The 215,804-nt window shown below is 44.0% G+C and overlaps 1 protein-coding gene across 2 annotated transcripts; it reads left to right on the top strand.

The window, feature by feature from the left end:
• The first annotated feature begins 48,480 nt into the window (after positions 1 to 48,480).
• LOC134349239 (calpain-3-like) lies at positions 48,481 to 203,621 on the top strand. 2 transcript variants are annotated; one of them, XM_063053269.1, is made up of 22 exons: positions 48,481 to 49,098; positions 72,814 to 72,883; positions 131,636 to 131,754; positions 132,563 to 132,696; positions 137,308 to 137,476; positions 147,983 to 148,066; positions 149,799 to 149,884; positions 153,424 to 153,501; positions 155,277 to 155,437; positions 159,802 to 159,971; positions 162,655 to 162,666; positions 166,058 to 166,266; positions 181,665 to 181,701; positions 187,280 to 187,372; positions 189,473 to 189,550; positions 190,218 to 190,275; positions 192,184 to 192,245; positions 192,691 to 192,759; positions 193,841 to 193,919; positions 195,443 to 195,559; positions 198,135 to 198,193; positions 201,709 to 203,621. In XM_063053269.1, the coding sequence occupies exons 1-22, from the start codon at positions 48,850 to 48,852 to the stop codon at positions 201,733 to 201,735; spliced, it is 2,220 nt and encodes a 739-aa protein (XP_062909339.1). In that variant the 5' UTR covers positions 48,481 to 48,849; the 3' UTR covers positions 201,736 to 203,621. The 2 variants fall into 2 exon arrangements, with proteins under 2 accessions (XP_062909339.1, XP_062909330.1); XM_063053260.1 differs by lacking the exon at positions 187,280 to 187,372.
• Positions 203,622 to 215,804: the final 12,183 nt, after the last annotated feature.

Genomic DNA, 215,804 nt, shown 5'->3' with positions numbered 1-215,804 from the left:
TCTTGGGCTCCCTTCTTTTTCTTGCAATTAATTTAATGCTTTGGAGTTACAAAACGCAACAGAGAGAGTCAGCCTCTCTCCTGTCCTGGATTCAGCACTTTGATGCAATCATAAGGAAAGTGTGCCACACTGTCTTTCTTATGAGGCTAAGGAGGTTTGACTTGCTATCAAACACACTGACAAACATCTACAAATATATAAGTGACAAGTGAGGTTTATTGTCATTTAACTACATACATGTACATAACATTTATAATGTATATAGAAATGAGACGTTTCTTTGAACCAGGGTGTAAAACATAACATACGATAACTTATGAAGCTAAGGATAAAATCTGCAGATGAATCACACATAAGTAGCAAACTAAAGTGCATGAATATTAAATATCATTCAGTATGGAACAGATTATATTTAGACTTTGTATATGATGTGGCCAGGAGTTCAGAAGCCTAATGACCTGGAGGAAGAAACTGTTTCTCATCCTGAAACTGTTTCTCATTCTTGCTTTTATGCATCAGAGTCTCCTGCCTGATGGTAGAGAGTCAAAGAGGATGCTGGATGGCTGGGTGGGATCCTTAATAATACAAAGGGCCCTGTCTATGCAGTGCTCCTGATAAATGTCCCCGAAGGATGGTAGGGAGACTCCTATGATCCTCTCAAGCTGTTCTTGCAGTCCTTTGTAGGGACTTCTGATCCAATGTTTGACCGCACCCATACCAGATGGAGATGCAACTTGTCAGGATGCTCTCAATGGTGTTCCTGTAAAATGTAGTTAAGATGGGTGGGGGGGGGGGTGGTGGGAGCCTTGCTTGCTTCAATCTTCTTAGAAAATGGAAGCGTTGCTGTGTCTTCTTGTTCAGGGAGGTGATGTTAAAGGACCAGGTGAGATAATCCGTGATGTGAACTCCCAGGAACTTGGTGCACTTGACTCTTTCTATGGAGGAGCTATGTATTCGTAGAGAGGATAGTTTGTCTGAAGTTCACAATGTTTTCCCTTGTCTTCTCCACATTCAGGCTTAGGTTGTTCTTCTCACATCAATCCACCAGCCACTCCACTTCCTCTCTATACTCTATCTTGTTATCGTTCTTGATAAGGCCAACCACTGTTGTGTCATCTGCAAACTTGATGACATGGTTTGAGCTGGATCCTGCCACACAGTCATGCATCAGCAGTGTGAACAGCAGCAGACTGAGCCTTGGGGAACATCAGTGTTCAGCGTAATGGGACAACAGATGTTGCATCCCACACAGGCTGACTGTGCCCTTACTGTTAAGAGGTCCAGTGTCCAATTGCAGAGGGAGGTGTTGAGACCCAGCAAGGACAGTTTCCCCACCAGTTTCTGGGGTATGATGGTATCGAATGCCAAATTGAAATCTATAAGCAGCAGTCTTGGCATGTGAGACCCCATTTTCCAGGTGGGACAGGACAGAGTGGAGGGTAGAGGCTACTGAATCATCAATGAATCAATTTGAGCGATGAGCAAATTGGAAAAGCTCCAAAGTGTTTAATATGCTCCATGACCAGCCACTTAAAGAATTTCATAATGTTTGATGTTAATACCTCCAGACAATAGTCATTTAGGCAGGTTAGTATTGTCTGCTTTGGCACTGGAATGATGGTTGCTGCCTCGAAAACCGAGGGGACAATGCATTGTTTCAGAGAGATGTTGAATATGTCCTTTAGTACCTCCGACAGCTGGGCAGCGCGGTCTTTCAGAACATGACCTGCTATATTATTGGGCCCTGCAGCTCTGTGTGCATTGACTCTAGCCAGGGTTTTCCTCACCTCAGCTTCAGCCAGATGGAGTGTCCGCTCCCCTGTGGGGGAGGGGGTGTGCCTTCCTCGCCAGCACTTTGTTCTGTGCATCCAATTGGTTATAGAAGACATGCAGCCTCTGGGGGAGTGAGGCGTCCTGGTCACTGACGTGCAGGGTAGACTTGTAGTCTGTAATCCTCTGGATTGCCTGCCACATGCACCTCGTGTCTCTTGCACTGTTGAAGATATCCTGTGTGGTTGCATTATGGTCTGGTGTGGCGAATGTAAGGAAACTGCTCAGAGAAGTAGACTCTGCCCAACACATCACAAGCAAATCCCTCCCCACTGGAGCAATATCATCTTTTCACAGCTACCATCAGGCAGGAGGTACGGACACTTGAAATCTCACACCATCAAGTTCAAGAACAGCTACTTCCCTTCAACCATTTGGTTATTGAAGCAACTGGCCAAACTCTAATTACTAAAGTTTAGCAACATTTTGACCATCTTGCACTAATCTTGACTTTATTGTTCTAATTCTGTTTTGTTGTAAAAATGTGTCTAATTGATGATTAATATTTTTCTTGTAAATGCTATTTTTCATTGCACCTGTGCATATGACAGTAAACTCAACTTTGTTTCTGAGATGCTCAGTTGACTAGGTCCCTTTCAAAATCAAGTAAGGTGTGTGATAGCCAATAGGAACTTCCTTCCAGTGATTAAAACTTGTATAACACAAGTAAGTACTGTGTCTCTATTCAACTTGCTTGTTCTGTACTTATGGTAACTGGTAGTCCTATAAAGTAGTTCTGCACAAGGGCTGAACTGGAGTCCCTAAGACAGTCTTATGTTGAGGTCAATGCTGATTGGTAACTCCTGCGATGCCGCTGGTGCCAAAGTGTATCAGTCTTTGCCATTCCTTTGGATTCATCAGCTGCACGGAGAAGGGGAACCTGCTGCATGGACAACAGTTTGCCCTCCATATTGTACAGCATTGCCTTGCGTATATTGAACGTAGACAGTTAGGATGCAACATCTCAGGTCGACCCCACCATCAAAGGGCCTCGACATTGATGACTTACACTGGTGTGTGTATGGGTGTGTCATTTCAAAGCATAGGTTGCAACATCAGCTGGGGCCAAACGTTGCCTTGGAATTTCTCTCTCAAACAACTCAAATTCTCCTGCTGCTGGAATAACCTCTCTCCAAATGTCAGAGCATCTTTCTTGTGCTGTCAGACGACATCTACAGTGCCACAACCTGGATTGTGAACGACATAATTAGGAGCACAAGAAGGCTATCTCCTTGACCCTACCCTGGTATTTCCAAGGTCATGGCTGATCCACCTCAGAGCCACTTTCCTGCACTCTCCACATTATCTCTTGACTCCCTTAGTGTTCTGAAATCTATCAATCTGTTTTGAATAAACTTAATGACTGAGGCTCCACAACTTTCTAGGCTAGAGAATTGCATCCTCTGATTGAAGAAATATCATCTCTTCTCATTCATTCTGAGGTTTTGATCCCTGGTTCAAAACTCCTCAGCTAAGGGAAACATAATCACTGTAAGAACTTTCTAAGATTTAACTCTCATTCTTCAAAGCTGTGGAGGATATGACCCTTGTGTAGTCAGTCTCTTGTATGGAAAGTTCTCCATGACTGGAACCACTCAGGTTTACCTTTGCTGCACTCCCTTTAAGGCACAGATATCTTTTTCAGGTAAGGAGACTAAAAACATGCACACGTTACATATGTTTAAATCAAGATACTATAACTGTAACCACGAAAAATTCTGCAGATGCTAGAAATCCAAGCAACACACATAAAATGCTGGAGGAACTCAACAGATCAGACAGTATCTATGGAAATAAATAGACAGTTGACGTTTCAGGCCGAGACCCTTCTTCAGGAGAGTCTCTCACTCGTGACTTGATGAAGGGTCACAGCCTGAAACGTTGACTGTACCTCTTCCTATAGATGCTGCCTGGCCTGCTGCGTTCCACCAGCATTTTTTGTGTGTGTTGTCTGAAGTATTCTGCTGTTTTGTTTTGCATACACAAATAGATGGCCTCACATTTTTCTACATTATTCCTCATTTGGAACATATCCACCAACTCAGCATGTTGATATTGCCTTGAAACCTCTTTACATTCTCAATAGACTCAATCCTACCTAGTTTTGTATCATCATCATCATCAGTTTGAACTTTGACTGCCGTGGCCCACACACTCCTGTTTCGGGTCAAGTGGATCAATTCACTGGTATTCATTTCTCGTTCTCTGGCTGCCGTCTCCATCATCATTTGTCTTTGTCTTCCTCTTGCTTTCTTCCCTTCAATCTTTCCCATAATTACCGTGCATTCTAACTCCTCTTTCCTAATCCAATGAAGTTACATTGCCTTTTCATGATCTCATACATTATTTCTCTTTTTGTGTTTGCTCTGTTCATGACATCCTTGTTAGATATTCGTTTTGTCCATGATATTCTTTGCATCCTCCTCAAAAACCACATCTCTGCTGCTTCAATTCCTTTCCTCATGTTACTAGATATTGTCCAACATTCTGAGCCATATAACATAACTGGATAAACGTAACATTTCAGTACTGTGAGGTGGGTTGTCATGCCTAGTTTAGTGTTGGTCAGTATACTCTTTATTCTCGTAAAGGTGTCTCTTGCCATCCCTATTCTTCTTTTGATGTCCATGTCACATCTGCCATCTGATGTCACCCAGCTTCCCAAGTAGTAAAAGTTCTGTACTTGTTTTATATCTTCCCCATTTATTCTCAGCCTGCAGATAGGATTCTCCTTCTTCTTGGATATCACCATACATTCTGTCTTTTTGCAATTGATAGATAGACCCATTTTCGCACTTTTTTCAACAATTATATCAAATAAGTTTTGAGGTTCTTCCTCCGTACTTGCAATTAACACAGTGTCATCTGCATATCTGAAATTACTGATGTTTTCACTGCCAACTTTGATTCCCAAGATGTCTCCTATTTTTTGTACTATTGTTTCACTGTACACATTAAATAAATCAGGGGAGAAAACATACCTTTGTCTAACACCTCTCTTGATTTTTGTAAATCGACTCACTTCTCCATCCATTCTTACAGTTGCAGTTTGTTCCCAGTACAGATTTCTGATTGGGGGAGGTCTTTTGAATCTAGATCTAGAGTTTTCTGTAATATTTCAAATAACTCATTGTGCTTCACTTTATCAAATGCTTTTGTGTAGTTGATAAAACAAACAAAGCTTTTTGCACTTGAATAGCTTGTTCTGATAGTATCTTTAACATCAATATCGTGTTTCTTGTACCTTTGTCTTTCACAAAACCACATTGTTCTTTACCTATTTCAGCTTGTATCTTACTTTAGCTCTTGTCATCAAATTTCTTAGAAGTATAGACTGGCAAATGACACTTCAAGGATTGACGGTGGATATGCAATGGCAGGCATTTAAAGGTTGCATGGATGAACTACAACAATTGTTCATCCCAGTTTGGCAAAAGAATAAATCAAGGAAGGTAGTGCACCCGTGGCTGACAAAAGAAATTAGGGATAGTATCAATTCCAAAGAAGTAGCATACAAATTAGCCAGAGAAAGTGGCTCACCTGAGGACTGGGAGAAATTCAGAGTTCAGCAGAGGAGGACAAAGGGCTTAATTAGGAAGGGGAAAAAAGATTATGAGAGAAAACTGGCAGAGAACATAAAAACGGACTGTAAAAGCTTTTATAGATATGTAAAAAGGAAAAGACTGATAAAGACAAATGTAGGTCCCCTGCAAACAGAAACAGGTGAATTGATTATGGGGAGCAAGGACATGGCAGACCAATTGAATAATTACTTTGGTTCTGTCTTCACTAAGGAGGACATAAATAATCTTCCAGAAATAGTAAGGGACAGAGTGTCCAGTGAGATGGAGGAACTGAGCGAAATACATGTTAGTAGGGAAGTGGTGTTAGGTAAATTGAAGGGATTGAAGGCAGATAAATCCCCAGGGCCAGATGGTCTGCATCCCAGAGTGCTTAAGGAAGTGGCCCAAGAAATAGTGGATGCATTAGTGATAATTTTTCAAAACTCGTTAGATTCTGGACTAGTTCCTGAGGATTGGAGGGTGGCTAATGTAACTCCACTTTTTAAAAAAGGAGGGAGAGAGAAACCGGGGAATTATAGGCCGGTTAGCCTAACGTCGGTGGTGGGGAAACTGCTGGAGTCAGTTATCAAGGATGTGATAACAGCACATTTGGAAAGCGGTGAAATGATCGGACAAAGTCAGCATGGATTTGTGAAAGGAAAATCATGTCTGACGAATCTCATAGAATTTTTTGAGGATGTAACTAGTAGAGTGGATAGGGGAGAACCAGTGGATGTGGTATATTTGGATTTTCAAAAGGCTTTTGACAAGGTCCCACACAGGAGATTAGTGTGCAAACTTAAAGCACACGGTATTGGGGGTAAGGTATTGGTGTGGGTGGAGAATTGGTTAGCAGACAGGAAGCAAAGAGTGGGAATAAACGGGACCTTTTCAGAATGGCAGGCGGTGACTAGTGGGGTACCGCAAGGCTCAGTGCTGGGACCCCAGTTGTTTACAATATATATTAATGACTTGGATGAGGGAATTAAATGCAGCATCTCCAAGTTTGCGGATGACACGAAGCTGGGTGGCAGTGTTAGCAGTGAGGAGGATGCTAAGAGGATGCAGGGTGACTTGGATAGGTTGGGTGAGTGGGCAAACTCATGGCAGATGCAATTTAATGTGGATAAATGTGAAGTTATCCACTTTGGTGGCAAAAATAGGAAAACAGATTATTATCTGAATGGTGGCCGATTAGGAAAAGGGGAGGTGCAACGAGACCTGGGTGTCATTATACACCAGTCATTGAAAGTGGGCATGCAGGTACAGCAGGCGGTGAAAAAGGCGAATGGTATGCTGGCATTTATAGCGAGAGGATTCGAGTACAGGAGCAGGGAGGTACTACTGCAGTTGTACAAGGCCTTGGTGAGACCACACCTGGAGTATTGTGTGCAGTTTTGGTCCCCTAATCTGAGGAAAGACATCTTTGCCATAGAGGGAGTACAAAGAAGGTTCACCAGATTGATTCCTGGGATGGCAGGTCTTTCATATGAAGAAAGACTGGATGAACTGGGCTTGTACTCGTTGGAATTTAGAAGATTGAGGGGGGATCTGATTGAAACGTATAAGATCCTAAAGAGATTGGACAGGCTAGATGCGGGAAGATTGTTCCCGATGTTGGGGAGGTCTAGAACGAGGGGTCACAGTTTGAGGATAGAGGGGAAGCCTTTTAGGACCGAGGTTAGGAAAAACTTCTTCACACAGAGAGTGGTGAATCTGTGGAATTCTCTGCCACAGCAAACTGTTGAGGCCAGTTCATTAGCTATGTTTAAAAGGAAGTTAGATATGGCCCTTGTGGCTACAGGGGTCAGGGGGTATGGAGGGAAGGCTGGGTTCTGAGTTGGATGATCAGCCATGATCATAATAAATGGCGGTGCAGGCTCGAAGGGCCGAATGGCCTACTCCTGCACCTATTTTCTATGTTTCTATGTTTCTAAGTATCTTGGTGATATGACTCATTAAACTTATGGTCCTATGTAATTCACATTCTATTGCTCCAGGTTTCTTAGGAAGAATGATAAATACTGATCTTTTTCATCTCTTCTGGTATTATTCCAGTCTCATAAATGTCATTGATTTGTATCATCAGCAAACAGAAATATGATATGATTCCCTCAGCCACATCATTAATAGAAGTTGGAATAAATGGGGCAAAGCATAACACCATCCATCACATTTTTCCATCCTGAGAATGATTAATTTATTCCCACTCTTTGCATTCTGTACAGTAACCATCTCAATCCATACCAGTACATTCCAATTCTAACCGCTGCAGCCCTGATGATCAGCCGTCTGTGTGGAACATGATCAGCCGTCTGTGTGGAACATGCACAGACGTCTGTGTGGAACATGCAGAAAGCATTCCAAAAAGTCCAAATACATCACGTTTACTCGGCTCATCCCCACCTCAACATGATCTCAAAAAGTCAGTCAAATGGTATTTTCCTTTCATAAATTCATGCTGACCTCATTATACTTCAAGATGTTCTGTTACTGTACTGGATGTTTTATTGTAGATATTAGTACCCTGCTGCTGATGTTTGGAACTGATGACTGAACTCATATCTGCGTACCTTGACTCTGTTTTATCCTCCCCAGTTCAGTCCCTTCCTACCTACACCTGTGACACTTCACACCTTCTGGATCTTTTTTAGGATTTCAGGTTCCCTGGCTCCCATCATCTTATTTTTACTATGGATGTCCAGTCCCTATGCACCTCCATCCCCTCCCCCCCACCAGGAAGGCCTCAAACTCTCCGTTTTGTACCAGACCTAGCCAGTTTCCCTCCACCACCACTGTGCTCTGTCTAGTGACAGTTGTTTGCACTCTGGATAATTTCTCCTTTGGTTCCTTCCATTTCCTTCAAACAAAAGGGGTAGCCATAGGCACTTGCATGCGTCCCAGCTATGCCTGTTTGTCGGCTACATGGAACAGTCTATGTTCCAAGCCTACACTGGTGACCGTCCCACACTTTTCCTATGCTACATTGACGACTACATTAGTGCTGCTTTCTGCATCTGTGCTGAACTCGTCGACTTCATCCGCTTTGCCTCCAAATTCCACCCTGCCCTCAAAATTCACCTGATCAATTTCTAACACTTCCCCTCCTTTCTCAACTTCACTGTCTCTTTGTCCGAAGACAGCTTACCCACTGATGTCTATTATAAGCCACAGTCTATCACAGCTACCTGGACTATACCTCTTCCACCCTGTTATTTGTAAAAACACCATCCCCTTCTCTCAATTCCTCCATCTCTACTGCATCTGCTCTCAGGATGAGGCTTTCCATTCCAGAACAAAGGAGATGTCCTCCTTTTTCAAAGAAAGGGGCTTCCCTTCCTCCACCATCAACGCTGCCCTCATCCGCGTCTCTTCCATGTCTGCTCTTACCCCATCCTCCTGCCACCCTAAAGGGGATAGGCTTCCTCTTGTCCTCACCTACCACCCCACCAGCCTCTGTGTCCAGCATGTAATTCTCTGTAACTTCTGCCACCAGCAACAGGATCCCTCCAACCAAACACATCTTTCCCTGCCCCTCCCCAATTTTCTGCTTTCTGCAGAAATCCCTCCCTGATTAACTCCCTTGTTCATTCGTCCCTCCCCACTAATCTCCCTCCTGGCACTTATCCTTGCAAGCGGGACAAGTGCTACATCTGCCCTGCCCTTGCACCATCTCCCACACCACCATTCAGGGCCCTAAACAGTCCTTCCAGGTGAGGCGACACTTCACCTGTGAGTCTGTTGGAGTCATCTACAGTGTCTGGTGATTCTGGTGTGGCCTCCTATAAATCAGTGAGACCCGACGTAGATTGAGAGACCACCTCACTGAGCATCTACGCTCCACGAACCAGAACAAGCGGGATCTCCCAGTGGCCACCCAATTTATTTCCACTTCCCGTTTATTCCGGCTGTCGTGATGAGGCCACACTTAGGTTGGAGGGACAACACCTTATATTCCATTTGGGTAGCTTCTAGCCTGATGGCATGAACATCGATTTCTCAAACTTCTGGTAATGCCCCACCCCCCTCTCCTTCACCATTTCCTATCCCTTCTTCCTCTCTCACCTTTTCTCCTTGCCTGCCCATCGGCTCCCTCTGGTGCTCCTCCCCCACCCTCTTGCCTTTCTTCCATGGTCTTCTGTCTCTTTCACCAATTAACTTCCCGGCTCTTTAGTTCATTCCCTCCCCCTGCCCCTCCTCCAGGTTTCACTTATTACCTTGTGTTTCTCTCTCCCCTCCCCCACCTTTCGAATCTACTCTTCTGCTTTTTTTCTCCAGTCCTGCCGAAGGGTCTCAGCCTGAAATGTCGACTGTACTTTTTTCCGTAGATGCTGCCTGGCCTGTTGAGTTCCTCCAGCATTTCGTGTGTGTTGCTTGGATTTCCAGCATCTGCAGTTTTTGTCTTGTTTGCTGATGTTTGGCTATCCAGTCAAGTTTCCAGTTTTGCCTTGCCCATCTTTCTTAAATAGCGTGGTTAAATTTTCTACCCTCCAACCTACAGGAGCTATTCCAGAATATATAGAATCTAGAAAGATTTTGTCTGATGTATCTATCGTCTTTACTGCCAGCACTTTCAAAACTGTGGGATTATACCCTTTTGGAATTCAGCTTCTAGGGTCAAACCTTCCCAGTCCAATACCAGTCCTAACTTCCTACAGCTTCTCAATCTCATTAGACGCTTGATCCGCTAATATTTCTGACAATTATCTTTTGTATCTTTCTTGAAGAGAGTTTTTGTTGAATTTTTCATACTCCATTATAAACTCTTTTCCAGCTGCATTTGCTCTCACTGTTTTCCCCTTTTTACATCCTGTTTTATGTTTCTTGACAGGTTACCTTCATGTCTTCCTTTATCATTTTTGTTTTGGTTCTATCATACAAGGCTCTAAAACAGGGGTAGGCAACCTACGGCCCAAGGGCCAGATCCGGCCCACGAGCAAATATTCGGATACTATGCTTATCCGGCCCGCGATCAATTTTTCCTTATTCTGAGTGTTTCACGCGACCACACTGATGGAAATGCATGGTATCTTGTTACACTGGCCCCAGGTTCCGTTTTGTTCCAAACCAAACACTGGTATATACCAATGACGGGAAGGCAGATTATCTGATTAATATGTATTAATTAGATACTCTCCGTGCACACACAGGTTTTCAGATGGGATCGTTCAAATTTGTAAACAGAAACAGCGTCACTGTGTTTTAACAAGAAATCCACGCTAAATATCCCGATATTTACATGTGCTATGATACTCGTTGAAATAATTCGTGTTTCGAAATAAAATCGAAGAAAAAAATTCCAATGGCAATGAATGCAAAATGCAGGAAGGTAGACACTGAGGGCCGAAATTTCCAAGACACTTGGACACCAGATTACTTTTTCATCAAGCAAGCTGGAAAACCAGTTTGTCTCACTTGCCTAGAAAATGTTGCTGTGAAGAAGGTGGCAAATATCAGGCGACATTACAAGACCCGCCATAGTGGAAATTTTAACAAGTTTATTGAACAAGCAAGGAAAGATGAAGTTGAGCGAATGAAGGCTAGTTTCAGAAGACAAACATCGTTTTTTTGCCAAGAAAAGCAGTGACAATGAAGGAAACACCCGTGCCAGCTACGAAGTCTCAAAACAACTTCAAGGAAAAGATCAGCTGATACATCATGAGATGTATGGTCACATTGTGGCCTTTGAAAGGAAGTTGCAATTGTGGGAGTACCAGCTTCAAAAAGGAAATTGTGCACATTTTCCCACTTTTCAAAAAAGTAAAGTACAAGATCCAGGCATTTTTGTGAATATGGTCCAAGAATTGAGAAAAGAGTTTTCATCTTGTTTTGCTGATTTTCGCTTGCATGTAAATGAGTTCAAGCTGTTTGCTACTCCATTAGATGTGGAAGTGGACACTGCATCAGAAATTTTTCAAATGGAATTGATTGAGATGCAGCGAGACATCGTATTGAGATCGAAATTTAATTCTGAAGATGTGTCAGTGCTTGACTTCTGTAGTAATTATATTCATCCAAGTGGGAAGTATCCTAACTTAGTGGACCATGCAAAAAAGATGGCATCATTGTTTGGCAGCACGAATCTGTGTGACCAATTATTTTCAAAAATGAAGCACACCAAGAACTATTTGAGAACAAGATTGACTGATGCCCATCTGGATAATGTCTTGCTCTTGGCATCAACAAGTCTGACAACAAACAGCAAGTTTCACATTGATTTATCGACTGTTTGCATCAAAATTTTCTTTTTTATTATACTTAATTTACCACCATTCAATGCATCATGTTCATATGTTTTATATTTAAAGACTCTTTGTGTTGTTTTAATAGATTCTAAAGATGCCTTGATTGAAATAAATTGCAACTAAACTGAGTTCTTTGATTACTAATTGGCATTCTTGATCAAGCACAAATGATTTTCTAGCATGTGTTATTCATTAATTTGAGGCAAAACATAACTAGATGTATTTAAATGGACAATTCCCATTTTTCAAGTTTTTTATGGCGTTTATCTGGCCCACCGTCCGCTCATTAATACGTGATCCGGCCCCCAGAGGCAAAAAGGTTGCCAAACCCTGCTCTAAAAGGTTCCTAATATTCAAGTGCTACTATTTCTGGCAGCTTGCCCAGCCTCCTTTGATTTGTTATCTACTTTCTTCTTTGTGTACATAAGGCCCATTACATATATTGAGGATTCCTGCCACTCATCCACAATCTCTTTGAACTACTACCTTTAGTAAGGAGATTTAGGAGCATGAGGTCCAGGACTACAAGACTGGGTAACAGCTTCTTCCCCTGGCTGTGAGACTAATGAATACCTTACCAGCACTGAGGTCTCATCACTGGGACAGTGAGCTGTTTACTGTTTACCTGTGCTGCACACCAGATGCACTTTGGATTATTTTTTATTAACTTATTTGTTTTGAGCGCTGTCTGTGATCTGTAATCTGTGGGTGCACCGTGGCCCAGAGGAACATTGTATTCTTAGCTTTTATACACGCTATTTACAGTCTAAGCACTGGGTCGGTTTGGAGAGGTCAGATATGGGCTGAAGGGTGGTGGTGGGCTCCAGGCCCAGAGCACATCAATGCGGCAGAGTGAGGAACAACCCGATATTTGGATGATTTAAACGACGGGCTGGATGGATTGAGAAGGAAAGGTGTCGTGTCTGGAGATGAGGTTCCACCAGTTCTGCTCGCCGCTCTGCTATATTTACTCTGCTCTCCACGGAACTGAGGCAGAGGCTGTGTCCTGCTCCGGCTGCTCGGGGCTTCGTCTCTGCAAGTTTCACGACGTTTTGTTCTGCTGTGTGATGAACTGAGGCAGAGGCTGTGTCCTGCTCCGGCTGCTCGGGGCTTCGTGTCTATAGACTCACTTTCATCCTGAATGCTGTTGCTTGCTTTTACTGTTTGCACAATTTGTGTTTTTTTCCTTCCTCAGTGCATTGGATGCTTGCTGGCCTTTTTTAAAAATGGGTTCTTTCGGTTTTCTTATTTTGGGCTGCCTGTAAGGAGACGAATTTCAACGTTGTACAATTTATACATACTTTGATAATAAATGTACTTTGAACTTTGATTCAGATGACAATAAACTTGAACCAGAACTTAAATGAAATATTTTGCTTTGCAACTCTATTATTTCCTTTAATGTTAGCCATTGGCTGTCACCACATCTTTTGCAGTTCTGAAGAAATAATCACATCCATTTCACCCCTCCTAATTGTCTTTGTTTAGATTTGACAGTTTTGATCTCAGTGCAAATTGTTATCATCCATTGGTTGTTGTTCCTTAAAAAGCCTGTTTGCAACATGTTTTTTTAACCTTTTTTCACTGCATACAATCTGAAATATTGCTTTAATTAGTTGGCTTCTCAACTTGCTGACCTGTAAATTCATGTCCACCTTGTTTCACTAATTTGACTTGTCTAGCCTGTATGTAAATTAAAGTTTGCCATGACTATGCTTACCTCTGACGCAAAGTGCTGTTTAATTATGTTATGATTCTGATCATAAGCATGGAGGGACCTTCACAGGCTCCCACAGTCCCCGATGACCCTGTGATTTCAGTCGCTGAGGCTGATGTGACAGCATCCTTCAGGAGGCTGAACTCATGGAAAGGATCTGGCCCAGGCGGGATACCAGGCCAGGTACTAAAGTGCTGATCAACTAGCTGGTGTGCTTACCGACATCTTTAACCTCTCGCTTCGGCTGTCTGAGGTACCCACCTGCTTCAAGCAGGCTTTACTTACACCGGTGCCTAAGAAGAACGTGGTGACCTACCTCAGTGACCCACAGTGATTTAGTGTTTTGAGAGGTTGGTGATGAAACATGTCAACTCCTGCCTGAGAAGCGACTTGGATCCGCTCCAAATTGCCTACCAGCTCAAAACATCCACAGCAGATGCCATCCCAATGGCTCTTCACTCAACCCTGGAACAACTGGATGCTCTTTATCGGCTGCAGCTCAGCATTCAGTACTACCATCGCCTCAAAACTAATCTATAAGCTCCAAGACCTAAGCCTCAATACTCCTTTGTGCAACTGGATCCTCAATTTCCTCACTTGCAGACCCCAGTCAGTTCAGATTGGCAAGAGCATCTCCTCCACAATCTCCATCAGCACGGGTGCACCACAAGCCTGTGTACTTAGCTGCCTATGACTGTGAGGATAAGCATGGTTCCAATGCCATATTTAAGATTGCTGATGATATGTCTGACATCGGCTGAATCAAAGGTGGTGATGAATCAGCATATAGGAGAGAGATTGAAAATCTGGCTGAGTGGTGCCATAACAACAGCCTCTCACTCAATGTCAGGAAGAGCAATGAGCTGATCATTGACTTCAGGAGAAGGAAATCGGAGGTCCATGAGCCAGTCCTCATTGGGGGACCAGAGGTGGAGAGGGTCAGCAACTTTAAATTCCTCGGTGTTATCAGTTCAGGGGAACTGTCCTGGGCCCAGCACGTAGGTACAATCATGAAGAAAGCACAGCAGCACCTCTACTTCCCTAGGAGTCTGACATCTAAAACTTTGAGAAACTTCTATTATATATTGCTTCATGGCCTGGTATGGAAATGCCAATGCCCTTGAATGGAAAATCCTACAGACAGTTGTCAATCACAGGAAAAGCTCCCCCCGCCCCCACTATGGAGCACATCTATACAAAGCACTGTCGTGGGAAAGTTGCTTCCATCGTCAAGGGCCCCCGCCACGCCTGCCTTACTCTCTTCCTAATGCTGCCATCAGGAGGAAGGTTCAGGAGCCTTGGGACCCTCAGCACTGGGTTCAGGAACTCCTCAACCATCAGGAGGAAGGTTCAGGAGCCTCGGGGCCCTCAGCACCAGGTTCAGGAACCCCTCAACCATCAGGAGGAAGGTTCAGGAACCCCTCAACCATCAGGAGGAAGGTTCAGGAGCCTCGGGGACCCTCAGCAGTGGGTTCAGGAACCCATGGCCTCACTTTCAAGGACTCTTCATTTTATGTTCTTCATATTTTTTGCTTATTTATTTATTATTACTATTTTTTTTTCTTTTGTATTTGCACAGTCTCTTGTCCGTTCTGCTGTTTCTATTTCATTGATTCTTGGATTTTCTGAGTATGCCTGCAGGTAAAATAAATCTCGGGCTTGTATATGGTGACATATACGTACTTTGGTAATAAAGTTACTTTGAACTTTGATCCAATCAGCATTTAGTAATCGAACAGAAGAGAAGAGTTTGTTCTACTAAAATAAACAGCTTTCAAATTTCCTGCTAGTAGAACCTTCTGGTGACCATTGTTCAAAAGGGAAATAGCTCAATTAATCCTAGTTTAAGCAAAAAAGTAATCTCACATTCCTTCTGCTCTTCTGAACACTTGGCAATAGCAAATGTAAAAGGATTTTCTGTCCCTTGGCATTACTCAGTCCAAAGGTGAAGTGCACTCAACCAGTGGAAATCTTGTATACACATGATCCAACAACTTCCCATCCTGTGACAAATCACAATACCAAGCAAACTTTTAATCTGATGGCAGAAGGGAAGAAGCCGTTCATACATCATTGAGCATGGGTTTCCACCTCGATGGTAGTAATGAGAAGAGGGCATGCCTTGGATAGTGGAGATCCTTAGTGATGGATGCCATCTTCTTGAAGCATTGCCTCTTGAAGATGTTCTCAGTGGTGTGGGGTCTGCACTCACAATGGTGCCGGCTAAGTCTACAACTCCCGAATTTGTCCAGAGTGACCAGCTGGATGTAACAGTTCAAGACGGACAAAATGATGTGAATTTATCAAGTGGAGCAGCTGAGGAATCACTTATCAATGCAGAACTTGCCATGTTGGCTCTTACTAAAACCCCAAATGGGTGTTCCAAAGAAAACTGAGAAATGACTCCTGAAAGAGTGCGTTCAACTTTGGAGTAAAATTGCACAATGAATTCCAAACAATACAAAACGAGATGGAAGTTGTTCAGAGTTTTGAAAAAAACATTACCTAGGATAGATGAGAAAACAAAACCAGGAATGGTAACACAGCAGTCCTCATTGTGAGGTCAGAGGTGGAAAGAGCAATCAGCTTCAGCATCTCAGAGGATCCTTCCCAGGCCCAAAACAAGGTGAAGATGACATGAATTTACAGATCAGCAAAATGAGGGGAAAACAATATTTGAGAATTTGTGCAATGAAGAAAAGTCAATAAACATGCTATAAAGGGGTCTTTTAGGGAACAATGACCAGAGGATGATGATAATTTGCAACTGGGATGAAAATCAGACTCCCAAATCTAAACAAAGAAAATTAAGAGGGGTAAATTGGATGTGATTGATTCTTCAGAATTGTATAAAGTATGGTGAAAAATTGCCAACATTGAAGTAAATAATAAGCGAGCTACAAAGAAAAATATTCCATTTAGGCAACAAAATCACTCAGTCACTTCATGAAAAACTCAATCTAGTTCATAATACATTATTTTCCATGCACAAAGCTCTGCTGACTACCTCCAAGCAACCCCTGTTTCTCCAGATATGCATATATCTTATTCCTCAGAATCTTCTCCACCCCACCATTGACTTACTGGTCTGTAGTTCCAATATTTTTCTTTGCTGTTCTTCTGAAATAATGGCATGGCTTTCACTGCCTTCCAGTTTTCCATCACTAACAAGGATGCAAATATCTCAGCATTGCTCCTGCATTTCTTTTCTAGCCTCCCACATCTTAATCACTTCCCTCCTGTAGTGTAGTGAGCAATAATGCACAAAATATTGCAGAGTGCTCTCACCAGCACTGAGGGATCACAGATCATGGAGACGTAAGAGGATGGACCATGTTTCACTTTCTTCTTGATGCTCCATTTGTATTTTAGAGACATTGTGCATTGGGCCCACAAATCCAAACAGAATAAGGCTTGTCTTTCATTGTAGATCTTAATTAATAACTTCATCACATGACAAACCATCACAGCAAACAAGCTTTAATTAAGTTTGTGAACACATTAACCATTACCATAGTTGTTTTTAACCAATATTAGTTGCACATATTAAAGTGATAATAAACTAAATAGGATGTATAATACCATTATTTGAAATTGATTACAATGTTTTTCCATTTTCCATATCACACTGCAGTTTATTAATTTGTCTCTAATTCCTAGTTTATGTCATTCCCAATATTTCAACCACTACCCTATAAAGAACTCCCAGATTTATTTTCAGTTCTTCTCTGCTACTTTGTTCCATTCAATGTTGTTTATAGTTTTGATCACCCTAGTATGGGGCAGATGTTATTAAGACTAGAAAGAATGCAGATAAGATTTACCAAGATGTTGCCTGAACTTGGGGCCTCACTTACAAGGAGAGGTTGTGTAGACTAGGACTTTATCTCCTGAAACATAAGAGATTGAGGGTGACCTGACGTAGGCGTTTAAGATCACAAAGGGCATTGACATGGTGATAACACATCGTCTTTTCCCCAGCCAATAGACACTAGAAGACACTCGAATACAGTACAGGTCCTTCGGCCCTCGATGTTGTGCCGACCCATATATTCCTTAAAAAAAAAACCCACACCACCCCTTAACCCTCTATTTTTCTTCCATCCATGTGCCTGTCCAAGAGGCTCTTAAATACCCCTAATGTTTTAGCCTCCACCACCATCCCTGGCAAGTCATTCTAGGCACCCACAACCCTCTGTGTAAAATAACTTACCCTTGATATCTCCCCTAAACTTCCCTCCCTTAACTTTGTACATATGCCCTCTGGTGTTTGCTATTCGTGCCCTGGGAAACAGGTACTGGCTATCCACCTTATCTATGTCACTCATAATCTTGTAGACCTCTATCAAGTCCCCGCTCATCCTTCCACGCTCCAAAGAGAGAAGTCCCAGCTCTGCTAACCTTGCCTCATAAGACTTGTTTTCCAATACAGCCAACATCCTGGTAAATCTCCTCTGCACCCTCTCCATAGCTTCCATATCCTTCCTATAATGAGGTGACCAGAACTGAACACAATACTCTAAGTGTGGTCTCACCAGAGATTTGTAGAGTTGCAACATGACCTCTCTACTCTTGAACTCAATCCCGCTATAAATGAAGCCTAGCATCCCATAGGCCTTCTTAACTATCCTATCAACCTGTGCAGCGACCTTGAGGGATGTATGGATTTGAACCCCAAGGTTCCTCTGTTCATCCACACTCTTAAGTAACCGACCATTAACCCTGTACTCAGCCTTCTGGTTTGTCCTTCCAAAACGCATCACCTCACACTTATCTGGATTGAACTCCATCTGCCACTTTTCTGCCCAACTCTGCATCCTGTCTATATCCTCTTGTAACCTCTGACAACCTACAGCTCCATCCACAACTCCTCCAATCTTCGTGTCATCCGCAAACTTACTCACCCATCCTTCCACCTCTTCATCCAGGTCATTTATAAAAATCAGATAAAGCTCCCCTTATTCCCACTTGTCGTCTCCTGCCAGACAGCCAATCTTGTACTCATGCAGGTATCTCACGTGTAGTAACAGAGGCTCTTTTGTTGCCGGGCAGCCTCAAGTGGGGCATCTTGTTAAAGGCCTTCTGAAAATCCAGGGACACAACATCCACAGATTCTGCTTTGCTTTTCCTGCTCGCTATTTCTTCAAAGGATCCCAATGGATTTGTCAGGCAAGATTTTAGATGTTGTATTACAGTCACCGAACTATAAACTTTAAAACTAGAGTGCTAAATTCCAGTTCAAGTTTAATTGTCATTCAACTATACATGATTGAAATAAAGGCTTATGCGGTAAAAGAAAGTGAGAAGTGTTTGCATACCAGCACATTTCCTTAATATGTATTGACCACTGTGATATTAGCCTTCTGGAGACTTCTCCTTATGAATATCAAAGCCTTTTAGCCAGTAACTCCCCACATGTAGATGCCCCCCCGCAAATAGGTTTGGACATTGGTCCTGAATAAGTGACAGATGACACTCAGACAGCTGATAATGTGTTGTCCTTGAAGCTGAATCTCCAAAGCAAGAACTTGAGTGAACGTTCATCATCAGTGAAAAACTTCTTCTGCATTCTAAAGTAGGAACTTAGACGATCTTAGTCTCAAAGGTGATAACACCAATAATGAATCAATAATACAGTATATTTGTGGGGAGAGGACACAGATGACTCCTTTCCGCTTATAAACTCCTAAACCCAGTTGAGTTTCAGACTTAGATGTTACACTAGAATGCCCAACCCCATTCCATTTTATGCTGTTAAGTGAAGAGTGCTTTGTACCTGGCGTTACAGCACAGGATGCAGGAAGACCACTGATCAGTGCCTGGCACGATCGTCACTGCACTGTGTTCAGAGCCAAGACAGCTGCTCCACCTGGCTGAACATGGTGAAGCATGACCATAACTGGAGAAGGCACCAATAAATCAAGCTATGCATGGACCAGAGCAGAAGGTTGAAAACTTGAAAGGGGAGATGGCTCTGCAGTGGTACTGTCACTGGATGAATAACCTAGATACACAGGGCAAAGTCATGTGGACTTAGGTTCAAATCCCACCATGGCAGATGGTGATGTTCAACTTCAAAAACTGAAGGGTCTCATAACAACCACAAGTACCATTGTTGTCTGGTTCACCAGTGTCCTGAAGAGGAGGACACCTGCTGCTAACATGACCTGACCTCCAAGTGACTTGAGCCCCACCTAAGTCATATGAGAAGAATTAGGCCAGTTGGCCCATCAACTCTGGTCCACCATTTCATCACAGCTGATTTATTATCCCTCTCAACCCCATTCTGCTGCCTTCTCCCTGTGATTTCATCCTTAATAATGGACTCCAACATCTTCCCTACCTCTGAAATCAGGCTAGCTGGCCTATAATTTCCTTTCTTCTGCCTCACTACCTTCTTAAAGAGTACAGTGACATTTGCAATTTTTCATTTCTCAGGAACCATTCCAAAATCTAATGATTCTTCAAAGATCAATATTAACTGTTTGTTCATTTCCCTTTAAATATGTTGCCTGACCTGCTGAGTTCCCCCAGCGTTTTGTGTGTACGTTGCTTTGGATTTCCAGAATCTGCAGAATTTTTTGCATTTTTGATTTGGTGCTCCAATACAAAGTCTCTTTGAAGGATGCCTACCCTGAAGTTGTTTAAGTCTTCTCTTCACCGGGAGTTCAGCGACACCCTCTCTCACTGCTCCCAATCTTTGATCTCTGTTGCCTTCCAACTCCTTGGCCACGTGCTGTCCCAGACCTGCTACCTCAGCTACGTATCCTTCCTGGGAACTTGGCTTCACCACCATCTTGCTCCACATGGCTTCCAGCTCCATTTTCAGGACTCCAAGTTTGGACCTACTGATGCCATCTGGGTAGCCTCCAACCTGATGGCATGAGATCTCCCTTCATTCTTCAATTTTTTCCAGTCATCCAGAACCACTCCAGAATCGATTGATTCTTGAAAGATGACTACTAAGGCCTCCAGTCTCTCTTCAGCCACCTCTTTCAGAACCCTGGGTGAACATTTAAACTTAGGTGAGAACATATAGACATAAAGTTAACGAAGTTATAACAACCCAACGAAAGTGGTGCAGCACATCTCCAAATGCCCAGGTGCAGTCCTGACCTCTGGTGCTGGCTATGTGGACTCTGTATGTTCCCCTCATGATGGAGTGAGGTTTTGCCTCACACAGTTGAAAGATAAACCGGCTACTGAGAATCACCTTGAGAACTGCAGCACCAGGCTGAAGCTGGTGACTATGTGAAATGAATGGCCAATTGGGATTGATAGGATTGCTCTCAGAGTCAGTGTTGTCTTGCTGGCCCTAATGACATTTTACATCATAAGAAAGGATGAATGAGAAATATAAATGTAACTTCCTGCAAAAATTCCAATGCAAACTGCAGGGAGAACAAAGGTCAAGATATGAATGAGTTGCCTTTCGCCGAAGAGAGTTTGAGTCGATACTATCGGCAGCAAGCACTGTTGGATCAGAGACTGAGTGGGCTGCCCCTAGCTTTGAATATTTGAACGTCCATTCCAAATACCAGTGTGATATTTACAGTTTCTACAGCAGTCATTGTTCTACTCTGAGCACTCACATTAACCAGAACAGAGCTGACAGTGAGCAATTTCAAGTTCCTGGGTGTCAGTATTTCTGAGGATCTGACCTGGTCCCAACGTATTGATGCAGCTGTAAAGAAGGCAAGACAGCAACTATACTTTATCAGGAGTTTGAGGAGATTTGGTTTATCAACCCAAACACTTGAAACCTCTGCAAATGTACCGTGGAGAGCATTCTGGCAGGCTACAACACCATCTGGTATGGGGGTGGGGGGGGGCCTACTGCACAAGCTCTAAGTAGTAAGTACCACATCCTGACTTGCTTAGTTGACCACAGCAGGGACCACAGTGATGCAAAGAGTACAGCTGCTGCTTTACAGCTCCAGCCATACTGTTTTGGATTAGATTAGATTATGAGGACACGCAGTCCTCTTTTATTGTCATTTAGTAATACATGCATTAAGAAATGATACAATATTCCTCTGGTGTGATATCACAGAAACACAGGACAGACCAAGACTGAAAAACTAACAAAAACCACATAATTATAACATATAGTTACAACAGTGTAACAATGCCATAACTTGATGAAGAACAGGTCATGGCACAGTAAAAAAGTTCAAAGTCTCTCGAAAGTCCCACATCTCACACAGACGGGAGAAAGAAGAAAACTCTCCCTACCATGCCCAACCACAGTCCGACTCCGAGTCGTCCGAAAACTTCGAGCTCTGATCAGCCCTCCGACACCGAGTAACGAGCACCATCTCTGCCGAACGCTTCAACCCCAGCCTCGGTCACCAGCAGCAGGCAAAGCCGGGGATTTTGGGGCCTTTCCTCCGGAGATTCTCGATCGCACAGAAACAGCGGCAGCGAACCGGGCATTTCAGGAATTTCTCCAGATGTTCCTCCGTGCCTTCTCACGTCTGTCTCCATCAAATCCGAATTGTGCACGGCATCCTATTTACAAATACGATATCATTTCACTGGAGAGCTGCGCGCGCTGCGTCACGTCGCCATCTTCTCCTCCCGCCATCTACGTGGAATGAAGTGCCATCAACGTGGAATATGTCCTCTCTCCTCCCAATCCCAAAATTCATAGATGAATTGGCCACTGTAAGTTACTCTGTGTGTAGGTGAGTGGGAGAATCTGGGTTGAGGGCAGTTGATGAGAACATAGGGAGAATAATCTCCGATAATGTATGTAATGTTGATGTGACTTGGACACCGCTGTAGATTGAACAACCACATTTATTCACCAGGCTTCCATTTGACTTCTCCACGTCCTGACGTCATATGCACTCTGACGCTACGAATACTCACACAATACATTACATCCCCCTTCTCAAGATTTTTTTTTCTTTTTACATCACTGTGAATTGCCAAAACAATGCCTCTAGGTATGCCCTTCTTACAGTGCAACAACCATGACATAAACTAAAAAAAATCTTACCTTGTACTGTATTCTGCATTGTATCTTACAATACTAACAGCAGTGTATTTTCTTTTACTAACATAGACTAATAAACCTTTTATTTCACACCTTGGAACTTATGACATGTGTGACTTTGCCTCAAACTGTGTGAGACTGTATGTATGTCTAGTCTCTGTATCGAGCTGGAAGTTTGACTTGTCTCCCAGACCGTGTGTGATACAACTGTGACTGTGCTTGTCCTTCATCCGTGTCAGTCTCTCCAGTGACCTCTGTGTCTTTGCCGTCTGCATCACTCTTGGTGTCGTTTGTTTCCATGTCTGTATCTGTGGAAATGTCCTGTGCATCTGTGCGTGGAAACTCGCTCTCGCCTGTCTTCAGCAGATGCTTCCTGTTCCTCCTGTAGACTCTTCCATCCGGCGTGCGAACTATGAAGGATCTTGGTTGCTGATGTCTGTTCACAACCACAGCTGGTTGCCAAGTGTCTTCTCTCTGTACTCTGACATTTTCACCTGTATGCAGATCTGGCAACTGTCTTGTATGTCTGTCACAGTAGCTCTTTTGCTTTATTTGCTTGTACTTTTGCTTGTCATGTACTTGAGCATTACCTTCAGGGGTCAGTAGAGTTGTGGATGTTGGCAGTTTGGACTTCAGACAATGTCCCATCAACAGCTGCGCAGGAGAGAACCCCTCACCCTCAATTGGTGCATTGCGGTATTCAAGCAGAGCAATGTAAGGGTCACCGTTGCTGCTATGTGCCTTCTTGAGCATGTTCTTGACAGTTTGTACAGTTCTCTCTGCTTGTCCATAAGGCTGAGCGTGCCCTGGACTGGAAGTAACATGTTGAAATTCCCAGCTTTCTGAGAACCCTCTGAACTCACTACTGGCATATTGTGGACCATTGTCACTAACGACAATATCTGGAATACTATGTCTTGTGAATGTCGACTTCATTGTGGTAATGTCACCTCGACTGGATGTGTCACTTAACTTGGTGATCTCCGGATATTTTGAATAGTAGTCCACACAAAGCAGATATTCTGCACCATTGTAGTGAAAGAGATCTGTGCCAATCTTCTCCCATGGTCTTCCTGGTAGTGGTAGCTGTACCACAGCTCTGACCTTCTCATCATCTGGTTTTAGCCCATCAGCACTGAGTACATGACCTATGTATTTGATCTCTGTAGTTCTGATCTTACAGTTACTTTTGTTCAGTTTTAAGTTGTATTCACGTGCTCTCTCCAGGAGTTTCCTCAGTCTCTGATCATGTTCCTCAATTGTGTCACCCCATATCAGCAAATCATCAATGATGTTGACCACCCCGTCCAGGCCTTCAATCATTTGTGCCTCGGATCTCTGGAATACCCTGATGCAGAAGAAATGCCAAAGGGTAGACGCAGGAAATGATATCTCCCTAAGGGCATGTTGCAAGTGCATAATTTGGAACTTTCTTCATCCAGCTTGATCTGCCAGAACCTTGATTTGCGTCTAATACTGAAAAGTATTTTGCATTAGGCATGCGGGAGACAACCTCTTCAACCGTGAGCAGTGGATAGTGCTCTTTTTTGATGGCTTGGTTGAGATCTTGTGGATCCATGCAAATCCTCATCTTTTTTTCTGTGACCACTGTCACCATACTATTCACCCAGTCGGCCGGTTCTATTTGTCTTGTTATGACTCCCATCTGTTCCATTTTGTGTAGCTCCTCCACTACTCGATCCATGAGAGCTACTGGAATCTTTCTTGGGGCATGCACGACTGGTGCAATAGTTGGATCAATCTGAATATGGTGTTTCCCTGGTAAACATCCTAATCCAGAAAACAGGTCATCAAAGTCTTTGAGAATGTCATTTTCTTTTTCAACACCATAGATTGGCTTCACCAGGCCTAGCTTTGTGCATGTTGCTTTGCCCAGTATTGCTGGAACATGTTGCTGTACTATTTCAAACTCGATCTTGTATTGTTGACCTTTGTACACACAGGTGAGTGCTTTTTTGCCCAGTGGCGCCGTCTTGTGGCCAAAATATGCAACAAGCTTGCAGGTGTATTTTCTCAGTCTTCCTCTGATGTCCAGTGAGTTGAATGTTTCTGTTGACATTACATTGCACTTTGCCCCAGGGTCAAGCTTAAATGTCACATTCCTCCTGTTTATTATCAGAGCTTGAGTCCAATCGTCTTCATCCTCCATCTCTGCATTGTCAATATTCTTGATGCGTACCTCCTGTTCCACTTCAACTGTGCCAATGACAGACATCCCACCTCTCCCGGAAGTTCCGGGAGTCTCTCGCATATTAATAGCAGCTCCCTGACACCCACAAATTATTTACAATATCCCGGAAATGTGAGGGAGAGCTAGAGCGGGAGCAGGAGCAGGAGCAAGAGCGAGCATCCTGATTGGTCTCTTTGTGCTAAGTAGACCTACCAGTTTTCTCTGCGGGCGGGCTTTGCAGTCGACCTCTGTCTCTCCATCAGTTCAGTTTCTGTCCTGCACCGCCATGGCAAAGTGTTTCAAAAAAAGAAAATATAAAACGCACTTCACCCCAGACTGCACTAAAGTGTACCTCTGCCTAATAGGGGTCAAAATAATGACAGTGTTGCTCGCTGCACTGTTTGCAACAGTGACTTTTCTATTGCCCATGGTGGGTTAGGACTGTAAAAGACATGTTGAGGTGAGTTTAACAGGTGTCATTCGTTCATTAGCATAGTTAACGTTACTTAAACTAGCTGGCCAGCTGCTAAGGAGCTACTCTATTGATGTCATACGTGATGAGACCAAACTCCCTGTAGATGTGCTTAAAGTTGTAATAGAATTTAAAAAAATGACTCCATGATAATATATAAGTACATACTGTATTTTAATGTCACATTTTCTGCATATACCCAGTTTACAGTTTACAGATTGGTTTACAGATTAGACAAAATCACTAAACAAAGTATTACATAAGACAATATAATAAGGATACACCTTATGCTTTTATTTCTTTTAGGGACCACAACATATTAGGGAGGCTAATCACTGGGAAGGCTGCTCAAGTATTTCACAGTTCTTTTCAGCAGAGCCACATCACACTACAAGGAAAGTTTGCAAATGAAATAGAAAAGCTATTTGCATTAGCATTGAGATTGCCAACAAAATGCTCAACAAGGAATATATATATTATATGTGTGTGTGTGTGTGTGTGTGTGTGTGTGTAAATAGTTTCAATATGTGTCAAATAAATTGTTGTGTTCTTTCATAATCAAATGTCCTGTATACATGCGCCCTTGGAGGTCGACCGGGGGGTGGGGGGGAATATGGGGTTGCGGGGGGCGGGGGTGCTACCTCCCTGAAATGAGATTTTGCAGGGTGGGATGTGTACAATGAACACGTCACTGTTGCCCTCACTCTGTTCCACAGCATGCATTTTCCTTGCATGCTCCTTCGATTTGCATACCTTTGCAAAGTGATTTCTTCTCTGGCATAACTTGTATATCTGACCAAAGGCTGGACATTTTCTGTATCCATGTTTATAACCACATCTGTTGCAGTTAACTTCCTTTTGATCGTCCTGTGGAGCTGGCTTTGTTTCACTGTTTTTATTTTGTGCACTTCAATCTCTTCATTGAGCACCTTAACCTGACTTGACGTGATCTCGCTGGCACGGCAAACATCAGTTGCCTTTTCTAATGTAAGATCCGCCTCTCTCAATAGCCTGCCTCTCACTTGATCATCTCGTATGCCGCATACAATCCTGTCATGTATTAAAGAGTCATGCAGTTGTCCAAACTCACAGTCTTTAATGCCTTGTTCTTCAAATGTGTTACATAGGTGTCTATGGTCTCTATTGGCCCTTGAGCCCTCGTGAAAAACATATGTCGGATGTACGGTAGGTTTTTTCTCGGTTTGCAGTAACCTTGAAACTTTTTCTTCAATGCTTCAATTTTATCTTGCTCATCATCTTGGAAGACAAACGTGTTGCAAACCTTTATTGCCTCTCTCCTGCCACATGCAGAAACATAGCACATTGCACCTTCTCCGTCTTTTCAGCTGCGCCGGTAGCGGTGCAAAACAGCTCAAACTTCTGGATCCATATTTTCCAGTTCTCAGCAAGATTACCTTGGAGGCTTAAACTTGACGCTGGCTGTAACTGTGAGATCTTTTACGTGTCTTCTCTTCCTTTTCTTTTGTGATCTCTTCTGACACCATGTAATATTGATGTGACTTGGACACCGCTGTAGATTGAACAACCACGTTTATTCACCAGGCTTCCATTTTACTTCTCCACGTCCTGACGTCATACGCACTCTGACGCTACGAATACTCACGCAATACATTACACTGTAGAATTAATATAAAAGTGAATGCTTGATGGTTGTCACAGATTTAGTGGGCTGAAGGGCTGTTTCATGTTGCATCTCTCAGGGCCCCTGTTGTGTTGCAGTGAGGCTTGAGTGCTATGTGATGAAGATGTGGCAGGGCCAAAGTGACACATTTCTAGCTCTGACAGACTCTTTGGTGGAAAGGGTTCAACAGTACTGTCACAAACATAAATCTAGCTCTTTTGCAATGTGGTGACCTACATTCTGAAATGTGGTGACCTACAGATGTTATCTGTACTAAACAATGGTTAACAGGACGAGCAAACAGAGGACAGCGATGGTGTTGCACTCAACAGGCAGCTACGCATTCATTATCTAAGGGTTAACATAAAGTAGGTCAAAGAACAATCTAACCAATGTTAAATGACATCCATTGTCCTTCTCACAGGGTAGATACAAGTCAAAATTCTGGTTATGATGTGCTGAGGCAAAATTTCCATAATTATTATTTCCAGAAATAGTGCATTTTACATTCCATCTCTATAGAACCATCATTAGTTCTGCCTGGTTTAGATTATCTCATCCCAGAATGAACCAGTGGATCTTTCAAACAACCTACAACCATAAGTCTGAGGGAATCTACTTGGTGAAATTTCATTGCTGTTGCAAGATTCTCAAGTTACTCTACTCAAAAGCTTGTAACTTATAGTTTTCAGTCATAAACTGGTCATATGTTCAGGACTTCTATAAACATGCTCAAAGCTATGCAGTGAGAAATCCAACCCAACAGTTGTAGGCCCTGTTAGTGACAGAAATATTCTATAAAACAATTCAGAATTATAAAGAAAACCTCAATATCAACATTATTTGAAAATTACTTTTTTAAAATAAGATCTTTCAATACTGTAAGACAGCCACACATTACTTGTCTTGTCATCATGTCAACACTTCTACATGTTGCCATCCTGATCCTTCCTCTCTCCTTAACGAAGAGGACCGAGGAAAAGAGTCAAGGATGCACTCAAAGCCTCTTTGCAAAAGCGCAACATCCCACAGACTCTTCAGAATCCCTGGCCTACGACTGCTCTGAGTAGAGAGGCAGCATTCAGGATGGTTTTGAAAACCTCAAGTCTCTGCGTCAGGAACTCATAGAAGCCTTTCATGAACGTTTAAGAGCACCTGGCCGCTAACTACTCATTCATCCACCACATCAGACATCTCCTGCTTAATCTGTATAAGCATCTGCAATCACACTGCCTCAGTCCCAACAAAAACTGTGGTGAAAGCAAGTCATTCTTGACATTGAAGGGCCGTTGACTGAGAAGAGACAATTACGTAGACATGGTCATGTACCCCATTGTTACAGGAATGGTGAGGCTGTTTACACCATAGGAAAAATAGTACAAAAACAGAAAGCAAATTTATTCTGATGTGCACTAGACTGAGAGATCACCCTCAGTTATGAATTAGCAGTGGAAAGGCAGCATTTCAACATTATTTATATATGTTGAACTTTACCATACAATAAATGACCATCAAACTATCTGCAGATGCTAGAAATAAAGTATGACTATGAAATAAAAACAGAAAATGCTGGGAACACTCAGCGGTAAGGCAACATCTATGGAAAGATTAATATTTCAGATCACAGACCCTGCCTCAAAACATTATTTGTTTTTTTTTCATCCAGTTATGAGTGTTTCCAGTACTTTTGTTTTATTAACCTTGTTGTTGCATTGGCCACTGAGCAGAAAAGTTGAAGCAGCATTGTTTAAATCAACCTTCTAACAGCAGACAACAGGAATTCTGAAGATGCTGGAAATTCAAGCAACACACATAAAAGTTGCTGGTGAACGCTGCTGGCCAGGCAGCATCTCTAGGAAGAGGTGCAGTCAACGTTTCAGGCCGAGACCCTTCGTCAGGACTAACTGAAGGAAGAGTGAGTAAGGGATTTGAAAGTGGGAGGGGGAGGGGGAGATCCAAAATGATAGGAGAAGACAGGAGGGGGAGGGATGGAGCCAAGAGCTGGACAGGTGATTGACAAAAGGGATATGAGAGGATCTTGGGACAGGAGGTCCGGGAAGAAAGACAAGGGGGGGTGGTGGAGGGACCCAGAGGATGGGCAAGGGGTATAGGTAGAGGGACAGAGGGAGAAAAAGGAGAGTGAGAGAAAGAATGTGTGTATAAAAATAAGTAACAGATGGGGTACGAGGAGGAGGTGGGGCATTAGCGGAAATTAGAGAAGTCGATGTTCATGCCATCAGGTTGGAGGCTACCCAGACGGAATATAAGGTGTTGTTCCTCCAACCTGAGTGTGGCTTCATCTTTACGGTAGAGGAGGCCGTGGATAGACATGTCAGAATGGGAATGGGATGTGGAATTAAAATGTGTGGCCACTGGGAGATCCTGCTTTCTCTGGCGGACAGAGCGTAGGTGTTCAGCAAAGCGGTCTCCCAGTCTGCGTCAGGTCTCGCCAATATATAAAAGGCCACATCGGGAGCACCGGACGCAGTATATCACCCCAGCCGACTCACTGGTGAAGTGTTGCCTCACCTGGAAGGACTGTTTGGGGCCCTGAATGGTGGTAAGGGAGGCAGTGTAAGGGCATGTGTAGCACTTGTTCCGCTTATACGGATAAGTGCCAGGAGGGCGATCAGTGGGGAGGGATGGGGGGGACGAATGGACAAGGGAGTTGTGTAGGGAGCGATCCCTGCGGAATGCAGAGAGGGGGGGAGGGAAAGATGTGCTTAGTGGTGGGATCCCGTTGGAGGTGGCGGAAGTTACGGAGAATAATATGTTGGACCCGGAGGCTGGTGGGGTGGTAGGTGAGGACCAGGGGAACCCTATTCCTAGCGGGGCAGCGGGAGGATGGAGTGAGAGCAGATGTGCGTGAAATGGGGGAGATGCGTTTAAGAGCAGAGTTGATAGTGGAGGAAGGGAAGCCCCTTTCTTTAAAAAGGGAAGACATCTCCCTCGTCCTAGAATGAAAAGCCTCATCCTGAGAGCAGATGCGGCGGAGACGGAGGAATTGCGAGAAGAGGATGGCGTTTTTGCAAGAGACAGGGTGAGAAGAGGAATAGTCCAGATAGCTGTGAGAGTCTTCCTCTTCCTAGAGATGCTGCCTGGCCTGTTGCATTCACCAGCAACTTTTATGTGTGTTCCTCTAACAGCAGAAACTGGATCAGCCTCTGGGGGGACTTTTTTTTGCCTTTGTTGTTAATGAATTGCTTTCCAGATGTCCTGTCACCAATTAAATAGTGCTTACCTGAATATTTTATGTGGTGATATAATAATGACAGCAAAAAGTAAACCTACCAGCCAATATGTTATGTGTTGTAACTTCAAAATATCAAACTGATTCAAAGGAAGACACAGGACTCCGAAATGTGAGTCTGCCTTCCTGTTTACTTTAAGTGAGGCTATTTGCTATTCATGCATTTATACACATAACCTGTTATGTATTATTAAAATGGACAAAAATGCTTAGTCAACCAACATATGTACAAGATTACTCAAACATTCGTCATGGCTTGGCTTTGCGAACGAAAATTTAGGAAGGGGGCTGCCCACGTCCGCTGCAGGCTCGCTGGTGGCTGACGAGGCCAATACGGGACAGGCAGGTCAGACCACAGTGTCTGCAAGGGAAATTCTGTTCTGGATTTGGTGCTGCTGTGTCACGGTTCTTCCTCCTTCTCCTTTTGTCCTCAATGTCAGCCCTGGGTGTGTTCTCGAAGGAGGAGACGGACTGGTGAATGGTGTGTCACCAGGCCTCGCGATCGGAGGCGAGGTTAGACCACTGGTGATGGTCAATGTGACAGGCACCAAGGGATTTCTTCAGAGAGTCCTTGTACCTCTTCTTTGGTGTCCCTCTGTCACTGTGGCCAGTGGAGAGTTCGCCATACAGCACAATCTTTGGCAGGCGATGATCCTCCATCCTGGAGTCGTGCCCTGCCCAGCACAGCTGCGTCTTCAACAGCATGGCCTCGATGCTGGTGACCTCCGCCTGTTCGAGGACTTCGATGTTGGTGACGAAGTCCCTCCTGTGGATGTTGAGGATGGTGCGGAGGCAGCACTGGTGGAAACGCTCAAGGAGTCGTAGGTGTTGACGGTCAACCAACATATTACTTTAAGTGAGGCTATTTGCTATTCATAACCTGTTATGTGTATAAATGCATGAATAGCAAATAGCCTCACTTAACCATGACTCGGAGCCGTACAGGAGGGTGGTCAGTACAACGGCTCTGTACACACTGATCTTTGTGCCTTTCTTCAAATGCTTGTTGTTCCAGACTCTTTTGTACAGCCTGCCGAATGCGCTGTTTGCCTTTGCCAGTCTGTTGTCAATCTCTTTGTCGATCTTGGCATCTGACAAGATGGTGCACCCCAGGTAGCTGAACTGGTGGACTGTCTTCAGCTCTACCTCATCGATGGTGATGCGGGGAGGGTGGTAATCTTCCTGAGGTGCAGGCAGATGGAGAACTTCTGAATATTACGGAATATTTAATATTACTGAAATATTAAATACACAACACAATAAGTTGAAAGCTTTAAGAAATACTAGAGATGTATTGCTTACCATTGGCTTTGGTGTCTATCAACTCACAAAATTACTCTTTCTACATTCCTTGATCACTTTCATTCTCTTGAAAATTTAATCAGAAGTTACATAACAAATTGCTTCCTCCCAGAGTAAATCTAGCCCACCAGTTTGTTGGGAGCCTCTGCAACAGCAACCAATATTCCAGCTTCTGCTGTCCAGGATCTCTGTCAATCCAAAGGAATACTTGACCTCAATACTGTAATGTCATGATTTTCAACCATTAATAGTCACACGGGGAATGTTCAAAACCTGCAAAGTTCATTGAGTTACTTATTTAAACCAAGATGTTCAGATCTGTTACGTACCCCGTAACTGGGTTGCCAAACCAGCAGAAATGGATCACTCAGTTGGAGTCTGGATTACTAGAACTAAGAAAGTTTTATTAAAGAAACAAACAACACAGTACTCTAATGAAAAGGATAATGAATGCAACAGTTCAGCAATGATAAACATACATGTACACAGAATTAAGGTAACAGGATCGATCAAGCTTTATCGTTGTCTAGGGGTAAATGACAGTTTCAAAGTGATACAAAGTTCAGTTCAATTTAGTTCAGTTCAGTTCGCAGTAATCGGAAGTTAGAGAAGTCGATGTTCATGCCATCAGGTTGGAGGCTACCCAGATGGAATATAAGGTGTTGTTCTCTAACTTCCGCTAATGCTCCACCTCCCCCTCGTACCCCATCCGTTATTTATTTTTATACACACATTCTTTCTCTCACTCTCCTTTTTCTCCCTCTGTCCCTCTGACTATACCCCTTGCCCATCCTCTGGGTTCCCCCCGGCCTTGTCTTTCTCCCCAGACCTCCTGTCCCATGATCCTCTCATATCCCTTTTGTCAATCACCTGTCCAGCTCTTGGCTCCATCCCTCCTCCTCCTGTCTTCTCCTATCATTTTGGATCTCCCCCTCCCCCTCCCACTTTCAAATCTCTTACTAACTCTTCCTTCAGTTAGTCCTGATGAAGGGTCTCGGCCTGAAACATCAACTGTACCTCTTCCTAGAGATGCTGCCTGGCCTGCTGCGTTCATCAGCAACTTTGATGTGTGTTGCTTGAATTTCCAGCATCTGCAGAATTCCTGTTGTTTGCGGATCCTATTCTGGTTGGCTGCCGGTTACCAGTGGTGTTCCACAGGGGTCCGTGTTGGGGCCACTTCTTTTTACGTTGTACATCAATGATTTGGATTATGGAATTGATGGCTTTGTGGCTAAGTTTGCTGATGATACGAAGATAGGTGGCGGGGTCGGTAGTGCTGAGGAAACAGAGAGTCTGCAGAGGGACTTGGATAGATTGGAAGAATGGGCAAAGAAGTGGCAAATGAAATACAATGTTGGAAAGTGTATGGTTATGCACTTTGGCAGAAGAAGTAAATGGGCAGACTATTATTTAAATGGGGAGAGAATTCAAAGTTCTGAGATGCAACGGGACTTGGGAGTCCTCGTACAGGATACCCTTAAGGTTAACTTCCAGGTTGAGTCGGTGGTGAAGAAGGCGAATGCAATGTTGGCATTCATTTCTAGAGGAATAGAGTATAGGAGCAGGGATGTGATGTTGAGGCTCTATAAGGCGCTGGTGAGACCTCACTTGGAGTACTGTGGGCAGTTTTGGTCTCCTTATTTGAGGAAGGATGTGCTAACGTTGGAGAGGGTACAGAGAAGATTCACTAGAATGATTCCGGAAATGAGAGGGTTAACATATGAGGAACGTTTGTCCGCTCTTGGACTGTATTCCTTGGAGTTTAGAAGAATGAGGGGGGACCTCATAGAAACATTTCCAATGTTGAAAGGCATGGACAGAGTGGATGTGGCAAAGTTGTTTCCCATGATGGTGGAGTCTAGTACGAGAGGACATGACTTAAGGATTGAAGGGCAGCCATTCAGAACAGAGATGCGAAGAAATTTTTTCAGCCAGACGGTGATGAATCTGTGGAATTTGTTGCCACGGGCGGCAGTGGAGGTCAAGTCATTGGGTGTATTTAAGGCAGAGATTGATAGGTATCTGAGTAGCCAGGGCATCAAAGGTTATGGTGAGAAGCGGGGGAGTGGGACTAAATGGGAGAATGGATCAGCTCATGATGGAATGGTGGAGCAGACTCGATGGGCCGAATGGCCGACTTCTGCTCCTTTGTCTTGTGGTCTTGTGGTCTTAACTTGCAGGTTGAATCGGTGGTAAGGAAAGCAGATGCAACGTTAGCATTAATTTCAAGAGGACTAGAATATAAAAGCAAAGATGTAATACTGAAGCTTTATGTGGCACTGGTGAGACCTCACTTGGAGTATCGCAAGCAGATTTGGGCCCCCTTTCTAAGAAAGGATGCACTGATATTGCAGAGGGTTCAGAGGAGGTTCATTAGAATGATTTTGTGAATGAAAGGGTTACATATGAAAGGCATTTGATGGCTCTGGGCCTGTACTTGCTGGAACTGAGAAGAATGAATGGAGATATCACTGAAACCTATCGAATGTTGAAAGGCACAGATAGAGTGGATGTGGAGAGGATATTTCATATAGTGGCGGGGGAGGGGGGTCCAGGACCAGAGCCTCAGATTGGAAGGATATCAATTTAGAATGGAGATGAGAAGGAATTTCTTTAGCCAGAGGGTGGCAAAACTGTGTAATTCATTACCACAGGCAGCTGAGGAGGCCAGGTCATTGGGAGCATTTAAGTCAGATGTTAATAGGTTCTTGATTATTCAAGGCATGAAGGGTTACAGGGAGAAGCCGAAAGAATGGTGTTGAGAGGGAGAATAAAACAGTCATGATGAAATGGTGGAGAAGACTTGATGGGCCAAATGGCCTAATTCTGCTCCTATGTCTTATGGTCTTAATTTGGAATTGTTGCTTTTGTAGTTTATTGATTTTCAGTTTATAGTTATGATACTTTAGAAAATATCCCAAAGAACTTTGTAGTTTCCAGACAATGACCTGCTGTGGAAGAGTTATGAGAGCACAAATATTAATAGGAGAATTTTATCTTAAAAATATTTATTTTAAATTTATGCCGGAAGTTAAGAAGTTTCAGAATTTGTGTTGAGCACAAGGATAATCTGCACAATCTAAAAGCTGCCTTGGTATAGCAACATTGTGACCACTTTGGAGTACAGTGGATTTTGTTCTAACTGCTCTTTCTCACACAATTTTGAATAGTTTATGTTTTTCTTGTGAATGATCTATGCCTGATACTATGCACCTGTGAATCTGCTGCAGGTAAGTTTTTCAGGGCACCTGTGCATACCTGTATTTGTGCATATGGCAATAAGCGTGACCTTGACTTTGATCAGATTGGGCAGGATGCTTCTTGGTTTAGAATCTTTGGGCTTTGTAGAACGTGACAAAGATAACAAGGAAATGGGAGGTTTTGAAAGCTATAGAATGCAGTGCTGGTCTTGTATATGGGTCACAAACTTAATGTTATAGAGAGATATACACTACATCTTTGAACCTTAGTGCAATCTCCAGGCGACATTCCAATTCTATCAAGTTCAAGGGGAAAATAACAGCCAGCCATTTTATTCTAAAATCTCAGTGGTAAAACAGGCAAATAACAAGAGCTGACTTATCGGTGCAATGACAACAGAAGGCTACAATGGCAGGAGTAGATTGTTGTGATATACCTTGCTATCTCACTTGGATTAGCTGCCTGCTGAGACCGTATGGTTACTGTGCTGAAAGTAGTCATGCCCAGACTCTGAGTGACAGAGGAGAGATCGGAGGATTGCGGCAGTGAAAACAAGTAGTTTTGGTGATTAAAGAAAAGAGCTCTTGAAGAGCAGAGTCAATCCTAAAGTGTGGTTTTTGTATCTTGTTCAGAAAGCAATGATGGAGAATTTAGTTTCCCTTTTTAAGGTGTTGACTCCTAAGAATGTTTGGGAAGTCCATCATATACCAACTGCAGGACTGCATAATGTCTCAGTAACCTGACCAAAATCATTTAGCATTTGATGGGAACACTGAGAGTTCACATTAAGGTTGTCTGCTCTTCCTGGTTGTCTGGGATTCTTCTGACTGGACCATGAGCTTCCTGTGTATTGAAGTTACTGCCTGCTTTGAATGTTTCTCACTACAACCTTCTTGCACTGACTCCCGTCCTTTCCTTTGACTCTAACCCTGTCCTGCAAAGCCTATTGCAGACAGTCAGGTATGCTTGAAGCAGTACAGAATTAGAAACCTTGAGTAGGAGGTCATGTAAGTCATGACTTCCTGAGTCATATACTGTCTGGGTAGTCTCCAGCCCCTTGGTATGAACATTGAATTCTCCAGCTTCCGGTAATTCCCTCCCCCTCCCGTCCCCCATCCCAGTTTCACTCTGCCCCCTCCCCCAGCTGCCTATCACCTCCGTTATGGTTCCGCCTCCTTCTACTACCCATTGTACTTTCCCCTATTCCTTTTTCACCTTTCCTGCCTATCACCTCCCCCACCCCTTTATCTTTCCCCTTACTGGTTTTTCACCTGGCACCTACCAGCCTTCTCTTTCCCACCCTCCCCCCACCTTCTTTATAGGGCCTCTGCCCCTTCCCTCTACAGTCCTGATGAAGGGTTCCGGCCCGAAACGTTGACTGATCGTTTCCATGAATGCTGTCTGACCTGCTGAGTTCCTCCAGTATGTTGCGCATATGACTTCCTGAGTCATGTGAAGTGTAGGGTTGGGCAAGGGGCCAATCGAGTCATAGGACGTTACAGCGCAGGAAGAGGTCCTTTGATCCATCTACCCATCCTGAACTATTAATCTGCTGAATCACATCCATCTGCCCTCTGACCATAGCCCTCCTATCAATGTACCTACCCAAATTTCTCTTGAATGTTGAAATCAAACCTGCATACTCCACTTCTCTTGGCAGCTTGTTCCACATTCTCACTGCCCTCTGGGAAGTTTCCCCCTAATGCTCCCCTTAAACATTTTACGTTTCACACTTAACTCATGATCTCCAGTTGTAGTCTCATCCAACCTAAGTGCAAAAGGTCTGCTTGTGTTTGCCCTGCCTATACCCCTCATAATTTTGTACACCTCAATAAAATCTCACCTCATTCTCAAAGGTTCGTTTAATTGTCGAAGTATGCATGTATAATACAACTCTGATATTCGTCTTCTCCAGATAGCCATGAAATACAGAAAAAACCACAGGAGTCATTGAAAGAAGATACTATCCCCTCCCTACATGAAAAGCACAAATAAACAAAGCTCGCAAACTCCAAACCCCCTACCCACTCCCTTCTTCACTTTAGTGGAATAAAGTCCCAACTTATTTAGCCTTTCCCGGAAACTCAATATAACATCCCAACTCCTGCACTTAATACTTTGATTTCTGAAGGCCAACATGCCAAGAGCTCTCCTTATGATGCTATCTATCTGTGACAGCACTCACTGTGTAAATCTTACCCTGGTTTGTCCTTTCAAAGTGCAACAGCTCACACTTCTCTGCATTAAATTCCATCTGCCATTTTTCAGTCCATTTTTCTGGCTGGTCCCAATCTTGTTCCAAACTTTGATAACCTCGCTGTCCACCAACCCATATTCTTGGTGTCATCCACAAATCTGCTGATCCAGTTTACCACATTAGCATCCAGATCATTGATACAGATGACAAACAGCAATGGGCCTAGTCCCAGTTCCTGTGGCACACCACTAGTCACAGGTCTCCAGTCAGGGTGTGTCAGTAGGTGTCAGTGAACTGGAAATGGGAGGAAATTAGGATGATTTGACTGGTGACAAGGGCAGTATGGGCAGAAATACATTACAGGTTTGATGGGTGAGAGAGAGAATTGGAACCAAAGGATGGAGAAGGAGATGGGAGTGCCCATTACAGAAAGAAGCTTTAAGAGCTTTCATTCACAATAGTGTTAACATGAATGAGAAACAATTCTCATGAAGAGAGGTTTGCGATACTAGTAGTAGGCAGTCATCGATCACAGGGGATCATGGGTTTGTGCCTCTGGTGGACTGTGTCCTCTCCAGGGCGCAAGCCTAGGCCGGAAGATTTGCAGAAGCAGCTGTTGCCCGTGCAGAGGGTTCCCCCTCTCCACGTCACTGATGTCGTCCAAGGGAAGGGCAAGCACCCGATACAGCTTGGCACCAGTGTCAGAGGTTGCCAGAGTGAAGTTGCATACAACTTCAGACTGCCTTAGGGACCCCAGCTCCAGATTTCTTTTTTGGGGTTTGCTCCCGAAGCCTTTCCCATGGGTGGATTTGGCTGCAAGGCAGCGGAGGTTTAAAATCAGAGTTTTCCTTCTCCTAGCCGGGCTGCCGTCCGAGGCTGACGAGCCCCATCTGCCCGAAGCAACTGGTTTTGAGGTGCCAGTGATCCGCCTTTGCCCCTTCTCTTGTCAGTAGAAACAGTTCCACTGGGCCTAGTAACTCAGCCACACGTGAAGGCCAAGAGTTGGACTTGGTTGTCAGAGGCTGTTAGAGTCGCACGCCATTTGGAGCACCTTATAGGTAGTGGGAGCTTATCCCCACTACCACCCCTGGCTATGACAATCTTAGGAACCTTGCGATACTAAATGTATCAGCAATTGAGTAAAGAATGGTAAAACATGTTAAGAGGTTTCTCAAGGTCTGTATAAGATTATTAGGGAATATTTGCATCATCGTGTGAAGAACTAGTGACAGAAGACAAGCAGGATTAATTATCCTTCACCTGGAGTGTCTGTTATTTTTCAGCGGAGAACTTTATCAGAGTAGATCAGATGGTAGTGAGAGGTGAACTATTGGCAGGTTCTACTGAAGTCCAACCTGTCCACAGTAGAGTAGGCCTTCACATTTTCTTTGCTGTGCTAGTTTCCTCCCATGCTTTGTTTTAGAACACCTCTCAGTAGGCATAATCTGTTCTCTGGTATCCAGACCAAATGTGATGATTCACGTCAGAGGCAAAGCACCAGTTGTTCACAGGGATTACATCTAAAGCCCAACATCTCGATGTGGATTTCCTGGAAACAAAGTGCAGGGGAGCAGAGTCAATATGGATTAGTGATAGCATCTCCTCGCTGACAATCACACAGGTGCACATCAACGTTGCATGCTTAGTCCACTGCCCAACTCTCTCATGACTGTGTGGCTGTGCTTAAATGTCATCTACATTTACAGATGATACCACCGTTGTTGATAAAGTCACAGATGGCAATGAGGAGACATTCAGGAGTGAGATCAGCTGGTTGAGTGGTATCACAACAACCTCACACTCAACATCAGTAAGACCAATTGTGGAAAGGAGTTCGTTGGTCTTGTTGACATTGAGTGTGGGGAAAGGGAAAGAGAAGTTGAGAGAACGGAGGACAAGCAGTTCCTCACTGAGGGATCGTTGTGGAAAGTGTGAGCAGCCTCAAGTTCCTGGGTGGCCGCACTTTGGAAGATATGGCCTGGACCCAAGGCAGTGATGAAATCATGAAGAAGGCACACCAGTGGCTCGACTTCATTAGGGGTCTGAGGAAATTTGGTGCCTCACCAAAGACTCTTTCTATAGACGTACACTGGAGCGTTCTGACTGGTTGCATCACAGCTGAGTATGGAGGTTCCAATGCACAGGATTGCAAGAGGCACATTCAGTACCAACATGGCACAGCCCTCCTCACCATCGAGGACATCTTCAAAAGAACCTGCCTCAAAATGGCATCCATCATTGAGGAACCTTACCAACCAGAACATGCCCTCTTCCCAGTACAAATATGATGGCAGAATATAGTATTAATGGTAAGACTCTTGGCAGTGTGGAGGATCAGAGGGATCTTGGTGTCCGACTCCACAGGACATTCAAAGCTGCTGTGCAGGTTGACTGTGTGGTTAAGAAAGCATATGGTGCATTGGCTTTCATCAAAATAAGGGCGCCAAATATTCAAAAATGTTACATATTTATCTCTTAAATTATAAGTAATTTTTTCGAGTGGAATAGAACTAGCCATTTCATTATTCCAACGATCCATACTTAAATACGAATCAGAACAAGATAGGAGAAAATAGGCCTGAAGATTTTATATATAAATGGGAATCTAAATTGATACGGGAAAAGAAACAATCTCCTATAGTAACACATTTGATTGATCTATGGAATAAGATAAATGTTGATAATGAAACACAGAAATCTCTATTCGCAAGGAGACCTTTGTTCCAAAACAGACTTATTCCTTTTACAATGGACAATCAACTTTTATATAATTGGTACCAAAAAGGGATTAAATTTATAGGAGATTGTTTTGACCGAGGTATATTGATGTCATTTGAACAATTAAAGGATAAATATAAAATATCTAATAATACTTTCTTTTATTACTTTCAATTAAGGGCTTACTTAAAAGGTAAGCTGGGTCAAACAATGTTTTTGCCAAAACCTAATGAAGTTGAAATTTTAATTCAAAAAGGGAAAATTAAAAAATTTATTTCTTGTATGTATAATTTGATTCAAGAACAGACAATTAAACAAGGAACCCATAAGTCAAAGCAAAAATGGGAAACATCCCAATGTTTAGGTTTTCCATGGACCCTTAATTCTGCTTCATCCATACCTCCAATGTCTGCAAACTCTTCTAGTCTTCAACCATCAGGGAAATCTGCATCACTCTTTCGTCCATCTAATGTTCTACACACTCAATCTTGAATTCAGGAGCCCAGATCCAAAGTTTTAGAATTACGTCCCAATACATCTCCAGTTCTTGCTGTCTACTTTATCTTGTCTATTCATTTGATTATTCCGGTACACTACTACAACGTCATTATATTTTCCATGATGTCAACCATACCTCTGGTGCCCAAGTTTCTAACTTGTACCATCTCATTCATTCTTCATTGTTGTACGCACTGACCCATGTTGGCTTTTGGTTAGCTGATGTTTCAACTGTTTACTAGTTGTACATGACAGTCCACTAGGCACACTTCCAAATCTAGCTTCCTGAACAGCCATAGTGGAAATTTGACCAATATTGTCACCTTTTCCACCACTGCGAAAGCTCTAAGTTTTACAATACAAATCAAGACTGTTAGAAACCACAAATATTCCTGCATGAGTCTCCAAAGGTCCATTAGTATAGCTATTGACACTAATTTGTCTCTATTTACACCTCTTGGAGTTGACTGAAGGAATGTTGAGGACAGTTGATTTATTATGGTAAGATGCAATTTGCCTGTTTGAATATTCCACATAATTTCTAGCAGCTGGCAACTAAAAGAAAAAGAGACGAAAATTCATTGCATTTATATTGAAGAAAATTCCCATTTTTTAAGTACTCTTCTGTGAATATCTTTGAGGTAGAGCAAAACTTGGGTTAGAAGGGAATTTCTTGAAGCACGAGTGGATGGTAGAACCTGGGGAAAAGGTTAGAGAATGTGGAGGAAATAAAGAAAATGGGATTCGTGTAGGTTTAGTGTAAATGAGTGGTTCAGTATTTACTCAGTGGGCTGAAGGGCCTGTTCCTGTGCTGTATCTTTATCACTACCATTTTATACCTCTGTAATACTTGTTTTAGTGTGAGATAAACATTTTTCTCAATATCTCCTCATTTGCATCACCTTCTTAGCACTTTGAAAACTTTTTGGCTGGAATTTAAATTTATATGAAAGATGAGCTATTTGCTTTTAATCTCTGATATCCTGAAGAAGGATTATCAGATGGCCCTCACTTTTTGTATCATGAATGGCTATATCCATCTGGTCTCCTTTGGACTATGAGGCAGTATCTTCCATCTTCTCCCTTCCAATTTTATCCAGCTTAATGCAATAAAATTAAAATTCTGATGAGTGTGTTATCTCTCCAATCCTCTCTCTATGGAGGATTATCTCTTCCATAGGGCCTCCACCTTCCCATTTGCACCTCTTTCCATTCAGGTCTTATTTACTAAATATTTTTCCAGCTCCTGTGGTAGCTGATATTAAAGCTGATTATCACCTTTACCAACCCAGCAAAATCTCCGGTCCTATTCAAATGGATGACAGGCAGTGCAAGGAGATATCTGAATCAGAATCAGATTTATTATCACCGGCATGTGATATGAAATTTGTTAACTTAGCAGCAGCAGTTCAATGCCATACATAATATAGAAGAGAGAAAAAAAATTTAAAAAAATAATAAACAAGTAAATAAGTGTTTATTTAAGGAGAGATTCGAGACACTGATAACTAAAAATACAATCCAATTAACTCTAAGTACAATAGTACAAGGCCCTGGGGTCAAGACCATAAGATATAGGAGCAGAATTAGGCCATCTGGCCCATCGAGTCTGCTCCACCATTCAATCATGACTGATCTTTTTTTCTTTTCTCCTCTTCAACCCAGTTCCTGGCCTTCTCCCCGTAGCCTTCGATGCCATGTCCAATCAAGAACCTATCAATCTCTGCCTTAAATACACCCAACAACCTGGCCTCTACAGCTGCATGTGGCAACAAATTCCACAAATTCACCACCCTTTGGCTAAAGAAATTTCTCCGCATCTCTATTTTGAAAGGGCACCCCTCTATCCTGAGGCTGTGTCCTCTTGTCCTAGACTCTCCGACCATGGGAAAAATCCTTTCCACATCTACTCTGTCTAAGGCCTTTCAACATTTGAAAGGTTTCATTGAGGTCCCCTTCATCCTTCTAAATTCCAATCCAGAGCCATCAAACGTTTCTCGTATGATAACCCCCTCCATTCTCGGAATCATCCTTGTGAATCTCCTCTGGACCCTCTCCAATGCCAGCACAGCTTTTCTTAGATGAGGGGCCCAAAATTGCTCACAATACTCAAGGTGAGGCCTCACCAGTGTCTTATAAAGCGTCAGTATCAGATCTTTGCTCTTGTATTCTAGACCTCTTGAAATTAATGCTAACATGGCATTTGCCTTCCTCGCCACAAACTCTATCTGCAAGTTAACCTTTAGGGTGTTCTGCACAAGGACTCCTAAGTTCCTTTGCATCTCAGGTTTTTGGATTTTCTCCCCCGCTTAGAAAATAATCCACACATTTATTTTTACTACCAAAGCGCATGACCATGAATTTTCCAACATTATATTTCGTTTGCCACTTTCTTGCCCATTCTCCTAATCTGTCTAAGTCCTTCTGCATCCTACCTATTTCCTCAACACTATTCAGAATTCAGAATCAGAATCAGGTTTATTATCACTGGCATGGGTCATGACATTTGTAAATGAAACTTAGCAGCAACAGTTCAATGCAATACATAATATAGAAGAAGAAAAAAATAAAATAATAATAAATAAGAAAATCTTATTCAGTATACTTATACAGTATACAAATATTGAATAGATTAAAAAACATGCAGAAAGCAGAAATACTGTATGTTAAAAAAGTGAGGTAGTGTCCAAGGGTTCAATGTCCATTTAGGAATCGGAAGGCAGAGAGGAAGAAGCTGTTCCTGAATCGCTGAGTGTGTGCCTTCAGTCTTCTGTACCTCCTACCTGATGGTAACAGTGAGAAAAGGGCATGTCCTGGGTGCTGGAGGTCTTTAATAATGGACGCTGCCTTTCTGAGACACCGCTCCCTAAAGATGCACTTTGTAGGCTAGTACCCAAGATGGAGCTGACTAGCTTTACAACGTTCTGCAGCTTCTTTCGGTCCTGTGCAGTAGCCCCTCCATACCAGACAGTGATGCAGCCTGTCAGAATGCTCTCCATGGTACAATTATAGAAGTTTTTGATTATATTTGTTGACATGCCAAATCTCTTCAAACTCCTAATAAAGTATAGCCGCTGTCTTGCCTTCTTCATGACTACATCGATATGTTGGGACCAGGTTAGATCCTCAGAGATCTTGACACCCAGGAACTTGAAACTGCTCACTTTCTCCACTTCTGATCCCTCTATGAGGATTGGTATGTGTTCCTTCGTCTTACCCTTCCTGAAGTCTGCAACCAGCTTTTTCGTTGAGTGCCAGGTTGTTGCTGTGGCACCACTCCACTAGTTGGCATATCTCACTCCTGTACACCCTCTCGTCACCACCTGAGATTCTACCAACAATGGTTGTATTGTCAGCAAATTTGTAGATGGTATTTGAGCTATGCCTAGCCACACAGTCATGTGTATACAGGGAGTAGAGCAGTGGGCTAAGCACACACCCCTGAGGTGCGCCAGTGTTGATCGTCAATCCGCACAGACTGTGGTCTTTCGGTTAGGAAGTCGAGGATCCAATTACAGAAGGAGGTACAGAGGCCCAGGTTCTGCAACATCTCAATCAAGATTGTGGGAATGATGGTATTAATTGCTGAGCTATAGTTGTTGAATGGCATTCTGACATAGGTGTTTTCTGTAGGTATTAAAGTTTTATATAACTGCCACATAACTTTCTTACTCTTATTCTCAATGCACAGATCAACGAAGGCAAGCATGCTGTCCATCTTCTTTACTGTCTTATCCACTTGCATAGCCACTTTCAGTGAACCATGAACCAAACACCAAGAGCCCTCTTACCTCAACGCTGTGTACAAAGCTATGTGACTATCCTTAAGCAAGCCATGCTTTTTCAAATGTGCAGGAATCCTATCCCTAAATACTGTATCTTCTCCAATAGTTCCCTACCACTGTTGTGAGGCTCACCGGCCTATAGTTACCTGGATTTTCCCTATTACCTTTCCGGAACAAAGGAACAGTATTTGCTACTCTTCATTGCAATGGGACCTTGTTTTTTGCTGGTGAGGACATAAAAATCTTTGTCAAAGCCACACCAATCTCCTTTCAATATCCTTTCACTTGCTCCTTTCAATATTCTGAAATATTTCCTACCAGGTCCTGGGGTCTTATCGACCTTAATTGTTATAATTTAACCTCCTCTCCAATATAATATCTCCCCACAAGATCAGATTTTATCCTTACTCATAACTATCTTAAAACATAATGAGTAGTCGTCACTATTCCCAAAATGTTCAGCCACAATCAGGTCTGTCACCTGGTCAGGCTCATTTCCCAAAACCAGGTCTAATAGGTTTCATCCTCTGGTTCAACTTCCCACAAACTGTTTGGAAAGAAAGACCTTTCTTGGAAGCTACCCTATCTAAGCCTCTTGTATTAAAGAAGTTCCAGTCAATACCGGAACTCTATGGAAATCCTGGCGTTTCCACACCTTTCCATAAACTGTCTACATATGTATTCAAGTCAAGTCAAGTCACTTTTTAATTGTCATTTCAACTATAACTGCTAGTACAGTACACAGTAAAAACGAGACAACATTTTTCAGGACCATGGTGCTACATGAACAATACAAAAACTACACTGAACTACGTAAAAAACAACACAAAACTACACCAGACCTCAGACCTACCCAGGACTGCATAAAGTACACAAAACAGTGCAGGCATTACAATAAATAATAAACAAGACAATAGGCACAGTAGACGGCAGTAGGTTGGTGTCAGACTAGACTCTGGATATTGAGGAGTCTGATGGCTTGGGGGAAGAAACTGTTACATAGTCAGGTCATGAGAGCCCAAATACTTCGGTGTCTTTTGCCAGATGGCAGGAGGGAGATGAGTTTGTATGAGGGGTGCGTAGGGTCCTTCATAATGCTGTTTGCTTTACGGATGCAGTGTGTGGTGTAAATGTCTGTAATGGTGGGAAGAGAGACCCCGTTGATATTCTCATCTGACCTCACTATCCGCTGCAGGGTCTTGCGATCCGAGATGGTGCAATTTCTGAACCAGGCAGTGATGCAGCTGCTCAGGATGCTCTCAATACAACCTCTGTAGAATGTGGTGAGGATGGGGGGTGGGAGATGGACTTATCTCAGTCTTTGCAGAAAGTAGAGACGCTGCTGGGCTTTCTTTGCTATGGAGCTGGTGTTGAGGGACCAGGTGAGATTCTTCGCCAGGTGAACACCAAGAAATTTGGTGCTCTTAACGATCCCTAGGGAGGAGTCGTCGATGTTCAGCAAAGAGTGGTCATTCCGTGTCCTCCTGAAGTCAACAACCATCTTTTGGTTTGTTCACGTTCAGAGACAGGTTGTTGGCTCTGCACCAGTCCGTTAGCCACTGCACCTCCTCTCTGTATGCTGACTCATCGTTCTCCGTGACTCAGTGGCTTTTAGAGGCTCTATAGTATAATGCCATTCATATAATTGCACCTTTCTTATTTTGAGCTCCACTCAAATTATATTCATGGATAAGGCCTCCAATGTCCCTCTCTAAGTGCTTCAGTGACATTTTCCTTATCAGCAGTGCAAGCCTTCCATCTCCTTTACTTCCTCCACCACATCTAAGACAGGAATAACCAGGAAACTGAGCTGCCAGTTCCATCCCTCACACAGTCAGACCTCTGGAGTAGCAAGAACTACATAATTCCATGCACTGATTCAGACTCTAGGTTCATTCTCCCTATTCGTTAGTCTTGAAATAAACACACCAGAATCAGTTTAATATCACCGGCATATGTTGTGAAACACATCTAGCTCCATCAGCCCACCATCTTAATTAGTCTGCCCCTCCCTGTTACTTTCAGTCGTATTTGTCATGCCATCTTTACTGCTCTCAACCCTACCTTCCACTGCTGTAGTTCCCATCCCCCTGCCATTCCTGAGTACCAACAGCAAAATCCCCAGTGAGGTCATCTGTTCCCCTCCATTTCAGAATTAATGTAATTCAGTTCAGCTCAGATCCAGATTGCCTTTACAGGCATCCATCAATCTGAAGCTCCCCCCACCCCCCCACGCTACCAACTCCTTAGACACATATAGAACTGCAATTTCTATCTATTTCTCATCTCACTTGTACATGGCACAGGTAATAATTCTGAGATTACAACTCTGGAAGTCCTGCTACACAGTGCCCCGAAATCCCTTTACAGGTCCTCGTTCCTGATGCTACCTATGTTACTGTTCCCTGTACAGACCACAACCTCTCACTACTCGGCCTGCTCCCTCAGAACGTCTTGTACCTGATGTGAGAAGTCCTTGACTTAGGGATGACCTTGCCTATCGGTGCTCCTTCCTATCGAGACCCCTGTCACTAGTGCTCTGCCTGCTTCATCCTTCTCCTGTACCGCCACAAGGGAATCTCCTCTTGCTGCTTACTCCCTTACTTCTCCTGGTGGTCACCCGTACATTGTAGCCTGCATCTGAGACTCACTTACAAAGCACCACAGACTCCTTTCTCATCACTCCCTTTCTCCTCTTTATACTGCTCTTAGTCATGATGCAGGATTTTGACCAGAAATTGGACAATCCCTTTTACCCCACAGATGCTGCTTGCCACGCCGAGTTCCTTCAGCAGATTGCTGCTTCAGATTCTAGCATCTACGGTCTCGGCGTACTGACCAGGCTGTGCCTGAGGAACAGGTTACCAACCCATTTTCATTGGTTGTCTGTGCTCGCTGCAGACCTCCATAGACATTTCAGAATTTTCCTCCATGGTTCTCCAGTCTGGAATTGGGTCCATTGGCTGTGAGAGGACCTGTGGGAAGGCAGAGCTTACTGCAGTAGGGCTCCCTCGTGTGGCTGAGGCATGATTAAGACCACTCTACAAGTGCTGAAAAAGTCACAGTTCCAAACAAGCAACGCTTTTTAACCAAGTCTGTGCTTTCAGAAACACTAACAAAACCACGAATTGTTAAAACTATGAAAAATAAATTATAAAATGAAACACTAAAATATTTAAAAATAGTGAAGATTCAAGAATACTTAGATATTTTCAAAAAATTGTAAGTTAAGTTGAATTACAGCTATTGAATGGATTCCCCATGTGAGTAGTGTCGGAATTGTCGAAAGCTTGGGCCTTCTCACTGGTATCCCAGAACACTGAGAGAACGATTCACTGTCTTCATACAGTGAAGTGCAGAAGTTTCTTTTCATTGCAGTGATGAACTCTTCTCTCTTCCATTGAGACCTCACAAGCTTCAAGTGAATGCAACAGGGGCAGGGGTAGGCCTCTCAGCCCCTCAAGCAGCCCCATTATTTAATATAATCATGGCTAATCAGCCTCTGGCCTCAACCTCTGTGCCAGTTCCCCATAGCACTTAATTACCTGATATTATAAAAATGTTTCTACTTCATAAGTACCCCCAAAGACCTCACCTTCACATGTGTCTGGGGTGGAGAATTCTGAAGATTCACCACACTCTTTGTGAAGACATTCCTATGATTATATGACTTAGACTTGCCCAAAAAGTGCTAGAACTCATCTTGTCCACTACTGCCCCCAACCCTCAATGATAACTATTAGGGCTACCTATCTAGGCTCTAGAGGTGGCTGACAATATTTGTAAGCTTCTGCCCTCACCTGGCCCCAGAAAACTACCTTCTATGTCTGCTGAAAACTGAAAGGTAGCGTATCTGAACACAAACCCATTTTTCTTTACAAGCTCCTCACAAGCAGCACCTGAGGTCACAATTGCTAGTGCTGGAAGGGGGCACTACCAGCTGTACCACTGTGCCACCCAAAGGCTGTGCATGCTGCCTCACTTTTGTCACCTCAGAGCCAAAGAGACCCCCGTCGCTCAGAGCTGACCATGGAATTGCATCCCAGCTGTCTAAATACGCAAGCCTGGGCAGTACGACATGAAGAGCAGGCTGTTGCCCATGTAGCAAGCGCCCCGATGAACCCAAAGGGACGACATAGACCGATGCAGTTTGGTACCAGCAGCATTGCAGGAACTGCCAGTCAGTGTTGAACTCAGTGTAGGACTGCCTTAGGGACTCCAGCTCCGGATTGTTCCCTCAGGGTTTACTCTTGAAGCCTTCCCCATGATGGGTACAGCCCCAAGGCAGCAGAGGTTTGAGATCAGAGTTTTCCTTCTCCTGGGTGAGCTGCCAACCACGGCCGATGAGTCCCACCTGCCTGAAGTGACTGGTTTTAAGGTGCCAGTAACCCACCTTTGCCCCTTCTCCTGTCAGTCGAGATGGTTCCGACGGGCTTGGTAGCTAAGCCACACGTGAAGGCCAGGAGCTGGACTTGGTTGTCAAAGGCTGTTTGAGGCACACCTCATTGGGCAGAATTTAATAGGTAGTGGGAACTATTATCACCATTCCCAACCCCACCCCGGCTATAACAGCCTTAAGGAACCTTGTCACCTAGTCTAATTATATTTGTGCATGTGTAGGTTTGCCCTCTTTGTGGTAATATGAAAAATATCTTGTTTAGAAAAGTGTATTAGCATTGCCATTTGCCATCACATTGTAGTCTTAATTAGGAGAAATAAATCTGATACGTTTGATGTGACCACCCCCCCCCCCCCATATAAGGACCTAGCAGAAATAAACAGAGCTGTCACTGGGCACAGCCTCCCTGGGTTTATTTTTAGTGCTCAATATTACTGACTTCATTTCTGCAAGGAAACTAGAACAGCTGGAAATTGCACAAGAGAGGAATAGGAATCAAGACCAGCAAGCGGGTGATTTTAATTTAATTACTCAAGTGAAAATCGTGTGGAAGGCAGCCCAGGATAAAAGGAAACCAGCTGTCCTGTGCCTTGTGGAACAGAATTTCTTTACCAACCTTTGTCCTAGTTTGAAGCCGGCTGTGGTGGGACAATTTATTATGGAGAAGCCTTCTTGAACTCGACCTGCGTATTGGCAAACCACTTGAAATATTGCAACCCGCAGGACTGGCCGGTCTGTGTTTTTTTTTCCATTGTATGAAAACCGATCTGAGGTCAGTAACTGTTTCTCTTCCTCATAAACTTCTTTCCTCTATTGTGAAATCTTTGCTGTTGTCACCATGCCTCACGATATCAACTCTGCACAACGATCACCGGCTCGCCTACCCCTGCCCAATAAGGGTGGCCTGTATCCCATTATCAATCGCAACAAAGATGTCATCAAAGCCAAGAGTGAGGTCTTTCAGTTCCTGAAGAAGGAGTGCCTGAGGAAGGGTGTCCTCTTTGAAGATCCGGAATTCCCTGCAGATGAATCCTCTCTATTTTACAGCCAGTTTTTGCCTTTCAAGCTGGAGTGGAAAAGACCCCCAGTGAGTGTTTAGCTGTTGTACATGGTTAACTGTAATCCGTCCTCTTACAGTGTGTATATTGGATTGCACTGTTTCTCTGTAAGAAATGCCACCTTCTCCACGTATTTATTCTTGGAAAAACGTAAGAAGCTGCAGAAAGTGCTGGAGATACTCAACAGATTCAGGTAGCTCACGTAAAGCAAAACAGTAAACGCTTCATGTCGATGAGCATTTAATATGATTGGATAAAAGTTACAAGGTACATATTTCAAGTTGCAGAAAAGTGAGAGGGGTGGTATAGTTCTCTTTTTCTATTGTTCTCTCTCTTTGGCCTCTTTCACTCTCAAGAAAGTGAAAGGATAGTTCAAGAGGTGGGACTTCATCTATCCACCGGTATCCATCTATGCCTCGCCCCCAGAACTCAAGACTGAATTCAGGAATCCCAGAAGCCCAGTCTTCCCTGTTTGTGCCAGAACTGGACAGATCTGTTGAAAGGTCTGTCTTCTCTCTTCCACCACCCACTGCCTCCTGAACCTAACACTGAATTCAGGAAGTTAAGAAGCCCAGACTTTCTAGTTTGTATCAGAACTGGTCATCTACCCGCTGTCTTCTCTCTTCCACCACAGAAGCTGCTTGATTTCCAGAATTGTCCACTTTATTGTTTCTAGAGACACGCGAGACTGCAGATGCTGGAACCTGGAGAAAGAACAAGCTGCTGAAGACACTCAGCAGGCCAGGAAATATCTGTGAAGGGAAAATGATAGCTGACATCTTAGATCTTGATGCAAGGCTTTAATCCAAAATGTGCACTGTCTCTCTACCTCCAAAGATGCTGATGCCCCACAGAGCTCTTCCAGCAGTTTGTTTTTAATATTAGTGTTTAACTTCTAAAGCCTGATCTTACAGCTCTAGCTTTGGTTGCACATTCCCCTCCCCCCTTGTTTTCTCTCTTCTTCCCTCTCAAGCACCACAGGGATCCTGTAGGTGTAGGGTCAGTAGGAGACACAGGTCTTGTGGATTGGTGGCAACACACATCAAAGTTGCTGGTGAACGCAGCAGGCCAGGCAGCATCTCTAGGAAGAGGTACAGTCGATGTTTCAGGCCGAGACCCTTCGTCAGGACTAACTGAAGGAAGAGTTAGTAAGAGATTTGAAAGTTGGACGGGGAGGGGGAGATCCAAAATGATAGGAGAAGACAGGAGGGGGAGGGATGGAGCCAAGAGCTGGACAGGTGATTGGCAAAAGGGATATGAGAGGATCATGGGACAGGAGGCCCAGGGAGAAGGAAAAGGGGGAGGGGGGGAAAAACCCAGAGGATGAGCAAGGGGTATAGTCAGAGGGACAGAGGGAGAAAAAGAAGAGAGAGAGAAAGAATGTGTGTATATAAATAACGGATGGGGTACGAGGGGGAGGTGGGGCATTAGTGGAAGTTAGAGAAGTCGATGTTCATGCCATCAGGTAGGTGAGACCCTTCGTCGACTGTACCTCTTCCTAGAGATGCTGCCAGTCCTGACGAAGGGTCTTGGCCCGAAACGTCGACTGTACCTCTTCCTAGAGATGCTGCCTGGCCTGCTGCGTTCACCAGCAACTTTGATGTGTGTTGCTTGAATTTCCAGCATCTGCAGAATTCCTGGTGTTTACGCCTTGTGGATTGGTGGTCAGTGAGGGAGACAGGGGTCAGTGGGGAAGATGGAATCAGTGGAAGACAGTCCTTGTGGGGTTCAGTCGGCGAATGACACTAGCCTGAGGGAGGTAATGAAGGGAAGAGGGAGTCACACTATTGAGGGAAAACTGATGGAATGATCAGAAGGATAAGTGTGCTTTCTGTTCCAGGTACGTCCACATATACATATCTGTGAAAGCCTCAGCAGAGTCTGGTCTCCAGTCAGCCCCTTATTCTGGGCAGATGTTTTGACCCATCTATCTCAGTGGACCTGCTCACCTGGCATGCTTCTTAGGTTCCCTCATCAGCTTTTCAACTTCCTCTTTCACACAAGAAACTCTGGCTTTAGTTCCCTTTCCCGTTTTCCCCCTGAAATACCTTGCGTGAAACAGAAATATAGACAAACTAAGTGTGGTCTATTCCCTTGTTACAGTTTTACCCTGCCTATACCCTACAGGCGTAGAGCAGGGGAACCAACCTGGGGTCTGTGGACCTTTTGGTTAATGATGAGTGTTGGGAACCCCTGGCCTGGAGGATGCAGAAAGAATCAGAATCAGAATTATTGTCACGGGCAAATTTCACCGACTGTGTTGTTTTGCGGCAAAGTGCAGTGCTAAGTACATGATGTGAATGGGATAAAGTGTGGCAGGTGGAATGGAATGTAAAAATGTTGACTTTAGTAGAATAAAACAGGAAGGCAGAGTATGACAAACTATTGAAAAGTAGTGACATGTGAAGGGATCTGGGTGTCTAATGCACTTCTTCAAATAGATTGATCTTCATATCTTAATTGGCATTTTCAGTATTTGTATCATTCAGTTTGTTCATTGTACTGGGTCTTCACTTCGAGTAACAGACTACTAGTTTAAAATCACAGGTAGTAAATGTACCTGTTACTCTCTGCTGGAAGTGTTGAGCCAAGTGCAGGAAAAAATATTTCAATAGTACATGCTCGCATTTCCTGCGGGGTCTTAGAAGCCACAGAATATTTAAAGGTCGCATCATCTCTCGTGGTAAGCGAGTCTGACCTCTGACTGGTCATCTGGTCATGTGTGATTGACGTGGAAGTTGTTTGCTAGCTCGGTCAGCACCTTTTTTTATAATCTGCACAGTCGGAGGTTTGAGGGACTTTCATGTGCTGAATGCATGGAACATTTACAGGTTTGATTTCATTCCACATTCCCAAAAACAAGTTACAGAGATGGCTTCCCTATCTTGTCAGCCCACCTAGTCTGCCGCACCATCGGGAACTAAATGCAAAGCAAGGTTGAAAAATTCAGCATAGGGACAATAAATCTCTCAACCGGCTCCAGCTTCAGCCTCAGCCTCCCCTCCCCCTCACCCAACTCAACCTGCCATTGTATTTTTGTCCACCTGCATCTATTACCCACCGTCCCGTTTCCCAATGCCACTACTGCTCCCGGCCTGTCATTCCTCACCCCTCCTCGGTCCACTTACTAACCCATACCTCACCACTTCCCCTCTCTTCTTCATACTGGCTTCCTCTCCTCTCCACTCTCAGCGACGATACAGAGTTTTGACCCTAATTGTCCACAATTCCTTCCCGTCCCCCACCCCCAACCAATGCCACCTGGCCCTCTGAGTTCCTCTCGTTCCTCTGTGCTGCTCATATGAAGAATAAATCTATCCCTCCATTTGCCTGGTGTTTCCTTTCAGATTCCTTCACCTGCCATTCAAAGCAAGATTTTTATACCTTGAGGGATGCTTTCGGGCTTCTCCCAGCCTGGAATGTGCGTTCTTTGTTGTGAAGATCCCCCAGCCTTTTAGGGTTTATTCCTGGACAGCAGATGCCAGCCTGTTGCAGGGGGTTGTGGCAGCTGGGTCTCACCGTGCTCAAGGTCTACTGTATATAGAGTATTTTCTCTGCTCCAATGCCAATTACCACCAGAGTCACACCAGTCAAGGGCAGAATTTCTCACCTAATATAGAGCTGCAATGAGAAACTGGCAGAGAGGTCAATTAAAAGAGACAGAAGTAATCTTTGAAGTTTAATGCTGTAGAAAAATTTGATGGCGTTGCTTTCAATACTGCTGCCACTGCTTTTCGATATTTGCACAGGTGTTCTGTAGGGTGCTCCCTCTGTGATTCACTGTTCAAGTTCAAGTTTGTTGTTGGCGTAGCATATGGACGCAGGGTATAAATGCCTTGGAAATTAACCTTTTGCAGCACGGCACGTTAACATTGAGGATAAACGAGGTACCACAGCGGCATAATGCTATTACAGCTTGGAGTTCCTGCAGCACCTGTAAGCAGTTTGCACGTTCTTTCCACGAGTGTGCGGGTTTCCTCCGAGTGTGCGGGTTTCCTCTGGGTGTGCGGGTTTCCTCCGAGTGTGTGGGTTTCCTCCGAGTGTGCGGGTTTCCTCCGGGTGTGCAGGTTTCCTCCGGGTGTGCGGGTTTCCTCCGAGTGTGCGGGTTTCCTCCGAGTGTGCGGGTTTCCTCTGGGTGTGCAGGTTTCCTCCGGGTGTGCGGGTTTCCTCCGAGTGTGCGGGTTTCCTCTGGGTGTGCGGGTTTCCTCCGAGTGTGCGGGTTTCCTCCGAGTGTGCGGGTTTCCTCTGGGTGTGCGGGTTTCCTCCGAGTGTGCGGGTTTCCTCCGAGTGTGCGGGTTTCTTCCCACGGTCCAAAGGCGTGCCGATTAGCAGGTTAATTGATCATCGTAAATTGTCCTGTGTTTAGGCTAGGACCAAATAGATGGGTTGCTGGGCATGGCGGCTCTTTGGGCTGGGTGGGCCTGTCCCACGCTCTATCTCTAAATAAATAACATGTTTCGTTTGCACACGTAAGATATGCATAACTATAAGGATATACTGGTGCAAAGTATTTTTTGCTTATTACTTAACCCAGATTTCACATGGTGGATTCAGTCCTTGCTTTACTTCTCATGGTAGTGTGTCACTGTCACTATGTTCAATCTCCCCTCTTCAATAAAGATTGTTCTGACGTCAAGCCAACACTTCACTGACTGTACACAAAGAGATAGCACAGTGCTGCTGCTTCAATTCTGTTTGGAGTTCCCATCTTCCCTCTGTGACTGTGTGGATTTCCTCCAGATGCTCTGGTTTCCTCCCTAAAAAAGCCCATGTTCATCGACCACTGCCTCTTGTTGTGGATAAGCGGCTAACAAAAAAAGAGAAGCTGAGAAGTTGAGAGAGAATATATCACGATAGTAGACTGCCTAGTTGCAGCTGCTGGGGTCTTGTTAGATGAGATATTACTGCAGTAGAGCTTGAACACTGCAGCAGAAGCAAGATTTAAGTGATGTTACAGAAGGGGAGTTAATACCAGTGCCATTCCCCGGAACTGGGATGTGTCCATTTACCGAGTTACAAGTAATCATGGCTGTTTGCCTGTAACATGGTTGTAAAAGACCTCATGACACTTCAAAAAAATGAGGAACAACGGTTGTTCTCACAACCTTCCTAAACAATATTTACAAAAAATAAGGAAGTTGCTTTTAAATGTGGTACAATTAGTATTGCTACTTTGAAACTCAAGCTTCAGTGCTGATTTCAGGTGTGGTCTGTATAGAGTTTGTGTGCTCCACTCTGTGACTATGTGGCTGATCTGCTTTCCTCTCAGGTCCCAAATTTGAGCAGGTTGTTGGTTTAAAAGGGCCTCTGTAAATTGTCCCTGGGTAAGTGGCAGAAGAATGGAAGGAGAGTGAGGGAGAATGAGTTGCAGGGGTGCAGAGGATTGGCACTTAGGAGATTGCTCTGCAGTGAACCGTCGGATCTGAAGTGCTAAATAGCCTCCTTCATGTCATAAGTAGTAAGTAAGTAAATAAATCTTTTAGGGAGGCAGAGAATGGACCAGTCAAAAAGATGTGTTTATAATTAAATCTCCCTCACCTCTGGGATGAGCAGATGTCCTCTTGTATGCCACCTTGGGCTTACCAATGGCACGTACCGGGCATAGCCTAGAGATTAGGCACAGTGACCATTAGTCTGCAGGTGACTCTGGAGTCATAGGGTCACAGGGAAATGTAGAATGGAAATAGGCCCTGCAGCCCAACCTGTCCATGCTGGTCAAGTTGCACACCTAATTGATCCATATTGTTCTAAACTTTTCCTATCCATGTCACTGTCCAGTAGTATTCCCTGTATCTCTAGAAGTGTCTTCTGGCAGTTTGTTCCATACACACACCACTCTCTACGTGAAGAGGTTGTCCCTCAGGTCCCCTTTGAACCTTTCTCCCCTCATCTTAAACCTAAGACCTCCAGTCTTTTTGGGGAAAAGATTGTGTGCATTTATCCTCTCTGTTCCCCCTATGATCTTATCCACCTCGATAAAATCTCTCCCTCAAGTCTCCTACACTCCAAGAAATCAAGTCCTAGCCTGCCCAGCCTCTTGATTCCTGACGACATGTTGTGTATTTAATATTTCAGTAGTATTTGAGTAATATTGTAAATATATTGATGTGGGAATTGCACACGTCATCACGTTACCACATGATATGCGCGCCTTGCTTAAACACGAAGTTAGACTCACCTTTTGGATTCTTGTGTCCTCCTTTGAATTAGTTTAAGGTTTTGAAGTCACAAAACATAACAGCATGCTCATAAAGCTTTGCACTTCCTGAATCTTGGGAAGTGTCGCATTTTCATTTAAAAAGGAAATGGTCAGATCAGAAACCTGCTATTAGAGTTATAGAGTCATTGAAATGTACAGAGCAGAAACAAACCCTTTGACTCATCTGCTCTGTTCTGAACTATTTGAACTGCCTACTCCCACGGACCTGCACCAAGACCATAGCCCTCCATACCCCTGCCATCCATGTACAAATCCAAACTTTTTCTTAAGCATTGAAATCGAGCTCGCATGCACCACTTGTGCTGGCAGCTCATTCCACAATCTCATGACCCTCTGAGGTAAGAGGTTTCCCTCATGTTTCCCTTAAACTTCTCACCTTTCACCCTTAAGCCATGACCCCAATTTTGTACACCTCTATCAAATCACCTCTATGTTCCAAGGAATAAAGTCCTAACCTATTATATCTTTCCTTATAACTCAGGTCCTCCAGTCCCAGCAACACCCTTGTAAGTTTTCCCTGTACTCTTTCAGCCTTATTTACATCTTTCCTGTAGGTATGTGATCAAAACTGCACACAATACTCCAAATTGGCTTCACCGATGTCTTATACTTCAACATAACATCCCATCTCCTGTACTCAGCTTTTGGCCAATATGCCAAATGCTTTCTTTACGACCTATCTAACTGTGACACCACCTTCAATGAATTACGAACCTGTATTTCCAGAAGCCTTTGTTCTACCAAACTCCTCAGTGCCCTATCGTTCACTGTGTAAGATCTACCCTGGTTGGTCCCACTGAAGTGCAGCACCTCACACTTGTCTGCATTAAATTCCATCTGCCATTTTTCAGCCCATTTTTCCAGCTGGTCCAGATTCCACGATAGGCTTCCTCGTTGTCCACTACACCCCCAATCTTTGTGTCATTTGCAAATTTGCTGATCCAGCTGAACACATTATCATCCAGATATAGATGACAAACAACAATGGACTGATCCCTGCAGCACCTCACTGGTCAGAGGCCTACAGTCAGAGAGGCAACCATCTACTACCACTCTCTGGCTTCTCACACAAACCCAATGTCCAATCCAATTTCCTACCTCATCTTGAATGCCGAGTGACTGAACCTTCTTGACCAACCTCTCATGTGGGATCTTGACAAATGACTTACTAAAGTCCATGTAAACAACTTCTGCTTTGCCTTCATCAACTTTCCTGGTGGCTTACTCAAAGAACTATATACATTTGGTTAGACATACCACACACAAAGCCATGTTGGCTATCCTCCATCAGTCAATATCTATCCAAATATTCATATATCAAATCCCTCAGAGTACCTTCCAATAACTTTCGCACTACTGACGTCAGATTCACCAGTTTATAATATCCTGGATTATGCTGACAGCCTTTCTTGAACAACAGAACAACACTGGCTATCCTCCAATCCTCTGGTACATCACCTGTCACTAAGAATGATTTAAATATTTCTGCAAGGGCACCAATTTCTGCACTAGCCTCTCGTAGGGTTGGAGGGAACACCTTGTCAGGCCCTGGGGATTTATCTACCCTAATGTGCTTCAGAGTAGGAAGGAACTCAGCCTCTGCAATCTGTAAAGTGTCTATGAAGCTAACGTCACTTTGCCTCACTTCTATAGACTTTGTGCCCATCTCCTGAGTTAATATAGATTATTTAAGATCTCCCCCCATCTCTTTTGGCTCCACACATGGATCGTTCTTCTGACCATTCAGAGGATCAATTTTGTCCCTTGCAATCCTTTTGCTCTCAACATTCCTTACAATTCTCCTTCACCTTGTCCGCTACAGCAACCTCATGCCCTCTTTTAGCCCTCTGATTTCTTTCTTAAGTGTTCTCTTGCATTTCTTATACTCCATAAGCACTTCCTTTTATGCCCTGACCGATCAGGATACCATCGGCTTCTGCCTTAGATATACCCACGGACTTGGCCTCCTCCGCAGTTTGTGGCAGAGCATTCCACTGATTCACCACACTCTGGCTAAAAATATTCCTCCTTTCCTCTGTTCTAAAAGGTCACCCCTCAATTTTGAGGCTGTGCCCTCCAGTTCTGGATGCTCCCACCATAGGAAACATCCTCTTCACATCCTCTTATCTAGTTCTTTCAACATTTGTTAGGTTTCAATGAGATCCCCCCGCATTTAAAAAAAAATTCTAAATTCCAGTGAGTACAGGAGTATGTTAACCCCTTCATTCCTGGAATCAACCTTGTGAGCCTTCTCTCGACTCTCTCCAATGACAACATATCCTTTTTTTAAGATATGGGACCCAAAACTGTTTATAATATACTCCAAGTGTGCCCCGACTAGTGGCTTATAAAGTCTCAGCATTATCTCCTTGTTTTTATATTCTATTCCCCTTGAAATAAATGCCAACATTGTATTTACCTTCTTTACCACAGACTCAACCTGTAAATTAACCTTCTTGGAGTCTTGCATGAGGACTCCTAAGTCCCTCTGCACCTCTAAGTCCCTTTGAACTCTCTACCCATGTCGATAATAGTCCGCAATATTGATCCCTTTACCAAATGCACTGTCATACATTTCCCAACACACTCTATTCCATCTGCCACTTTTTTGCCATTCTTCCAATCTGTCTAAGTCCTACTGCAATCACATTGCTTTCTCAGCACTACCTACCCCTCCACCTACCTTTGTATCATCCACAAATTTTGCCACAAAGCCATCAATTCCATTATCGAAATCATTGACAAACAAATTGAAAAGTAGCAGTCCCAATACCAACTCCTGAGGAACCCCACCAGTCACTGGTAGCCAACCAGAATAGAACATAGAACATAGAAGACCTTCAGCACAATACAGGCCCTTCAGCCCTCAAAGTTGTGCTGAACATGTCCCTACCTTAGAAATTACTAGGCTTACCCATAGCCCTCTATTTTTCTAAGCTCCATGTAGCTATCCAAAAGTCTATCGTATCCGCCTCCACCACCATTGTTGGCAGCCCATTCCACACACTCACCACTCTCTGAGTAAAAAACTTACCCCTGATGTCTCCTCTGTACCTACTCCCCAGCACCTTAAACCTGTGCCCTCTTGTGGCAGCCATTTCAGCCCTGGGAAAAAGCCTCTGACCATCCACAAGATCAACACCTCTCATCATCTTATACACCTCTATCGGGTCACCTCTCATCCTCCGTTGCTCCAAGGAGAAAAGGCCAAGTTCACTCAACCTGTTTTCATAAGGTGGGCCCCCTTTATTCCCACTCACTGCCTCCTGCCTGTCAGCCATTTCTCTATTCATGTCAGTATCTTTCTTGTTATGCCACAGAATTTTATCTTGTTAAGCAGCCTCATGTGCGGCACCTTATCGAATGCTCAGCAGGTCAAGCAGCATCCATTGACAGAGATACAGAGAAAACATTTCAGGTCAAAGTCCTCTCATAAATACTGGGTGAAAGAGATCAAGACAGTTTTAAGTTCCAGAGATGGTGGCAGAAGGGATGGATGGGAAATATCTGTGACTGGCTGAGTTCAAGGTTGCCACGGGGATGAGTTGTAGAGGTTGTCTGGTTTAATGAGTTAATGGGGGTGGTGGGGGGGGGAGTTAGAGGCCAGTCAACCAAGTACAATATGCTTCTTACAGCAGGACAGCACAGTAACAGTTAGTGGAGCTTCTGCCTCAAAGCTTCAGAGAGACCGTTTTGATCCTGATATTGGGTGCTGTCTGTGTGGAGTTTGCAAGTTCTCCCTGTGGCTTTCCTCTGTGTGGTCCTAATTACTCTCACATCCGGAAGACAGGGAGGTCAATTGGCTCCTACTATGCAGGTGAGTGATAGAACCTGGGGGGAATGGATGAGCTGACATGTCAAGCACTAGAAGGCATTCAGTAAATTGAAGGTGAGAGGGGAAAGTTTAAAAGAGAAGTGTTGGGTGCCTGGAGTGAGCTGCCAGGGCTAGTTGTGGAGGGAGATACGAAAGTGGTAGTTAGAGGTTTTTTGATGGACACATGAATATAAAGGGAATGGAGGGATAGAAACATAGAAACATAGAAAATAGGTGCAGGAGTAGGCCATTTGGCCTTCCGAGCCTGCACCGCCATTCAGTATGATTATGGCTGATCATCCAACTCAGAACCCTGTATCTGCCTTCTCTCCATACCCCCGATCCCTTTAGTCACAAGGGTCATATCTAACTCCCTCTTAAGTATAACCAATGAACTGGCCTCAACTGTTCCCTGTGGCAGAAAATTCCACAGATTCACCACTCTCTGTGTGAAGAAGTTTTTCCTCATCTCGGTCCTAAAAGGCTTCCCCTTTATCCTTAAACTGTGACCCCTCGTTCTGGACTTCCCCAACATCGGGAACAATCTTCCTGCATCTAGCCTGTCCAATCCCTTTAGAATTTTATATGTTTCAATAAGATCCCCCCTCAATCTTCTAAATTCCAGCGAATATAAGCTTAGTCGATCCAGTCTTTCTCCATGTGAAAGTCTTGCCATCCCAGGAATCAATCTGGTGAACCTTCTTTGTACTCCCTCTATGGCAAGAATGTCTTTCCTCAGATTAGGGGACCAAAACTGCACACAATACTCCAGGTGTGGTCTCACCAAGGCCTTGTACAACTGCAGTAGAACCTCCCTGCTCCTGTACTCGAATCCTCTTGCTATGAATGCCAACATACCATTCGCCTTTTTCACCGCCTGCTGTACCTGCATGCCCACTTTCAATGACTGGTAAATAATGACACCTAGGTATCGTTGCACCTCCCCTTTTCCTAATCGGCCACCATTCAGATAATAATCTGTTTTCCTGTTCTTGCCACCAAAGTGGATAACCTCACATTTATCCACATTAAATTGCATCTGCCATGAATTTGCCCACTCACCTAACCTATCCAAGTCACCCTGCATCCTCTTAGCATCCTCCTCACAGCTAACACTGCCGCCCAGCTTCGTGTCATCCGCAAACTTGGAGTATGGAACATGTTTTGGATAGAGAAGCAATGTAGTTTACTTTGATGTCATCTTCAGCGCATACTGGGTGAAGGGTCTTTTCCTCTGCTGTACAGTACTGTTCTGTATTCTATTAGGAGACTCTTCTGTTTGCTTAGGATATGGATAAGGAGTATGTGTTTGACCCCTCCGATCAGCTCTTCCATTCGATAAGGTTATGTGCTCTCCATCAGCATTTCCGAAACCATCAATCATCCTTGGCTCAGTGTGGACACGTCAGATAATCCCGCACTCTCAGAGCTTTCATGATGCCGGGCAGGCAGATTTTCCAGACTATTGGATATTTGTTCATATTCAAGGGTAGTGTAACGGTCGGCTTGGGGTGCCAGAGTTTGCAGTTCATTTCCAACGCCGCTTGTAAGAAGTTTATACGTCCTTCCCTTGGAGTGTGTGGGTTTCCTCCGGGTGCTCGAGTTTCCTCCCACATTCCAAAGATGTAGTGGTTAGTATATTAATTTATCATTGTAAGTTGTCCTGTGATTAGGCTAGGGATAAATAGGTGCGCTGCTGGCTCATTGGGCCAGAAGCGCCTATTCTGTAGATAAATAAATTAGTTAATTAATTTCTTTCCTGACAAACTTTTAAGTCACTTTTTAAATGCTGGACTGCAACTATTATGCAATTGTATTATAAAGTCTCTAGTTTAGAGACAACATAGGAAACAGGACTCTTGTGTGCTTGAAGGGACATTGGGGGCAGGTGCTCTGGTGAAAGTACGGCCCTGTTGAGTTTACAGGGAACACAGGAAATGGGTCCCTGGTGATTTTCAAAGAAATGTAGGAAATGGGCAACTGGCTGGCAAAGCCCCTTCTACCAGGGTCATTCTTGTTTGGGGCAGCAAGGGAGAACTCATACCACCAGGCTTACGGGCAGCTCCTATCCCAGTTATAAAACTCTTGAAGGGACCTCTTATATGATAAAGATGAAATCTTGACCTTCAATTACCTCATCATGGAGTTGCACCTTATTGTCTGCCTGTACTGTACTTTCTCTGTAAATGTCATACTATATTCTGCATTTTGTTACTGTTTTTCCTTTCCTACGACCTCGACATTCTTACCTTTGGAGTGATCTCACTGGTGTGGCATGCAAAATAAAGTTTTTCACTGTATCTTAGTATATGTGACAGTAGTAAACCATTGCCCAGTGCAGGGGGAGTTTGGTAACAGGTCTGCGGTGAACCAGAGGCCAAACAATTGGGACCTCTGAGCAACCGTACAGTGGTGTATCAGAGATTTGTCTCTCTATATGAGATTTACCGTGTTGGGTAGGTTGGGGTGAGTGGTAGACATACCGTACCTAGTGCTACAACATGGGGCTGAAGATCGCAATTTGGCTGGCACAATGCTGGGGACTGGCAGTATCTGCTCTGGGTGCTGCCAGAACACCTGAATCTTGCTGAAAATCAGCTTGCAGAATAGTTAATATACCATTTGTCCTCCTAACCTCTTGCTGCAGCTGTATGTTGGCCTCCTGCTGGGTACACTGGTTGCCTCCTTGAATTTGTGCTGGTTAGTAGGCTAAATGGCTGCTAAATTACTCCTTAAGTTGGTGGGTGACAGTAGAACAGGGAAGTGATGGGAATGTGGGACACTACAGATTTTAGGAAAATAAGTGGGAATGGAAATTCTGGGAATGCTCTGAGAGCCAGCATAGTGGGTTGAATGGCCTGTGGCGTGGTAAGGAAATATGAAATCAAAGGTAATTTATCAAGCTATTAATAAAGGGTCCGTTCTTTTGCGAGGAATTTTTTAAGGCAGTTCTATTGTCTTTGAATTGTCAGAAATTATTCAGTGAGGCAGCTTTACAGGAAAGCTGTGTTATATCATTCTATAACTAACTTGCTTCAACTACTGCTGTATCTGTTGCAGCAGTGAGAAAAAATTCCACACAGAAGAATGTTTCTGTTCATATTTACAGGCATGAATGTAAAAATTCAGTAAGGGCTCAAATTTTAACAAATTTTAAGTCAGAATGTAAGAATATATTGATTTGTAGCTTGCTTTGGTGAGTTATTTTGCTGCTACATTTATTTATGTTATCATGAATACTATAGCTTGGACTGGAGCTCAGCGAAGAGAATGTCCTTTGAATAAGCAGTATTTAGGGTAGGGGCTGCTGGCCACCTCCTGCCTTATCGTACTTCATTTAATAGACAAGACACAGCTTAGTGCTGTGATACGTTGAGTCTTCATTCCACACACAACGATAATGAATATTTCATCAAAAATACAGTCCTGCTGCTGACACTGGCGTATTCCAATGAGCACAGAGCACATCGTTACATCATCCTAAATCACTTTCGAGCGGAGGTGTTGCTGAAAGAAAGCATGGGTAAGTTTGTGTTGTTTCCTTCAGAGCCGAGTCGAATGATAGTAGACTTAACCGAGGTCTATAAGATTATCAGGGGGTCAGATATTGAAAATAGGAAGGGCTGTTTCCCTTAGCACAGGGAAACCAAAGGGTCAAGAGTTCAAATAACTGGTAGATAGAGAAGAGGGCAGTTGAATAAAATCAGTTTTACCCAGAGGCTGGGGGGGTGGTGGTGGTGCAAGACTGAATTATAGTGCCTGAAAGGTAATGGAAGCAGAAAACCTCTTCACGTTAAACACTAAATGATTGTGGACAGGAGGAATCATGACTTTCAGAGATACACACCCAGTTCTGGCAGGTAGCGTTAGGTTGGTGGGGGGGGGGAGGGGGGAAATCCCCTTTTTTTGACTGACATGGATATGACAAGTCAAATGGCTCCCTACAAGGTCACCATCTTTCCCTAATTCTGTTGAGATCTGGGAGAATCACCTTTATCTGGCTCAGAGATAAATAAGGTAGATAGTCACAGCCTTTTCCCCCGGTCCTAAACTAGAGGCATAGGTTTAAGGTGAGAGGGGAAAGACTTGAAGTCCTTCTTTAAGGAAGGGATCCTGAGGGGCATTTTTTACACACTGTATGGTTGGCACATGGAGAAAGTGGTAGTAGTGGAGGTGGGTGCAATTACAACATTAACATAAAACGCATGAACAGTCACGGGATAGTAAAGATGTAGAGGGGTAAAGGCCTAACACAAGGAAATGGGACTAGCACAGACAGGCTGTGGACTAGCACAGGTCAGTTGGGCTGAATCTTCTTCAAGGAGTGATGCCGTAAAAAGGTCGTGTCCATCATTAAGGACCGTCATCACCCAGGTCATGTCCTGTTCTCACTGTTACCATCCGGTAGGAGGTACAGGAGCTTGAAAGCACACACTCAGCGATTCAGGAACAGCTTCTTCCCCTCTACCTTTGGATTTCTGAGTGGACATTGAACCCATGAGCACGAGACCTCACTACGTTTTTTATTTCTATTTTTTGTACAACTTATTTAAGTTAACTATTATATATATACTTACTGCAACTCACAGTTTACTCCCTCTATTATTATGTATGGCATTGTACTGGCATAATTTACATATTACCATTTAACTATTTATTACTATTTTCTATTACTATTCTATTACTATTTATTATTTCCACGACTATTACTATTTACTATTTACTAATAGTAATATTACTATTACTATTTATTATTTATGGTGCAACTGTAACGAAAACCAACTTCCCCCGGGATCAATAAAGTATGACTATGACTATGACTATGACTGTGATACTGCTGCCACAAAGTCAAATAAATTTCACGACACGTGCTGGTGATATTAAACCTGATTCTGAATTGTAGATGCTTAAAACAATGATAATACAAAGGGAAATTGATAACCCCTCGCCAACCTCACCAAGCAGGGTTGAGAGGTGAATAGTTTGGAGTTATGTGGAGAAATATTGTATCACGTGTGCTCATTGACTCAATACAGCCCAAGCAGGGACACAGGACCTAGAGACAATGGATTAAAGCCCAGTGCGTGTCACACACAATACCCATTGAATGCAGCTTTAAATTTGAATGTCTTTTGCTGAGGCAGACTGGGCCTCTTTCAGTTCTTTGGACAGAGCTAAAAAAGGAGGCTTATCTCTCTTCTTCACCAGTGTTATCTGTGCAATGGGCCTGTTGTCGAGCAACAGCCCCTCGGCGGTCAAGGGGCTTTGTCTTTCTTGCTCCATTGTTTCTTGGTCAATGGCCTGAGGGAGGATCAGCATTTTTTTAAACCCAATTCTGCAGGTGTGACGTTGTTGGAAGCCCATCCTATCAGCAGTATTCAGCCTGGATTTAGGCCAAGGGACTGTGGTCTCTGAAGACTGAGAAGTGCTGGCTGATATCGGATTTAGGCCAGGGGTCTGTGGTCTCTGATGACCGTAACGTGCTGGCTGATATCACCAATTCCAGGGCAAGGCCTTTTCTGCTTCATTAACCCTGGCACTGTCAGGGGAGGCTGAACTGAATTTGTTTTGAGAGAGCCATGCTGTACACAGGTCCGGGCTTCTTCTGTGACCGTCTCGTGCGTGAAAGAAAGATACGGGATGGTGAAGGGACTTTTCAAAAGCCCATCAAATACCTTGAGCAGGACTTTGTGAGGCTGAAGAAAGACTGCCTGAAGAAAAAAATCTTATTTGAAGATGATATGTTCCCAGCTACCACTGCGACTCTTGGATATAAGGAGCTGGGGCAAAAATCCAGCAAAGTGAAGAACATTTTGTGGAAAAGACCCCAGGTAAGGAGGGGATCCAAGCTGATGCTTGTTTCCAGATGTGAGAGGGAGGCCACTCCATATTTCTGTATATTAAGACAGTCCAACTGGTCTGGAAATGTCCTGGCTTTTCAGTTTAAAGAGCAGGCTGAGGTTGAAGAGAGAGGACTACATTGGCAATAAAGACCTTAAGACATCGGAGCAGAATTAAGCCATTTGGCTCAACAAGTTTGCTCTGCCATTCCATCATGACTGATTTATTTTCACTGTCAATCCTATTCTCCTGCCTTCTCCCTGTAACCTTTGACACCCTTACCAATGAAGACCCAATCAACTTCTGCTTTGAATATACCCAATGACTTGACCTCCACAGTTTGCACGTTCTCCTTGTGACGCCATGGGTTTTCTCCGGGTGCTCCAGCTTCCTCCCACAGTCCAAAGATGTACTGGTTAGTAGATTAATTGGTCATTGTAAATTGTCATGTGATTACGCTAGGGTTAAATAAGGTGGGTTGCTGGGTGGAAGGGCTGTATCTCTAAATAAATAAAGTACATTAATAGCACACCACTCTCTGGCTAATGAAATCCCTCTTTATTTCTGTTATATAGGGATGTGCTTCTATTCTAACGAAATTCCTCTTCCTCTCTATTACATAGGGACGTCCTTCTATTCTGAGGCTGAGTCCTAGACTCTTCCACAACGATATTTGATATGATTCAATGAGATCCCCTCTCATTCTTCTAAACACCAGCGAGTCCAGGCCCTGAGCTGTCAAACGCTCCCCATATGTTTACCCTTCCATTGCTGGAATCATTCTCATGAACCTCCTCTTAGACAAGGGTCTGAAACTGCTCACAATACTCCAAGTGCGGTCTGACCAATGCCTTATATAGCCTCAGCATTATGTACATTATTGCTTTTACATTCTAGTCCTCTCAAAATTAATGCTAACATTGAATTTGCCTTCTGCACCTCCGACTCAGCCTCCAAGTTAAACTTTAGGGAATCCTTCATAAAGACTGCCAAGTCCCTTTGCACCTCTGATTTTTGAATGTTGTCCTTGTTTAGAAAATAGGCTACTCCTTTATTCTTCTACCATACATTTCTCAATACTGCATTCCAACTGCCACTTCTTTACCCTTTCTCCTCATGGGTCTAAGTTCTGCCTCTCCACCTACCTTTGTACAGTCCACCAACTTGCCACAAAGCCATCACTTCTGTCATCCAAGTCATTGACATATAATGTGAAAAGAAGTGGTCCCAACACCGACCCCTGCGGAACAGCACTAGTCACCGGCAACCAACCAGAAAAGGCTCCCTTTATTCCCACTCTTTGCTTCCTGCCAATCAACCACTGCTTTATCCGCGCTAGTTTCTTTCCTGTAATACCAAGGGCTCTTGTCTTGTTAAGCAGTCTCATGTGAGATACCTTGTCAAAGGTGTTCTGAAAATCCAAGCACCGCTGACTCTCCTTTGTCTATCCTGCCCGTTATTTCCTCAAAATTTCCCACACATTTCCCCTTAAGGAAACCATGTTGACTTTGGCCTATCCTTCTTTGCCATAGGGAAAGGATTCTTACTATCTATTCCAACTATGCCTCATATAATTTTGTGCATCTTTAATCAGATTGGCATTCTTAGTTTTGCATCTGACACCTGTGTGATGTAAACTTTGTTCCAGTGATATTGTTCAGCTATTGCAGTATGGACGATGTTGTTTCCTGAGTTTCTGTGAATGAAGCTGAACATTACTGAACAATTCCACTTCTGACCTTGGGATGGAGAGATGATTGCTGATGAAACAGCTTGAAATCACTCCCCTGATCATGTCTTTTGAATGAGGATCAAGAAAAGATGTCCTGTTTCCTGAGTCATGCCTTTTGTTAGGTATGACTCTAAAAAATAGAGAGTTTCTCTTGATCCTCATTGATCTCAGTCATACAGCTGGTTGAATGCTGCTGTAATGTCAATGGTAGTCTGTTCTGGAATTAGCTCCTTGTGCTTGATTGGACTTGGGTTATTCTGAATCTGTTCTGGAACTAGCTCCTCGTGTTTGATTGGACTTGGGTTATTCTGAATCTGTTCTGGAATTAGCTCCTCGTGTTTGATTGGACTTGGGTTATTCTGAATCTGTTCTGGAATTAGCTCCTCGTGTTTGATTGGACTTGGGTTATTCTGAATCTGTTCTGGAACTAGCTCCTCGTGTTTGATTGGACTAGGGTTGTTCTGAATCTGTTCTGGAACTAGCTCCTCGTGTTTGATTGGACTAGGGTTGTTTTGGAATCTGAGAATGAATGGAGTGTACAAACAGAGCAGATGATGAATGAATAAGCCTTATCTGATTGTATTAATGGTTGAACTTCCTCCATCACTGGCTGTAGTAGGAAGACGGGGCAGTATTGGCCAGGTTGGATATGGCTGGCTTTTATGAGGTTAGGTCCTCCAAGTGGACCATAACTTTCTTGTGGTTTGGAGGCTTGCACACCTCTGGCCTGGAGAGCTTTGTTGGCTGGAATCAGTACTTTATGCTTGGTAGGGTCTCCCATGCCAGGCAGGACAAAAGGTAGAGGACAGACTAAGAGATGTCTTACCCATCCTCCAGGTTCAGGGGTTCAGCTCAGGGCTAACAACCCTGACTGGTGAAACCAAACTGTTACAGAAACAGCAATGAAGGATCCTTCTGCATCTGAGTGTGATGGTATTCCTGAGTCTCCACCCGGGACTTGCATGACTGACAGGAGTGAAAACCCAGAGGAAGCTAGTGACACGATGAAGGAAGCCCTGAACACCGTTGGAGATTGCTACCCTAAATGCCAGCAGCATAACAGGCAATGCGTTGTAAGGCTAGGTCGATGTGATTGCAGTAATTGTACTGGACGGTACTCCTGGAGCAGAGTCTTTAGCCCTGCAGCAGGTTACTGTCGGGCCTTGCTTGTGTCGTGCACTCACGCACCTTCAGTTGTCAGGTGAACTAAATCAACTTGGCTGGTAACTAATGATCTCGGCAGGAGGCCAGAGAGAATTAAACAGCATTTGATCTCAAGCAGCACTCGTTAAATCAGTGGAAACTGCTTAAATTTATATCTTCAAGTTCTTGAGTTTGTTGAAAGCATCCTTGAGCCCAGAGGTTCTGCTCCCAGTCCCCAACATAATCAGCTGCTCCATCAGTAATCTCGCTTCCATTACAAGCAGAATGAGAATCAGGTTTAACATCATGGGCAAATGTTGTGAAATTTGTTGTTATGTGGTAGCAGTACATTGCAATACAAGATAATAAAAATGTAATTTAGAGTATTTATAAAGTTACATTAAGTAAGTAGTGCAAAAAGAGAGAAAAAATAGTGAGGTAGTGTTCATGGGTTCAATGTCCATTCAGAAATTGGATGGCAGAGGGGAAGAAGCTGTTCCTAAATCATTGAGTGTGTGCCTTCAGGCTCCTGTACCTCCTACCTGATGGTAGCAATATGAAGAGGGCACGTCCTGGATGATTGGGGTCCTTAATGATGGATGCCACCTTTTTGGAGCATCACTCCTTAAAGATGTCCTGGGGACTGGTGAGGCTAGTGCCCACAATGAAGCTGACTGAGCTTACAACTTTTTGCAGCTTATTTCGAGCAGGGATGATAGTAAATTTCATGTCACATGCCAGTGATAATAAACCTGATTCTGATTCTGATTCTGATGTGCAGTCTTCAAACAAGCCAGCAGTCTCAGGGGCCAGTTTGATGAACATCCCCTGGAAGAAAAACTCAGAGTGAGAGAGAGAGAGAAACCCTCTCATGACTGGCCTGATGAACAGTAACCACAGCATAAATGACAGCAATGATCATCTCCAACAAAAGCAAGGTCACTTACCTGTTCTTAAGTCAGTGGCATTGCAGCACTAAATCCTCCACTTTTAATGTCCTCGGGTCACTGTTGTCCCGCAATTCAGCTGGTCCATTCACATAAATACTGTGGCCAACCGAGAGCAGGTTGAGGATGTGTAACCCGTTAAGAGAACTGCCCTCACCACCTCCAATACGTTTCAATACCTGTAAGGAGTTTGATGGAAAATACTCTACTTGCTGGATGAGAGCCCTGTCAACAACTCTCAAGACATCTTGATAGCTTTATACAAAGCAAATCAGCTTGCTTGTTATGACTTGGAGATGTCTGCCATTACATCATGGTCATTTCATCAATACCCCTGCTTCGTGTCGTCATGGATGCTGACACAAAATGTCAGTAGTCCAAGACTGTAACTCAGCACCACCTTCTCAAGGCCAGCCAGGGATAGTCACCAAATGCAGCCTTGCCAGTGATGTCAAGCTCAGGGCAGAATGACATCCACTTCACATTCCTGCAGGAAGGTGGCGAACGCTTGTTAATGTGACCAGCCAATATTACTAAAGATTCCAGTTCTTCCAGAGCTGCTTCCTTCTCTTCTGCTTTTATCAAAACTTGCCAGGTCTTCTGTAAATTTATCCATCTGTAGGACTAACTGGAGTTTCTTTCTTCACACACACTGCTCGATCTGCTAGGCATTTGTTTAGTTTCAGCAACAAGCTCTGGCCTACATTTTACACCTTTTACATCTTCCTTTCTCTCTAGCCCTGTCTCTCTCCCACTCCTTTTCCCACCCCCTCTCCCTCTCCTTCCTCACCTCTCTCTCTAGCTTATCTCATCAATTTGCTAATCAGACGATTCTACAAATATTGGGATCTCTATGGCAACCCTGGCATCTTTGCCTTTCCTTGTGCTTGCTAGACCCTGTTGGACACTGTTGATGTGGAATGCTGCAAGCCCAATTCACTGGTTTATTGGCGGATGGTAGGGCAGTTGTATGGCCTCGGTGATAGTGAGGAGTAGGCCTCAAGCCACGTTGTTGCCTTTTTGCAGCCGCCCAGGGGAGGGACGTCGGAGCTGGTATGGCACAGTGTCCAAGCTGGAGTCAGTGCTGACCGCTCCAGTGTTCGCTTGGCAGAATACAAGCTGTGTTGTGGTCAACTGCAGGTTTCTGCAATATTCATAGACTCAAGAGTATTGGGCTACATATTTTTTGTGCGGCTGTTTTACTGATATCTTACATGTGTTTGCTATTTTATATCTGCTCTATGTGCCGTGTGTGACTGTTGGTTCTGTGTTTTGTACCTTGGCTCCGGAGTAAACCTGTTTCCTTTGGCTGTATTCATGGGTATCCAGGTATGGTTGAATGACAATTAAACTTGAACTTTACTGTTGCCTTATCCCCCTCCAACCCTCTTTACAACTTAAAATCAACTTACTGGTTCATTCCTCAGTTCTGATGAAGGGTCTTTACACCAGAAAAGAAATTCTGATTGGTAATTGGTTTATTATTGTCACATATACCGAGATACAATGGAAAGTTTTATTTGCTGGTCATCCATACAGGTCATTTCATAAGCACGTTGAGGTAGTAGAGAAGGAAACTGTAATAGAACGTAGAATACATAGTTCCAGTTACAGAGAAAGTGTCAAATCGGGTGCAAGGGCCGTGACGAGGTAGATCGAGAGATCACGAGCTTATTGTATGAAGTCCATTCTTGGCACAACAGGGTAGAAGCTGTCCTTGAGCCTGGTGGTAGAAAAGTCTTAAATCTTTCTATATTCTACACAGCAGGAGGGGGGAGAAGAGAGAATGACCGGGGTAGGAGATCGTTGATTATTTTGGTCACATTCCAGAAGCAGCAGGAAGTGTAGACTGAGTTAATGGAGGAGAATCTGGTTTCTGTGATTACTGGGCTGTGCTCAGAACTCTCTGCAACTTCTGGCACTTGGGCGAGCAGTTCAATACCAAGTTTATTTTATTTTTTAGTTATTGGAAGATACAGCTTGGAATAGGCTCTTCTGGCTCTTGAAGACACATTGCCAGCAACCCCAGTTTAACGTCAGTATAATCACGGGACAGTTTACAGTGACCAATTAATCTACTAACTGGTACGTCTTTGCACTGTGGGAGGAAACCGGAGCACCCGGAGGAAACGCACACATTCCACAGGGTGGATGTACAAACTCTTTACAGAGGATGCTGGGACTGAATGCTGAACTCCAATGCCTAGAGCTGTGATAGCATCACGTTAGCTGCTACACTACTGTGACACTGTGATGCATCTGGATAATTCTGTTTCTCTCTCCAGTATGTGTTACCTGATCCCCTGAATGTTTCAGACATTTTCTCTTTTTATTTTGGATTTTCAGTATCTGCAGGAATTTTAAAATTTGCATTATCTAGTATTAGTTGATCTGTTAATATTTAATTTTCTATCATCAGCAACAGTGCCTATCTAAATCCAAATCAAAGGTGCTGACAAATCAGCGTATAGGATGGAGACTGAAAACCTGGCTGAGTGGTGCCACAGCAACAACCTCCTACTCAATGTTAGCAAGACCAAGGAGCTGATTATTGACTGCAGCAGGAGGAAACCAGAGGTCCAGGAGCCAGTCCTCCTCGGAGGATCAGAGGTGGAGAGGGTCAGCAACTTTAGATTCATCAGTGTTCTCAATTCAGAGGACCGGACCCGTTCTGGGTCCAGCATGGAAGTGTTATCACAAGGAACGCACAACAGTCTCTCTACTCATTAGGAGTTTAAGAACATTTGGCATGACATTTAAAACTATGACAAATTTCTATAAATGTGTGCTGGAGAGTATATTGACTGGCTGCATCGCAGGCTGTTGTGGAAACAACAATTCCCTTGAATGGAAAACCTTGCAAAAAGTAGCGGATATGGTCCAGTCCATCACGGTGAAAGCCCTCCCCACCATTGAGCACATCTACACAAAACATTGTCGCAGCAAAGCAACATCCATCATCAGAGACCTCCGCCTCCCAGGACATGTTCTCTTCTCACTGCTGCCATCAGGAAAGAGGTACAGGAGCCTCAGGACTCCCACCACCAGGTTCAGGAACAGTGATTACCCCTCAACCACCAGGCTCTTCAACCAAATAGGATAACTTCACTCAACTTCACTTCCCCAGCCATTGAAATGTTCCCACAACCTATAACCCTTCACTTCATGTTATTGATATTTATTGCTTAGTTAATTATTTATTATTATTATTTCTTTTTTTTTGTATTTGCACAGTTTGTTGTCTTTTGCAGACTGGTTGAAGGCCCAAGTTGGTGTGGTCTTTCGTTAATTCTGTTATAGTTGCTATTATTCTGTTATGGATTTATTGAGTATGCCTGCAAGAAAATGAATCTCAGGGTTGCATTTTGTGACAAATATCTACTTTGGTAATCAATTTACTTTGAATTTTGAACTTGCTTGTGATCCAGTAATACTTGTCTCATGTCTGTCAATCTAATTCTATTCTATAAAAAGAGTGGGACTCAAGTGGGATAAAAGCATAGTGATGCAGTAGATAGAGCTGCTGCCACAAAGCTCCGGGGATCCCAAGTTCAAATCCAGCCTCCGGGATTGTCTGTTTAGTGTGCACTGTGATTACATTAATTTGTCCTGGGTGCTGCAGTTTCCTCTAAAGTAAATGTACATAATTAATCTACCCAAGATATACTGGTAGATTAATTGGCTTCTTTAAATAATTCTTTACTGTTAGTTAATTGCAGAATGAGTCAACGGAGAGATCACGTGCAGACAGAGTAAATTGCAGGAGTCCAGGGAATGGATTGAAGGAATTGCTGCCCTGAGAGCAGGCACGGGCCTGATGAAATGTACTCAATATCAGTAGTCTTCATGCATTGTTCTTGTAGTTTTGAATGATAATCTGATTAAAATTTATAGCTCAGTCATAAGAGAGTATAAAAAGAAATTAACTTGGTGGCCATGTTAGCAATATGGATGATTATTTTGCAAAGTGAAGTGTGAAATATTTGAGTGAAGTAAATATTTTCATTGCTGACAGGCCAGGGTAATCATATTTTCTTTCCTTGTTAGGAACTCTGTGAGAATCCAAAGTTCATCATCGGTGGAGCCTCAAGGACTGACATCTGTCAAGGAGATTTGGGTAAGCCTTTCTTTAACTTTTCTAAGCCCCGAGGTTATTCAGAAGGTGAAATGGGACCCATTCTCCGGTGGCCTGTGGATCATTTCAGCTATTTTAAATGAACCTGGTTTGGGCAGTGGTTGGAATAACGAGCAGAATGGTATTGTGTGAATTGAGATCAGTCAGCATTGACAGCAGGTCCTTACCATCTCTGATTTAATCAGGGACCGCATGTGCCTCACACTAAGAGAGGGTGAAGGTCGCTCTCTATCAACTTGAGATCATTCACACAATGAAAAAGGCCACTGTAGAACCTTTCTCCATGATTCCCATGGCTCAGTTACTTCATCTTTCAGTAGACAAAAGTAATACATGATATCAGAAACATATTACAGAGATTCATAATTTACACAGCTAGAAGGGCCATGAAACCACTGGTTAAAACAGCTAAAGGTAAATTTCATTGATTCATGATATTTTACTGTTTCACCTTCGACTCAATCAGGTGTTTATCACTGGGTTCAAAGAGCCACCTCTTCCCATCACACACCAGCACAAAAGCAGTAAGATGAAACTCACTCAGTTACAGAATTTTACTAATGAAACATTTTCCAGAAATGCTATTGTTTTGTGAATTGGTAAGTGCCATAGAGTCAGAACTATACAGCATAAAAAAAGCTGTCTTGCCCAACACGTCTTTGCTGATCAAGGTTTCTACCTGAGCTAGTCCTATTTGTCTCTGTTTAGCCCAAATCACTCTAAACAATTTCTATCCATATACCTGTCCAAATAGCTCTTAAGCATTGTAATTGTACCTGCCACTTTCTTTGGCAGTTATTTCCATATATCCACCACCTTATGTGTGAAAATTTTGTCTTTCAGATCCCCTTTAAATCTTTCCCCTCTCTTCTTAAACCTGGTTTTAAACATGGGGCAAAGATTGTGCTTATTGCACTTATCATTATTGTATATAACTCTATAAGGTCTTCCCTAGTTCTCATTCACTCCAGAGAAAACAGCCCCAGTCTATCCTGTCTCTCATTGTAACTCAAGCTGTCAGTCCTGGCAGTATCCTAGTCAATCCTTTCTACACCCTTCCCAGCTTAATCCCATCCTTTCTTCAGCTGGTCAACTAGAATTGTACACCGTACTCTGAGTGTGCTCTTAACATCAGCATGTAGAGCGTCAGCATGCCACCCCAACCCTTGTGCTGATTGCAGTGACTGTGGATAGATTTTTATTAAATCTGGCATATGGGAAAAACGCATAGCAGGACAGAGCCTGGCTTTGTGCTTCTGTTGTATCTATGCTCTAAAAGTTTTGTTAAGTCCAGCCCAGTATATTCCAGGTGTAGACTTAATCTCTGCCCCTAAACATCTCAGCCACCAGTGCTCTAATCCTAAAGGCAACAGGAGTCTCAGGAAGTGCACTAAGGAAGCCAGTCAATGAAATTCCCTGACAAACTGTGGCGCTTGGCATCTTCATCCTGAGGCATTTGCCGCTGGCCAGAAAGTACAAGGAAATTTTCACTTCACCATATGTGGAACAGACACCTTTCCTTTCAGCTTTAAAGGTATACATCACTCTTAGAGGAAGGTGTCATGGTAGTGTAGTGGTTAGTGAAACACTGTTACAGTTCGGAGCATTTCAGAGCCTGGAGTTCAATACCAACGCCATTCTGTAAGGAGTCTCCCCGTGGAATGCGCAAGCTCTCCCTGAGTGCTCCGGCATCCTCCCACAGTCCAGACGGACCGTGGCAATTGTAAATTGTCCTGTGATCAGGATAGGGTTAACCTGGGTTTTGGGGTTGCCGGGGCAGCACGGCTCGATGGGCCAGAAGGGACTACTCCGTGTTGTATTGCAAAATAAATCACAGTGACTCACAAGGGAAGTGGGGAGAAGAGGCACGCAGTAGGGGTAGGGGATTCAATGGTTGGGAGAAACAGACAGGCGGTCCTGTGGACAAGAACAAGATTCCCGTAGGGTATGTTGCCTCACTGGTGCCAGGGACCATCTTGGATCGAGTCCATAACGTTCTTAAGGGATGGGTTAGAAGACAGAAGTTGTAATCCACCTCAGTACCAACGACAGAGGCAAGAAGGGTATAAAGTGAGTTCAGGAGATTAGGTGCTAGGTTAAAGGACGTGACCTCCAGGGATGTGATCTCAGGATTGCTTCCTGTGTCACATGCCAGTGAGGCCGGAAATAAGAAGATCATACAGTTTAACACTTAACTCAGGAGATGGTGCAGGAGGGAGGGCTTCAGAGTTTTGGATCATTGAGCTTGCTTCCAGGACAGGCGAGGCCTGCACAGACAGGACAGTTGCAAATGAACTGGAGGGGAACAATACCCTTGCAGGAAGTTTGCTCGTGCTGCTCCAGGGGTTTAAAATAGAGTTACAGGAGGACGAGAATGAGAGTGCCAAAGCAGATAGTGGAGTGGTTGTGAGAAAAGATGATGTTTATCCTACATGCAATGGCAAGGATTGAAAGGTTGATCATGGTGGAATAGTGTTCAAAGTTGCATCTATTTCATTGAAGGAAGTATTGTACATACAGCAGATAAGCTTGGAGCATGGATCAGCACATGGAATTATGACATTGTAGCCATTAGTGAGATTTGGTTGCAGGAGGAGCAGGACTGGCAGCTCAATATTCCGGGGTCTCATTGTTTTAGATGTGATTGAGGGCGAGGCATTAATGGGGCAGGGGTGGCAACTCCTCTTCCTCTTTTACAGACTTGAGGGCTCCTCTGCTGAGACTATATGTGTGGAACTGAGGCATAAGTAAAGGAAGACCACATTAATGGGATTATATTATAGACAACCAATAGCTGGTGGCATTTAGCAGAGTGAATTTGTAGAGAGAAAGCAGACAGTTGCAAGAAAAATAAGGTTGTGACAGCAAGTGAACTTAACTTTCCACATATTGACTAGAACTCCATATTGTAGAAGGAATGGAAAGGATAGAGTTTTGTCAAATAAGTTTAGGGAAGTTTTCTTAATCAATATATAGACGTCCCAGCTAGACAGAGCGTGATACTTGATCTCCTTTCATGGAACAAGAAAGGACAGGTGACAGAAGTGTGTTTAGGGGAACTCTTTGGATTTAGTGATCATAATTCCATTAGCTTCAAAATATTTATGGAGAAGGATTGCCTGGTTCTTGCATTGAGATTCTAAATTGGAGAAAGGCCAACTTTGATGGCACCAGAAAGGATTTGGCAAGTGTGGATCGGGATATGTTGTTTTCTGGCAAAGAGATGTTTGTTAAATGGGAGGCCTTCAAAAGTCAAATTTTGAGAGTACGGAATTTATATGTTCCTGTTAGAATAAAAGACAAGGGTAAATGTTTTAGGGAGTCTTGGTTTTCGAGGGATAATGATGCCCTGGTTAAGAAGATGAAGGAAGTGCATAGCAGATATAGGCAGCAAAGAACCAATGAGGTACTTGAGAAGTATAAGGAATAGAATGTGTACACTTGGACATTAAGCTCCCAGCTATAGTCTTCTTTCAGCCACAATTCAGTGATGCCCACAGCATCATATGTCAAGAAAGAAGGCATGAGGTTGCTCTGGCAGCCAAGGTGAAGGAGAATGCCAAGGATTTCTACAAATATATTAAGAGCAAAATTATATCAAGGGACAAAATTGGTCCACTTGAAGATTAGCATGGTCATCTATGCGTGGAGCCAAAAGAGATGGGGGAGACCTTAAATAGATTTTTTGCATTTGTATTTACTCATGAGATGGACACAGAGTTTAGAACTGATGCAAAACAGCAGTGGGGTCATGGACCATAGAGGGATTACAGAAGAGGTGGTGTTTGCTATCATGAGGCAAATTAGAGTGACTAAGACTCCAGGGCTTGACAAGGTGGCCCTTTGATTCTTGTGGGAGACTAATGCAGAAGTTGTAGGGGCTCTGGCAGAGGTATTTAAAATGTCCCTATGTGAGGTGCCAAAGAACTGGAGGATAGCTAATGTTGTTCTGTTGTTCAAGAAAGGCTGTAAGAATAAGTTGGGAAATTATAGTCTGGTGAGCCTGATGTCAGTATTGGGCAAATTATTGGGAAGTATTCTAAGGGGAAATCTGTATTGGGAACAAACTGCTGCTGTAAGAATAGATGGAGAAGTGAGTCAGTTAACGAAAATCAAGAGTGGCATTAGACGAGGGTGTGTTTTCTCCCCTAATTTGTTTAGTGTACAGTGCATTACGTACCCCATAACTGGGTTGCCAAACCAGCAGAAATGGAACACTCATTGAAGTCTGGATTACTAGGAATTAATAAAGTTTTATTAAAGAAATAAGTAACACAGTACTCTAATCATAAGGATATAAATGTAACAGGTTAGCAATGATAATACAGACACGTACACAGAACTAGGGTAATAGAGATCAACCAAGCTCTATCGCAGTCTAGGGGTAAAATGATCAGTCTCAAGTGACGCAGAGTTCAGGTCAGCTTAGTACAGTTCGCAGTAATCACTGTGGTGCCGTTGGAGGGTGGGGGGGATGCAATGTGGTTCAGTCAGACCTTTTGGTGTCTTCACAGTTGGTTTCCGGCAGACCCTTTTTGATGTCTTCTATTCCGCTGTGGTCACTCACTGTGACTCCTCCATTCTGGATACGATAGTTCTTCCGCGGTGAACCCGGCACCCAGGCAAGGGCGGACACACGCTCCAGGTTCCCACTGATCGTACCTTTACACCCTGTGAGTCTATGGTTGGTTCCCGTGAATCGGACCTCCAAACTCCCACCAACTTGTGGGGGCACACCGTTCTTTCCAGGGTCTCGTTATCTCATGGTCTCGTGGTGTCCCGTGCCTTAGCGAACCTGTTCTTTTTATCCCCCTGTTGGGGTATCGCCTATCCATCAAACTTCAAACAGTTCAGGTTCAAAGCAACTGGTCTGTCAATATTCTGAATTGTGTTTCTTTTCCGTTAATCCCTCTCTCCTCTCTTATTAGCATTTTGAACGTTTCTCCATTGTCTCTCTTATCTCTCTCATTAGCATCAATCGTCCGATAGCTTTGTTTGGCGTCACACCCCTACCCTTCAAAGGATTTTTACCAGGGTAAAAATCATGGGCATGAATGCACATTATTAGATACACACTAATATATAGGTAGTCATCAGCTATTCGGCTAATACAGAGAACTTTAAGTTTCAACACCTTGACAGACAGTCAGCAATCACATTGTCCGTTCCTTTTATATGTTTTATTTTAATATCAAATTCCTGTAAGACCAGGCTCCAACTTAGTAACCTTTTGTTTTTATCCTTCATTGTGGCCAAAAACACTAATGGGTTGTGATCAGTGTAAATTATCAATGGTTTCCGTGCCGGACAAATATAAACCTCAAAATGTTGTAATGCTAGTATGACGGCCAGTAATTCCTTCTCCACAGTGGAATAATTTCCCTGATGGGTATTAAATTTCTTAGAGAAATAAGCCACTGGGTGGTCAACCCCCTCTTTGTCTGTCTGTAACAGCACCGCCCTGGCTGCTTCGTCGTTAGTATTTGTTGCTAAGGAGAAGGGTTTTGAAAAGTCAGGTGCATTCAGCACAGGACGGTGACACAGAATCGCCTTCAGACTCTCAAAGGCCTGTTGACAAAGGTCGTCCCACACAAACTTCGTGTTCTTTGGCAAGAGCTTAGTAAGAGAGAGGGTAATATCCGCAAAGCTTTTGCAAAACTTCCGATAGTACCCCACCATCCCCAAGAACCTTCTCAGGGCTCTCTTGTCCGTAGGGATGGGAACTTCAGAGATAGCCTGCACCTTAGCCTGCATCGGTGCCAGCTGCCCCTGTCCTAGTACATACCCCAGATAAGTGACCTTCGTGTGGCCGAATTCACTTTTTGCGAGGTTCACTGTCAGGCTGGCTTCAAACAGCTGTTTAAACATTTCCACAATGTGCTCCTCCCACGTGTCACTCCAGACCACTAAATCGTCAATATACGCTTCTGCGCGTTTTTCATGCCAAAAGGTAAAACATTATACTCGTATAACTCGGATGGAGTGACAAATGCTGAGATTTCTCTAGCCCAGTCGGTTAAAGGAACGCACCAGTACCCTTTCAGCAAATCGATCTTTGTGATGTACTTAGCTCTCCCCACTTTATCGATGCAATCGTCTACCCTTGGGATGGGGTACGCATCAGCTTTTGTGATGGCGTTCATTTTTCTGTAACCTGTACAGAATCGTACGCTCCCATCGACTTTCGGAACAACCACACAGGGGGACGCCCATTCTGATTTGGATGGCCTAATAATATCTGTGGCTAGCATGTGTTCAACTTCTTTCTCCACTAGCTTACCCTTCTGCAAGTTCATCCTATAGGGGTGTTGTTTAATAGGCTGGTCTGAGGTGACAACAAGATCGCCTTTGCATCGCCTCGGGACATCGGGACATACGTCTGCATGCCGGTTAATTAGCTTTATCAGCGGCTCGCTCTGTTCAGGGGTTAGGTGAGAGACCTTATCAGCAAAATTGGCCAAAACAATAGAGTTCTCCAATCTGGTCGGCATCATATTTATCTTTTCAAGATGGGTTTTCCCCTTATCATTTGACACCCCAGTCTCATTAATTTTCATGATAACACCAACTAGATCTGCTTTCTGATTGTGGTAGGCTTTTAACATGTTAATGTGTACCAATTGTGTGGGCTTACGCCTGTCCAGGGTTTCGATAACGTAGTTCAAAGAGTCTATCTTTTTAATCACTTTGTACGGACCGTGGAATCTCATGTAGAGGGAGTTGGTTACCTCTGGGAACATAACTAAGACCCAATCGCCCACTTGAAACACTTGTTCACGGGCACGCCTATCATACCATTGTTTCATTTTAGTTTGGGAGTGTCGTAGATTTTCTTTGGCAAGGTCACAGATCCTTTTAAGCCTCTCACAAAATTTTAAAACATAATCAATCACATTGACTTGGACTGCCAGACTGGACCATTGCTCTTTCAGTAAGGTCAGGGGGCCTCTGGGCTGATGACTGAAGACAAGCTCAAATGGGCTGAACCCCAGTGACTCCTGAACCGTGTCCCTTACGGCAAATAGCAGAAGAGGCAAGGCATCATCCCAGCCCCTAGCGATCTCTTGACAGTAAATTTTAATCATGGTCTTTAATGTTGCGTGGAATCTTTCCAACGCCCCTTGGGACTCTGGGTGGTACGCGGAGGCCAAATCTGCTTTGGTCCCATCTCATCCAACATCCGTCAGAATGTGTGAGATGTGAAGACACTCCCCTGATCTGACTGGATTTCCCTGGGCAGCCCCACCGTAGTGAAAAATTTCACAAGCGCCTTTACCACTGCGGGAGCCTTGACGCTTGCCAGGGGCACAGCCTCCGGGAACCTGGTGGCGGCGCACATCATAGTCATCACATACTCTCGTCCACTCGCAGTTCTGGGCAGGGGACCGACAAAATCCACAATTATTCGGGAAAAAGGTTCCCCGAAAGTGGGTATTGGTCGAAGGGGCGCTTTAGGCAGGACCTGGTTCGGCTTTCCTAGCACCTGACATAAATGACATCACCTACAATATTCAACAATATCTTTCCTCATGTTCGGCCAGTAAAACTCTTTCATAATTCTGTCGACTGTCTTCCTTACCCCAAAATGTCCAACGATGGGTATCTTGTGGGCCAGGTTAAAAATCTCGTCCCTATAAATTTTCAACACTACCATCTGGTGCACCACCCCCCACTCCTCATCTGTGGGCACGGTACTTGGTCTCCATTTCCTCATTAGTACTCCCTCCTTCACATAATAGCCCATTGGCTCCCTTTTTAATTCTGCTTCAGAGAGAGCTGTCTCTGTCAAAACCATCAGCTCCTCATCTCGTTCCTGTGCCTGTATAAATTCTTTCCTCGCTAATGATAAATCTACCTCAACTCCCTCACTTCCTTCCGCTCTACTATGCTCCTTCTTCTCACTTTCTAACCCCTCCTGGTACAAGGCTGGTAAAAACATCTCAGCTAAATCTACATTCGCTTTGGCAGCCTTTCTGGACATGTGCCGAGTCACTGCGCAAATGGGATAAACCTGTGAGGCTATGGGCGGGTCTTCAATCCTGGCAGGTTTGCTTGTCACTATTACTGCTGGGTACACCTCTCCGCCGGTGAGGTCATTACCGAGTAAGACCTCCACGTCTTCCATCGGTAGTTCGGGCCTCACCCCTATCGTGACCGGTCCAGAGACCAAGTCACTTTTTAGGTGTATCTGGTGCAAAGGTACTGCTTCAGTCCCTTTCCCAATGCCCTTTATCACACTGACCTCCCCAGTATCGGTCTCTGAACTAAAGTCTAAAACACTCCTTAAGGTCAGTGACTGACAAGCCCCAGTGTCTCTCCAGATCTGTACGGGAACCGGGCTTAACCCCTCCTTCACCGACACCAATCTGGTCGAAATAAACCTCTCGCGCCCTTCCTGAACTCTATCAGACCTCTTCTCCCCTAGCGGTTTGTTTGCCAGCTCAATACAGCCAGTCGGAGTCGTCGTTTTTCCTTTCCCCGTCTCCTTCTTTGGGGCAAAACACCTGGACGCAAAGTGACTGGCTTTCCCACAATTATAGCATATGACCCCAGGAGACTTCCTACCAAACTGCTTCCTGTCTTCCTTATCCTTCTCACTAGTCCCCGGCTTACTTTCTGGCTTTTCTGGTGGACTCTCTCCGCCCTCTTGACTACTCTTCTGATAGCTTTTACTCGGGGTAAACTTTGCTTTCTGTGTCAAAGCGTACTCATCTGCTAACTTAGCAGTTGCGGCTAAGGTTTCTGCCTCTTTCTCATCTAGATAGGGCCTCATACCTTCAGGGACACAACCTTTAAATTGCTCAATCAGTATTAGCTGTAGCAGTCTGTCATAATCTCCACTGACCCCTTTCGAGGCGCACCAACGCTCACAATACATCTGCATTTCACGGGCAAACTCTAAATACGTGCGGCCCCACTGCTTCCTCACATTCCGGAACCTCTGCCGGTATGCCTCTGGGACCAACTCATAAATCCTGAGTATCGCCTCTTTCACCACATCATACCTCTGGGCATCTTCTGCGGACAATGCCGAGTAAGCTTGCTGAGCTTTTTCTTTAAGTATGCTCTGAAGCAAAACAGCCCACTTATCCCTCGGCCAGTCCTGACTTGCAGTGACTTTTTCAAAATGTAGAAAGTACTGATCAACATCGGCCTCCTCAAATGGGGGAACCAGCCTAACCTCCTGGGTCGCCCTGAACCCTCCACCTTGGTTCGGCATGGGGCCCTGCGCTAGCGTCATCCTTAACTTCTCCAGCTTAAATTCTCTTTCCCTCTGTTTCTCTCTCTCTTCTCGTTCTAACTGCCTTACCCGGAACTCGTGCTCGAGTCTCAATTTTTCCATCTGCAGGTGCACTGCTTCTCCACCAGGTTTGCTCATAGACACCACCTCCAGCTCCCTGTGGGGAAACACACCTTCAGATACATAATGCTCAATGATAGCTCTGTGCATCTCCGCTCTCCTCATTGTCGGCTTCCCCTTAAAAAGATTCAACCATTTGGCAACAGTTGCCAATTCTGATTTCCTGGCATCCTCTAATGCTTCCAAGGTTAGTGCCTTTAGAAATTCCTCAATCTCCATTTCTGCTGTTTGCCCTTTCTTTCTTTCGGGAATTTTAACCCAATCAACTTACCCAGTCCCAAATTTGGCGTTCAAAATCCCAGACGAGATCCCCACTTATGTGATGTACCCCATATCTGGGTTGCCAACCCAACAGAAATGGAACACTCATTGGAGTCTGGATTACTAGGATCTAATAAAGTTTTATTAAAGAAATAAGTAACACAGTACTCTAATCGTAAGGATATAAATGCAACAGGTTAGCAATGATAATACACACATGTACACAGAACTAGGGTAATAGGGATCAACCAAGCTCTATCACAGTCTAGGGGTAAAATGATCAGTCTCAAGTGACGCAGAGTTCAGGTCAGCTTAGTACAGTTCGCAGTAATCGCTGTTGTGCCGTTGGGGGGTGGGGGGATGCAATGTGGTTCAGTCAGACCTTTTGGTGTCTTCACAGTTGGTTTCGGGCAGACCCTTTTTGATGTCTTCCATTCCGCTGTGGTCACCCACTATGACCCCTCCATTCAGATACGATCGTTCTTCCGCAGTGAACCCGGCACCCAGGCAAGGGCGGACACACACACCAGGTTCCCACTGATCGTACCTTTACACCCTGTGAGCCTATGGTCAGTTCCCACGAACTGGGCCTCCAAACTCCCACCAACTTGTGGGGGCATACCGCTCTTTCCAGGGTCTTGTTATCTCGTGGTCTTGTGGTGTCCCGTGCCTTAGCGAACCTGTTCTTTTTATCCCCCTGCTGGGGTATCGCCTGTCCATCAAACTTCAAACAGTTCAGGTTCAAAGCAACCGGTCTGTCAATATTCTGAATTGTGTTTCTTTTCCGTTAATCCCTCTCTCCTCTCTTATTAACATTTTGAACGTTTCTCCATTGTCTCTCTTATCTCTCTCATTAGCATCAATCATCCGATAGCTTTGTTTGGCATCACAAATGAAACAATATTACAAAAAATAAGAGACATCTTGGGTATCAAAGTTGGCAGTGAAAACACCAATAATTTTAGATATGCGGATGACACTGTGTTAATTGCAAGTACGGAGGAAGAACTACAAAACTTAATTGATATAGTTGTTGAAGAAAGTGCAAAAATGCGTCTGTCTATCAACTGCAAAAAGACAGAATGTATGGTGATATCCAAAAAGAAGGAGAATCCTATCTGCAGGCTGAGAATAAACGGGGAAGACATAAAACAAGTACAGAACTTTTGCTACTTAGGAAGCTGGGTGATATCAGATGGCAGGTGTGACATGGACATCAAAAGAAGAATAGGGATGGTAAAAGACACCTTTATGAGAATGAAGAATATACTGACAAATACTAAACTAGGCATGACAACCTGCCTCAAAGTACTGAAATGTTACGTTTATCCAGTTATGTTATATAGCTCAGAATGTTGGACAATATCTAGAACATGAGGAAACGAATTGAAGCAGCAGAGATGTGGTTTTTGAGGAGGGTGCAAAGAATATCATGGACGAAACAAATATCTAACGAGGATGTCATGAACAGAGCAAGCACAAAAAGAGAAATAATGTATGAGATCATGAAAAGGCAACGTAACGTCATTGGACATGTGATTAGGAAAGGGGAGTTAGAATGCACGGTAATTATGGGAAAGATTGAAGGGAAGAAAGCAAGAGGAAGGCAAAGAGAAATGATGATGGAGACAGCAGCCAGAGAACTGGAAATGAATACCAATGAATTGATCCACTTGACCCAAAACAGGAGTGTGTGGGCCACGGCTGTCAAAGTTCAATCCGGGCATGGCACCTGATGATGATGATGATTCTAAGGGGCCAGATATTTGGATAGACAGGGCCTGATTAGGAATAGTCAACATGACTTTCTGCATGGTAGGTCATGTCAAACCAATCAAAGAATTTTTTGAGAAGTTTACCAGGAAAATTGATGAAATAAAGCAATGGATGTTGTCCTCACAGACTTTAACAAAGCCTTTGATGAAGTCCCACATACGAAGCTGCTCAAGAAAGTTCAATCTCTTGGTATTCAGGATGAGGTGGTACATTAGATTTAAGATGGACTTTGTGGGAGAAGCCAGAGAGTGGTAGTCGATGGTTATTTCCTGACCTGGCTAGAGGAGTGCTGCAGGATTTGCTGCTGGGTCTGTTATTGTTTGTCATTTATATCAATGATCTGGATGATAATGTGTTAAACCGGATCAGCTGATTTGTGATGGAATCAAGACTAGGGGTGTAAGGAACAGCAAGGAAGGCTGTCAAAGCTTGCAGTGGGATCTGGACCAGCTGAAAAATGAGCTACAATATGGCGGTTAGAATTTAATGTAGACAAGTGTGAGGTGTCGTACTTTGGGAGGGTAAACCAGGGTAGGACTGTCACAGTGAATGGTAGGGTACTGAGGAGATCAGTAGAGCAGAGGGATCTGGGAATGCAGATCCATAATTCCTTGAAAGCGGCGTCACAAGCAGGTAGGACCATAAGGAGAGCTTTTGGCATATTGCCTTAATAAATTATAGTACTGAGTACTGAAGTTGGGTTGTTATGTTGAAGTTAGAGAGGACATTAATGAGGTCTAATTTGGAATATTATGTGCAATTCACATCACTTACTGGGAGTAAAGATACTGATAAGATTGAAAGAGTACTGAGAAAATTTACAAGAATGATGCTGCGACTTGAGTTCTAGGGGAAGGTTGAATGACATAGGTAAGAAAGGTGAGGAGGTCCTGAAGAGAGATGTTAGAGAGCTGGGTAGAAAGGTGAAAAACAAGAGCTCTGGGGTAGTAATCTCTGGATTGCCGCCTGTGCCAAATGGCAGTGAGGATAAGAATAGGATGATTTGGCAGATGAATGCGTGGCTGAGGAACTGGTGCAGAGGACAGGGGTTCAGATTCATGGATCATTGGGATCTCTTCTGAGGAAGGTATGACCTGTACAAAAGGAATGGCTATTCTGAACCCAAGGGGGTCTGGTATCCTCGCGGGCAGGTTTCCTGGAGTTGTTCAGGGGGGCTTAAATTAATTTGGCAGTGTGATGGGAACTGGAGTGACAGTGCTGAGGATCAGGTAGTTGGTTTACAAACAGGAGCAATGTGTAGTGAGACTCCTAGCAAGGAGAGGCTAATGATTGGTCAAAATTGTAGTCAACAGGATGAGTTGCAATGTAAAAAGTGGACAAAATCAAAAATGGTGAATACAGGACAAAAGGTGTTGTATTTGAATGCAGGCAGTATACAAAATAAGGTAGATTAACTTGCAGTACAGTTACAGATTGGTATGTATGACATTATGGGTATTAGTTAGTTGTGGCTGAAAGAACATTACAGCTGGGAACTTAAAGTCCAAGGATACACATTGTATCAGAAGGCCAGGCAGGAAGGCAGAGGGGGTGGCATGGCTCTGTTGGTAAAAAATTAAATCAAATCATTAGAAAGAGGTGACATAGAGTTGGAATTGTTGTGGGCAGAGCTAAGGAACTGCAAGGGTAAAAAGACCCTGATGGGAGTTATACATAGACCCCCCAAACAGTAGTAAATATGTGGTCTACAAGTTAAAATGGGAGATAGAAAATGCATGTCAAAAGGGCAATGTTACAATAGACATGGGAAATTTCAATAAGTAGGTAGATTGAGAAAATTAGGTTGGTGTTGGATTCCAAGAGGGGGAACTTGTAGAATGCCTATGAGATGGTTTTTTAGAGCAGTTCGTGGTTGAATCCGCTAGGGGATCGGCTATTCTGGATTGGGTGTTGTGCAATGAACCAGAATTAACTTGTGAGCAATTCATAAGGGGCAAGATATATATATGTCCCAAAGAGGAAGCAGTATTCTAAAGACAGGATGACACAGTCATGGCTGAGAAGAGAAGTCAAAGCCAACATAAAAGCCAAAGAGAGGGCATATATTAGAACAAAAATTAGTGGGAAGTTAGAGGATTGCGAAGCTTTTGAAAACTAACAGAAGGCAACTAAAAGATGGAATAAGAAGATAAGCTAGTCAGTAATATTAAAGAGGATGCCAAAAGTTTCTTCAGATATATAAAGTGTAAAAGAAAGACACGAGTAAGCATTACAAAATGATGCTGGAGAAGTAGAAATGGGGAAAAAGGAAATGGCGGACAAGCTGAATAAGTATTTTGCTTCAGTCTTCACTGTGGAAGACACTAGTGGTATGGTGGAATTCCAGGTGTCAGCGGTCATGAAGTGTGTGAAGTTACCATTACTAGAGAGAAGGTTCTTGGGAAACTGAAAGGTCTGAAGATAGAAAAGTCATCTGCACCAGATGGTGTACACCACAGAGTTCTGAAAGAGCTGGCTGAATTGTGGAGGAATTAGTAATGATCTTTCAAAAATCACTAGATTCTGGAATGGTTCCGGGGGAATGGAAAATTGCAAATGTCACAACACTCTTCAAGAAAGGAGAGAACCAGAAGAAAAGAAACTATAGGCCAGTTAGTCTGACCTCAGAGGTTGGGAAGATGCTGGAGTCGATTAAGGATATGGCTTTGGGTTCCTGGAGGCACATGATAAAATAGGCCGTAGTCAGCACGGTTTCCTCAATGGAAAATGTTGCCTGACAAATCTATTGGAGTTCTTTTAAGAAATAACAAGCAGGATAGACAAAGAGGAATTGGCGAATATTGTGTACTTGGGCTTTCAGAAGGCTTTTGACAAGGTGCCACACATGAGGCTGCTTAACAAGCTATGAGCCCATGGTATTACAGAAAAGGTACTAGCATGGATAGAGCAGTGGTTGATTGACAGGAGACAAAAAATAAGAGTAAAGGTAGCCTTTTTTGGTTGGCTGCTGGTGACTAGTGTTGGGATCGCTTCTTTTTATGTTAATAGTCAATGATTTGGATGATGGAATTGGTGACTTTGTAACCACGTTTGCAGACGATATGAAGAGGGGTGGATGGTCAAGAAGGTTTGAGGAAGTATAGGGACTAAAGAAGGACTTTAACAGATTAGGAGAATGGGCTTTTCTAAATGGAGAGAAAATTCAAAAATCTGAGGTGTAAGGGGACTTGGGAGTCCTTGTGCAGGATTCCCTAAAGGTTAATTTGCAGGTTGAGTCCGTGGTGAGGAAGGCAAATGCAATGTTAGCATTCATTTCGAGAGGACCAGAATATAAAGCAAAGGTGTAATGTTGAGATTTTATGAAGCACTGGTGAGGCCTCACTTGGAGCATTGTGAACAGGTTTGGGCCCCTTATTGAAGAAAGGATGAGCTGACATTGGAAAGGGTTCAAAAGAGGTTCATGAAAATGATTCCAGGATTGAAAGGCTTGTCATATGAGGAGTGTTTAATGGCTCAGGGCCTGTACTCCCTGGAACTCAAAAGAATGAGAGGTGACCTCATTGAAACCTATTGAATGTTGAAAGGCCTCAATAGAGTAGATGAGGAGAGACTGCTTCCTGTGGTGGGACAGTCTAAGACCAGGGGACACAGCCTCAGAGTAGACAGGTGACCTTTTAGAACGGAGATGAGGAGAAATTTCTTTAGCCAGAGAATGGTGAAACTGTGGAATTCATTGCCACAGGCAGCTGTGGAGGTCAAATCATTGGATATATTTAAGGCAGAGGTTGATAGATTCTTGATCAGTGAGGGCATGAAGAGATACAGGGAGAAGGCAGGAGATTGGTGCTGAGAGGGAGAATGAATCAGCCATGATGAAATGGTGGAGCAGACTCAAAGGGCCAAATGGCCTAATTCTGCTCTGATACCTTATGGTCTTATGGACTTTATTTCCTGGAGTGCAGGAGAATGATGGGGATTTGCTAGATGTACACAAAGTTATTAAGGATAAAAATAGGTTAAATGTATCGTAAGTAGGCTTTTTCCATTGAGGTTGGATGAGACAAGAACAAGGTCATAGGTCAAGGTGACAGTGATTTTAACAAACAACTCTCTCAGACTATTAAAAAAGCAAGTTCTGAAGGTGATGTTATAGAAACATAGAAAAACTACAGCACAATACAGGCCCGTTGGCCTACAATGCCTACTTTGGAACAATTACTTACTTTATAGTTATGGATGACTTTAATTTCCCAAATATTGAGTGGGAGAACCCAGTGACTAATGGATTAAGGGAAGTGAATTAATTGAGTTATTGAATGATTGTCTTTTGACCCAGTATGTAAATGCACCAACAAGAAGGGAGGCCTGTTGAGACTTGATGTTATGTAACAATCAGGATAGAATTTTGAGTGTGCAAGTTGTTGACCCTTTAGGAACAAGCAACCATAACATTGTTAGTCTCAAAGTTTTTTGGGAGAGTATATCAGTAAAAACCAAAGCCATTAAATTGAATTGCAGAAAGGCAAAGTTTCTGCAGATGTGGCAGAGACTTCAGAAAGTAAACTGGAAGAACTGCTTGCCGTTGAGTCAGCTGAGGAACAATGGGGTTGATTTAAAGAGGTAATATACTCAGTGCAGGAAATGTTCATACCCAAGGTCACGAGAAGCAATAAAAGAATAGATCAACTACATGGACGAATAAGGATGTACATAACAATTATTGAAGTAAAGACAGCTATTTAAGGAATACAGAAAAAAATAGTAATGATGTTAACAGTAGGGCACATGAAAATATGAGAGCTATAGTCAAGAGGGAAATTTGGATTGTCAAAATATAGGTTGAGAAGGATATTGCTGATAATGCTAAAATTGACCCTAAGAGATTTTTCAATACTTTAGTAGTAAAAGAAAAACCAAGGAGGAAGTGAAGTGTATTAGGAAAAATGGTGGGGTGTTAAATTATGTGGAGAAAGACATAGCAGATACTCTTAACTCGTATTTTGCTAAAGTATTCACCTGCGAAGATATTAGCAATATGCCAGTAAGTGTAGAGAAAAATGAAGTTGTTTTAAGTGACTTAGAGACCTTAGAATGTGAGGTTCTGCTTCAGCTGAAAAGGTCAAAATTTAATAAATCTCCAGGGCCGGACAGCATATAGATGGATAGATGGATGGATACTTTATTAATCCCAAAGTAAATTATAGTAGCATTACAAGTGCACAGATATAAATAATAGAAGTAAAAAGTGTAAAAAATAAGTTACCTGAAACAGTTAACGGGGGCGGGGGGGGGGGTCATCACTTCCCTGGCTATAGGTTGGCTCATTATAGAGCCGAATGGCTAAGGGTAAGAATGACCTCATGTCGTGCTCTTTGGAGCAGTGCAGTTGTCTTAGTCTGTTACTGAAAGTGCTCCTCTGTTCAGCCAAGGTGACATGCAGGGGGTGAGAAACATTGTCCAGAATTGCTAGGATTTTCTGTAGGGTCCTTTGTCCTGCCACAGCCTCCGGTGTGCCCAGTTTGACTCCTATAACAGAGCCCACCTTTCTAATCAGTTTATTGAGCCTGTTAGCATCACCCATGTTGATGCCATTACCCAAACACACCACCGCATAAAAGACTGCACTGGCGACAACAGACTGGTAGAACATGTGAAGGAGAGGCCTGCATCCTCCAAAGGACCTCAGTCTCCTTTGGAAGTAGAGGTGACTTAATGAAGTCTGTGATTATATATACAAACCCCTAACATGTATTTTTCAAAAATCATTGAAGACTGGTGAAATCCCTAAGGACTGGAAATGGACTAATGTTGTCCCAGTATAGAAGAAGGGTGGCCTCACTGACACTGGTAACTATAGACCAGCAAACTTAACATGTATCATGGGTAAGATAATGGAAACAATAATAAAGAATGAGATAGAAAAGCAGCTGATAAGACCAGGCATGTTAGCAGAAAGTCAGCTTGGGTTCAGAAAGGGGAAATCATGCTTTACTATTGAAGAGGCAATTAAAATTTGTGATAGCAATAGAGCAGTTGATATACTTTATTTGGACTTTCATAAGGTTTTTGACAAGGTACTCCACAAAAGATTAATAATCAAATTACTGGAGGTAGGGATTTAGAGTGGGGTGTGCGAATGGGTGCAAAATTGACTCAAAACCAGAAAGCAAGTTATGGTGAGAAGATCATTTTCACACCTAGAAGATGTTAAAAGTGGGGTTCTGCAGGGATCAGTTTTGGGGATGCTGCTGTTTTTAACTTAGATTAATGATTTGGATAACACATAACAAATAAACTAGTAAAGTTTGCTGATGACACAAAATTAGGGAGATGGGCTGATAACACTCAGGTGGCCAAATCAATACAGTTAGATCAAAGCAAAATCCAGATGTGGCCAGATAAATGGCAGATGAAATTTAATGCAAGTAAATGTACTACATGTACTACCTGTACTACATGTAGGATGTAGAAGTATCAGACTGTGGTGACCCACTTTCTGGCACCCACGAACCGGCTCACGAAACAGCGCGCGCAGGCAGAGGGCTGGCCCCAAAAAGGGCACCAAGCCATCTTCACAAGCAGGGGGAAAATCCCGCTCGTGGAAAGGGTCTGGGAATATGCATTCCCCACAGCAGTCCCGCCCCAGGGAGGGCGGGAACGGAAAGGCTTTAAAGCAGGCTGCGAAGTTTGAATAAATCTCTTTATCGCAACTCTAACTCACCGACTCCGTGTGGTTATTTTAGTGCTGTGCGTAGCACACCGCTACAATTGTTGACCCCGACGACCCAAACGATATTTGGACCAGAGATGACCGACGCCGCATCTGTTCACGCAGTTTCGTTACAACTGCCAAGCTTTTGGCCGCTGCGACTTCGTCTGTGGTTCGAACAAGCAGAAGCTCAATTCCACATTCGGCAGATAACCTCGGAGTCCACTCGCTACTACTACGTGCTGAGCTCCCTCGACCAGGAGACTGCTGCACAAGTTGAGGAGTTTATTCAGTCGCCCCCGGGGGACGGCAAATACACAGCATTCAAAGCCCTGCTCATAAGGACTTTCGGACTCTCACGGTGCGAACGAGCACGCCGCTTAATGCACCTGGATGGTTTGGGAGACAGGCCGCCGTCAGCATTAATGAACGAGATGCTGGCCCTGGCTGAAGGACACAAACCCTGCCTCATGTTTGAGCAGGCGTTCCTAGAGCAACTGCCCGAGGACATATGCCTGCTGCTGTCCGACGCAGATTTCAGCAACCCCCGGGAGGTGGCGGCCCTGGCAGATGTGCTGTGGAATGCCAGGAAAGAGAGAGGGGCATCCGTCGCACAGATCACCAAGCCACGTGCCCAACGACAGACCAGACCAGGCCCGGCAGCAGAGCCTACAAAACCCGGCGACGGGAGTGAGGAGCCCAACGAACAATAGTGCTTCTACCACCAGCGGTGGGGCACAGAGGCCCGCCGCTGCAGACCGCCCTGCAAATTCCTGGGAAACGCCAGGGCCAACCGCCGCTGATGGCTACGGCGGCTGGCCATCAGGACAGCCTCCTGTACGTCTGGGACAAGCAGTCGGGACGCCGCTTTTTGGTCGATACCGGAGCGGAGATCAGCGTCTTACCTCCAACGAGTTACGACACCCGCAACTGAGAACCGGGACCCACCCTGAGGGCCACTAATGGCAGCACAATACGAACCTACGGTACCCGCACGGTGCGGCTACAGTTCAGCTCCAGCCGGTTCATGTGGGACTTCACACTGGCTGCCGTGGCCCAACCACTCCTGGGGGCGGATTTTCTACGAGCCCACAGCCTGCTGGTCGACCTGCAAGGGAAGCGATTAGTCCACGCCAAGACTTTTCAAACGTTCTCCCTGAATGAAGCACAGTTGCCAGCGCCACACCTGGACTCCATCACGCTGTCTGACGATGAATTCACCAGGGTCCTGGCGGATTTCCCATCAGTACTGACACCGCAGTTCACGGCAGCCATGCCCAGACACGGAGTACAGCACCACATCCCGACCCAGGGACCACCCCTCCACGCCCGTGCTCGAAGGCTTCCCCTGGACAAGCTCCGACTGGCGAAAGAGGAGTTCAAGAAGATGGAGGAATTGGGGATCATACGACGGTCCGACAGCCCATGGGTCTCCCCGCTGCACATGGTGCCCAAGGCAACGGGGGCGGGGGGGGGCGCGGCTGGAGACCATGCGGTGACTACCGCAGGCTGAACGAGGCTACAACTTCAGACCGCTACCTTGTGCCACTCATTTAAGATTTTGCAGCAAACCTACAAGGCGCAAGGATCTTTTCCAAGGTAGACCTCGTCCGGGGATACCATCAAATCCCGGTACATCCGGACGACATCCCCAAAACAGCACTCATCACCCCGTTCGGACTTTTTGAATTCCTTCGAATGCCGTTTGGTCTAAAGAATGCCGCACAGACTTTCCAGTGTCTAATGGACGCGGTGGGACGCGACCTGGACTTTGCATTCATCTATTTGGATGACATCCTCATAGCCAGCAGTAGTCGGCAGGAGCATCTGTCCCACCTCCGCCAGCTCTACTCCCGCCTGAACGAATTCGGCCTTACAATCAACCCAGCCAAATGCCAGTTCGGACTCGATACCATCGACTTCCTGGGCCACAGGATTACCAAAGACGGGGCAACCCCGCTGCCCGCCAAGGTAGACGCGGTCCGCCACTTCCCCCGACCCAACACAATCAAAGGCCTGCAGGAATTCGTGGGTATGGTGAATTTCTACCACCGTTTCCTCCCCTCAGCAGCCCGAACCATGCGACCCCTGTTCACTCTAATGTCGGGTAAGGGCAAGGACATTACCTGGGACGAAGAGGCCGCAGCCGCCTTCGTTAAAACCAAAGAAGCCTTGGCAAACGCCGCGATGCTAGTGCACCCCAGAGCGGGCGTTCCTACTGCCCTCATGGTGGACGCATCCAACACAGCAGTCGGTGGAGTGCTGGAACAACTCATCGATGGTCGCTGGCAGCCCCTGGCGTTCTTCAGCAAACACCTACGACCACCCGAACTCAAATACAGTGCTTTCGACCGGGAGCTATTGGCACTATACCTGGCAATCCGGCATTTCAGGTACTTCTTAGAAGGTAGGCCCTTCACCGCGTTCACAGACCACAAACCGCTTCCCTTTGCGTTCATGAAGGTGTCCGACCCCTGGTCGTCCCGCCAGCAGCGACATCTGTCCTACATCTCCGAGTACACGACGGACATCCGGCATGTCTCGGGAAAGGACAACGTCATGGCGGACGCACTACCCCGACCGACCATACAGGCCCTGTCCCAGGGGGTGGACTATGCAGCGCTGGCAGAGGCACAGCAGGCAGACGCGGAGATCCCCAGTTACAGGACTGCAGTCTCCGGTTTGCAGCTCCAAGACCTCCCCGTAGGCCCAGGTGAGAGGACCCTACTATGTGACGTAGCTACTGGCCAACCCCGCCCCATCGTCCCAGCAGCCTGGCGCCGGTGGGTGTTCAAATCCATTCACAACTTAGCGCACCCCTCCATCAGGACAACCGTCCGACTGGTCGCCAATAGGTTCGTGTGGCATGGGCTTCGTAAGCAGGTCAGTGAATGGGCCAAAACGTGTATGCAGTGCCAAACGGCCAAGGTGCAGCGGCACACCAAGGCTCCGCCGCAGCGGTTCAAACCCACCCGCCGGAGGTTCGACCACATTCATGTGGATATCGTGGGACCCCTGCCAGTGTCATGAGGAGTGCGGTACCTCCTAACTATGATAGACCGGTTCACCAGATGGCAGGAGGCAGTCCCGCTCAGCGACACCACCTCCGAATCCTGCGCCCGAGCACTGATCGCAACCTGGGTAGCACGCTTTGGGGTACCGGCCCACATTACCTCCGACAGGGGCGCCCAGTTCACCTCCAGCCTGTGGTCAGCTATGGCCAGCCTTTTAGGATCGCAGCTACACCACACAACTGCCTACCACCCACAGTCGAACAGACTAGTGGAGCGTTTCCACCGTCACCTGAAGTCGGCTCTCATGGCCCGCCTGGAGGGGCCTAACTGGGTTGACGAGCTTCCCTGGGTCCTGCTCGGAATCCGCACGCGCCCAAAGAGGATCTACACACCTCGTCGGCCGAGTTGGTGTACAGCACACCCCTGGTCGTCCCAGGAGAGTTCATACCGGCCCCAAGGGGGCAAGAGGAAGAACCCACAGCTGTCCTGGACAGACTACGGGAGAGGTTCGGTAACCTGGCCCCCATACCCATTTCACAGCACGGACAAAGCCCGTCCTGCGTACCCAAAGACTTGCAGAACTGTAAGTTTCTTTTTGTATGACGGGGCGGACACCGGGCACCGCTACAGCGGCCCTACGAGGGGCCGTTTAAGGTGATCAGGAACAATGGGTCCACGTTCGTGCTGGACATTGGGGGGAGAGAGGAGGTTTTCACGGTGGACCGACTCAAACCGGCCCATGTGGACTTGGCGCAGCCGGTCCAGGCTCAGGCACCGCGGCACAGGGGCAGACCTCCCAAACAGAGGCCGATCCAGACTGTGGACATTGGGGGAGGTATCGCCGGTTCTGGGGGGGGGGGGGTTATGTGGCAACCTACTTTCTAGCACCCACGAACCGGCTCACGAAACAGCGCGCGCAGGCAGAGGGCCGGCAGCAAAAAGGGCGCCAGGCCATCTTCTCCAGCAGGGGGAAAATCCCGCGCGCGGAAAGGGTCTGGGAATATGCATTCCCCACAGCAGTCCCGCCCAGGGAGGGCGGGAACGGGAAGGCTTTAAAGCAGGCCACGAAGTTTGAATAAATCTCTTTATGGCAACTCCAACTCACCGACTACGTGTGGTTATTCTAGCGCTGTGTGTAGCACACCGCTACAGTACATAAATATACAATGGGGCGGGTCTTGAGTTAGAAAGTGGACTGTGTGAGAAGGAATTGGGTATCCTGGTAGACTCATCACTATCAACATCTAGACAATGCACAGAAGCGATTAGGAAGGCTAATAGAATGTTGGGCTATACAACGCGCTCCATGGAGTTCAAGTCTGGAGGCATTCTCCTTGAGCTGTATAATGTGCTTGTGAGGCCATTCCTCGAGTACTCCGTACAATTTTGGCCTCCATATTGTGTGAGGGGTGTGAAGGCACTGGAGAGACTCTAGGGAAGGGCGTCGAGACTTATTCCAGGTCTGCAGGGTATGAACTATGAAGAAAGATTGAAAGAAATAAATCTTTTTAGCCTACGTAGATGTAGAATGAGAGGAGATATGATTCAAAATCATTAGGGGTATAAGTAAAGTGGATGCCAGCTGCCACTCCAAAATTAATCCGTCAATGAGGACATGAGGCCTTAGGGGAGACTGGTTAAAGGGAGATTTCAGACTAACATCAGGAAGCATTTGTTTACATAGTGAGTTGTGGACACATGGAACAAACTACCTAGTTGTGTAGTTGAGAGTAGTACGTAGAGACTTTCAAATCTAAACTCGATAGTTATTTCAATACACTATGTGAATAGGAATTTGGCAAGCTTTGCTGGGCCAAATGGCTTGTTCTTGTCAAAGACTTTTTCATGTTCTTATGTTAAGGATGAAAGGTGAAATATTTAAAAAGAAGCTGAACAGTGTGTGTTGTGAGTGTGGAACAAGCTGTCAGTGAAAGTGGTGGATGCAGATTAGATTGTAACATTTACAAGAAGTTTGGATAAATATATGAATGGGAAAGGTATGAATGGGAAAGGTATGAATGGGAAGAGTATGAATGGGAAAGGTATGAATGGGAAGGGTATGAATGGGAAGGGTGTGAATGGGAAGGGTATGAATGGGAAGGGTATGAATGGGAAGGGTGTGAATGGGAAGGGTATGAATGGGAAGGGTATGAATGGGAAGGGTGTGAATGGGAAGGGTATGAATGGGAAGGGTATGAATGGGAAGTATATGAGTGGGAAGAGTATGAATGGGAAAGGTATGAATGGGAAGGGTATGAATGGGAAGAGTGTGAATGGGAAGGGTATGAATGGGAGAGGTATGAATGAGAAGGGTATGAATGGGAAGGGTGTGAATGGAAAGTATATGAATAGGAAGTATGTGAATGGGAAGGGTATGAAAGGGAAGTATATGAATAGGAAATATATGAATGGGAAGGGTATGAATGGGAAGTATATGAGTGGGAAGAGTATGAATGGGAAGTATATGAGTGGGAAGAGTATGAATGGGAAAGGTATGAATGGGAAGGGTATGAATGGGAAGGGTATGAATGGGAAAGGTATGAATGGGAAAGTTATGAATGGGAAGTACCTATATGAATGGGAAGGGTATGGAGGGCTATGTATCATGATGGAACTTGGCGGAATAACAGTTTGGCATGGACTAGTTGGGCTGAAAGGCCTGTTTCTGTACAGTAATACTCTGACTCGATGGCTGTGTAAAATCATGGGGGCATAGATAGGTGAATTATCAAAGTCATTTTCACAGAGTAGGGGAGTCTAAATCTAGTGTGCAGAAGGTTTGAGATGTGATGGAAAGGATTTAAAAGGGAGCTGAGAGGCAACAGCTTCACCTAGAGTATGGAATGTATGTGGATTGAGTTATCAAATGTATTATTGAGGCAGGTACAGTTAGCTGCAACTTTTAAAAACATCAGGACAGGTACATGGATAAAGTAATATAGCTCAAGTGCAGCAAATGAGACTGGTTTGGGTTAGCATGGATAAGTTGGGCCAAAGGGCCTGTTTCACTGCTGTGTAACTTTATTAGACCATAACACCATAAGACAAAGGAGCAGAAGTAGGCCATTTGGCCCATCGAGTCTGCTCCGCCATTTTATCATGAGTTGATCCATTCTCCTATTTCGTCTCACTCCCCCACCTTTTCACCATAACCTTTGATGCCCTGGCTACTCAGATACCTATCAATCTCTGCCTTAAATACACCCAATGACTTGGCCTCCACTGCTGCCCGTGGCAACAAATTCCATAGATTCACCACCTTCTGACTAAAAAAATTTCTTCGCATTTCTGTTCTGAATGGGCGCCCTTCAATCCTGAAGTCATGCCCCCTCGTACTAGACTCCCCCATCATGGGAAACAACTTTGCCACATCCACTCTGTCCATGCCTTTCAACATTTGAAATGTTTCTATGAGGTCTCTCCTCATTCTTCTAAACTCCAAGGAATACAGTCCAAGAGCGGACAAATGTTCCTCATATGTTAACCCTCTCATTCCTGGAATCATTCTAGTGAATCTTCTCTGTACCCTCTCCAACGTCAGCACATCCTTTCTTAAATAAGGAGACCAAAACTGCCCACTGTACTCCAAGTGAGGTCTCACCAGCGCCTTATAGAGCCTCAACATCACATCCCTGCTCCTATACTCTATTCCTCTAGAAATGAATGCCAACATTGCATTCGCCTTCTTCACTACCGACTCAACCTGGAGGTTAACTTTAAGGGTATCCTGTACGAGGACTCCCAAGTCCCGTTGCATCTCAGAACTTTGAATTCTTTCCCCATTTTTCAAATTCCCCATTATTCCCCATTATTAGTGTCATCAGCCAACTTTGAAATCATAATTTTTCACATAACAACACAAGCAAGTCATTGCTACGTTTTATGATTGGCTAAGGCCCAAGCACTGATTCTTGCAGTCCTTACTGATCATCACCTGCCACACTGTCTGACAACTAATCTTTTTAAAATCCATACTTTTTCATTAACCTTAATTCCATACACTTTGATATTGCCACTCTCTGACTAACATATTGAACTGATCAGCTCGGTACTCTGCCACAGTGTTCCGGCTTCTCCAGATGTTCTGTCTTTCCAGCTCTCCCTGTTCATAGTTGCAATGTCCGTCAACACGAGACTGCTCACAAAGTGTTCCAACTCTGTCTGGTGCTGTACCATCTGCAGATGCCATTAACAGTGATTGAAATGTCATTTATGTTATGTCGAATTATTCTGATGTGACATTATCTGCATTAAATGGTGGTTCTAGATTCAAACCCAAAGTGAGGGCTCACATTGGGAGCTTCATAAATCCAACATCAGACAGAAACTTTAGGGGAAGTTCATCCCTCTAACATTCAGCAGCCTTCCTGTGTGGGGATCATCTGAGAAATGTGTACCTGACGCTTGGCAGTCCCTTCCACGTGGACAGAGAATCAGACCATCAAGTGATAGATGCAGGGGAGTGGAGTAACCCAGGCTCCAGTGAGATTCAGGAAGTGCAGGAACTGGGGTCTCGATGCGTTTCAGAAAGTGCAGGAAACATCACATGATGAGCAAGCTACTGAGTCATCAGGTTTTCTGAATAGTCGAGTGCTCACAGTATTACTGTACACGTTTTATTTGAAATTGATAAGGTTATTGAGGTGGCTGAGGGAAGATTTACTCTAGTTGAAGTGCATAAAATTATGAGGGCCTTATATGCAGTAAATGGAATATTTTCTGAAGACGCAAACACAAGGAAATCTGCAGATGCTGGAAATTCAAGCAACACACACAAAAAATTACAGGCCTGCTGCATTCACCAGCATTATTTGCGTGTGTTGCTATTTTCTGAAGAGATGGTTAGGTGGAATAGACTTTGATATTCAAGTCCTACCCTTTCAAGCCAGCAGGCCAGAATACAAAAACTGAGTCAATCTGATAGGCAACAGGGAAAATAATGAAGTTGGAGAAATTCTCCCTTTCTCTCTGTATTCCTTTAAATATTCTCTTCAGCAAACTGTTGAATTTCTGAATGTATCTACATTTTTTATTTTCATGGCCTTCAGTGAAAACTTCTGTAAGTGTTTTTAAACCCTTGACGTAGAACATTCCAACTTTGTTTTCATTTTTTGGTTTTGGTATCTAAATCTTGATTTTAAGTTCTCATGAAACCAAATCAACACACACAAAATTTTGGAGGAATTTTGGAGTTTTCACCCCATTACAAATACCTCCACTCATTGCATTGGATAGCATATACAATATTGCTCTGTTTAGGTTTGGGTGTAGGATCCTTGGGGTGGACGAGTTTCTGTCTGAGGTGCGTTTGTAGTTTTACTATCTGGTGTTTACTATCAGGGATCTAGTGTTTGTTGACAATCCTGAGTTTCTCTGAACCCCCAGCTGTGTATGGGATGACTACGTTTTACCGTCTGCTTTGCTCCTTACCTCTGTTGCGCCAATGTTCCTGCTGGTTTTTTGTTGCTGTCTTGATGAAGGCCCAGTCAGGGTAGCCACAAGCTTTCAAGGCTTCTCTCAAATACTTGTGCTCCTTGTCTTTAGCTGTAGCGTTGGTGGGCACATTCTCAGCATGGTAATTTAGTGTTCTGATAACCCCGAACTTAGGTTTTGATGGACGATGAGAGTCAAACCATAGATACTGATCTGTGTGGGTTGGTTTCCTGTAAACTTCAATATCTTGATGTCCATCTTCTTTGACAAGTACTGCCCAGTCTGACAAAACCAGTCTATTATTCTTGATGTCTTCTTGCATAAATTTGATGTTGATATCCACCGAGTTGACGTGTTCTGTGAAGGCTTGCACCTCACAACTCAACAGTATATCGACACGTAATGGACAAAGGACGCTCCTCTGATGATAACGTTGTGCACATTTTGGACAGGGAGGACAGGTGGTTTGAAAGAGGGGTTAAAGAAACTATTTTTGTCAAACTGGAAAACCCATCCCTGAGCAGAGGGGGTGGGTATGACATCACCTATCAGCTACGTTTGTACTTACAATGCAGTCTTAACATCTTTACCCCAGCATCTCTACAGCAGTTCACACCTCCATTCATGCAAAGATAAGACTAATAACCCTCTCATTACGGTTCTTAATGACCCTCATGTGGTCGCTATACTTCTAAACAACTCACAAAGTTTATAAGCTGGAAAACTACCCTCCATGGATCAGAAATGAGGAAGCCTCTCGGATGAGTGGTGAAACGTCTTCTAGACGACACAGCAAGTTGCCTTGATTTATCACTGCTTGATATACTCTAGTTATATATTTCAGATATCACCCATAATATGTTTGTTCTTCATCAACACAATATATATAATACACTTGTACAGGAACACAGACTTAGAGTAATACAGCACAGAAACAGACTTTTTGGCCACAATATGTTACAATTGTCATGGGAGATTTCAATATGCAGTTAGATTGGGAAAATCAGGTTGGTGCTGGATTCCAAAGGGGGAATTTCTGGAATGCCTACAAGATGGCTTTTTAGAACAGCTTGTGTCCACTAGGGGAAAGGCAATTCTGGATTTGTTGTTATGTAGTGAACCAGATCTGATTAGGGAGCTTAAGGTAAAGGAACCCTTTGGAGACTGTTATCCTAATATGATTGAATCCAGCCTACAGTTTGAGAGGGAGAAGGTAAAGTCAGATGTATCAGTATTACACTGGAATAAGTGGAATTACGGAGGCACGAGGGAGGAGCAGGTCAAGATTGATTGGAAGGGAATACTATCAGGGGTGATGGCAGAACAACAAAAGCTGGACTTTTTGGAGGCAACCATGGCTGACAAGGGAAGTCAAAGACAGTATAAAAGCAAAAGAGAGGGCACCGCCACCTCCAATGGGATCCCACCACTAAGCACATCTTTCCCTCTCCCCCCCTCTGCTTTCAGCAGGGATTGCTCCCTACGCAACTCCCTTGTCCATTCGTCCCCCCCATCCCTTCCCCACTGATCTCCCTCCCGGCACTTATCCGTGTAAGCGGAACAAGTGCTACACATGCCCTTACACTTCCTCCCTTACCACCATTCAGGGCCCCAAACAGTCCTTCCAGGTGAGGCGACACTTCACCTGTGAGTCGGCTGGGGCGATATACTGCGTCCAGTGCTCCCAATGTGGCCTTTTATATATTGGTGAGACCCAATGCAGACTGGGAGACCGCTTTGCTGAACATCTACGCTCTGTCCGCCAGAGAAAGCAGGATCTCCCAGTGGCAACACATTTTAATTCCACGTCCCATTCCCATTCTGATATGTCTATCCTCTACTGTAAAGATAAAGCCACACTCAGGTTGGAGGAACAACACCTTATATTCCGTCTGGGTAGCCTCCAATCTGATGGCATGAACATTGGCTTCTCTAACTTCCGCTAATGCCCCACCTCCCCCTCGTACCCCTTCCGTTATTTATTTATATACACGCATTCTTTCTCTCTCTCTCCTTTTTCTCCCTCTGTCCCTCTGACTATACCCCTTGCTCACCCTCTGGGTTCCCCCCCCCCACCTTTTCCTTCTCCCTGGGCCTCCTATCCCATGATCCTCACATATCCTTTTTGCCAATCACCTGTCCAGCTCTTGGCTCCATCCCTCCCCCTCCTGTCTTCTCCTATCATTTTGGATCTCCCCCTCCCCCTTCCACTTTCAAATCTCTTACTAGCTCTTCCTTCAGTTAGTCCTGACGAAGGGTCTCGGCCCGAAACGTCGACTGTACCTCTTCCTAGAGATGCTGCCTGGCCTGCTGCGTTCACCAGCAACTTTTATGTGTGTTGCTATATATATATAGCAACAGTTAGTGGGAAGCTAGAGGATTGGGAAGTTTTTAAAAAACAACGAAAGGCAAGTAAAAAGCCATAAAGAGAGAAAAGATGAAATGTGAAGTTAAGTTAGCCATAAAAGAGAATACAAAAATTTTTCAGCTATATAAAGAGTAAAAGAGAGGTAAGAATGGATAATGGACCACTGGAAAATGACATTGGGGAGGTAGTAATGGGAGACAAAGAAATGGCAGATGAACGTTATTAGTACTTTGCATCATTTTTCACTGTTGAAGACACCAGCAGTTTGCCAGATATTCAAGAGCGTCAAGAGACAGAAAAGAGTGTAGTTGCTATTACTAAGGAGAAGGTGTTTAGGAAGCTGAAATATCTGAAGGTAGATAAGTCACCTGGACCAGATGGAATATGCCCCAGGGTTCTGAAAGAGGTAGCTGAAGAAATTGTGGAGGCATTAGTGATACTGGTTCCAGAGGACTGAAAATTGCAGAAGTAACACCACTCTTTAAGAAGGGAGGGAGGAAAAAGAAAGGAAATTATAGGCCAGTTAGCCTGACTTAGCCTGGGAAGATGTTAGAGTCCAGTATTAAGGATAGGGTTTTGGAGTACTTGAAGGCACATGATAAAATAGATCAAAGTCAGCATCGTTTCTTTAAGGGGAAATCTTGCCTGACAAATGTGTTGGAATTCTTTAGAGGAATTAACAGGCAGGAAAGACAAAGAGTAAGTGGATGCTCTTTACTTTGATTTTCAGAATGGGCTGTACCTGAGGCTGCTTAACTAGATAAGAGGCCATGGTATTACAAAAAAACGATACTAGCATGGATAGAAGATTGGCTGACTGGCAGGAGTCGAAGAGTGGGAATAAAGAGAGCCTTTTCTGGTTGACAACAGGTGACCAGTGGTATTCCACAGGGTGGACGTCAGGATCACTTCTTTTCACGTTATATGTCGATGATTTGGATGACGGAATTGATAGCTTTGTGGCCATGTTTTCAGACAATATGAAGATATGTGGAGGGGAAGGTAGTGTTGAGGAAGCAGGAAGTCTACAGAAGGATTTAGCCAAATTGGGAGAATGGACAACGAAGTGGCAGATGGAATATGGAGTAGGGGAATGTATAGTCATACACTTTGTTTGAAGGAATAAAGGCGTAGACTATTTTCTAAATGGGGAGAGAATTCAAAAGTCAGAGGTGCAGCAGGACTTGGGAGTCCTTGTGCAGGATTCCCTAAAGATTAACTTGCAGGTTGAGTCAGTGGTGAGGAAGGCAAATGCAATGCTAGCATTCATTTTGAGAGGACTAGAATAAAAGAGCAAGAATGTAATGCTGAGGCTTTATAAGGCATTTCTGAGACAGCACTTGGAGTATTGTGAGCAGTTTTAGGCCCCTATCTAAGAAGGAATGTGCTGGCATTGGAGAGAATCCAGAGGAGGATCACGAGAATATTTGCGGGAATGTAAGGGTTAACTTATGAGGAGTGTTTGATGACCCTGTGCCTGTACTTGCTGGAGTTCAGAAGAATGGGGGGTGAGGTGGGATTTCATTGAAACCTATCTAATATTGAAAGTGCTAGATGGAGTGGATGTGGAGAGGATGTTTCTGTCGCAGGTGTCTAAAACCAGAGAACACAGCCTCAGAATAGAGGAAGCATCTATTTAGAGCAGAGCCAGAGGGTGGAGAGTCTGTGGAATTCAGTGCATTGGACGGCTGTGGGGGCCAAGTCACTGAGCATATTTAAAGTGCAAGTTGATAGGTTCTTGATTAGTCAGGGCATCATCAGTTATGGGGAGAAGGAAAAGAAATGGGGTTAAGAGGGCTAATAGCTCAGCCATGATGGAATGGCAGACCTGATGGGCTGAGTGGCCTAATTCTGCTCCTATGTCTTATGGACTTGTACCTGTGCTGGAAATAATGCCGTACTAAACTGAACCCACCTGCCCATACATGGCCTGTATCCCTCATTTCCCTGCCTGTTTCATGGTCCTGTCTAATTGCCTCTCAAATGTTAATTTTGATTCTTCTTCCACCACCTCCAAGGCACTTACCACTCTCTTTGTAAAAATAATTGTCTCATAAATCTTCTTTGAACTTTCTTCCTCTCAGCTTAAAGCTTTGCCCTCTACTCTTGAACACTGGCATCCTAGAGAATTCACTCTGACTATCCCACCCATTCCTCTCATAATTTTATATACTCCTGTTATGTATCCCTCAGCCTCCAAAACTCCAGAGAAAAAACAAGGTAAGTTGGAACAGCCTCTCCTTAATAGTTCATAGTCTCTATTTCTGCTGAACCTCTTCTGCACCCTCTCTGAAGTCTCCACGTCCTTTCTGTAATGTGGTGACCAGAATTGCACAATACTACAATGTGACTCATCCAATGTTAAATATAGCTGCAACATGACTTGCCAGTGCTTACACTCAGTGTCCCAAATGATGAAGGCAAGCAAGCCGCGTGCCTTCTCTACCACTCTTTCCATTTGTTTTGCCATGTTCAGGAAGCTATGGACTTGCACTACAAAATCCCTCTGTACATTAATATTATTAAGGACCCTGTAACTTACCATACCCATGCTCTCTTCTTGCATTTGGCCTCACTTGTCCAGATTAAACTCTACTTGCCTATTCTGTGTCCACTCTTCCAACTGATATTTATCCCACTATATTATTTGACAACCTTCCTCACTATCCATGACTATACTAATTTTTGTGCCATCTGTAAACTTACGAATCAGTCCACCTATTTTTCTGTCCATATCGTTTATACATAGACATATATATACACACATATACATACACACACACACACACACACACACACACACACACACACACACACATACACAGAACTGATCCCCGCTGAACTCCACTGGTCACAGACTGTTAGTCAGAATAACATCTCTCTGCCACTACTCTTCGTTTTCTATAGCTTTACAAATTTAGATCCTACGTGCCTTAATCCTCTGGATCAGTTTATGGTGATGAACCTTGTTGAAAGTTCATGTATATGACATCATTTGCCCTCTCCTCACCAGCAACCTTGGAAGAGAAGATGGCTCTGTATTAGCGTTATCCTAACCTCGACACTACCATGGGGAGGCGCAATGGCGTAACAGTTAGCATAGTGCCGTTGCAGTGGCTGTGACCCTGGTTCAATTCCACCACCATCTGTAAGAAGTTTGTATGCTCTCCCTGTAAAAACATGTGCTTCTTCCCACATTCCAAAGATGCAGTGGTTCAACTGGTTTCAAGAGGTACATTTAATGTCAGAGAAATGTATATAATATACATCCTGAAATTCTTTTTCTTTGCAAACATCCACAAAAACAGAGGAGTGCCCCAAAGACAGTTAAAATGTTAGAACCCTAAGCCCCCCCCACCCCCACCAACTAAAAAGCATCAGCGCCTCCCACTGAGCACTCAAACGTGCAGCAAAGCATCAATAAAGACACAGACTTGCAGTACCTCAAAAACTACACATTCACCCAGTAATTCTACGTCCCACAGGCTCTCCCTCTCCCTAATAAGGGAAAAAGAGGTGTCGCTGTTTCACAGTGACAGGGGAGACATAACTAACAACTTGCTGATTTATGATGTTAAAAGTCTGTTGCGTTGCTTTTTCCGAGCTCTGCACCCGGAGAGTTGGCACTAAAAAGGATGTGGCTCCCCAGACACACAACCCCCGGCAGCTAACTCGCTGCTCTCGCTGTTCCGCGTTCTTCTGTGACGCTTTGGTCAGGGGCACCAGCCAAGAAACAGCACGTCCCCAGAGACATGAAATGCCGGAACCCTGAAGGCGTGCTCGTCTTCCAGGCTGCGACCTTGGGGTATCAAAAAGCATCCGGTCGTGAGGCTCTGAGAGCGCGTCCTATTCCCGTAATGAACCAAAGTCAGAGTGTAACTCCAGGTCAGGGTCTTCAAAAGAACCTTGAAAAGGGGAAAAAAAGAGATATCAAAGATAGAAATAGAGCTGTTGGGTAATTGGTCACATGGGTGTAACTGAGAACCATTGGCTCATTAAGCCAGAAGGGCTGGCGACTGCGCTGTGTCTCTAAATAAATAAACACCCATTCAGGTTTGTAAGACAAGACCTACCTCACCCAAAGCCGGTTATTTTTTGATGTAAGGCTCACAGGCCTATAATTTGCTGGACTATCCTTATTTTCCTTGAATGGAGGAGCGACATTGGCTACTCTCTAGTCCTTTTGGGACCTCACCTGCAACTAAAGAGCACACAACAGTCTCTGTAACCTGGGACAGATCCTATCAGGGCCTGGAGACTCTTGTACCTTAATGTCCTTCAAGAGACTCAACACCTCCTCCTTAATAACAATATGCCATGCAGGGGTGGTGTACGTTGGCAGGCATGCCAAAGATGGCACATGCAAAAAATTTTGTTAGCACACGACATGCAGTGCCACCTCTCAATCCTTTAAAATCCATCCACAATAAAAAGGTTCATAATGATTATCTTTATTGCCAAGTGTAGCGCCAAGTACAAGTTAGATATAAAATACTTGTTATCGTTAGCGCAACAGCAAAGATTTCATTGTGAATAAAGTGTTTTTATATTCCTTTCCCTGATCTTTTATGAATATGCACTAAAGCTTCTAAGTTCACATTCACATTTCTTATGTTATATACAAGGTACAATAACAATACTATTTAGAAATGATGCTATTTTTAATTGTTTTTTTAAAAGATTAGTATTAATAACTTTTGAACAGGTTCTCTAAAATACTACATTTAATTCAATCTGTTATATTTTTATTAATAATAAAACAATGAAAATACATAAATAACAAGACTCAGCCTTTTTGCTTTAAAAAAGTTCATAATTAGTGTTCCTAATTCATTAATCAATTATAAACTCTGCTCAAAATTATGATGGCATGTGAGAGAATTTTTTAGAAGTTCATCCTCAGTTTGAGCACACAACCTCATAAAGGTTCACCACTCGTGTCCTAAAATATCAGCATGTCCCTCCCATTTCATACTATGCTTCTCCTTGTGAATATCAATGAGAAATACTCATTTAAAACCGTTTGTGGTGCCACTGATCTGGCTGCTACTGTCATTTTCCCCTGAGAAGCCATCTCCTCCAAGCGCTTGTTTGAGGGGGGCAGTTGCAGGGAGTCCCTGAACTATTTTCCTGTCCCTCCTGGTGCTCACCCACCGAGCTGGCTGAACCTTTGGTTTGACCACTTCCCTGAAGCTCCTATCTCAGATACTCTTTGCCTGCCCCTCAGTGAGTTCATTTGTTGCTCCAGCCAATCCCTGTAGTCTGGGAGGAGCTGCAGTTGGATACACTTCTTGTAGACATAGTCCTCAGGGTCACCAAACCTCTCCCTGATCTTCTACAAATTACCCTGATACCACTCCACTGACTACCATTACTGTCTCCTTAGTACTAGTGGACTAAAGAAAGGGAAGTAAATTATGAGCTTTACCCTATTGTCGGTCACCCTCCTCACCGAAGGCCTCAAGGCAGCACTTTGACTTCAACAGCAGCACTTTCACATCAAGTTTTCCCTTCTCAAAATGGTGCTATCCTTCCCCTGCTGTTCCTAGTTTTATGCTGCACTTTCTCTCGCTTCTCCTTACCTCAGTATGTATCTCAATAAGTGGTATCTGCCACGGTTTCTCCCTGTGTGCACCCACCCCCTTGTCTGTGTGCAGTACGTAGGTTCCTGAGAAGCCTTTGGGTCAAAGCAATCCTGCGGGACACAGAGCCATTGAGTTACAGAGCATGGAAACATCTCTTTTTGGCCCATGGATCCGCGACAGCCATCAACAGCTCGGTTAAGTAGTTGTGTGCACGGGTACGCTGAGGTACAGGTACAATACAAAACTTGCTTATAGCATCATTGCACGCATGTAGGTAGGTATTATAAACAATATTATAATAGAAATTAAAAAGAAATTATTTAAGACAGTGATTAGAAAAAGTAAGTTATGCAAAACAAGATATTAATGCAAAAAATGCCCAGGACAGGTCCATGGTAGTGTAGGGAGGTGGTTCAGAGTATTCCATTGCTGAAGTAGGTTAGTGTTGAGTAGATCATTTCAGGAAAATGATAATTATAGGAAAGTGTTTCTGAACGTAGTGATGTGGGACTTCAAGCTTCTGTACCTCCTGCCTGATGGTAGCAATGAAAAAAAGGTGTGGATTGCTGAGGCAGTACCTCCTACAGAAGCTGTCAATTGCCAACTGTGGGGCAGGCTGAGCCCATGATGGATACTACGTTATGTCTAATACTGTACTCCCTGTTGTAGCTTCTTGTGACCCTACATTGATCTAATTTCCCTTCAACTCCTCCTAGCTGCTACCACTTGTCTACACTCTGATGGGGAATTTACAATGGCCCGTTAACATACTGATAGCAGGGATGAGTGTCTGTGGAATAACAGTGGAGAAAACTTAAATGCCATGTCAATTCCACAGTGAAGTGAGCCTCTCTGCCTTTCCTGATAGATGCTAAGGAAGGTTATCTGAAAGGAGCACACTTGGCTTGGAGGATCGTATTTACCAAGGACAGTATACATTCCTGAGCTTGTGTTCCTGTGATGGTTTGCCTGATTTCCCAATATAGCTTGAAGGGAAGGTGCTGGGAATACTCTGACCATCAGCATAGATAGCTAAAAATTAAACAATCTCATCACCCTCACTGGTAGTTACAGGGGAAAAATTGGGAGACTGCCAGTGAAAATGATCCCCTTTGCTTTTTAGGAGAAGAGAGTTCTTCTGTTAATCCAATTTCTTTTGATGTTAAACAGGAATAATTTCAAAGACGTTAGTACAGTTTAACATCAAAAGAAATTGCATACATTCATTTTCTTGCTCCTTTTGTGAGATGTGGGTGTTGCCTATGTAGCCAGGAATGATATTAATAACTAATCTGGGTGGTGGTGATCTGACTTCTTATAGTATTGTTTCATTCTGCTAAAAGTACTCCCACCTTGCTAATGAATAAGGAGTTCCAGGATTTTGACCCAACAACCAGATGCATTGGTGATGTCAAATAAACTCTTCTCCCACGTACGGGTATCGACTTTAACTGGAGTTTTGATGACAAGCTCTGCCATCTTCACCAGGGATGATGCCCGGGCAAGTCTAGTCCAGTGGTATTCATAACCCCCATTACCTAACCCTTCTGATTGGTTAGTCTTCACCCAATCAGGTTTCTGCTCTCCCACCTTGTTTACAATTGAATTCCAGTTCTTATTTAGAGCAAGAACTCCATCTTTGATAAAATTTTTGCCTTCTAGTTTATTTCAATGGCTTCCTTTACCAGGCGGTCCCGAAAGCCACTGGTGTAGCACAGTAGTTACGTGCCCTCAAAGTCAATCTATGGCCATTGCAGGTTCCTCGTGGAGAAAGAACCGCTCTATGTTGGGAGGTGTGACAGCAGCCACCATCCCGCCTCCCAATGTGGAGCAGTTCTTTCTACTTTGAGTAACCGTGCAAAATCTATTTCGGACCCAGAGAGTCTTCACGAGGAAATAAGACAATTGTGCATGATGTTCCTACAGAATGGCTACAAGCTGAAGGAAATCAATTGGGTCCTTAAAAGGGCCAACAGAAAAACCAGGAAACCTAACAACGAGGAGGAACCTGTCGCTACCAACTGTCTTCCCTATATTTCCACGATTTTGGAAGGATTACCAGGTTCTTCAAAAAATACCAGATTAATACCATCCACAAACCCATGAGGAAGCTCAAATCACAGCTTATGTGGGTCAAAGATGACCTGGGATTTAGGATGGTTGGTGCTTACAGGATTCCCTGTGAATACAGAGCAGCGTATATCGGCCTGATGGGTCGCACAGTGGAAACTTGCATCAAGGAGCACAGGAGGTGTATCCATTTGGGTTACCCAGAGAAATCAGTGGTAGCAGAACATTGCATTTGCAAGGGCACAAATGTACTGTGCCAGGCCAACAGCTTTTGGGACTGCCTGGTGAAAGGAGCTATTGAAGTAAAACTAGAGGGAAAGAATTTTAACAAAGATGAAGGTCTCACTCTAAATAAGAACTGGAAGTAAGGTGGGAGAGGGAAACCTGATTGGATGAGGACTAGCCAATCAAGAGGGATGGACGATGGGGGTATAAATACCATCGGATTAGACAAGCCCAGCATCATCCCTGATGAAGATGGCAGAGTTTGCCATCGAAACATCAGTTAAAATTGACACATGTACCCAGCTGGAAGACCGAGAAGCGTTTATTCGTCATATACGCGGGGAAAGCACTAGATCCTTTTTCATATTGGTGATGTATTTCCAAGCCAGAATGGTGTGCACTTTGTGGCCAGCTTAGTAGTCATCTCATGTCCTGCCTTATTCTTGGTGGTAAAGTTCACTGGATTGGGAGATGCTTGGTCAAGTAAAGGCAGTGCATTTTAGACATGCAGCACACTGCAGCCATATATACAATGGTCGACAGGGAAATAGATGAGGTGCCAATCATCTTTGTTCTGGAATGCACTGAGCTTCTTGGGAATTGTTGGCACTGCACTCATAAGGGGAAATGAAGAGTATTCCGTCACACTCCTGACTTGTGCCTTGATGACAGTGTAAAGACGTTGACGTGCACTTGCTGCAGAATTCCCAACTTATAATTTGATCTGTTGAGTTTCTGGTCCATGGTAGCCTCCAGGATACTGATTGTGCAAGAATTGCTAATGACAATGCCTTTGAATAGCAAGGGTAAATACTTAGATTCCTCTCTTACTTAAGATCATTATTGCTTGGCACTTTTGTGATGTAAATGTTACCTGTCACATATCAGCCCATGCCTGAATATTGTCTGGTCTTGCCATGTGAAGGATTACTCCATTTGCTAAGGAGTTGTAAATAGAACTGATAATTGTACAATTATCCATGAAAATACCAGTTCAGACCTCATAATAAAAATATGTCATTAAGAAAGCAGTTGAACATGATTGGATCTGGGACACTGTCCTGAAGAATTCCTGCAGTGATGTCCTGGGACTGAGACGATTGACCTCCAGCAACCCCAGCCATCTTCCTTTGGCGCGATCTGACTTTGTATCTCCCCTTGTTGCCTGTTGACTTTGGTTAAGAATCACAAGCAGTTGTGTAAAAGATAAACGTCCCATGGATTAGCAAAGGAGCTTGCTTCTGTTTTGTAAGGTAAAACAAACTATTTTGTTTTCAGTCTCTGGTAATGCTTGAGAGTTCTTAAATAACTTTATTCTCTGTGAAATATTAAACAGCTAATGCTATCATTCTATCCTTGCATTCTCTGTGCCAGGCGATCTCATGCTGTTTCTAATATTAGGGGAATGATCATCCTTGCAAAGCCAGACAAGTTAATGCTGACTTTAAATGTCACAGCTTTTGAAAGCCAGAGTACTCTAGTTTGCTCACGCAATGCCGGCTAAGACAAAATGATCTCCTATTGTATGCTGCATAGAATCTAAAGAGGTGAACTTGCCCCTTTCCTCTGGACTGGTTTTATCCTTCTATTTTAGTGCTGAAAACCTTTACTGAATTTAGCATTTACGTTGATTCCTTGGAATTTCTCTCTCCTTCCACTGAAGGTTTTAACAGGCACTTGGTAATGACTCAATTGAACCTTGTTCAAGTGGCCATCTTTCAGATATGAGCCCAGCTAAGTAGCGTAAGGACAATGTTTTACTGAGGGAGCGGGTCATCTGAGGCACATGCTGACCTCTCTGAAAGGATTAGGGTTGAAGCCAGTGCAGAGAAGGAGAATTACTCAGATCTATCGATCAGATATTATTAGAATTAGAATCATATTATGTAAAAGGTACCATGTAGCTTGTCGTGCGACCAGTGTATTGGTGAGTTTCCCTCTGGTACTCCAGTTTCCTAAAGATCTTCAGTTTGGTAGGCTAATTGACTACTGTAAGTTGTTCCTAATATTTTGGAGAATGGTAGAATCTGGGGAGAACTGATGAGGACGCAGGCAGGATGAAAGAGATAGGATTAATGTTAGAGAATATAAAAGGGTTGGTTGATGATAAGCATGAACTTGGTGGGTTGAATTTCTTTCTTGGTGAATCTGTGGAATTCATTGCCACAGACGGCTGTGGAAGCTAAGTCATTGGGTATATTTAAAGCGGAGGTTGATAAGTGTAGGATTAGTAAGGGCCTCAAAGTTTACCGGGAGAATGTAGGAGGATGGGGTTGAGAGGGATAAAAATCAGCCATGATGGAATGGCGGAGCAGACTTGATGGGCCAAAGGGTCTAATTCTGCTCCGATATCTTTTGGTCTTTTCTCTCAAGTACTGTACTTAAACGGTTCTGGTATGGAAGAGTTCTCTTGCATTAGTTTGCACTGCTGTTTCAGACAATATGCTCCTCATTGTTGTTGGTTGACATATTTGATGAGAATGCATGTTGGTTTATAAGTAAGTCTGCTGACACCATGAAGATTGCTGGAGTTCTATATAGTGAAGATGGTTGTCTAAGGATGCAGAGGGATGTAGAACAGATGGACAGTTTGGTGGAGCGGTGGCAGATGGAATTTTCGGTAATCTAGAATAGTGTGATATTTTGGACAATCTAACACTGGCCAGGTATATACATAGGATCCTTGGGTGCAGGTTCATAGCTCCCTTTAAATGGCAATGCAAGTGTATAGGGTAGTGAAGATGGCCTTTAGCTTGCTTGCATTCAGTGGCAGGGAGAGCTATTGACTATAAGAATTGTGGCACCATGTTGCAGCTATACAAGACATTGGTTAGGCCACACATGGAATATCATGTGTAGTTCTGGTCACCCTGGTATTGCAAGGATGTAGTACGAGAAAAAGTGTAGAAGAGACTTGCGGGATGTTGCCTAGAATGGAGGGCTTTAGTTACAAGAAGAGATTGGGTACCAGGATTGTTCTCATTGGAGCACAAGAGGCTGAGCGGGTGACTTTATAGAGGTTTATAAAATTATGGCAGTTATAGCTAGGGTAGATGGTCAAGTGTAGAGAAGTCTAAAACTAGAGGGTATAGGTTAAAAACGAAAAAGGGATGTACTTAAAGAAAATTTGAGAAGCAAGTTTTTCATACAGACTGTGATCTTATTCTTAGAGACTTTCTTGAACAATGGAATAGTATTACCTGTCTTCCGGTCTTTTGGCACCTCACCCGTGGGTAAGGATGTTTTAAGTACCTCTGTCAGGGTCCCTGCAATTTCTATACTCGCCAAAAGATCCGAGGAGACATCTTCTCAGGTCCTGGGGATTTATGCACTCTGATCTGCCTCAGGACAGCAAGCACCTCCTCTTCTGTGATCTGTATATGGTCCATGACGAATGTTCCCTCTAATGTGTAATGACCAGTGTGCATAAAATCTTGTTTTTGCCCAGTGACAACAACATGTGCACAATGAATTGTATATATAGGGGTATTCGTTTTAACAGGTAGCAAAACACTGTCAATATGAACCCTGATCTCCTCATGGGTTTGATTGTTTTCACTCTTGTTCATCTGCACTCTCACAAAACATACGTAATAGGCCTGTCAGGAGGAATTCTGCAGATGCTGGAAATTCAAGCAATACACATCAAAGTTGCTGGTGAACGCAGCAGGCCAGGCAGCATCTCTATGAAGAGGTACAGTTGACACTTCGGGCTGAGACTCTTCGTCAGGACCAAAAAGGTCCTGACAAAGGGTCTTGGCCCGAAACGTCGACTGTACCTCTTCCTAGAGATGCTGCCCGGCCTGTTGCGTTCACCAGCAACTTTGCTGTGTGTTGCTCTAATAGACCAGTGCTGGGTAATGAAGGATTTTCTTACCGGAGCTTTTGCACACCGTCCATATGTGATTGCTGCTAAATGGTGCTTTATAAAGTCGACTTTCTAAATATCACTCCACTTCTTCCCACTTGCAAATTCTCTAGCAACTTTTGCATTGCGATAATACACTCAGGTAACACCAGTTTCTGTATTGTACATAAATATTTCTCGCAGCTGCACATTCCTGGCCTTATGAACTTGATACTGTTTCATTAAGCCATTTGGCAGTTTTTCTGTGCTTCATGCAATTTGCTTCTTTGGAATTCGACATAGTGGATCAATAATTTCTTCAATAAAAACAGAATAAATAAGCCAATTCTAAAATCTGCAGAGAAATCATCGCAAACTCCACATTGTCAACACCGTCCGCATCAGGAAAAGGAAATGTGATTGTGTACGATTGTGAAATATACTTAACATGCCAACAAGGTAGAGGATAACAGCCTTTTGTGCACAGTTTAAATTCCTTTGTGCACTAGTAGAAAAGATGTATGTGCATGTGTACATGCACACACCTTAGATGGTTTACTGTCCATAAACTCATTGTAGTTTGGCATGACTTCTTTAGACTCTCTGTTTATCACTGAGCAAATACTGATGCAAAAGATTGATTTAAAATCTCCCCATCTCTTTTGACTCCAAACACATAAATGACCACAGTGATTTTCAAGAGGGCCACGCTGATCTTCAATTTTGCCCCTTGCTATCATTTTGTTCTTATTGCATCTGTAAAAACCCCTTGGATTCTCCTTCACCTTGTCTGCCAGAGCAACCTCATGCTTTCTTTTAGCCCTCCTGATTTCCCTCCCCTGTCCTCCTGCATTTCTTGTACTCCTTAAGTACCTCACTTGCTGTCTATACCTGTTGTGCATCCCTTCTTCTTAACCAAGGCATCAAGATCCCTTGAAAACCACAGCTCCTTCAATCTGTTAGCCTTGCCTTTTGTAACACACAAGCTCTGTATTCTCAGGATTTCACTTTTGAAGGCCTTCTACCAACCAAGCATCCCTTTGCCATAAAACAACCTCTCCCAATCCATTCCTGCCAGATCCTCTCTGATGCCATCAAAATTGGCCTTTCTCCAATTGAAAATCTCAACTTGAGGACCAGACCTACCTCGAAATTAATGGAATTAAGATCATTAGATTCAAAGTTCTCCCTTACTCACACTTTTGTCTCCTGTTCTGCCTCGTTCCCTATTAGGATATGCAGCATCGCACTCCTTTTATTTGGGTCCTCTTGTCACAATGGGGGCACTGGTAGCAGACCCAAATGCAAGACACAGACACTGAAGTACAAGGAACAGGACTTGACTAGAGTAGGGACGTCAAAGGATACAGACAAGGAGCAGGGACAAGAAAACAGACTAGGGCTTGGACAGGGACCCAGAACCTGGGTCTTGCCTCGGGCTCAGGCCCCTGAACCAGGCATGGACATGACATGACTGCAGGACTGGAGGCAGGGGTCTTGGGGCTTGAAGCTTAGAGACAGGCTTGAGGCTTGGAGACAGGCTTGGGGTCTTGAGGCTTGAGGCTTGGAGACAGGCTTGGGGTCTTGAGTCTTGAGGCCTGCAGGCTAGGGTCTTGGCTCTTGAGGCTTGCAGGCTGGGGTCTTAGGTCTTGGAATGTGGAGGCTGATAACTCGGAGGCTGGAGCTCAGAGACAGACTGGGAACTGTACATCAACACAGAGCCGGGACTTATCCTTCGAAAAGCTGTGACTCATTTTTAACATGACACTAACATGAGATTGGACAGAACATAGACGTAGAGCCAGGACTTATCCTTAGACAAGCTGGGACTCAACCTTATCTCTACAACAAGATGGGACAGGTCCATCTGTCGGGTAATGGCAGAACGGCTGGACTTACCCAACAGAGGCAAAGACAAGACAAGACAGGACCCCCCGCAGGGCAATGGCAGAATGGCCTGACTTACCCCACGGAGGCGTGGACAAGACAAGACAGGACCCCCCGCAGGGCAATGGCAGAATGGCCTGACTTACCCCACGGAGGCGAGGACAAGACAAGACAGGACCCCCCGCAGGGCAATGGCAGAATGGCCTGACTTACCCCACGGAGGCGAGGACAAGAAGAGACAAACACCAAAGAACGACAGACAGTTCCATCTCTGCATTGGGGTAGCTCCGAGTCTCAGTTCAGCCAGCAACCTCGGCTGGCTAGGGAAACAGCCAGATCCCTACCTAGCTCAGAGTGGCTGGCAGCCACTCAGCTGGCCCAGGAGACAGCCGAATCCATACCGCAAAGACAGTTCCGACTACAGACAGCAAGGCTCCATGAAGTGATGGTTCTCCAACACGGCCCAAAGATGACAAGTGGCCACTCTAGCCTTCCACTGGCAGGTTGCTCCCACGAGATCTTAACAAAACAAACCAGCAGCCCACAACAGAAACTGGGGAAAACCAGAAACCCCGGAACAAGGAACCATGGACTGGACCATGAACCGGAACACAGACTTCACAGACCTGACCATGACACCTCTATATATTGATTAAGGAAACACATTTGACAAATTTTATCACATCCAGTCTTTGGTAGAGTCAATATATGGTATTCTTTGTGCCATTTTGTAATACCTTCTCATGTCCTGGGTTAGTGCTCCAGGTTCAGAAAATTTAGCAGATTTGGTTTTAAAACAAATATTACGCACGGTACTGAAGTCAGCATCAGCCCCTTGATTTGCTCGTTTCGACAGGGTCCCTGGTCACTTGCCAGGTTGTAGTCTGGCAGATAACGGCATCAAGGGAACGGATGCCCCGACTAGACAATGTGCTGAAATCTGTCACAACTTTTCTTTTCTCCTTAAAAACCGGATATTATTAGATGCGAATGATTCCAACGCCATTTCCCATTCTGATATCTGCCATCATTTCTCCGAGGTACCCATTGCGAATCAGAATCAGGTTTATTATCACTGGCATATGTCATGAAATTTGTTGTTTTGCAGCAGTAGAACATTGCAATACATAATAATAAAAACTATAAATTACAATCAGTATATATAAAAATAAATTAAATAGGTAGTGCAAAAAGAGAGGGAAAAATACAGAGGTAGTGTTCATGGGTTTAATGTCCATTCAGAAATCTGATGGCAGAGGGGAAGTAGCTGTTCCTGAAATGTTCAGTGTGTGTCTTCAGGCTCCTGGACTTCCTCCTTGATAGTAACAATGAGAAGAGGGCATATCCTAAGTGATGGGAATCCTTAATGATGGATGGCACCTCTTTGAGGCATCTCCCTTTAAAGGTGTCCTCATTGATGGGGAGGCGGTTTTCTATAATGGAGCTGGCGGTGGTTATAACTTTCTGCAGTGTTGTCTGATCCTGTGCAGTGGCCCGACCATGATGCAAATGATACAACCAGTTAGAATGCTCTCCATGGTACACCTGTAGAAATTTACAAGTGTTTTTGGTGATATACCAATTCTCCCTTAACTCCTAATGAAATATAGCCTCTGTCATGCATTCCTTGTAATTGCACCAATATGATGGGATCAGGATAGATTCTCAGAGATGTTCATACTCCGGAACATGAAACTGTTCACCCTTTCAACTTCTGATCCCTCGATGAGGACGAGTGTGAGCTTCCCTGACTTCCCCTTCCTGAAGTCCACAATCAGTTCTTTGGTCTTGATGACATTGAGTGCAAGATTGTTGCTGGACTATCTTGCTCCTGAATGCCACATTGTCACCATCTGAAATTCTGCCAACAATAGTTATGTCGACAGCAAATTTATAGATGGCGTTTGACTTCTGCCGAGCCACACAATCGTGATTGTAGAGGGTGTTTAGCAGTGGGCTAAGCACACATCCCTGAGGTACACCAGTGTTGATTGCCAGCAAGGAGAAGATGATATTTCTGATTCGCACTGACTGTGGTCTCCCAGTGAGGATGTCAAGGATCCAGTTGCAGAGGGAGGTACAGAGGCCCAGGTTTTGGAGCTTGTTGATTAGAACTGCGGGTATGATTGTGTAGAATACTGAGCTATAATCAATAAACAGCAGTCTGACTATTACTATTGTCGGGGTGATCCTCGTCCAAGTGGCGAGCCAGTGAGGTTACCTATTGTGGTTGTTGGCAAATTGCAGGGGGTCCAGTCCTTGCTTAGACAGGAGTTGATTCCAGCCATGCCCAACCTCTCAAAGCAGTTCATCACAGTAGATGTGAGTGCCACTGGGGTGATAGTGGTTGAGGCTGCTCACCCTGCTTTTCTTGGGCACTGGTATGATTGTCACCCTTTTGAAGCAGGTGGCAACCTCCATCTTCAACAGTGAGAGATTGAAGATGTCCTTGAACACTGCTGCTAGTTAGTTGGCAGAGGTTTTCGGAGCCCTACCAGGTACACTATCAGGGCCTGATGCCTTGTGACAGTTCACCCTCTTGAAAGAGGTTTTGACATCAGCCTCCGAGTCAAGAGATCACAGGGTCATCAGATGCTGCAGGGATTTGTAGTTTTATTCTCCTTTTCAAAGTCTGCATTGAAAGCATTGAGCTCATCTGGAGTGAAGCATCATAGCCATTCATGATGTTAGGTTTCACTTTGCAGGAAGTAATGGCCTGTAAACCCTGCCAGAGCTGACATCTCTAACCTTAATCAGAATTGTTTTTCCACCCTTAAAACAGCCTTCTGTAAGTTATATCCAGACTTCTTGTATTGTTCTGATCACCAGTTTGAATGCCACAGATCTAGCCCCTCTGTGAATATTCTGGTTCATCCACTGCTTTTGGTTTGGGTATGTCTGGTATGTTCTCGAAGACGTGCAGGTCATGATGAAGTCTGACAACTGTGGCATATTCATTCAGACTCGAAGATGAATCCCTGAATATTGTCCAGTCCACCAGCTCAAAGCAGTCCTGTAAGTGTTCCTCTGCTTCCTTTGATCATACCTTCCTCACCATTGGTGCTGTGGTCTTTAGTCTCTGCCTGTACACCAGCAGTAGAAGTAGAGCCAGGTGATATGCCTTCCAAAGTGTGGGTGTGGGATGGCACAGTAATTGATGGTGGTGAAACAGTAGTCAAGTGTGTTGGCTCCTCTGATTCCACAGGTGATACATTGGTGGTAGTTGTTCAGAGACTTCTTCAAGCTGGCCTGGTTAAAGTCCACCACAGTGATCGGGAAGGCATCATGGTCTGCAGTTTTGTATCTGCTGATTATGTTACTCAGCTCATCCAGTGCCTGTTTGACATTGGTCTGAAGTGGAACATATACCACTAATTGGATAATGGCATAAAACTTCCTCAGCAGATAAAGTAGCTGACATTTGACCACTAGACGTTCCAGGTTGAGCGAGTAGGACTGAGAAAGAACTGCCACATCTGTGCACCATGATGAGTTAATCATAAAGCATACCCCACCTCCTCTGCCTATAAAAGACTCAGTTGTCATGTCTTTGTGGAGAATGGTGAAGCCATCGGGCTGCAGTGTTGTGTTGAAATGGTGGGACTTAGCCATGTTTCCATGAAGCAATGCACACAGTAGTCTTGATGTCCCTCTGGTATCACTATCTTGCTTTGAGGTTTTCAGTTTTATTTTCCAGAGACTGTACATTCACTAGCAGGATAGTCAGTAGAGGAGGTCTATGGCCTCAGTGATTCACCCATACCTGTTGACCGATGCAGCGTTCCCGCTTCCGTTCTCTTAAAGGGGACCCATACTCGTGATAGATTTTAAACATCTTGAAATGTTGCACTTACTGAAATACCCATGGCTGTGACTGGATTTCAGCTGTAGTTGTCCTAAACAGGAATGTCTGATGATCTACATACAGTCATCACTTATCAGTGCCATTTCCTTCACGTTAGGTATCAACCTTCTTGCCTCTTGAAGACCCCTGAAAGTTGTCTCTTTTCCAGTGAAGAGCATCTTTGGCTCATAGATTTATTGGAGGAAATGTTATTTATTTTATTTTTCATATGATGTAGTTTGACCTTTTCCGAATCCTTTTTATTAACTTAGAATATATGAATAGAGGAGCGGAGTTGACTTCATTAATGAATGTATTCGATCTAATATATTGGCTCAGCCTTGTTTTGTTCTGTTTGTTTTTTTTTAAATTTTTTGGGGGGGTTTTTCTTTGTGATACTTTTTTCTCTTTATTTTTTTTCGCTTCATGATTAATTATGTCAAGAGTTTGGAAGTCTATTACACTTGTACTATCTGTAGTTTCTCTTGTATATGTTTATTATCAATAATGTAATTCCAATCTCTTTATATCACTATTGTTATTATGTTTATGAACTTGAAAACTAATAAAAAGATTAAAAAGGAAGGAAAGAGATACACCGGGGTAACAGACCCTTGCGACTCACTGAGTCCGGGTAACTCAATTGCATCCATACGGCCGATTAACCTGCTAGCCTGCAGGTCCTTGGAATGTGGGAGGAAGCCCGACCAGCTGGAGGAGACCCACAAGAGCATGGGAGAATGTGAAAACTCCTTAGAGACAGCGGTGGCATTAAAACTGGGTTACTCACTCTGCAGGTAGCTGATACACTACCATGCCGCTCCCATAGCAAACAGCTATCGTGTGAGATCTCTTGGAACGTTGAAAGCATGGTTAAAGGGTTTCCAGTTCTCATCTTCTTTCCCCAATCCCTGACTTCATATTAAAGTGATATGTTTAGTAGTTCTGCAGCGTAAAACCAAAATATTACCCTTTAATTAGAGTTGCCCATGGTTTAGTTTGATATGTCAGCATTCCATAGACTTAATGGTCAGTGGTGTCTGCTGGTGAAAGCCTATATGAGCTATAAAAAGCATTGGCAGCTGATTTGATTTTGTTTGTATTCCAAAGTCAGCGGTTTAAGCAGTTGTACCAAGGCTGAAGCTTCAGTGAGTGGGGGCTGGATGTGCAGACTGGGCTGGCTGGGCCCTGGAGTGCGGCTGGGGAATGTGCATAGGTTTACAGCCAGGGCAAAGGTTAAGAGCACCAGGGCAGGGTTTGGGAATATGGGTAGGTTTGCAGCCAAAACTGGGGTCAGGGTCAGGAACAGTAGCAAGTCAGGAGCATGGGCAGATGTGTTGCCACCTCTGCAGTTTGCTGTTGCAATGTGGGCCACAGCTGTCGCGGATGGTGAGTAAAGCTCAAAGCATGTAATGCTGCAATAAATCAAAAGTATCTGTTTGTGCGACAAGATGGAACATACAAACTGAAACTGATTCAGAAGTTACACATATAAAATGCCAGAGGGACCCAGCAGGCCGGGCAGCATCTATGGAACTGAATAAACAGTCGACTTTTCGGGCTGAGACACTTCTTCAGGCCTGGAAATGAAGAGGGAAGATGGAGGGAGGAAAAGGTGGAGGGAGGATAGCTAGAAGGTGATATGTGAAGCCAGGTGGATAGGAAAGGTAAAGGGCTGGAGAGGAAGAAATCTGGTCGGAGAGGAGTGGACTATAGGAGAAATGCAATGAGGAAGGGACCCCGGGGAAGTGTTAAGTAGGTGGGAAGGGGTAACAAGTTGGAGGCTACTGAGGTAGAATATATGATGGTGTTCCTCCACCCAGAGGGGAGGCCGTGGACCAAAATGTGAGAACAGGAATGAGAATTGAGAGTAAAACATTTGGCCACCTTCAGAAATTGTTTTATCGGGGAGGGATTGTTGCTTAAGGTAAATCGGCACAGGCAGTGGCCTGAGAGGTATTGCTTTTTTTTGCTATCCATGTGAAGACCTTATCTCTACCTCTTTCAAATAGTGAGGGGCCTTAGTATACAGTGGAATAATTTTTTAAAAAGTTATTCCCAAGTTTTATATTGATATCACCAACCTTATATCTCAATTTAAATGATTATCCAAACAGCTATAGGGGTGGAGGAGAATCCTTTTGGATTCATCACCAGACCTTCTGTTGGAGATTACTGATTGTTAGAATTAGGAAGTTAACCTTTCCAATCACAGAATGGTCTGCCTAAGGATAGAAGATTCTAAACACAATCTCGTGCCTTGCCCACTACCCCCACTCATTCCACCAACAACTGCTGCTTCTGGCGGAGGACACAGCTCAAATGTATTGATCCTTACCCATCCTTAATGCATGTAGAACATTTAAGATAGCAGAGTGATAAGGGAAAATGCCAAATCATAAACACAAAAAAGTCTGCAGGTGGTGGAAATCCAGAGCAACACATACAAAATGCTGGAGGAACTCAGCGGGTCAGGCAGCATCTATGGAAATGAATAAACATTTAATGTTTTGGACCGAGAGCCTTCTTCAGGACTGAGAAGGAGGGAGGAAGGTGCCAGAATAAGAACGTGGGGGGAGGGGAAGGAGGCTAGCTGGAAGGTGATAGGTGTAGCCAGGTGGGTGGGAAAGGTCATGGGCTGGAGAAGAAGGAATCTGATAGAAGAGGAGAGTGGACTGTAGGAGAAAGGGAAAGAGGAGGGGACCCAAGGGGAAGTAATAGGCAAATGAGAAGAGGTAAGAGGCCAGAGTGTGGAATAGAGGAGTGGGGAAGTGGGGAGAAATTTGCCAAATCCTACCATCCCTTTGCATAGGGATGGAAAACAGTAATTCATCATTTGGTAATTCTGTATTGTATATTCTTAGCTCTCCAATGTTGAAAATCCAATGTTAATTCCAAGGAATCAGATCTGAAGTTGGAACTTTTAATCCATTCTTTTCTATTTTTTATTTAAATTCTTCCAATACACATTTGCATGGGCACATACGCATATGTACACTTACATAGAACATGCGCACATGTACATACACACACAGTATAATCATGTTTTCACACATGGCGTACACGCATTACTGCTTGGCATTCAACTTAGTCATCCACTCTCACAGTACTAATTGACAAGTTTTCAAACCTGGGCCTCTGTGCCTTCCTTTGCAATTGGATCCTTGACCTTCTCATCGGGAGAGGACAGTCAATTAGGATTGCTAATAACATCTCCTCATTGCTGATCATCAACACAAAAGCTCCTCTAGGATGTGTGCTTAACCCACTGCTCTATTTGATCACCCTCATGACTGAGTGTCACAGCTCAAACGCCATATATAAACTGACAGCTCGAACACCATATATAAACTCACAGCTCAAACACCATATATAAACTCTCAGCTCAAACACCATATATAAACTCAGTAAAACTGATGGGATTGCTCTGTGAGCCTCATTCTATATGGTGAGAGTTTTCAACCTTGGCAACAGCACTCATGTTTGGAAGTCAGTAGAATTAACCTCAGCACCAGTATATACCTCGTTACTAACTTACAAAAAGTTGTGGATCTCATTTTTGTGCTTCCATTGAACATACTTAGTGGAAGATTGAGGTAGCAAGAAAGAGGGTTCCCAAGGATGTTACCAGGGTAAATTATCTTTATTTTAGATATTTTAGAGAGTGAGTAATTTCATGGTCCTGGCTGTCAATATCCCTGAGGATCTAATCTGAACCCAAAATACTGATGCAGTTACAAAGAAGGCAAGACAGCAGTTGTGTTTTATCAGAAGTTTGGGGAGATTTGGTGATTCACCAAAAACACTCGCAAGTTTCTTCAGATGCACTGTGGAGAGCATTCTAACTGCCTGCATCACTGTCTGGAACGAAGGCTAGTGCCCATGATGGAGCTGACTAAGTTCACAACTCTCTGCAGCTTAATTCAATCCATTGCAGTAGCCCCCACAATGGATTGAAGTTGTAGACAGCTGTAAACTTAGTCAGATCCATCATGGGCACTCACCTTCGCAGTATCCAAGACATCTTCAAGGAGCGATGCTTCACAAACGTGACGTCCTTCATTAAGCACCCCATCACCCAGGCCATGCCTTGTTCTCATTGCTACCATCAGGAAGGAGGTACAGGAGCCTGAAGGCACCCACTCAGTCATTCAGGAACAGCTTCTTCCCCCTCTGCCATCCAATTTCTCAATGGACATTGAACCCATGAACACTACCTCACTACTTTTTTATTTCTGTTTTTGCAGTACTTAGTAATTTAAACATTTTATATATATATATATTGTAATTCGCAGGTGTTTTTCTTTTATTATGCATTGCACTGTACTGCTGCTGCAAAGTTAACACATTTCGCGACTTTTGCCAATGATATGAAAGCTGATTCTGATTGGAAACCAAGAGGAGACATAATCGGGAAGCTGTACACAGGAAGAATACAGTGCTTGCCAACATTGTTATGTCTCAGAACTGGAAGATGGTTTAAGAGGGGAGAGGAGGAAAGAGAGTTTTCATCTGAAGCACAATGCTGGAAAATAGTGGTAGAGGGTAAGGTTTAAAGTTATCTGGTGAAATGTGGAAACGTGGTAGATAGTAGGACTGATGGCTGGACCCCTGTGCAATAAATTTCCATGATTCTAGGTTTCATAGCATTGTGCAGTTCAGAAGCAGGCCTTTCTGGCTATCACATGCATGCTGACTATTTTGCCCAGCTTAAACCTCTGCCTACATGTTTGTGACGTCCTTATCACAGGTGAAGTATTTTGACTATCTACCCTGCCTCTCATAATCTTGTATACTGTACACCTATCAGATCACTCCTGGCCTTCTTCTCTTCAAGGCAAACAATCTGGTCTTACAATCTGTCCTCATAACTAAAATCCTCCAAACTAGGTGACATTTTGATGATAATTTTTGTATTCTTGTCATTGCAAACAGGTTCCTCCTGTCGTGTTCTGACCACAACTGCACTGACAATACTCTGTGTCCTAATCCGAGTTTTGTAAAGTCAAATGTAATGTCCCAGCTTTATACTCTATGTCCCAATTTGTGAAGTTGAGAATGGTGCATGCTGCCATGCCACATGCCCTCTTCACTCCCTCATCACTCCCTCATCAACGTGTGTTGCAACCTTCAGGGAAAACAGAATTCAACCCTAAAGACTTTCTGGTCATCAACACTCTCTGGTGCCCTACCATTTAATGTCGATGTCTTGTCCCTGTTTGACTTATCAAAATGCATCAGGATTAAACGCCATCTACTAAAATCAGCCTTCCTTCCATCTGATTTATATCCTCTGTAACCTTAGAGAACCTTCCCCATTATATCACTATTACCAAATTTTGTGTCTTCCATGAATTTACTAATCCTTTCTTCACACACTAAGGTCTCAGCATTGATCCCTGTCATACATAACTAGTCTCAGATATCCAATTACAAAATCATCCTTCTACCACCATCCTCTGTTTCCTATCGCCTTGTCCGTGCTCGGTTAAAGCCCATGCACGTGTTCATTAATCTTCTTGGTTCTGAAAAATGATCAGTCAAATTAGTGAGATATGAATTCAGTCTCAAAATCCAGAACAAAACCATGATCGAATATTTGCACCTCACACAGAAACAAATGCACAAAAACACCTTTCCTCTGGCATTGTGGAGTTGGCAGAGGAATTTTGTTCTGGCATTGAAACTACACTCGAGTATTTTGGAGTCAGTTCCATTGCTGGGGTCTGAAGTCATCCTGGGTAAGGAAGGCAAGTTTGTTTGTCTGTTTTACAGAACTGGATGGGTTTTTAACAACATTTCAGTAGTTTTGCGGACAGCATAACTAATAAGTCGCATTCTTAAGGTAATTTCAGACTACAATTAAAAGATTTAAATTCGACAGCCACATGGTGAGAGTGGAACTCATATCCTGAAGCACACATCCAATGATTTAACTCTTACACCATCATAATGGAAAGAATGCAACACACACAAAATGCTGGAGGAACTCAGCATGGAAGAGTACAGGTGACATTTCGGGCCGAGACCCTTCAGTAGGACTGTACTCTTTTCCATGGATGCTGCCTGGCCTGTTGAGTTCCTCCAGCATTTTGTGTGTGTTGCTTGGATTTCCAGCATCTGCAGATATTCTCTTGTTTTCGATGAATGGATGGCTGCATTTTTGGAAGCTGTGGACTATGGCCGAATGCTCGGTTCTGGTGTGAAAGCAGAAGTTATATTTATCAAAAGCAAAGATTGCCCATTTTGGTTATAGACATGATTTCTGCAATGCAGCCTCGAAGTATTGTCCATGGCCTATATCGGCAGAGAAAGCCTGCACTGGTCTTCTCAGGGTGGAGGTGACTCTGACTGTCTGAAAAAGCTTTGCAAGCATTGGTGTTGGTTTGCAATCATTTGTCATTCAGGTTTAGTGCCAGGGGATTCAAATAAAATCCCTGAGCTAAATGACAGGATCAGCTCTAGTCTTCAAAACAGTACCTTCAGAAATTTTGCTTCAATCTCTTAGTTGCATCATAATTCCGAAGAAATTAGGGGGGAGAAGGGGACCACACCATTAAGTCTATATGCACTATTTCTAGAAACTTGTTCTACTGTCCTTCTCCTTTCCCCTTGCTCTTGAAGATTTATCTAGTTCTCATTTGAAGGCTCCTGCACTCCCTGACTTTCAGGCAGTGCATTTCAAACCTTGACGAAAAAAATCCGTATCCACCCAGGAGCTGATACTGTCAGAGTCTCAGCAAAGGAAGATGAGGCTCCATTCTGGGGAGATGTTGAAAAAGAGGATATGCCATAAATGCCAGCTGAACTGAATGTGGATAAATCATCTGGTCCAGATAGATCGTATGTGAGGAAATTGTGAAGTTGTGGTCAGAATCTTCCAACATCTACAGCTTTGGGGTGCATCTGAGGACTAGAGAATAGGATATACTGTATTTTTGCTAAAAAGGGATGCAAGGATAAACCTAGCAATCCTAGATCAGGCAGATTAACGTCAGTGTGGGAAAGCCTTGCAAATGATAATCAGTCTCAGAACTAACACTTCGACAAAGTGTGACAATAACAGAAAACTAATAGACTTATGAAAGGCAAGGCATGTTGAATTGATTATATAATGGGGAGGGGGATTGCTGAGCATATGTGGTTAATATGGTATGCATTGACTGTCAAAAGGCATAGAATGAAGCATCAGGTAGTTGGGCTGTCGTTAAGAATAAAACAGGCTACCGTAACATGGATAGAAAGTTAGCTGAGTGACAGGAAGCAGAGTTGTGGTAAAAAAGGTGCACTTTTGATCAAAGAGAACTATAAGGTAAATTTCCGTTAGGCCATTTCTAGGGAGTGGGGGCATCCTGGTATTATAAATATGCACTCAGTGGCCACTTTATTAGGTACACCTGCACATCTGTTCATTAGTGGAAATATCAAATCATCCAATCATGTGGCAGAAACTCAACACATAAGAGCATGCAGACATGGTCAAGAGATTCAGTTGTTGTTCAGACCCATCGTCAGAATGGGGAAGAAATGTGATATGAATTACTTTTAATGTGGAATGATTGTTGGTGTCAGACAGGATAGTTTGAGTACCTCAGAAACTGCTGATCTCCTGGGGATTTTCACACACAAGATTTTCTCAAGTTTACAGAGAATGGGACAAAAACAAAAGAAACATCCAGTGAGCACCAGCTCTGTGGGTGAAAACGTCTTGCTACTGAGAGAGTGAGGTCAAGGGAGAATGGCCAGATTGGTCCAAGCTGACAGGAAGGCGACAATAACTGAAATAACCATGTGTTACTACAGTGATATGCAGAAGAGCATCTCTGAACACATTACACGTTGAACTTGAAGGGGATGGGCCACACCACGGACAGGCTGTACATCCAGTAGCCTCTTTATTCAGTAAGGAAGTACCTGATGAGGTGCCACTGAGTATATGTTACTGGCTTGAACCTGGATGAACAGAGCATAGTTTCTACAACCATAAGACCATGAGACCTAGGGGCAGAATTAGGCCATTTGGCCCATTGAGACTGCGTCATCATTCCACCATGGCTGATCCTCTTTTCCCCTCCTCAGCTCCACACCCCAGTCTTCTCCCTGTAACCTTTGATGTCATGTCCCAACAAGAACCTGTCCTGCTCTGCCTTAAATACACCCAACAACCTGGTGTCCACAGCTGCCTGTGGTAATAAATTCCACAAATTCACCACCTTCTAGCTAAAAAAATTTCTCTGCATCTCTGTCTTAAGTGGGTGCCCTTTATCCTGAGGCTGTGCCCTCTTGTCATAGACCACCCCCATCACCCCACCATGGGAAACATCCTTTCCACATCTACTCTGTCTAGGCCTTTCAATATTTGAACGGTTTCAATGAGAACCCCCTCATCCTTCTGAATTCCAGCAAGTACAGACCCAGAGCTGTCAAACGTTCCTCACATGATAACCTTTTCATTCCCAGAATCATCCTTGTGAACTTCCTCTGACCCTCTCCAATGTCAGCACATCTTTTCTTCGATGAGGAGCCCAAAAACTGTTCACAATACTCGAGGTGAGGCTTCACCAGTGCCTTATAAAGCCTCAGCATCACATCCCTGCTCTTGTATTCTAGACCTCTTGAAATGAATGCTAACACTGCATTTGCCTTCCTCACCACCAATTCAACCTGCAAGTTAACCTTAAGGTTGTTCTGCACAAGGACTCCCAAGTTCCTTTGCATCTGAGATTCCTGGATTTTCTCCCTGTTTAGAAAATAGTCTGCAAATTTATTTCTACTACCAAAGTAGACCATTCATTTTCCAACATTGTATTTTACTAGTCACTTTCTTGCCCATTCTCCTAATCTAAGTCCTTCTGCAGCCTACCTGTTTCCTCAACACTACTTGCCCCTCCACCAATCTTTGTATCATCTGCAATCTTGGCAAAATAGCTACCTATTCCATCATCTAAATCATTGATATACGGCATAAAAGAAGCAGTCCCAACACCGACCCTTGCGGAGCACCACTAATCACTGGCAGCAAACCAGAAAAGGATCCTTTTATCTCCACTCACTGCCTCCAACCAATCAGCCATCGCTCTAACCATGCCAGTAGTTTCTTGTAACACCATGAGTTCTTAATTTGGTAAGCAGCCTCACGTGTGGCACCTTGTCAAAGGCCTTCTGTAAGTCTAAATATACAACATCCACAGCATCCCCCTTATCGATCCAACTTGTAATCTCAAACAATTCCTACAGGTTTCTCAGGCAAGATTTTCGCTTAAGGAAACCATACCGACCTTGTCCTATCTTTGTCCTATCTCTACAGCTATCTCTTTTAGAACCCTAGGGTGCAGTTCGTCTGGTCCGGGTGACTTATGTACCCTTAGGTCGTTCAGCTTTTCGAGCACCTTCTCCCTTGTAATAGTAACTGCACTCATTTCTCTCGCACCCTTCAACATCTGGCACACTGCTGGTGTCTTCCTCAGTGAAGACTGATGCAAAATACTCATTAGTTCACCTGCCATCTCCTTGACCCCTGTTATTATTTCTCTGGCCTCATTTTCTAGTGGTCCTATATTCACTCTCATCTTGCTTTTATTTTTTACATAGTTGAAAAAGCTTTCACTATCCACTTTGATATTGCTTGCTAGCTTGGTTTTAGATTTCATCTTTTCCCTCCTAATGATTTTTTTGGTTATTTTCTGTAGGGCTTTATAAGCTTCCCAATCCTCTGTCTTCCCACTAATTTTTGCTTTGTTGTGTGCCCTCTCTTTTGTCTTTTGCTTTTACATTAGCTTTGACTTACCTTGTCAGCCATGGTTGTACTATTTTGCAATTTGAGTATTTCTTTGTTTTTGGAATACATCTATCCAGCACCTTCCTCATTTTCCCAGAAACTCACACCATTGCTGCTCTGTTGTCATCCCTGCCAGTATCGCCTTCCAATTCACTTTGGCCACCTCCTCTCTCATACCATTGTAATTTCCTTTACTCCACTGAAATACTGCGACATCAGACTTTACTTTCTCATTATCAAATTTCAAGTTAAACTCAGTCATATTGTGATCACTGCCTCTTTAGGGTTCTTCTACCTTAAGCTCCCTAATCAGCTCCGGTTCATTACATAACATCCAATCCAATGTAGCAAGAATGCTCAATGATAAACTGCTCTGAAAAGCCATCTCATAGACATTCAACAAATTCACTCTCATGAGGTCTATTTCCAACCTGATTTTTCCAGTTGACCTGCATGTTCCAGGCTTAGTGAATTCTGTGGAGCAGAATTCAGGAGGACGTAGCCAATCCTGTGAATTGGCAGATGAAATTTGACATAGAGTCATACAGTACAGAAACAGGCCCTTTGGCCCACTGACTCTATATCAGCCATCAAGTTCCCATTTGTACCAATCCTACCCTAATCCCATTTTGTTCACCACATTCCCAGATTCTGCCACTCACACCAGAGACTTTTTGCAACAGCCTGACCTGCGCGATTTTGAATATGGGAGGAGCGTTATGCTATCAGAGGGAACATATGCAAGCTGCACTGATGGCACCACAGGCCAGGATCGAGCCTAGGTCTCTAGTGCACTGCGGCAGCCATTTCACTAGCACTTGTTACCTCTTAGCAGGATGAATGAGAAAGATGAAGTAGAGGACACAATACCAAAATGGCACAGCAGTGAGATCTACATGAAAGTTTTGTTGAAAGTGGCAAGACAAGCTGTATTATTTGGGAGATCATTTGGTTTTTTCAGATCTATATTGACTCTCAGAGTCCCAATCCCATTTGCATCACCTCTCCCAAACCTCCCACATCTCCCTGTAACATGACCATCAATCCCTGATTCTGCCAGCAGCCACCTTCACCTGAGGTGATTAACGTAACAACCAACAGGTCTTTGGATGTAGAAGGAACTGGGACATCCAGTGGAAACCCATATAGTCACACACATAGAGTCGTTGAAAAGTACAGCACAGGAACAGGCTCTTTGGCCCATCTAGTCTATGCCAAACTATTTAAGCTATCTACTCCCATTGACCTGCGCCGGGTCCATAGCCATCTATAGCCCTACCATCCACGTACCTATCTAAACCTCTATCAGTTGATTAAGATCCTGTTGTAATCTTTGATAAACTTTATCACTGTCCCCTATACCATCAATTTTAGTGTCATCCACAAACCTGCTAGCAAGACTACCTACTTACTTATCCAAATTATTCATATAAATAATAAACAACATTGGACCCAGCACTGATCTCTACAACACACCACTGGCCACTGGCCTCCACCACCACCTTCTGTCTCCTGCCATCATGACAAATTTGTAACTAAATGGCTCGCTCGTCCTGGATTCTGTGTGATGTGGTGCTTTGTCAAAGGCCTTACTAAAGTCCATGTAGACAATGTCTACCACACTTATATATCTTCTTGGTCACTTCTTCAACAAACTCTACTAAAATTGCTGCGGCCTTGAAGGCTACAGACTAACGTCTGGATTATGGTATTTGATGTTTCACATGGCCATGGGGGCCATACAGCATAGAAACATGCTGTTTCTGTGTGGTATGACTCTATTCAGATAGCACAGGAAGTCAGGATTGAATTTGAATCACTGGCTCTGTGAGGCAGCAAATCTGTCTGCAGGCCCACTGTGTTGTTATGGTTAAGAGAAACGTGGAACCATGGGTTAATAAGTAGAGCATGGGGGCATTCAAGGAAACAATGATGGACTTTATAAAAGACTGCTATGACCACAACTAGAGGATTATGTTCAGTACTTCAGGAAATATGATTTGAATGATGAGGGGCATAAGTTCTGTAAATGGACTGCAGAAGCTTGGGTTGTTCTCCGGTCTATCCATGGAACTACTATTCAAAGTTCAAAGTTCAATGTAAATTTATTATCAAATTAGGTACATATCACCATATGCTACCCTGAGATTCTTGTCTTGCAGGCATTCACAGCAGAACAAAGAAATAACAGAATTAATGAAAAAAACTACACACAAAGTGTTGAGGGCCTGTGGTAGAATATGATTCCAGAAACAGAATGTCGTGTTAACCCTACGAGCACAAAGCTCAGGCCCAAGTCATCACTACATATGGAAGAATTGCATTTGGTGTGAATGAGAGCTGGGTTAAACATTTTGGATGAAAGAGTTAGTATTTTATCATCCTGATACTCACAAAATGTTTGACTTGATGTAGCAATGAATCTTGATCAATACATTTACACATTTCCATTGGGGAGGAAGAACCTTGGAAGTGGATATCTTTAGGGCAGAGCTCCAAGAAAAACTGTTCCTCCCAAACATTTTACACTGCCCAAGAGTCATATCTTGGATTATGGTTCCTCTGCAGGCTGGGTCTAGAGCCAATGAATGCTGACGCTTTTTGTTTCTAATCAGGTGACTGCTGGTTCCTGGCAGCCATTGCTTGCCTGACCCTCAATGAGAAACTGCTGTACCGCGTCATCCCGAGGGATCAGTACTTCACTGAGAACTATGCTGGGATCTTCCATTTCCAGGTCAGAGAAAGCTGTACTGTAACTGATGTGTAGGGGGAGGGGGGCAGTAATTAATTACAAAATGATGCTGGTAGATTAAACAAATGGATCAAACTGTGTCAGTGGATTTTGGTGTAGGACATCATTCACGCTGGGACTAAGAAGAATGCACGCAAATGACCCGCCAAATGGTCAAAGGCTAGAGGCAGTGGAGGTCCAAACGCAGAGGAGACCCCATGCATATATACATTACTGAATCGTCTTGCTCAAGCACACAGAATAATCCAGAATCCAAATAGGACGTTACCTTTCACATCAGTTAGTCCACAAGGAGGTTCAATTCTGAAACAGTGGTGGTTAGACCACACCTGAGCACCTAAGTGCTTGAAGCAATGTTCGAAGCTGCCAGGGGCGGGGGAGAGAACAGTAAAGACTGGAAATCAGATAGAGTATTGTTCAGTCTGGAGATGTAAGAGTATTTCGGGTTTGTCAGGGTAATGCACAATTAGTAACCGGTGGTAAAGAAGGAAGGAGATAAAGGGAACACAATATAAATTTACCAGGACTTTGTCTGAGCTCAAAGAGGAAGGGTGACAGGACTTTGTTTTGCACTCTGTGAAATTTAGTTTATGGGGTTATGATTTGTGAATTCCATCAGGCTGATCTTCCTTAACTTGAATGGCCGTAGTGTGGGTGCGGTCTGTGTTGCTACAGATTCTGTGTGTGCCCCTGGATAGTTGGAGTGGGACACCTTAGGCCCACATCAATGGCAGCAGGAACTGGGAGCTCCATCCCTCTCTCACCATCCTTGCTCCATTGTCCCTTGCAGTTCTGGCGTTTCGGTGAGTGGGTGGATGTTGTCATTGATGATCGAATCCCTACATTCAACAACCATCTGGTATTCACCAAATCAGCTGAGCGCAACGAGTTCTGGAGTGCCCTACTGGAGAAGGCCTATGCCAAGTGAGTACCGGCCCGCACCATGAGCTTGGCTGTGATTGGCTGCCTTGTTCAACTTGATTTTTCTGCTACAGACCAAACCCTCACAGTCTGCTACATACTAACCACAGAATTATACTTCCAGATCCACCAATATAAGGTTGCTGCCCAAAGCCAACCAAATGGAAAACAGTGGGGGCCTGTGCAAGGGGCAGAGCCTTGCCTGATGCAGTGCTGTCACACTGTGGGCTGAGCTGTGTCCCAGGATGAGCTCTGACCAAGATAATCTATTTTAACATTTAAAAGGGATTGAAAATAAATGAAATAATAAAATAATTTACTATTTTATAACATTCAGCTGGGATCTTAACATCTCTTCCTCACATCATTCAAAAGTGATTAAACATTTATTAAATAATAATGTACAATTATAAAACATTCATCTAAGATCATAAAGAAATTTAACATGGATGTTTAAAAGTAATTCAGCATATTAAAGCAACACTCACAAAATGCTGGAGGAACTCAGCAAGTCAGGCCGCATTATGGAAATGAATACACAGTTGACATCTTGGATCGAGACCCTTCATCTGGACTGGAAAGGAAGGGGGAAGATGCCGGAATAAAAAGGTGGGGGGGGGAAGGAGGATAGCTAGAAGGTGATAGGTGGGGGGAAGGTAGAGGTAGGGCGATGAAGGAATCTGACAGGAGAAGAAAGTGGAAAGTGGATCATGGGAGAAAGGGAAGAAGGGGGGACACCAGAGGGAGGTGATAGGCAAGTGAGCAGAAGATGTAAGAAATCAGAGTGGGGAACTGAAGACGAGGGAAGGGGATGGGGAAAAATTACCGGAAGGCGAAATCAGTGTCCATGTCATAGGTTGGAGACTATCTAGATGGAATATGTGATGTTCCACCTCCACCCTGAGAGTGGCCTCACTGTGGCAATAAAGGAGGCAATGGACCAACATGTTGGAAGCAGAACGGGGATAGGAATTAAAATGATTGGCTACCAAGAAATTCCGATCTTGGCAGATGGAGTGAAGGTGCTCGACAAAGTGGTCCCCCAATCTACATCAGGCCTCACCACTGTAGATGAGACTGCATTGGGGTTACTATAGGTGACCCCAAAAGATTTGCAGGTGAAGTGTTCCTCACCTGGAAGGACTGTTTAAGGACCTGAATGGAGGTGAGGGAGGAGGCGAATGGGCAGGTGTAGCATTTCTGTCGCTTGCAGGGACATGTGCCAGGAGGGAGATTAGTGGCGAGGGACAACTGGACAAGGGAATCATGGAGGGAGTGATCCCTGTGGAAAGTAGAGAGTGAGGAAGGGGAGGTAAAGATGTGTTTCTTGGTAGGATCCCTGAAGATGGAGGAATTTACAGAGGATGATGTGTTGGATGCAGAGGGTCATTGGGTGATAAGTGAGGACAAGAGGAACTCTAACCCTATTAAGTCAGCACGAAGATGGGCTGAGCATTAATGCCTAGGAAATGGAGACGATGCAGGTGAGGGCAGCATCAACAATGGAGGAAGGAAAACCCTGTTCTTTGAAGAAGGAAGACATCTCTGATGTCCCGTAAAGGACAACCTCATCTTGGGATCTGAAAAAGGGAATAGCATTTTTACAGGAGACAGGGTGGGAAGAAGTATAGTCACGATAGCCCTGGGAATCGGGAAGTTTGTATAAGTTATCTGTAGACAGTTTGTCTCCAGAGAAGAAGACAGAGAGATTGAGAATGGGGAGACAGGTGTCAGAAATGGACCAAGTGAATTTAAGGGCATGGTGGAAGTTGGAAGCAAAGTTGATGAACTTGATAAACTCAGCCAGGGTGCATGAAGCAGCACCAATACAGCCACCAATGAAGCACAAGAAGATTTGGGGAGCATTACCAGGGAAGGATTGGAACATGGACTGTCCTACATAGCCAATGAAAAGGCAAGCATAGCTGGGGCCCATGTGGGTGCCCATGGCTACACCTTGGATTTGGAGAAAGTGGGAGGAGCTGAAGGAGAAATTATTGTGGGTGAAAACCAGTTCTGTCAGATGGAGGAGGGCAGGGGTAGAGGTGGACTGGTTGGTGTTTTGTTGAGAAAGAAGCGGAGAGCTTTAAGGCCTTTTGATGGAGGGACAGTGCAGAGAGAGTGGAGATAAGTGCATTCAGAAGAGCTAAGGTTCAAGGAGGAGAGAGGGGTGACCAAGTCCAGCTGTCTTGTTGGCAATTACGGATGAAAAGATCCTGAGTAGACAGAGAGCCAGACTGGGGTGTCCAAGAAGAGGAGTAGGATTGGAGACAGGTAAAGGGTCAACAGCGCAGGGTGGGGAATCCTTGCCAAAGGAATGGGTTCGGAGATGGAGGCGATGGAAGAAGAGCTTGGCGCCGTGGCGGTCACAGAACTCACTAATGTGTGGGCAGGGGGGGATATTAGTAAGGCCCTTAATGAGGATCAGACGTCTGCCTCACAGACCAAAGAAGAGGGCTTGGAAATGGAGGACAACGCAAGGTATTTGCTGAGGACAGAACATTCTGCCTGAGCATATTAAAGATCAATTAAATGATAAATAAGTAGTTATAAAGGAAAAAAAGTAAAATGCTTCAAGACAGTTCAACATATTAAGTATCAATTAAATAATATAATAGTTAACATTCAAACAAATTAAAGCAAGGTGCTTAAAAACAATTCAACACAATAAAACAAGACCGGTTGAAACAAAGAGTTGTCCTCTCGCCTTCTCCTTCTGCTATTCTTCCTTATTTGGGAGAAAGGCCCTGCTGTCATCATGGAATGGCTGGCTTTTCCCAGCATACGTTTCAGTCCAATGGATTTTGCCTATGACTGAAGCACCTTGCTGAAGGTTCCCAGGGCTATCACTGCTCTCCCAAATACTGAGGAGCACTGGTTTCTTTCCAGGAAACCCCACTGAGTCATCACATGTACTTTCAGCCAAAATGCTTTCGCTTTTGAATGTGTCCATCCACCGTCCTCCTAAGCTGTGTGGGTGTGTGGCCGCGCAGTAACTGAAACACTGTTGTGCACACATCGTCTTTGTTGTCACGCAGCTGGAATTTTCTTTTACATAATAGCACTTGTGCTGCGCAGTTTTCCGGCTGTGTAAAAACTTTCTGCTCAGAGCAATGGTTGTTCCGTGCAGCTGTAAAAGCAAGTCAAGAGAATATTGTGTACATCCCACAGCTAACATTAAAGCCAAGATTTAATATGTAAACTGGTTGCTTGTGTGACACCATGGGTAACAGAGGGGAGGCATAAACTCTCTGACTGGCAACTTATGAATGAATGAATGAATGAAATATCTTTATTGTCATTGCATAGTACAATTTGTCATGCACCAATACAGCAAAAATGAGTTTGCAACTCTCGTACTCAATGCTATAAAACAACAATTAAAATAAATAAACAATAAATAAAATCAAGTAACCAGCCAGTACAAGCAATGTCCAGCAGTACAAAAGCACAACTCAGATGCATGACAGCCATAAAACCAATATTAAAGTAGCAATATAACCATTTATGGATGATGCTTGATCGATTGGTTCAGAGCAATTATAGCTCTGGGGGAAAAGCTATTTTTCAGTCTGGAAGTGCGGGCATAGAAAGTCTTATAACGTCTGCCAGATGGAAGAAGTTCAAACAGATGATTGCATGGGTGTGTATTGTCCTTACAGACGCTTGTAGCTTTCCTTAGGCAGTGTGAGCTGTTGGTGTCCTCCAGGGCTGGCAGCTGTGTCCCGATGATCTTCTGTGCACTAGAGACGACCCACTGAAGTGCTTTCCTGTGATAAAAGGAGTAAAGTGCATTGGTACTGGTGTGGGAGCAGAGGAAGCAGACAAGATGTATATTGTATCTGGGTAGGCAAGGTGGTGAGAGGGAAGGGATGGCAAGGCTAAATTGAGGCTAAAATCACATTTTATTGAAGTTAGAGTGGGATCAGGGGGCAGAGTGACTTCTTGCTGCTCCCAATCTAGATGTTTGTTACAAACTCAGCTATTTCCTTGCTCTAATCAAAAACTTCCCAGCTCTCATCCTCTAGAAGTGAAACTCAGGCTTTGGAATCTCCACTCGGCAAGGACCAAGTGGCGTCAGTAGGAAAGGTGAGATAATTAGTGCGATGGCTCGAAAGGAGCAATGCTACCACACAGCTCCAGCAGCACACACAAAATGCTGGGGGAACTCAGCAGGTGAGGTGCCATCCACGCAGATGACTAAACAGGTGACATTTTGGGCCGACACCCTTCTTCAGGACTGAAGAGGTAACCTGGGTTTAATCCTGACCTCGGTGTAGGTGTAGTTTTCATATTCTCCCTGTGACAGCATGGGTTTCACCTAGGAGTTCCAGTTTAATCCATAATCAAGAAAGAGTGCTTATTGCTAAGCTAATTAGCCACTGTAACTTGCCCTGAGTGTATAGGTGAGGGGTAGATGGGAGTGTGGGAAGAATAGGTCACGGGGAAAATTAGTGGAGGTGTGAGATTGATGGGATTGTTCTGAGAGGCAGCATGGATGGTGAGTCAAATACTGTACCCTTCTATATCATAAATATAATGAATTGGAGAAGGGATGTTGACAACAAGAGGGAGGAGCACAGTCTCACCTTGTGTTCTCTTTATCGCATTCAGGTTGCATGGATCCTACGAGGCTCTGAAAGGTGGAAACACAACCGAAGCAATGGAGGATTTCACCGGCGGAGTCACTGAGTTCTTTGAGATGAGGGGAGCCCCCAAAGATATGTACAAGATAATGAAAAAGGCGACAGAAAGAGGGTCCCTCATGGCCTGCTCCATTGATGTAAGTTTGTAAATTTCTAACTGGTTCTGCCTAGTTAGAAATTCATTCATTCATCCTACCTTCTTCTGACTAATGCTTCACATGAATTGCATGCTACCAATTCCTAGGCATTCTAGCAAAGGATCTTCAGCTTGAAACAATCACTCTGTTTCTCTTCCCATGGACCTGCTGAGGATTTCCGGCACGTTTTGTTTTTATTTTAGGTTCATAAACATTCCTGACGTGGTGACCCTTCTGACAGAATTCCTTACTGTAACTGTGAGACAGCTAGAAGTATCATGTCATAACTGAGATGCTGATACTGCTTCTCCCTCCACAGATGCTGGTTGAACTGATGAATAATTTCTGCTTTTATTTCATCAACATTGGTCTACATAACACTGTTTCAATCCCAGCACAATGAAATCGAAGACTGATATTTTTTCACAAGTGAAGTTCAGCTCAGGCCATTTTATATGAACATAAGGAATAAGAGAAAGAGTGAACCACCAGCACTTTGACCCTTCCCTGAAATTCAATATGATCATGCTGGGCCTTCCCCAGATCTAATCTCTTCTGTGCCAGATCATCATTGCTTTCAGTTCCCTGATGACTTCCAGGAAGTCGTTTCCAGATCAGTGATGTATGGAGTGCTGACGTTCCCTCTGCAACGTTCCACTTTGAAGGATTGAAAGCATCTTGGATGTGTGGGGTTGTGGGTCACCTTCACAATATCATGCCAAGCTGAGAGCCGTGCATGGTAAATGAAGTATTGTCTATTCTTGCCTCTAAGCAATCTGTCAGCCCGTTTGCCCCCCCCAACCCACCCACAACACCAAGCCCACCTCCAACAAGCAATCTGTCTGTCTGTTCCCCACCCACAACACCAACCCCACCTCCAACAAGCAATCTGTCTGTCTGTTTCCCCCACACCCACAACACCAACCCCACCTCCAACAAGCAACCTGTCTGTTTACCCCACCCACAACACCAACCCCACCTCCAACAACCAATCTGTCTGTCTGTTTCCCCCACACCCACAACACCAATCCCACCTCCAACAAGCAATCTGTCTGTCTGTTTCCCCCACACCCACAACACCAATCCCACCTCCAACAAGCAATCTGTCTGTGTGTTCCCCACCCACAACAACAATCCCACCTCCAATAAGCAATCTGTCTGTCTGTCTGTTTCCACACCCACAACACCAATCCCAACTCCAACTAGCAATCTGTCAGTCTGTTCCCCACCCACAACACCAATCGCACCTCCAACAAGCAATCTGTCTGTCTGTTTCCCCGCACAATACTAATCCCACCTCCAACAAGGAAGCTGTCAGTCTGTTCTCCCCCACAACACCAATCCCACCTCCAACAAGCAGTCCGTCTGTCTGTTCCCCCCCACCAACAGCACCAATCCCACCTCCAACAAGGAAGCTGTCAGTCTGTTCTCCCCCACAATACCAATCCCACCTTCAACAAGCGATCTGTCAGTCTGTTCCCCACCCACAACACCAATTCCACCTACAACAAGGAAACTGTCAGTCTGTTCCCCACCCACGACACCAATCCCACCTCCAGCAAGCAATCTGTCAGTCTCCTTCCCCGACACCCACACCAATCCCACCTCCAACAAGCAATCTGACTGTCTATTCCCCCCACCCACAACACCAATCCCACCCCAACAAGCAATCTGTCTGTTTCCCCACCCACAAAACCAATCCCACCCCAAACTAGCAACCTGTCTGTCTGTTCCCCACCCACAACACCAATCCCACCTCCAACAAGCAATCTGTCTGTCTGTTCCCCCTCACCACAACACCAATCCCACCCCAACAAGCAATCTGTCTGTTTCTGCCACCCACAACACCAATCCCACCTGCAACCAGCAATCTGTCTATCTGTTCCCCCCCAACACCAATCCCACCTGCAACAATCTGTCTGTTTACCCCACCCACAACACCAACCCCACTTCCAACAAGCAATCTAACTGCCTGTTCCCCCCCACCCACAACACCAATCCCACTCCCAACAAGCAATCTGTCTGTTTCCCCACCCACAAAACCTATCCCACCCCCAACTAGCAATCTGTCTATCTGTTCCCCCACCACAAAACCAATACCACCTCCAACAAGCAATCTGTCTGTCTGTTTCCCCATCGACTAAACGAATCCCACCTCCAACAAGCAATCTGTCTGTCTGTTTCCCCACCCACAACACCAATCCCACCTCCAACAAGCAATCTGTCTGTCTGTTCCCTCCCCCCACAATACCAATCCCACCTCCAAGGAAGCTGTCAGTCTGTTCCCCACCCACAACAGCAATCCCACCTCCTACAAGCAATTTGTCTGTCTGTTTCCCCACCCACTAAACCAATCCCACCAACAAGCAATCTGCCTGTCTGTTTACCCACCCACAACACCAATCCCACCTGCAACAAGCAATCTGTCTGTCTGTTCTCGACCCACAACACCAATCCCACCTCCAACAAGCAATTTGTCTGTCTGTTTCCCCACCCCACAACACCAATCCCACCTCCAACAAGCAATCTGTCTGTCTGTTCCCCCACCCCATCCACAACACCAATCCCAACTCCAACAAGCAATCTGTCAGTCTGTTCCTCCCCCCCACAGCACCAATCCCACCTCCAACAAGCAAGTTGTCTGTCTGTTCCCCCCCCACCACAACACCAATCCCACCTCCAACAAGCAATCTATCTGTCTGTTTCCCACCCACAACACCAATCCCACCTCCAACAAGCAATCTCTCTGTCTGTTCCCCCTCCCCCTGCACCCAGAACATCAATCCCACCTGAAACCAGGAAGCTGTCAGTCTGTTCCCCCCCCACAACACCAATCCCACCTTCAAGAAGCAATCTGTCAGTCTGTTCCCCACCCACGACACCAATCCCACCTCCAACAAGCAGTCTGTCTGTCTGTTCCCCCCCACCACAACACCAATCCCACCTCCAACAAGCAATCTATCTGTCTGTTTCCCACCCACAACACCAATCCCACCTCCAACAAGCAATCTATCTGTCTGTTTCCCACCCACAACACCAATCCCACCTGCAACAAGCAATCTGTCTATCTGTTCCCCCCCACAAAACCAATTCCATCTCCAACAAGCAATCTGTCTGTCTGTTTCCCCACCCACAACACCAATCCCACCTCCAACAAGCAATCTGTCTGTCTGTTCCCTCCCCCCACAATACCAATCCCACCTCCAAGGAAGCTGTCAGTCTGTTACCCCCCACAACACCAATCCCACCTTCAACAAGCAATCTGTCAGTCTGTCAGTCTGTTCCCCACCCACAACACCAATCCCACCTCCAACAAGCAATCTGTCTATCTGTTCCCCCACCCACAAAACCAATCTCACCTCCAACAAGCAAGTTGTCTGTCTGTTTCCCCACCCCACAACACCAATCCCACCTCCAACAAGCAATCTGTCTGTCTGTTCCCCCTCCCCCCGCACCCACAACATCAATCCCACCTGAAACCAGGAAGCTGTCAGTCTGTTCCCCCCCACAACACCAATCCCACCTTCAACAAGCAATCTGTCAGTCTGTTCCCCACCCCACAACACCAATCCCACTTTCAACAAGTAATCTGTGTGTCTGTTCCCCACCCACAACACCAATCCCACCTCCAACAAGCAATCTGTTTGTCTGTTCCCCCTCACCCCACACCCCGAACACCAATCCCACCTGCAACCAGGACGCTGTCAGTCTGTTCCCCCCCACAACACCAATCCCACTTCCAACAAGCAACCTGCTGTCGACTGGTTCCTCTCCTCCTCCAACATCTCATCTTCAGGCCTCCTGCCTTACTCTCCCAATCAAGCACAGCTGATCACCTCTGCTCCTTCACCACCCCAGATCAATCCCGCTGTCTTTCCTGCTCCTAATCCAGTTCCCTCTCCCTCCCCACACCCCTCACAAATTCCGGCATTCATCTGGCCTTTGTCCAATGCACTCCCCTTGCCCGGCCTTGGACAGACGAATTGAAAGGGTTTGTATTTGGACTTAACTGAAATTTCACAGATTGGACCATTTTTGTGCCTCCAGTGGCTTTAAGGCGAAGTACTGCCAGATTGTTTGTCAGGGAGGCAATTCATTCACTTTGTCTGATTTGCCCTACAGACTCTGCACCCACTTCATGTGAAATTCATACCCCCCACTCACTGCCAGTGACTTTTTGATGCCAGGTCACAAATACTGCTTCACTATTTGAACATGGTGCGAAGAAGGTAATACTATAGACCAAACCCCAGGACTGCGATGGGTAGTAACCATTTAGTGAGGCCAGAAGTCCAAATCTCTGACTTTTGCTATTCAGGTTGGTAATGAGGCAGTTGTTTATGGGATTGACATTGGAGTCATTGGCAATACCAGTATTCATTGTCGACCCCCAGTTGAGCTGAGCCGGGAAGGTTTAATCAGTCATTGGCAGGTCTGGAGTCACAAACCAGGACTGAGTGCAGAATTCCTCCCATCAACAACTCTTCCTTACCAGGTTTCTCTATGTCACCCTCGCCTGTGATATCTTTGTCTCAGCCTTGAGAATCTATTCATTTATTTCTTTGTTATCTTGTTCTACTTAGATGCCATGTTCAGTTCTCTCTCTCATATCACGTTCTCCATCGCTTTTGTCTCTCATCGGTTGAATATTTGATAGTCTCTTGTCCTTACATCTGTATCTTGCTGCCTTTTTATGACTTTGTTTTTCCTTTTTCTCCTTCCCCTTCCCTTATTCCCTCTCTTCCTTCCTGCCCTCCCTTCCCTCTCTGCTCCTGTTCTTCCTCACTCTCTCATCTCTTCTTCCCTCCCCACTTAAACCTACCTCCCTCTCCCCTCCTACTTTGCCCTCTCACGCTCTCTCCTTCTCTCCTCCTCTCTAATCCATCTGTTTCTTTCTAGGCCCACTCGACACCATTCCTCTCTCCCTCTCTCCTCTCCTTCCTCCTCCTCTGCACTTAGCTTCCTCGTTCCTCTCTGCTTCCAAGCTGAGTGATATTGTGTGATATATCTCAAATTCCAGGATGGTATATTTTGTGGGACTGCGGTCATGTTAGAAGCACAACTGCAACAGTTTCTGTCCCGCGTAAATGGCCACGCTGTGCCTCAGGCCAACGTTGGTAATCTCAGCAAGAACGTGGAGGACCATCTAGTCAGGGTTTGTATGGGAATGACACAAGCATTATTGCATCTGCAGTGCATGCTGACTGACACTTGTGGATAACCTTTCTGGAACTTAGCGCAATTTGTGCACGGTAGCGTCACAGTTAGTGCAATGCCTTACTGCGCCAGCTGTAAGATTGGGGTTCAGCTCCTGCTGCTGTCTGTAAGAATTTGTGTGTTCTCCCTCTGACCGTGTGGCTTTCCTCCGGGTGCTCCAGTTTCCTCCACATTCCAAAGACGTTCTGGTTGGGATGAGTAAGTTGCAGACATGCTGTGTTGGCGCTGGAAGCGTGGCAGAACTTGTGGGCTGCTCAGCACAATCCTCACTGATTTGATTTGAAACTAGCACTGCATTTCACAGTATGTTTTGATCTACACATGGCAAATAACACTAATCTTTAATCATTACCTTTAATTCTACAGTGGGTAACTCTTTGCCTGTTAAATAAACTGAAACAGTATTGCGAATAATCCTCTCCTGAATAAACAGGTCCAATTAAACAGTGAGAATCCATTTCACGTGGAATAAATACAATGACAGATTCTTTTCCACAGTTGTTTACCAGACAAACTGTATAACATTTATAACATGTGAATTTTATCCCATAACTCTGTGCAGGACCAAGCTTGGGCTGCCTTGCACTGCCTGAACCTTTTGACTTGCAAAGCAGATAAAAGTACAAGCAGACCCCAATTTTTAGATGTGAACAAAGAAGTGGGGATATTTCATATTTTGCGTAGCAGTAGATTCCTGATCTGGAAGACCCCAACACCATATCAACGCTGAGCTGATGCACAGCTGGTGGAAATTCAATGGATCTAAAGAATTTCAACCACAGCATTTTCTGGCGTGAACAGTATAACAGAGACACTTTAAGCCTGTCAGCAAGTTTTGCTTTGCCTCTACTTTTGACCATTTAATGTCTTGCAGCTGCTCTGGATCTTTTTTCACACAACATAACATCAGAAGCCTTTAGCTTTTGGACTAGGCTAGGCAATGCTAACCATGTAAAACACACACACTCAGTGAAAAATGGCGGACAATGCCGATAATAATCTGCGCTAATCTGTGCCTAATTGTCACAAAATAACTCTGAACTCATTAGAAGCTTCTGCTGGGGTGTTTGATAATTTTGTTTTAAAACATGGAGACAATAATATTTTGCAAGCAAATTATAATCGGAAGAGATAACTGAGATGTGGCTGGAGTGAAATCAGGGCTGCAGGATAAAACACAGACGGCGGCAGAGTGGTCAAACTCATTTATGATAAAGTAGAGACCATTGAGAAAATGTTAGCCAATGGAAAAGCAGAAGAAGAATCCATGGATAAGGTGAAAAGATCATTTATGTGATAATTAGGCATAGCATAGAAGATCATTAAAGTCACTCCAGTACCATGAAAATGTAAAACAACTACAGATGCTGGAAATCTGAAATTAACCCACAAAATCTTGTAAATACTCCTTAGGTCAAGCAGTATCTGTAGAAGGAGGAACAAGTTTACATTTCAAGCCAAAGACCCTTCTCTGAACTAGGAAAGAGAGATGGGGGAGAGATGGTTAGGGCAAACTTTTTTCTGTTTCCCAGTTCCGATGAGACATCTTTGACCTGAAAACATTAACTATTTCTCTCTCCACAGAAACTGACTGATCTGCTGTTTTTTAATATTTTTATTTTATTCTTGCACTATGTTTGCAGTTGGGAAATTGTGCAGAGTCCCGAGTCCACGTTGCAAGAAGGATGTATGATAATGCCAGAGACAGGATTGTTGGTTAAGAGGAAAATTCGGCTATGCTAAAGTTATTCTACTTAGTCCAGAGGAGGAAGAGGGAATTTAATCTTGAAGTAGAAAATTAAACACGATTTTCATCAAAGATTTACCCCTGTTGAGATGTCAATCATTAGGGGATGTACGTTAACATTAGTAAGCAGGAGTGGAAAGGCAGCTTCGACAGAGCAAGAAGAGCACACCTGGGATTTGGGTCCATTCCCAACCTCTGACGCTGTCTGTGTGGAATTTGCACATTCACTGAGTTGGGGAGCTGAACTGAGAAATCCCATCGACAGAGGGAATTGGAAAGCTGCAAGTCCGCAGGATGTAGGAGAGAGGGTAGAAGTACATTGGTAATGTAATTTACTGTATTTAGTATGTCATATGTACTGAGGTACAGTGAAAAACTTGTTTTACATATTGTTCATACAGATTAACAGTGGATTAAGGTTGTACAAGGTAAAACAATTAAACAGAGCAGAATAACTTGTTACAATTACATAGAAAGTGCACTGCAGAGAGACAGTAAGGTGCAAGATCATAACATAGACCGTGCAGTCAAGAGTCCAACTTTTCGTATGAGGAAACCAGTCAATCGCCTTATAATAGTCAGGTGGAAGTTCTCCTTGTGCCTGGTAGTATGTGCTTTCAGACCTTTGTATTTTCTGCCTGGTGGGAGGCAGGAGAAGAGAAAATGTCCTGGGAGGGCAGCTGCTTTGCTGAGGCAGCAAGAAGGCTGGTTTCTATGATGAGCTGAGTTGCATTCACAACTCTCTGCAGTTTCTTGTGCTCACAGACAGAGCAGGTGCCGTACCAAGCCATGATGAATTTGGTTGGAATGCATTCTATTATGTATCGATAGAAGTTTGTGAGGGTTAGCGGGGACGTGACAAATTTATTTAGCCTCCTGAGGAAGTAGAGGTGCTGGTAAGCTTTCTTGGCCAGGGATTCAACGTGGATGGACCAGGACAAGCTATTGATCATGCTCACACCAATAGCGCTCAACCCTCTTGACGTCAATGCCATGGATGTAGACAGTAGCACGTGCACCCCCCCTTCCCGAAGCCCATGACCAGCTCTTTTGTTTTGCAGACATTGAGGAAAAGGTTGTCATCAAGTCACCATGTTAGTAGGTTCTCTAGCTCCTTCCTGTACTCCGACTCATTGTTATTTGAGATACAGTACAGCCCATTACAGTGGTGTCATCTGCAAACTTGTAAATGGAGATAGAGCAGAGCATGACCACACAGTCGTGTGTGTACTGGGACTGGAGTAAGAGGCTGACGATGCTGTCTTGTGGGGCCCAGTGTTGATATATTGGAAGGTGGTATCATTCCAGTGTTGAGGAGAGCCTTGAGTAAGGTGTTACTGATTGCAATCTGTTGATCAGGAAGTCAAGGATCCAACTGCAAAGTGAGGTGATGAGTCCAAGGTCTTGGAGTTTGGAGATGAGTTTCCTTGGAACTGTTGTATCGAAGTCAGAGCTGTACTCCATATACAGCAGTCAGATGTAGGCATCTTTACTTCTCATATGCTCCAGAAAGAGTGCAGGGCCAGGGAGAGGCAGCTGCTGTAGAGCTGTTTTGACGGTAGCTGAGTTGTAGTGGGTCGAGGTTGTCTGAGAGGCTGGAGTTAGTGCATGCATGGCCAGCCTCTCAAAAAGCTTCCTTATAGTGGATGTCAGAGTCACTGGGAGGTAGACATTAAGCCATGTTAACTTGTTTTTCTGAGGTACCGGGTTTGATAGTCGTCTTCTTAAGGCAGTTGGGCACCTCATATTGAAGCTGGGAGAAGTTAAAAATGTTTGCAAATGCGCTCACCAGTTGACCTGAACAGTATCTAAGGAAAGAGCCAGGAATGCCATCTGGGGCAGATGCTGCCTGCAGGCTCACTCGGTGGAAGGCTGATCTTAGATGTGCGATGGTGACGATGGGTTCAGGCACTTTGGAATCTGCCTTGGTGGGTGGGGACATTCCAACCCCCTTCAGTTCAAACAATGCATGGAAAGCATTTAGTTCATTGGAAGGGACGCGCTGTTGGTGAGGTCGGTGATGCTGCCTGACCTCATCTTGTAGCTTGTTATAGCGTGTAAGTCCTGCCATAGCTGGTCTGCGACTCCATTTTAGACTGGCACTGTCTCTTGGCAACCATGATATCGTTATGGAAGTCACGTGCTGATTTCTTGTAAAGTTCAGGGCCACCTGGTTTGAATGCTGCAGTCCTCAGCTTTCATAGGGAGAGGATGTTCTGGGTCATCCATTACTTCTGGCTTCAGAACACCTGAATTGTCCTCTTTCATACACAGTCCTCAACACACTTACTGATGAAGTCCGTGAGATTGGTGACATACTCCTATCGGCCTGTTACTGAGCTTTGGCCATGGGCCAGTCTACCAACTCAAAGCAGTCATGTAGCACTGAATGACTCTCTGTACAGGAGCCCTAATGCTGCAGCTTCTGTTTGCATGCGGGCAGAAGGACCACAGCCTGATAGTCCGATTTACCGAAGTGTGGGCAGAGAGTGTTTGATGGTTACGAGATGATGGCCTAGGGTATTTGGATCAGAGCTGGCACGGGAGATATGCAGGTAGTATTTTGGTAACACACTCTTGAATTTAAAAACGCAAACACGAGGAAATCTGCAGATGCTGGAATTTCAAGCAACACACATAAAAGTTGCTGGTGAACGCAGCAGGCCAGGCAGCATCTCTAGGAAGAGGTACAGTCAACGTTTCGGGCCGAGACCCTTCGTCAGGACTAACTGAAAGAAGAGATAGTAAGAGATTTGAAAGTGGGAGGGGGAGGGGGAGATCCGAAATGATAGGAGAAGACAGGAGGGGGAGGGATGGAGCCAAGAGCTGGACAGGTGATTGGCAAAAGGGATATGAGAGGATCATGGGACAGGAGGTCCGGGGAGAAGGAAAAGGGGGAGGGGGGGAAGCCCAGAGGATGGGCAAGGGGTATAGTGAGAGGGACAGAGGGAGAAAAAGGAGAGGGAGAGAAAGAATGTGTATATAAATAAATAACGGATGGGGTACAAGGGGGAGGTGGGGCATCAGCGGAGGTTAGAGAAGTCAGTGTTCATGCCATCAGGTTGGAGGCTACCCAGACGGAATATAAGGTGTTGTTCCTCCAACCTGAGTGTGGCTTCATCTTGACAGTAGAGGAGGCCGTGGATAGACATATCAGAATGGGAATGGGATATGGAATTAAAATGTGTGGCTACTGGGAGATCCTGCTTTCTCTGGCAGACAGAGCGTAGGTGTTCAGCGAAACCCGACACAGGCTGGGAGACCGTTACTATCTCTTACTATCTCTTCTTTCAGTTCGCCCTGACAAAGGGTCTTGGCCCGAAGTGTTGACTGTACCTCTTCCTATACATGCTGCCTGGCCTGTTGTGTTCACCAGCAAATTTTATGTGTGTTGCTTGAACACACTCTTGAAGTTGGTCTGGATAGGGGTCATAAACAATGCCACATCTCAGGGAGGTGAAACGACTCATGTTTATTTGCAGCTTGTTTCTATAGCCCTGTCTCATCAGTATTGTCATATTGATCAACATCTCTTTTGACAGTCCTTCGTACCCCTGCAGTTCGAGACGCGGTTGCCCAGCGGCCTGGTCAAAGGTCACGCCTACTCAGTAACCGGTGTGGACGAGGTAAGGTGTGGGAGCCTTTACGTTAAGTAATTTACCATGTATGTTATTGTCTCAGGGCACAGGTTGGTAATGGGGTTCTTAAGGTAACTCTGAGGAAACAGTTGGGTATAAGATCACATGTGGGGTGTACCTGGGGATAGGGAATGCTGAGTAAGACACAGGAGGAACTCAATACATCAAGCAGCATGTATGGAGGAAAATGGAGAATTGGCATTTTGGGTCCAGAGCCGAGTCTCAGCATGCAATATTGACTGTCCACCTCCCTCCATTGATGTTGTCTGACCTGCTGAGTTCCTAGAGCATTTGTGTGTTGCTCTAGAATCCAGAATCTCCGTTCAACACTTTGAGCCTTTCGTCGAGATCATGATTGATTTGCTCCCTCAGCTCCACCTTCTTGCACGATCCCTTGATTCCTTTAATATCCAAAGATCTATCAATGAACTTAGCGACTGAGCCTCCACAGTATTCTGGGGATGAGAATTCCTAAGGTCGGGGTATCTACTAGGTAAGAGTTTGATTTAACTCTGATCAGCTGGAAAGATGGCAGATGGAACTTAATTCAGGCAAGTGTGAGGTGCTGCACTTTGGGTGGACAAATCAGGGTAGGGTTTACACAGTGAGCAGTAGGACATTGAGGAGTGGGGTACAACAAAGGGATCTGGGAACACTGATCCATACTTACCTGAAAATGAGGCCACAGGTGAATAGGATCATAAAGGGAGCTTTTGGTAGATTGGCCCTCATAAATCAAGGTACTGAGTACAGGAGTTAGGATGCTATGTTGAAGTTGTATAAGATATTGGTGCGGCCATATTTGGAGTATTGTGTGCAGTTTTGGTCATCTACCGACAGGAAGGATATCAATAAGGTTGAAAGAATGCAGATAAAATTTGTAAGGAAGTTGCCAGGATTTGAGGACCTCATTTATAGGGGAAGGTTGTATAGGCTAGGGCTTTATTCCCTGAGCGTAGGAGAATGAGGGGAGATTTGATAGGGGTATACACAATTTTGAGGATTATAGATGGGGTAAATGCAAGCTGTCTTTTTCCACTGAGGTTGGGTGAGACTAGAACTGGAGATGATAGATTAAGGGTGAAAGATGAAATGTTTAAGGGGACCACTCAGAGGGTGGTAAGAGTATGGAACAAGCTGCCAGCAGAAATGGTGGATGCATCCAGATTTATGAAGTCGTCAGAGGGTTGTCCTTTAACTGGTGTATGAATGAAGAATAATATGGTTTGTAGAATGGCAGCTTTATTTGAAAATGCTAGTAGAGTTATTTTGTAGATCAGGGAGATCTACTTACACTATGACCCAGGAAAAAGGGGGGCATCGCTGGGTGAGCTTCCAGGCTGGGAAAACACAAGAGACCCCAGAAATTTCTTGTCAAGCTTTAAACTTGGCTGAAGTTAACCTGGAAATATTGAAAATATAATTTGCACATCATTGCATCTCATAGCTCTAAGGAGACTAATGCAATACAAGCCTAATACCTGGATAGTGGGTATGGTTTCACCTATACTCTCACCCACTTCCACATAATCTTGCATGTATTCTGATAAGATTGGGGCTATGCTTGGGAGGAAATCTTACACATAGATACGGGCACATTTTCGAGACTAAATTCTCTGTTGCAGTCACGGAGTAAACATCAAGGTTTCCACGTTTCTGTATGTTTATGTCTTCGTGTTTAATTTTTGTCCTCAAGTAACAGTGGTAATTTTGACATCAGGTCACTCACAGAAATCAGAAAGTGAAGTTGGTGCGTTTGAGGAACCCATGGGGAACGGTTGAGTGGAATGGGCCCTGGAGTGATAAGTATGTTTTCCTTGCTCTAATCATGTAAAGATTTGTAACTGTGGTCCATTTTGTTTTACTCGTATGTTGTCCCTGGGCTGTTAAAGGAAAAATCTAGGATCGTCTGTCTTATGTTTGGTTAGTCCATGTAGTTGGAGCAAGATGGCATCAGTGAACCATGGCGATGATCTGTGGGCTACGTATAATACTTTGAACTTTGTAGTTTCTGTCTATATTTTTGGGGAAAGGATCTATTGAAGCTCACATGTGATCTCCCCTATCACCAGCCAACTTCACTTCCCTCGTGTAAGTCAATATTCAGTTCCTGAGATATTGTTCCCCTTCTCCTTAGTTGTTTTCACCATTTCTTTCACAGCATTGATCCTGATCTTTATGTCTTTCCAAACCATTGCCCCACCTCCACTGTCTCTTTCTTCTCTAAAACCCTCGAATGTGATGTCACCTCCTAGCTTTCTTGAGCCCTGAATCCCTCCAGTCTAGTTCCCACCCCACCAGAGAAGTGACACAGCTCCTCTTGATTAATACCCTGCATCTTTAAACAAGGACAAAGGTACTCCTTGTCATACCTCTTGACCTCCTTGCATCCTTTGACAAGGTTGTCCACACTATTCTCCACCTCAGTGTCATATGTTCAGCTGGTTCCATATCTAGCTATCTAGCCATTGATGGAAATTTATAAGCAATAGCTTTTCTTCTTCCACACCAGTGTTCTGTGTGCTCCCAAGCATCTGTCTCTTGACCCCTGCTATTTGAAATCTACACTTTGTTTCCCATCAACATCCGTTGGAAACACGAAGTAAATGTCCCATGTACACTGACCACACCTGGCTCTATATCGCTACCACCTCTTGTGACCCCTCCACTGTTTCAGATTGGCTAAAGACAATTGGACTCATTGCTGGATGGCCAGAAATCTCCTTCAGCAAGTCAGACAGTATTGCTTCCCATCATTCTGTAGGCTCCACCGCTGTAACCACCAGGACAGACTTCCACCTCTATAGCATGGCCCAGCTCTGCTCTTACCTCAGGTCACCTGCAGATCAAATCTTCATTCAAGTTCTTGTTTCCTTTGCACTGAACAAATCACAGAACATTCCTGTCTGACCTCCTTCATTTACTTTCTGTGAACTCACCAAAGTTCTGTCCTAATTTGTACCAGAGAGTGTGGCATTCACTGACAGCAAATTTTTGAATTAATTTGGTCTTAAATCCACCCATGACTCTCTCATACTTTCCACAGTCCTCTTTTGTAAATTTCCCCAGTACAACTGAACTTGGATATCATCATTCCTCAAGTTCAGAATCATTCCTGAACTTCACCATCCTTCTGTTAGCAAGCCTCAAAGAAATTAAGTTCCTTTCCAAAACTTCCGTAAAACTTGTGTCTTTGTGCCAAGTGATAAATTGGTGTGAGTGGTCAACTTTGCTGGCTTGATTGTTTGTTTCTCAAGACATTAAGCACCTCAGGTTTGATGGACTTCATTCTAAGGTTTCAAAATAATTGACTAATGAGGTAGCTGTTGTGTTGGTTTTAATTTTCCAAAATTTCCGCAAATTCGATAAGATTGCAGAATTAACTTCCCACCATCGAGGAGATCGTCAAAAGGTGATCCCTCAAAAATGTGACATCCATCATTAAAGACCCACACCACTCAGGATATGCCCTCTTCTCGTTGTTACATTCAAGGAGGAAGTATGTGAGCCTGAGGTGTCAGTGGCAATAAACCTTATTCTGATTGTGTTTCTGAAAATGTAACTCCTTTAATCGAAAAGACAGGGAGACAGAAAGCAGGAAACTACAGGCCAATTAACTTAACATCTGTCATTGGGAAGTGTTAGAAGTTTTCCTTATGAGGACGTTATAGCAGGACACTTTGAAACATTCAAAATGACCTGGCAAAGTTAATGTGGTTTTGTGTATAGGAAATCATGAGCAAGCAATTCATTGAAGTTCTTTGTGTTGTGAATAAAGAAAAGTTGATGGATGTTCTAAACTTCATTTTCCAGAAGATATTTAATAATTTTGCACATCCATTGTTATTGTCAAAAGAAATGGTTCATGATGTAGAAGGTTAACATGTTGACTCATTTGGAGACTGACTGGCTAACAGGACATAGAGAAAGAGCATAAATGGGTCTTTGTCTGGTCAGTAAGATGTAACAATTGATGGACAGAAACTGCCTCTTTTTGCAAATGTAAAACACTCAGACGCTGAGACAAAGAGAGTCAGTTGTGAAGAAGACATAAAGAGGCTACAAAAATACAGACAGAATCTGGTAAATGGAGTATATTGTGGGAAATGTCCATTCTTCCAAAAAACATTAAATTAAAAGGTAACATACTATCTAAATGGTGAGAGACTGCAGAGGGATCTAGGCTTCTGAATGCATTGTTCCCACAAGTACAGCAAGTGATTAGGAAGACTAACAGACTGGTTACTTATTGAGAGGAAACCACTTCAAGTGCTTTAGTTATATTTTTCTTATTTGTTGAGGTACAGCATGGGGTAGGGCCTTTTGGCCTTTCGAGCCACACTGCCCAGCAATCCCCGATTTAACCCTGTCCTATCCACAGTACAATTTACAATGACCGATTAACCTACCAATTGTTACACCTTTGGACTGCTGGAGGAAACCAGAGCACCTGGAGGAAACCTACGCAGTCACGGGGGGAGCGTACAAACTCCTTACGGACAGTAGCAGGGTGTTGGTGAAAATGGATGGAGTGTACTGAACTGGTCTTATTTAAGGAAGGATGCTAAGGCATGCTATCCAGAGTAGACTTCGGAGGGAAGGTTGGGCAGGCTAGGCTTGTGTATGCTGGTGTTTACAAGAATGAGAAGGGGACTAGATTCAAAGACATCGTGCCCTGAGGATACGATATGTGGACGTGGAGGGGATATTTATTCTTGTGGTAGAATTCAGTACTAGGGATATACTTTCAAAGAGGGAGATATATCTTTAAGAAAAGGTAGGGAATTTTTTTCTTTGTCTCAAAAGGTTGGGTCTTTTAGAATTCTCTTCCTCAAAGGCCGTGGAACCAGTCTTTGATATTTTTAAACAGAGTTATGATAAACAAGTGGGTGAAGGATCTCATTGAAGGGTAGAGCACACGAGGGGCTGTGGCCTATCGCTGCTGCTTACCTGAATGTGCGTTTGAACCTGCTGCACTTGACATTCCCAACCGAGTAAGGGTAAAGACAGATTTTATATAGTTGACCGCTTGCAGGGAACAGGACAAGAATGATAATTATTACTCTCCATTAAGTGAGTATCTCCTCTAATATTTGGTGTGATGGCACATTTCATTTGAAGATGCTCTTGTGAAGTGCCTCGGAATATCTTGGAGTGTAACTTCTTGCAAGTTGTGGTTGTACTAGCTGGACACAGGATCTTGTTTGTGAAGCCCTTCCCTAGCAGGAGTTGGTGAAGAGTTCAGGATGTTGCAATGGCGGTTCCAGACTTCCATCCTTTGGGAGGGAGGCAGGGTGAACGTGGGATTTTCCAAGTCTGATAACGGTATTCCCCTTCCATTCCAGGGCCCGGGAGTGGTCTGAGATTGACAAATCGCAAAAGCAACGGCTGCAACATCAAATGAAAGATGATGGAGAGTTTTGGTGAGGATAAAAGCCCCGTTGCCTGATGTTCAAACACTCTGTCTTATCAATACTGCTCACATCCCCTTCGTACAGCCCGACCTAAAATAGCTTGACAGCATAGAATTGGAAAGCCTAATTTCAGAATAAAACACTGGGCTTCTTGGAGATGCAGCTGAAGTGGGTCTCTAAGGAAGCTGAAAAATTGGTTGATTTCACTGTTTCCCATTGCTGGTTCTGCCGGCCACTGGCTCCTCCTTCTTGAAGACGTCCATGTGATTAAGCAGTCCTTTGAAGCTACCATCTTCACTCACGGGTGGATGATTCCCTGAGATTACTACAGCAAGAGGTCTTTGCCTAGTCCCACAATACCAAGGGCAGTGAGGCGGGTACCTAGCAGGGAGAAGGGCCTGAAGCCTGGAGAACTGGGGACCCCTGTACGGCCTCCGCAGGTGTTCGGAAGTCCAGGTTACAAGGAAGAGTGGGGCACAGTGGCACAGCAGGTAATGCTGCTGCCTCAAAGCTCCAGAACCCAGGCTTGAACCTGACTCTGGGTGTTGTCTGTGTGGGGTTTGCATGTTCCCTCCGTTTTTGTGTGGGCTTCAGCCAGTTGCTCTGGATTCCTTCCATATCCCAGAGACATGTAGATTGGTAGATTAACTGGTCACTGTAAATTTCCTGGGGCACAGGTGAGTGCCAAGACAATTGAAGTGGAGTTGAAGAGGATGATAGGGAATGTGATCTGAGAGACAGTATAGACTTGATGGACTGAATGGCCTAGTTAGTGAGAAATCTGTGGTTTGTATAAGTTGGTGGACCTTTTGCTTGCTGCCTCGGGTCTTTCCTATTTATTATGACACAGAATGAGACCATTCAGTCCATCTGTCGGCACGCAGCAGAGAAATCCCCATTGTTCTCTTCCCCACCCTGTCTCCCTGTAGCCTTACATCTTGCTTTGTCTCACATGCCCATCGAGTATCCCCTGATTCTTTATTCCAATAAGGGTGAGGGAGGAAACCAGAGTAAATGTGGCCAATCATGTAGCGAGCACGCAAAGACAACGTCGGAACTCAACATTGAACCTGTGTCTCTGGAGCCGTCAGGTCACAGAACCAACTGCGGCACCACGGCGTCCTAATGTAGGTAATTGCTTTGGGAACAGGAGTATAACATAATCAAGGACCACCCCCCCATGCAGATCATTCTCTCTTCTTCCTCCTCCTAATGGTCAGAAAATATCAAAGCCAGAAAATACACACCACCAGGTTCAAGGACAGCTTCTATTACACTGCTATAACGTTCCTGAACAGACCTCTTGTATGATGAAGATAAACTACTGATCAATCAATCTACCTCATCATGGCCCTGGCTCCTTATTGTCTGGCTGCACTGCATTTTCTCTGTAATCTGTAACATTATAGTCTGCATTCAGTTATTCCCTTTATATGCCTTGGCATACTTATGTTTGGTTATTATCTTCAGGAGAAACTGCCACTTGGTGCATATATTCTCTGTGTCTTGGTACGCTTGACATTAATGAACCAATTAGCAGTAAGTTAGTTTGAGAATATTGGAGTGCACCAGAGGCGTGGCCAGGGGCAGTGGGAGGAAATGCAACAACCACAGGCTTCACTTTCTAATTTTGTTTGGTGTTCCCGTCCCTTCCCAGCCCAGTCAGACATGAACAAATTAAACCTGACTCAGGCTTTAATCATTCAATGCCTCATAACAAGAATCCCGATGAGCAGTGGGCTACTGGATGGAACACAACACCTCCTCTCTGTTGCTGTTTGCAGGATGGCTTTTGATGATTTCAAGAGGAACTACACAAAGCTGGAGATCTGCAACCTGACGCCAGATGCACTGGACGATGACAAGCTCCACAAGTGGACGGTGTCCATCAATGAGGGGCGGTGGGTAAGGGGCTGTTCGGCTGGAGGCTGCCGAAACTATCCCGGTGAGTCCTTCCCTACTGCCAGTTGTGGGTCTCTTTTCCATCCCTCCCTGACACCTTCCACCTTTTCCTCCCCGTCTGGTAACTTTATTTGCTTACTATAGAATTTGAGGAAAGTGGATTTAATTTCCCCCCTGTTGTGCTATGAAGAGGCTGATAATATTTTCATATCAATTTTCAGATTTCCTTATGACATCAAGTCTATGCCAGGTCACAGAGCAACCTCAATCCCAACTAATATTCCCTGTGTCCTGTTCTCCCCACGTTCCCATCAACACACACTAGATTCTACCACCCACCCACACAATAAGGGCAATTCTGTTTTTACAGTGGCTAATTAACCCGATGTGGATGTCCCTGCCTAGCTTCAAAGGACTGCATGCGAGTGAGTGCCTTCAGGGGTCATCTCACTGAAGACTTCAGTCCAGATAAAGAGCCGTGATCTGAAATTGCTGACTGTCCATTCTCCTCCATAGATACTGCCTAATGACTGTGTTTCGCCAGTGCTTTGTGAGTTGTGCTAGTAACTGTGTGTGGTGTGAAATTAGATTTACACTCAGACCACTGCTGCTTGGGAAGGGGTGGACCCCTCCCTAGCCCACATACACCCACTGCTTCCTTTATTTCAGTCTCATCTGTTCTGAAGACAGCGATCCTGGAGCCAAATGTTTGGTACGCGGAATCTTCGTTAGGTCAACATGAGCACCCTTCAAGCTGCCTGCAAAGTTTTGACAGGAGGCCACTTGTCAAACCTATCGACAATTTCTGATCCTTCTGAACATGACATTCAGAAACATTTAGGATCTATTACAAATGAAATAAACAATGAAAACTTAATTTGAACAAGATAGTTACATGAAATGCACCTTTCTTCTGTAAAGCAGCACATTTGTCATTGAGAATGGATAAGAATGTGTATCCTGTCCCAGGACTAACCTAGTGCGGGTATTCAATCCCCAGAGCAAGTGCAGAGACACTCTAGCAAGCTTTGTTCCACTGTCAGACTGTAAGGCCTAATGGTGAATTGAAGCTATGACACTATCAGCAAGACAGTGTCAGATGAGAGTTGCAGACACTACCTGGTAAACGACCCTGTGTTGGCTGCCAGTGAAAAATCTGTATGTTCCCTCTTTGTTTTGGGTAATACTGTAATACCCTCCTTACTAGCAATACATTAACTGGCTCATAAATATCCACCAGTGTACCAGAGAAAGAAAATCTGGATTTGGTTGCCCAGCAGGGTGAGATATGAGGATCACCCGTCCTCTCCTGGTAGAATGAGGGCACATAAATAGTGACTGTCAAAATCAGGCTTATTTTTGTGAAAATTGGACAAGGGAATTTTAAAGATTTATGAATCAAGTTTTTTTTACACAGAGAGATAGATGCCTGGAATATGCAGCCAAGGGAAGTAGAGCAAGCAGATAATGATAGAAATATTTAAGTGGCCTTTAGACATATAGATGAACAAGCAGCCAGTGGAGGGATGTGTATCACATGCAAGCTGATGTGCAGTTTAAATTGGTATCATGATCACTGTTCCCTCTAAGCTGTGTGGGTGTGCGTCGGTGCAGTAACACTGTAATCATGTTCTTGCGCACATAGTATTTGTTGCAGTGCAGTTGGAATTTTCTTTTATATACTGTCAATATAATTTTGAAACTACTCTATATAATTTTGAACTCTATGTTAATATAATTGTGAAGTACCCTGTAATTAATTATGTGTTAATGAATATAATCCATAAAATTTCTAAATAATAAATGTATCACAACCTTTACCTTGAGATATTTCAGAGCTTCAACCTATTTACATTGTCAGTGTTTCAAGTTACAACACTGTCACAAATTGTAACAATAAACACAGAATGGAAATCGGTAGCTCATTGTTAATAAACCATCGGCCTGCTGAATGCCAACAAATAAAAAGTACTCTGCTGCTTCTATGAACTGCAGGTTGACCACAACCAGTCCAGAATGATTGGGACCTTGCAGTGTGGATTAATGATTTTACCAAATCACAGGTGGTGAGATTAAGATTAAATAAATAAACACCTCTAACCCACTTGATGATCACCTCACTCTTGGATAATAGAGAAAAAAGAAACAACAAATAAAAAGCAATTATTTCACAAATTCCTGTACTGGTCTGCCAGAGTCAACTGCACTCAGTTCTCACTTCATAAACAGGGAGCAATATTTAGCTTTCAAAGAGCGTAATATCCCATTGTCCAGGAGTTGAATTAATGACGTACAATTAGGTGGCAAGTAGATACCATAAATATTATTCTTTACCAAGAGTACTGCTCTTGAATGCACAGAACAGTTATCTAAAATCAGCATTATCTTACAATTGTTGCCCAGACCAATAGAGTCACAGTGAGCTCTTGCACCTGGAACAAAGTAATACACAAACTATTCCAATGTAATGTTTAAAGGTTCCTAGGTTCATTTATTACCAAAGCATATATCCATATACAACTCTGAAATTTGTCTTCTCCAGATAGCCATGAAACAAAGAAAGAACATGAAAGTCATTCGGAAAGAGGCATCAAACCCACACCACCCCCTGTACAAAAAGTACGTCATCGCAATCATCAACCCCTTCCTCAATTCCCCCCTCACCTCCAATCCATCTTTTTTTGTAGGCATGGTAAATTACTAGAAACTGCTTCATGTCTTTGAAAGCTCTGGGACATAAACTTTTGACAATGACTAACAAACTACACCCGTGGGTCCTGCAGCATTAAAGCATTTGGTGATTCTGCATCCTCTATAGTCGGAGTTCATCTTGGAGTACTACGCCAAAATAAAACGGTTTTGTCTGTGTTGTAGTCCCACTCGGGACTTAAATTTTCATCAGAAACTAACTTAGTGAACTCATCAACAACTTCAGCAGCTGCTTCATTGTTCACTGACTGCTTTTCACCACACACTGCACTAAGTTTTATTCTGCTTGAAACACTGAAGCCACCCTTCACTATAATCACACTCATAATCCAGCCCTAATTTTTCCTGAAATAATTGTCCTTCACCATCTCTCCTGACAGTTCTACACCTTCGCTGATGCAAAGTGTAAACCACTTGGAGAACTTTATCTTGTTGTGAACAACTTCTGGCTTTCATTGTTTTCCTTATGTGCATCTGCTTTTTTTTAATTCACTGTCCATGAAGAATTGGAGCAACTTTTCTTTTTGTACCTTTATATCATAAACTGTGGAAGAAGCAATGTTATACAAGTCATATATGCTTTTCACAGACATACCACTGTCAAGTTTTTTCAGAACTTCCACCTTATCTTGTACAGATAATGTACGGTGTTTGCGCTTTACACCACGAGAACCACTTCCTTCATTCAATGAAGGCATGACTGGGGCTAGATAAGCACAGGTTATAAAATAAATGCAGAATAATACAGAGGAACATCTTGCTTCTTTTAAAGACCATGCCAGCAGCTGATTCTGTTAATGGCACCTCCAAAACAGTGGCGACGGGTTGCTGTGCAACACGGGAAATTTGGAATTGGTTGGTGACAATAATGTCCAGACCAGTGGTGGAATAGGATTACTGATTGCCAGATTCAAGGATGTCAACCTGTACGACGAAAGCATTGCCTCAAAAATATCGCAGCAAAGGTGTTATTTCGGATTTGTTTTTTCTGAGAAAAGTAAGACTGATTCAATTAAGATGTTCACTGAACTATGTGCTTAGACATGAAGAATTCGAAGAACTGTCAGTTCTTGTTGACATCATTGGAACATTCAAACTTCTAGTGTTGACTGTGAATGTGGATTCAGGCTCATGAATTCAATCAAATGTAACCAAAAAACAGACAAGAAGTGAAACATTTGGATGATCTAATGAGGATAAAGATGTATCTTTCATCTGGATACAAAATTAATCTGGATTTGTCATAAAGACAGATGAGAACAAGTTTATGAAAGGTGAAAGATTTTCTTTGTTGTTTATACCTTCAATTAAAAAATAAAATCAAAAATATGTGATTTTTCAATTTTCATTCTAAATATTTATAGTGGGAATATTACAAAAAAATTTTAAGTGCCATTCAGTGTAAAAATTTCCTGCTCATAACAATGGTTGATTTGCGCTGCTATTAAAAAAAATGAGAGCGAACACTGATCATGATTAGCACAGACATAGTGGGCTGAAGGACTGTTCCTGTTTTATGTTCCTACCCCAATTTATTTATTCCTTTGACATGTCTCCTTTCCTTCAGCAACTCTTCTATCTGTTCCTTCTCTCTGGTCAATGGTTCCTTTCTGTAGTCTTTTTGTAGTGTTTTAGACTGTCAGAACAAATCACCAATGATCAATGTTCTTCCCTCCCTCTCTCCATTCCTTCAATAAGACACCTTCTGGACCAACCCACAGTACCGGCTGAAGCTGTTTGAAGAGGATGATGATCCGGACAATGATGAGGTCCTCTGTACGTTTCTCGTTGCTCTGATGCAAAAGAACCGCCGTAAGGAGCGCAAAATTGGGGTCAATTTTCATACCATTGGTTTCGCTATTTATGAGGTAACTGCTGAAGATTCCTTGAGATAAGTAACTTAACAATTTGTTTGTGTCTTGTTGGGAGAGACTATGTGTTAACAAAGGCTTAAGAAGATCTGAAGTGGATCCATAGGGTTTCAAAGATTTCAAAGGAGAAGGAAGATTCCATATGCAAAGACAGCAGCACAACTGATTGCACCCCAACCCTCCCAATTACATTTGTTCCCCAGCTACAGCACTGAAGTGATCCTTAATAAAGATGTAAGTGACATTTGGGATGATGAGATTCACCCCTCTGAGAGATTGCCTGAGATTTATTGGAATGCAGGCAGAAATCCTCTCTTCCTATTCCTGTGCAGAAGCCCCTGAAGAATCTGACCCTGGTTTCATATTTCTCATTCATATGCTGTCCGCAAGCAACAGTATCCAAAGCCACATAATCGGTTTCCAAGTGCACCTGAGCAGCTCTCATTTTCACCTTATCAGAACGACCCACACTCAAGTTGCATGTCCGACTTCCAACCCCATATCCTCTGCGTTGATCTACGCTCACCTTGGAGTATCATCCATCTGCTGCTCATCCTTCTCCATCAGCTGTTGAGCCCTCTCCTAGAGGTCTCTAACATCCATAAACTGAGTTTATCCAGAACTCTGTTACCACGACCTGACTTGGTTGTTCCATGTTCCTGAGTTCTGCTGACGTACACTAACCCCTGGGCCACCAATACCTCAATTTTGCAATTTGTACCCCTTGGTTGCAATCCTTCCATTGCTTTCAGCCCTACAACCCATAGTCCTTCTTGTCATACGGAGGTGGTTGGGAACGGACCCAAGTGCAAGACACAGACACTGAAGTACCAGGGACAGGACTAGGATACAGGGTGAGGTCAAGGACATGGACACGAAAACCGGGAACCCGGAACAGGACTGAACAAGAGAGCTAGGAGCCCAGGCTTGGACTCCGAGCCAGAGACTGGACAAGGACCCAGTACCTGGGTCTTGCCTCTGGCTTGGACCTCAGAACTAGGCAAGGATGAGGCTTGGCTGGCAGGCAGGACAAGGCTGGAGTCTCAAGGCTTGAGGCTAGAAGCTAGAGACTTGAGGCGAGGCTTGGCAGGAGGCTAGAGGCTAGAGATGAGGTGAGGCTTGGCAGGAGGCAGGAGGCTGGAGCCTTCAGGATTGAGACTAGAAGCTAGAGGCGCGGCTTGGCAGGAAGCAGGAGGCTGGAGTCTTCAGGCTTGAGGCTAGAGGCTAGAGGTGAGGCTTGGCAGGAGGCTGGAGGCTGGAGGCTCCTCCTGGGCAGCGCGCGGATCACCGCCCGACAGAGGCAAGGGATAGGAAGGGACAGAACCAACCGCAGGTAACGGCAAGATGGCCTGGCTTACCCGACAGAGGCAAGGGTTAGGAAGGGACAGAACCAACTGTAGGTAACGGCAATACGGCCTGGCTTTCCCAATGGAGGCAAGGGACAGGAAGGGACAGAACCAACTGTAGGTAATGGGAATACGGCCTGGCTTACCCGACAGAGGCTAGGGACAGGAAGGGACAGAACCAGCCGCAGGTAACGGCAAGACAGCCTGGCTTACCTGGGCAGAGGCAAGGGACAGGAGGGGAGCTAGGTACAGGGTGGCTCCAGGACAAGACTGTAGGTGAGACGAGGCGAGAGTTAGCAGCAAGACAAGGCAAGACTTCAGGCAAAGCAAGGTGAGATGAGAACTTCAGGTAGGCGAGAGTTACTGGCAAAACAAGGCAAAGCTTCTGGCGAGGAAACAGAAGGTAGAGGAAGGGATACAAGGAGTAAGGACAAGAACAATCCAGCAGCCATGCCCTGGTCTCTGAAGGTACTTATGCAGCCAGCCCCAATGAGCATCAGCTGCCTCAATTAGAGCTCAACAAGAACAGAAACAGGGTAGACAGGAAAACCTGGAGCAAGGGTTGAAGGACCGGACCGTGAACCAGAATACGGACTTCACGGACCGGATCATGACACTTCTAGAGCTCTGGACATTTTTGATTCCTGTTTATCAATGTAGGCTGTGCATTTCTTGCCTTCCCTACTCTTTATCTCTCCCTGCTTTAAGCCAAATTTTTAGTCAAATGTGCTGGATATGAAACAATTCCACAACACTCCCAATAAACATTTTTGTACATGTTTCAATTTTAACACATGTACTATTTTAATACAAGTAGTTCTTACTGTTGTAAGCAAAAACACTTTAGACAAACAGAAACAGGAAAGACAGGGACATAGACACAAAGTTAATATAACAAGTGCTGGAGATACTCAGCAGGTTGGGCAGCATCTGTGGAGAGAGAAACAGAGATAATATTGCAGGTCTGTGATCTTTCATATAGGTTAAACAATGTAAAAGCAACCAGTTTAAAGTGTGGAAAAGTTTCTTTATTAATTTTTCATCATATTCTCCAGAAAGTGTTGACAGCCACCGCTGGTAACCTAGCCAGTTGGTTTCATCATGTGCATTTGGTCTGTCAGCAGATTAGCTGATCATATATTTGGGCATTCCTGCATTCCCGTTTCTCCTCATTCACCACCCCATGTTGTCACCTCATAACCAGTCATGTCTGCACTATTGAGCAATTTTACCTTGCACAATTGTCCCCAGCACTTATACAGTTCAATTATCTATTCATGTGTTTTATATAGTTGGATTTGTTAACATTTTTCTTTTTTCTTGTTTTGTTAAAGGTGCCAAAGGAGGTAAATAAATGAAGAGCAAACGATTGTGGATTGTGGTGACGTGTTTGTTCTGATGTTTGTGGCTACAAGTTTACTTAGCTGCTTTTCCCGACTCACTTGTCCTAATATGCTTGCAATGCCTTGTTTCCATGTTACTTGTACTGTATCATCCTGTTCTGAAAAGGCTGCGTGGTTTTGTGCTATTATAGGATGGCTGGGCTTCACTTTAAGAAACCCTCTCTAACTAGTGTTGTTACCACATAACCCACAGATTGTCACCCTTGAGTAATGGTTTTTTAGTCTGGTTCCTGGTTTTGATCCTCTCTCAAAAAAAATTCCATTTAAGTTCCCTAATTCTCCATTGGTAACTGTACTCTCACAACCTGCTGCAGGAAGAATCCTAGTCTCTATTTAGCTTTATCAGGTTTTTGAGTGGTATAGTAAGGCAGCTGACCCTTTGGTCCATTGCTTTTAATGGAAGCACTCCATCTTGGTGAAACTCCTCTCTTCCTTCTGCAGTGCAGTTTCATCCTTTCCACAGTGCGGTGATCAGAAATGACCATGATACTCTCATTATAGCTGAGCCAATATTTTACAATGATTTCATTGCTCAAATATTTTAGCTCCATCTAATAAAGGCAAATATCCTATGTACCCTTTTTCATCACCCTATCTACGTGTGCTGCCATTTTCAGGGGTCTTTGGACTTGTATACTAAGGTTCTTCTGTCCCTCAGTACTTCCTGGGGCCCTACCATTCATGGATCTATGCCCAATTTTTGTTATACCCTCCCTCATACTTCTAAGGATTAAATTCCATCTGCTATCGCTCGGCCCAATTTACCATCTGATCAGTATCACACTGTAGAGTACAGCCAGGCTCCTTCCTTGTTCTCTTGTCAGGAGGAAAGGTCTCTCCCCAGCCAATCCTGCCAGTCTTTGTTGAACCCAAGTACGTTATCAGGAAATCAAGCAACACACATCAAAGTTGCTGGTGAAGGCAGCAGGCCAGGCAGCGTCTCTAGGAAGAGGTACAGTCGACGTTTCGGGCCGAGACCCTTCGTCAGGACTAACTGAAGGAAGAGCTAGTAAGAGATTTGAAAGTGGGAGGGGGAGGGGGAGATCCAAAATGATAGGAGAAGACAGGAGGGGGAGGGATGGAGCCAAGAGCTGGACAGGTGATTGGCAAAGGGGATATGAGAGGATCATGGGACAGGAGGCCCAGGGAGAAAGAGAAGGGGGAGAGGGGGGGAAAGCCCAGAGGATGGGCAAGGGGTATAGTGAGAGGGACACAGGGAGAAAAAGGAGAGAAAGAAAAAGAATGTGTGTATATAAATAAATAACGGATGGGGTACGAGGGGGAGGTGGGGCATTAGCGGAAGTTTGAGAAGGTAGTGTTCGTGCCACCAGGTTGGAGGCTACCCAGATGGAATATAAGGTGTTGTTCCTCCAACATGAGTGTGGCTTCATCTTTACAATAAAGGAGGCCGTGGATAGACATGTCAGAATGGGAATGGGATGTGGAATTAAAATGTGTGGCCACTGGGAGATCCTGCTTTCTCTGGCGGACAGAGTGTAGGTGTTCAGCAAAGCAGTCTCCCAGTCTGCGTCGGGTCTCGCCAATATATAGAAGGCCGCATCGGGAGCACCGGATGCAGTATATCGCCCCAGTCAACTCACAGGTGAAGTGTCGCCTCACCTGGAAGGACTGTTTGGGGCCCTGAATGGTGGTGAGAGAGGACGTGTAAGGGCATGTGTAGCACTTGTTCTGCTTACAAGGATAAGTGCCAGGAGGGAGATCGGTGGGAAGGGATGGGGGGGGGGGAACGAATGGACAAGGGAGTCGCGTAGGGAGTGATTCCTGCAGAAAGCTGGTGGGGGGGGGAGGGAAAGATGTGCTTAGTGGTGGGATCCTGTTGGAGGTGGCGGAAATTACGGAGAATTATATGTTGGACCTGGAGGCTGGTGGGGTGGTAGGTGAGGACAAGGGGAACTCTATTCCTAGTGGGGTGGCAGAGGATGGAGTGAGAGCAGATGTGCGTGAAATGGGGGAGATGCGTTTGAGAGCAGAGTTGATGGTGGAGGAAGGGAAGCCCCTTTCTTTAATAAAGGAGGACATCTCCTTCGTCCTGGAATGAAAAGCCTCATCCTGAGAGCAGATGCGGCGGAGACGGAGGAATTGCAAGAAGGGGATGGCAGTTTTGCAAGAGACAGAGTGAGAAGAGGAATAGTCCAGATAGCTGTGAGTCCGTAGGCTTATAGTAGATGTCAGTAGATAAGCTGTCTCCAGAGATAGAGACAGAAAGATCTGGAAAGGGGAGGGAGGTGTCGGAAATGAACCAGGTAAACTTGAGGGGAGGGTGAGAGTTGGAGGCAAAGTTAATGAAGTCAACGAGCTCAGCATGCGTGCAGGAAGCAGCGCCAATGCAGTCGTCGATGTAGTGAAGGAAAAGTGGGGGACAGATACCAGAACAGGTTAGATTGTTCCACAAAGCCAACAAAAAGGCAGGCATAGCTAGGACCCATACAGGTGCCCATGGCTACACCTTCAGTTTGGAGGAAGTGGGAGGAGCCAACGTAGAAATTATTAAGAGTAAGGACTAATTCCACGAAATGGAGCAGAGTGGTGGTAGAGGGGAAATGGACTGGGAGATCGTTTCGCTGAAAATGCAGACTGGGAGATCGTTTCGCTGAACACCTACGCTCTGTCCGCCAGAGAAAGCAGGATCTCCCACTGGCCACACATTTTAATTCCACATTCAATTCCCATTCTGATAAGTCTATCCACGGCCTCCTCTATTGTAAAGATGAAGCCACACTCGGGTTGGAGGAACAACACCTTATATTCCATCTGGGTAGCCTCCAACCTGATGGTATGAACATTGACTTCTCAAACTTCCGCTAATTCCCCACCTCCCGCTTATACCCCATCCGTTATTTATTTATATACACACATTCTTTTTCCCTCTCTCCTTTTTCTCCCTCTGTCCCTCTCACTATACCCCTTGCCCATCCTCTGGGCTTCCCCCCTCCCTCTTTTCTTTCTCCCTGGGCTTCCTGTCCCATGATCCTCTCATATCCCTTTTGCCAATCACCTGTCCAGCTCTTGGCTCCATCCCTCCCCCTCCTGTCTTCTCCTATCATTTTGGATCTCTCCCGCCCCCTCCCACTTTCAAATCTCTTACTAGCTCTTCTTGCAGTTAGTCCTGACGAAGGGTCTTGGCCTGAAACGTCGACTGTACCTCTTCCTAGAGATGCTGCCTGGCCTGCTGCGTTCACCAGCAACTTTGATGTGTGTTTCTTGAATTTCCAGCATCTGCAGAATTCCTGGTGTTTGCATTTATTATCAGGAAATCCATTGTTTTGATTTTACCATTGGAACAAAAATGTTTCTTTATTATTTTTTTTCCCAGATGCATGGCAATAAGCAGCACCTTCCCAAAGATTTCTTCCTCTACCACGCCTCCAAATGCAGGTCAAAGTCATACATTAACCTGAGGGAGATATCGGACCGCTTCAGACTTCCCCCAGGCGAATATGTGATCATTCCTTCCACTTATGAACCACATCAGGAGGGCGAGTTTGTTCTCAGGGTCTTCTCGGAGAAACAGAACCTGTCAGAGTGAGTCATCTCTCATTGGGCAGGGCTGAGGATTAAAACTGGTTAAGGGGGCGGCTGAGGGCAGGGCTTGCTAGCCACCTGCACCTATCTGAAAAATTCACTGCCTTCTCCAGCCAGAATGAGACTCCATGGTCCTCTTTAAAAATAAGGAGTATTTTCCAAACGCAAGTAATGCCACCACTCAACAATATAGTTTTCCGATTGTATATGCCTTGCCTGCTGGTGTGGCATGGGGTGGTGGTGTCTTCTGCACAGAAATGATTTCTACATACTGCAGATGCTGGAAATCTGAAATAAAGCAGAAAATGCTTGACACACACACAGCAGGTCAGGCACCATCTATGGAAGGAGAAAAAGGAGTTAAAGGTCATCAATCTGAAACAATAACTGTTTTTTCTGTCTCCACAGATGCTGCTCAGCCAGCATTTTTAGCGTATAATTTATGCCAACATATTTCAACTCCTGTGAAGCATTTCTGAGGCTTTTCTGACACAGTACCTCGAGAAGCTCTCTGAGCTGTTGTATAAGCTATTCATTGTCAGAGTTAGCTGCCTTAAAGTGCCAATCTCACCATAGGAACTGCTTTAAGAATTAAGCAGTTACACCAATAAGTTGATTAAAATGTTCTCTCTACTGCTTCCAACCAGTCTTCATGGCTTAGTCTGTGACTGGCTTAATTCCAGCAAATTTATGATTTACTCCTAGTCTATACTATATTAGCAGATCCAAAATGTGGGGTCTGTTACTGTCATTTGGAATTGGGAAAATTTGTTAATGTAATTTGATGGAGAAGATCCTGAGAAACAGGATTTATGAACACTTGGAGAGGCATAATATGATTAGGAATAGTCAGCATGGCTTTGTCAAAGGCAGGTCATACCTTATGAGCCTGATTGAATTTTTTGAGGATGTGACTAAAGACATTGATGAAGGTAGAGCAGTAGATGTAGTTTATATGGATTTCAGCAAGGCATTTGATAAGGTACCCCATGCAAGACTTATTGAGAAAGTAAGGAGGCATGGGATCCAAGGGGACGTTGCTTTGTGGATCCAGAACTGGCTTGCCCACGGAAGGCAAAGAGTGGTTGTAGATGGGTCATATTCTGCATGGAGGTCGGTCACCAGTGGTGTGCCGCAGGGATCTGTTCTGGGACCCCTACACTTTGTGATTTTTATAAATGACCTGGATGAGGAAGTTGAGGGATGGGTTAGTAAATCTGCTGATGACACAAAGATTGGGGGTGTTGTGGATAGTGTGGAAGATTGTGCTGTAAGTTTTCTATGTTCTATGTAATTGCATTGAACCAGGCACTAGAAGTCTTGGCATCAAATTCAGAATATAGAGATTAATGTTGCATTTAGCACATTACATATAAATTCTCACAATATAATTGAGTTGATGATGTTTTGATGCACTAAATAACGAGGAGCACTCCTATCTGTGCAAAAGGTAGGAATTAACTTCTGGTAACACTGCTGTTCCTGATGGAATAAGTGTAGGACTTCGTCTTTCTCTTCACATATCCTTCCCTTAGTGCTACCTTCTCATCTGTCCACTCCCTGCCAAGCAATGGATCATTCAAATGTATCGCTGCTAGATACTTGGGGAGCATGAAGGGTTCTAGCTGCAACTAAGGTGCTGGTCAGCTGGAAACAAATTGGATCCAGGGGATGAATATCCTTCTTCTGTTCATTTTGTCCTGCATATATTTCAGTCACTCCCACTGATTGCTCTGAAAACAGTTGTTCAGACTGCGACTTGAGATTTACTGTTCAAATTGAGATAGCATTAATACCCTCCTTTTTTGTAATATTTTAGGAGATGTGGTCCAGAATTCAATTGCCCATCTCAACTTGCCCTTGAAAATGTAGTGGTGAGCTACTTTCTTGTACCACTACAGTCACTGAGGTGTAGGTCCATCTACAATGTTATTAAGGAGAGAGTTTTGGAATTCTGACCTAGTGAAGGAATAGTAATATGTTTGGTAAATTAGTCTGTTGTTTTCACACGTACTGTAGCAAGGGAGTTGGGAAGGAGGCTGAAGAGTGGGACCTCCAAGGTGGTCATCTCTGGATTACTCCTGGTGCAAAAATAGCACAGACGAATGAGCGGCTGAGGAGGTGGTGCAGGGCCAGGGTTTCAAGCTCCTGGATCATTGGAACCTTTTCTGGGGAAGGGGTGACCTGTACAAGTGGGACGGGTTGCACCTGAACTAGAGAGGAACCAATATCCTGGGAGGGAGGTTTGCTCATGCTATTGGGGAGGGTTTAAACTAGATTTGCGGATGAACTTAGAGCGTGGATCAATACGTGGAACTATGACGTTGTGGCCATTACAGAGACTTGGATGCCTCAGGGCAGGAATGGCTGCTGAGTTCATTGGGCTTTAGGTGTTTCAAAAAGGACAGGGAGGGGGGCAACAGAGGTGAGGGGCATGCCATTGTTAATCAGAGATAGTATCACAGCTGCAGAAAAGGAGGAAGTCATGGAGAGATTGTTTACATTGAAAATATCTGCAAATACCCACCAGTTGATCGGAACAGGATCTAAGGACATGGCCAGGGACACAATCTGGCCAAGATGCTTTCCAATGGTTTACTCTCTGGAAGACTGATCTTGTATCTTCAACTGTTACTATGGGGTCAAGTACAATGGTGGCTATTGTGGCAGATGATGACATCCCAATCCTCTTATGGTCCAAACATGCATAGAATGTGTTATATGCATTATGGGTCATTGGGATCTCTTCTGGGAAATATATGACCTGTACAAAAGGGACAGGTCACACCTGATCCCAAGGAGTCCAATATCCTTATGGGCAGGTTGGCAAGAGTTGTTCAGACCTGTTTAAACTAATTTGGCAGGAAGATGGGAACGGATTGACAGTGATAAAGATGAGGTAGTTGGTTTACAAACAAAGGCAATGTGTAGTGCAACTCCTAGTAAGGAGAGGTTGATGATAAGGCAAAATTGCACTCTTGGCAATGTGGAGGATCAAAGGGATCTTGGGGTCTGAGTCCATAGGACACTCAAAGCTGCTACGCAGGTTGACTATATGGTCAAGAAGGCATACGGTGCATTGGCCTTCATCAACCGTGGGATTGAGTTTAAGAGCCAAGAGGTAATGTTGCAGTTATATAGGACCCTGGTCAGGCTCCACTTGGAGTACTTTGCTCATTTCTGGTTGCCTCACTACAGGAAGGATGTGGAAACCATAGAAAGGGTGCAGAGGAGATTTACAAGGATGTTGCCTGGATTGGGGAGCATGCCTTATGAGAATAGGCTGAGTGAACTTTGCCTTTTCTCCTTGAAGCGACAAAGGATGAGAGGTGACTTGATGGAGGTGTACAAGATAATGAGAGGTATTGATCATGTGGATAGTCAGAGGCTTTTTCCCAGGGCTGAAATGGCCAATATGAGAAGGCACAGTTTTAAGGTGCTTGGAAGTAGATACAGAGGAGACGTCAGGGGTAATTTTTTTATGCTTTTTAAATGTTTTGTTTCTTAATCTTTTAAGAGACTCTTGAATAGGTACATGGAGGTTAGAAAAATAGAGGGCTATGGGTAAGCCTAGGTAGTTCTAAGGTAAGGACATGTCGGCACAGCTTTGTGGGCCAAGGGGGTGTATTGTGCTGTAGACTTTCTATGCTTCTATATTTCTAACAAGATGAGTTGCAATGTAAAAGGTGGACAAGACTGAAAAAGGTGAATGCAGGACTGAAAGTGTTATATCTAAATGTGTATGGTGTACGGAATAGGTCGATGAACTTGTAGTACAGTTACAGATTGGTACATATGATGTTGTAGGCATCACTGAATCATGGTTGAAGGAAGATTATAGCTGGGAGTGTAATGTTCAAGGATACACATTGTATCAAAATGACAAGCAGGAAGGCAGAGTGGATGGGGTGGCTCTGTTGGTAAAAAATGAAATTAAATCAGTAGAAAGAGGTGACATAGGGTGGGAAAGTGTTGAATCATTGTGGAAAGAGCTAAGGAACTGCAAGGATAAAAAGGCCCTGATGGAAGTTATATATACACCCCCAAACAGTAGTAAGGATGTGATCTACAAGTTACAGCAGGAGATAGAAAATGCATGCAAAAAGGTCAATGTTACAATAGTCATGGGGGATTTCAATATGTAGGTAGATTGGGAAAATCAGGTTGGTGTGAGATTCCAAGAAGGGGAATTTCTAGAATGCCTATGAGATGGTTTTTTAGAGCAGCTCGTGGTTGAGCCCACTGGGGAATCAGATATTCTGGATTGGGTGTTGTGCAATGAACCAGAATTGATTAGAGAGCTTAAGGTAAAAGAATCCTTAGTGATCATAATATGATTGGATTCACCCTGAAGTCAGATGTATCAGTATTACAGTGGAGTAAAGGGAATTACAGAGGCATGAGAGAGGAGCTGGCCAGAACTGAATGGAAAACAACGCTGATGGAGATGATGGCAGAGCAGCAATGGCTGACATTTCTGAAATCAATTCAGAAGGCACATCCCAAAAGAGGAAGAAGTATTTCAAAGGCAAGATGATAAAACCATGCCCAATAAGGCAAGTCAAAGCCAAGATAAAAGCCAAAGAGGGGACATATCATCCAGCAAAAGTTAGCGGGATGCTAGGGGATTGGGAAGTTTTTAGATACTAACAGAGAGCAACTAAAAAAGTCATTAAGAAGGTAAAGATGGAACATGAAAGTAAACGGGCCAATAATATTACAGAGGATACCAAAAGTTTTTTCAGAAGGGAGAGAGAGGCAGAAGAAAGTGAATCTAACCTCAATGGTTGGGAAAATGTTGGAGTCAGCATGGATTCCTCAAGGGAAAAATCTTGCCTGACAAATCTGTTGGAATTCTTTGAAAAAGTAATAAGCAGGATAGACAAAGGAGAATCAGTTGATGTTGTGTACTTGCATTTTCGGAAGACCTTTGACAAGGTGCCACATATGAGGCTGCTTTACAAGCTACGAGCCCATGGTATTACAGGAAAGATTCTAGCATGGATAAAGCAGTGGCTTATTGACAGGAGGAAAAGAGTGAGAATAAAGGAAGCCTTTTCTGGTTGGCTGCCGGTGACTAGTGGTGTTCCACAGGGGTCTGTGTAGGGACTGATTCTTTTTATGTTATATGTCAATGATTTTGATGATGGAATTGATGGCTCTGTTGCAATGTTTACGGATGATACGAAGAGATGTGGAGGAGCAGGTAGCTTTGAGGAAATAAGAAGGCTACAGAAGGGCTTAGACAGATAAGAAGAATGGGCAAAGAAATGGCAAATAGAGTACAGTGTCTGGAATTGTATGATCATACACTTTGATAGAAGAAATAAAAGTGTTGACTCTTTTCCAAATGGAGAGAAAATACAAAAATATGAGCTGCAACAGGATTTGAGAATCCTTGTGTAGGATTCCCTAAAGGTTAATTTGCAGGTTGAGTCTGTGGTAAGGAAGGCAAATGTGATGTTAGCATTTATTTCAAGAGGACTAGAATATAAAAGCAAGTATGTAATGTTGAGACTTTATAAAGCACTGGTGACGCCTCACTTGGAGTATTGTGAGCAGTTTTAGGCCCCTAATCTTGGTAAGGATGTGCTAAAACTGGAGAGGATTCAAAGGAGGTTCACAAAAATGATTCCAAGATGAAACAGCTTGTCAGCTGAAGAGCATTTAATGGCTCCGGCGTGTATTTGTTGGAATTTGGAAGAATGAGGGGTGACCTAATTGAAACATATCGAATGGTGAAAGGCCTTGATAGAGTGGAGGTGGAGAGGATGTTTCCTGTGGTGGGAGTGTCTAAGACCAGAAGACACAGCCTTAAAATATCTTTAAAAGCCTTTAAACCTCCTTTTAGAACAGAGATGAGGAGAAATTTTGTGAGTCAGAGACTGGTGAATCTGTGGAATTCTTTGCCATGGGCAGTTGTGGAAGCCAAGTCTGTATATATAATTAAGACCGAGGTTGATATATTCTTGATTGGTCAGGGCATGAAGGGATATGGGGGGAAGGCAGGGGATTGGGGCTGAGAGGAAAAATGGATCAGCCATGATGAAATGGTGGAGCAGACTCGATGGGCCAAATGGCTTAACTCTGCTCCTATACCATACGGTTTTATGGTCTTTAACTCATTTGGAAGGGATGCACTGTTGTTAGTGATGCTTAAGTCAGGGTTCAAAGTTCAAAGTAACTTTATTATCACGGTACTTATATGTTGCCATATAGAACCCTGAGATTCATTTGCTTGCTGACATTCACTGTAAACACAGGAAGCACAGTAGAATCCATGAAAGACCGTACCCAACAGAAGAGAAAAAACAACCAATGTGCAAAAGATGACAAATTGTGTAAATATAAAAAGAAAAAAAATAATAAATATTGGAAACATGAGATGAAGGGTCCTCTAAAGTGAATCCATAGGTTGTGGGATAGTTCAGTAATAGGGCAAGTGAAGATGAGTGAAATTATCAACTCTGATTCAAGAGGTGGATAGTCATTCCTGAGCCTGGTGGTGTGAGTCCTGAAGCTCCTGTGCCTTCTTCCTAATGGCAGCAGCAAGAGGACAGCATGGTCTGGATGGTGGAGATCCCTGATAATGGATCCTGCTGACCTGTGACATCACTCCATGTCGATGCGCTCAATGAGGAGAGGGCTTTACCTGTGATGGACTGAACCATATCCACTATTTTTGGTAGTCTTTTCAATTCAAGGGCATTGGTGTTTCCATACCAGGCCGTGATGCAACCAGTCAATATACTCCAAAATGATAACACAGAGGAATTTAAAGTGGCTGACCCTTTTCACCTCTGATTTCCCCGATGCGGACTAGTTCCTGGACCTTTCATTTCCTCCTCCTGAAGTCAATAATCAGCTCCTTGGTCTTGCGGACATTGAGTGAGAGGTTGTTGCTGTGGCACCACTCAGCCAGATTTTCAATCTCCCTCCTGTATGTTGATTCAACACCACCTTTGATTCGACCAATGGCAGTGGTGCCATTAGCAAAGTTAGATATGGCAATGGATCTCTATTAGTCTCATGGTCATAAGTATAAAGCGAGTAGAGCAGGGTGCTAAGCACACAGCTTTGTGCTGCACTTGTGCTGATGAGAGATTGTGGAGTTGTTGCCAATGCAAACTGACTGGGGTCTGCAAGTGAGGAATTCCGGGATCCAGTTGCACAAGAAGGTATTGAGGCCAAGGTCCTGAAGCTTATTGATTGGGTTTGAGGGGGTGATAGTATGGAACGCCGAGCTGTAGTTGATGAAGGGCATCCTGATATATGGATCTTCAGTGCCCAGATATTCTAGGGTTGAGTAAAGAGCCAATGAGATGGCATCTGTTGTTGACCTGTTGTGACAGTAGACAAATTGGAGTGGATCTAGGTCGCTTCTCAGGCAGGAGTTGATATGTTTCATCACCAACCTCTCAAAGCACTTCATCACTGTGGTTTTAGATTTTGCTAAACAACAGTCACTGAGGCAGGTTACTACATTATTCTCAGGCTCCGGTATAATTTAAGCCTGCTTGAAACAGGTGGGTACCTCAGACAACTGAAGCGAGAGGTTAAAGATATTGGTGAACACTCTAGCCAGTTGATTATCACAGGCCTTTAGTATTTGGCCAGGTACCCCATCTGGGCCGGATGTTTTCTGTGGGTTCACCCTCCTGAAGGATGCTTTCATGTCAGCCTCTGAGCCTGAAATCACAGGGTCACTGGGGGCAATGGGAGCTTGTGAAGGTGCCTCCATGTTTTGATGGTCAAAGTGAGCATAGAAGGCATTGTGCCCACCTGGGAGTGAAGCTTTGTTGTCACCTATGTCACTTGGTTTTACTTTGCAGGAGGTGATGGCATTCAAACCCTGCCACAGCTGTTGTGCATACTTCAGTGATTCAAGCTTGTCCAGTATTGCCACTTGGCATATGAGATGGCTTTCTGGAGATTGCACCTGGACCTCTTGTGTTTAACTTGTTTGCCAGACCTGATTGACACCAATCTGACCCTCCGCAGATTGTGAATCTCAGGGCTTCTGGTTGGGGAGGACTCTCCATGATTTTGTGGGGACACACTCATCTACAGCTGTTTATATAAAGCGTGGTGGGTGGCTTAGAGAGAGCAATTTTCAGGTGGTGGTGTTTCCATGCTTTTGTTGCTTCTCTTAGAAGATCAAAGGTTTGGAAAGTGCTTCCTAAGGACCCTTGGAGGGTTGCTACAGTATAGATGGTACAGTTGCTGCTCCTGTGCATCAGTGGTAGAGTGAGTGAATGGATGTGGGTGATATTGGCAAAGCCAGTTTCATTATCTGCCTCCAGCTGTGTGGAAACTTCTCAACAGCTGTCCAAGAGAGGCACAATTCTCTTGGAAATCAGATTACTGAACTTAATTGAAGCCAATTCTGTAGTAGTCATGGAGTAATAGCTACCATTCTCTGGTTTCTCCTACTTAACCAATGTTAAAACCCGTTTACTCTTCTTCCTGAATGTTAAGTGACTGAACCTTCTGAACCAACCTCCCAAGTGCAACTTTGTCAAAGGTCTTGCTAATGTCCATGTAGACAATGCCTACTGCCTTTCCTTCATCATCTTTCCTGATAACCTCATCAAAATCTTTATTAAGATTGCTTGGACATGACCTAACATGCACAAAGCCATGTTGACTATCCCTAATCAGGCCTTGCCCATTCAAATACTTATATATACTACCCCGGTAAGGCGGATCCGTGGCCAGTTCATATCTCTAGAGTTGGTGAGAATGTAGCTGAGAGTGAAGATTTTAAAGGCAAGTTGTTCTCTTTTCTGTGGAATGAGGTGAAGACTCCGTCTGATGTGAGAGTTCTAATAAGCCCTTCAGCTGTTGATTTAAATTCTGAGCTGGTTTCGGCAATTACATCACTGGCTGATAAATGCCAAAGTCTGCCTGGGGAGAGGAAAAGTAATCGTAGACTGAGAATGTGCTCTGGGGAAGAAGAATACGAGGCTTGGCTGAGCAGGCATCTCAGTCACTGGATGAATGGCAGTGCTCAGATAATATGACTTAACAGAGACCGGTAGAGAGTTTAAAGGGTCCGGCCACTGGTATAACGACGTTCCTAAAGGCAGAAAGCCCGTTAGCCACGTCAGCTAACTATAATATGCAAGCTCTAGAAGATACTTTTGGCACTTCTAAAAGTACAGCCAATCTTATGATGAAGATTAGGCACACATTCCAGGATGGAGAGAAACTGTCTACCTATTTTTTCAGACTGGAGAAATTGCTGCATTGTTTGTGTCACCAAAGGGGCATTCAACTGTCTGAGAGAAATTGTTTGAGGGTGGACCAAGTTGTGAAGGGCACACTGTCACATGATGTATTTGCTCTCCGTATTCATATGACTCACAAGATGTACCCTCCTCTACCTTTTACTGAGTTACTCAGAGAAGTGAGAGAGAAGGAAAACATGACTGAGGAGCGGAATGTTTCCAAAAGCCAAGTAGCTTCTTCAGTGGTAGCCTCTGTTGCTAAAGTGACTCCAGATGCCACAGAGAGAGCTTTTGAAGAATGAGGTGAAAAACCTTTGAACCGAGCTGACTCGATGGATGTCTGCTAATGCTTCAGCTCAATGTGACATGACTGGTGAGAAACCCGACCCACCTGTAGGACTCACTACACAGAGGATTACTGCTGAAAAGGGTCTTTTGATGACAGAGGCAATAGTATTTTCTGTTACAACTGTGAAGGCGAACATTTCAAGTGAGACTGTAAGGGACAAGAAAATCTTTGAAAAGTAAGTTAGCAGTTAATTAGACAGAGAAGAGAAAAGAAGCGAAGCTAAGGAGGGAGCCAGTGAAGGGATGGGCTGGTGTCCTGGAGAGGATATGTTTCAATCAGAGTATCAAGGGAAATACTAAAGCGCAAAACACTATTCCCGGAGGTTTAGTGAGACCAAGTTCTGATGTATCCACACAGATAGACGGCATTTAAAGAAGGCGAAAGTAATTCAAATAATCATCAGTAACAACAGTGGTGTGGAGCCCAGCATCTCTGAAAGCACAACACGTTGAATCTTGTTGGATGGGCTACAGCAACAGAAGACCACAAATATACACTCAGTAGCTATTTCATTAGGTACAGGAGGTCCCTATTAAAGTGACCGCTAATTGTATGTTCAATAGGTACACTTACTGTCAAAGAAAGGTATACAATACATATCCTGAAATTCTTTTTCTTCGTAAGCATCCACAAAAACAGAGGAGTGCCCCCAAAGAATGAATGACAGTTAAAACATTAGAACCCCAAAGCCCCCCTATTCCCCCTCCCATGCACAAGCAGCAGCAAGGCAACAAACCCTCCCCCCACCCCCACCAGCAAAAAAGCATCACCCCCCACCGAGCACTCAAGTGTGCAGCAAAGCATCAATAAAGACACAGACTTGCAGTACCCCAAAGACTACTCATTCATCTGGTAATTCGACATATCACAGGCTCCCTCTCTCTCTCCCTAATAAGGGAAAAAGAGGCATCCCCGTTTCACAGTGAGAGAGGAGACGTAACAAGCAACTCGCTGATTTATGATGTTAAAAGTCTGTTGTTTTGCTTTTTCCGAGCTCTGCACCCAGAGAGTAGGCACCAAAAAGGCGCAGCTCTCTGGACACACAACCCCGGCAGCTAAACCGCTGCTCCTGACGTTCCGTGTTCTCCTTCGACGTTTTAGTCAGGGGCACCGGCCTAGAATCAGCATGTCTCCAGAGACAAAAAAATCTGGAACTCTGAAAGCGTGCTCACTTTCTAGGCCACATCCTTGGGATATTAAAAAGCAGCCAGTCATGAGGCCCTGAGAGAGGGTCCCATTCTCACAAAGAACCAAAGTCAGAGTGTAACTCTGGGTCAGGGTCTGCAAAAAGACCTTGAAAAGGAAAAAAGAGATAACAAAGATAGAAATAAAGCTGTTTCCGAAGATGCAAGCAAAGGAGTTGCCGTTTAGCGGCATCTTGACGTTGCATGTTGTGTGAGATGCAGTATAAAGCATGGAAATGAAATGCAGAATGCAGAATTGAGGTTACAATCTAATCAACTGTGATCTGGAGGAAGGAGCTTGAGGGTATGATTGGCCTGTTCCTGCTTGTAAGTCATATTCTTAAAGTCAACACTGATCCTTAAGAAAAGGGAAAGAAATATTAGCCCGAAGTATATTGATGGCAAAATGTTTTAAAAAGCACACAGTAGCATTACAAGAGTTTATGAAAGGGAAATTCTCTTTGAAAAATCTACCATTATTTTATTGACAATGTAAGTAACATTGTAGCTCACAGGGAATACGATCTTACAGATGTGCACTACATTCTCAAACACGAGGAAATCTGCAGATGCTGGAATTTCAAGCAACACACATAAAAATTGCTGGTGAACGCAGCAGGCCAGGCAGCATCTATAGGAAGAGGTACAGTTGATGTTTCGGGCCGAGACCCTTTGTCAGGACGAACTGAAAGAAGAGATAGTAAGAGATAGTAACGGTCTCCCAGCCTGTGTCGGGTTTCGCTGAACACCTACGCTCTGTCTGCCAGAGAAAGCAGGATCTCCCAGTGGCCACGCATTTTAATTCCACATCCCATTCCCATTCTGATATGTCTATCCACGGCCTCCTCTACTGTAAAGATGAAGCCACACTCAGGTTGGAGGAACAACACCTTATATTCCATCTGGGTAGCCTCCAACCTGATGGCATGAACATTGACTTCTCTAACTTCCGCTAATGCCCCACCTCCCCCTCGTACCCCATTCGTTATTTATTTATATACACACATTCTTTTTCTCTCTCTCCTTTTTCTCCCTCTGTCCCTCTCACTATACCCCTTGCCCATCCTCTGGGTTCCCCCCCCCTTCTTTCTCTCTGGACCTCCTGTCCCATGATCCTCTCATATCTCCTTTTGCCAATCACCCATCCAGCTCTTGGCTCCATCCCTCCCCCTCCTGTCTTCTCCTGTCATTTTGGATCTCCCCCTCCCCCTCCCTCTTTCAAATCTCTTACTATATCTTCTTTCAGTTAGTCCTGACGAAGGGTCTCGGCCTGAAACGTTGACTGCACCTCTTTCTAGAGATGCTGCCGGGCCTGCTGCGTTCACCAGCAACTTTTATGTGTGTTGCTTGTACTACATTCTTACAGGTTTGGCAGTGCTAGTGCATAATCGATAGATGTCTCTGTCAGGGAGCAATATCTCAAATAAAACAATGGCCATTCAGGAATAGGATATAAGAAATTTCTTTACCCAGAAGATGGTGAATCTTGAAATACTCTACTCAAGGGGTTGTAAACCCACTGGGGATGTTTTCTCTGAAATAGTTGAGGCAGAGGGAAGACCTAATAGAAGTTTATAAGATAGAGTAGATAGCCATTTTTTTTCCCAGAGTTGAAATATCCAATTCTGGAAGGCATGCTTTAAAGTGTGAAGGTGAAAGTTCAAAGGGTAATTTTTTCGTACAGAGTGGTTGGGCCTGGAATATGCTGCTCAGGGTGGTGGCAGAGCAGGTACAATAGAGGCATTTTAGCGTCTCCTTGGCACATGAATATGTAGAGAATGAGCAGGCAAAAGGAATGAGGTGTCGTTAACTGAATGACTTTGGCACAACATGACAGGCTGAAGAACCTGTTCCCAGACTGTACTGTTCTATGCTCTATTATGGCTGTGGAGGCATAACATATTCCAATTAGAGACAGAGACTTTTGAACATGAAATAGACTTGAATATGAAGGGATTTGGGATTAACACTGGAAGGCTGTGCTGAGGTAAAGAGATTAACCGTAATTTTTATTGAATGGAAGAGCACAGTTACAGAATCACAGTGTTGTACAGAGCAGCTAAGGGGATGCGGATTCACTATTGTGAACTTCAGCTCTGAATGTCAACTTGCTTACCCTTATTGTTTGCACGATTTGTTTTTTTTCTACACATTGGATGTTCGATGGTGTTCTTTTTTAATGGGTTCTGTTGGGTTTCTTTGTTTTCTGACTGCCTGTAAGGTTATACATAGTATACCTAGTTTGATAATAAATGTACTTTAGTACTATAATTGAAAAGCTCCATCCCGGTAATGTCCTGGTAAATCTCCTCTGCATCCTCTGTCCAGTGTAGTCACATCCTTCCTATCGTGAAGAAGATATGAGGGGCCAGTTAGACTGTTCCTCCTCCTTGGCCTTGTGTTCTGCTTACGTTGTTGTTTAAATTTTCAAAATACACTGTAATGCCTTGGCTAAGATTTCTATTGCTACGTTGTAGGTATTTCATTTTAGTAGTTGTCTGCTAAAGCAGTGTGTCCTGCTGGTAGAACGTTTTGGTTTCAGCAAAAGATAGAAAGCCACATTATTCAACTTATGAATATTGTGCCAGCCAATCAGAATGGTGCGATCAGGAGAAGGTTCTAGAGAAAGCAGGGCAGAGAGAGATTTGTGATGGACAGTAGTCTGGTTTGGGGTCTTTTTGGTGGAAGCTGTGGAACGGAACAGAAGGGAAGATAGTGCAGAATGCCATTGGAAGGAGAGTCCCCGTTGCAAGAAGTGCTGTGCAGATGAATGGCTCCAAGGAAGCAAGGTGAATTCTCCTGAGAGAGCCATTCGTTTGAAATGGTCTTTGAGGGGAGCTCAGAATGTGATGGGTGCTTTCATGCAGACCGTGGGTCCAGTGTGTGAGTAAGCTGAAGAATGATCTTTGAGAGTCTACTTGATCTTGTTATGTGGCCATACCATCTCAATTTCCTCTTCTTCACTGTAGACAGTAGATCTTCATAAAGTCTCATGTGCTGGGTGATGGTTCTTCACGCTTCATCATTTGAGACATGGTCGGTATAGGAGAAACTGAGGAGCCTTCTGAAGCATCTCAGTTTTACTGCTGGATTTCTTTTACAGGTCTGTTGTCAAAGTCCATGATTCGCATGCATACAAGAAGATGGAGAGCAGAAGTGCATGCAGAGGTTTCAACTTGGATCCGAGAGTGATGTCATTGTCTCTCCAGATTGGCTTTAGCTTAGCCAGAGTTGATGTTGTTTGGGCTCTCCTTGCAAGGACTTCAGGCTTTGATCTTCTCGGTTGATGATGGCACCAAAATACTTGAACTGTTTGACAGTCTCTTGTTCTTGTCCACTGACTGCGATTTTTGTCGTGATTAGTTTCTCACAGTTTCTCATCAGCTTGGTTTATGTACGAAAGTAAAAGGTCTGATGGGATTGTACAGGACTCTGTTGAAACCTTATATGGAGCACTGTGCACAGAGTCAGCCTCTGTACTTGCAATGTAAATTGATTGGATTGATTTCTGGAACCACTGGTTTGAATTCTGAAGAGATTTTGTGTCTGGGGTTTAGAGGAATGATTTATTGAGATGCAAGATTCTGACTAAGGTTGGCACGGTTGATGCAGGGAGACTGTTTTCTTTGGATGAAGAGTTAGAACTGGTGGTGAATTTTGACTAAGGAACAGTTATTTATCGCTGTAATGAGAAGGTTTTAAACCTTTGGAATTCTCTAAATTTAAAGGGCTGCAGATATTCAGTCATTGAATGTATTCAAGACTGAGGTCAGAATGCAGAGTTGGAAACAATAAATGTTTGCTGGTATGGTTGTGTTGCTAACTTTGCTGATTTAACTTTTTTGTGCTGATTGTGTCATCCATTTACTTACCATACCCCATGATTCTTCCTTCAATCTTACTTCATCAGTGGCCTTTGGGGACGCTAGGGACTCAAAGAATATGCCTGGACTCTTTTGATTTTCTGTTTTATGTTCTGTACTTCTCTCTTTTTTGTTGCTGTTTGTGCGATTTGTTTTTATTGCACATGGGGGTGGGGTAGGTTTGATATTTTTTCTTTGAACAGGTTCCATGATTTTCTTTGTTTCATGTCTGTGGGGAACACAAATATCACGGTTGTATACTGCATACATACTTCGATAATAAATGTACTTTGAATCTTTGATCAGATGACAAAATAGACAAGGCTGTTAAAGTGGAATGTGTTTGGGTAGAGCACATTGAGAAGGGGTGCAAATTGCCTGCTTCTGCTTTTAATTCTTAGGCCTTTCAGTCCTTAACATTTTAATATTTCATAATTAAGTTATTGAATCAATTGTTCAATCAAATGCAATCTGGCTGCATCTGGTAAGTTTTTCTCACATTACCATATTCATTAAATTTAATTTTCCAACTCCTATGGCTGGTTTTGAATTGAAGACACTTATCTACTGTTATTACCACACACAAATCCTTTGACTGTTGGTAGACGTTCCTGTTTAAACAATTAAACCTTCCTTGTGTTTACAAACTGGAGAAATCTTGAGGCAGTACAACCCTGTCTCAGAAATACTGAACTACAATTTAAAAGTGAAGGAATTTCAAACAAATGTTCAACTCTCTATAATTAATATATATCTTATTTATTGATTTCAGGGAAACTGAGAACCAGATCAAAACTGACGATCCTAAGGTTTGTACCATTTTCACTTCTATTCACCTTTTCATTCTTGAGTAACCTTATTTTATTATTGATGAGGTAAGGATGTTCCCAAGAGTACATACTTTGTTCCTGGTAGTTTCAGTAACATATCGCATTCTGGAAAGTTCTTTTACTTCTGAAGTTATAACCACAAGCTCCTTTGATGCTTTCTGTGTTCTACTGTTTGTCTGAGTGGAAATGCCATCAGACCTAATTCACAGTTAAGCCAAATGAGCAGAAAATTGAGGTTCCTAGGTGGAGGGTTTACAAGGCTTACTTGCCAAGGCAACACACCGCTAAATGTTCTCCCCATAGTGGCTCCACCACCATGAGCTCTTAATGCTAATTGTGTGCTCCAAGGGTTTAGGGGAAAGTAAACTGTCAATGACCAGGAGCCCAAAATGATGTCCACATCTCCCGGCAGTGTGAATCAACATGACATTTGTTTGAGCAACCAGTCCTACCCTGGCCCATGGACACACAGTTGGACAATACTTGAAGTCACGGCACGTCTGCTGTGATCTTATAAGTGCACGATCATACACTGGGGGGTTGGGGGTGGAGGGTTGAGTCATATTGTTCAAGTAGAACTTTCCTAGTGATCTTGGAGCCTGATGTTGACCTTCATTGTCCACAACAGCAAAGGTTTCACTTCCCAGAACCAACATCTCTTTGATGTAGCAGGTAGGTAGGTGTGGAAATAAAATGATAATTTACATAACCCAGAGGATACAGAAAATAGCGTGGTTTATTTTGAATACTACTATTTCCTGCTGTCACCTCTAGCTTCTCATTCAATGTACTGGTTTTACTGACTAGTGTACCCACGTATATTAGGAACCTGTAATCTCCGAAGAATCATATTGCATCCTGCTGAAGAAATGGAAGTTTTCCAAGATAGGGGAATTATTTTATTCAGGTGGAATATAGTTTCAGCTAGGCAATTGGCAACAGGAGCTAAAGTATACTTGGTCTTATGTTATGTCTAATTCACACTCCCTTGTCCAGACCTCCAAGACAACATGTAACCCAAAAATGCAGGACATACTCAGAATATATGGGTGAAATATTATTTTACTGCCCTATTTGCTTCTTTTTATGTTCTTCCTAACTATTCTTTTCTTTTCCCTCTGCCTAATCACCTTCTGCCATCTCAGCTGAAGGTACGTGAGCCCTGGTGTTGTCTGTTCATTGCTCTTCAGCAGTGCATGGGGTCTGAAAACACTAGGACAAATCCGGTTCACTCAGGGGAATTCGTCATAACTGAATGAAGGGCATGGAAGATCCAGTAGGAAAGATGTCTTTAACTCCTGCCCACCTTCTGGGTACATTCAGGTGTGGAGTCTTCCTCTGTAGTGACGGAGCAGGAAAGAACATGTCTCCATTGTAGCAATGTGCCTGGGATTAAGCTCAGAGTGCATCAGCTTGTCAATAACCCTAAGGCAAGGGGCTTCCCTCACACTGATAGGTATAATTCCTCTGCCATGTCATCTATTTGTGAACTGAGTCACTGTTAGCTTCTCACTTGAAAGTAAAGGTGAACCAATAAATATGTTTAAACACTAGAAATTAAAATAGGATTGATTTAGTAGAATAGTGTAAACTAGTGGCAAAGAAAGAATAGTTTGTTTCATCTGTCTCTCTCTAGAAACGTAACAGGCAGTATTTAAAATGCACTGCTCACCTTGCATAATAGGGAGGAGTTACTACACTGGCACTGTTTTCCTAGCACTCTTTCTGGGTGGGTTATCTTTCAGGCAGATAGCATGCAAAATGCCTGCACTATACTTCTGACATCTTGGCGTTTATCATGACTGTGCAACAGTGCAAGATAGTGATTTAGTTGTGAAATACAAGCCAGGGGGGTTGTAATCCATTATGCACTGACTCACAAGGCTGAGATCTACCTCACTGTGTACAATCAGCAGACTAACCCAGGCTTGTTGGCTTCTGCCTGCTTCTTGGATGGATTGTGTGCCCCACCTGCAAGTTTTGTGTGCATCACATCTATCCTACATGGTGGTGAGATATACTAATCCTGGAACTTGTGGGGTAGAGGGAATTAAATAGCTTATCTTCTAGCTTCTGAGCTGCCAGCAGGCCAACCCTGTTTGGTCATGGATTGATTCTCGTCCCACATCTTCTCCAGCTGTCTGTTTACAAGCTCTTACTTCCCAGAAACCAGATCCTGCTTACAATCATCTCCCGACCTCTATTCCTCCCGCAGCGACACAGAATAATTTCCTCATCAGCTGTCAGAGGCCAGTGTCTGCACTTTGGAGCTGACTGATCCATTCTCCATGACTGTAGTCCCGGAAACCCCTCTTCTTGAATTGCCTTCAGATCTCTCCAAGGGTAAACCCAGTTCACCTCTCTGTACTGACTCAGTCTCTCAAAGTACTAAACCAAAGACTTCCTTTCTCAAGTGCCATTCCAGAAACTATCCAAATAGAAATTCATGAATCATTTTCCCACCCAGATACCAAATGGCAAGTTATTGATACTTCACCTGCCAGGTACACTTTTCCCTTTCTTCTGGCCCTTTTGGGAAATGATTCTTCACAGTCAGGATATGAAAAACAGCTGGTTGACCCTTCCAGCACCGATTGGTTTATCAAGCGTCACAATGCCTCTGACTGTACAGAGAACCTATCCTTTGCCTGTCCTCACACATGCAGGCTGTGGTTGGAATCCTTACTGATTTAGTAGTCAGTTGGGACTGTTGAGGTTATTTGTAGCCAGCATCACTTGCCTGATGGATATCAGACGTGGGATCTTATTGGTCTTTAATGGCCATCGGACAATTTTTAATCCACTTCTCTCTTGCTGAGATGGCAGAAAGAAGCAGCCAAATTTAGTGCCAACTTTGGACATTTTGTTCCAGAATTAGACTGCTTTATTTAACTTTCCACTTGGTTAATACTGCTGATGACCACCTGTTAGGATATGACTATATCTTTTCTGTCTTGAAAATTTGTCAAATATTGGATTTTACAGATGTTTCCTTGAAGGATAATTTGTCATTCTGTATATTTCAAGTTAGATTGTTACTTCATAATACATCCCTTTCTTCATAACTTCTTCTCAATACCTTTGTGAAACCACATTGGATCAGCCTGTTCCCTTATCATGAAAAGCATGCAGCAGCATCACAGGCACAAGAAAAGCATAAATTAAATATAAATTACACACACATTTTTAAAGAAAGAACACAATTAAAATAGAAATAGGTTCATTGTAGTGCAAAGTGGTCATAGTGTTACTAGGTAACAATTAGCATTGTGCAGGTTGGTTCGGGAATCAAAGGGTTGAACACATACATAGAAAACTGACAAAATGAAGTTAGTGCCTGGATAAAAAATAATTGAGGGAGAGAAAAGACATAATAGATCGTGGAGAAAATATATATGAGGCATAGTTAAAGCACTGTTAGTAAGGAGGGTTTGTTTGAAGTGAGGGTAGGCAGGAGGTTGTGAAGTTGAGTGATGCCATTTAGAAGTTCCCAGGTGACTGAATGGAAAGTGGAAGAGATAGAGAGATAGAGAGACTGGGAGGGAGACAGAGATGGAGATAGAGAGAATTGCCAGGCCAGGAAGAAGTAGCTATTGTCGAAGTAAGTATTCCTGTTATGACTGTGACTATGTCACTGGAGAAACTGGAGAAGCTGGTGGATATGGAAGTCTTTATTGATCACTCTAAGCCGATATACTCTTGGTAGAGTCTCCCAATCTCAAAGTACATCAAGATTTTATACTCTTGAGGACAAGGGTAACAGTAGGAGATTCAATACAATTTCAAATTATATTGGTTTCTTCAATATTTTGTGTTTTATGAATAGTTCCTTTGTAGTACATATTTACGGTAGAAGCACATTGTAATTGATAAGACAACTCTGAAGATTCAAACAAACACCTTTTCTGGGACAAACTAATTCATACAAATGGTGTAAAAGCCTCTGAGGACAGAGACACCAGATGCCCAAGATTAATGTTGCAAGTGCTGATTCTTGAGCCAATTATTGATAGATATGACCATATGTTTGTGATCATATTTGATGTGCTCTGTGACAATGACAATATCAGTATGGTCTGCAAGCTACCTTGAACTTGGTTACAATGGTGCCAATAACTTAAATTATAATTGTCTGGTTTGATGCAGGCCAATTAACATAATCCTATTGTCTATTGTTTCCCTGATGCATATGAGAACATTTTATGGTCATCACTTTGCAAATCATTTAGCAGCCAGTGCTGTTTATTTGCAAAGTTGTCCTTTTAACTTCAATTGATTGCTTCTTGTAATTTACATTTACAATTGAAGAATGGTTCTCATTTTAATTGATGTCTGCTATATTCCCCTAATCCCATAATTCCTCAATAATCCCTAACAATCCCACTGAGGTAGGGTGGGCAAACGGCGTGAAGTGGGGAATCAGCTAGAAATGAAGAGTGGTTTTAAAGATATTTCATGGTGACGTAGAGAGAAGTGGATATCTTGGCAGCTGTGTGGGGCAACTTGGGCTTGGGCTGGAGTTGGACGGTGATGTGTGTTATTCAATTAGGAAATTGTAGTTCCATTTGGAGTTCACTGAGACAGTAAGATCTGTTTATACTGAGCTGATGTGTTGAGGCTGAAGGAGCTGAAGCTATGTTAATGTAGGCACTGGGAAGACAGTGGGCTCAGGTTCCACTGACACCCAACCAAACAACGTGTTAGGCCAGGCAGCCAACTCCAGGACTGAGCAACAAGCTATGAGACTGAATGAAGGGGGAATATTAGCTTACAAATGGAATCTGCATCACACCAGGCTTCCAAAAATGGGAAAGGGTGATCAATCAGCAGTGAGGAGGTGGGGGCCAAGGAAAGAGATGACAATTCAGGCAGAGGGAGCAGCCATTGTAAGGGACCATGATGTAATTCTGCACTGCTACAATTGAGTAATTGATGGTATATATCAGGAAGTGACAAAGAGTCTCTATCCACTGCGCAGGCTTTCCCTACTTTAATCACCCCCTTCCATCCTCGCTTTCTCCTCCCGTATTGGCTTTTGGTGGGCTGGGGATCTCTTCTGGGTCAAGAACCCTGGGAGGGAGAGGTGCTTTAAAATATTGGGAAGAGCCTGTAAAGTACCAACTTTGTCAAAAGCTTCCCACACTCAAAGGCAACCATTACTAAATCAGTATGTGGTGGTCTGAACATCAAATGAATGAAATGTACCCTAATTCGACTTCACTTTCTGCCACTTTTCTGCACTGTGAATCTCTCTTTTCTGCAGTCCAGGGACTGCTGCTGTCAGATACCACCTTCTGCCTCACCAAAATTAGTTCTAATGGTGAAGATTTCACTTACATTATCCCAGAGATGCCAAGGCCAACCATGGCACAGCCCCAGTGTAGCAAGGCACCGGCACAGAGTGACATGAATTGATCCATCTCACTCTATGGGTTCACTTGGCCGTTTCATTGGTGGATCTTGTTTCTTACTGTACCTTCAAGACACCTGTGAAACCCACACACCATGTCTCCATCATTCACCACTATCTGCTCTAACCACTCCCTTTCTCCTCTAGCCAATCATCTTTGTTTCTGATAGAGCTCAGGACAATGTAGACTCGGAGAAGGAAGAAAAGGAGAAAAGAACGGAAGTCAAGAAAAAGATCAAGGTTTCTTCGTGTGCTAGCATGACTTGCTGTTGTCTGAAATTATTGAAACGCTCTGCATACCCCTTTCCCAGACCTGTCAGACACTGCCACAGGAAATTCTGATGCTTCAGAATTGGAACAGAAGAGAGCTTTGACAGGGTTCAGGAGCTTTATGATAATTACGCGAAACACAGCTTGGTGCGGTGTTTTCCAGATTTATCTGGGGATAAACTACCGGGAGAGCATTAGGATCCCGACTGGGATTAGAAAGGGAAAAAGATAATAAGACCACAAGACATGGGAGCAGAATTAGGCTGATCAGCCTATTGGGGCTTCTCATTGCGGCTGATATACTATCCCACTCGACCCATTCTCCTGCCTTCACCTTGTAACCTTTGACTCCCTGACTAACCAAGAACCTATCAACCTCCGCTTTAAATGTACTCAAAGACTTGGCCTCCACAGCCATCCGTGACAATGAATTCCACAGGTTCACCACCGTATGGCTAAAGAAATTCCTTCTCATCTCTGTTCTAAATGGATGTCCCTCTTCAGAGGTTGTGTTCTCTGGAAACACCCTCTCCGTGTCCACTATATCTTGGCCTTTCAACATTTGATAAATTTCAATGAGAACCCTGCTCATTCTTTTGAACTCCAGTGAGTACAGGCCCAAACACATCAAATGCTCCTTATATGTTAACACTTTCATTCCCAGAATCATTATAGTGAACCCCCTCTGGCCCTCTCCAATGCCAATACATTTTTTCTTAGATTAAGGACCCAAAACTAATCACTATACTCCAAGTGCGGCCTGACCAACGTCTGAGCTCAGCAACACAACCTGGCTGAAGGTGAATTCAATCAACCAACATGTCTGCCACTGAGGTTTCTCATCTCTACCCAGAGTCTTTTCTTCAGTATTTGAGTTCCAGAGGGAGGTTCACCAATAAAGCTGAGCCACAGAATCATGTTTCACTTCAGGAGACTGGCCAACCTCACTGAGTGCTGTACCCGGACACTATCAATGACAGACCAGACATCAGACAGTCTCACTAATCATACCAGATGCTAGACAGTCTCTCTCTGACAATACATCAGGAAGTCTCACTGACAATACCAAACAAACCTTCCCCCCCACAGATATTCTCACTGATAATACCAGGTGACCAGACAATCTTACTAACAATATTAGACTGCCAGACACTACCAAGACTAGATTCTCAGACAGTTTTACCGACTAAACCAAATCATCAACCAGTCTCATTAACAAAACCAGCCACTCAGTCTCATTGACATTACCAGACGCCCAGACAGTTTCACTGACAAGACCAGACAGTCTCAGTGACAAAAACAGACCTTCAAACAGTCTCACCAACAACAAGACTGACTCACAATTCAATCCAACTACTGAAATTAGGTCCATATTAGAACTTAAGAGTGAGATATTTGGAGGTACAATCTCAGTTAAAGGATTATTTGTAACAGGATGCTGAGAGACTATTTGCTTGCTGTGCCCTGATTATAGTTGGCTATTCAACTGAGATTTGAATCGACTGATCCTTTATCCTTCAGACCTATCCATGGCGTGGACATGGGTTACAATGCTAGAACATTCAGTCAGTGTAGGAAACAAATCTGCACCGTGGACCCTGACTTTGCATGTGGTGAGGGGGAGTGGGGATTGGGGGTTGGGGTTTATAAAATTGTGTACAGTTTCATTTTGGGAAAGCCAAAAACCATTAACATAATTGGCAGCCTGAAGGTGATGTGCTGAAATGTCTTGGGCTTTGTCAACAACCAAGTCAAGAATTGAAGGGAGTTACCAAAGCAACCTTACATTGCAAAATGTGCTTCTAACTGCATAAAACTCCCCGATACATCTAACTGTGTTCTGTGACTCAGTGTTGGGGGCAGACACTGTGATTTACCAGAGCTGGCCCCCACAGGTCTGTTAACAGGATCACCCCCTTGTTAAAGCTATCTGCTACCAGAGGCCTGATCACAGGCTTTTCACTTTTCAGACATTACCTTGAGCCGGTTTTGATCCAAGTGCATTCTGAAATATTAAGGGAAACCCTCAGCAACTGCATAACCTTTGGTTTCATTTCTGTCCATGATCAGCCTTTGCCAGTGACGTCCAACAAGGAGACTGAGGAGGATCTACAGTTTCGCCGTATCTTCAGACAGATTGCTGGGGACGTAAGTATATCTGCCTTTGAATTGTTTGTTGGAATATTTCAGACATTTACTGGGTATTGCTATCCTCTTGAATGGAATTTGAATCTGTGAATGGTGCCAGAGCAGTGTAAAGGATACTTCCTCCATTGAAAATGGGGAGCAGAATCCCAGGCCAGTCACTGACGATGCTCTGGGAGGCATTCAGAAAAATTATTAGCACTCGGAATAATGTAAGTCACTGAATGGCAAGGATTTGTTAAAGGCAAATGATGATTGGCTAACTGGATCGAAATCCCTGAAGTAGGACGGCTATAAACAGATTCCAGAAGCACCCTGACAGACTGGTGTGTGCAGTGATACTAAATGCAGAGAAGGACCATGTCTGGTGCTGGCACTTCAGCTAAAGGGTAGATTGAAGGCATATTGGTGCAGCATCCTCAGGTGAGAGTGAGAGAGTGAGAGAGTGAGAGAATGAGAGAGTGAGAGAGTGAGAGAGTGAGAGAATGAGAGAGTGAGAGAATGAGAGAATGAGAGAGTGAGAGAGTGAGAGAATGAGAGAGTGAGAGGGTGAGAGAGAGTGAGAGAGAGAGAATGAATGAATGTGAAACTGTGATGTTGGAGTGGACAGAAAGGCTCATTCAGGGATAGTCTACAATAAAGCACTTTGTCCGTATTTGTTTCACTGCAGGACATGCAGATCTCGGCAGCTGAACTGAAGAGCATCCTAAACCGTGTTGTTAAAAAACGTAAGTTATGTAAGCTAGATATGTACGAAAACTTCGTATCAGTCCCATACAAGTTCTGTATGGTGGTGTCCTGCACCCATATCATTACCTCTGCACACTCCCATTACATGAGTTAGCTTTTCATGGCTCCTAACATCTGGAGCCCAGTCTGATTGGAGGAACTTCTGGCTCTTAGGGATCACTTCTGTTAGAGATTCAACTGTGGTCCAAAAAGGAAATTTTGATATATAATATAACTTGAAGTTTATGGAAGAACAGCAACAGAATTTTGACCGATTTACAATGAAATCTTCAGAATTGTTTCCTATTAACATAATGCCATTGCTTCATAATGTACATTATCTTTAATAAAATAATTAGGCCCATGCACAAGCATTAAAACAAAAATTATAGTTAATTATGATGCAACTATAATTGAATATCAATAATTGAACAGCACAGAAGGAAAAGATTTCGAGTAGAAGTGAGAGTTTGGAGAATGGGAAAGAAGGGAGAAAGAAAGGGCAATGAGAGAAGAAAGATGGGGGCTTGGAAGAGAAAGTCAGGGAGAATGAGGGGCTGCGAAGTGCAAAGAGGGAAGGGTGAGGAGCAATGTCAGGATTGTTTTGGAAAGCAAAACCTTATGTTGTAGGAGGTAACACATTGGGGTGGATAGATGATTTATTGGGTAACTGGAAATAGACGGTGGATATAACTTGGCCTTTTTCTGGATGGAAAGATATAACGAGTGGTGTGCCACAGGGATCAGAGCTGGGACTTGACCTTTGTACCATTTATGTAAATAACCTGGATGAAGGCACTGTGTACAGTTGATTCAGAGATAAGTAGGGGGACAAGTTGTGAAGAAGACACATAGAGGCTACAGAAGCTTTAGAGTGCTTTAGAAAGTGAAAATCTGGCAAATGATGCATTGAACAGGAAAGTGCAAAATTGTCCATTTTGTCAAGAGAAAGAAGTGCATTGCCTAAATGGTGAGAGATCACAGAGCTCTGAGATGCAGAGGAATCTGGGTGCCCTGGTACCTGATTAGCAAAAGGCTTTTATACAGGTGAAGTAAGTAATTAGAAATGCCAGTGTGTACCACAAGGAAACTTCAGTACCAAAGTTGGGGGGGTGGGGGTCACACTTCACTTCTGTAGGGCATTAGTGAGACCACATTTGGAGCTCTGCATATCGATCTCTTTATTTAAGGGAGATAGTTAATGCATTAGAAGCAGTTCTGGGTGTGGTCCCTTGACTGATACTTGGATAAAGAGGAAACAGATAAGCTAGCATGATAAACTCTGGAATTTAGAAAAGAAATAAGGGACTTAATTGATGTAAATAAATTCTGGCGGCACTTCAGGGGAAATGGAGAGGATGTTTAATCTTGTGGGAGAATCTAGGACTATGATACTGTTTACACGTAAGATGCATCCTTTTAAGACAGAGATGAGGCGATTTTTTTCTCTCAAAGGTTTTGTGCCTTTGGAAATCTCTTCTTCAAATAGCAATGGAGGCAGAGTCCTTGAATTTTTTTTTCAAAAGATCGATAGATTCTTAATAAGCAAAAAAGGAAAAGGAATACAGAGCTGAGGTTACAATGTGATGAACTATGACCTTAATAAAAGGCAGTTCAGGCTTGATTATTCCAACAGATTAGTTAGATACCATGCTGAGTAAGAGATCGACAACAGAGAACATGTTTAATACAGTCTGAATTATATAGAGCACAGTATGTAAAATGTTAATTATAATTCCTCTCTCAATCCTTTCATCCATCATTCTCAGTGATTCCATTTCTAGTGTTGAAGGAGAGTTTGTTTTATTCTTTCATTTGGCTATTTCTTGTTTAAAATGTGTATTTCTTTAACTACAACTCAGTTGATAACTGTATCAACTCAGAATATTTTTTTTATTTTCTTATAGACAATATGAAAACTGAAGGGTTTGCTTTGGAGTCTTGTCGCAGTATGGTTGCCCTGATGGATGTATCCTTCCCTCTCTGGCATTGAATTTATTATTCCTTCCTGTAAATCAGCATCCATAACCTTAATTCATCTGGAAATGCCTTGAGGTTGGTTTGGGGAGCAACGTTTCTGGCATAAACTTTAGTCAACAGGAGAATGCTCCATAGATCTCTGACACATGTGGACATAACTGGCCCAAAGTGGTAAAGCTCGGCTGGACTTGGGGAGAAAAGATATTGTGATTCTACTGTTTTGGAGCCTTTTATTTCCATTTAGGTAAGGTTCCAGATTCATCTTGGAGGTTTACAAGACAGATGTTAATAATTCCAGATTGCTGCAGCTATTCTTCCAATAAAGATATATTAATTTAGATGTAACATTAGCCCTGCTTCCCCCCAGAACAGAAGTTTAACAATCCCATTGGACTGCTGTTTTTACTGTATCTTCCTTAACACGGTGCCTGCAGACAGATGGATCTGGAAAGCTGAATCTGACGGAGTTTAAACATCTATGGAACAAGATTAAGCAATGGCAGGTAGGTGATGCTGAGCAGCTAAGGGAAATTATTTCTCATGTAGTGTTACTACTGATACTTCAGATCAGCAGAACGAGAGGAAGAGTTAATTTAGATTTTGGCAAGCTTCATTTCTCAATGGAAGGATTACCTGCCATCATCAATGCTGTTCATTTCCCTGATGTACCTGTTAATCTGGTCAGGTCTCCAGCAGACCAGAAGGGTTCAGGGATATATGAACTTCCCCCTGCACTCTACTTCCACACTCCGCACTGTACTTCCTGCCAGTCACTGAGGTCAGACAGCTTTGAATGTCAGGACTTGATCAAAACTGACTTTAGGAAATGTGCTTGGTTAATTGTCGTATTGCTGTTTAAAATCTGATGTGGCACATCGAAGGGCTGTTTTTGGGAATTTCCTATCAGTGATAAGTTACCTCTCCTTCACACCAGGGCATTGCTCTCATAGCAGCTGTGCACCCACAGGATAACCATTCGTCACCTACATCCAGCCAGCCACAGTGCTGCGGAGCTGAACCATTGGACCAGATGTGATCCTGTAATCACGTGTACTCTTTAGCAGATTGGTGTTGGAGAGGAAAGAGACCAGCAAGACTGATGATTTGACACTTCACCACTTTGGAAAGCGAAAATCATTGGTATGCTGTGACATACAGTATTACCCACCAGGAAAGAAAGATTATACATTTAACATGCATAAATTGCAAGAATGGAAGTTTCATTTGTTCATTTTTCCAGAGAATAGGCAGAAATTAAGTCCACGCCCTTTACAGTTCAGATATTGTTCAACATACAATGAATGACGGTTACTTTGGAAAATTTAAATGGTGAGTCAGTCTGAGGAGGGAAAAATGGACAGAAGGTTGCCAATTGTGGGCTAATCCTTGTCTTGTCCATGATTGTTTGGTAATTCAATGAAACTCCCCATCAGACTCATCATCCAAACCCTCAGATAGGACCTTGTAAACGTATTCAGTCCCCAGTTGCTCTGAGATGGTCTGAGATTAGCTTCAGCTTTAGCATATGATCCTGTATAAACTCTCAGAAAAATATTCTCATTGTGATTCCTTAATTTCTTGCAGGCAATTTTTCAGGAATATGACAAGGATAATTCGGGACTGATTGACAGCTATGAACTGCGGAGTGCTGTGAATGATGCAGGTGGGTAGCAATGAGTTTGGGAGACCGCAGGTGCTGTTGGGAGAGCTGCCCTCATTGACAGCTGAACAGCTCCATGTTAGACTGAAGGTTCAGATCTCAAGGAAGCTTTTGGCAGAGTCTCTCTCGAGAATCCTTTACTCTGTAAGTGCGGTGCAGTTCTGGACAACTGTATCTACCAGAGTGCCATTTTCTTCCATAAATCATTTAGAGTAAAACTGATAATCTGGAAGCCTTGATAGTGCTGAAACACCCAATACCCAAATGTACTTCATTTCTTTCTGTTTTAAAGATTTTTTTCCGGTGAATCCAGTGAGTTTAAGGGAAGTGGGAAGCACGCAATTTCTTCCAACTCATTTCTGTCCACAAACCCCCCCAATTTCTTTACTCCTGAGGTCTGTATTCCAACCCTTGTCCAGCTACACATCCAGCCCCATTCCTGGCTCTGGTCCATCTGCATTCCTGAAACCTAGCTCGCATTCCGGACTAATGAGTGAGCCAGATGCTGGACCACCAGGATTTCCAAACAAGCAGATGTTAGATATCTGGAGCTATACTGATAAGTTACTTCCACACCATCAATTCCTGTCACAGGATCTTTGTGTAAATGATTTCCAATTGCTTCAGAGCTGATTCCAATGCCAGCACTAAAGGCAAAGCACTGGGATCATTCTTATTCCTAATTGTTAATTTTCTTCATGCAACTCTGGAGCTGCCTTAAAAGAAGAAGGTTGGAAAGTTTCTTACAATTTACAGAAGGGCAGTTCTCTGCTTTGATTTGATCACTGCGTAACTCAGGACATCCTCCTCAGTTAAAGCATCCCCATCACCTATTCCAGTTTCATAAAGCTCCTGAGCTGCTGATGACAAAGAAGCATATGGTTACGCTGATCCTGTCATTAACAGTTCCTGGCTAAATATCAAAGAAACACACATAAAGTGCTGGAGAAACTCAGCAGGTCAGGCAGCATCAATGGAGAGGGATAAACAGTTGAAATTTTAGGCCAACACCCTCACTCATCAGAAACCTTCATCAAATATCAGGGAAATTGGTGGGCTTCAGAGGCAAGAGGTGTAGCAGCATTGGACAGGTTGTCTGGGGGTGGTTGGGTTCTTGCTGGAGATGGCATTAGTGAGTATAAGGGGAAGTAGGATTTCACTTCCTGCAGACATCTAGGGTAGGGATGGAGTCATAAGGTTTATCTGATTTGGGAATGCCCATTGAAAACATCTCTGAGACAATGTGGTCCCAGTTCCCCTGTTCTCCATGCAGCACCCATTTGGAGCACCACAAAGTCATTTTCACGCGCTGCTATGGAAGTCACATCAGGATGACAATGGTAACATGGCAGAAAAAGGCAGATTGAAATTTCCGGCCACTCAGATGGCACCCGAGCTGATTGCGCAGGGTGAGAAGATGGTATCATGCATTTACTTGTATTGGGTCGTAAGGGGGTGGAAGTATTTGATTCAGTGAGGTGAAGGGACGATCAATGGTACAGCAGATGTTCTTGCTTGTTTTTCAGGCTTCCGCCTCAACAGCCATTTGTATGAGCTCATCTCCATGCGCTACGCCGATCTAAGTATGAATGTGGACTTCGACAGCTTCATCTGTTGCATTTTGAGACTGGAGGGCATGTTCAGTAAGTACACCACTAGTCCTCTCCTGTTCACAGCCTTTGTGGTGTGCCTTTAATTTTAGTGGTTTAAGCTCCAGCTCCAGACAACAGGGCCAAAGGCCATTTCTGTCAGGATCATTGGAAGCTGGTTAGGTCAGGAGTGGATCTACCTCTCCCAATGATGGTCATATTGCCATGAATACTCCCTAGTTTAGAACTGAATTATTCCAGGTGAATTCACCATATCTGTCATATTAAATATCCCTTTCCAAAACCCTGACCACTCTTGCTTCTGGCATTGAACCACTGATGATAATTTCCACTTCAACTTTGCTGATGACTCAGTGAATAAAAACAAGTCATAGAAGCAAAAGTTGGCCTTTTATCCCCTCATGCATCATGGCTAACTCATAATGTTGGCACCTCTTTCCTGCACTGATCTGTATCCCTTGGTAGCAGTTGTGTTTGAAAATTATTCAACCTCTGTCCTGAATATTCTGAGCAACTCTCTGGTTCTCTCCTGATGCATTAGTGTGCTAAGCCCTTTCAACTTCACAACCAACATCTCCCCAGCCCAATGGCCCCATCTCCTGGTCACCATCTGTTCCTGTTTTGACTGTGCTGCTGATTGGCTCCCTCCTATGGTAAGAATGCACCCTCACCCTGCACATTCAGAGGACGCTTCATCGCTGGAGGTGTGCCTTGCAATGGGGCATCCAAGTCCTAGGACATCACAGCTGCAACTCCTCAAGATAGCGTCCTTAGCCCAACTAACCACCCTCTGCATTAATGACATTCCTTTCATCAGAAGATCAGAATGGGGATGTTTGCTGATGGTTGCACATTGTTCATTTGCATTCACAAATGGAGCAGCTTCGGACAATGTTCAGGCATGGGCAAATAATTACCACCTCCAACAAAAGAGAGTCAACCCACCTCTGCCATTCAATAGCATTAGCATTGCTGCTTCTCTCTCCAGCAGCATCCCAGGATCACCATTGACGGACCAGCCACAGAAATACCATGGCTACGAGAGCCTGTGTGGAGTGACATACGTCCTAACATCCCAAGGCCTCTCTACCACCTGCATTGCACAATTCACGGGTATGAGGGAATGCTCTGCACTTACCTGGATTAGTGCAGTGAAATAACACTCTAAGCTCAACACCATCCGGGACAAAGCAGCCTGCTCGATCAATGCCCGTCAACCGGTCTAAGTGTTCACTCTCTCTACTACTGATGCATGGCGGCCGCAGTGTGAACCATCTACAAAATACACTGGAGTTAATCACCCAGGCTGTCCTGAGAACATCCCACCCCCAAAATCTTGACTTCCGCAACCAAGACAGGGGCTGCAGATGTGAGGGAACTGCACCATCTGCAGATACCCCTCTAAGTCATGCACCATCCTGACTTGGAAATATATTGTTTTGTTGCTGCGTCTAAATGTTGGAAATCCAACATTGTCAAAACAGCTCCACCAGAAGAAATGTAGTGGTTGGAAAAGAAATCAACACATCAAAGCTATATAGGGGCGGGCAATAAGTTAAACTTGCCTGTAGCATCCACATTCTGAATAACAGATGTTAAAATATACTCCTTCGCAATTGGGACCCTCTACTCCCACTCTCGTATTTAAGACCACTCCTCATCACGTCCCACCAGCGCTAGCCTTGTGTCACCTATACTGTAAAGGACTGGCATTTGGCCTGGAAAAGGATGGGCACAACCTGCAGAGGTGAGGGTTGAGCTAAGGGTTATCATCTAGCAGGATTTCTTCACATCCTGTACTGAACAGTTATATTTAGATGGGAACTAGGGTTCATCTTGTGAATTGGTTGGAGTATCTGTGACATGACACAGCAATTCGGTGTGGCAGCAGACTAGTTGACCCAATGCCGCAGTGATCTCATTTCTGTTTAATCCTCCTGGCTTTCTGAGGTTAAGATTGACATGAGGCTGCATTAAGCTCTTTCCACTGTTCACTAAGTGCGTAGCATCCCAATAACCCTTTGTCACGTATTGTAGATAGGTGGAGTGTTCAGACTCGAGGAACTATAACTTCGCGTGACCCCTCCAAAGAAACAAGAGGATGGAGGAAGTGTAGACTATAAGTGTGGCACCTTTCAGTGTGCTCAACAGTGTTCTCCAGTGCTGGGCGCTGCCAAGTTCAGTGAGGATGGCATGGTGACACAGCTGGTTGAGCTGGTGCCTCACACTGCCAGTGACATGATTTCAGTCCCCAGCCCTGCTGGAGTTTGCACGTTCTCCCTATGTCCACATGTATTTCTTCAGGATTGGTAGTTTAACTGTCCGCTGTAAATTGCCCCTCATGTGTAGCTATGGTAGAATATGGGGGGTTGTGAGGCAAATAAAGGGGGAGGGAGAGGAATTAATGTACATACATTATTGATGGTTAGCATGGATTTGACAGGCTGAGAGATCTGTTTCTGTTCTTTGCCTCAGCAAACTGCCTGGGCTCAGTCTTGTTGGAGCACATGAATTCCTATGGTGCTGTCGGTACTATGGAATAAATCAGCATTACATTCTCTGTATGTGTACCTTTAAGTGTGGAAACTTTACTCTTTCTGTTCTGCAGGAGCTTTCCATGCATTTGATAAAGATGGAGATGGAATTATTAAACTGAATGTCCTAGAGGTAAGTGCATCTTGTGAGACAGCCACAGTTCCTCAGCAGGAAACCAAAGTCCCAAGTGGGCACTGAAAGGTGTAAATCACACTTGCCCAGACCTCTGCAACTCAGAGTCATGAAGTTGCACAACATAGAACAGGCCGTTCTGCCCGCTATACTAACCCCACTTGGAAGTCACCAAGATATACATTACAGAAGGAGACCCTTCAGCTCAACTCACCCACGTCCTGTCAAGGTTCTTTCCTGAGCTTGTTCCATTTGCCTGCATTTGGCTATAGCCCTATGATCTTTCCTATCCATGAACCTGTCCATTTATAATTGTACCCATACCTACGACTTCCTCTGGCAGCTTCCAAATGCCTACCATGCTCTGTGAAAACTTGCCTCTCAGGTCCCCTTCAAATCTTTCCCCTCTTGCCAAAATACCTTTACTTTTTAGAAACATAGAAACGTAGAAAACCTACAGCACAATACAGGCCCTTCAACCCACAAACCTGTGCCGAACATGTCCTTACCTTAGAACTACCTAGGTTTACCCATAGCCATCTATTTTCCTAAGCTCCACGTACCCATCCAGGAGTCTCTTAAAAGACCCTATTGTTTCCGCCTCCACCACAGTCACCGGCAGCCCATTCCACACGCTCACCACTCTCTGCATAAAAAACTTACCCTGACATCTCCTCTGTACCTACTTCCAAGCACCTTAAAACTGTGCTCTCTCGTGCTAGCCATTTCAGCCCTGGGAAAAAGCCTCTGACTATCCACATGATCAATGCCTCTCATCATCTTGTACACCTCTATCAGGTCACCTCTCATTCTCTGTCGCTCCAAGGAGAAAAGACCAAGTTCACTCAACCTATTCTCATAAGGCATGCTCCCCAATCCAGGCAACATCCTTGTAAATCTCCTCTGCACCCTTTCTATGGTTTCCACATCCTTCCTGTAGTGAGGTGACCAGAATTGAGCACAGTACTCCAAGTGGGTCTGACCAGGGTCCTATATAGCTGCAACATTACCTCTCCACTCTTAAACTCAATCCCATGATTGATGAAGGCCAATACACCGTGTGCCTTCTTAACCACAGAGTCAAACTGCGTAGCAGCTTTGAGTGTCCCATGGACTCAGACCCCAAGATCCCTCTGATCCTCCACGCTGCCAAGAGTCTTACCTTTAATGCTATATTCTGCCATCATATTTGACCTACCAAAATGAACCACCTCACACTTACCTGGGTTGAACTCCATCTGCCACATCTCAGACCAGTTTTGCATCCTATCAGAGGTTGTAACCTCTGACAGCCCTCCACACTATCCACAACACCCCCAACCTTTGTATCATCAGCAAATTTACTAACCCATCCCTCCACTTCCTCATCCAGGTCATTTATAAAAATCACACAGAGTAGGGGTCCCAGAACAGATCCCTGAGGCACACCACTGGTCACCGACCTCCAAGCAGAATAGGATCCGTCTACAACCACTCTTTGCCTTCTGTGAGCAAGCCAATTCTGGATCCACAAAGCAATGTCCCCTTGGATCCCATGCCTCCTTACTTTCTCAATAAGCCTTGCATGGGGTACCTTATCAAATGCCTTGCTGAAATCCATATACACTACATCTACGGCTCTACCATCATCATTGTGTTTAATCACACCGTCAAAATATTCAATCAGGCTGGTAAGGCAAGACCTGTCTTTGACAAAGCCATGTTGACTATTCGTAATCATATTATGTCTCTCCAAATGTTCTCAGGATCTTCTCCATCAACTTGCTAACCACTGAAGTAAGACTCACTGGTCTATAATTGCCTGGGCTATCCCTACTCCCTTTCTTGAATAACAACATCCGCAACCCTCCAATCCTCAGGAACCTCTCCCGTCCTCACTGATGATGCAAAGTTCATCGCCAGAGGCTCAGCGATCTCCTCCCTCACTCCCCACAGTAGCCTGGGGTACATCTCATCTGGTCCCAGAGACTTATCCAACTTGATGCTTTCCAAAATCTCCAGCACATCCTCTTCCTTAATATCTACATGCTCAAGCTTTTCAGTCCGTTGCAAGTCATCCCTACAATCGCCAAGATCCTTTTCTGTAGTGAATACTGAAGCAAAGTATTCATTAAGTTCCTCTGAAGCAAAGTATCCATTAAGTTCCTCTGAAGCAAAGTATCCATTAAGTTCCTCTGAAGCAAAGTATTCATTAAGTACCTCCACCCCAGGACCATCCACCTTATTTATGCCCCTCATGATTTTATGAACTTCTACAAGGTCACCCCTCAGCCTCGCTGCCGGCATTCATTCCCCCTGTGCCCTGCTCATGGAAGTACTTGTCAAGTTGCTTTTACATATTGTTACCATTTCTGCCTCTACTATTTTGTTCTGGCAGCTCACGTGTGGAACTGCAGTCTGGGTTCCAAATAGTGCCCAAGAACGGAGCCCTGTCATAACGTTATGTCGTGCAGGCTGCTGTGTGCAAGAATGAATTTTCCATCATGTCTCCTTCCCCAGGGCCTGCTCTCCTCCAGGATTCAGTTATCTCACCCAGATCAATGATTCAAGCGTAATGTTATTTTATATTAGTCACGTTATGCATAAGCCCTTCATTTGAAAGGTGTATGAGCAGTCTCCAACCAGTTTAGGAGCTGTTTGTAAAGTGCTGTAATGTGTCCCTTTATGTCACAATCAAAGCAGACCTCAGCGTGCTGTACTCTGAGATCTCCTATAATGATCATCATGTGGAGCTTCGAGTTTGTGACTGGTGCCACTTTGATCAGGAATAAGTTCCAATGAAATTTACTCTGATATAAAAAAATTAATATACAACAGTGCCACATGATTCAACTTCTAAGCTAGAGTTGGACAGCACATTTTGAAACAGAGCCAAATCGAATTCATCATATACCTCTGGAATAAAGGTTGCATGCCCCTGCTTACAAGTTTGCCTTCTGTAGTCCTCTCACCTGAGATAGTTGACCTCTGGCTTGTTTTCCATCTGAGCAGATGGGTGGGGTGGTTTAGAGGGGCAACTCCATTGCTACCCTTTGCTAAAGCTGCTTTGATGGGCAGGAATGCAAATCAAATTATCATTGTTACTGCATCCCTCCATGATTGTGCCTTATCCGACACCAGTTCCGGGGCCAGGATTTTGGAGTGTGATGAGTTAGTTATAGAGACGGAATGAAAATTTTAGAAGAACAGTACCTGTTTTGGTCTTGGTTGGGCAGTGGGAAGTGGGAGGCGTAACGCAGAAATTCCGCTAGACCGAATCTGTCACTGTGATTCTTTGCCTTACTGACTGAGGCTTGATTGTGACAGTGCCTGAAATAATCATACTTGGCTTTACACACTCTGTATGCCTCAGAGTACTTCACAAATTGGGTTTTTTTAAAAATTGAAGTGCAGTGAACATTGGTCAGTGAAGGAAAAGCCTGAGATAATCATTTTCATTACTGTGTGCTAATTGTATGTTCTACTTCCCTTTCCATTGGCATGGATCTTCACAATCTACTCGAATTTTTCCACAGTGGTTGCAGCTCACCATATATGCTTAAGGCTCTCAGGATTCGTGGGCCTGGCTATTACCTCAACTCAACGTGCAAACCTCAATAGCACAATACAAAAAGCCAAGCTCTTCTGTGTTCAAGGCGATCAGGCGAAACACTGTTGGCAGTATGAAACTGCCAGATCAGCTCTTATTTCACTTCGTTTGCATGTGTGTGTGTGTGTGAGAACCTTTGGAACTGGAAGTGCCTGAAACCAATTTAAAATGATGTTGCCTTTATTGATCTTGTAAGAGTTTTCCAATACACCCACTATTCTATCCTCTCCTGGCCAGTGGGAGGGTATATTTGATATTAAGTAAAAGGTCCCTGATTCACTGTTTGGTTTGCAATGAGTAAATGGATCTCACAGCTCATTGAGTCACTAGAGTTGGTCTCAGCAACCCAGGTTCAAGGAGGGAAATTATCAGTCATAGCTTTCTTTAATCTAGGGATCCTTCTGGAGCAGGGCATGTTTAGAAAATAATGCAGGCCTATGATTAATGTTTCTGCTCTGCCATTCATTATTATAATCGCTATGGCGACAATTTAAGTGATTAGAGATCCTGGCATTTGAAACATACCCCTATATTGTCATTGCAGCCATCATTATAGAATGTTACTAGTTACAGGACTTCCCAGGCCACCAATGAATTCTGTTTACAGATGCCCGTAAGTCGATTTGTCCGTAAATTGGAAAATACGCAAAAGCCACTCAAAGTGACAACTATACCATCATAGTATTGTATTGAACAGCATCAAGGGCACAGAGAAAAAGTCAATTACTAGAAGTTGTTAGAAAGAAGAAACTGATTCTGGCATTCGTAGGAACAAACACATGTACACGCGTTGGGCTTTTGAATTTAACAATATTGTGGGAGCTCATTTGTATGTGGAGATGTCTATCATTCAGGCATTTGTAACCCAGGATTGGTCTGTATAAGAATTGATACCAGGGGTATGATAAATAGCTCTTATACTGTCTATAAATTCCAAAATACATTATTTCTGTGTTATTTAATGATGGTTTGTTTCCTTGAGTTCTGTTTGTTCATATAAGTGCTTGATGTAACACATGCATTTCACAAACTTCTTAGACCACTGAGAATTTGTATTAAAATGCTGTGATGTAATGTTGAGTAATGAGCAAGTGAAGCTGATAGTGTTCCCCTGTTCCTTCCCTCCGCAAGTACTGATTAAGACTTGATTTGCTCACGCCAAGCAGCGGTGTCGAGTCATTTAGCATGTAAAGTTTACTTGGGGGAGGCATCCCCTAAATCAAGTGCCAGCTTCCCTCATAATCTCTGAAGAGGGACTGGGCAATAATTTCCACCCCCCCCCCCCCACTTTCTCTGTCCCAGGGATGTTACTGTGCTATCCGGCCCAATACAAACAAGAAATTATGTAAAAACTCCTATGCTAGACTGCCCTCTGAACCACTGAATAGTTCAAGACGGAGATAGACTTGAAGAAGGAATTGGAAATAATCCACAGAACCTGAAATTTGCAAGCAAAGCCAAGCAAATTACAACATTTTGAAGCATCTGAATGAATGCTTGAATCGACAAGGCGCTGAAGACTACTGACCATGTGCTGGTAAATGGTATCAGTACAGATAGGTCCTTAATGGTTGGCACAGATGTGGTGGGGCTGAAGAGTTTGTTTCTGTGTCTTATAACTCTATTGGTTGATATAAGTGGTTGCCCTCCACACTGCACAGCTCTAATGTTGCATCTGGGGCTTTCAGTGAGGACTGTAACTTTTTTTCTCTCTGGTAACTATGCTGTTGATTAAGTGTGAGTTTGCTGGCAACAGATTATGAGAGGGAAATTCATCTTCCCTGGTCCAGGAAGATTGAGATTGATTGTGGAGATGCAACTGCAATAAAACAGCTTGGAGATGGAACTAGTGTTTCCTTTTTTACTGAGACTCTGAAAGATCCCAAACCACTCCACTTCCTCAGAACCTACAATCTATGAAATGTGACCAGACTTAAAAATAACTCACTCGGTTGATCTGGGAAGGACGTCTTTCATCTACAACCTACTACCTTCATGCCTGTTGTACTTCTAAACTGTTTCACAATAGGGCCACAACTCAAAAGAAATAAAATTCCTTTCCTGCAATAATGGGGGGATGGTCAATAGATGTCATACAAAAGCAATTGATAATTTATATCTCCTCCATAGATTTAACAATGGAGCGTATGCCAATACTGAATCATAACCACACAATCCTTTAGCAAGTATATAGTATGAGTTTCAGATCTCAAGTGAAACCACCACCTTTGCTGTCAGATCAAGGACAGGTACAGCAAGAGGAACTGGTTTCACAGGAGAGGGTACTAGGAAAACCACAAAATTATGCTTTCCTTCTAACTCCTCCACAAACTTTGACAGACTAAATTTGGCCAGAAGAGGAGTTGAGTTAATTCTAGTGGATTGAAACTCAGGGTCAAATTTGTGTTTATGGTGAATGGAAGTGGCATATGGACTAAGCTGGAAAGGGTAACAACACTTACAGAGAAATGAAGCAGTGTTAATATTCATACTACCCTGATTCACCGGATTAAGAATTGAGCGGGTCATTTATTTCTCTGCTGCCTCTGACTTGCCCTGTGTCATTTATGTCTTCTTGCCCATTGCCTCCTTAGCCCCATTCAGATTCACTGACAGAGGTTCCCAGCTGATCAGTTCTGTGGGTGGAATAAAACTGGATTAAAAGTAACAGAGTACAGCAGTTTTCTGAGCTTCTCCCCAGTAGCTCTCTGTTTCAGTCCTGTCCCTCTTTCTCTCCAGCAGCATTTGCTTTAGGTTCCAGTACCTCTTTCAGTACATCACTCAGGTGAAGTCTTAAAATCCAATTCCCATTTACTCTCAGTTGGATGTAAAGATTCCCAGGATATTGGGAAGAAAGCAAGTGGATGCTCTCATGATGTTTTGCCAAAGTTTATTCCTCTGTCTTGACAGTGGTGTTGGTTGAGGAAGACAAATTATTAGCACAGTGACACTGCTAGAGAGCAGCTGTCTCATAGGACCAGAGTCCTGGGTTCAATTCTGACTTTGAGTGCTGTCTGGGTGTAGTATGCACGTTGTCCAAACAAGGAAACGTACTTTGGTGGGTTAGAAACTGAGTCCAGCATGTAGTGAGTGGTAGAATCTGGGGGAAATTGTTAAGAATGTGGGGAAAATAAAATCTGGGATTAATGTAGGATTATTGTAAATGGGTGATTGGTGGTTGGCATGGATTTGGAGGTTTTATAGAAACAGAGAAACATAGAAAATAGGTGCAGGAGTAGGCCATTCGGCCCTTCGAGCCTGCACCGCCATTTATTATGATCATGGCTGATCATCCAACTCAGAACCCTGCCCCAGCCTTCCCTCCATACCCCCGACCCCCGTAGCCACAAGGGCCATATCTAACTCCCTCTTAAACATAGCCAATGAACTGGCCTCAACAGTTTCCTGTGGCAGAGAATTCCACAGATTCACCACTCTCTGTGTGAAGAAGTTTTTCCTAATCTCGGTTCTAAAAGGCTTCCCCTCTATCCTCAAACTGTGGCCCCTCGTTCTGGACTTCCCCAACATCGGGAACAATCTTCCTGCATCTAGCCTGTCCAATCCCTTTAGGATCTTATACGTTTCAATCAGATCCCCCCTCAATCTTCTAAATTCCAATGAGTACAGGCCCAGTTCATCCAGTCCTTCTTCATATGAAAGTCCTGCCATCCCAGGAATCAATCTGGTGAACCTTCTTTGTACTCCCTCTATGGCAAAGATGTCTTTCCTCAGATTAGGGGACCAAAACTGCACACAATACTCCAGGTGTGGTCTCACCAAGGCCTTGTACAACTGCAGTAGTACCTCCCTGCTCCTGTACTCGAATCCTCTCGCTATAAATGCCAGCATACCATTCGCCTTTTTCACCGCCTGCTGTACCTGCATGCTCACTTTCAATGACTGGTGTATAATGACACCCAGGTCTCGTTGCACCTCCCCTTTTCCTAATCGGCCACCATTCAGATAATAATCTGTTTTCCTATTTTTGCCACCAAAGTGGATAACTTCACATTTATCCACATTAAATTGCATCTGCCATGAGTTTGCCCACTCACCCAACCTATCCAAGTCACCCTGCATCCTCTTAGCATCCTCCTCACAGCTAACACTGCCACCCAGCTTCGTGTCATCCGCAAACTTGGAAATGCTGCATTTAATTCCCTCATCCAAGTCATTAATATATATTGTAAACAACTGGGGTCCCAGCACTGAGCCTTGCGGTACCCCACTAGTCACCGCCTGCCATTCTGAAAAGGTCCCGTTTATTCCCACTCTTTGCTTCCTGTCTGCTAACCAATTCTCCACCCACACCAATACCTTACCCCCAATACCGTGTGCTTTAAGTTTGCACACTAATCTCCTGTGTGGGACCTTGTCAAAAGCCTTTTGAAAATCCAAATATACCACATCCACTGGTTCTCCCCTATCCACTCTACTAGTTACATCCTCAAAAAATTCTATGAGATACGTCAGACATGATTTTCCTTTCACAAATCCATGCTGACTTTGTCCGATCATTTCACCGCTTTCCAAATGTGCTGTTATCACATCCTTGATAACTGACTCCAGCAGTTTCCCCACCACCGACGTTAGGCTAACCGGTCTATAATTCCCCGGTTTCTCTCTCCCTCCTTTTTTAAAAAGTGGGGTTACATTAGCCACCCTCCAATCCTCAGGAACTAGTCCAGAATCTAAGGAGTTTTGAAAAATTATTACTAATGCATCCACTATTTCTTGGGCTACTTCCTTAAGCACTCTAGAATGCAGACTATCTGGCCCTGGGGATTTATCTGCCTTCAATCCCTTCAATTTATCTAACACCACTTCCCTACTAACATGTATTTCGCTCAGTTCCTCCATCTCACTGGACCCTCTGTCCCTTCCTATTTCTGGAAGATTATTTATGTCCTCCTTAGTGAAGACAGAACCAAAGTAATTATTCAATTGGTCTGCCATGTCCTTGCTCCCCATAATCAATTCACCTGTTTCTGTCTGCAGGGGACCTACATTTGTCTTTACCAGTCTTTTCCTTTTTACATATCTATAAAAGCTTTTGCAGTCCGTTTTTATGTTCCCCGCCAGTTTTCTCTCATAATCTTTTCTCCCCTTCCTAATTAAGCCCTTTGTCCTCCTCTGCTGAACTCTGAATTTCTCCCAGTCCTCAGGTGAGCCACTTTCTCTGGCTAATTTGTATGCTTCTTCTTTGGAATTGATACTATCCCTAATTTCTCTTGTCAGCCATGGGTGCACTACCTTCCTTGATTTATTCTTTTGCCAAACTGGGATGAACAATCGTTGTAGTTCATCCATGCAACCTTTAAATGCTTGCCATTGCATATCCACCGTCAATCCTTTAAGTGTCATTTGCCAGTCTATCTTAGCTAATTCACGTCTCATACCTTCAAAGTTACCCCTCTTTAAGTTCAGAACCTTTGTTTCTGAATTAACTATGTCACTCTCCATATTAATGAAGAATTCCACCATATTATGGTCACTCTTACCCAAGGGGCCTCTCACGACAAGATCGCTAATTAACCCTTCCTCATTGCTCAAAACCCAGTCCAGAATAGCCTGCTCTCTAGTTGGTTCCTCGACATGTTGGTTCAAAAAACCATCCCGCATACATTCCAAGAAATCCTCTTCCTCAGCACCTTCACCAATTTGGTTCACCCAGTCTACATGTAGATTGAAGTCACCCATTATAACTGCTGTTCCTTTATTGCACACATTTCTAATTTCCTGTTTAATACCATCTCCGACCTCACTACTACTGTTAGGTGGCCTGTACACAACTCCCACCAGCGTCTTCTGCCCCTTAGTGTTACGCAGCTCTACCCATATCGATTCCACATCTTCCTGGCTTATGTCCTTCCTTTCTATTGCGTTAATCTCTTCTTTAACCAGCAACGCTACCCCACCTCCCCTTCCTTCATGTCTATCCCTCCTGAATATTGAATATCCCTGAACGTTGAGCTCCCATCCCTGGTCACCCTGGAGCCATAGGGTGATATGATAGGGAACGTATAATCAGAGGGGGATGAAGCTGTTGAATTCATTACCACAGATGTTTGTGGGGGCCAAGACTTTGGGTATACTTAAAGGTTCAGTGGCTAAAAGATTCATTTTATTTTCAAAATATGTATGCAGAATACAACTCTGAGATTCATCTTCTCCAGATAGCCATGAAATACAGAACAACCGTGGAAGTCATTGAAAGAGAAGATATCACTCACCCCGCCTCCCGCAAGAAAAAGAAACACAAACCCCAAGCTCCCAACCCACTCTCTCACAAAAAAAAACTTATCGCCCACAAGGAAAAAAAACAGGGACAATAACTTCAAAACCCCGCCCCCCTCTCTTGCAGACAAAAAACTGACATCCCCCATATGGAAAACACCAGCAAGAACATCAGATCCCAAATCCCCAACCCCTCTCTTGCACAAAAACTAACATATTGCCCAACCCACCAATCGGCAACAAGAAAATCAAACCCCAACCCGCCAATCAGCAATCAGAAAACACAGAAGACTGAAGGAGATCAATATAAACTACAGTCTTCACCAATAATCACATAAATCTCAGAGTTTCAAAAACACCCTCCATCTGCATTGAGGAGAGTGACCGCTCGAACTCAGTCCTTCCATGGATAGTGACTGCTGATTCACAGCCTCATTCAAAGTTCAAAATAAATTTATTATTGAAGTACATATATGTCACAATATAAAACCCTGAGATTCATTTTCTTGCAGGCATGCTCATTAAATCTAATAACTATACTGGAATTAAAGAAAGACACACCAACTGGGCGTACAACCAGTGTGCAAAAGACAACAAACTTCTACAAAAAGAAAAAGAAAACAAAATAATAATAACAAATAAATAAGTAATAAATATCTAGAACGTGAGATGAAGAGTCCTTGAAAGTGAGTCCATAGGTTATGAGAACATTTCAACGATGAGTTGAGTGAAGTTATCCCCTTTGGCTCAACAGCCTGATGGTTGAGGGGTAATAACTGTTCCTGAATCTGGTGGTGTGAGTCCTGGGTCTCCTGTATCTCCTTCATGATGGCAGCAGTGAGAAGAGAGCATGACCTTGGTGACAGGGGTTCCTGGTGGTGGATGGTGCTTTCCTGTGACAGCTCTCTGAATAGATGTGCTCAATGGTGGGGAGGGCTTTACCTGTGATGGACAGGGTTATATCCACTACTTCTTGTAGGATTTTCCATTCAAGGGCATTGGTGTTTCCATACTCTCCTCCACACATCTATAGAAGTTCATCAAAGTTTTAGATGCCATGCTGAATCTTCACAAACTCCTAAGGAAGAAGAGGTGCTATCATGCTTTCTTTCCAATTGCACTTAACGTGCTTATGTCACAGGTTAATTAGTAAAGATGTCAAAGATTATGTTGAGAAGGAAGGAAATGGGTTTGAAAGAGAAAATAAATCAGGCATGATCAAATGGTGAAGTAAGCTCGATGGCCTGAATAGCCTAATTCTGCTCCTTTGCCTTATGGCTGAATGGCCAGCTTCTGTGATGCCTCGTTGTTTATGGGAACTTGTCTGGCAGATGAGCTGCCCTGTTCTCCATTAGTCTGGTGAGTGGATGTCCTTGGCTGGGAGGATATTGAAATATTACAAGTGCTGTGGCAGAAGTTAGGGCTCACGTTTTGATTCCCATTTCTATTCTTTCTTTCTTTGCCTCACTTCTCAGGAGTATGCACACAGCACTGTGGTTAATTAGACTGCTTTCCAAATACCCAAACTACTGATGTTCAGACACAAATTTGAGTGCCAAAGGACCAGCTGGAGAATATAAATTCCAGTAATTAAATAAATTAAAAACCACAGCTGTTCTTAGTTGTCACAAGCGTTAAACTACAGGACTGTTTAAAGACAAAGCTAGTTTACTAATACCTGTCCAGGAAGCAAATCTGCTATTCCTGCATGGTTTGGTCCATAAGTGTCTCTAGACCCAACATCAGCAAAGGGCAGATCAAGAGCACATAGATATATGATAAATGTTGGCCTGCTAGTTACCAAGGCCCTTTTCAGATCACATAACGTATCCCATTTCTTTAGGGGAGCATTGCAAAGCAGTAATTAGAGCTGCTGCCTTACAGCTTCGATCCAGCCCTTGGGTGCTGTCTGGGTGGAATGAGCATGTGACTGCATGGATCTCCTCTGGGTGCTCCACTTTTCTCCCACATGTTAAAAGTATGCAAGTTAACAGGCCACAGTAGACTGCTTGTGTGGGTAGTTGGGTGATAGAATGTAGTGGGAACTGATGGCACTAGTGTGAATAGGTCCTTGATGTGTGGATATAGTGGGCTGAAGAATTTGTTTCCATGTTAAGTGAGTCTGACAGATCCTCAAGGTTTAGGACGACTTGACAAAGAGCAAAGCATGAATGAGTTTGATTTAACTTGAGAGAATGCTGAAAGAGATGGCACAAAGCTTACTCAGGAGAAGATACAACCATGAACCTCATTCGGCTGACCTGGACTGAAGTCAAGAGTGCATTGTCAACCATCTAAATTCTGAAAAATAAATGTTTCTTTTTCATAAGTCTTCACTGGTGTGTCAATTTTATTTGTTGCAAAAACAAAGGAGCTAGTTGTGGACTACAGGAGGAATGGAGACAGGCTAACCTCTATTGACATCAATGGATCTGGGGTTGAGAGGGTGAACAGCTCTAAGTTCCTTGGTTTACACATCACTGAGGATCTCACGTGGTCTGTACATATTGGCTGTGTGGTGAAAAAAGCACAGTACCTCTTTCAACTCAAGACGGTTGAAGAAATTTGGTATGGGTCCCCAAATCCTAAGGACTCAGAATCAGAATCATTATCACTGGCATGTGATGTGAAATTTGTTAACTTAGCAGCAGCAGTTCAATGCAATACAAAATCTAGCAGAGAGAAACAAAATAATAAATACAATAAAAAATAATAATAGATAAACAAGTAAATCAATTACATATATTGAATGGATTTTTTTTAAAATGTGCAAAAACAGAAATACTGTATATTAACAAAAAGTGAGGTAGTGTCCAAAGATTCAATGTCCATTCAGGAATCAGATGGTAGAGGGGAAGAAGCTGATCCTGAATCATTGTGTGTGTGCCTTCAGGCTTCTGTACCTCCTACCTGATGTTAACAGTGAGAAAAGGGTGCTGGAGGTCCTTAGTAATGGATGCTGCCTTTCTGAGACACCACTCCCTGAAGATGTCCTGGGTACCTTGTAGGCTAGTACCCAAAATGCGGCTGACTAGATTTACAACCTTCTGTCGGTCCTGTGGTGTAGCCTCTCCATACCAGACAGTGATGCAGCCTGTCAGAATGCTCTCCATGGTACAGCTATAGAAGTTTTGAGTGTATTTGTTGACATGCCAAATGTCTTCAAACTCCAAATAAAGTATACCCGCTGTCTTGCCTTCTTTATAACTACATCGATATGTTGGGACCAGGTTAGATCCTCAGATATCTTGACACCCAGGAACTTGAAGCTGCTGACTCTCTCCACTTCTGATCCCTCTATGAGGATTGGTATGTGTTTCTACAGGGGTACAATTGAAAGCATCCTGACTTGCTGCATCACTGCCTGGTATGGGAACTATACCTCCCTCAATCTCAGGACTCTGCAGAGAGTAGTGGGGAGAGCCCAGTGCATCTTAGATGTGTCCACTATTCAGAACATTTACAGAGACACATGTGTAAAAAGAGCTCAAAGGATCATTGGGGACCCGAGTCACCCCAACCACAAACTGTTCCAGCTGCACCGTCCAGGACACAGTGCCGCAACATAAAAGCCAGAACCGACAGGCTCCAGTACAGCTTCTTCCATCAGGCCATCAGACTGATTAATTCACACCGATACAATTGTATTTCTATGTTATATTGACTGTCCTGTTGTATACACTATTTATCACAAATCACTATAAATTGCACATTTGGACAGAGACGTAAGGTAAAGATTTTTACTCCTCGTATATGAAGGATGCAAGTAATAAACTCAATTCAATATAGTAACTATAAGCATAATTTAACTTTCTTCCCTGCTTAGGAACTGTGATGCTGATTCAACAGATGGGGGCTCCTCAGAGGGGATGTGGATGGAAGGGGTGCCAAGGAGGTGGATAATATGCACCTCTTAAACACAAGAGATTCTACAGATACTGGAAATCTAGAGTAATACTACAGAATTGTGGAGGAACTCAACAGGTCAGGCAGCATCAGTGGAGGGGAATAAACTGTTGACATTTTGGGCTGAGACCCTTCATCAGGACTGGAAATGAAAGGGAGAAGAAACTAGTACAAGGAGATAGGGGAGGGGAAGGGGTATGATCTGGCAGGTTATAAATCAATCCAGGTGAGGGGGAGGGGATTGTATGAAGTGAGAAAGTGGGAGTTGATGGGTGGAAAGGGTAGAGGGCTGAAGAAGAAGAAATCTAACAGGAGAGGAGAGTGTACCATTGGAGAAAGAGAAGGAGGAGGGACACCAGAGGGAGGTGATGGGCAGGTGAGGAAAAGAGAAGGGGTAAGTGGGGAGCAGAGTGGAAAGAAGGGGGAGGGGAGAGAAATTACCAGAAGTTAGAAAAATCGATGTTCATGCTGACAGATTGTGGGGCCCAGATCTTCACTAAACTGAATCTATGGAGCGCATATGACCCGATTTGCACCCACCAGGGAGATGAGTGGAAGACCGCTTTCATAACACTCACATCATCAGGACTGGAAAGGAAGGGAGAAGACACCAGAATAAAAAGGTGGGGGGAGTGGAAGGAGGCTAGCAAGCAGGTGATAAATGAAGCCAGGGGGGTAGGAAAGGTAGAGTGGTGGAGTATAATGAATCTGATAGAACACAAGATATAGGAGCAGGAGTCGGCCATCTGGCCTGTTGAGCCTGCCCCGCCATTCAATAAGATCATGGCTGATCTGGCCATGGACTCATCTCCATCTCTCTGCCTTTTCCCCATAACCCTCAATTCCCCTACTATGCAAACATCTATCCAACCTTGTCTTAAATATATTTACTGAGGTAGCCTCCACTGCTTCATTGGGCAGAGAGAGGAGAATGGACTGGAGGAGGAGGAGGGTGGCACTCAGGGGTAGGTGAAAGGCAGGTAAGAAGAGGTAAATGGCCAGAGTAGGGAATAGAAGAAGAGGGGAGGAGGGAGGGAAACTTTTATTTACCGGAAGGAGAAATCAATGTTCATGCCATCAGGTTGGAGGCTACCTGGAGGCTATAAGGAGTTGCTCCTCCACGCTGAGGGTGGCCTCCTCTTGGCACAAGAGGAGGTCACAGCCCAAATTGTTGAATTGGGAATAGGAATTGTAATTAAAATGTTTGGCCACTGGGAAGTTCTGCTTTTGGTGGACTGAGTGGATGTGCTTGGTGAAGCAGTCCCCTAATATATGACGGGTCTCACCATTGTAGAGGAGGCCACATCAGGAGCACCGGACACAATAGATGACCCTATCAGATTCGCAGGTGAAGTGTACCCTCACCTGGAAGGACTGTTTGAGTCCCTGAATGGCCGTGAGGAAGGAGATGCATGGGCAGGTGTAGCAATTTGGCCACTTGCAGTGATGACTGCTGAGAGGTAGATGAGTGGGGAGGGATGAGTGGACAAGGGAATCACAGAAGGAGTGATCCCTGTGGAAAGTGGAGGGTGGGGGGGGAGGTAAAGATATGGAACACACACAAAATGTTAGATTAAACGGTTGACGTTTCAGGCCAAGACTTTTCATCGGTACCGGAAAGGAAAGGGTGAAGTAAAGTAAGAAGGTGGGGGAGAGGGAGGAAGAAGTACAAGGTGGCAAGTGGTAGGTGAAACCAGAGGAGATGGAGGAGGTGAAGTAAAGAGCTGGGAAGTTGACTGGTGAAAGAGGTAAAGGGATGGAGAAAGGGGAACCTGACAGGAGAGGACAGAAGGCCATGGAAGAAAGAAAAGGGGGAGGTGCACCAAAAGGAGGTGATGGGCAGGTAAGAAGAGAAGGTGTGATAGGGTTACATGGTGAAGGAGAGAAGGAGGGGTGATTATCAGGTGTACAGGAAATTGATTTTCGGAAGCTATCCAGACAGAATACAAGATGTTGCTCCTCTAACCTGAGTGTGGCCTCATCCTGGCAGTAGAGGAGGCCATGGACTGACATATTGGAATGGGAATAGGAAGTAGAATTGAAATGGGTGACAAGGAAATCACGCCTTTTGTAGCAGACAGAGCAAAGGTGCTTACTGAAGCAGTCTTCCAAACTACATTAGGTCTCACCAATATATAGGAGGCCACACAGGGAGCACCAGATACAGTACATGACCCCAACAGACTCATAGGTAAGTGCTGCCTCACCTGGAAGGACTGTTTGGGGCCTGTTACTTACCCCATAACGGGTTAAAGAACCAGCAGAAATGGAACACACCTGGAGTCTGGTTTTGCTATTAACTAATGCTTTTTATTAGTGACTACATAATAAAGTAACATAAAGCCAGATAAATCAAACAGGTTAGCAGAGATTATGCATACATAGGGGTGGAAATAAAACCCTAACTTCAAGCTTAGGTGCCAATTGATACAGTCATATGATGGTAAGTAAACGAAGTCAGTTCAGTTTGTGCTATTGAGTTGAGCAGAATTGAGGAGAGAGAGATGGTTTGTTGTCCACATAAGCCAATGCCATCAATTCTTCTTGTCGTCCTCCAAAACTTCCAAATTAGCCAAACTTGACCAACTTGAGAGTGCCGTCTTCAAGTGATAATCTACCAACCCAGGCAAAGGTTAGACACACTGGTAGATTCCACAGGGTCACTCTTTCACACATTAATAATCACAGATCGATTCCTCTCAATCGATCCTCAGTCCCATACTCGTGGGCATCTGAAAAGGATAGTGGTAACTTCACCACACCTTAGTGCATCTGCGTGTCCTGTGAAACAAGCAACTATGCTGGTTTAAATACTGTTGTGCTGAACACCAGCTGTCCATCAAGTAGCTCCTCTCTTCTCTCTCTGTAGGAATTAGAAGCTGGCAGTGTCCTTGCAGAAATCCCAAACAAACTGTGATTGTATATGTATATGTGTATGTATATGTCTCTCCCTCTCTCCAAAGGCACAGTCCATAATGAATACCTCAGGATATCATCACAGGCCCTGAATGGTAGTGAGGGAGGAGGTGTAGGGGCAAGTGTGGCACTTCTTCTGCTTGTAAGGATGAGTGCCAGGAGGGTGATCAGTGGGGAGGGAACGAATGGACAAGGGAGTCTCATAGGGAGCAATCCCTGCAGAAAGCAGAGAGTGTGGGGTGGGGGAAGGAAAGATATGCTTAGTGGGGAGGGATCCCATAGGAGATGGTGGAGGTTACAGAGTTGTGTGCTGGATGTGGAGGCTTGTGGGGTGGTAGTGAGGGCAAGCGGAACCCTATCCCCAGAGTGGCAACAGGAGGATGGGGTGAGGGCAGATGTGTGCAAAAAGAAAGAGATACGAGGATAGCGTTGGTGCTGTAGGAAGAGAAGCATCTTTCTTTGATGAAGGAGACCATCCCAGTTGTTCTGGAATGAAAAGCCTCATCCTGTGAGCAGATGTGCCGGAAACAGAGGAACTGAGAAAAGGAATGGCAAGTGATAGTGGGGAAGAGTTACCGTATATAGTCCAGATAGCTCTGAGAGTCAATGGGTATGTAAAACATACGTATAAGTAGATAGGCTGTTTCCAGAGGTGGAGACAGAGAAATTGAGAAAGGGAAGAGAGGTGTCAGAAAAGGACCAAGTAAACTTGAAGGCAGGGTGGACATTGGAGGCAAAGTTGATGAAGTTGTCGAGCTCAGCATGGGTGTAGGAAGCAGCACTAATGCAGTCATCGATGTAGTGAAGGAAGAGCTGGGGAGCAATGCCGGTGTAGGCTTATATAACCCAGGTTAATTAAACCCAAAGATGTAATGTTAGAAAGCTCCACCTGTGGAGGGATGAAAACAAGGGTTATCGAATTAAAAAAAGAACTTAGGGGGGGAAAAAAGCTATGCAAGAACG

This window comes from Mobula hypostoma, chromosome 1 (genome assembly GCF_963921235.1).
Source record: "Mobula hypostoma chromosome 1, sMobHyp1.1, whole genome shotgun sequence".
Taxonomy (NCBI): Eukaryota; Metazoa; Chordata; class Chondrichthyes; order Myliobatiformes; family Myliobatidae; genus Mobula; species Mobula hypostoma.
Note: the sequence above shows the minus strand (reverse complement) of the source record. Positions and strands in the feature narration are given on the sequence as shown.

Excerpts from the sequence above, each read along its gene's own strand:
- LOC134349239 (XM_063053269.1), top strand. The coding sequence starts at position 48,850 with ATGCCTCACGATATCAACTCTGCACAACGATCACCGGCTCGCCTACCC. Across the intron at positions 72,884-131,635 it reads CATCTGTCAAGGAGATTTGG|GTGACTGCTGGTTCCTGGCA; the intron begins GTAAGCCTTTCT and ends GTTTCTAATCAG. Across the intron at positions 148,067-149,798 it reads CAGTAACCGGTGTGGACGAG|GTCACTCACAGAAATCAGAA; the intron begins GTAAGGTGTGGG and ends TTTTGACATCAG.